At 33.5% G+C, this 248,985-nt stretch overlaps 8 protein-coding genes and 2 long non-coding RNA genes across 19 annotated transcripts; 5 read left to right on the top strand and 5 right to left on the bottom strand.

The window, feature by feature from the left end:
• Positions 1-7,267: 7,267 nt before the first annotated feature.
• Positions 7,268-13,849, bottom strand: LOC123703944. The gene is made up of 3 exons (XM_045652156.1): positions 13,402-13,849; positions 11,242-13,312; positions 7,268-10,979 (listed from the first exon to the last, which is right to left on the bottom strand). Exons 1-3 carry the CDS (start codon positions 13,787-13,789, stop codon positions 7,268-7,270), a joined length of 6,171 nt encoding a protein of 2,056 aa, XP_045508112.1. The 5' UTR covers positions 13,790-13,849.
• A 323-nt stretch (positions 13,850-14,172) lies between these two features.
• Positions 14,173-15,385, top strand: LOC123703943. Its single transcript, XM_045652154.1, has 2 exons — positions 14,173-14,236; positions 14,364-15,385. The coding sequence occupies exon 2, from the start codon at positions 14,372-14,374 to the stop codon at positions 15,383-15,385; it is 1,014 nt and encodes a 337-aa protein (XP_045508110.1). The 5' UTR covers positions 14,173-14,236; positions 14,364-14,371.
• Positions 15,386-15,425: 40 nt separating this feature from the next.
• LOC123704148 lies at positions 15,426-71,519 on the bottom strand. Its single transcript, XM_045652446.1, has 9 exons — positions 71,387-71,519; positions 69,632-69,717; positions 19,300-19,408; positions 18,746-18,806; positions 18,543-18,661; positions 17,103-17,236; positions 16,117-16,611; positions 15,672-15,749; positions 15,426-15,520 (listed from the first exon to the last, which is right to left on the bottom strand). The coding sequence occupies exons 2-9, from the start codon at positions 69,646-69,648 to the stop codon at positions 15,478-15,480; spliced, it is 1,056 nt and encodes a 351-aa protein (XP_045508402.1). The 5' UTR covers positions 69,649-69,717; positions 71,387-71,519; the 3' UTR covers positions 15,426-15,477.
• LOC123704147 (PTB domain-containing adapter protein ced-6) lies at positions 22,151-88,538 on the top strand. 4 transcript variants are annotated; one of them, XM_045652444.1, is made up of 12 exons: positions 22,151-22,367; positions 74,224-74,341; positions 78,524-78,688; positions 81,250-81,352; positions 81,977-82,112; positions 82,663-82,765; positions 83,300-83,465; positions 84,074-84,176; positions 84,865-84,953; positions 85,728-85,814; positions 86,294-86,661; positions 87,505-88,538. In XM_045652444.1, the coding sequence occupies exons 2-12, from the start codon at positions 74,225-74,227 to the stop codon at positions 87,580-87,582; spliced, it is 1,515 nt and encodes a 504-aa protein (XP_045508400.1). In that variant the 5' UTR covers positions 22,151-22,367; position 74,224; the 3' UTR covers positions 87,583-88,538. The 4 variants fall into 4 exon arrangements, with proteins under 4 accessions (XP_045508400.1, XP_045508399.1, XP_045508397.1 ...); XM_045652443.1 differs by lacking the exons at positions 22,151-22,367; positions 87,505-88,538 and adding exons at positions 32,809-33,003; positions 86,851-86,879 and having other exon boundaries at positions 86,294-86,681; XM_045652441.1 differs by lacking the exon at positions 22,151-22,367 and adding an exon at positions 32,810-33,003.
• LOC123704149 lies at positions 46,242-51,157 on the bottom strand. The gene is made up of 2 exons (XR_006753086.1): positions 51,075-51,157; positions 46,242-46,494 (listed from the first exon to the last, which is right to left on the bottom strand). It is a non-coding gene; the product is annotated as an uncharacterized LOC123704149 (long non-coding RNA).
• Positions 88,539-92,217: 3,679 nt separating the features above from the next.
• LOC123704152 lies at positions 92,218-102,804 on the top strand. Of its 4 annotated transcripts, none has more exons than XM_045652449.1 (3): positions 95,962-96,052; positions 96,535-96,895; positions 102,527-102,804. In XM_045652449.1, exons 2-3 carry the CDS (start codon positions 96,547-96,549, stop codon positions 102,619-102,621), a joined length of 444 nt encoding a protein of 147 aa, XP_045508405.1. In that variant the 5' UTR covers positions 95,962-96,052; positions 96,535-96,546; the 3' UTR covers positions 102,622-102,804. The 4 variants fall into 4 exon arrangements, with proteins under 4 accessions (XP_045508408.1, XP_045508405.1, XP_045508406.1 ...); XM_045652450.1 differs by lacking the exons at positions 95,962-96,052; positions 96,535-96,895 and adding exons at positions 99,068-99,335; positions 100,466-100,778; XM_045652451.1 differs by lacking the exons at positions 95,962-96,052; positions 96,535-96,895 and adding exons at positions 99,621-100,029; positions 100,466-100,778.
• A 5,902-nt stretch (positions 102,805-108,706) lies between these two features.
• Positions 108,707-121,669, bottom strand: LOC123704175 (KAT8 regulatory NSL complex subunit 2). Its single transcript, XM_045652480.1, has 11 exons — positions 121,599-121,669; positions 120,582-120,754; positions 119,837-120,033; positions 117,889-118,002; positions 117,137-117,234; positions 116,153-116,309; positions 114,797-114,960; positions 112,635-112,780; positions 111,911-112,048; positions 110,019-110,150; positions 108,707-109,359 (listed from the first exon to the last, which is right to left on the bottom strand). The coding sequence occupies exons 2-11, from the start codon at positions 120,732-120,734 to the stop codon at positions 109,252-109,254; spliced, it is 1,407 nt and encodes a 468-aa protein (XP_045508436.1). The 5' UTR covers positions 120,735-120,754; positions 121,599-121,669; the 3' UTR covers positions 108,707-109,251.
• Positions 121,630-142,104, top strand: LOC123704174 (cyclin-T-like). Of its 3 annotated transcripts, XM_045652478.1 has the most exons (9): positions 121,630-122,113; positions 126,934-127,051; positions 127,636-127,743; positions 128,884-128,992; positions 130,176-130,312; positions 130,894-131,047; positions 131,899-132,015; positions 132,249-133,558; positions 139,005-142,104. In XM_045652478.1, the coding sequence occupies exons 1-9, from the start codon at positions 121,965-121,967 to the stop codon at positions 139,041-139,043; spliced, it is 2,241 nt and encodes a 746-aa protein (XP_045508434.1). In that variant the 5' UTR covers positions 121,630-121,964; the 3' UTR covers positions 139,044-142,104. The 3 variants fall into 3 exon arrangements, with proteins under 3 accessions (XP_045508434.1, XP_045508432.1, XP_045508435.1); XM_045652476.1 differs by lacking the exon at positions 139,005-142,104 and having other exon boundaries at positions 121,707-122,113; positions 132,249-134,438; XM_045652479.1 differs by lacking the exons at positions 121,630-122,113; positions 126,934-127,051; positions 127,636-127,743; positions 128,884-128,992; positions 139,005-142,104 and adding an exon at positions 128,999-129,709 and having other exon boundaries at positions 132,249-134,438.
• Positions 142,105-152,751: 10,647 nt separating this feature from the next.
• On the bottom strand, positions 152,752-239,777 carry LOC123704230. Of its 2 annotated transcripts, XM_045652541.1 has the most exons (18): positions 239,371-239,777; positions 191,721-191,862; positions 171,062-171,151; positions 168,914-169,062; positions 168,277-168,389; positions 167,209-167,400; positions 166,595-166,703; positions 166,083-166,152; positions 165,411-165,499; positions 164,575-164,663; positions 160,921-161,074; positions 160,023-160,636; positions 159,177-159,586; positions 158,127-158,287; positions 156,401-156,613; positions 155,231-155,324; positions 153,939-154,866; positions 152,752-153,538 (listed from the first exon to the last, which is right to left on the bottom strand). In XM_045652541.1, exons 1-18 carry the CDS (start codon positions 239,521-239,523, stop codon positions 153,385-153,387), a joined length of 3,924 nt encoding a protein of 1,307 aa, XP_045508497.1. In that variant the 5' UTR covers positions 239,524-239,777; the 3' UTR covers positions 152,752-153,384. The 2 variants fall into 2 exon arrangements, with proteins under 2 accessions (XP_045508497.1, XP_045508498.1); XM_045652542.1 differs by lacking the exons at positions 168,914-169,062; positions 191,721-191,862; positions 239,371-239,777 and having other exon boundaries at positions 171,062-171,150.
• A 508-nt stretch (positions 239,778-240,285) lies between these two features.
• On the top strand, positions 240,286-243,622 carry LOC123704063. The gene is made up of 2 exons (XR_006753079.1): positions 240,286-240,494; positions 243,395-243,622. It is a non-coding gene; the product is annotated as an uncharacterized LOC123704063 (long non-coding RNA).
• Positions 243,623-248,985: the final 5,363 nt, after the last annotated feature.

The following is a 248,985-nucleotide window of genomic DNA, read 5'->3' as shown; positions in this document are numbered from 1 at the left end:
ATGTATTATTATAATATATGATAAGTTCCAATTTTAAATCATTTCAAATATTTTTTTTTTCTCTATTTAATGGTACAGGTACTATACTTTAATAATTTAATTTGATTATGTACAAATAATGAAGTATTATTAATTAAATGTAAGCAAATGTGTATTTATCGCGCATTTAAGCTTTTTAAATGTAAAGTCAGCAACCAAAATATAACCTCATTTTTTATTTATTGTTTTTTTATTTTTATTAATGACTTCTTTCATTTCTTATTATATCTTCAATATACTTCTTTTCATTCTATATCATACATTTTTAAGATATTTATTTCAGAAATGATTATGAATTTATGACACTTGCTTTTTATTTTATCGCAGTAAAAATTCGCTCAAATCGGCTGTGTTTCTTTTTATCATTTTTTTAAAGTACTACATTTTTATGAATTTTTGTTGCTGGCTACACAATTTAAGAATTATGTATGGGTCTGTATTTATTGACCGTGATGTGCTTAGAATTAAGGGTTCTTTTTAGTAAAAATATTTTGAATTGTAAACCTCAACTGAGGTTGTAATGTGTTTGAAATATTTTAGCTAAATAATGGATGCGAAGTATATGTTCAAATACTGTTTAAGCGAAAGATAACTTTGATTAGAGAATACTTCTTTTATTCTAAAATCACATTTTGATGTTGACTGTACTACTGGCATAGGTAAAAAAGAGCGTGTGTGCCGAGCACACGTGTCAGAAGTGAAACTTCTTTGGCAAGATTACTAGAAGATACCAAAATTATTGTCGCCACACCATGACGTAACGGTATTACCATGACGCGACCTTGAAATTTTACTCTCAACGCGATTAAAGAAGTTTCACTTCAAAAACCAAATTGCTTTACAAATTCTATACAAGAAAATATAGCCATTTTCTCTAATCAAAGTACGAAAAGTAATGCGAAAGAATGAGACATTATCTTCTATCTCTTTCTTTCAAGATGAGGCTCATTCTTTTTATTTACGTTTCATTAGGTTGGTTTACACTGTGTTTTTACTGTCTATATAAAAATTAGACGTTTTTATTTATACCTATAGTATTATTTCAAATATTTCTTGTAATTATTATTTCCATAACGAAGAATCTCATATTACTACTTTGGAAAAGTAACTACATACTACTATAACGTAACAAGGAAAAGGCAGGAATTCGTATGTTCAAAACTTTATAATGTCACGTCTACACATTTAAAACATGTGTATAAAAAACCGTGTAGAAGCACCTTTATGTTGAAAGAAAGAATCATCAATTTAACTCCACAAAGCTCAAAAAAAAGAACATACCTACTAAACATACAATAATAAGACAGCCAATTTATTTATGTAATTCACTATGGTTTCAGAACTGATTTATAAGTTGCCATATTAAACAAGCACAGAGTAAACCAGCCATTGCCACTAGTATAGATAAATGTTGTTATTTATTATATAATGTACAGCGTTTTGTAATCTTGTTGTTTGCTAGAAGAAGTTCGTACTTATCTGTATATCGAGGTGTTTCGATTAAATGTGTATTCGAATTATTGTTGTGTTTTTCTTATAAACCTTTATATGTAGTTTTTAATCATCTGGTATACAATTTTGCCTATAGGAATTTGTGGACAATCTCTTAAATTATACCTTATCCATTTGAAAATTACTAGAAGCTTGAATTGGAGAGATTTACATATTTACTATTATTATAGAAACATAATACGTACAAGCCCTTAAGTTAAAATTTCACATGTCATATTCCTTAATTTTTCGAAAATATGTGTAGTTAAAAACTCTATCTTGCTCGAGTAAGAGTCAACACAAAGTTACAATATCTTTATATACTCTAAATATATTTACCTAGAACTACTGAGTATATCAATTCTCGTAGAAAACTACGTAGGTTGACATAAATTAGAACACTAAACGTACCTAGCTCACAGCACTATTTACCTGCACATATGCACTTGTGTTCATCTGGTGATGGGTAAGTGTTGCCAATACTAACATTGTTTTGTTTCGCACTATTAGATATAGGTCTACATAATAATTATTTAGTATAATGTATTTTGTTAAATATCACATACCTACTAATAATATTATAAAGCTGTAGAGTTTGTTTGAACGCGCTAATCTGAAGAACTACATGTCCGATTTGAAAAATTATTTCAGTGTTGGATAGCCCATTTATCGAGGAAGGCTATAGGCTATTATATCATTACGCTAAGACCAAAAGAAGCGGAGCCACGCGGGCGAGACCGTAGGGCGCAGCTAGTATGTTAAAAACTGAAATCTTTGTCTGAACGGTCTTATCTCAAGAACTATTAGATCGAACTGAAAATTTGTTTGTGTTGGTTACATTTATTAATATTTAACATCGAGTTACTTACTTTCAAAAGTTACGCTCCTCATTGTAAAAGTTGCAGAAATGGTAAATATTTTTGAGCTGATAAACAAAAGTATCTACATTGAATTATCACTCAAATTGTTTTATGCAAAACAGTCATAATCATTAGAAGTCAAAGCATTGCTAGTTACTAGTTAGTGTGTGTAAATTGCGCGCAATCAACTCGCAATTTACATATGTAATATATTTAAGTTTAAAACAATGACAAAATATTAATTTAATATCATTGTTTAAATCTTTAATTGATTTTGTTTTTTTACAGACTCGATTGTGAGCAACGATGGCGACGAATTTATTAGTAATGCCAAAGATAAAAAGAAAAAAATATAAGGAATGACAAAATTTGGACAAAATAAGGTGCAGAATTTTGACTGTCTGGCAAAGCTGACAGTTTTGTCATGAACATGTTAAAAAAATCTTCATGTGAAAGGCTATTCCGAATTAACAAATTATATAAATATAATTCAAATTTAATTTGTTTGTTCCGGCTTATCATCAAATTGGCTGGACCGATTTTGATAGGACTCTCGCTGTTAGATAGTTGATATATTATTAATGGGAATTAGGATTTCAATTAGGAGTCATTCCCGTAAAAATGTCACCAATCGTTACGTTTATATACTTAAGTAAAATATGTAGATAACTATTATTTATTTTAAATGTGTATTATCAATTCATTAAACAGTCAAATTTAAAATAAATAAAATAAAAATGCCATATCTCATCGTTAATACTGCAAGGAGTGACTATTGGAATACTTTCTTTACTCAAGTTTGAGTATTGTTTAAGTATTGAAGTATGAAGTGAGTTTAGAATATAAAATACAATTAATTGTATTTCTATGTCTGAAGAGTTTTCAATTAACTAAGTACATGAAAGGTTCGTAATAAGAAAGGATAGAATTTTATAAGCAAGTAACTACTAAAACAACATAATTATTACAAAGTAACATTAACATTTATTTCTTATAAAACGATGACCGCCTCCTTGGTACAGTGGTTGACGCGTGATTGTCGAACCGAGTGGTCCTGGGTTCGATTCCCGGTGGAGACGAAGAAAAAATGTCTCGGTCTAGCAAGACACAGAAGGCTGATCACCTACTTGTCTCTAAAGAAAATCGATCAGTGAAATAGATGCATCTACCCCTTAGCCTTACTCCACTTGGGAACACGGGACTTCACACTTATAAAACAATCGCCTTGATTTAAATTACATTTTAAAAGGGGGGTTAGGCGGTGAGCAAAAATTCAGCTATTCGGGCCTGAGGTAAGCGGTGAGGGGGTCCGCGTTTAGTATGGAATCAACGTGCTCGAAACTAAAAAACGTAAGCGCCATTCACATTTTTATCAAAAAGTGAATGAAAATATTTAGTATTTTCTAAATCTAAAACAGTCACGAAATCGAGAAGGTAAATGCCTATATACTTGTGATTTTATACGAATTATTATCGTAAAATACCGTTGTAATGAGCATTTATATGATATTTTAGAGGTAACTTCAGGATTTTGTTTTATCGAGCAAAATTTTTCCAATCGTGTTTTGGAAACAGTCATCCCATCACACATACGTTCTGTAATACATATTCGAAATTTCAGAGCTAAAAATCTTCAATATTTTCAATTATAGCTCATAGAAAACAGTCCATTTTGCCGTGTTCACCTACTAAGGGCCCGTCTAGTTTATCTAGTAACGAATGTGGGCAAGGAATTATTTCTCTCATTTTTGGTAATTGGAATAGTGTTGATAGTATAATATAGGATCTTAGTTTAAAATATTATTCATGGAGGGAAAAGTTATAGGAACGGGTTAATATTTTTTTGTGGATTTCGTCAGAAACGAACGAAGAGCCTTAGAAACTAAACTGAAGTTCGTTATATTTATATGATATTACTCATAACAAGAAACACAGGATTCTTATAAACTAAAGTAAACACCAATCTAAGTGCCCTTACGCACTAGCGGTTAACCGCGGTGGCGGCTAACCGCGCATATTTAATTGTACGCACTAATCATAAAAGCGGTTGCATATTAAAATGGGAAAGTCTCGTTACTATATGAAGATTTACAATATATTATGGCCCAGAACTTCTGATCCGATTTGAAAAATTCTTTCGGTGTTAGATAGCCCATTTATCGAGGAAAGCTATAATATTATATCATCACGCTAAGACCAACAGAAGCGAAGCACTGCGTTTGGCAGAAACTAAATATGTATAATCGGTTTAACATTTGCATGAAAAAGTAACAAACATCTATACATCCATCCTCACAACACATTATGTACCTACTACCACAGACTAATAATAATATACTACGTATACAACTACTACTGACGAATCTTTATTTTAGGTACTACTTTATATTTTATGGCAATGGTATAAACAAATGCTCTCAGTCTATGGTTTAAAGTTAGCCTTTGGTAGTAATAATTATTTATTTTTGGCAGGTTAGGAGGTGGTTAGTTAATAACGGTGATCTCTAGTAAAATGTATTAGCTGAAAATTAAAGCGGTTTTATCACAAAAATCATGTGGTTTTAATTTTGTACTTTTATAATTTATTAATAAATAAATAATAAATTACACACTTGCGTTTTATTTCTCGTCCCATGATATTTTCTTACCTCGTACTTTCTAAGTTCTGTACAAATAATAAAGCAGATTTTTTCGTTTGTTTGAATGCGCTTATATTTGTCTAACTACTGAATCGATTTAAAAAAGATTTTGCGCTATTTGATAATTTTTATCGCCTGTGCAATAGACTATCTTAATATATATAAATCTCGTGTCACAATGTTTGTCCTCAATGGACTCCTAAACCACTCAACCGATTATATTTATTTGACACTTCATTACACACATTGTTTTTATAAAATATAAAAGTATATACCTAATAAGTCACAATGTTACAGCTTAATATGTGTAACGGGGCGGCCTTATCAATTATAATAAATTATAATAAAATTCGCACACCATGTGCAGTTCGATCCAACTTGAGAGATAGGATAGTTTTTGTGAAAAAAGACTGAAACATGTAGGGTACCACGGGCGAAGCCGGGGCGAACCGCTAGTAATTTTATATGTAAAGGGGGTTGCTGACCGCTGAAATCTATACAAATATTATAAAGCTGAAGAGTTTGTTTGTTTTATTTGAACACGCTAATCTCAGTTCCGATTTGATAAATTATTTCGGTGTTAGATAGCCCATTTATCAAGGAAGGTATATAGGTAATAGGAATATCATCACGCTAAAACCAACAGGAACAGAGCCACGCGGGATAAGCGCGGGGTGCAGCTAGTATATTCTAAAATATGCTGATGACACAATAATATGATGATGATGCTAGTGTATAGTTTAAGGCTTGGTTGCACTATATTTGAGTCATGTTTAATGTCAGATTTAACAATTACAAAATTTTAAATACTAAAATACCTACTTTACTTAATTAATTTTACAGTGACAACTATGTGGGTTGCACCAGCGTATTTTTAGCATATTTAAAGTTATTAGTCTCAAATCAAATATCATCTCATTTTGTATTTGACGCCTATGTCAGTTATTTAACGTTTGTTTAACCGGTGAAACACGAGCGGTTATAGTTAGTATTAAAATTATGACGTCCTCTATAAAATTGTGAAATGGTGCAACTCATATTTTCCCTAACCATTAGGTACTTTGACATCTTAGATTTTTGATATGTTTGTTATTGCTAAAGTAAAATGGTGCAACTTGGGTGCAACCCAGCTTATAAAATGAAAGAGGTTTTATCACAAAAATCATGTGGTTTTAATTTTGTACTTTTATAATTTATTAATAAAGAAATAATAAATAAAACATTTGCGTTTTATTTCTCGTCCCATGATATTTTCTTACCTCGTACTTTCTAAGTTCTGTACAAATAATAAAGCAGATTTGTTTGTTTGTTTGAATGCGCAAATATCTGTCTAACTACTGAATCGATTTAAAAAAGATTTTGCGCTATTTGATAATTTTTATCGCCTGTGCAATAGACTATAATTTTATATGTAAAGGGGGTCGCTGAAGGCTGAAATCTATACAAATATTATAAAGCTGAAGAGTTTGTTTGTTTTACTTGAGCACGCTAATCACAGGAACTACTGGTCCGATTTGATAAATTATTTCGGTGTTAGATAGCCCATTTATCAAGGAAGGCTATAGATTATATGTAAACGCGAACAAATACCTACCTACCTACCTCTAAATCTATACCTACTTCTGTACGAGCTGAGTTTGCATAGTTAAAGCTTTATTGAATTCTAGATATAGTTAATTAACTTTAGAGTATCACAAACTGCAAACCATATAAATAATAAACTAATTTCAAAGAAGACTGGGTTCGATTCCCAAGAAAATTATATAGAGAATGTTCATAAAGATATTTTGGCAGTAAAAAATATGGTTGTGTGATTTTCATAGCTTTACTTCGCTTGACACTAGATGGCGTTGTTAAACATCCCTTAATATCTTCATTTCTAATGTGCGTGTGTTTGTCACGAACTCTTACCTAAACGGCTGGACCGATTTCAATGAAATTTTTGGTATCTTCGGGTGAATTCGAGAATGGTTTGGAATTCAGATTAGCATTTTACATTTCAATTTGACTGCTAGCAAAGCCGTGGGCAACAACTAGTAATTAGAAAATATATAGTTCATAAACATACATTTGTTTCATACTAAAAGGATTATACATCCACTAACGTCACTAACAAGGAAATGAAATAATAACTCGAGCATACATAAAATAATTTATTTTAAAAACATAAAAAAGCAAACATAGTAATGTAAACTGTATATTATGTACAACACAATACAAAATAAACGATATGAAAAGCTATGCAATTTTCATAGTTAAAGTGTTTTTCTTACAAACTTTATCCCGACTGACTTCGATAACTTCATAAATTTTACTCTCTCTACTAATAACGTACTTCGGTAGTCTTGCAACAATATGTGTCCCTTCACTAGTCAGTATTTTCTCAGCGTATATCTCCAATACTGCTTTTTTCGTTTCATTCGACTGTAAAACATTTGCTAGTGCATTTGCTTCATATTTCTTGCTATTCTTTACAATTTTATTAGACGTTTTATTTAAAACAACAACTTTGTCATCTTGATCAATATGGACTGAAGTTCGTTTACTTACCTCTTGCATCATGCAAGTTTGAATCGATCTTGGCGCTATTTTTGCTATGGGAGCTTCCCTTTCTTTAGAATTAATTTGTACTATAGTAGAAACGTTCGTAGCTATAACTGTTTGTTTGATGTTTTTTCTACAATCATGAGTTTGCATGCCAACGCAATTCTTTTTAATATTTCCTACGCTGTCTTTTATAAGTTCACAATGTATTTCTTCGTCCTTTTGATCTCGTTTTCGGCAGCAGCATGCGTTTGGTTCTAGTGATTTCAAATTAAGTTTCGCAGCCATAGCGTTACACATACATATACGGGGATTTTCAACTTTTTCATCGACGTCACTACATACATTACTATTTAGCATTGTAGGGTAAATAGGTTCTTCATCATTATCAGTGTGAACTTTCTCTTCTGAAATAACACTGTCCACATTGTAGTAATTATTCATACTGTCTGTATCTCTATAATAGTTTTTATTCAAAGACGCACGTGTAAGTTCTTTTATTAAATCATTGCCCGTATCAGAATGGTCTTCCTGTCCACTACTGTCTGATGTCAGAATAGCATGTAACATTTCGCGTACGGTTTTCACAGCTTCTTTAGTTTTCTCAACCGATGCAGCGTTTTCAAATACCTTTTTTAGCATCTCCTTCTTCTCTTTCCTGCTTCGTAATTTCTTCATGTCTCTAAAAAGTTGTTCTTTATTGGGAATATTTTGTACATATTTGTCATCATCTGTTAACGAGACACCAGTTTCTGATTTATCCGTATTAGATTCCAATACGTTTTTAAAGCTATCGTCTTTGCTGTATTTCTCACTGACATCCGTTTTATTTTCATAGTCTATATCATTCTTTATTGAACTATACGTGTTTTCTGTAAAAGTGTGCTCTGCGCTACTTTGAGAAGCAGTTAAGAGACACTCTTCAGCTTTTAACAAAGGTGTGCTTTCATTATTACTTTTTGTTATTTTTACCGAACTATTTAAATCGGTGTTTATAGTATGGAGGGAGAAAGCTTGATTGTCCAGATTAAATTCACTATAGCCGGTTGCGACTGTATGAAACTTTTGTGATATCTTCTTCGAAAATTCATCTGTTTGTTTTGTTGAACTGGATACGTGAACCTGCTTCTTTGGTTTCTTTGCTTCGTTCTGTTTACAATTCTTTATAAATATTGATATGTTCACATCGTTCTTTTCAGTGTTTGTATTATCAATAGATTTCTTTTGCTTATCATCAACTCGATAAACGTCTGTAAGCGTATCCATTCGAGCATCAGTAGCTTGTTCTTCTTTAGGCGTGTGGCCGGAATTGTTAATATCAATTTCATCTGTTTTGTCGCCATGTTTGAATTTTAACGTAAAGTTTATTTCAATAAGGTTACCCAAACTAGAGCAACTCCGTGTATTTTCTGAATTTTTATTATTAACGGGCTCGTTGACACATGTTGTTGTTGATACTCTGTGAATGTGGGAATCCCTATACAGTTTTTTAATTATTGTGTTATCTGGGCAAGTGCCCGCTTCGTTCTTATTTGGATCCTTGTGATAATCTACCCTTTCGTACAACGTGCGCCCGTCTTCATCTTGCACTTTAATATTTAAGCTCTCTCTTATTTCCTCTGTACTGGGTGTCGGCTTTTTTAAGTTAATTGTGATATTTTCATTTGAACTCAATCTTATTGTGTTAGGAATTAAGTTTGTACTACCAGATGAACATTGGTCAGAACATACTCTTTTCTTGGATGCATAATGCTTTAAAAACTTATCTGCGATAGACTCCGAAGGACTTTGTGGACCTTTTAAAGTTGGTGGTGGTGCACGAGGTGTTTGCATCGTTTTTAGCTTTCGTCTATTTGCACAATTTGGTGAGCATTCCTTTTCTTTTTTCTTTGGTATCGGATTGGATGGACAGTTCTTATTACACTTTGCGGGGGGGTTTGGTAGCGGTGCCATTTGTAATTTTATACCAGATTTTTGAATAGAACTTACACTACAGCACCTACTATTTTGACTGCAACATTTACATGGACTTTGTGCTCTAGATTTCGTACAAGGACTACATGTGCCAGGTAAAAGACGTTGAAGGCTTTCAGCAGAATTTTTAGTGGTACGTTTTGGTGAGGATATAGGACGAGATTTACATGTAGGTGTATTTGACGGCGATGTTGGGTGGGAACAATGACAGCAATGACGCCTACATGGAGGTGCGTTTAATAAAGATTGACAAGAAGGAGATTTGCGAGGTGGTGTTTGGCGTGGGGTAGATCTACGTGTTGGTGATGCACATGGTGATTGACATGTCGATTGTGAACTAGACGGAGTTTTACAGGGTAGCGTATGTGAAGGAGATTTTACTGCTTGTATTGGTGAAACACAATGCGGAGAGCAACATCTATTATTTTTACATGGTGGTTGTGGTGTATTAGTTGACGAAGTTTTTTTGGAAGATGGCACGCATGGCGGTGATGTACAAGGCGTGAGCTTGTGTGGCAAAGGTTTGCATGATTTGGACGAAGTGCGTGCACACCTGTCACATGGAGGAGAATGAACACAGTGCGGTGATTTACATGATGAATGTAAACAAGTTGGTGATGTGCGCGGGGAATCTTTACGTGATTGAATATTATGAGAAGAGGCTTTTGGAGGCTTTTCTGGAGGTATTTCTGGAGGTGTCTGACAAGGAGGGGGAGATAGAACAACCGATAGAGTCCTGCATTGTGGCGGTTGACACACTGACGATTTCTTGCACGTCTCACATCCAGACATGGTCACCTTTACGCAGGACTGCTGCTTACAATCCATTGTTTCGCAGTCGGGAATCGACACATGTTTCTTTGATGACTTTTTAGTTTTTGCCAAATATTTAAAGCTATCGCTCATATAAGGTTGTGCACAACTATCCTCGCAACTTGGTACAGAATAAGGCTGAGTATTCCAGTTAGATCTATTGCCACACGCGTACATCCTTCGTTTCCTAAAAACTTCTAAAGAATCTTTAGGCGATACTCGTATAGCTTCTGTCGTTAAGGACTTATTAAAAAGCTTATCAAGCAAACCGGACTTTTCTTTTTTCGATTTATCATGTTTCTTTCCTTCATCGAAAGGATAACAATGGCTACAAGACGATGTATTGCATGATGATACAATATTTGATGTTTGAAAATCTTCAAAAATATTTGGGCAGGATTTGGATACGTCTCCTTGATTGTTCAAAGTGGTTCGTGAAGCATATTCGGAAGAGCATCTCAAGTTTGTGTCACTTATGCACCACGAAAAAAGATCAATACCTAAAGGAATCCAATGACGATAATAGTCTTGGAGATAACTTTCAGCAAGCTCGCATTTCTTTTGAGGTAAAAGCTTAGGCACTGATTCTGAATCCGTCATATCATCTCGCGTTTTCAATCTGAAAAAGAAATTACATAAGCTATACCTACGTTTTATTGTATATCATGAATAGATAAGGAACAGGTTTATGTAGGCACATCTTTTGTCTTCCTTGCAAATAGAAAACGCTGTTTATGCGACTGTGAGCGTATTGCTACAAATTACATGAGGTTTCGCATCGCAAATATGTTTGAAATGAATGTGAAATTTTGGTTTCTAAAATTAAATAAATAAAAAATTTAGGAGAATTTTTTTTTACATCTCGAACAAGATTTACTTACATTGGTTTCTTAATGTCTCGAATATCTCTTTGCGTTATAATACCAACACCAATAACATCGCAAAGCTTAGGAATGTATACTTGGCTTCCCTGTATAGTAACATCTCTACATAAGGGTGGAGTCTTTTTCAAAGATTCAATTATTGGAGATTTAACATTAATATCTTTGACGCTAAGTTCAACCTGGGCACCGTTATGAACATGGTCACCCATATCAAAATTATCTGTATTTCGCTGACAATAATTCGTGTTCGAATTTGGTGATTCGTAATCTGTGATTTTATAAACTTCCTCGTCGCTTGATCGAACATCGTTCAACGTCAGAGATTCGGTAAAGTAACCTTTTGGTATATCAATTAAAATGTACTCTGAACTTTTGTGTTTTCCTGTTTTTATAAAGTTCTTGGAATGTAGAACTAATTCTAGTTTGTTTCCGCGCTGAGATCTGTCAATGCACCATTTTCTGTCGGAATAAGTTACTTGGATGTTTCGTGTTTTATCCTTCCTTACGCCAGTCTTTATTAGATCTATTGTTTGATATTGAGGATAGATAGTTGTAGGAATCATCCATGCTTCAATGTTTCTTTGCATAAATTTTGGTCCATGTTTATGACGGGAATAATAGTTAGATGATTCTCCTGTTGTTACGTCACTTTTGGATCGAATAACGAGTCCAGTATTTTTATAAACACAGTCCAAAAGTTCGAATATTGTACTACTACTGGTAGCATACATATTGTTGTTCCATCTTATTTGTACGCTTCTCCTTGAATCAACTTTACTTGACAGGAAAGTACGAAGCCACGATTTTTTCAAAATATTATCGTAATCCTCTTCCAAATTGCTATCTATATTGGAATCTTGTATTATTTCTGTTGGATATTCTTTCGCGCCAATTTTAATTGTTAACCCGTCTTCAACCTCACAGCGGCCAGCTGTTACGCCTTTTTTAGTTTTAAAGACTTGTTTCGCTTTATCTTTACTACGTTTTCTAAAGAAGAAAAATTTCTTTGCTCTTTTTTTCTCCTCTCCAACTTTCGTTGGCGATCCTTTTTCAATTTTCTTTTCAGGTTTCCTTGAAGCGTATACTGATGTTTTCGGGCTTGGTTTCTTGTATGTATCATCCTCAAAATTAAACTTCTTTCCCCACAGTTTGAACATACCTTTTACCCCTTGACAATCGCTATCTACTACATCAGTAGACCAGTTTGAGCTTATATCTTGTTTTTTACTTGGAGATCTTTTTTTCTTTACAACAGTACTATTAACATATTTGTAAGGATTCGTAAATGACGTGTATGGACTGTAAATCTTTGTATTAGAATAAGACTTTGGTTCCAAAGACGGTGGATCTGAAGCTATTGAAACGTCTTTGCGACTAAGAACACTCCTTTGACTGGAATTCTTTTCGGTAACGATTTCCTTCTTAGAATCTTCTTTTTTAGCCAATCCTCTTCTTAGTGCTTCAAAACGCCGTCGCAAAACTGAAGCACTTTTCAAATCTGTCACTGGCTTGTCTATACTTTGTTGAGTCGATGAATTTTCTTCTTTGGTCGCAAACATTTTCCTATATTCTCTCTCTAATTTATTTTCCATTGGATCTATTGAAGCCCTAATCTGTTTATCAATACTTGGGTTTTCTAAATTGTGAACATGTTGTACTAGAGAATCCGAGGAAAAGTCCTTTTCTATCTTATCTGTGCAAGTTTCAGCGGTTTTTAATCTTGTTTGTTTTACAGGTTTCGGTTTAACTTCAATTCTATCTTCTAGCATATCTCTTTTAGATTCCTTTTGTGCTTTAACTGTTTGGTTAATTATACTATCTCTTGTTAAGCTATATTCAATTTGTGCTACAATATTTTTATTGACTTTATAAGTATCAGTACTTTTCACTTGTTGCTTTGATGCAATTATTAAATCTATTGGGCTAGTTGCGCAGGATACTGTTTGAACAATCGGTGATAGTTTTTTGCTTATAAGAGATGCTGTTATAGTTTCTATAATACCCCCAACGCATTTAGATGACGTTCTTTTTTGATCATAATAACTTGTTTCGTTTCTTCTTTTCTTTTCTGAAATAACATGAAAATTTACGTCAAGCTAAAAGTAAATTGATTGTTCCTACTTTAAATCAATATAAGTAATAGGAAAATTAACTCACGTTCAAATAAAAGTGAATAATCCGAATTGCCAACACCTCTATCGTCTGTTTCTGGCAAGTAAATTCTTCTTGTTCTACGCTTCGGTAACGTCTTGATACTACCTACACCAATTTCAGTGAAGCTCTTCCAACCAGGGTACCTCTCTTGGGTCCTGTAGATCTGACGAGGGGACGTATAGTATCTGAGGCTTCTGTGATTGGCCTTCTTGCATGTGCAAATGTTATTGTCCCTTTTGCTGTTGTATTGACATGAGAAATCTTTATATACCTCATAGTCTTCACCAAAATCTTCCTCTCCCCTTACAATCCTACTAGAATATAGCTCGTAATCCCGATTATATGCTTTCAAATCCCTCTTTGTAACATAAACACCTTTACTATTTTTCATTTCTTCTTATTTATCATAATTTTTCTATTTGTGCGCATTTTTTTTGTGCTTTCTACGAAACAAGCGACATATTTGTTTAAACTAGAATTTTTCTACGTTTTCTTTGATCGCTTTCAAAATTGACGTGATTTACTTCTTTATTTTCAGCATTTGTTGTTTGCGAATTAGTTCTCCTGTGGATGTTAAATAATTTTCATTAAAATAAATATTTTTAAAAACTAAATTTTGTTAAAATAGGAAAAATGTTGTTTTTACAACTTTCCTTTTAACAAACTTGTTATAAATTAGATTTATCACGATTCATCTATCGTCTTTAATATGACATTGACATACATCTACTTCATTATTATGTACCTTTTTATACTTGTGCATTTTTATATTGTGTTTAAATATTTTCTTAGTACAGTTACAGTTAAATAGTACATTATTTATCGAAATAATCATATGGTATGTAATGTGTTATCTGGGCTTGAAATGGGTGGTGGGGCAATGGACCTTATAATCATACAAATAATAAATGTAGGTAGGATGGAATATTCATCAGTAAAAAGCTAATGAAAATATATTTTTCCAGGCCTCTTTATGAAATCAAATGATCGTTACCGAAGGATCAATATAGATATAACATATTACACACACACAAAGAAAGAGAAGGCAAAGATGAATCAAGAAAACATGAGGACGCACCAAAGATCTGATATTTCTTCTCAAAACAGATTCATATGTTCCATTTGCTTGAACCAAAGACCAGCAAATATATTAAGAAACGACGAAATCAATAAACATGCTGCAAAATCGTGTCCTATTTGTCAATGTGGAGTCCCTATTTATACTGATCATTCCGATACTACAAAAGCAGATACTTGTGATAAATTTAAAACAAAGCACGTACAAACATCACAGACAGATATTCCACATAGCATTACTTTACTGAACGAAGTTTTAAACGCATTTCAGGCTAAAAAGAGTTTTGATGTTACAGCCAAAACAACCAAAGATGCAAGTGTTAATACGAATCCAGTTAAACTTATTAGAAAAACTAATTTATCGATCAGTGAAACATTTCATTATTCAATCGAAGGTACGAATAGAGTAAACGGTGAGAAGTTCACTATCTTAAACTATGAACCGCAAGTTGAAAAGAAGATATCATTATGTAAACATAAATCATCATCAATACCACAAATGAAATTGGAAGAACTGAAACACTCTCTGAAGGAAAAAACTAAATCTAAAGATGCGATAGAAGAAGTGAATCGAATGTTCGCTACAGTACGTAAATTGGACGATCGTAGTGATTCCAATAGACCGTTGATTCGTAGTGGTCCTCGTATCCTACCAGTTGTAAAAACTGAAAACTATGAAGAAGTCGATACAAAAATACACCATGAAGAAAGAAAAATAAACCAAGAATATGAAATGTCGAGTGGAGATTCCGGATTGAAAATGAACACAAAAAGAAACCGAATAGAACGATGTTGCAAATTCGAAAAGTGCGCTGAATGTATGTACATGTGTTACCAGTATCAACATTATAAATCTGGAATTTGTGAACATTGTAGATTACACAAACTTGAGATGCGTGAACGAATTTGATATTTTTAATGTTTCTATTTTACATTAAAACACGTTAATATTCATATGTCTTTATTTAAATATGTTTTATTGCTACAAATATTAAACGTCTATCAAAAGTAAAAACTATCTGAAGATAATTTCAGTCTATCGCTCCTGGAAATAAAAAAGAAAACGTTATTAAAATACAATAAAAAAAAAACTATTGGATGGCAAAATAATGTTACTAGATAATTAAGTTCTTTTTGCCAAGAAAAGTTCTAATATTTGCGATACATTAAAAATAGGGAAGAAAAAAAATCCTCACCTAGTTTCAGGATGCTTGCTTCTATTTCTCTCCAGTTTTTCACTGTGAGCCCTCTCCCAGTCTCTAGGTGACTCTCGACTGAAATTAAAATTTCAATTTGTAATTATAATATTATTACTGCATTTAAATACTCAGATTCAATAATTTGTCGAAAAAATAAGATTTGTAAACACGATCAATTATAACTTGAAGTGTTGCAAGTACTAAAAAGAGAGAAACAAATACGAAACATAACGTAAAAGGTAAGGGTATAAAACGGTGTTTAACAGTTTGAGCTAAAACTCTACTTAGCAAGAAAAATATTGATAAAACTTTTTCCCAACGTTGTCTATTATAAAATATAGTACATCCCGATCCTTTCTAGTTTTACCCCCCTTAACTAACGAACGTCATTACCCTAAACTAAACTATTTTAGATTAATTAGTTAAGTTTAACATAACTCACTCCCCCAAACCCAATTCAAAGAACGGTTCATTGTTCGTGCGATCCAAATTCTTCTTTTGCACGAATTCCTTCGTCAACACCCGCTTGAGCGTGTTCGACGAATCCACGAATTTGCACATACACTCATTTAAATTCTGCATTTTACTAAAAAACGCATCTTTATCACATTTCTCTATTGGCACTTCAAACAGCTTTTCTATTTCTCGAGAAATAACTTTACAATTGTCTGTCAAATCTGGTATGTCTGTGTATTTTAGATCTGTGTTAGTTGCCGCGTGTTTAAGTATTTTAATCTTTGGTGTTACAGTTTCTATAATAAATTCTCCATTTTCTATAATATCGTCGGGCGGTCTGTAATACGGTTGTCGAATGCCGTACATTTGCGCCGGTTTCTCATCGGCGAGACCGTCTTTTGTTTTCGCCATTACCAATTTTAGTAGGTTTTCGAGGCCGATCTTGTGATCATTGAGGAGGTGGCGGTCGAGAACTGTTATTCTGAAAGGACATTTGAAAATAAATAAACATTAAATGCTTATACAAAATGATGTATTTTACAACTCGATACAACAAGAAGAAACCCGTTTTTCTAATAATTAGATAGCGTTCACAATATCTAAAGAAAGTAGTCAATTAACGTTACGTTACATAGCCTGTAGAAGGTATACATTTTACACATTTAAGCTATCTTGCTTTTTTAAAATATCTTTAGAGCTAGCGCGCAAGAGCAACTTTTGTCTCCGCAACTATTTTGTCTCTCCCATCAACTCTATAGGAAATTGCGTCGCTACGTGCGCGCACTTTCTTACTAGCCCATAGAGTTGATGGGAGAGACAAAATAGTTGCGGAGACAAAAGTTGCTCTTGCGCGCTAGCTCTAGTTAGAGTAACTATAGATGCCCATCAACTTTACTTGCAAGACTAGGTTATCGACATGTCTACATTTGAAAATCAATTGTTTTTTTTTATAATAAAGATAAAAAAACAAACCGGTCCGCATCAAAGGAACACAAGTGGCACGAGAACGTCTCCTTGCGTGACTCCTGTACATCGGATAGAGCGCTACAACAAGATGGCAGATCTTGCATCGCTTTTGATGTGCATTCGCTTTGGGCTGATAGATCCTTTAGCAAGAAGTATAATATTAATAGTAGTAGCATTTAGAAATAATAGCTATTTATGGATATATGAAAATGGATAAATAACAAGTGATAACTGCGTTAAAAACAACCGACTTCAAACTTGCACTTGCAAAATTTACAAATACCTACAGACAAAAATGCTCATAAAATAAAAACTACTGGGCCTATCCGAATAAAATTTTTATGGGACCAATTCGACACCATCCCGCATCGAACAAAAAAAGAATCACGTAAATCGGTTCAGAAACCTCGGAGTAATCGGTGTACATACATAAAAAAAAAAATATATATACCGGCCGAATTGATAACCTCCTCCTTTTTTTGAAGTCGGTTAAAAATAGATATATATGCTACTGTAAAATTGCAAACACAGTTAGATTTCAATTGAGCGGGGAAGAATGTGTTAAATTGCAAGCATAAGTCACGGATCACAATAGTAAAACTTTATTTCATAGAGAACAGTAATATTGTAGGTATTGAAAATATTAAATTACATATCTTAATATAATATATAAATCTCGTGTCACAATGTTTGTCCTCAATGGACTCCTAAACCACGTAAACCATTATAATAAAATTCGCACACCATGTACAGTTCGATCCAACTTGAGAGATAGGATAGTTTAAATCTCAAATCGTTTTAGGGAAAGCGGGCGAAGCCGCGGGCGATAAGCTAGTTATTATATATAATGGTCTGTGATTGGTAATTAAATGAATATATAGATTATAAGATATCACCGCGATGTGTGGAGAAGAAATCAAAAAAAGTCAACCCAGTACATTTTCTATAGTATGAGATTTTAAGAGCATTTTCTACGACCAAAATATATTCATACTAGATTTCCGCCCGCGGCTTCGCCCGCGTTTGCAAAGGAAAACCCGCATAGTTCCCGTTCCCGTGGGATTTCCGGGATAAAAACTATCCTATGTATTAATCCAAGTTACCCTCTATATGTGTGCTAAATTTCATTGTCATCGGTGTGCCTAGTGCGAGTTTTCATCGAGTACGAAACGTTACTATCGCGTTTGCGTCACAGCCGAATTAGTATGGGAAATCGAACAGCGCCCCTAGCGGACGTATGGGGAAGCTTTGATTCCCCATACAAATTTCGCTGTGACGCAGACGCGATAGTAACGTTTCGTACTCGATGAAAACTCGCACTAGGCACACTGTTCAGTAGTTTTTACGTGAAAGAGTAACAAACATCCACACATCCATACATCCATACTTACAAACTTTCGCCTTTATAATATATATTAGATATAGATAATAAAGCATTTTACTAACAAAATTGACAATATTAAGGTTATTTCCTTCCTCAGGGTGCGGAAACAGCGTCTTGCTTCGACAGATGCGCGCGCGCAGCTTCTCGAACAATTTAGTTGCTGATGATGTCCTTCCTAGATCTAAATATAGATGGCGTTGTAAACAATATTATATTACTATTTGAAAATATCAAAGAGAAATATAAAGATTATTTTGAGTCTTACTTTTGTTGCCTCTGTCCTTACTATTATAGATTTTCTCCATTGGAATTGTATTCGATTTAACCTGAAAATTAAAAAAAGGTTTACTATAATATAATGCGGTAATTTCAGAGTGAATACATAGATTTTAAGAATTACAATCTCCATAATAACTCAAGAAAAAAATTTAGCTAAACAGTAAAGAGATAACTAAATTATTGCTTAGTAAGTTTTATGGAGTAGGAATAAGAAAAATATTACAAAAACGTTAATGTATTGAACGGAAAAACATACGAATTAAGATGACTACCGAAGTACCGAACCAGAAAAGTTGTTACGCTATTGCATAGCTTCTATCGCGGGCCTTGAGCGCGGCGACCGAATCGAGAAATTCCGTAACGAAAAAACCTCACGCTCCCCACTCCGACGGGCGGAGGTGTGGCTTGAAGGCATAGCATATATGCAATACCGTGGCAGTCCCCGAGTGCCACACGTCGTTTTTTAAAGGAATAATTCAACTCCCAACATATCAGCTATAGAAATGTGTTTTCTAAAGATTGCCAAAGCAGAATTCTTACTTCAGTCCCTTTTACGGGCTTGTAATCCCAATCATGCGCTTCGTGGTGCAACTGGTGATGCATCGATAGTGCACTTTCAAATTGCGCCTTGAAACTGCATTGTGAACAACTGAAATATAATTTTGTAACTTTAATACTCCTATTTCAAAGCTAAAATTTGTTTTGCGCATGACTTATGTGCATCCTAAGAACATTTTCGTAACGAACGATGTGCTTGCTCCCCGAACTTCATTGTCTTGAGATGTCTAATCGATAGCGGATAGTAGGAGGGTACTTTTCATAGCAAACTGCTTTTCTTTTTCCGGGAAAATATAGACTTTGTAGCAATATTCGCAATAAAATCCTGGGTAAGGGCTGTCCAAAATTAAAAACTAAAATTATTCGAGCTTCGGAAATATTTTGCATTTTGATAATATTAAAAACGTATGTTAAGTATTATCTGTAATATTCTTTATAGCTTTTTTAAATAGCGTGGAGTTTTATTTTGAATAATTACCAATAAGCCATTATAAATCGCCTATAAAATAAATAAATTATCCAAAACTCTTGCCAAAACTGTATACTAAACTGTAGAAGGAACGTTTTGACATTCAGTTGACACTATATTAGCATAGATATTAGAATCTGATAATGCAGATTTCAAAAAAGGTTTACTTAAAAAGAGGTTCTCTATCACGATAATAACCTAGCTTCCTAACCGTGGATTCACAAGCGTATAGTTAAAGGAAAGCGCGCATAATTCTCGATCCTGGGAGATTACCGGTATAATGTATATATCTGAGAAATAGGACATGAGATAACCTATCTTGAGCAAACTATCATGATACCAAATTTCATTCAAATCGGTTCAATGGTTTAGGTGTGAAGAAGAGACAGACGGACAGAGTTTATATATTAAATAGAAGAAATTCTATTTCGCATATATAAAATTGAATAGTAGGGAAATGCTAATTTCAATGATCAAGCTTTAAACATCATATGAAAAACATGGAATCTTGTTGATAAAGTTGACTCAGCACTCACTTTACCGGTTAGATAAACCAATATTTGAGCTTGATAGCAAAACAAATGTTTTGCATAGCGTGTTTATTTTATTATCACGTTTTTGCTTTATATTTTTGTTTTTTAATCTGTTTGAATTATTTAAATAATTTCGACGACCTTCAAGACATCTTATTTATACATGTAATTATTATAAAAAGGCGTAGAATTGCATCATTCTACAAAACAAAACACTTCATTAAAAACTCCGTGTTTGCGGGGCACTCGTGTCAGAAATGAAACTTCTTTGGCATGATTCAAAGATTCGTCGCCTTACTCCATGGCGAGACGGTATTGCCATGACGCGACCTTGAAATTTATCTCATGCATTACTAAAATTATATATAAAAATTGCGATAAAAACCGATACGTCAATTCCATACATTATATATAAACACAGACCTAAAACAGCACCTTGGAGCACACCAATCGTTTATTTACATTGTAAATACGGAACTCAATCACTCGTAGCATTCGTGTATAGTATCGTAGTCTATTTTAGATTCAATTACGAGATATGCATTTTGATCATATTGATGGATCGTGTTTAACTGGATGGTGCAAATGAGTGATTAAGAAGCATGTAAGTGTGAGTTTTAACTTGTGAAAATCGTTGGTTTAAACTGGATAGTGCAAATGAGGCATATCTGAGTTATAATTAGTGAAAATACAGTCGAGTTAAAACTATGTTAATATTATTTTGATATGAGTTTCAATAGTAGAAACTAGAAAAAGATGAATTTATTTTCATAGAATTTCATTACTCACTTTTGAGCTTAAATTTAACTCGGATACTTACACAGTACTAAATATCGATTTTATATCTAGTTCAATACGAATCTACAAACATACAAACAAACAAAATAGCCAATTAGCCTAAACCTATTCTAGTTTTATGAGTCTACCAAGTACACAGACCAAGTATCAAACCCAGGATCATATATAGGACCATATATATATATCATATATATATAGGACCCTACATATATTAACCACCAAAGAGGTCACCTATGTTTGTTTCGGTGAAATTTACTTTTTTTCTAGTTCAAATTGTAGATAGATTTATAGTCATAGGGGTTAACGGTTAACACCCGTATGTTTGGGATAATTACCTAAAACCGTTCCCATATAATGATTCTATCGTTTAGTGTGCATGTCGCCGTCAAATGGTTGAATCTGCTATTTGATTGACTGACTAGCTAGACTAGTACCTATTAGTTGCGTTCCATGATATTTGACAAAATGAAAAAGTAGAACATTATATTTTTTTACACGTTGTTTTTTTTTTTAAACAAAAATTGCAAACCGAAAACATTGTTGAATCATTAACATCTTCTAGTTCTAGTCTAAAGTCATCAGTTTTTTCGGGCTTATCCCAAAAACTGACGAACCGTATCCTTAATATTAAAATGTAGAGTTTAATGTCTTTGACCTTTCAGTTACACTACTACATTAATATAAAATCGTCATATTTTAATGACCATAATAATTATTCGCAAGAGCAAATTACGATCAAAACACATGTCATTAACGTTATCAGCAACATAATGAACATGGCAAAACAATTGCTTTTTTACCATCATACAATCATGCCTTTTATTTTATACTGTACTAAGCCGATAAACTAAGGTTTATCATGATCAGGCATAATTATAATACCATGACATGTTTCGATACAGGATTGTGTACTCTATATTCTTTGACATTAAGTTTACTATAGGGTGGTCATGGGAAAAGGTTGTCCTAACCGCTTGAACCACCACATTCTCGTCTGCCAGAATAGGTATAAAGTACCTACTAACCAGTCGAACGCGGGGGCCCGTCGTGAACGCACGTGTCGAACGTTCCATTTCAAATTTGAATAAAAAAATAACAAAAACGAATCAATTCCACAAACTTTTGTTTTATGAATGAAGTGTTTTTCTATAACGGTTATGTAAAGCATTGTTCCGTTCGCAGGTGCACCATTGTTCAGTGTAAGAGGTATTAAGTTAAGTGTTTTCGTTGAGTGAAATCTAGTAAAGCAGGTGAGTTTTTTGTTGTTGCAATATCCGCTTTCTCTAAGGGTTTATTGGTTTGTTTTATAAACTATCTTGATTTATAACAAACAACTTTGCAACTTTCGTAATAGATTAATTGGAGCCGTGTTATGTTACCGTTAGAGTGTGTAAACTGTCCATCTAGCGATTAACCGGTTGTGTGAAGTTCCGGTGAACTTTCAATTGATTTTGGATCTTGCATTTATATTGATTCAAATGTTATGTGCTATGTCAATAGTGTCTAAAAGAGCCTGTATCATAATAGTTGACTCTATGTTCATATTTATTTTGACCTCATTAAAACGAAGTAAAGCTTTGTTGTACACGACAAGGTATGTTAACCATATTTGATTTATATAGCAGTTCTCTATATTAAAGAGGACATAAGTGTCGTGCAAAACGTACACACAACTGCATAGATATTAAATATCTATGCAGTTCTTATCATACTACCTATGTAGGTATCTACAAATTTTGCCAAAAGTGCAGGGGAATGACGTTGAACTTATCAATGTTTTAATTAATAATTATGACAAAGTACCATATAAAAAAAGAAATACTGGTAATGAATTAGCATATGCTCACCTCAGCAAACGGCTTTGTTCGTTTGATACCCGCATAAAATATACCTAGGTACTTAGTCTATGTGCCAAATTTCACTTAAAACCCGACCAATTGCATTTCCCTGAAATAATAACTAAAAAACTTTCGCAGCATAATAGTAGGAAGTAGGTAAGCAGACGTTCATTGTTATTAAGGCTAAAAAACGTGAAACCACGAAATATACAGTTGACACAAATTGCTTTTTGACTACTCTCAATGGTGTATTCGTGATGCTTTAAAAGTGTAAAATAAATGTTTTGTTATTATTTATTATCTTTTACCTACTAGGACTAGGAATAAAATAAGTACTGACGACAATAATGATACACCATTATGTAGATAAAGAGCTTGTGTGCCTAGCACATGTGTAGCGGGATTCAAAGATACCAAAATTGTCGTCTTACTCCATGACGTGACGGTATTACCAGGACCTTGAAATTTTAGTCTCAACGCTCCTAAAGAACTCACTTCTAAGGAAACTTATATTCTATTTATTAGTATAAAACAGATGTTACGGATACCATATATATACACAGCTCAATTGGCAGCTCAATACCCTAACCCTACGGCTTCTAAGAAATATCCAGGTTACTTTCCTAACGAGTTTGTAAATTATCTCTGCTTGATTGAACGGTGAGGCGGTCTTGAGGGAAGAGTTGAAACACGCTATGTATCTTAATCCACGATTATTACTTGATTTGCCAATTTTAGGTAATGGTCGTTAGATATCTGGTTAATTTACGGCGTCCACAATGTGTTTTGCCACTAAGAATGCTTCAGAAACAAACATGCATTAAAAATTGGATGAAGATTGTGCTTATAAGTACATCAATTATTCCAATTATTTCTATATCACTATTCACTCTGTAAAAATTAAAAGCAGCAAATAATCCTAAAAGGGCATAAAGAACTTGACTCTACGGAAAGTAGAAAACGTATAAATACGAACATACTACTGACTACTAAGGCTTATTTTTCTGTTTGGCCTTCTTCGAATTATGCTTAATTCAATAGGCAGTTTAAATATTGACAAAGGGCTGCAAGGTAAAGTCAAATTACGTAAGATCAAATGAACTATTTCATTAGATGGTGATCTCTTACTGTCCAAATAGAACATTCTCTCACACCACTGGATATATTATTACCAGGGTAAAGAGGCACATGGTAAACAAAGAAATCCTTTACAAAACAATTATCCACAAAATTTATGAAGGTACTAAACCTTTATGGTAACAGAGACCTAGTTATATTAGATTCTCAGGTATTTCGTAACGTGTTAGCAAAACCTCGTTGAAACCACGACTCCATTGTTTATCTCAGTACCCTGTAATAGGATATCTTTGCGCAAATTATTATTACGCAAGCCTACTTTGTAGTCAACTTGTACGCACAATATTTTGTAAATGAAATATGATTATGATTTTACGTCTCGTATTTTGAATGCTCTTTTATTTAAGGTATTTTTGTGATATAAACAAAATAGACTCTACGTGGACTCTACGTAGAAATAAAATACCATAATCTAACAACGTACTACTTGATTTATCTGGATATTTGGTGCATATAACTGCCAAGTATCATAATAATCTGTCCAGTGGTTTTCGCGTGAAAGAGTTAGTAACCATTCTCTTTAGAAAAAACCGATGGGGATGTAGCGCCCTTACAAAACATTGTACGTGTTTTAATATTAACCGCGAAGCCTTATAAAGGTGTCAAAGTGCTAATCGAACGTTCTAGAAATCTATAGGGGGAGGTTTTTTCAAGTAAAGATTCTATGCAACTAAAACATTTTCAATTTAGCTTATAACTACGGGTCAGATTTACAAATACTTCTGAAGACACTTCATCATTTATCATTTTCTACAATTACATTGAACTAATGCTCATAAAAGATCTCAATGTATTGTATTTTCTGCCAATGTTTTTTATATCGTACGCCGTTTATCATCAAGTGTCGTCACGTATATTTATAAGATTTCCTGTCACATAAATTATATGCGTAGCCCGCATAATTATATAAACAAACGCTACTATCAAATAGTATCGTTTAATACTAGCTGTGACCCGCGGTTTTACCCACATTGCTCCGTTCCTATTGGTCCTAGCGTGATATTATATAGCCTAATATAGCCTCCTCAATAAATGAGCTATCTATCATTAAAATATTTTTTTTTAAATCAGACCAGTAGTTCCTGAGATTAGCGCGTTCAAGCAAACAAACTCTTCAGCCTTATAATATTAGCATGAATGTAGTCATGTATGTATTTATATTCGGAATAGCCAAGCAATGAGTCAAGTACACGGTGGAGACAAAAGAAATTTAAATACACATAAAAATTTAAAAGGCAAATCTTACGTTGTTTATGGTTAAGTACATTTTTTAAGTAATTTACCTGGCTCGTCCTTTACCATTCCATTATACATTAATTTATTAGCAAAAAATGTTGTTCTTTTTGTTAAAGTAGCTATACATATAAAAATAGGATGCTTTAGTGATTTTTTTATTATTTAGGGCTGTAAGATTAGCTCTACATGCTAATGAATTCGCTTGCAGCCTCTTTATATCTTAAAAAATGTACCTATGTAATTTGTCCAATCTTTAAAATATATTAATAACATATGGGTATTAAGATTATTTCAAATGCTTTACGGTCTAGTAATAATGACAGACAGATTCAAATTAAAATTCTTTTTCCTGTGGTTAAATTGGCAATTTATGGGATATAACTTATATGGGATATCACAAATTAGTATACTTTTCCTGGCTTATAAATGAATACCAGTACATATTATTATCTATAAAGTAATCTCATATATGCATGTATTCTCTAACAAATACCTCTATCTAATCCTTTGTTTCCGTCAAGTACACATTCTGTTCATGCTTAGGTCACTGTAGACCTTTTTGTTGTATGATGTCATAGTACTAGGGCTGTCACTGCTTCTATTATTATAAATCTAGTAGCTTTCCGCACATAGCCTCGCTCTTGCCCACCCGCAGCTTCACCATTTCTAATCGTCGATCGTTCCATCTAAAATTTAACAAATTATTTATTAAAATCATCCTAGAGAACCACTTTATGTATACTTACTAATAAAACTGCATCATAATCTGTTGAATAGTTTTAAAGATGTATGCTAATTGCTATAGGGACAGAAATAGCAAAAACGACCTTGTGTTATACTGTGTAGTGTTGCAAATCTGTATGCGTATATTATATTCGAATCAATAAATCCACTACAAATACACGAAAATCGTGTTACATGTTAAACCCAAATAAAAACTACATAAAATAGAGTATGTAACACAAAAATCATCGACTACGAACTAAACGAAAAATCTGATTGTATTATACATTAATTATTGTCATTTTTGGAACATCTCTTATTAAAACTTAATAATTTTGAGTAAACTTTGTTTTGTCAACCCTTAGTTGCACTGCACTACCTACGCTTCTTGAACTTAAAGTTATATCAAAACTAATATTTATGTAGTAACTTGACGACATCCACGTTTACTTAGCCAGTTCTATCTTTGGTACCTAATATTATTCATATTCATCTAAAATTATGATAATTATGTAAATAATATAAAGGCTAAATATTAGTGAGTACTTCCTTAGTTCCATAATATATTTAAAGAAATTTCTTCAGTCTGTTAATAATTTTATTAAGTAAAAAAATATAACAAAAATATCAATGTATTATCAAGACTCTAGAAAATATAATACTCGTAGGAAATCTTGATTATTTTCGTCCCCATTACCGAACACTACAGGAAATGTCTTTTTCCCAATAAAACCGCAACATAATGAATATTCATTATTTCGTTTTTAATTAATGTGTTTGTGAATATGTTGCAAAAAATGGTTTTTAATACATTTTAAATACGAAAAGGCTTATACATATAGTTAGACTCCTATAATAAGTATGAGCCTTATATTAATTAGGTTAACGATTTTTAAATGAAATGAACAATTACCGTATAAATTTATGTAGTTATTAGTTAATACACTACACGTATTAACAAAATATATGTATTTAATATTAAAATACTATCTGCCTGCTCCTTCATAGTTCCTTTTTATACTAGTAACAACTAACACCTAGTAAACTCCTTATTTAAAAAAAAAATGTTGCTCAACCAACAGCAACATTCAACACAACAACAAATTATTGTTGCTCGTTTGATAATTAATATTCAAAATGCGTTATTAAGAATAAGTGATAAGAACTATACATTACAATATTAAGTTTCATATAATATATTATCAATGTTACAGACAATCTCTATTCTATAATCTATTCCCACACTCAAAGACAAAATTTTATTTTTTAATAATTATCTGTTACATTGTTCTAGACCAACTAGACACGTTCTAGAACAAAATTCAAATTCAAATTTTTGCAATCGCAAATTCATCTCAATCTGTGGCTTGCAGATCCGGAATGAGAGGTTATAAGCAAAATATATCTATCTCTGTCATCGCTATACTAAAACTGGTTTCTCTTTCACACTCGTACCGTTATAGGTGGTTATAGCTTAGTTACTGTATTTGGTCTGACTGTAGTGACATCGTTTAGGCAATTTCCTTGATTCGAGTATTCTTGGAGCAATCTACACTCATCTATACTAATTATATACCGCGACTTTGCTTGAAATTATGTGTTTCATGTTTGGTCTTAGGGTGATTTATAACCTATAACCTGCCTAGATAAATGGGCTATCGCCTATCGAACACCGAAAGAATTTATCAAATCGGCCAGTTGTTCCTGAGATTAGCGTGTTCAAACAAACAAACAAATCTTCAGCTTTATTATATTAGTATAGTTATAGATTAGACCTCTAGAAGCACTTTTGAATCGTCATAACATAGTTTTACCATTTACCACCGGTTCGGAAAGCAGTTTCTACAGAGAAGGGCCCGCAAGAAACTTTGTTGCTCTTTTTCAGTTATTTCATATCTAACTTTTAGAAATTAATAAGTTACACAATACGCATAATATTTGCTGTTTTTTTAATTTATTCAAAATCTATTGGGCCGTTTTTGTTTGATTAAGTAATAGCCATAACACTGTGAAATTTATGTTTGCATGTTAAGCTAATATTATGCGTGCGAAACTGTTTTTTTGTTACGTTTTAAGCCTGAATCGCTAAAATTATTTATTAGATTTTTTTTTACATTAAGTTACAATATCAGGCTTGTTTATGTTGCAAAAAGTTAATTCTAAGGAAGTCAATTTAGAGACAAAGAAAGATTGTATCTTGTACCTATTGAACAAAAAGCGAATCGAATAGGTAGGCGTTATCTTGAAGCTATGACGTCTACTTTTAAAAAACTTCCTTATTTAATTTAATCTATCCGTTTAGGAGAACCTTTCCGACACATACAAACGATACAGAATTATACCTACATATTGTAGATAATCTCTTTACATTACTATTATAAGGAGATAGATTTTTGAATAAATAAAGAAACTCAGCTACATTCTTAGCGAATAACATAGAATGTTTTGATTCTAGTCAACACGATCGAAGTCAGGCATATTGCTAGTCTTTAAGAAACCTGATTTCAAAGTTATATTTTAAATCTCAAATTTATCATGGCCGCCATCTTTAAATCCGCCATTACATGTAGACAGGAGATAAAGGAAGTCATAATAATTTATACAGGATCCAGTGGCCTGGTTGCAGCATTGCTTAATTTTATATACTAAGATCATGACGTCGGTATGGTTAAGATTACTAAGTCTATACAAAATATTATAAAACTGAAGAGTTTGTTTGAACGCGCTAATCTCAGGAACCACGCGTCCGGTTTTAAAAGAGAAATTCACTGTCAGATAGTCCATTTATAGAGGAAGGCTATAATATTATCTCATCGCGCTAAAACCAATAGGAGCGGAGCAATGCGGGTACCGCGGGGCACAGTTCGTAGTTAATACTGTTTGAGGTATATTAAAAATGCGAAAGTGCCTCGGGTTATTGTTACCCATATAGGTACCTACGCAGAATCGTGAGCTCCATTCTCTATTATTTCAATACAATTAATTATTTAAAGAAAGTTGAAATCAAAATGGCGGCGCGAAATTAACTTTCCTTACCAAAACATTGATTCTATAATCTATGCACGTACTAAGGAAAGTGTTGTGTCTTAGTTAAGTTAAGTGTCATAGTGTTATTATAATATGAAGCATTGTCTATGCCTTTTATGATTCGCCAATCGACTGCACATTTTACTTTCCCAATAAATAACTAAATAACAATATTGTTTACTTGTGTACGTTAATTGCTCCTAAAATAGTTATATTATAAAAAATAATATTTAAATATTTTTTATGCAAAAAAATATGAGTAAGTATGTAAGCCTGCGTCTTCATTCTTGAGTAAACATTTGAATACAAATACTATTTCAGTCTTCAGACTCTACGGCTACGCAGTTGTAATCAGTTGTAGTATTTGTGAAAAAGAATAACTGACATCCTATCCATTCATTCTTACAATTTTTCTCTATTATAATATTTCATTAATACTAGATGGCTTTACTTAAGTAAATAACTAATAAGTGCCTCCACATGGCCTCCACACTACAATATTATTGAACTATGAAGTATGAATTGAGTATGAAGCAACTGAAGGTTAATAGTACAATCATAGACCAATAGATGGCGCGCTATGTTCTATTACCGCGTGAATATATACTATTACTAGCTGTGCTCCGCGGTTTCACCCGCGTGGCTTCGCTCTTCTTGGTCTTAGCGTGATGATATTATAGCCTTCCTCAATAAATGGGCTATCTAACATCGAAAGAATTTTTGTAATCGGACCGGTAGTTTCTGAGATAGCGCATTCAAACAAACAATAAAATGTAACTGTAACAAAAATATACGTATCGGTTTTAGCGGGTTAAACCATATTTTTATTGATAAACATTTAGTTTTTACATTCGATAACATCTGAGTCATAGTATCTACGTCGTTGAAAATCCCCACAGATAATTATTATTTTATAAATTTAAGCAGATTATATAGTTCACAGGTTATATTTTTGTAAATAATGGTTGTAATACAAGACTCGCTGTAATACAAGCCGCTTTAAACTGGAATTTATTTACCTATTGCATAAGGAACTATCCCACATACCTACTATAGGTAGGCATATCTTCTTCTTCTTTTTTTAATAAGTATATATAAATTTCGTGTCACAATGTTTGTCTTCAATGGACTCCTAAACCACATAACCGATTATAATGAAATTCGCACACTATGTGCAGTTCGATCCAACTTGAGAGATAGGATAGTTTAAATTTCAAATCGTTTAAGAGAAAGCGGGCGAAGCCGCGGGCGGTAAGCTAGTAGTTATATAGATTTTACAATAATTTAGAGTCTAAATTTTAGACGATAATAATTTATCCTACTATGAAAATAAATGTTAAATTTATGAGGGGAATGGATGAATGCTTCATGCTTGTTACGTTTTCACGCAAAAACGGGAATGGATCTGGATGAAATTTTGCATTGATGTAAATTGTAAATTCTCTCTAATTAAATTAAACCTCTTGTTATATACCTACATAATATGTATCTTTCATTCTCATCAATCCAAATTTAATAAATAGTTAAATAAACACAGACACACGTAGGAACGCACACACATACCTACCTACCCACATTTATTTCTGTTTAGTATTTATTACTACATAGCGTAGTTTTAACACAATGACGTTTATATCTGATGAAAATATTACCTAAATCAATTATTTACACGCATTCAATTTATTTAATTAAATATTAATATTTATAATGTATACCTACTATTCATGTCTAAATCGTCTAAATGTTTATTTTCTCACAGCTGTAAATAAATAATCTTCATCTTTAAATTAACACATGAATCAAAATTATTTATTTAAACGAGTCTACTTACTTCATAGATTTTCGAACTTCGTTCAAAAGTCGTAAATGTTTGTTCTTCAAGCTTTTGCTCAAAAATTACCCTACTTATTTTAAAGGTTCCTCATTAGAAAGTTCTGAAATCAGCAATCTATACCGACTTACATAAGCCTTAAGTAAAACTAATTCTTATTTAGGTATATAGCGTATATTTAATATTATATAATGTAATTATTGAGTATTTACCAGACATCTATTTACGCATTATATTTTGTCATATAAAAAAAGTTATTTGTTTGTATTAGAAACGTTTAGGGGCGTTTTATGACGTAGGTATTGGAATGACCAGGAAATTTTGATAAGTATGGCTAATTTGATAGCATTGTGCTGTTCGTAGTACATCCTCTGGATATGGATGGATGGTTGTATGCGAGAGTGAATTTATGTTAATGTTGCTCATCGTTTAAAATTAACACCATAATATAATTACTATGAAATCAGTTTATACTGATACTGTTCATAAGAAACAGTAAGAAGTACCTATTTAAAATCAATTTGCAATAGCTAATAATAATAATGTACTTATATTAACGAATTCATTCATATTATACCTACGATTTTTTATTAAATAATGAAAATAAACAGATTTAAAACGCGATTATTAATATTATAGAACTATAAAGTTACTTAAATCTGACTGTAACGAACAGTTCCACGGACATAATATTATTATGTAGGTAGTTTCATATTAATGACGGGTTGATATAAATAAAATCTTTATTTGAATTCATACATAAATATGTTACAATAGATTGGGGTTCAGGCCCCCTTACGATTCGATACGATATGCGTCAAATTATCAAGAACTACCGTCACTTGTTTCTCCATTTTAAAACGTTGATAGTTTATATAGAGTCGTATTCCAAATAATTTGGAATACTGTTAATATACTGGAATAATGTTTTAATTACTAAAACATAAAAATAATGAACAAGAAACAAAGAAAAAAACAACAATTTAAAAGTACTCACCTAGAAATTCCGTCTTTTCAAGCAATTAGGTACCATCCTTAAATGAAACATTAGATTTTGCCTTTCCTTGCCTTCACAAACAAATTAACAGTCTTCTAAAGATATAGCTCACACTATTACGCACAAATCAATGTAATATTAGATAATACCGTTTATATCCGTACACAATACTTTCCTGGTTTCTTATTTACGTAACCCAACCTGTGCGTAGTTTGACACGCAAAATAAGCAATAATTACTGTTAAATCGTAATTATTTGCCTATTTGATATGACCACGTTTCTATTCTCATGATATTATTGTACCTATAAATATATGATAAGGTTAAATAATTTTACGCTGTAACCCGCCAATTTTAAGTTTCACAGATATATAGGTACAATGTTTCGTAAATTGTAGAAGTAGTCATAGATAATGTCAACTTTTTATTGTCTATGACAAAGATTTCGGTTTTGTATCACAACTTTTTTATTATTTAAAATTTGTTTAATATGCCTACTGATAAAAATCTGTAACTAACATTTTTTTTTTAAGTAGGTGTATTATGATGGTACATGTAAACATAAACGATTTGGTAATCCAATTAAGATTAGATCACGTAAACTATACGTAAGAGAAATAGAAAATTAAAGACTTGACAACCTTAATTAATTGGAATGCCACTAAACCACCGACAGTTTCATCGTTAAGTATTTTTAATTTTGTTTCATTTCTCGATTGACATTTTTATTGTGAATTTTACCTATCCTGTACCCTGTTAAGGTCAATGCTCAAAAATCACATAACCAGGTGTTAATTCCATCAAAATTAGCGTTCCGCAGATCTTCATTGTTGCGTAAACCCATTCAATTATCAATGACATAGTCCGTCACATGTTATCTCTGCTCATTTACATCAATAAAACCAGTCGGTCAGTGCATTTGTAGCCGTCGGACGTATCAAACGTTACCTACCATAGCTTCGTAACAGTGGAGTGATTAAAAAAAAAGTTTGTGCAATCTGTGCTTTAATAATGGAAGGTGACATGCCATTGGTTACCAGTTATGGCGGGAGCGAAGAATTTGCCGCGAACGGAACGAAAGTGTCAAAAAATTCAAGGTGCGTTTTTTTTTTTAATTTAGACTTTAGAGATTGCTATGAGTTCTCTCTGAATGAAGGCCAGTTCGTCGGATTGTTGTTTTCGCTAAACCGGTTGTGTGTATAAAAAAAAGTTTATTATGTTTATAATTGATGGACTTTACATATGGTTTTAACATGTATATTCAAATAGGTAGTAGGTGGTTAGATAGCTGACAATTTTATCTAATATTTTTTGTTTATTATTTCAACTGTATCGCCTTTATGTATTTGACACAAATACAGCAAAATGTCGATTCATTAGTTTTAAAGGTCATGTTTTTGTTTTGAATCTCTGAATACCAAATGAGGTCGTTATGTAAATTGTAAATAACTCGTGAATAAGGTTTTTATGTGGCTGGGGAAAATCCGACACTGTTTTTTATCTGTGCACAAACATTAACCATAGAGTTCCGCGAACAATGAACTAACTTTTTTATATGAATGGCTAATTGAATAAAAATTACTTACATACACTTTTTAGTGACTCTTTTTAGGTGTCCTTTGTAATAAATTCAATTATTTAAGGGCAGTTTCATCATATTGTGTTTGTACAATATATTTAATTCTTAATAGGTTTTATAACAATAGAGAAATCAAATAGTTACATGCTGGCTTAAGTAACACAATACAGTTCCAAATTCGCTATTACCACAGAATAAACTACGTAATGCATAATTACGTACTATTTACAATTATTAACAAAGATAACTATTTTAGATTGAGCTTGTAATTATTTGTAAGTACAGTTAGCAGCATAAGTCAATTATTTTTTATTTAATGATACAAAAAAAAATGTAACTAGGTATGATGTGCCAAAAAGTTAGTTTAGATATATAATACAAACGATCAGCCTTATTGCTTACCAGATATATCTTCCAGGCAATCTATACTAATATTATAAAGCTGAAGAGTTTGTTTGTTTGTTTGTATGTTTGTTTGCGTGTTTGTTTGAACGCGCTAATCTCGGGAACTACTGGTCCGATTTGAAAAATTCTTTCGGTGTTAGATAGCCCATTTATCGAAGAAGGTTATAGGCTATATTATATCATCACGCTACGGCCAACAGGAGTGGAGCTACGGGGGTGAAACCGCGCGGAGTAGTGTAGTATAAAATGTTATTTACAATGTACTAAAAATAAATTTCAAAATTTCACACGACCTTGTTATAATCCAACATTGCATATAAAAACTATGACAATAGGTGTTTATTCTTTAAGTATACTTCCTAGTTCCTGCTAATATAATAATTAATTAATGTGAAAGTTTGGGAAAATAGTTGGACGCTTGTGTAAGTGTAATAATTATAATATGTTTTTGTGTTTTTTGTTATGATAGACAATGATACAGATTATTGCTGACCTCTTGACTACATAGTATATAACAAAGTCGCTTTCTCTGTTCCTATGTCCCTTTGTATTAAATCTTTAAAATTACGCAACGGATTATGATGCGGTTTTTTTAATAGATATATAGAGTGAAGGTTTTAGTATATAAATTTTAAATAAGGTTTTAGACAAAACGGGTGAAGCCGCGGGCGGCACTATGTAGTGCCGCCCGCGGCTTCACCCGTTTTGTATGTAGTAGTGATACTATGTAGTAGTGATGCAATATTCACGTTGTAATTTAGTTTTCTGTTGCAATAAAAAAATGATAGTTTGTTTAAAAATTAAAACAGGAAGAAACTAAAGCACGTGTTAAAAAATTGTAATTTATCGAATTAATAACTTTTTTTCACTTGTGTTCGCGTGTGTCCGGTAACATTTGTGTAAATAGCGCTTTCTATCGTCTTATTTGGATATTACGTAGGTTTATTAAACAGCTGTTCTAATAATGTTGGAGAATATTGTCCTATTTATTTTTTTACTGAAAATGCAATTTACTAATAAACTATAAAACCTAATGCAATTAATTATTAGGTACCTCATCACGGTTCCTGAGATCTGGTGATAGACAGACAGATAGTCAAACAGCGATGTTTCAGTAATAGGGCCTTGTAGGTACGGAACCCTAAAAAACAGGAAAAATAAACAAATAAACTGGCTGAAAATCAGCGCTGTCCTGTTGCGTGGTTCGCAGCGTTTGCTGAGCAACCAAACATCAAAGATGTAAATATTATGTTTCTTGGCAGTTCTTACTTTTGGCACATTTTTTATCACCTGTTTTTACTTGATTTTATCATTTATGATTGTGTAAGTACCGATCAACTCGATGTTCAGTCCCGTCCGATTAGGGCCCTTCTGGCCTCCTCCACTCAAGCGACAGTCCAAGCCGAGGTTCGAGATCCCCGTCAAGGGGGGACGCCCTTGCGCATGTCGCTACCAGGGTGAACCTTCAGTTCACCCCCGCGTCCGCGTTAAAATGTAGAAGCCCTTCTGGCTAACATTGAGAGACACCACACAAAAAAAAAAAAAAAAAAAAAAAAAGATGTTCAGTCAAAAATGAATTTTAAACTTATATAATATTACCTACGTTTGACTAATCCTAGATTTTTCCTGTTACTAATTTCGATCACTCCTTTGGTGAAACCAGATACACACCATTTTTTACGATTGCTTAAAATAACAGGTTATCAAAAAATGTCAGAAAGACAGTACTTACCACTAATAGCTTTAATTATAATTTCTAGATAGCTTTCTGCCCGCGTATTCGCCTGTATTAATAGCTTATCTCTCTCTCTAGCCTCCTAACTATCTCTAGACATAAAAATCATATCATCAAATCGCGTCATTGCAACGTGAAAGACATACAAACAAACAAATATAGTTTCACATCACACTAACAAGATACTAACATTATAAAATATAAATGCGTAAGTTACGTTTGTTATTCTTTTTCGCGAAAACTACTGAACAAATTTTGATGATACTATGGCAGTGCTGTAACTTATGTATCAGAATAACACATAAGCTATAGAAATACTAACTTTTGCCCTTGGGTTCGTCCGCGAGTGTAATCGCTCGATACAACTACCTACATATTTTAGTATATTAGTAGGGATTGAACAATTATTATTCAATCACTGTTCTATGTAATAATTTTAAGCAAAGTTATAAGGAAACCCGTGTTGTTTATCATAATAATTTGTGGGTATTGTTTATCATAATAATTAATTTATCCAATAATAAAACCATTCGATAACATGCTTTGAACATTATGTTTACGTAGCTCGTTATTTATTTATAAATATTGTGGAAAATCCGCGTTTGTATTAACAACTATACTAACTACTAACGATATTATATACGTATACCTATACATTGATGTACTTAACTATTTATTCTTAACCAAATTCAATTCTAATATTATAAATCTGAAGAGTTTGTTTGTTTTGAACGCGCGCGAGCGAACGCGCTAATCTCAGCGGCCACGTGTTCGATTTGGAAAAATTATTTCACTTATAGATAGCCCATTTATCGAGGAAGGCTATAGGCTATATATCATCACGCTAAGACCAACAGGAGCGGAGCATTGCGGGTATATTCGTGGGCCACAGCTAGTATCTTAATCTTTCTTCTTTAATATATATAAATCTCGTGTCACAATGTTTGTCCTCAATGGACTCCTAAACCACTTAACCGATTATAATAAAATTCGCACACCATGTGCAGTTCGATCCAACTTGAGAGATAGGATAGGTTTTATCTCGGAAATCCCACGGGAAAGGGAACTATGCGGGGTTTTCTCTGAAAACGCGGGCGAAGCCGCGGACGGAAAGCTAGTCGGTTATATGGTTCTAATTACGCATTTATAAATTCGGAAAATCCTCACCGAGTCACCGCTTCCTGTTATTGAAGTACATATACAGTTTAGTTTTATTAATAACCCAAAGTATATTTTGGTTTACATTTTGCATTCTTAGAATAATATTGGGTACATTATCTCTATGTAATAAAAAGAAATCGTCAAATGATTTCTAGGCGTAAAACTCACTTGACTGGCTCATTTTTAACGTTATTGTTAACGCACAGGAAGGTTTTTACCTAGAGAAACCACGAAAATGGGCAATATAGGGCAGAACAACATCTGCCGGGGCAGCAATTATTCATAAACTTTGATCAAAATAATGTTAATCTATACATGTAATATTTAGATCAGCCAGAATGAAAGTTGGAAACTTATTAAGATATTAAAATCTGTTCTTATAATACGCATACGTATAAATAACATCTAGTTCTCATATATTTATATTACAAATTATACATAATTATATACTAATATACTATAATAATTATACATAATACATTATCTTTATTTTTAAGTGTTATAAAAACATCTGTAGTAACATTTATGTGTAACATAATATTTTGCTTGACGACAAAACATATTAATGTTGGCTTCTTCAATATAATTATGTATTACATATTTTGTATTGAATGATATTGCAATTAATAATATCTAAACAAATAATGTTTTAACAGAAGGATGCATCAAATCGTGTTCTTACATATTCATTCAATTAATAGAAGACGAAGGCTGCATTTATAATTGTAAATAATTGAATGCATTATAATAATGGCGATATATTATGATTTTTATCACGTAATTACATAACTGATTTGTTTTTTTAATAACAATATTAATGTAGAATCTTGATTCTTGTTTTTTCGCAATTTATAATCTTTGGTTTAGTAGTGAACGAGAATCTTGAAAGTCGTAGGATCGATTTCTTAATTTTACAAAATTTATGAACTAAATGTGATTAATAATTTATTTTCAAATAGGTATGTAATCCTACTTCCTACTAATATTATAAATGCGAAAGTTTGTGAGGATATCCATCCATCCATGAGTATGTGTATACGTGTAGGGGTGTATGTTTGTTACTTTCACGCAAATACTACAGAACCGATTACAATGAAATTTTGCACACATATAGGGGATAAGTTGGATTAACACATAGGGTAGGTTTTATCCTGGAATTCCCATGGGAACGGGAACTATGCGGGTTTTAGGGATATAGACAAGTCGCTAACACGTAAATGAGTCAACAACTAATAACCATAAATGGATATCATAAAATTTTAATATTAAGTACGCAATATAAATGACGCTATTTGATTTAAGTTCGACGTTACTCAGATGAATAGAGTTACTTTTTCGTTCTAGAACAAACATACATTACATTAAGTGCCCTTACGCACTAGCGGTTAACCGCTAGTGCGTAAGGGCACTTAGGTACCTACATTTTACATATTTAGGACTAGCTTTCCGCCTGCTGCTGCTTATGACTTAATTTAAGTAAATAAAGAAATACGAATTAACAAATTATATACTAAACTCTATCTATCTAAAAAAACCGCATCAAAATCCATTGCGTATAGTTTTAAAGATCTAAGCATAGCATACATAGGGTGATAGGGACAGAAATCGACTTGTTTTATACAAGTTACTATTGATATAATATGTACATACTGGTTGAAATGGTTCTTGCTTTTCTAAACAAAAATAAGTGTGTGTGTGTGTGTGTATTTGTGTTTAGGATTGTACAAATTGTGTAAACCTAACTGTAATACAAGAAAAATGTTATCAAAAGTACAACACGGTAATTCTGTTTACTATTTAAAGATAAAAAAATGCAAAACAATGAAATAATCACGTACATGAAATAAATAGGAACATTAAATATTACTTTGCATATATATATATATATATATAACGATAGCGTAATTGTTTTCTCTAATCAAGTGTACATTGTTAAGAATACATTTTAAATATTTACTAGTAATTACCCGTGACTCCACTTTAATTTTTAAAGTGAAACTTTTATTACATCGTCTCAAACTTTTTGGTCTGTGTAGCGCATGTCGCGTGACGCACGATACGTACGATAATTATCGTACAAATACGATAATTTTTAGTTAAATGTCTACAGTGTGAAAAAAAGTTTCACTTTTACAGTGGTTTCATAAAACCACACAACATTTTTTTTTTTTTTGTAAAAAGGTGCACACTACGGTTGACAATTATTGTCGTTTTAAGAAATATAATTTTGAATCTAAATCATTATAGTTTAAGGTTTCTGTTTCTTTTTCTTAAACGACTGCTTCCTTATTATTTTCCTTTCCTAATTAATCAACTAGGCTGAAATACTTCATTGAATAATAATTGTTGAGTTGAGAATCAGTGAAGTTATAAAACACTTGTGTAGACGTACCAATAAGAGCCGATTTTTCAATGCTTGGATAAAACTTATTCGTCGAATAATGTATAAAACTACCATTTTAAAAACGTATTCTAATTGCCGGTATTTAACAGTTTACGTGACATTTTAATTAATATTATCGTGTAATACTTTATTGGACGGATAAGTTTTATCCAAGCATTGTAAAATCGGCCCTAAGTCAAGTTAAGTTAGCCTACATAAAGTTTCAAATATGTCTTATTTGAAAAGTGAAAACCTTCCTAAACTTTTACTTTACTACACACACTTCAAATTAGATAGATAATAGGTATGTAGAATGTAGAAGATACTCCAATAAATACAATTATAATATTCGAGGTTGTTTTATGTTACTGGTCTACTGTCAAAATATAATACGACTAATTAGATATTGCATTGTTTAAAAATCCACAATGTACATTATAAACAGTTCTAATTTGAAATTCTCTCTTTGGAAAAAATCTATTCTATATAGAAACCGTTTGCCCATTGCCATACATAATAAAAATGTCACGCGTAACGAACAAATGTTACACTAAATTTTTGTCCAACCCCGATAAAGAAGTTTCAGTTCAAAAATAATAAAAATGTGTGCGTGTACTAGTGTACACACGTAAGAAGTGAAACTTCTTTATGACCTTATTTTTCAAAAAATAATTTACTATATGCAACTTTACAGAAATACGTCGAATCACGCGTGGTAGGGATAAGAAAAAGATGGCGCGTAACGGAAAAATGTCACGCGTAACGAAAAAATGTTACACTAAATTTTTTTTGCAACCCCGATAAAGAAGTTTCACTTAAAAAAAAACGTTTTGACAGTTGACAGATCCATCGACTACAGACAATATAGCGAAACAATAGGAAGGATACACTTTTCCAGAAGCACCGTTATCAACGCTTGATCTAGACGCTAATGACGAAAATAAATCTAACATGACAGTTCATACTGCGTTGATAACCCAGGGTCATGCATCTTCTTTGTGCTATTTAGATATTATTGCGCATTATGTCAAATATAATAATTATTGTGTCAATGTATTTGGGACATATGTAATAATGATAACAGAATAAACACGAATATTTTTATCTAGCTTTCCGCCAGCGGCTTCGCCCGCGTTTTCAAAGAAAAACCCGCATAGTTCCCGTACCCGTTTTCCGGCATAAAACCTATCTTATTAGTTAATCCAAGTTACCCTGTATATGTGTGCTAAATTTTATTGTAATCGGTTATATATAGTATTTTAATCAAGATTCGTATAATTTTATAGATATATATAATGTGGTACGCGAGCCAGGTTCATTATTTCCTCTCAAGAGATAATTCGTCAGACTCAGACGCATCAGAGTATAGTATTATAAAGCCTCGTGAACGTCAGCTGGCGCTCGGTTGGGGGGAAAAGCGGTTGTAGCCTCCCACGCACGTAGGAAAAAAAATACATTCATTCATTTCCTATCAGCTAAAAATTTGTCAAATTGTAGCTAACCCAATGTCTCAACGAAAAAAAAATCAGCTGGTTACAACATGGTGTATTATACGTCAGCTGGTGTCTCGAATAGAATGACACGTTAACAAAATCATCGAGATACGTGGAATTCCATCAACATAAGTCCCCGTAAAAGATAAGTAATAACTTTATTAAGTTTTACCTTTTTATGTAACCTTAGTATTGGCTCTGGTGTCTTTCCTTCGTCTTTAAAAAAATCTGTAATAGTACCAATTTTCAAGTCAGGTGATGCTACAGAACCTTCCAATTACCGACCGATCTTCTTACTACCCAGTATCTCTAAAATCTTAGAAAAAGTTGTTACCAAAAGACTGATTGACTTCCTAAATGTAAATAATATAATTTCACAACACCAGTTTGGGTTCCGTTCTGGAGTCTCAACTGAGGATGCGACGCTAAGACTTACCGAACTTATAACTACATATCTGGATCGTGGTGAGAAGTGCCTTGGAATTTTTTTAGATCTCCAAAAGGCGTTTGATACCGTGTCCTCTGGAATCCTCATTGCTAAATTGCAAAATATTGGAATCAGAGGAGTGGCCTTGAACTGGTTCCAGGACTATCTTACGGACAGATCACAGCGTGTGAAAGTAGATGGCCAGGTAAGCAATGAGGTATCTAGCTCTCGGTACGGTATCCCTCAAGGAAGTACGATCGCGCCAATCTTATTTTTGATCTACATTAACCCACTGTGCATGATGCAGATACCCAACGCGGACATTACTATGTTCGCCGATGACACTGTCATCCTATTCCACCACAGAGACTGGCGTGACGTCAAAATAGTTGCAGAGGCAGGATTGGCGGCGACATCTGGATGGCTTGAGGACAACCTTCTATCACTCAACATAAGAAAATCAAATCTTATCTGTTTCGCAAAAACAAAAACTGGATTGCCTACCAGTGATTTTAATATTAAATTGCATACCTATCCGGTAACAGACATCATCACTATATCAGTAGTTGTGCTTGTATAAATTTAACGCGTGTAGAGCACTGTAAATATTTAGGCATTCAAATAGACCATAACCTAAGATGGATACCGCAAGCGAATTATTTAGCAACAAAAATGCGGCGCCTGGTGTATATTTTTAAGTCACTTAATGCTGTGGCCAACAAGAACATCTTGATTCTGGCCTACAAAGCGTTGTGCGAAAGTCTGCTTCGCTACTGCATATGCACTTGGGGTGGTATGCCAAAAACGCATTTAATTCAAGTTGAACGAGCGCAACGCTGTCTAATGAAGTTTCACCATGAAAGTTGCCTTGAAACTACCATTTAGATGTCCTACCACTGCAGTTCTCAAAGAAGCACAAGTGCTTAGTGTCCGCAAATTATTTTTCTTAAATATTCTACAGAGATACCATATCAATACTGTACCCACGCTTCAAGTAACGAATAAACGGATAGATCGATGCCCTGTACCTGCTATTAAAAGTAAATTTGCTAACAAATCATACAGAGTACTAGCTCCTCGTATATACAACAAGTTGAACAATATTAATGCTAAAAAGCTAAATAGGAACGCCTTCAAGAAAACGGTTTTATCATGGCTAGACGACTATGATTACGATGGCATAGAAAATCTCCTTATCTCACAAGTTAAATAAATTATTAATGTAACTCAACTCACCATAATAATACAGATTACACAACATGTTCACTCGTTACCCAAATAATTTAAACACACACTCCCACAAAAACTCAAACACACATCCACCCACACTCACTCACATACATGCACATACACACACACGTACACACACACAAACACACACACACACACACACACACACACACACACACACACACACACACACACAAACACACAAACACTCACACCACACATTCATTGGGTTGGCTATCCCCCTTTTATTTTTAATTTTTGCCTTTGTATAAATTTTCTTTTTGTTTTAACCTTTATCTAGACCACAATGTATTAAGGGAAGGGACTGGCTTTCTTAACACAGGCTATGCCTAGCAAGAGAGCCAGAGCCTCATAATCAATATTGTATATTTTAAAGGTGAAATAAAGATTTATTTTATTATTTTATTTTAAGTAAGTTCCCGTACTAATAGGTATATTGTAATTTGTTTTCTTTACATTAAAATACAGATCACTGTTAAGTGTGTGAATGTTTTAAGAATCAATTATTTCATCAATTAAAAAATAATACGTATAGAACATGATGACGTAATATCAAAATTGTAAGGTTTCTTTTGAAATTGATGTAATTAAATTTATTAGCAAATTTGCGACCTTGGAAAATCGCAATGTTCAGTGAATAAAGCCTTGGATGTGCAAGCGTTTTGCAGAGTAATTATATTTATGTAGGTAGATGTGGTAGATGAATTAATTATCTTACAACGTGTATGATATAGGCACAGATAATATTATAATACTAATATACTTAGGTAATATATTTACTTACATACAGTCCGATTTAGTTCACTAATCGATATTAATTTAAGTACAAAAATATAGCACTCTCTTTTCAATTGTAATTCGCCGCAAAATAAATTGTCGAAATCAATTTATAATTCAAAACATTATCTAATAGAACACAGACAGCAATGCAATTTGCAACTAAAAAAATGTCGAAACAAAGAATTGGCAAAGAATAGCTAGGTCAGTGATTTAAATGCAGCATTCAACTAATGTATGTATTGAAATCGGCTTTCCGCGTAGGCTATTGCTATTTGCTAATTATAGGCATAGATAACTGTTTCCGTGTACATATTATAATAATTTATTTTGCATTATCTACTTATAAAAAGTGATTTTTAGATTTTTTAAAAGTTATTCTACAATAGATTTCCGCCTGCGGCTTCGCCCGCGTTTTCAAAGGAAAACCCGCATAGTTCCCGTTCCCGTGGGATTTCCGGCATAAAACCTAAATTTTGTGCTAATCCAAGTTACCCTCTATATGTGTGCTAAATTTCATTGTGATCGGTTCAGTAGGATTTTCGTGAAAGAGTAACAAACACACACACATCCTCACAAACTTTCGCATTTATAATATAGTACTAGATTTCCGCCCGCGGCTTCGCCCGCGTTTGCAAAGGAAAACCCGCATAGTTCCCGTTCCCGTCGGATTTCCGGGATAAAAACTATCCTATGTGTTAATCCAAGTTACCCTCTATATGTGTGCTAAATTTCATTGTAATCGGTTCAGTAGGATTTTCGTGAAAGAGTAACAAACACACACACATCCTCACAAACTTTCGCATTTATAATATAAGTAGGAGGTAGGATTCTACAACGCACAGTCAAAAATATTAAAGAGAGAAAGAAAATATTTATTTTTAAAGTTTATCTATAGCCAGCGATTTTAATAACAATTAAAAAGAAGAACATAATATTATTGTTATTAATTCCTTGTCATAATCTAATCATATACTGTATATTTTAACGCCTCATTTTTTTCACACAAACACATAAAAGTGAAAACAATCATTCACAGAGCAAGCAAATATACTTACAGCTAGAATTTCAAACCGATAAAACCGTTTACTTCAATAGGTCAACGAGTTACATTCAAAACGGCTTCCGCGTTTATTCACAACGCAAGCTTGACAAACTAACAAAGGCATAACCGTGTGCCGCTTGCTTAATATCGCTCTATTGTCTCTGGTTGGTTCTGTATTGTTTTTAGCACAGTTAGAATTCAGTTTGAAACAAATGTTCTGTTGAATTTGCAGTCTGTGGTTATAACTGTCACGTTCAAATCGCTACAATCACTACATAGTATAAAACAAAGTCGTTTTATGTCCATAATTATGTATGCATAAATCTTTAAAACTACGCAACAGATTTTGATGCAGTTTTTTAATAGACAAATAATTATGTTTTAGACAAAGCGGGCGAAGCCGCGGGCGGAAAGCTAAAATGGTATAAAACAAAGTCGTTGTCGCTGTCTGTCCGTAGACATAGGTTAATTTTAAATCACGGGAACGGGAACTATGCGCGTTTTCCTTTTTCGATGCGAGCGAAGCCGCGGGCGGAAAGCCTAGTGTGTAAATAAATGGACAAACTTTAGACCTCTCGACACAATATTATATTATTAATTTTGTATTGAAGAAGGCCATGTAAATATATATAAAAATAATACAAATTTGTTGCAATAGTGTTCATTAAAAAAGATGTCTCAAGGCAAAGTTTCAAAGAGATATAAAAACAAAACAGAGTTTACTTTTCAATAACGAATCGCAGTTTATAGTTTATACCGAGTTTATACCACTGTATAGTGTATACCTTGACATTTGACAAGGTTCATTGCACTTTTGACAGCAGTTTCAATTACAGATCAAGAAGCTTTTATAGATACATAAATAATAAATATCTTAGAATTCTATGCAGTTAACATTTGTATGCATAAAACTAGATAGGAAAATCGATATTACAAGTCTGTTAAAATGAATTTAAATAATTCTAAAAATAAACATTCTAAAATTCATTTTAAATGGGTTCTAAAAAGAAGAACACTTTTTTATGTGTTTTCATTAAATGATCAATTATTATTATATTTTAAAATATTAAGTATGGTTTTAAAAAAACCTAAATCGAATTATTATAATATATATTCACTCTTATTCACTCATAAAATACTTTACTTGTATTGTCATTTGTCACCGATCGAGATCCTTGATAAGTGCACAAAATTTGAATTAAATCTGTCCTGTCATTAAAAGTGGGTCAAAATCGAGTATAAAGTTGTCGGTTACATACAAACATACAGTTGAAGCTAATATAAGTGTTAAAAAAAAGAAATTCAAGCAATAAATCAAAATTATAAAAACTTTCTCCTGTTCACTGGACTTGATAGAAATTAACCGCAAAAATAAAAATTTAGAATAATACGAAACCATGGCTTTCGTAATAATTTTGTTGGAGATCGAATAACATTTAACTTTCTTTTATTTAACCACTAGCTAAGAAAAACCCGCATAGAACTATCCCGATCCTGTGTTATTTCTGGATAAAAAGTAGCCTTTGTCTTATTCCGGGTCTTCAGCTACCTACATACCAAATTTCATTGTAATCGGTTCTGTAGCATTTGCGTGTAAGAATAACGAACATCCATCCATCCATCCTCACAAACTTTCGCATTTATATCTAACTAGACTAGATTTCCGCCCGCGGCTTCGCCCGCGCTTGCAAAGGAAAACCCGCATAGTTCCCGTTCCCGTGGGATTTCAGGGATAAAAACTATCCTATGTGTTAATCCAAGTTACCCTCTATATGTGTGCTAAATTTCATTGTAATCGGTTCAGTAGTTTTTACGTGAAAGAGTAACAAACATCCATACATCCATACAAACTTTGGCATTTATAATATTACTAGTAGGATATTAGTAGGATTTGTAACCTATGCGAGGTCGGGTGAAAAAGTAGTGTAAAATAAATACAAAAGCCAGGTAATAAATAGATTCATTAAGATTTCACAGAATTGCAGTGGGAATGATGTCATCTGTTGAAGATATTTATGCAGCGCATCTTAAACAATGTTCAGACAAATATTTTTAAACATACATAGTTGATAGTTTAAATAATATTGATGTTTTGCATTAAAACAAAACATGTATTATGTGTCGAATAAAACACACAGCGTTGGATGAAGAAAGCAGTCTATGAATCCTATATATCTCTATGCAAATTGGGTCACCTTACCAAATATCGATGGATCTTTCACCTCACTAGCAAGAGCGCGTCCCTAGTATGACATCTGTCATCATCGCCTTTGAAGCGCTGTCATCTTCCAAGCTCCATAGCATCTTCATCAGCAAGCAGTAAACTGCAACGCTGTGTGTTTTATTCGACACATAATACATGTTTTGTTTTAATGCAAAACATCAATATTATGTGTCTTTCTAAAACACACAGCGTTGGATGAAGATGTGTTTGATATCTGCTGGTGAAGAAAGACATACAAACGCTATGTTGAAAATAAATTATCTTGTTAATATTGTAATACCTAAGTGCTGTATTAACAACTTAAATTTCATTCCTTACAGAATGTTAAATGAACCTGTTGTATTGTAAAATAAAGTTATATTTTAAATTCTAAAAACAATACAAGGGGGTTATGTAATAACAAAAATTGTTTTTCTTTCATATTGTAAGAACTAACCATATAGGTATCCTCTAAATTTTAAATTATTCTCCTCAGATAATCTTCTCAATAAGCCAATACTAATGAGCTAAGTCTTAGAACCTAAGAACTGCTTAATTATTTCTCTATATCTTTGATACAAATCAAAGTTCAAATAATAACATAAAAATAAAATTTTAAAAATTATAACTCAAAGGAAGATCAATGTCACCAAGGATAAACAATGGAGCCTCTAAGGCTAAATACTACAGTAAATAACATCTGTATATAAAATAACTATAATAAGCAATGTTAACACAACTGTACCTTAAGCATTAAGAATGTTTGTTACACATTGATCATTACTATGATCTTAAATTAATTACACTGAATTAAATAATAAATTAAACAGTTTAAGGTTACCTTAAAGTAAACCAGACTCACTGGCACTGGCTAAATTGACTGATTGATAGTAAAACTTTTATAATTGACTGTATGGTCCTTCCACTGCCTCCACGGGTTGGTGCCCTTACCACATTCTTGAAGCCACTGCTGGACAGGGCTACTACGTTTACTGTTTTTAAGATCTGGAGGGACCTTAACTAGCCAGAGATAAAGGTTTGTGTTGCAAGGTTAAAGGGTCCGCCCCTTTATAGATAAGAATCAATCATCTACTTTTAAGATTGAAAATCAGTCCTTTGTTACTTGAACCAACCTTTCCACATGGGTCACTGGGCATATCTATGTGTCTGAGTTTCCTCACAACCGACCACCTGATGGATAATGTGTTGTTGTATCCATTTAGTATCCAAATTCAGGTCAGGTTATAATCTTATCTTGCTGTGATAAAAAACTGTATTTTGAGGTTTTCAGAAGTCATGTTCATGTCATGAACAGGGTCAGCTTGCTTATGATAGACTTAAGCCAATTAAATAGAATCCCTGTGTACTAGATTACATGCATTCTTTTTTTTTTTTTTTTTTTTAGCATTGCATTATGAAAGTCACCTCCTGCTTGGAGGGTCATAATATGTTGGCACTGTGGAGGGGCACCACTACTTAACTGCTCTTTCTCCTTTGCTTTACAATGGGCTGTTTTCTCCCCCCCCCCCCTTTTTCTGACTGAGCAGTTGGGGGGCCATAAGGCCGTAAGGCCATTCACCAATGGTCTGAGTGCTCATGACTTCCGGGTCAATAACCATATATAACCATAATAGTCAATAACCATAAGCCATCTTTAGGCGCTTGACATTGAGTTGCGGAGAAATGCCCGTATATTATTATTATTTATTATATCAACCATAAGCCACCCTTGGGTGCTATGTATCTGCCCCGGTCCCGGGGTGCGAGGTGCGCTAGTGCACTTGGAGGATTACCCTTGAAGTGAAGGGAATATTCAGTCTAGGCGTCAGCTCCATCAACGACTGCAGATGTCGCAAAATTCGGAGCAGGCTTTGGCAAATATGCCTTGGCACTAAAGCATTCCTTTGGGTAGCGAAATGGTCCATATCAGGAGCTTCCGAAATATTATATTTCCTGTTGTACAAGGTAGGAGAAGCTACTCCGGTACAGGTTGATTTCTTGAGAGGCAATCTAAATCAAAGGCCATCTAGGCGTCCTGGAAGCGTGCCAAGAGTTATTCTCAACTTTTCAGCTAGGTACAGTTACTCAGTTGTAAGAGCTAAGAGAGTCAGCAACCTTTGTATGTGGGCGACCAAAGTCTGATTGATAGCTTGGGCTACAGGATGTGCGCCCCTTGCAATTTACTCAGAAGCACTTTTATTGCATATCTGGTACCCGACCTATAAGTCAGAAGTTCTAATGCCAAGTCCCCTGCTTCCCTCTTCATTTCTCTGACAGGTAAGTACTGTTCAGATGTCCTACTCAGCCCGCATCCGCGGTATCTGTAGTTAGGAAGTGAGAAACTTGTTCTTTTACAAAGACTATTACATTTCTGTTTATGTTTCTTTTCCACAACTCTTAAGTCTTGTATAGCATGTAGAGGGAAAGCCTTTCTCTCTTGGTCTGCTGTGCGCGAAACTCTAGAGAAATACCTGGAGGCGACAACTGTACAGTCCTCTCAGTGTTAGATGTCTAGAACTGTCTGCAACTCTTATTTAGTGCAAGACATGGTCCTTTTAATGACTACCACAGTATGCTCTATCTTTGAGGCTTTTGGGACTGGCAATAACACAGACATTTCTATAGTATCACACATGAGGCACAAGTATCCAGGCTTACAATGTACACTTTGTAATTGATGTGCCAAACCTGCCTTCCCAAAATCTCTATGGTCTCCGGGACCTGTAGAGTTAATTGGAACAATCCTTGTAGACGAAAAGATAATTGTCTAACTAGAAGGCTGTAGCTCATTCTGTGGCTTTACTAAAATCTCCATGGTCTCCGAGACCTGTGAAGTTAAATTATTAGAATAATCCTGATAGTTTAACTAAATCAGAGGGCTGTGGCCCTTTTTGTGATTGGAGTGCCAATCAAGCTCTACCAATATCTCCATGGTCTCCGCGACCTGTGAAGTTGAATTGGAATAGTCTTGTCAATCAGGCTTTACCAAAACCCCCATGGTCTCCGCGACCTGTGAAGTTGAATTGGAATAGTCCTGCCAATCAGGCTTTACCAAAACCTCCATGGTCTCCGCGACCTGTGAAGTTAAATTGGATTAGTCATGGTAGACCCAAAAGATAATTGTCCAACTAAATCAGAAGGCACTTTATGTGGCTGTAGTGCCAATTAAGCTTTTCCAAAATCCTCACAGTCTACACGACCTGTGAAGTTAATTTTGCAACGGTCTCAATAGACCAAAACTTAATAGCTTAAATAAAACAGAAGGAGGGCACCTCCAGCCTGTAGGGTCTCCGCGACCATTTGAAATGGCTGCCATATGCAGGCAGAAAATAGGCCAATGATGCCTGATTGTACAAGCCAATCCTGGCCTTGTGAGAATCTCATTACTGTTACCAATGATGTCTTATTTTACAAGACAATCCTGGCTTTGTAAAAATTTAATTACCGTTATAATCTGTGATATGTATCAAAATTACCTGGTTAATACCTAGGTGTTTAGGTGTCTCAGGTTGAATATCAACCTGGCGGAGCCATCAGCTCTTATTGCTAGAAGCATATCTGAATGTAAGTGTGGCATATATTTTTCTGGGTCTTTCTGGACACAGTTCTTTCAGCATAACCATACTAAGCTAATCATGGCTAAGGACGCCTTGTACATATTTTCAGTACATATTTTTGTAGAAGATACAAATAAAAAATACAAAGATTTTGGTTACTTTACTGTTGATATTATAGAATTGTTATCACACCTGAGTGTTAATTTTAAGGCAAGCTCTTTCACTTAAGTAAGAAAGGAACTAGATAAACAACATTATCATCGGTAACATTATAACCAAGAATGATCTCATTCAACTGTTCGGGGATACAGTAAATATGGGTCCTTGATGATGATAATGTATATAAACATATCTACCTCTTATAATCTGCAATGTCTATTTCTTATGATTTTTTACTACTATTCAAATAAGTACCCATAGAATCAAAGCTTATTCTGGTATCAATTGGCTATGAAAATAAGCTCCTTATGTTAAGAATTATTTACCGTAAGATAAATTAGGTAATCTCAACTTGCAGTAATAAGTAGCTCCTACTGAATATTGTGTGAGACTGTTGCTCATATTATACACTCTATATCATATCCTATAATAAGTAATGTAAAATCTATATGTGACATGTATCAATATTGAAATAATATTAAAATAGTTAATTAACAATTTCTTCTCTTTAGAATATTGTGATAGACAGGTTTTGTAACAACTATCTAAAATCTAAGTACATCTTAATTGTCTTGAATTATTTATGTAGTCAGTGGGCACTAAGTAGTAGGTACTCACTTTTGTTGAGGTAGTTACAATTGAATGGTCTAAGTGATTGAGATGCCTCACTACCTGCTGAGTGCTGGGGCTCGTTAGCCAGAGGGGATCACGGTGGATTCCTTATACCTAAGTACCTTCTACCTAGGTAGCCTAACGCTATTTCACAAGTCTGGTTAAAAGCAATACTTGACACAGTAACCAATGTGCCTGTGTATGATAAAGAAACCCGATGATAATGTAGTGATCTCATTATAGGCATGCATTGTGTTTTATTAATTACCTACATCTAAATATTGATGTATTTGTGTCAAATACTGTGACATGTATGCCACGTGCTGGATGAAAATCTATGCACGAGTCCGGACATGTTCTGACAAGTTTGATTGTACTTACGGAATTTCTCGTCTCCCGGTCTCTTGGGCAGTGACGAACCATAACTTCTCTCGTCCTCCGAGGACGAAAAAGAGTTCCCGCCACTATTATACATACCAAAGCACCGGTTTTCGAATTTCCTTCCGACAACGTGGTCTTTTGTGTTTCATATTGGAACTAATTCCGTTTTTCACTAGAAAAACACTAAAATTTAACGCGTGTGTGTTTTATCACACTTAATATTCGAGAATTATAATTATATATATTCGAATTCGAGAATTATATTCTGCGCGATGTTATTGCGCACGAATTCATAAACGCTATGGAGCTTGGAAGATGACAGCGCTTCAAAGGCGATGATGACAGATGTCATACTAGGGACGCGCTCTTGCTAGTGAGGTGAAAGATCCATCGATATTTGGTAAGGTGACCCAATTTGCATAGAGATATATAGGATTCATAGACTGCTTTCTTCATCCAACGCTGTGTGTTTTAGAAAGACACATAATATAATACTTATTGTATATGTAGTGGTTAGCGATTTTATACTGTGGTATGTACAGACATCGTATACTACATATTTTGTTTTTTTTTTTTGTTATTACCTATAGGCACTTATAGTTGTTGATAACTTATAGGTGAGGAAGAATGGCTTTCTTTGTTTATATATTGTGTTTAACTTTATTACCTGATGATATGGTCTCTTCTTATTCATGTTTTTCAGCTACGAAATAGTTAATAATAATCTGTTAAATAACCTATTTTGAACAGTGTGGTTATAAATCACTAGCGGTCCGCCCCGGCTTCACCCGTGGTACATATTTCGGAATAAAAGGAAGCCTATGTTCTTTCTCAGGGTCAAAAGATTATCTGTGCCAAATTTTATCAAAATCGGTCCAGAAATTTATGCGTGAAAACCATACATACTTACATACTTACAAACGTTTCCTCTTTATAATAATTATGTATTAGTATAAGTAAAACAATACATTTATTAATATAAAATATTAGACACTTAAGTACCTATTTATAAAAAAAATAATTCTTAAAACAGGAAGTACTTATGTAGGTAACAAAAAAATATACTAGGTTCTTATGATCGTGTAACATTACATTTGATGAAGCAAATTACATAACAAACTATATTTTATAAACAATACCATCAATAAACAAACAAAATGACATAATGATATAAACGTTTATATAATGAGTAATATACAATGGTCGATAAATCAATGATTATGACTTCGGCTTGCAATCAAAATTCGAAAGGTTCGGGAATAGAAAAATACAATTTGTACTTTGCTACAGAATATCTATGTATACTAATACCACAGTATTACAGAAATATATTGTAATACTGTGCTAAATGCTAATACTATAAAGCTGAAGAGGTTGTTTGTTTGCTTGAACGCGCAAATATCAGGAACTACTGGTCCTGTTTGAGAAATTATTTCAGTGTAAGATAGCGTGTTTTATCAAGAAGGGCTATAGGCCATATATCATCACGCTAAGACCAATAGGAGCGGAACAATGCGGATTGTGGAGGAAGGAAGGTGGAATTCCTCCATCGCAAAAGGAGGATACTCGACTGGCCGGCCGTTAAGGCCCCGATGGATGATGTCGGAAAGTTGTATATAATATAATATGCTCTGTAGCGAAAACATTTCGCTTGCGCGATTCAGAGCGAGGTGTCGCTACAGGACTCCCCTCCGAGACCGGAGGTCACATTCTTGCAAAGAAATATAATTTGAATTTTAAAAATCTAATTATAGGTACTGACTTGCAATAACTAACAGAGTCAACCACACATTGATCAAGCAGTAATTTAAAAACCAAACAGACATACCTACCTACAATTTACTACAATTTTCACATTCATAAAGCGAGACAAACCGTTTTAAATACATATATTTATCTATTTAAATGTCTATAGTCTATACTTTTAATTTTCTTGTCATTGCCTCTAAATACGCGAATTATAGCTATATTTGAAACCATTCATGCAATACAATTTATACTTTAGTTATACTAATCGCTTGTTCCAGCTTTAAAAAAAATATAGCCTATGATTTACTTACCTTTTTTTTATAGTGGAGAATGCATTTAAGCATACCCAGGGCACTCGGGGAAAGAGCCCTGGGTTATGTCGGACTCACCCTGCTGAGTGCAGGGACCTACCGACTAAACTCCACTGTGTTCCGCCGTGCCGCTTTATAGACGGGGCCGCGGGTATTCGGTAGAACCGCGTCCGCGGACCCGTCAGCGGCAGCCTATCTCCAGGCCCAACGTGAATGTGGCGGGAGGCCGCCAGGTCTACCTTCCTAGGGGGGCGGCGTGAGTGGAACACTTCTCACGCCGCCTCTCCGCACCGGATGATGGATTATATCCCCGTTCCACCATCCGGATGATTTACTTACCTGGGGCAAAGGGCGTCAACAGTACTCCGCCATGTGTCTCGATTTTGGGCAGCTCGTTTATCTCGCTCCAGCATTACCCAATCGACTTGCCCTCTGCGATAACACGACGCTAAGTGCTTTGGAAATGCTGCGGTGAGACACCGATCGCGCATCAGATTAAACGCCGTAAGGTGCCGTAAGTGAGGCTGGATTGGCCGCACGCTGCGTAGAGAATAGCCTATGACATTCACAGAATATAATGTGGCTTTCTATGGGTAAACGAATTTTCTTATTTCAGTATATTATATATTCAGTATAGTAGGTACATCCAGAGATTGCCATCTCCAAACGTTACCTCATACCTGTTTATATTATCGAGCAAGGCATATTATTGTCATCATGCTAAGACCAACAGGAGCGAAGCAATACGGATAAAACCGCGGGGCAGTTTAAAAAACAACATTTGAAAATGTTCTTGCCAGCTCTTAAATACTTTTCCAAACCTATGATCTGAGTAAAATCGAATAATTACTATTAAACAGTATACTCAAGAACTCAACCCACTAATCCAATTACAGAAGGTCAATAGAAACTTTCTATGAACATTTTCACTTCAATGAAAGCGAAGTCGCGTAATTATGTAGTATTAATGTCGAATGGGTATCGCGTATCGCAGTTTCTTTGCGTCGAATGACGGGAAATGGTATTAGTTTTATAGTATAATGTCATAGATTAATATAGCTAGCTGTTTCCCGCGTTTTACCCGCATTGCTCCGCTCCTATTGGTCTTAGCGTGATGATATATAGCCTATAGTCTTCCTCGATAAATGGGCTATCTTACAGTGGAATAATTTTAATCGGACCCGTAGTTCCTGAGATTAGCGTGTTCAAACAAACTCTTATTGATGTAATATAGCAGAGATCTGTGTCTTTTTCTTTGAATAGGGGAAGTGAAATTGTGTTACTACAAACATAGTGGCAAACCGCAAAACCAAGCTAATACAGCCGTTTCGTTGAGACGACGTCGTTTAATTAACTGCCTGAAAAAATTGGATATATGTACATATTTGCTTAGGCATCTGGTACTTGTATCAGTCAAAACTTAGACTTATACTGTATTTTGTAAAAAGAACTACAAAAATTATCATTTATACAGACGAAGTCACAGACTGTATCTTACTTGTAAATACATATTTATAAGTAACAAAAGGTTTAAACGGCGTTTAATATCTATGTCTAGGTTACTCGTAATTCGCAGTTAAACAAAAATAAACACCTACATAATAATTATAATAAATCACAAAGCGATTTGAACTGTAACACTTCCAATTTACGGTATGATGTTATTTGACATCTCTACACGATGAATATAAAATTTAAATACATTTTGGATTTTGTGTCATAGAATAATATCATAGATGCACCATAAAGCCGAAAGTAAATAGAAATAAAAATAATAAGGATATTATCGAATGAGGTAATTAATTGTTCAAATTTACTATTGTCAACAAAAGCAGAGCATAGAATAGCAATTAATAATGTCATCAGTCATAGTCATATTTTTCGATCAGTTACAAAACTGATGCTTTATTTTCAATTTTCTTGTAAATAACGTCTCAAAAATTCCTATTGATCTATTAATAGAATGTAACGCCTTTTTATTCGTAACTTATTTTTTAAGAAATTCATAAAAAGCAGTTGATATATTTATTTTTTTAATTTAATGGCAATAAAAAGGTTTCATGAAAAAATATTTTCACTTATTAATTTAACTGATTTTACAAGCAAAAGTTTTGCAAAACCATAAACAAAAGTTGGTATAATATGATTTCGAATATAAACCGGTTATTATATTCTTATCATTTTGCATGTATATGCATGCCGCTATTATATAAAACTATATATAAATATTGCTATCTCATATCCGGTAACATAGATCTCCAGTCTATTGTCTTTTGTGTTTGTTAAAAATTATTATTTTTTATGTTTTTACTACCTGTATTGTGCCTGTATGAAGTATTTGTCGTGTTTATCAGCCAGTGTTTACAAAAAAAGTAAAAGCGTTCTAAACGTGTTCTAAATTCAAATATGATAGAGAAAACGAAACATTATAAAATTTGAAGCTATGATTTTAAAATATAAAAATACGAACAAATTTAATTTAAAATTATCAAACGTAAGTACATAGGTACTCGTAATAATTTTTAATTTTCAAATACTACGCCAACAAAAACATAATAAGTCACTGAATTTTCCACAGGTAATAATTTACGGGCATTATCTTTTTACAAACGTCATTACTTACAGACTATAGACTTTTTGCCATAGACTATACACATTAGCTGATATTGTGCACAGATAAAAAACTTAAGAAAATTTCCTTGTAACCTTCTTGGAATCGTGATCCTTGTTACATAATTTTAGAGTCCGTAATAAATACGTACTATTAATATGAGTATTAAGTAAGATCCTTCTAATATTATAAGTACGACAGTTACTCTATCTGTCTGTCTCTTCACGTCCCACCGAACGGATTTAGGTGATATTTTGGTACAGAGATAGCTTAAGTTTTAGTATTAAGTTGTTATTACAATACTATAATAAGTTAAACTAAGTAATAATGCATAATATTTAACCTCAAAATATGTTAATCTTATAATATATAAAAATTAAAAATGAATCGCAAAATGTGTTGGTAAGCGCATAACTCGAGAACGGCTGAACCGATTTCGATAATTATTTTTTTATTATATTTCTTGAAGTACGAGGATGGATCTTATGTAGAGAAAACGTAAACATGTACCACGGGCGAAGCCGGGGCGGACCGCTAGTATTCCATGTTATTAAATACGACACATTTCAATCATTTCAAAATGGAGTTTCGCGCTCAAATAGCAACAGAAAGGTTAAAAGTGAAAGAAATATGTATACACCTCCCCATTGTTATTTTGTTCACAGGATCTATACATATAATAAAATCGTAGGAAAGTCAAAACTGTACATTGAATATTTTTTTAAAAGAATACTTGGGCCGTGATCTATAATCGATATAGAAGCCAAAAACATAGTTTTTAGAATTTTTGTCTGTTTGTCTGTTTGTCTGTTTGTCTGTATGTTTGTCTGGGCTAATCTCGAAAAGTACTGCATAGATTGACTTCAAATTTTGCATGAATATTACTAACAGGTCGGGTGAGGCTATAGGCTACATATTATCAAGCTATCACCTACGGGGGAGGAGCTGTGAACCTTTATTTTTCTTACATATTCCGTGTACTACGACAGCGTACAATCTAAAGACTCATGTTTAAATGTTGTTTTTGAGTAAGCCATGCTATTATCTACCTTTACACTATAAAAACTACGTCATTTATGTAATTTTGGCAGAGAAACAGTTAAATGAATCTTAGCAGTATAAAGACAAATTTGAAACAGCGCCATCTATAGCCAGTGTTATAAAAATCAAACACACATTAACTATTGGAAATTAATAATTAAATGACGCACATATAAAATAAATGTTGTTTGACAATATCTAGATTGAAACTATAAAAATTATGCCATTTAAGTAACTTGGGAAGAGAAACATAGTTTAAAGAATGTAAGTTGTATAATGTTAATTTTGTAACAGCGCCATCTATGAGATTTCGTAAAAATCAAATCAATTTACATGTTAACACTACTGAATACACTGTTGAAAATTAATAATTTAAATATAATCATGTTATTTATTTAACTCTTTAACCCATATCTTCCCTTCCCTATAAGGTATATTTCGTGTAAATAATAAATATACTACATTTTTTTAAAGCGAGGGTAGATGTTTATTATTTTAAGTAAAACTAGACACCATTATCTACAGTAATTAATCTAATATTGATTGTGTTCATTAGTTACAATTTTAAAAATCTTCGTGTTTTATAAATTTACTAGCTTACCGCCCGCGGCTTCGCCCGCTTTGTCTAAAACCTAATAAATTATATACTAAAACCTTGCTCTTGAATTAGTCTATCTATTTAAAAAACCGCATCAAAATCCGTTGCGTAGTTTTAAAGATTTAAGCATACAAAGGGACATAGGGACAGAGAAATCGACTTTTGACTATTGAATGCCATAAAACCAAAAATATCAAATGCAATCTTAGTGTTTTGTGAATTTTCACCATCATGCGTTCCCACTAAAGGTAAGTTGTTACATACAGGTATTTATTTTTTTATAATGATAGCAATTCATGTGTTTTGTTGGTATTATATTATTACACTTTTTGAATGAAATAATAGAATGATGAATTGATGAATTCTTTTATATATGACTTTTACAAGATTTTGAGGTGCATTGGGAACAGTAGTTTTTGATAAAATTTTATTTGTTAGTAGCTTTTTTTATAGATTTACAGTTAACTTTTGATTTTTTTATTTACAGATTCAATGCTCATAAAATTATATCGCCTTTGGAAGACGATTTCTGCTGACAATTTTACAACACCACTTGAAAATTGATGATTTGATGATAAAGATAGTGGCAGCGAGGATTAAGTGGAAATTAGTAATCATCCGCTTCGTTAATTTTTGACTGAAGTTAATGTCCAACGTCCAATGGTTCAATCATTGATCAATATCAATAATAGTGTTAATCATAATGGTTCAATCATTGGAAGTATCTCGGGAAATTTTGGAGAATATTTTTCAGGAAGGAGAGGAGGGGCAGTCAGCCACATATCAAACTACTACGTTTTAGTACCGAAAAAATGTTATTGCCAAATGAAACGTAAATTTTGCACTCACAACTGTACAAGTAATGTTTTTATTTTGACTTTGCGGTTATCTGATTATAATATTATTTTATCGTTATGGCTATCGAGGTACCGACCGTACTGGGATCAGAGTACATGATATACAGTTCATCATCCAGGATTGCTAAGAGCATTTTCACACTGAAAAAGATGTTTTCTTTGAATCGTAGTTGCTTCATTTATTTATTTTTAATCATTTTACATAACTAATATGTTTTATATTTTATAAATATATCATTTTCATTATTTATAAATAAAATGGATCCAACATAACTTTGTTGTGTATCATTCATTTCTCTATTAATAACCCATAGGCATATTTTCCGAGCGCCCCATTTAAGTTGCGGTCCTGAAATTATAAAAAATTTATGTATACTTTTGCCAAATATGTATAAGCTCATTGCTCAAGCTCATTTTTACATAAAAATAACAAAAACTAAACTACTAAATAAAATAAATTTTGTGAAGATTTTATAAGAAAACACAGTGTATTTATTAGGAGACGGTGATCTCTTCCAGGCAAAAGATATTCATCAGCTCAATAAAATTGAATAGTATGTTGTTAGTTATTCTTTAGATTCACAATTGTAATGAGCATTTCCGCATGCAAGTTATTTCAAGTAGTATCGTAGTTTAGATATATCATAGTTTTGACACATTAAAGTTCCAACAAAACCCTCAAATTTTTGAGCAGAGTTGAGCAAGATAATTTGAAAAATGTGCCGTGTTAAGTATTATAGAAAAGGTTAGTTCGTTGGTAATTATTATTTCTTCTTCATTTACATGTTGTTTTTTTTTTTTTTTTTTTTTTTTTTTTTTTTATTGGTAATAGGGAAGCGCTTGACCACAATCTCGCCTGATGTTAAGCTGAGATGCGGTCTAAGATGGAACGCGCTTCCCTAGAAGGTACCTGTTCACTCTACGCTTGAAGACCCCCATATTGTACTCGTCGGGGAACACAGACTCAGGAAGCATGTTCCAGTCCCTCGCGGTTCGGATAAAGAATGTGGAACCGAACCGCTTAGTCCGGGTACATGGAACGTCCACCATATGGCGATGCCTAGAATCTGTGCGCCTCGACGATCGATGGAAGAACGGGGATGGCGGAACGAGATCGTGCAGTTCCGCAGCGCACTCTCCAAAGTGTATCCGATAGAAGACCGATAAGCTGGCCACTCTGCGGCGGTGACCGAGGCTCTGGAGCTTTTTGCCTACTAGGTCATTGTCGTTTATGAGCCTCTTGGCACGCCTCTCTATCGCCTCAAGCGCCTCCAGCTGGTACTTGGCGGAACCGTCCCAGAGGTGAGAACAGTATTCCATGCACGATCGGACTTGTGCTTGATAAAGGTTGAGCAACTGTCCCGGGCTGAAATACTGTCTCACCTTCGCCAGAATTCCAAGCTTTTTTGAGGCTACTTGGGCTTTAGATTCAATGAAGGAACCAAAGTTCAGAGTAGGCGTTAAGGTGATACCAAGAAGCTCGAGGTGGTTAGTTATCGGCACGGACACACCTTGGAAATTCGGAGTCAGGTGGAATGGACTCCGTTTAGCGGAGAACAGACACGCCTGGGTCTTAGACGCATTGAACTTGACCAGATTGGCATCGCCCCAGTCGGAGACCGCCTGTAAGGACAAGTTCATGCGATCGACCATCGCCTCCCGTAGAGACTGAATTTGTGCCGTACTGGCTCGCGCGCTGGATACATATCTCTCCGCAACAGTGCTATCGTCTGCGTACCCATAGATACCGGGTTTCAGCAGATCGTTGATGTGTAGCAGGAAGAGTGTTGCGGAGAGAACTGATCCCTGAGGGACTCCGGCATTTATAGCCATTTGGTCGGACGAGCAACCGTCGACGACTACCCGAAGCGACCGGTCTCTCAGAAAATCTGAGATCCAGGCGCAGAGACCAGCAGGCAGACCGTAGGATGGAAGCTTGCCAATAAGACTATCATGCCAGACCCTATCGAAGGCCTTCGAGATATCAAGGGAGACAGCAAGTGCTTCACCATGATTCTCGATGGCCTCGCTCCAGATGTAGGTGGCGTACGCTAGAAGATCCCCAGTGGACCGGTTTCGGCGGAACCCGTATTGTCGGTCACTGAGGAGGTCGTTCGCTTCTAGGTGTGCCAGGAGCCGGCTGTTCAGTACACGTTCCATAGTCTTACAGAGTATGGACGTGACTGATATTGGCCTGTAGTTGGAAGGATCGGCACGACTGCCTTTTTTGGGCACAGGCTGCACGTTGGCAAGTTTCCATGATTTTGGTACTATTCCAGTCGTCAGCGAAAGGCGAAAGAGGCGTGTCAAAACAGGAGCAAGTTCAGGCGCACAGGTTTTAAGAACTATGGCTGGAATTCCATCAGGGCCACTGGCTTTATTCACGTCAAGATTCCGCAGCGTTTTAAGAACCTCCGTCTGACGGATGCGAATTTCCGGCATTTTCGCCTCGCATCCAGGTAGACTGGGAGGTTTTGCGCTTGCGGGATCCAGACGAGAATTTTCCGCAAATAGAGTAGCAAATAGGTTCGCTTTCTCTACGGCGGTGTGAGCCAGCGTCCCGTCAGGTTTCAGCAGTGGAGGAAGTGAGGGGCGGCAGAAATTCGATTCAACCGACTTTGCCAGGGACCAAAACGCTTTACTACCGGAGGGGTAAGAAGCCAGTTTGTTCCCTATACGGCTAACGTGGTCAAATCGAGCTTTCCGTAGAGCCTTCTTGCAGGACTTGGCAGCCCGGTTAAAGGCTTTCTTCTTTTCAGATACATCCCTCGCTTTGCGGTGTCGAGCGTCAACCCAAGCCAGACACGCCTCTTGCTTTAGCGCTTCAGCGCGTCTGCAATCGGCTCTGAACCAGGGCTGAGCTTTGCCGGACATGGCTACGTCGGAGAATGGAATAAAGTACTCCATTCCCTGTCGCAACACATCAGTCACAGCATCCGCGCAGGTCGAAGGGTCTTCAGAAGAAAAGCAGACAGGCCGCCAAGGATATGATGCAAAAAAGGAACGCATCTCATCCCAATCTGCTGACTTGTATTGCCACACGCGCCGAGAGCCCTTAGGACTGGGATCGGGCGGCGAGTAGACAGATACAGATTTCACCAGACAGTGATCGGAGCTGCCAAGCGGCGAGGAAATCGCTACCGAGTAACGGTCTGGATCTGTTGTCAGCAGAAGGTCCAAGCAATTGGCTGTATGGCTCTCAACATCAGGAACCCGCGTCGCTCCTTGTACCAGCTGGGTGAGATTCAATGCTATAGCAAGTTTACGCATCTCTCTCCCAGCGAGGTCAGTGCACTGGTATGGGTATAGCCACTCCTGGTGGTGGGCATTAAAATCCCCCAGTAACACAAGCTGAGCGGAAGGGTATTTGTGCTGAGCAGCGTCCGCCGCCTCACTTAGGTACTCTGTGAGCCTGATCGTCTCCTGGTCTCCACTGTGCGCTCGGTAGACACATGCATAGAGAAGTTTCTCTGGGCCTGTGTCCACCAGCATCCATAGTACGGAAAAATGGGGGTCTTCAAGATACCGGAGACGCCGACAACAGATGTCGTCTCGGACGTACGCGCACACACCTGACCGAGCTTTAAAATTGTGCTCCAGGGTGTAGCCGGGATAGGATAGGTACGCCAAGTCAGACGGACATCTTATCTGCGTCTCCGTGAGGAACAAGATACAGGGTTTATGAGTCTCTAGGTGGAAGTGGACTGCAGCGAGATTTGAGTGGAGACCTCTGATATTGGTGAGGTCCACTTTCAGCGAGAGGGAGTGCTGCCGCTGTGCAACGTTACTTCTGTATCTTGCCTTTTTCATGTGTATAGAGGAGAGTGAAGAAGGTGAGAAGACGGTTGTGAATCGAGGCGCTTTACAATTGGACCTGAGACACACACTTAGAAGCCGCAATGACGGGGACTAGTCTGGAGACTGCGGGGACGCCCGAGCCCCCCCAAGTTGTCCATAGGGCCCTCTCATCCGGTCGCCAACCGGCACTATGGCGCAACTTGGGATTTTTCGCTGGTTGGCGGGGCAGCCTTTCACATGTGGCTAGCACGCTACTTGGGCCCCCTACTGACCAGCGGTCGGCCAGCGGTGCACCGTGCCTCGGATCCCGCTACCCTCCATGACTAGCCACCGGAAGCAGCAACGACAGTGTGCGTCAAATCGTCTTGATTGTAAGAGCGCAACTGATTCGACCCGTCTTCACTAAGGCTACATCAGCTTCTTCGTGCCGGAACACGGACGCTTGGCGACACGTCTTCAGCTGATGGGTGGTCATTTTAGCCGCGACAAATGTCTCCCACCATGTCACCTGTTTAGCACCACCCAGGGGCCACGTGTAGGGATTCAGAGTTCTGAGTATACTCCTACGGACGGAGGTGACTCGGCCCCCAAAAGTTGTTAGTAAAAATAAACTTTGACTAACAGTCAAAGTTTATTTTAACTAATACTACTTAATACTAACTATTATACTTATGTTCAGTATTTATCTGTATTATTATTGCTTGGTAATTAATATATTTTCATGTCGTATACCTAATTATAAACATAAGTTTGATGTGTTATTAGCTGGATTTATTGAAGTGAAAACTTTTTTAGCGGCGTTGGGTATAAAATCTTAAACTCGCGTCAGGACACGTGACCATCGAAAAAGCGTAAGACGGATGTTAGTTTTTTTAGCCCTTATATTCCATGCGTAAGACAGATACCTACCATTCCAAAATATCAAACATGCTTCTGCCGGCACTCCCGGAGTGCAACCCGTCTTTTTTTTACACACTCACAGACTTATAATATTTTATGTTAAAATAGTGTTAATCATATTAATATTTTTTCACAATTAAAAATATTTCCTTTTTTCTGATGGTGATGTTATGAGGACCATATTCGGTCCTCATATCATTAAAAATCTGTGCGAAAACTATAAACACTTGTGAGGCCCTCACGGCAGTCACGGATGAATTCTACACATACCCGTGGCCCTGTCGTTGATGCGGCTCGACGGAACACAGTGGGGTTTTGGTCGGTAGGAATCCGACATAACCCACGGCCTCTTCCCCGGAGGCCGTGGGTATCTATGCAAGATTTCCCCACTAAAAAAAAAGGCCCTCACGGCAGATCGGGGTGGTCTGACGCGAAGTGGGGACAGCGTTGTCACTGTATCGCTTTTGCCACGCTTTTCAACAGACTTATTCGATAGTTCAGTTTTATGTTAAGACCGCTGTGACAACCAACCCGTGAGACAAACAAACCCGGTTTCCCCTATTATCCCGTTAGACCGAAACCCTCACTGAGAGGGAATTACGTCTCACTACTGATCACGACAGTCATATTTTATCTCGAGAATCTGAAACTTATACTCAATATGAAGACCGTTTGACAAATGATAGGGTGTATCTTAATATTATTCGATCTCTTGAAGATGAACATGAGCATAAGCAATGACTAGAGTAGGGACGCGAATATTACAATTATTTGAGACAAGAACGATTAATATTTGTTTAATGAAAGATTAAGAATTGAAATTATTCAGTCTCTGAAAACGGACGAATAGCGAGAGGCCCGTCTTACTGCAGACGATTTCGTCATAGTCTTGATGACTTAGAGGTAAACAATCTACGAATTCGGTGGTGTGGTCCGACGAATATAAAAGTGGGTTTGCTTATAACCTCACAATTTATTACAGATCATCTTCTGTATAGGCGATATTAACGTAGTATGTTCTTTGCATGCTTTACATGCTTTAAAGTGGAGTAAGGAGACGGCTTTCGTTTGAAGATACACCGGAACCTTTGAAATCACTACTTTTAGAGGAACATACTGTGCAATCTAAACTGTTATTAGACAATATTCGCTCTTATAGTAGTGCGTTTCAAATGATCCTTTGGTGCTCAATAATTATCAGAAGGTCCTTTCATGCTTACTTTTAAGATACAAGGTCAAGTTTACCATTTGATAGGATCCCTTTTGCCTGAAGGCCAACCTAAGTTTGTTTAAATATATTTTGTATTCGACTACAACGAATAGTGGAATACAAGAAATCAATATTTCTCAAATTTAAAACTGAACTCATTTCACAATTATTTTAGAACAGGTTAATTCGTATGTATGCAGTTTTAAATCGACATTAGAAGCTTTTCCTCAAGATGGTGATATCGGCACTCAGGAACTCCCTGGACGTGTTATAACGCCCAGGCCACAGTATTACAATTTTAGTAGAGAAACGAATGTATTTTCGCATAGCAACGGAGGGGAACTCGCGGGGGGTCAAGTGACGCGGGCCACGTACCACAAACATGCTTAGTTTGTGGTACCGAGCGCGAAAGAAAGTCATCGTGTTTTTAGTAAAGTTACTATGTATACTGACGTAATTTAATACTTAGGTACATATTCTATAATGGTGCGCTCAAACTGTTAATCTACCTACATTTAATTTAGATTATTATTTGAAATACTAAGTAATGTAGAATTTAAATCACATTCATTCATGTTGTCTTTAGATTTTAAGATTTTCTTATCAGTGTTCAATTTTAATGTAGTTAAATTTTATAAGAGATAATAATTAAGAACATTCAAAAATAAAGTGTCACGTATTTTTTTTTAAACGACGAATGACGAAAAACGACGTAATCGCGGACGAAGTCGCGGGCAACAGCTAGTTATTAATATTTATGTTAGCAGCTTTTTCTTCATTATCGTTACTGTAGAAACAATTTTTATATTAATTATTTAGTTACATTATTATTAATTTTCTTAGCCAAAATGCTATTGTTGTGTATCAAATACGTTATTTTATTGCTCTGTTTAAGATTTAAGAAAACTGTAAAAAAATATGTGAATTCTTTTCCTACCAATAAATACAGATTATAAAATACATATATGTCAATTAACAAACAATACGACCATGTTATTAATCATCAATTTGCAAATGCCTTAACCAAGCCATAACCATATTGCCACGTTAGTGCATCGTTTTTTTTTTTCTAAGTAAATATTGCCAGCTATTAAAATTCTGCACAAATTGCTTTCCCACGTCCCACACTAGTGACAATAGTGATGTGTTCACACGAGATGTTTTTTGACGCCTGGCAACAATACTATACTTAGTGTGCATTAGTGTGATATAACCAAAGGTTTCTGCTAATAGATAATATTTCTAGTTGAGACTTATATTCAATTTTATTTTTAATTATTAGCTAGCTCTGTTATTTCAAACTCAAACATCTATTTATTCAACAAGACTTCTTTTAGAAGCACTTTTAAATCGTCATATTACATAGTTATATCATTTACTACTGATTCGGAAAGCAATATCAACTACTACCTAACTGATTTGACCAATTAAAGATGCATAACATCAAACTATTAACTTTAATATATACAAAAATAACTATTGAAATATATTATGTAACTCAATTGATCACTGTCCACATCGAACATAACCTTATATAAATTATTAAAAAGAAATCTCTGCACTATACATTGTACAATCACATTACAATAATGTTTATTGTTTTATAACTGTAATGTTTTTAAATATTTTCTATTGTGGCAACCCTAATCTAAACTTAGAACTTCTCACCGCATATTAACTCTGTCGCAATCGAGGCCAAGTATTGTTCAAACATTTGAACCAATTTGGACCAATCGTTCAAAGTTCAAATGGGCTGGCTAGGACATGATAATATGTATAAGGTCACGTATAACTATATACACCTTGTAATCGGTTTAGTGTAGGTAGGGTTTAAAATTACTGCTTAATATTTTACTACTATTTAATAAAAACGATATGCTATCAACCCTAATTTCGTTGCAAAGATATAAAGCGTTTTTAAATAATATAAAACTTTTAGCTAATAAATACTGTGTAAAAATATATTGTTAATGTAAATAGTAAGTACATCAATATAATATTTTAGTCTTATATTCTATTAATAAATGTGTAACAGCATATAGAACGACCAAAATGTATTCAAAATTAGGAAAAACCTAATTCACTCAACAAAAATAAATCCAATATAAGTTCTAGTGCTCTTGCACCTAAACTTATGTAAAGTTTAGTCAGACAGCGTGGTGAAAGGGAAACTATACAATGGAAATAACGTTTGCATGAATCACCACATTTCGAAGGCAATCTAAATAACATTGTACTTACGAGCCAAAAGGACTACCTAACTGAAAAACGTTCTTAATTTGAATTTTTGACATTTGACACAGAGACGTATTCTTGCCATGATAAAAAAAAACATTAAAAAAGTGATCTGTCAAATGTCATTATGATACCATAGATAATACAGACTTAATTTAACTCGCTTAATAAACGTAGAATATGTAAATTTTTTTTAAAAATATGACCTTCATACTTCCTTCAAGTTCAAACAACGATTGTAGAAGAAATAAAGTAATAAAACGATGTGTGTAAGGATGTTTATTTATTAATACCTACACTAATAAACGTATGAATTACTCATCTTTTTTTCATAAATATAGACTTAAATACGTCATTATCTTGTAATGCTGATAAAACAAAGCCTGCATTAACAATGTTTACTAATGGACCAGATACATCATACAATTAAACAATTTTACAACTAAGTAAATGTAAAAAGTTGGTTGTTTTATCCTACCGCACCGTCCGCGTCGCTCGCGTCGAGTTGCGCTTAGTCAGGTTTATAATTATTATTGTTATCCGCGAATTGTTGTGATCTATTGGCAAAAGAATTAAAAAAGACGTAAAGTAGTATCGATTTAATCGTTGTTAGACAAACAAGAAATCAAATAGAAGATTTTTATTGAGAACTATTCCTTCTACATTACAAATTCTTCACACTCTAAACACTTCAACAACACTTAAAATATTTTTTTAGCGGTTTTGAAGCATATCCAAGTTTAATATAAATTTATAAAGAATAGAAAAAATTCGATCACGAGGCGGGACTCGAACCCGAAAATTATATTTATATTTATAAAGCATTTGAATGCCATAAAACCAAAAATATAAATTCAACATATCCAAGTTATTTTTTGTGTGATCGACTATAAAAAAAGAAACCCAATAAAAGTTATAGGTGGTCTAGACTCTAGACGTATAAGGAAAAGAAATTTTTCACTAGCCCCGGTTTCAAAAAATATTGGTTATGTCACTCAGTAATTGACTAGGTACCTACCTAGTTTTCCATGGCTAAAATTAACAGGCTAAGTAATTTCTGAGTTTAGACCCAAAATAGTACAATCTATTATCTTTATAATGTTTTTCTACAATTATATTATACGTACTTGATATATTTATTTAGATATAACAAATAAATGAAGTAAAATCTCTGTATAGTTAACATCATGGTACCTAGACGTAACTAGCGAAACGAGTTTCAAAGAAAGTGATGTCATGGAACCATGTCAATATCGATAAATTGCATCATTTCTGATAAATATTTTATTGTATAACTAATTTGAAAATTTTATTAAACTGGTTTTAAATTAATACTTAAATGGGTATAAACTATAAACTTAGCAAAACGATGTATCGTAACGGATTTTAGGAAAGCTTCCATAAAAATTACTTTATTATTTTTACGATAAAAACATGGAGTTATGTGAATGTGTGAATATACATATATGTGAATATGTCACCTTCTCACTCAAAATAAAAGTAATTTAAGTAGGTATTTAATATTTTATCTACTGCATATTTATTTATCTAGACAAGTGGTAAAACAATAATATAATATAAAGAATAACGCGATATATTATACGTAAATAATATAAAATTGTATGCATATTTTAATATTTTAAAGGAATAAACACTTGTTTAATATACTCTGAGCAAATTAGAAATGCGTAATAAACTCTCAAAGACTTTCAAAATGTAATTAGTTGGTATAAAAAATATGAAAGTTAATAGCGTGCACTAAATGTTAATATGCAAATTACTTAATTTTTAAATAACAAAGAGATATAGATTATAAAAAAGAGCGTGTGTGCCGAGCACACGTGTCAGAAGTGAAACTTTTTGGCAAGATTCAAAGATACCAAAATCGTCGCCTTACTCCATGACGTGAAGGTATTGCCTAGAAGGATTTGAAATTTAACTCTCAACGCGTAAGTTCTCTTAGGAGAGAATAGTTTTATAACTTGTTTTTCTACTAGTTTTAATATACTAGTTCGAATTAATATCATATTTATGTTGTTTGTTCATATATGAAGAATACATAACATTACAACCAACATGTCTATGAAAATCGGTTTCAGAATTCTAAAAAAGAAACATTTTCAAAGTAAACGAAGTTGTACGGGTCAGCTAGTGCATAATAGCGTTTTAAATTTATAATTATAGTAAGTAGTCATCACCAGTTATTGTGAATGTTTTCGTTGAACTTGGCTTCTGCGTAATATCTTTAATTAATCAATTTGTATACCACGTGTCTAAGAAATTATTTAACTACCTAATTGATTGGAATTGCATTTTAGAATATTATAATGGAACTTTAAATGGACTAATAATTACCTACCCACGAGAAAGGATGAGACTATTTGTGAGTTCGTTTGTTACGAATAGGTATACTTAAAAATTATTTATGTGATTTTGAAAATTCCTTCATCGATAGAAAGTTACATTATTCCGGCATGACATAGTCTATACCTATAGCCTTGTTTTTATCTCATAAAAGCTGACGTAAAGTCTGGCAAAAACGTATTGTTTAATAAATTGTGTCCTCAATTCACAATACAAAACTACACATTTAAATAACAAATATAACCTTGATCGCACACCGTTTACGAGATTCAAAATAACTGTTCATCCTTTACATTAAAAGCTGTAAATCAGCGAGGTCGTTCACATAAAGATCATGCCTTGAATAACATTCGGTTTTGAAATCTTAACCGCTTATCACTAGTTTGGACATGTCAAAGGATAACTCGGAAACCAACAGGCCAATTATGCGTGTACGCAGGTGAATATAAAATATCGACACTCGATAAAATTTCATTTTGTTATGAAATTCAACTACTAGTATATTACTATGTGTTGTTGTGTTGATATACTTTTCAATAATTAAATTATTATGATGTTAAGTATATTGTCTAGGAAATTTTTAATAACAATGCTAGGAGAAAGCGTTTACGAAGCGTGAGTAACTTATATAAAAATGTTATAACTTCATCAAATAAGTAAACCGTAATTTATAACTACGTATTAAAATAAACTTCATCAATGTCTACAATAACCACAAAAACATAATTCACAATCTATCGGAATTGACACAGATTGCAAAACTAGGTAATTCATGCAGTGAACTTGATAAGCATATACATTTTTGTTGAATATTAACTAGAACATCCTCGAAAAATAATACAGGACTATAATTGCTTAAACAATATTAAGATCTCATAATTACCAAGTTGCGCTTAACATTGACAGGTGTAAGACAAGTCATCTTCACGGTCCACGGGCCAGAGAACATGTTCACATCCGACTTCAGAACTGGAAAATACATTGTAATTATACACCTTTACATCATTATTAAATAGCTAAAAACTAATTGCTTACTTGATTTTCCCCAAATTCTAATTTTAGGATAATAATCCATTCTCGCGTCATTATTAAGAAGCTGATTGCGTAGTTTTTCCAAAATTTAATTCGAATTTCAGCATTATAAATCATACTGTGTTGAACTTTAATTTGAAAATTCTAGGTATTAAATAACAGGATGTGACTAAAATACTATAATTTCTAATCTTATTCTCATATCAAACTTCCTGGATCGAAATCGTGTTTCACAACACGAAATTGCTCGTAATATATCACTTTAATTGAATCGACATGTTTTTGTTGCGGTATTACAATAAATAGATTGATAGAATACCATTCAACTTAACAATAAGTTTACATTGATTAAATGTGTGGCCTGCTTTTAATTACATAGTAAAAGAACTTAATTAACTCAATAAAAATAATTATAATTTAAATCAATAACCATGTTACACACTATAATATAAGTTACAATAAAAAATACACAATCCCCAATATCAATAAAAGAATTAAATATGTCAAAAAACATCGACATCGACAACACAGCCCTATGGTCGAGTGAATGAACGAACATGCATCAGTGTGCTCACCGCCGCCGTATCAGCCCGTACTTAGTACGGAACTGGGCGCGCTCCGATCAACAAACGACGTAACTCGCGCGCGTTACACGCCATTATATAACCTGTTTCTACGTAGTAAGGTCACATTTGCAATACAAGATGGTCGCGGATGAACTGCGCTCAGAAATAGTGCAAAGGTAAGCTTCGTTCGCTTTATGTTGCCCTGGTACATTCCTGTTATTTCGTTTGATGACAATGACGCCATTTTTATTTATAAACCACCTGAAGCGCGTTGTATCACTCGCTTTGTTAACAAAAAGTAGCACGTGTGCTAAATAAAGCTATAATCTACCTTTATACTTAATTTCACCCAGATCGATTCAGCCGTTTTAACGTGAAAGAATAATAAACTTCCATCCATCTATGTTCTATAATCAAAAACTCGCGTTTTGTCATGGCAGGACGAAAGTTGTTAAACGCCGTTGTTAACTGTTTATCTACTATAAAATAATGTGTTGGTTATTAGATAATTCTCTATTTATACAGAATTTCATTTAAGTACTTACGTAGATTCTACGTACTTAATTCGTGTTAAATTTTCGAATCAGTTATCTAATTCAATAATTTTCAACTACCCTCATTATTGTAACAGCTTAAGACCGTTATTCTATCTTAGAATTAAAATTATATTCAACTACCTACCTAAAGTTAGATTTAAAAGTTAAAACATATTCTATTTACCTACTTAAAAAATATTAAGTAGGTAACGAAAACACTCTAATCTATGTTCATATTTAGAAAGTTCATCAAATATCAATCAAAATCAGAAATGCAAATGACTTTATTTTTATGTGAATAGGCCGTAAACTAATATGTACTTAGTTACTAATAACTGGGAGTACAAAATCATTAATTAGTGATCCTTAAATAACATACATAATACACATTGTGTTTCTTATATATAGATATAGTATATAGGTAGGTATGTATGATTTTATTACAATAAAATCAATCAAAGGTTATGAATTATTATTCTAACATATTATTTTGTTCATATTTACCTCAATTAGCACCAACGACGTCATAAGTTAACACATATTACTCATGGGTATTGATAATAATAAACGACATTCGGTGAACTGAACAATATTTCTAACGGATGTTAAAATCATTTTGTTTTCATAGGTAGTTTCTATTCTCTTTATAGTGCTTAGACTTAACTAAATTAAAGAAACATTAAAAAAATACAATAAAATAACACATAGGTATAACTTGATGTTCCGTTCACGTTCAACCTCAAATGTATTGTTTTTGATTTATAATTAGTCATTTCCTTTCCATGGTTTGATAAAATATTTATTTTTAATCCATACATAATGGCGCCAAGACCAGCTGTCAATATGTCATTGACGCGCAAAAACCATAGACTATAGAGAGAGAAAAAATGTTTGTAAACATTAGCGGCTCTGTGGCCTGTGCGACCTTGAAATTTGATTGTCTGTTGGAGAATAGCCACCGGTTGTCATTCGACCGTGTCTGTATTTGATTACATTCATCTCTTTCGCTTTTCCGTATATCTGTAAAGAATGGCATTTAATTTTTTTTTTGTAGGGAATGCTTTATGGGTAAACGAAAAACTAACATCCTTGAGAGTTAGCACTAAATTATTTTGGTTCTTTGAATTAGCATCATAGGTCAAAAATAATGGTATAATAAGTCATCCTGGAACTTGGATATTAATAAATATTTCTTTTAAGAAAAATTGTGCACTCTTCCGTAATAATCTCCTGACATTTTTGCAAACATTTTCGCACAGGGCAACTTCACAGAGCACAGAAAAAAACACAACATATATTACTGTAACTTTACGGTCACTGATCTCCATTGTATGGGCTACATACCTCGCTAATTACCCATTATATTGATCTTCATGTATTTACATAATATGCATTATGTACTGTCACTCGTGATTCCGTATGTGGATGTTTAAAAAAAATTGAAATTTAGGATTCCGTTAAGTATTCTTTTCCACAGCAAATGCACCTAGTTATAACTGATCAATTATTTTATTATTTTTAACTAAGTTTTTTGGAGTGAAGGTAAACAATGAATATTTTTTTAAACCTAACTAGGACACCGTTTATGCTTTCAGATATCTTTAATGAAAACTTTTATTTTCACTTTACAAATATACAATTTATTTTATTACTTATGTCATAAATATGGCATAAATATTAATATTACAAAAAAATTAAACATTTTTAATAGGTAATAACTAATAAATTATTATTACTACCTGATAAATTATATTATATAATATATAGAGCACACTTTTCATCAAAGAAAACGTGATATTTACTGAGAAAAATCCCACCAATTAAAAAATACCTCATCTCAATTTTCCTCATCGCATAGCTTTGGGAAATTTTTATTCTGGCAACCCTTGTTTATAATCTGTGAGGAATGGAAAAAATAAATAATAATCATTAGTGCGATAATTATTTATATAAACGCCGCGTACCATATCACTTCCTTTGTAAATAATTAATAATAACTTATTACGCGGATTCTTCACAGAAAAGTATTTGTTAAGAAACATACCGTGATTTATTTATAATTCCATTATATCAGACATCAGACGTATAAATATTATACTTAAATGGTAATTACGATTGTCTATATATAATTAATGGAGTTGAATAAAACGAAAAAATAACTTTGCCACGTCTTGTAAGTATTTTTAAATATTTTTACAAAGACGAAAAAAGGGTCAGAACGAATAAAACCCTCAGAATTGTACACCCAAATAGATAAGGTTTTGAATAAATAAGAATTAATTATAAATAAACTAATAATGCTGTGTTTCATATAAATATTTTTAAGTATTTATACATTCATATTATAAAATGACAGGCAGGCATTTCGTTTTTTTTTTTCTTTTTTGTCTATGGCCCTTCTATTTCGAAATTTAAAAATTAAAATGCCGGTGTTAGCACAGTATTACTTCATACTTCTTAGTTCTTTCTTTCAAAATGTGCAAAGAAATACAAACTATAGTTAATTTCATTAAAAAAATTGTTGCTACCTTGCTGCTACCTTTTCGGGAATAGTAAGTAATAAGTATTCTTTGTTTTTTCAATGTTACTAGTGTATAGGTATATTATCACAGATTAAGTATTAGTTACTACGTTTATTATAAATTCCACGTGTCTTCAAATAGTCAAACGTGTCGATTGACTATAATTATAATATAATTGCCATTTATTTGATTAACACCAAGATACGCAGCCTTATTTAGATATAAGTTAACATTGTTGATTAAGGAAATTGCTTGTTAATGGGAAAATTTAATCTAATAATATTTTATCATCGCTAGTTGAATTTAATGATGGCATTACGTATAGTATAGAAAACTAGCTTACCGCCCGCGGCTTCGCCCACTTTGTCTAAAACCGAATAAATTATATACTAAAACCTTCCTCTTGAATCACTCTATCTATTAAAAAAACCGTATCAAAATCCGATGCTTAGTTTTAAAGATTTAAGCATACAAAGGGACATAGGGACAGAGATAGCCACTTTGTTTTATACTATGTAGTGATAGCTTCTTCTGTATGTTTGATTTAACGGACAGATTTACTTAATTAATGATTTTAATGTAATGTTGTGTTGTTGTGTGTTGATTTTGTCTATATTTCCACGCATACATACGTAGTTGCCTTGTTTTGTGTATAATTCCACGCATACATTAGGTACATACGTAATTGTCTATGTGTGTGTTGATTTTTTTTTTATGTTTTCACATATTTACGTGCTTGTGTTAGACGCGTGTGTTTGTGTGAGTTTATGTCTTTGTTTGTGTCGATTTTTTTTTAAATATTCTTTCTATTTGTTGTAGAATGTCCACCCTGCTGTTCTGGCAGGGCAAGGGGAAGGCGAACGGGGCACCAAACGGCAGGAATTGGATACATGCCCCCGACGCGCTCGTGAAGGGCCATGTCGCGTATTTGGTTAAGGTAGGTTACACTTTCGATGTAAAAAATATTGAATTCATCCTAATCCAAAATTATATTTATGAATAAGCTAGCCAATAATAATTTTAAATGTTATATTGGGATAATCGGCATGACTTGTGATCGATCGAATGTATCACAATAATTGAAGATTAATGCTAAACTGGGGCTAAACCTAGACAGAAATTTCAGCCATTAACAGACTTCAAAAAAAAGGTTACAGCACAGATTACCTACTCGATTTGGGTAGTTGAACGCTGTAAAATCTTACTAGAACAAGCTGTTTTTAGAAACTACCTACCAGTACAAATTATAATAAATATTTCACCATTTATTTACATTAAGTACCCACTCCAAATTGTCATGGTCATCATTTTATTTTACTTCTAGTAAACCCGGGGTAAATACCTAGTATAGTTATATAAAGTATTAGTGTAAATAATGCTATGGCCTTATGAGGTGAAGGCAAATCTCCGACAACCTTCATACAAGCTGATTCTGAAAGTCATTGAACGTCTATTCAAGATTATCTGAATACATCTATTGTTTGAATTAGTATTTACTAGCTTACCGCCCGCGGCTTCGCCCGCTTTGTCTAAAACCTAATAAATTATATACTAATACCTTCCTCTTGAATCACTCTATCTATTAAAAAAAACCGCATCAAAATCCGTTGCGTAGTTTTAAAGATTTAATCATACAAAGGGACATAGGGACAGAGAAAGATGAGAGAAAGCGACTTTGTTTTATAATATGTAGTGATGTATTGATTATTATTAGTTATTACATATTATTTCGTTTGCTTTAGCTATGACGTTACAACATGGCGCCGAATCCTATATGTACTTGCATAGTACCATAGTATAAAGAGATAGTACATAAACTGTTTGCATTGTTTTGTAATTTGATAACACTCCGCCCACTTTTTACAGTTACACGTGTAGTATCGATTACTATCTATGTGTTAAATAAACATAATGCAATTAATTGTAGTGTACGCATTTCCTTATAAAGTATTGTTTTTGATTTTGATGTAATTTTCCTTTAGTGTACGCGTGCCTTTAAACGCCACGTGTTTTAGAGAGTTTTTAAGTACCTAGTGTTTGTTCATTGCTGATGATTTAATTTAATATTACCTACATTGTTTTACGCGAGTAGCTACATCATAAGCATCATTTATTTATTTACACGAACGATATTTTTCATTTTTATTTAAGAAAAAACACAACCATGTGAAGTATTAGGATACTGTGGTTTTATGCGTTCTAAAGCTGTTATTCTTGTAAATAAGCTACAACACTGCCAAGTATCATCAAAATCTATTCATTAGTTTTTGTGTGATTGATTAACAAACATCCATCCGAACAAATTTTGGCTGAAAGCCTTCTGATAGCTAGTAGCCTATTTAGTATCAAGCCGATTTACGACTCACAAAAAATATGTTTATAAAATTAAAACAAATCCCGATTACTCGTATGTAAATAATTGTAAATTCAATGAACAAAAGTGTTTATTTGTAAACGTTTTTGTTACCTACATAAGTATTATCTATCTAATATTCTAATATATATGTATATTATAAAGGCGAAAGTATGGATGTATGGATGTTTGTTACTCTTTCACGTAAAAACTACTGAACCGATTACAATGAAATTTAGCACACATATAGAGGGTAACTTGGATTAACACATAGGATAGTTTTTATTCCGGAAATCCCATGGGAACGGGAACTATGCGGGTTTTCCTTTGCAAACGCGGGCGAAGCCGCGGGCGGAAATCTAGTATTGTATGTATGTAGAACTTGAATTAATTTCGCGCTCATCGATTGTATGGAATTTACGATAAATCATGATTCTAGATTATTAGCGTAATCCAACCAGTATTAATGACCAATATTATCCTACTAATATTATAAATGCGAAAGTTTGTGAGGATGTGTATGTCCTGGGTTCGATTCCCGGTGGAGACGAAGAAAAAAAAATGTCTCGGTCTGGTAGGACACAGACGGCTGATCACCTACTTGTCCCTAAAGAAAATCGATCAGTGAGACAGATGTATGCATAATGCATCTGCCCCTTACCCCACTTCGGGGACACGGGACTTCACTTTTTTTATTTAATTCCTAGCTTACTTTAATACAATAAATCAAATAGGTACTAAAAATCACAGACCAATAAAAAAGTATTTTTATTCGTCTGTTCTAAGAAGTAAGAATTATACTTTCCACGCTTTTGATGAAAACAGAATCAACATAATATTATGTGCAAATAGTTTTTGAGTTAATTTCGAACAGACAGACACAGAGGACTTTGTTTTATAATACGTAGTGAAGTCGGGCAACCTAATTGCAAAGGCCATAACTGCATGTGTTTATATTGTAATCATGTATGTATGTATGGTAATGAGTAGGTAATGGTCTATGGGGACTATTGAACCTCGACTAGAATTATTATTTGAAAATAGTGGGGCAAAGTAAATCGTCTTTAGCTATTGTTATTTCGTTACATAGAAGGAACGCTAATAAATATACAAATAGGAAAAGCTGCTTAAAAGCGAAATAAAAGAGATACAATAAATTCTATATACTTAATATGTATTTTATTTACCTGTTTTATACCAATACATATTTACTTACCTACTCGCGAGAAACTGGATAAGATTTACTTATACTAAGTTACTAAAATAGGCCCTATAGATATAAGAATAGTACCTAAAGTTATGTTATGGTGCATTTACACTTTCGTGCGAATAGCGAGGCGAGTAACGAACACGCATACGTGTAAACAATGCCCTCGATATTTCATTTTTCCCCTTGAGATTCAGGTATTTATGTTAAGAGCAGGTGGATTACCATGGTATAAGTTACAGACTACAGTATGGAAAAGTGGCAAAAATACTGCTTTGAGAGTTGTAGTTTATAATGTGATAAGGCCGCCATTTGAACATTCTTGTCTCTGTTTGTTTGACTATATCTATATTTTATGTTAATTTATGTGTGTGGCGTGTGCAATAAAGAATTATCTATCTACCTTTAAATAACTAAAATATGAGCAGTGGTTCGCTTCGATACTCGTATACGATTGTTTCGTCGAGTTACAAGACACTTTGAACACGAATGTGTAAACGCACCATTAGTGACGTCATGACGTTTTGCACATATTGTATTGCATGGTAAAAAAACATCAATATCGAAGTAGGATTAGGGTCACTACACATAACCCAGATACATTATGTAATGTAAACATTGCATGATCAGAGATATTTAGCGCGATGACCGTGACATCGAATAGTCGAATGAGTTAATAGTATTGTTAAAAGTACTGAATTTTAATAATAATAGTACTAGGTATGACCTGCGGTGTTACTCGTGAACAGAAAATGCTCAAAACTTCCTTTCCCTATGATGTTTTTTTAAAGAAAAGACAAAATTTTAAATTTAAAAAGACAAACAGATGGGGATCAAATCCGCGTCTTTTTACCATATTTTTATATCAAATTCCTTTCCCTATTCCAACTTTTCTTTTGGCTTTGAAAAAATGAGATATCTGTTAGGTAATTAAAAACTTATAAAAACTAGCTTACCGCCTGCGGCTTCGCCCGCTTTGTCTAGAACCTAATAAATTATATACTAAAACCTTCCTCTTGAATCACTTTCTATTAAAAAACGCATCAAATTCCGTTGCGTAGTTTTAAAGATTTAAGCATACAAAGGGACATAGAGTCAGAGAAAGCGACTTTGTTTTATACTAGGTATGTAGTGATTAATGATTACATATAATAATTTGCATGCTGTTAATAACGGCTAAACATGCTGGAAAACTAAATTGTAATCATCTTTGTATACCTACCATGTTTATTGGCAAATAAATGAGTTTGAATTTAAAAGTTGTGAAAAGTTACGTTTATCTCTCAGAATCTTCCAATATTTACATTCAAATCTGTATTTTAGCTATGAAAGTGTAACAAATTACAGATAGTCTCGCATTTGTATTAGTATCAATTAAATGGCTCTACTTAAAATTTGCTGTCGATTTTATTTTTCAAAATATTTTTATTATTTCAATGTATTTTTATCAATTGTTCAAATTACAAAATGCCTTGAACAATTCGAACATCACTGTACCTATTACCATTTTAATATGTACGATATATCTAAAAATAATCAAAATCCAAAACAATTTTCAGTTCCTCGGCTGCACACAAGTTGATCAACCAAAAGGCATCGAGGTAGTGAAAGATGCGATTAAGAAACTGCAGTTCACACAACAATTGAAGAAGTCAGAAACCAAGGATGCTGCTAAATGCAAGAAGGTCGAAATCACCGTGTCTGTTGACGGTGTGGCTATACAGGTAAAATTCATTCGGTCTTTCGTTCATTCATTCATTCATATGATTTCAGTTATTTATGACGTTTGGAACAATAGTAGCAATAGTACTTTGTCTTTGCTTGTTTTTTGTTTTGTTGTATGTTAGTGACATAATATTTTGTCGTAATGCAATTTAATTATTATTAATAAATTTATATGTTTAATCTATACTAATATTATAAAGCTGAAGAGTTTGTTTGTTTGTTTGTTTGTTTGTTTGTTTGTTTGAACGCACTAATCTCGGGAACTACTGGTCCGATTTGAAAAATTCTTTCGGTGTTAGATAGCCCATTTATCGAGGAAGGTTATAGGCTATATTTCATCACGTACGGGTAACAGGAGGGGAGCCACGGGGGTGAAACCGCGCGGAGCAGCTAGTTAGTTTATATGGGGAATACGAAGCATAGGTAGATACTATAAATTTATACAATGTTTATAAAGATCACATTATTGATTCAATGTTACCATTTAATGGTATTATGAATAGATTTGAAATAGGATATTACAATACAGATGATTCCATTCTTCAACTAAATTTATTTAAATATTTATTTCCATCTCTTTGTAGATAAATAGGAATCTCGTAAGAAGCAGTCTTCTTTGTTGCACAAAAACAAACAAAAATACTATAGAACCTCCACAACAAAGAATCAATCAAACCATTCACCAGCATTAAACAATAAAATAAATTTTAAACACACTTTCGAAAAGAAACCAACAATGTTCTTTGTAACAATTTCTATTCAGAGATTTATTTCAATCACGTTCGCGCCATTTTGAACCCGTAACGGCTACAGATTTCACTTTTAATTCGTTTGGCCCGTTTTGGCCATGACGGAAAGCGAACGTAGAAATCCTTATGCCTAATAAGTCCCTAACAGTTGTAGGTAACTTTGAGGGGCAAAAAATTTAAATTTATAGCTATATATATTCGATTCATACGAAAAAAATCCTGAGTAGTATCTGATATAATTATGTCTTACAGAATTGGCATATAGGCATAATGCACTTGTTCCATTTTTATCTATACAAATATTATTAAGCTGATGAGTTTGTTTTTTTGAAAGCGCTAATCTCAGGAACTACTGGTTCGGCCCATTTATCGAGGAAGGCTATAAATTCATCACGCTAAGACCAACAGAGAGCGTGAGCACGCGGGTGAAACCGCGTGCGCAGTTATTTACTTATATAAATTATTATAAGTATCAAAAAAATTCACACACACCACTACCTGAAAAGGCATAGATTCCTGTAAAAGAGCATACTATGTGTATCTAATTAATATTCCCATTTACTATTATCTATCACATTTTATTTTTACTAGCTCATCACCAATGCACAACAGAGAAGCTAACAATAAATCCATGTCAGAAACTAAGTCAATAGATTACATAAATGTAAAACATCGTAACTGAACCGATTACGTAATGTTTGGGTGTCGATTGAGAAATTTAACATGCATTGGTTGTACATAATATGTAATAGCTTTTTTTTGTGTAATCTATACTCTGGTTTGAAAATTAATTCAGTATTGGATAGTCTATTTATCGAGGAAGGCTATAAGCTGTTTACCAATAGGAGCTGAGCAAAGCGGGTAAAACTGCGGGGAGATATTAGTTCCAGACATTATGTTTGCAAACTTGGAAATCAATTATAAAGTTAATTGTATGTGTTTGTGTGTTGTTGTATGTGTGCATTGGATTGACGTTACATCTAATAGGTATCGTTTTTTTTTGTATTGGTTTGATTTAGTACATGATGGTAGACGAAGGGTTAGAAATTAATTGTGTTATAAGGTTAATATTGTGTGCGTGTGTGTTCTTTAAAAGAATAACTATCGAATTTCCGAAACCGAAACCGATTCTTCTCGATAGAAGTGACTTTCAATAAGTGGTTTTAAAAGAAATACTATTCATAAATACCTGTAAAAGTTTACATGGATAGAAAAAAATTAGTTTTAGTTTGTTTACCTTTGTATAATATACATAGCATCTAATAGCTAAGTTTGTTTTCTTAAAGTACTTATTTATGGTAGTTCGTAAAACATATACTTTATAGTAACGGCAATTAAATCAAACAATGCAATCTATATTTATTTCTATTGCATCAGAAAAATGTTACATACCTAAGCTTTATGTATTTAATAAAATATGTAAGAAACTATGATTATTATTGATTCAACATCACATTTATATTACATAAGAAGAATTTAATAATTCTTCATATTAGCCATATTAGGATATAAACCATTCAATCGTTCACTCATTCATGAAAATAAAACTAGTTTATTGAGTTTAAAACTGTCCCTGATTTGGCACGAAATATTAAATTGAAGTGAGACTTCTTTAGGCGCGTTGAGTAAAACTTCAGGGTCGCGTCATGGCAATACCGTCACGTCATGAGTAGGGTGACGATTTTGGTATCTTTGAATCGTGTGAAAGTTTCACTCCTGACACGTGTGCTCAGCACACACACTCGTATTTTTCCTTTATTTTCTTATGATGTTCTAAATTAAAAAAAATATAAATTTTTTATATCTTTCAGGAGCCGCGGTCAAACAACGTGTTATACCAGTTCCCATTGCACAGGATATCCTACTGTGCTGATGATAAGGGCGCTAAGAAATACTTCTCTTTTATTGCTAAGGGTGAGTTCAATTCAAATTCACATGTAAAATAATAATTGAATTAGTACATGGACATTTACACACGAAGTTTAAAAAAGATTTATTGGAATTCATCCCAATAGTAGAGTAACCATAAAAATTATTTGACAATTACATTATATTTCTATGAGTTCAGGAACACTGCAAGTTTTTTTTTAATCCTTATTTATAGAGATTAATCACAAAATGATTATGTCGCTCCGGTACACACATACTTATAATTCTTATAAACAGACATATTCTCTCACTTACAATCAAAGAAGAGTGAATCCATAAATACCCTCAAAATAATAAAAAAATACCACAGAATTTTTCACCAAACATTCTGGGGTAATTTTAAAGCTATTGCATAGCTTCTATCGCGGGCCTTGAGCGCGGGGACCGAATCGAGAAATTCCGTAACGAAAAAACCTCACGCTCCCCACGGGGACGGGCGGAGGTGTGGCTTGAAGGCATAGCATGCAATAGCGCAACCGCCCCAGTCCCCGAGTGACACACGGCGTTTTTTTATTCATTAACACTCAATCTCTTAACTTATACATAATATTTATTTAATTATCTTTTCATTTACTTATTAATAAACAATTTTATGCATCAATCTTACAGGTGGCAGTACAGTGAACGGTATGAACGGCCATGACAGTGGTAACATGGAGAAACACGAATGTTTCGTGTTCATATCAACCAAATTGGCCTCAGAGATCACGTTGACTATTGGACAGGCGTTTGATCTTGCATATAGGTATGTAATAATAGTATACTAAGTTTCCGCCCGCGGTTTCGTCCGCGCAAAAAGCCGCATAGTTCCCGTTCCTGTGGGACTTCCGGGATAAAACCTATCCTATGTCCTTTCTCGGGTATCAAAATATCTCCATACCAAATTTCATGCAAATTGGTTCAGTAGTTAAGGCGTGATTGAGTAACAGACAGACAGAGAGAGTTACTTTCAAATTTATAATATTAAGTATATATAGTATATAGTAGCAAAATGTGTTAACTAATGAAAAAATATATTAGTCGAATCTGTCATAGAAAATGTTAGAGAAGACTTTGTAAATGAAACTTCATGAAATGAAATTTCATGTCTTGAAAATGATAACTTGAAGTTACACATGAGGTAGCTTTAAAAACAGGAATAAATATTTAAAAACACATGTCATAGACAAAAACGATGTTAAAAAATCCAACAACAAACAACATTATTCCATTTCACCGCTCAAATTGTTAATTTGAAGACTTTTTTTTAGAAAATAATATTTTGTACTGTATTGGTTTATTTTCACATTTTCCAGGCGGTTCCTGAACGACAACGGCAAATACATTGAGCTACAGAAACTAACCCTGCAGAACAAGAAACTCGAATTACAAATGAACGCGTACAAAAATCGGCTGCAGGTAAATTCTATTCGAAAATTCAGCAATCAGTGTTTTATTATTAACCGACTTCTTTATTGTATTATAAATGTTAATGCAACTCTGCCTGCTTTAACTTTATTAAGCAGATTTTGTAGAAATTCGGAACAGAGATAGATCGTACATAGACACAAAAAAGCCATTTTTCAATACACAAACTCATTCTATGTCACATTTTGGTATTTACTTATTTATTTATTTGGAGAGCCAAAAATAGCACAAAAATGACGAAATATTTATACTTTCTAAGAACTATGTAATTACCATGTTTTAACATGGTTTTATCAGCTTTAACTACATTTAATTATAAATAAATAAATAAATAAATGAAACCCGTTTCGCGTTATCACGGCATCACGTGTGAACGGCTGAACCGATTTCGATAATTTTTTTTATTATATTCCTTGAAGTATGAGTATGGTTCTTATGTAGAGAAAATGTAAATATGTACCACGGGCGAACCGTTTTATATATTATTAATTATAATATATAAAACAAAATTCAATTAATTTCCAGGAACTCTCCCGTATAACATACAAGGACGATCTCTCAGCATATCTATCCCGGAACAATATAACCGACATTACCGAATACAAGCCGCCGCCAGAATTAGAGAAACAGATCTCCTCTCTCACTCTAGCGAACGGCTTCGCTATGAACGGGAATAAGACGCCTGATAATGGTGAGTGAATGAATGAATGAATGAATTTTTATTCATGGAACCAAAAAAAACACACAATCTTAAAAAAAAGTGTGGAAACATTTGGCTAATGGTTTCGCTATGAAAAAGATGCTCGATATTGGTGAGTGAATTAAGGAATAAATGATTGATTATTTTACTCGTAATTGCTTTGCTATGAACGGAAACACGACGCCAAAAATATTGGTATGTGAATGAATGAATAAAATGAGTGATTTATTTATGGAAACATCTGGCTAGAGAGTTAAAATTATATAAATAGTAAACAAATGAATGAGTGAATGAAATAAAATGATGTCATTCATTTTATTTTTTATGTAAATTAAACATAATATTTTTGATAACTAATATGGCACTTGTCATTTGCACTAATTTTCCTGTGTAAAAACACTTCCACCTAGAATGTTAAAACTTGGTTAAAATATTAATTTCCAGACATAAAATATGATAATTGTTGTAATATGCCTCTTAGATTTTCTTAGGAATTAAGCAGCCTATATTATACCAGGTTATATATCTATATCATGTTAAATAAATTAACTTATTGTTTTATAAGCTTAAATAAATAACCTTTTTATTTCTAATTCCAGGAATGGACGCAATGTCCAACAACTCAACAGACACGTACAATTCGAGTAACGATAACAATTTGTTGTTGTCGACGCCTCCACCAACGCACAATAATAGAACTGGGTATGTATTTGTATCACTACATATTATTATACTCATCTTTATAAAATAAAAATGAATCGCCAAATCGTAATCGAGAACGGCTGAACCGATTTCGTTAATTCTTTTTGAAGTGAAACTTCTATATCGGGGTTAGAAAAAAAATTAGTGTAACATTTTTCCGTTACGCGCCATCTTTTTCTTACCCCTACCACGCGTGATTCGACGTATTTCTGTAAAGTTGCTTACAGTAAATTATTATTTTTTTAATAAGGTCGTAAAGAAGTTTCACTTCTTACGTGTGTATACTAGTACACGCATACATTTTTTGTTTATATCATACTAGCTGTGCTCCGCGGTTATACCCGCAGTGCTCCGCCCCTGTTGGTCTAAGCGAGATGATATATTATAGCCTTCCTCGATAAATGGGCTATCTAACACCAAAAGAATTTTTCAAATCGGACCAGTAGTTCCCGAGATTAGCGCGTTCAAACAAACAAACTCTTCAGCTTTATAATATTAGTATAGATTCCTATTCGATATACGATAATATTAGTTATTTTTGTATTGCATGTAATTAAGCGTACTATAAACTATTATTGATAATTGTTTGTCATAAATATACTGCTTACAGCAGCCCCAGAGTAGTATTTTATGTGATAGTTACGTAATATACTAAATTTATAATGTTTTATTTATTATAATTTTCCAGAAAACTCCTGGGTGACTTGTCCACGAACAAGAACCCAGCGGTAGGCACCAAACTAGAGGGATTGCTGATGAACTCAGATTCTGATAGCGGTATGTATCTACTAATATTAAAACAAATATAATCTTAATATATATAAATCTCGTGTCAAAATGTTTGTCCTCAATGGACTCCTAAACCACTTAACCGATTATAATAAAATTCGCACACCATGTGCAGTTCGATCCAACTTGAGAGATAGGATAGTTTAAATCTCAAATCGTTTTAGAGAAAGCGGGCGAAGCCGCGGGCGGTATGCTAGTATTAGTAATAAAATAGAAATAGATAAGCGTTTCATTTGCCACCATGTAAAAAAATCTTAATAACACACAGAACAGAAAAAAAATAGCAAAAGTTTATGTTTGCAAAAACTGCGGAAACCTTCACGCATAAAATGCGAAACTAATTTTGATGAAATTTAGCAGACACATATAGGGTAATTTCCATTTGATAGCTCAATAATTCCACATTTTAATGCACATAATAGATCAAAATTGTGTTTCAATAACTGAACAAATAAAATATCGGCTTGCAATACTAAAGACAAATAGACCAACTGACCGGTTGGCTTGGTTGGTAGTGACCCTGCCTTCCAAGCCAGAGATCGTGGGTTCGATTCCCACCCGGGGCAAATTTTTGTGTGATGAACATAGATGTTTGCTCTGAGTCTGGGTGTTAATTATCTATATAAGTCTTTATTTAAAATTATATATGTATGTTTATCAGCCATCTGGTTTCTATGACACAAGCGAAAGCTTAGTATGATCGTGCCGTGTGTGAAAATTGTCCTGTAATATTTATTACTTATTTGATTTCGATCTTTCTAGAATTCGATCCAAGAGCGTTCGAGTCGGAGCCTGTGAGTCGCTTCAACTCTTCAGTTGATAGTCCTTCAACACCAGCACCTCCGCTATGTAAGTGTAAATGTGAAACATATATTAGACTTTTATTCTAATACTAGCTTACCGCCCGCGGCTTCGCCCGCTTTGTCTAAAACCTAATCCATACAAATATTATTATAAATGCGAAAGTAACTCTGTCTGTCTGTCTGTTACTCAATCACGCTTTAACTACTGAACCAATTTGCATGAAATTTGGTATAGAGATATTTTGATACTCGAGAAAGGACATAGGCTACTTTTTGCCCCGGGACATAGGATAGGTTTTATCCCGGAAATCTCACGGGAACGGGAACTATGCGGGTTTTTCTTTTACTGCGCGGGCGAAGCCGCGGGTGGAAAGCTAGTAAATTATATACCAAAACCTTCCTCTTGAATCACTATCTATTAAAAAAACCGCAACAAAGATTTTAGATAAAGCGGGTGAAGCTGCGGGTGGTAAGCTAGTACTATATAAAATATAATCTAATCTAAAAAAATAAAATTATTTCCAGTGGCCCCCCCACCAAAAGCATCGAAACGTCAGAACCAACCAACACAAAATGTGAACGGGAACGATTTATTCGGTTCAACTCCATTCTCGGTCCCGAGTCAAATACAAACGAATCAGTCATTCCCGAACCAATCTGTCAAACCGAACTATGACATACGAGATTTTAACCTACAAACATCTGTTTTTAATTCAAACACGTCGTTTACAAATGGTTTGAGCGGTTATGATCCGTTTGAAACGAAGGGAAACATATTTGGAAATGGATTTGGGAATAATTTCAATGGTTTCGGCAATTTGAGCGAAAAACCTGCGGTCGAGTTGGATAGCAGCTTCAATGGGTTCTTGGATAAAACTATTTCGGAGATGAAGGTTAGTAAATCTATACTAATACTAGCGGTCCGCCCCGGCTTCGCCCGTGGTACATATTAACGTTTTCTCTACATAAGAACCATCCTCGTACTTCAAGGAATATAATAAAAAAAGAATTATGGAAATCGGTTCAGCCGTTCTCGAGTTATGGAATTACAACGAAAAGTGGCATTGATTTTTATATATTAGATTATAAAGCTGAAGAGTTTGTTTGTTTGAACGCGCTAATCTCAGGAACTACTGGCCCGATTTGAAAAATTCTTTCGATGTTAGATAGCCCATTAATCGAGGAAGGTTATAGGCTATAATATATCATCACGCTACGACCAACAGGGGTGGAGCCAGGAGTATGATTTTACAATGTAAAATCATACTATATTATTACAAAAAAAATAGACCTCTTTTAAACGAGAACTAAAGTCATGGTTTAACTTTAGTACTGGGCTTAAACTTTTCCCTATCTATTGTCTATGGTTTAACGCTAAATTAATAGTTTTACTTAGACTATGGTTTTGATACATAAAAGACCCGAAAAATATTAGTTAGTCCGTGTTTTATAATAAAACAGATAGTGGTTTAAACCACTATCTGTTTTATTATAAAATTCATTTAATTTTTGAAATACTAGTACTATCAGACATTTGGACTTAGTGTATTTGCGATAAACCACCGAGTTTCGATTATAAAATACCATTACACCTTCTAATTTTTTTATCTGTACAGTTGTATTCAATTCCACTTTTGTATTTTAACAGCTAGTTACTTGGTGAGTTATATTATTACAATGATCCTAATATTGACCGTTTTATTATTTATTTTTAATATATTATTTTCATATTCCAGGACGGATTCAGCAGAGGGATCAGCTTTGGAAACGACGATTTTTCAATAGACAACCTCGATCCCATCAAGAAAAACTAAAATTAAATAAATAATATAGTTAAAATTATTAAAACATCCTTGTAACAATTCACACAAAATAGTTTAATGCAATAATATAAGACATTATGAATTATCGAAGTAGTTGTAAGTATTGTGTAGATTGTGACGACGATATTAAATGTTGCCATGTTATTGGTTACAAATTTTCCGTGATAATAGGTAATTTTTTCGAAACGTAGAAAATATAATAAAATTGTATTCCTAGAATCTCTAACCAGTAATGTGTTGAACGCTATTTATAAATAGATGGATTATGAATACAAAGCGCGCAAACATTCCAACGTGCCTTAAGACAATAATATCTTTATCTCTCCAGTAGGTTTTTAAGTAAAAATGTATTTTGGTAGATTATTGTTATTTAGGGACCAAAATTTTTAACCATTGAGGATTTGAAGTTCGTCGTAACATTCTGTGATAATTCTTTGCAAGTTGAGGAACTTCAAGTCAATTTACTAACGTTTATATACAATATGGAATAAACTCCTATTTTTTATATTATATTATGGAGTTAATCGGAATTTCTACAAAAAAAATTGTCATTTAAGCTCTGGCTGCAAGTACATGACAACGATACCAAAAAAAAACAAAATTAACAAACATTATTTTTACTAATATTGACTTTGTGTCCTGATATTTTTTCCTATATTATTTAAATTATTAAGCTAAGAATATCGTGAAAAAAACGTTGTCATAAAAAAAACTTGTAAATAAACTGTCATTTTTTGATGACATTGCAGCCTCTTTCGTTCATTCGTTCATTCATCGATCTATGCTTTTTTAAATGTTTTTAAACAATGATATTATTTGTATATTGGTTTTTAACTGTTGTATCCCTGTCACAATAGTTAATTATTATAGTATTGTACACTAATTTCGTATTAAGGCCAAAAGATATACATAAATGTGTATTTTGGATAATAAAATTTATGTTTATAGCTTTGTGTTTTATTTCACCTTTAGATAATGAAAAATTTAGTAGTAATTGAATAACATGTTCAGGTGCGAAGTATAGCATTATTAACAAAAAAGTCAGTATTATAATATTGGTATACAGGTATATTATAATACTGACTTTTTTGTTAATATAATCGTGCTTATCTCAGGAACTACTTTAACCATTTCAAAAATTCTGTCACAGTTGAATATGTATGTAGGTAATCCCTGAGTGCCATAGGCGTATAGTTTAGTAGTAGTTTTAGTATTATTATGTGTATAGTTTATCATGAGCAAAGCCGGCGCGGCCCACTAGTTACTAGTGGGCCGCGCCGGCTTTGACTAGTATATATAATAAAACTATTATTATTTTCACCAGATCGGATCATTGCTATAATTTAACTTGAAAACCGTAGAAACTGATGGAAGAAAGTAATATGAATTTTGTATGATATTTTATGAATTCATTCCTATATAAATGGGTAATGAGCAACACAAGGTTATAAAACCTAGTTACAAATTATGTTTTAAACTACTGCATGTAAATAATCGTTACCTACATAAAATTATATATTTATGCATAAAAAAGTAAAAGGACAATCACTACATAACATAAAACCTTAAACAGTTTTGTGATTGTCGAGGAACGTTTTTGTATATAATTTACCTATTAGGTTTTAGACAGCAGGCGCAGCCGCGGGCTGGAAGCTAGCGAGAAATAATAGAAGATGACAACCACAATGTCAACACGCCGCACTAACGTTCTAAAAGCCTCGTATCCAATGCCCATAAAGCCGCGATTGGCAGCAAAAAATGTCTGTTTTCAATTTTCGCGAAACGTCAAAATCGTGCTATGCGAAGCAACAGATTTTCCGCTATTTTCCAGTGGAAAACATTTTAAATTGAAACAAACGATCTCTGAAATGATCTGAATTAGTAATTATATTGAACTCAATCAGTATTTAGTGTAACTGTGCAGTATTATTTAAATATGGTGGACTTGAGCGGCGGTCAAGATGGCCCGTTGGAACACGCATTTTCCAACTCGGTTTTTATCATTCCAGGCATTGTTGTTGTGGGGTTATCAGGTAAATACCATAAATAATTTAATAAGGCTTTAGCGAAAATAGGTTTTCAGTACGCTGCGATATTCCTCGAAGTAACATACGGAAAAAATTTAAGCGCTGGCTGTCCCTTTGTGAAGAACGAAATTATTTTTTTTCAATAATTTTAATGTATTTTTTATTATAAAATCTTGTGAATTCCAATTATGGTATTTATCTTAATTTTTTGCAAATTTTGCTTTTTAAATATCTAGTTACATAAATGCATGCTAAGCATATGAAATATGTGTCCTTGTCGAAAACAAAAGATGGTTTACCATCCGAGTAATCGTTACAATTGATGGAATGGTTAAGAAGTACTAAGCTAAATACATAAATTAAACTTTTTTTATCTTGACAACACTATTTTCTTGCATACAATTATATATAATAGATAAAAAATACATATTCTGTAAGTAGGTAACTATATGCTTTTCTCCTTTTAACTCAAAATTATTTAGCTTTAGTAATGATTCAAAACAAATGTTTCATTTTTCTATAAAAAAATATCTTGATATTAGAAAAATATGTTGATCCAGCCTCTTATTACAATGGAAAATTTATGTTCGCACATAGCATAGCATAATATGCTTCATACACACAGCCTTTGCTGTCTGTCTGTCTCCAGGCTGTACCTCATAAACCATGATAGCTAGAAAGCTGAAATTTTCCCAAATGATGTATTTCCGTTACTGCTATACCAACAAATACTAAAAATTAAAAAAAATAAAACATTAAGGGTCCATACAACAAATGATTTTCAATTATAAATGATAGTACGGAACGCTTCGTTCGCAAGTCCGACTCGCTATTGGCCGGTTTTAATTCTTCATCACCACTGGGACTCGGAGCCATGACGCCTCGGTTATATGGTATGAGTCTAACTTAGATTCGTGATTCATTAGAATTAATAGGTGTAACTACACAATAAGTCAATCCTATTCTTATTTGGATCACATACTACTGCAATTAAGTTATATCTTTCATACCTTTTTAGCCAAAAATACATTGAAGAGATGCTTATATTAAAACTTACTCTATTTACTCCCGATTTTTCAATCCTTAGTTAAAACTTACCCGTCCAATAAAGTATTACACAATAATATTAAAATATCACCTATAAACTGTCAAATAAAGGTAAGAAGAAAATATTTTTGAAATGGTAGTTTAATATGTTATTCAACGAATAAGTTTTAACCAATTATTGAAAACTCAGCCCTTTATATAAAATAAATTATATTTTTATCCTGTATGTACCTGTTAATGCTGTACCTATAATTAATAGCCAATTTAGAATAAGATGCAATGTACAAATTCAAATAACATGTAACAAATTGAGCTACTGCCTACTGTTGGTATGTCTTCAAATAAATATATATTGGATTTCTTAGAAGCGTTACATTATATATTATGATACAATATATTGCTTCCAATAAATCAAAGCGTGAAAAGAATATTAACTACTAGCTGTGCCCTGCGGTTTTCCCGCAGTGATCTGATCCTGTTGGTCTTAGCGTGATGATATATAGCACATATATAGCTTTCCTCAATAAATGGGCTATATAACACCGGTATAATTTTTAAAATGTTCCTGCGATTAGCGCGTTCAAACAAACTCTTCAGCTTTATAATATTATCCATACTAATATTATAAATGCAAAAGTAACTCGGTCTGTCTGTCTGTTACTCAATCACGCCTAAACTACTGAACCAATTTGCATGAAATTTGGTATGGAGATATTTTGATACCCGAGAAAGGACATAGGCTACCTTTTATTGCGAAATATGTACCGAGGCGAAGCCGGGGCGGACCTCTAGTTATATTATAACTATTGACTATTTTATTTTGTACAAGAGGTCCGCCCCGGCTTCGCCCGTGGTACATATTTCGCAATAAAAGGTAGCCTATGTCCTTTCTCGGGTATCAAAATATCTCCATACCAAATTTCATGCAAATTGGTTCAGTAGTTTAGGCGTGATTGAGTAACAGACAGACAGACAGAGTTACTTCCGCATTTATAATATTAGTATGGATTGGATAATATTTCTGTTTGTAAAAGTATACAGAAAACTGTATCAGAATTAATATTGAAGGTCGCCTTGAAAATGAAATTCCTAAAATGCAAATAATGTATTTAATTGATCAGTTGGCATATTTAAAAAGTGGTTTAAAATATAAGCAAGAGCGATTATACTACTTACTATTATTAAAGTTTTTGATAGTTAATTCATGCATGACTTGCTTTCTATAAAATGGGACGTCTTTTTAACTATTACAATTTACATATCAGTCTTTTATTTACTTTATTTTGTAATCTAAGATATCAGTATTATTAACCAAATTATATCAGATAAATTGGTATGAATATTATTAAGTAATGAACACTTTGTGTTATTTATTAGTATTTTCTTATTATAATATTTCTACAGGTGTATATTTTTGGTCTGCTCTAGTTATAAGCACTAAGTCATCTTTTTATTTAATCTGTGGAATCCATTATCTATTTGATGTCAAACGTCAATAACAAGCAAAATAAGTTGTTAATATAAATAATAAATAACAATTTATTAATCGCGATATCTTATAAACTACACTCAACACCAAGCCAACTACATTATCTACGTATCATTACGACATCAACCTTTTTACGCTGTGGACTCCTTTTTAAAATAAAAATTTAAAAAAGAAAATAAAAAAAACTAAAATTCAAAAATGGAAGGCGAAGTGGTCAATGAAGATTTGCAAAGAATAAGCGACATGCTGGATTCAGATACGCCACCGTCAAAGAAAGAATTGTTAGATATGTTGAGTTCTGCTGAAATTGACGAAGAAGTGCGCGAGAGTCTGCGCAGTATGCTAACTGGGGACGTGCCACAGGTTTTTGGTGCTTATGGGACGGTGTTAGGGGTGGTTTTCGTGTTCCTCATATTCTTTGTGATGCGTAAGTCGAGTTTTGTATTATCGCCTATAATATGAGTTGAGTGAGTAATTTCTGCTTGATTTTTAAAGCGTGTTAATATATTCGTTTGACGCACTTCATGAATTAAAATAATTGAAACTAGGTCGCGGTTTCTGCTGTACAAACAAAAAATAATTTATTTTAATTTGTTCTTTCTGATACTTCAAACTATTATACTTTTTTAAAAGAATTATATTGGCTTACATAATTTTCTAAACATACATTATTTCATTTGTTTACAAAATTGTGTAAATTGTTATTTTAATCTGTAAACCATTATTTAATGTCCCGGAATACTAAAAATATTTCCATATGTAGGTACTAACCAATTGACCCCATTTTCTGGAATATTCGAAAACATAAACTTTGTTTTTGTGTAAGATTGCATATTCGCCTTCAACAAAAAATAAGTTGTTTATAACGTGTTTAGGTATATTTTTTGCATACATAGAACTTATAATGCCTTCGTATACATAATTAACTAGATGAGATTTTTATCATTTAATAGTCATTAACGACATGTTGATAGGTATAATACCTATAAGCGCTTGTCATTTTTTTATCATTTTCCTGCAGTTATTTATAAAATTGATAAAACAATAATATACTTAGTTTTCATAACTGCAAATGATAAAAAATAGTGTGAGTACCGAGCATACGTGTCAGAAGTGAAATTCCATGACGCGACTGTATTCCCATTATGCTACCTTGAAATTTTACTCTCAACGCACCCAAAGAAGTTTCACTTCAAAATATTTTTATGGAAGCTTGCAATAATATTATTAGCTCGAATAATACCTACCTACTGGCTACTATAGAACAAAAATACGTGCTCCAAATGCAATTCATTATAATTTTGAACAAATGCTCACATTATGAAGTTGCTTAAAATGTAACATATATTTGATAAGATATACGACAAAATTGCATTATGCCCTAGACCTTGTGACCCACAATTTCTAGATAAATTTTGTCGTAAACAATAATATTTTATCTTTATCTCATATAATATTAATATGTAAAATTCTCATGTCACAGTGTTGCTATGCTCCTCGGACTCCGCTTACCCGATTACTATGAAATTTCATTAATTCTGTAAGTCTGAATTCGCTCTTTATCTACTTTTTAAATAACTAAATGATAACGGTATACTGACGGTGCATTTACATCAAACGAGCAAATGCTCATTCTAACTTTACTATGTCAAATTCTTTTAGTGTTAGGCGTAGAGCATTCTTTCGTTGTTCTTAGTGCGTTCGAAAAGATTCTATGCAATGTTCTAATACTGAACAATATTGAATACGAGTTTTCGTTTACACTAAAAGCGTATGCGCTAGCTCTAGCTCATATCTAAAGGTATTAAAGGTACAATCTACTGAAATTTTGACATTTATTTTTAAAACTTGTATAGTACTCCAAAGGTAATAATGCGCATAGAAATCTTCGTCACTGTTCGGCAACTGTCATATTCTCGGAGCGTCCGAAGATGATATCTATATAGAGCGGTTAAATGCATTTTCTTCATGCATTATTTAGTCATATTATATGTTTTCTGCTAAAAGAGATTAATATGTATTTGTAGGTAAGTAACGATTTTGTTTCGATAATTCCTTGTAAGTAAATAGCGAGTATAACCCCACGATTGCGAATATATTATCTTTGTTGGATTGTTTTACTTGGAAAATTTTATAGTACCTACTTTTAAAGTGTCTTACTGAAGCTGGTGTAATGATGGAAGAAAAGAAGGTTAAAATAACACAAAATTTATATTGTATAAAGTATGGTTTTTAAATTAATAAAAAAAAGTTTTCAAACACAGGTTTATATTTAAACCATATATGTAAATCTTATCATTAAAATCTCAGTTCAAAAGTATTTAAAGAACTGATCATTCTTCAATATTATGACAATTACAAAAAAAATAAAAACAATCAAAATCAGGGATTATCTTTATTTCTGACATTTTAGATACATCGGAACTCTTCTTCATTTTCACTTTCCCTAAACTGCCATCACCTGTGTAAATCATTTCATCGATTAATTCAATTCACCTTTAAAAACAAAACCAAGAAGGGTACGTAATAGCAGCTCTATATAATTCCACACACGTGCAGCACCACCAATATTTAAAGACAACTGACGGATTTTTGAGTTTTTTGACTGACAGACTACCGTCACCTACCGCCCTATTTGTTTTTGATTGTGTATGACCGTGAATTGACTTCTATTTCTTTTGAACAAAGTGTAAAATGCAAGTTCGTTGTTTAGGGCTCTTACGATTCAATGATTCGAGTGTCTTCGGAAATACGACAATTAGCGAAGATTTGCATGCGCATTATTAATTTTGTATTACTGTACGTGTTACTTTTTAATTTTTCAGAACAATTTAACTGTCTTATTATAATGTGTCTGTCGTCGCCCATAGATTTGCTCATTTCATTAAAATGGTTGAATGTCTATGTTCTGTAGTGAAACTTCTTTAGACGCGTTGAGAGTGAAATTTCAAGGTCGCGTCATAGCGATACCGTCACGTCATGGAGTAAAGCGAAGATTTTGGTATCTTTGTCTATATTATGCAATCTTGCGTGTAACTTCTTTAGTTTCACTTCTGACACGTGTGCTCGGCACACACGCTCAAATTGCGTACTCTAATTGTTTACTTACCTGCGCATAAAGATATATTATTTTGTAAGTAATATTGAGGTTATACAATTGAATTATCAATGAATTGTTTCATAAGCGAGATAAGCCCAAATCGAATTATCTTCGCGAACACCGAATTCTTTTATAATATCGATAAGGATTGTATTACGTGTCTCATAGAGATTGGTTAACTTGTTATTTACTGCTCAATATATGTTTCAGTTTTGATGTTATTTAAAAACTAGCTGCTCCGCGCGGTTTCTCCCCCGTGGCTCCACTCCTGTTGGTCGTAGCGTGATGATATATACCCTTATAGCCTTCCTCGATAAATGAGCTATCTAACACCGAAAGAATTTTTCAAATCGGACCAGTAGTTCCCGAGATTAGCGCGTTCAAACAAACAAACAAACTCTTCAGCTTTATAATATTAGTATAGATTTTTCCAAGTTTGGTTTTGTAATCTTATTAGGATCTAAGTTAGTAAGGTTTATATCTTTTGTTGGCAGGACAGGCCTCTAAACCTCAGAGCTTTGATCAAGTGCCCTGTTAAAATATTGCTTCGTCGATTTGTCGTGTCATACGTATAGTCTAAGCGTATAGTGAAAAAATCAAAATGAACAGCCTTTTTTGGTACTTATTTCAACTAGGTAGTTATAAGAGAATCTGAAACGTTCCAGTATGTGTAAAATATATTTTTTGTGCCTGCAAAATCAATATTATCACATGTTATCTTCAAGCAACAATTAAACGATTAATTTAATCATTGATTAGGTTTTGATTGTAACGAATGTGTTTGAGTATTGTGAATATGTAAGTATTAATAAAATTGTAATCAATATTATTTTTCCTAGTACCTAGTTTCAAAATCAACATTCAGTGCCTTTAAGGAGCTCTTTGTTTCCGTAAAATATTAAATAGTGTATAAAATGTGTAACTTATATATAAATTAACCAAGATAACTATAACTAAATACTTTTGTTCTACTCTATAACCCAATCTATCAATTCTTCTCTTGCCTTCTATTGAGCAAGCACAGATAATTCAATATATTGTGTCGATCTGTGGAGTAAACCAAAATCTACATAACAACTAGTGGTCCGCCCCGGCTTCGCCCGTGGTACCTACATGTTTAAACTATCCTATCTCTCAAGTTGGATCGAACTGCACATGGTGTGCGAATTTTATTATAATCGGTTGAGTGGTTTAGGAGTCCATTGAGGACAAACATTGTGACACGAGATTTATATATATTAAGATTATAGGAGACAATACTGACTTATTCGCTTCTTCAGTAGATACAAAACATGGCGGACGATCCTCTGAACATCAAGAACTTTGTATCAGAGAAGCTATCGGAGTCCATGCAGAATGTAGACGTAATGTCATTGCTACAGAACTTAGCGGCATCAGACAATGCCAAGGGCGAAATTAAAGATAGATTGACCAGCGTCATGACGCAATTAAGCTCTATGTCAGCTGGAGAGAAGGAAGTCTTTATGGCATATGTGAAGCAATTGCTGACGAAGAAACTGGAGACCCATTTCAAGAATAATCCACCAGATTTGAGCAATTTGGAAGAGGCTTTGACGGGGGCTGTGAAAGAACAGCTGATGTATGCAGCGGTGATTGTATTCGTGGTCGTCGTTTTAGTTGGTATGGATTTGTTGTACGTTTTGTGGCGTCTTTCTATGGTTTTAGGTTGCGTATCTGATGTATTTTAAGCTTCACGTTAGGCTATCTGTCTTGTAGCTGATCTCTCATAGGTCGTGTGTGTCTTCTGGTCCATCTGAGTATGTAATTTAGTCATGAGATTACTGCCTTTTAATAGAGAGTGCATATTGCACCCATGACCACCCAACCTTGAGCAGTTAAATTATTTCCTTCGCTGATGATTTGGCTCAATGTACTCGTAGATTAGCCGGCATAGCAGATAGTTAGCATATAATTTAGATTTATTAGTTTTAATATTTAATAGCTATTTGAATAGGAGCATTATATGTGAAGCTGTGTAAATAAAAATTGTGACGTCAATCTGCAGAACGGGTAAAACATAAGTTATATTATACTTAGTTTTTGTTCGGATCCATCGCGAAACTAAAGGCGAGAGAGTCGAAAAAAATAAATATTTTATAAATTGAAATTTGAAACTTTAAATAATCTTTAGTAAAACTGTGAAGTAAAACAAAATCTACATAACAATAGGATGGTTTCTTGTTTCTTAGAGCTAGCGCGCAAGAGCAACTTTTGTCTCCGCAACTTTTTTGTCTCTCCCATCAACTCCATGGGCTAGTAAGAAAGTGCGCACACGTAGTGACGCAACTCCCCATAGAGTTGATGGGAGAGACAAAATAGTTGCGGAGACAAAAGTTGCTCTTGCGCGCTAGCTCTTATTTTAGTAAAGTTATCCAAAATTAGGTAACCTTACGTATCAACTATCAATATTATCAATGTTTCGATATCAACAAGGATAACGACGCGATGTTCCCATTTAGCTATCTACTTACTTATCTATTATTTAATTTCGCAACCTATAAAAATTGGAAAGCCGCTAATTTTTACATATTTTTGCCCAACTTCCTCCAACACAATGTATATGTTACATACACCTTCTCCTAACAAAAACGAACACAAAAAAAATCAAGCATAATACCATGATCAAGGGAAATTGGAATTCATGTACAAACATACATAATAAACAATAATAAGTAGGTAGATTAACATAAATAAGTAGGTAGATTTTTTATGCGGGTATCCTGTTAAATATATCCTACAAGATCATATCACACAATTAAGTATGTTTTTATAGTTACTGATATAAAAAAGTCACTATAGCGTGATGCAGGATTTCTGATAATCTATTTAGAGAAGATTTTCAGGAAATTATTTCTGTAAATAGAACACTAGGCGCCGCAGATTCTATACATAAGTATATTCCTTCGGTTTCGTTATATCAAAAGGGCACAGCTAGTAGATGTTTATAAACTGTTCTGTGAAATTAGTGTTATTTGTTTGTCATAGTTTATTGAGCTGACAAAGAGCTGACATAAATTATTTCTATAGAATTTCGTTACGTAAATATGTATAAACGATTAATCTATAATTTTGTGGTTTTAAACAAAACTTCAAGTATTTCAACTTGAAACAGTCACATGAAATTATTTGCCTTCTATCCTTAATTTCCTACGGTTAATAACTTATGTTATTACCACTATACTATAAACTAGCTGCTCCGCGCGGTTTCACCCCCGTGGCTTCACTCCTGTTGACCGTAGCGTGATGATATATAGCCTATAACCTTCCTCGATAAATGGGCTATCTAACACCGAAAGAATTTTTCAAATCGGACCAGTAGTTCCCGAGATTAGCGCGTTCAAACAAACAAACAAACTCTTCAGCTTTATAATATTAGTATAGATATATTTTACCGTTGTAGGCTTTCTGATGTAGGACACAACGATTTAGATTAATAATGCAATAATAATGTCATTTGATAAATCAACGATTATTAATTAAGAAACTCTTAACAACTAAAATTAAAATATATCAGTTCATTTTATATAATATAAATAATGTCAAATCAGTTACCTCATTTCAATAATTCCTAACTATACCCAGTTTCAAACTAGATGGCGCTGATTTAAAATTGTACAATTCTTAAAAACACATTGATATAACGAAATAGCTTTTAATATAACACAAACATTATAATTATTGATTTGTTAATAATAATTAATAACAAATGAAGCTTAATAATAATTTTTAATAAATTTCTCATTTGACATTGTCCGCTATCAACATACGTAATCGAGTCTATATTATAGTTGCAATACATATCTTAGTTTATTATTATTCAGTTATCTAAAGGTGTAGGTGTCGTGGCGTGATAAAGTTATTAAATACGTCGATAATATTTTGTTTTGATATACTTTTTTTTATAAGATAAAGCCCAATTTACATTGGAACAGTTTTGTGCGATAATCCATGTGGCGATAGTGTAAAATTTTAGTTTTTATTTATAGTGTTAAGTGTTGCCAGTTAAGGAATAGATAAAAAAAAATAAATAAATTTGTCGGTTTAATAAATAAATTATCAGGTAAAACGAAATTTATTTTGGGAATATATTATTTGAATAATTTTATTTATTACTCGATGTAAATCAGTATTTATTATTTAAAATGTATCATCATATATTCATATCCTTATTTAAAAACTGAATTAATTAAATGACGGTAGTTACATACGTACATTCTAAAACAGCGCCATCTAACGTATTTGTTGTGGTATTAAAATGTTTTTCTTACTTCAATTATGATTACATATATGTTTTTAAATTGGTAAAGTAGATATTTTCAACAAAAAACACTTATTATAAGAAATATAAATAACCCAATGAATTTTCCAAATCCGAATTTCTAGTATTTGATAACTAAACTAATATTTTTAAGAGATAAAGTCACAAATATAGAATTTGCACTTCAAAATTTTAAAGATCACAGTTTCCCAATCACCTCGCTTTACAAAGGTTAAAAACTTGCTACCTTCTTAGAATTAGGGTTAAAAATAAACGGTCCTAAGAGATAAATACAATGTTGCAGATTGCAATGTTATTGAAGAAAAGCCAAATGCAATATAAACACCTATGATTTCATGTAATCATAATCAAAGAAACATCAGTTTTGAGACAAGTTTCGTACAGGAAAGTGTGAATTTAAATGATAAAGAATTGTAAATGGTTGTTGTCAAATTAATGAAAATATCAAAGTAGTTTTTAATCTAAATTGTTATAGGTAACGGTGCATTTACATCAAACGAACATAGAGCTAGAGCATTATTTCGTGATCTTTTAGTGTAAACGAAGACTCGTATTCAGTGTTGTTCAGTAACTATTACTATTAGAACATTACATAGAATCTTTTCGAACGCACTAAGAACAACAAAAGAATGCTCTGCGCCTGTTTACACTAAAATAATTAATTTTACATAGTAGGGTTAGAATGAATATTCGCTCACATTATCGAATCAATATAACAATATTCATAGTAACTCTCGATTATTTTTCTTCTTTTCTATATTAAATATTAGCTACATATTATTTAAAAACTGTCAAAAGTTTTTTCTTAAAAATAATACCACATATTATGCTGCGCATGCAATTACCGTCATATGAATTAACTTTTAATAAAAAATACAAAAAAACCATTAAAAAAAATATATTTTTCCAAGACAATGGACACAGAGCAGAAAATAGGCGAGGTAGTGACAGAGGCTGTGAAAAATTCTGACGTAGTGTCGATGCTACAGCAAATAGTAGCCACGTCCCCTAGCGATGGAGAATCAGAGGAGATTAGAGAAAAAATCCAGAATGTTCTAGAAAGATATAACAATATGGACGAAGTAGATAAGGAGGTATTCGTCAATCAGCTTAAAGAAGCTCTAGCTATGAAATTATCTATGAAATTGAGAGACAATGTATATGAAGACGGACCGTCCTATGTCCCCGTTTTGATCGCTGCCCTGTTGATATTTTTGGTCGTTGGTATGGTTGTTTTAATGTTGGTTTATACCTTACGTACCTACATCGTTCAAACTCAAACATTAATTATTTATTCAATTAGTCTTCTCTAGAAGAACTTTAGAATCGTCATAACAGTTTTAATATTTACCATCGATTCGAAATAATTCGTTGCGTTAAATCCTATGAAGTATACTGTGTGGGAAAGGGTTGATGCTAGACTGTCGTTTTTACACTGGAAATATTACTGCTCTAATACCCCCGCCACACTATGCTCCACGTCCTGCTCCTCGTCCTGCTCATCGCGCTGCCGTTATTCGCCTCGATATTGCCGTCTGGCCACACACTGCTCTACTCGCGCGATTAATTGCGACGCTCTTCATTTCGCACTCGTATTGTCGGTCCTTTGACTCGCGCGCAAAAGCCGACAAAATAGGGAGCAATGAGCAGGACGATGAGCACGACGACTGACATGACGAGTAACGTGGCCACACTACGTCCCTGCCTACTTTCCTCATTACTTCCCATACCACTCGTCGAGTCGTGTGGCTGGGGTATAAGACATCATGGTATATCACCAGTAATAGTATTTGAAAACCAGTAAAATGACGTTTATCACAATTTATTCACAATCTAAAAAAGCATTTATTACCTACCTCCTACTTTATATTTATTAATTGAATTACCTAAGCCCTTATTTAGCCTTAGCTAAGTACTTCTTAACTACCTATATCGCTATTTTATCCTTTATCTATTTTACATAAACACTCCTCTTAGATATAAAAACGTACTAAGAACGTACGTAAACGTATATAATATATGAAAAGTTTTCACAAAAAATCACGCTTGATGAATTTTTAATGTAACATATTACATAATATCATATCACAGTATTACAATAAAGGTCTGTACAAAAATATCGCAATATAAGTGAGTAATATAAGAGCTAGCGCGCAAGAGCAACTTTTGTCTCCGCAACTATTTTGTCTCTCCCATCAACTCTATGGGTTAGTAAAAAAGTGCGCGCACGTAGCGACGCAACTCCCCATAGAGTTGGTGGGAGAGACAAAATAGTTGTGGAGACAACAGTTGCTCTTGCGCGCTAGCTCTTACAATAGTACCTACCAAAAACATTCACCCTATGGGCTAGGACGATTAACAATTGTGTAAACATTAGGTATATTTTTCGATTCTATTTATATCCTTCATAATTAAGTTACTAAATAAATGTTTCTAAGACTCCTTAATTATCCTTAATTAGATTAAATCTCCTTAATTAGATTAAATCTATCAGATAAAAATTATTAGTTATTCACCAGATTTTAAATAAGTAACTACTTAAAAAATCGAAGTTCATTATTATTATTTTTTACACGCTTTATATTAGCTTCACCTGTATGTTTGTATGTTTGTAACTGACTTCTTTGGGCGCGATTTTGACCCACTTTAAACGGCCAGATTTCGTTCAAACTTTGTAGATTTATTGAGGATCGATGACAATACACTAATTTGATAAAATTTTCTATTTTTTAGTTGGGTTTTCTATAAAAAGCGTGTTTTTTAGTTTTTTAAAACTATTATTATTAAACAATGATATTGGAATAAGTACATACATAATTGGTTACTCTGTATATTTTTTGAACAAAAAATGCTATTGCCTAGTTTCCCAAGTATCTGTGATCCCCTAGATTGCTAAAAACGGGGCAGCCATTAAAAAAATAAATGAACACGTTTTTGTTATTTTTATTAATCAAAAATTGTATTATTTTCAGTATTCTTCGGCTACAAACTATACAAATCGATAAAGGAAAAAGAGAAGAAGCGGGAAGAAAAGAAAAAACAGAAACAAATGAAAAAGAAGAAGTAAACTATTTATTTTTGAACGTTAGTTCAATGGAAATTGTAATGTCTGAGGTATTGTTATGTTTAGAAATATTAAAATATTATTATTGTATGTAAAATCAAGGTATTTATTGTATGTGAAACTATTTGTATAGAATAAATAATCTGTAAAATGTCTTCAATGTATTTAAAATTATCTGTGTAGCAGAAATTTTCGAATTTTTTTTGTGAATTACAAAAATTTGTCTATTGCTCCTTAAATGTATTAAAATTGTATAATTTCGTATACGAAATAAATATATCTCCAATAGCACATTGTATACAAATATAGCTACAACAAGATGCATTTATTTTAATTTTAAAATTTTAATATAGTTTTGGGTACTTTTATAAAATCCTATGCAACATATTGCACTTTTCATGGAATTTTGACAATAAATAATAAAATATTGCCAACTTTTTTTAACTGTTATGCCATTGTCCTTCTATTATCTATTTTTTTAAACTTCATATCTATCCAGTAACTATTTTAGAGGAAAATAATATATTTTTGTGTTGTACAAATTTTATAATGTATCTCAAACATTATAATAAAACGACTGATGTAATTGTTTAATAAGTTAAATATATTTTTTATTTATGATTTTCGTTTTTTTATTTTTATTTTAGTAATTTACTAGCTTCCGCCCGCGACTCCGTCCGCGCGGATGTCGGTCTTTGCGTGGATGGTTTATTTCTCCATTTTGAGTAACTCGGACAATGACATCTTATAAATATCTATGGACCCAAATACGGCTAGGTCTATAATAATACGCAACGTGTGTTCACGGTACCTACTACAGAACAACGTCTATGGATAACTTTTTTTCTACGTATTTTTCCAGGATAAAAAGTATCCTATTTTACGCCCAGGATAATAAGGTATAATTATACCAAGTTTCATCGAAATCGAACCGGTAGTTTTCACGTGATGTCTTCACATACAGACAGACAGACAGACAGACAAAAATTTTTTTAATCACATATTTGGGTTTGGTATCGATCCAGTAACACCCCCTGCTAGTTATTTTTTCAATATTTTCAATGTACAGAATTGACCCTTCTACAGATCTTCTCTAATATATAAAAATCAATGCCACTTTTCGTTGTAATTCCATAACTCGAGAACGGCTGAACCGATTTCGATAATTCTTTTTTTATTATATTCCTTGAAGTACGAGGATGGTTCTTATGTAGAGAAAACGTTAATATGTACCACGGGCGAAGCCGGGGCGGACCGCTAGTTTATTATATGTATAGATTCTGACTCGACAATTTTCCCAAGTTAGGTATGTAATATTATGTGCTTAAAAATATTGGAAATGCCATTTTTTGTTAAAATTTCTATTTGAAAACTGATATTTGGCATTTAATTTCAAAAGAAATACTTAGGTACTATAAAATATACTTATAAAAATTCCTGTGAACGAAGGGGGCATAATATAATATGGCCACTGCATTCGCTTAATTATTTTAAATACATTATAATCTGGATGTATTTAAATATTTTTATCTTCTAATATCATTTATAAAATGGTAAATTCCAAAGTATAGTAAGTACTTTATTTATGTCCAACATATATCCATAGTTTAATTCTAATCCAAATTAGCATTATTATTTTTTACGTAAATGTCTAAAATATTCGCTCAATGCATTAAAATCCAATAAAAAAAATATTAATGTAAATACTTAGCAAGTATTGAAAATGTTAGATTAATTACTATTTATTTACTGGCAATTTAATTCCTTAATATTTTTTTAATGTCCGCAGTTTTATTAAAAACATTGATCATTCCAATAGAATTTTGATGTAATTGTAAAACTAAAATAATTGTTCAATGAAACTTAGTTTCTTAATTTTTTATACATGTATTAAAGTATTTATAGATTTAAGTTTACCGAATTATTTTTTGTAAACATTAAAAACTAGTATTAGAGTAAATTATTATGGATTAAATAAATGTGGTTATTTTAATGAATTTAATGTGTTTTAATTATTTATTTACCCTTAATTATTTAGCTAACAAGCTCGAAGACTCATTGAGCGAAATTACAAGGAAATTTAGGGTTTCATAATAGCTTAAGAATGGCTGAATTGACATTAATAATTTTTGTCTTGTTGGATTTGTATCTGTTTGGTTTGGGATAACTTTTTAAATTTTGCAAAAGCTTCCTTTGAAAAATCCAGGCAGAGCCGGGACGATCTAGTTAACCTGTTGTCTATTTTTGTGTTTTGTGTACATGCGTAGGTATATGATATATCGATTCTAACTAAAACACAGAATAGGTACTTAATAGTAGCTAACGCTGGTATAGCGTATAGCATGCACTATGCAGCTATACAGTATACACTTGAGCAATTTTAAGAACGTTTGTTACATATACGTATGATTCCTATTTATTATTATAAGTACAATATGTAAACAACGTAATATTCCCTTTCTTACGAATGCAATGGTACCACACCATACCTATGTAATGTAACGTTCCAACGAATGCACAATGCACAGGTACAGTTCTAAAATTCGAAAAGAAAATGCACACAGCGAGTGTGTTTTTTTTTTTTTATGAAAGAGGAGGCAACAGAGCAGACGCGACGCCTGATGGTAAGCGTTCAGCGTCGCCCATAAGCACCCACAACGCCAGGGACATTGGGAGTGTGTTGCCGGCCTTTTAAGAAAGAATACGCTCTCTTCTTAAAGGTCCCCAGATTGTAACCATTCGGGAATACCGTACTAGGAAGCTGGTTCCATAAGACTGTTGTTCGCGGAAAGAAGCTCCGTTTAAAGCGCACAGTTGTCGACCGCCAGCAGTCAAGGTGGTGAGGGTGGTATTTCTGTTTATGGCGGGCTGTGCGGTAATGGAACTTTGGTGTGTGTGTAACTTAGTGTTAGGCCTGCGTACGTGTTTTGCTAAAAAATTTTGGTCCCCGAGCCATTATGATCAAGTAATCTGAAGCTGGTTGGAACATCAATCGCTCGTTAGTTTGAAATAAGGTTAGGAATCCTTTTCGCAGAGGGGTTCGATAAAATTGAAAGCGAATGATAGACGCTTTTTACAAGTGGTTTCTGGTCGAGTGTCCATAATACTTACTAATATTACAAAAGCGTTAGTCCTTCATTCATTGTGTCTGGAGATAGTCAGGTAGTGATTTCCCCACTTTAAAAAAAAAGGTAGCTAGAGTGACATAGAAGAAACATCATTTTCATGAAAGTTCCAATTTGAATTGTACCTACTCCGAAATTTATGATTACCCATAGATGGCGCTGTATTAAAAATGCGACTTATTGACTACGGTCCATACGGGCGAAGCCAAAAGCAGAAAGCTAGTTATATAATTATTATATAGACATTACGCTTGTGCGTTTGAAAGCACTTTGTAAATTGAAGGTGATGATTTATTGCATTTTTAATTACAATTTTTTTTGGGCGCAGATTGCAGATTTCCTAATGCTTATGAATGGTGAATTGATGAACCTCAAATCCTTCTACTTGATCCCAATGACCGATTTTGCAGATATCTGTTTTATGATAAAATTAAATTTAAAATGTATGTTGAGCAAGTATGCATTTGATTTGTCGTAGGTAGTCTTTAAAAGAATTGCCGAAAGTGATAATATCGACTACCAAGTAGGATCTTAAACTATTTGGGATATTTAATAAAAAGAAAAGGTATTTTTCAGATCTTTTATTTAACACAATACAACAATACTTTGGTAAGTGAATGAGAAATAATTACAGTCATAATATTATTACCCTAGGGCCAATCGATTTGTTTGTACTTGCACAATACATTAAACTTTAAAATATGCAACTTTACCAACTTTTTTTAATAATTACAATTTCGTAAAAAATTTCTATCGAAACGAAGGTTGTTACGAATGAATATGAGCAGTTGTTTAACATATTTTGGCTGTACATACATTGATTTGTGCAAAAGCCATTCAAAATATACAATAATAAAACTATTTATTATTCTTTATACTTAATTTATTTACATTTTCACATGACAATATACATTATTGTAATTTGCATTTAATTTTGTATACAATTATAGATCTTATTAGAGAATTAACACCAGTACATTTTAAGCTTTTTGAGAATTAAAAAAACACACTTATACAAATAAAATTACTTTATTGTCACCCATGTCTGATTACAAAATTTTAATTACATGGTTCAAAATCCAGTAAGGAGTCAGTTACATACAAACATACAGGTAGCTAATAAAAGTGTGTTAAAAACAAAGGTAAATGAAATTTCACTACAAATAGCATATGCAGTTATAAGATACATATTTAATTGTGGTTAATCCTATGAATGCTATTAACTACATATTTCAACTGTTTTTTACATTGATTATCCATACTAATATTATAAATGCGAAAGTAATTAACTCTGTCTGTCTGTCTGTTACTCAATCACGCCTAAACTACTGAACCAATTTTCATGAAATTTGGTATGGAGATATTTTGATACCCAAGAAAAAACATAGGCCACTTTTTATCCCGGGGAAATGACGCAATCCCCGAAATCCCACAGGAACGAGAACTATGCGGGTTTTTCTTCGGGCAACAGCTAGTTTATTATATATTTATTTATTACTAGCTTTTCGCCAGCGGGTTCACCCGCTTTGTCTTAAACTGAATAAATTATATCACTCTATCTATTAAAAAAACCGCATCAAAATCCGCTGCGTCGTTTTAAACATACAAGCATACATAGGGACAGAGAAATTGTCTTTGTTTTATACTATGTAGTGATCAAACAATGCTTTGATGTGGTTTTTAGTGAGAATCAATGAAAAAACAAGAATTCTCACTTAGTATACCTTAATACTTAAGTCAAATCTATGAAATTTAGCATTACTTTTAATCACAGATCTACTACACATTTTCAACAGAAATTTCGGTGATTATGGAATAACAATCAACAATCTTAATACAGTCAAAATCTGTTATAACGACATCGAAGGGACTACTCATATTGAGTCGTAAAAACCGATAGTTGTAACAACTGGATTTTAATTTTGATACACCATATTCTTTGGCCAGGTTTTCGTTTGGAATTCCTTTCTCTAGCTTTGAAATAATACGCGATTTTTCTTCGATATTGATTTGTTGTCTTTTTTGCGACATGTTACAATTTTCACAGTTAACTCAACAATATGTTTCGGTGCACCTTGTGTAACGATAAGTAACAAACTGAGGCTACGGCCAAGCTACGGCATGCATGTGCTTTGTTTCTAAGAATGACAAAAGACCCTAAACTTTGATTACTTTTAAGATAATAGCCATTGACTATTAAACCGTGCCAGATGTGGATACAGTTACCTATTCAATAATTGTTTACAATACAGCCGGTCGTTCTACAGATATAATTCTCCGAAAATATTAACCAAATGTGGTCGCTTAATGCGGTATGTCGTATTAAACAATGTTGTAAAAACCAATGTTTTCGATAAGGCGGTCATATAACATTCAGCCAGGACCTTTGATTTTGGTCAATTTAACCGTAATGTTGTTCTAAACGATGTCGCCATAAACGGTTTTGACTGTATATATAAATCTCATGTCACAATGTTTGTCCTCAATGGACTCCTAAACCACATAACCGATTATAATAAAATTCGCACACCATGTGCAGTTCGATCCAACTTGAGAGATAGGATAGTTTAAATCTCAAATCGTTTTAGAGAAAGCGGGCGAAGCCGCGGGCGGTAAGCTAGTATTTTAAATGTTTACAATGCCAAATATTGTAATTAAATAAAAATTCATATGAATTGAACATTTTAAACTGATTCCACTCTTATTATACAATAAACTAATATTACCCGTCATTTTAAATGCAATACTTTTAACACATTTCATTATAATATGTACCTAATACTTATATTCAATATTCATACTGTTCACTATTTTAAACAATTTTTTTGTGTTTTTGAAGTGAAACTTCTTTATCGGGGAAGAATTTTTGGAAAAAAAATTAGTTTAACATTTCTTTGTTACGCGTGACATTTTTTCGTTACGCGCCATCTCTTTCTTATCCCTACCATGCGTGATTCGACGTTTTTCTGTAAAGTTGCATATAGTAAATTATTTTTTGAAAAATAAGGTCAGAAGTTTCACTTCACTTCTTATTTGTGTACACTAGTACACAAACACTTTTTTTTTTCACTAATATTGACGTTTTTTCCAAATTCCCTATCATCAATTGCTTTACTCAAAGCTTCACTGTTTTTTACAATTTGACACAGTTTTTTACAAATTAACACTGTTTTTAATAATATTGGTCACTGTTTTTTTACAATTTGACACAGTTTTTTTTTACAAATTTTCACTGAATTTTACACTGCTTTCAGTGATTTTTACACTGTCTTTTAGAGACTTCTCACTGTTTTTCACTATTAACTAACTAGTATTCACCATTTTTCCCTGTTATTCACGATTAGTCACTATTTTTCACCATATTTCATCATTTTTCCTACTGTTTGTCCCTACTTATCACTGTTTTTCCCTACTTTTCCATGTCCTTCACAGTTTTTCACCACTTTTCACAGTTTTTCACTACATTTCAGTGATCAAAGTTCCATATATCATATGGATAGTCCATGTGTCACTCGAACGCTGGCAAGATGGTCGGTTCCACCTTCTCCGGAGACATATCATCGGCTTCCGTGTCTGATGATGAGTGGGAGTCTTCATCGCTGGTGGATTCGTCTTTCTGTAATAAAGAGATGTGTTTTAGATTGATTTAAAAATATTTAAAAGATGATAGTGTTAGTATATGCACTTATAACTCATGGTTAAACAGGTTTTACTGATTTTCAATTTGGTCTATTTTTGTCCACTAACACTTGAATAGTTTATAACAATGAAAAAATTTTAAAAATTTTAATGACAAAATAACTAACACAGAGTGTGCAATTAGTATTTTATAGAATTGAATAATCTATAATATAAAAATGAGACGCTACATTTGTTTCTAAGCTCAAATCTCGCGAACGGCTGAACCGATTTCTTTAATTCTTTTTTTATAATATTCCTTGGAGTATCAGGATGGCTCTTATGGAGGGAAAATATAAACATGTACCACGGGCGAAGCCGGAGCGGACCGCTAGTAACTTATGAAATTAAATTTAATCTTATTAAAAACTAGCTGCGCTTCGCGGTTTCACCTGCATTGCTCCGCTCCTGTTGGTCTTAGCGTGATGATAATATATAGCCTATAGCCTTCCTCGATAAATGGGCTATCTAACACAGAAATAATTTTTCCTGAGATTAGCGCGTTCAAACAAACAAACTCTTCAGCATTATAATATTAGTATATATAGATATATATTAGTATAGTACATCCATGACTTATATTGATAAATAATCTACCTTCAATGTAAAAGCAGTGTAAGCCGGAGGTCCAGTATGGTATCTACAAGTGTTTGACGGCAATGGTAGTTTGGCCACCGGTTCTCTGCATGGTACACCACCACGGAGGTCACCGCATTGCTTGAAAAGCACCTGAAATTGAGGAAAAAGATAAAATTAATAATTTTAAACTGTATATGAACTTATGTATTTGTTTAAGTGCACTTGGAAATTAAATAAAAACAAGTCAATAACTGCGTTAAAAACAACCGACTTCAAACTTGCACTTGCAACATTTGCAAATACAGACAAAAATGCTCATAAAATAAAAACTACTGGGCCTATCCAAATAAAATTTTTATGGGACCAATTCGACACCATCCCGCATCGAACAAAAAAAGAATCACGTAAATCGGTCCAGAAACCTCGGAGTAATCGGTGTACATACAAAAAAAAAAAAAACATACCGGCCGAATTGATAGCCTCCTCCTTTTTTTGAAGTCGGTTAATAAAGTATAAATAAAACACTATTCACATGTAGATATTATATGAATAGAAAGCGATATATTTGCCATCGCTTAAAAGATTATATAAATAGATTATATTACTAGCTGTCCCAGCCATTTTGGACGAGTATGGAAACTAACACTGTGACACAAGAATCGATACTAATATTATAGAGCTGAAGAGTTTGTTTTGTTTGAACGCGCTAATCTCAAGAACTACTGGTCCGATTTGAAAAATTCTTTCGGTGTTAGATAGCCCATTTATCGAGGAAGGTGCGTGCGGGTGGCAATGCGGGTGAAACTGCGGGGCACAGCTAGTTTTATATACATAAAGAAAAGATTAAAATACTTAACAACATGATAAAAGGATTGCCACTTAAGATAAACACAGTACCACAGAATTTATTTGTTACTGTATGTTTCTTTTACTAAAACTCGAAAACGTCTGAACCAATTTCTATATCTGTTATCTAAATTTGATATTGAAATAATTGTGAAAGTAAATGGAATGTTTGGGAATGTAATAGATTTAGGAATGAAAGAAACACATTTAAAATCATCATCACTTGAATTAATCAATTTTTAATATTTAATTTTAACATTCAATTATACTGAACTGGAGACGAAGAAAAAAAATGTCTTGGTCTGGCAGTACACAGAAGGCTGATCACCTACTTGTCCCTAAATAAAATCGATCAGTGAAACAGATGTATAATGCATCTGCCCCTTACCCCACTTGGGGACATGGGACTTCACTTATACTAAACTAGTGGCCCATTTTAATTATAAATAAATAAATATTTCGGGACAATTTTCACACACGGCACGATCTGATCCCATACTAAGCTTTTCGCTTGTGTTATGGAAACCAGATGGCTGATAAACATACATATATAATTTTAAATAAATACTTATATAGATAATTAACATCCAGACACGGAGCAAACATCTTTGTTCATCACACAAATATTTGCCCCGGGTGGGAATCGAACCCACGACCTCTGGCTTGGAAGGCAGGGCCACTACCAACCAAGCCAACCGGTCAGTCAATCATCCGGTCAATTGAAAGAAAGAAAGAAAAGAAAGAAAAAACATTTATTTCAAGGACATTAAAATAAACACATTTACATAAAAAACAACAACAAAAAACTTAAAACATAAAAAACAAATATAAATTACAATTTAACTACAACTTAGAAAAGAGAAAAAAAAAATAATAATAATAAAAAATAAGGAGACAAAAAATTACACTAAGTTAGTACGGTAGGGTGTCCTTGAAAAAGGGTTACCAACTCAGCTAAATACTGTACGGCAGTAATGCACGCACAGCGCTGGTTTTCAGTGGCCCCTTATCGTTGTTGAAATTAGAGTGACAATTGGTGAAATAAATATATTTTCACAGCATACCTGTTGTCTATCATTCAATATATGCTTCAAGCAGTGCTTAGCAGCGGGTAATGTATGCACCGAGCATCGAACCCCGCCCTCCGTGAATGTGCACTTCCCTTGCGATGGGTTCCCACGGTTCGACGGGATTTCGTTCACCTGAAATTTAATAGACATTTTGTTATTTATATTTACATAAAATAATATATTACAACAAGTAATTCTTGTATATTGGTCGCCGAATTGTCGAAATGCGACCATAGTCATAAACTCTTTTTCATCAAAATCGGTCCCGGTCCCGGTCATCAAAGATTGTCTGTGCCAAATTTCATCAAAATCGGTCCAGTAGTTTATGAGCCTAATAGGCTCATTTCATCAAAATCGGTCCAGTAGTTTATGAGCCTAATAGGCATTTGGCACAGACAATCTTTAGATCCTGAGAAAGAACATAGGCTACCTTTTATTGCGAAATATGTACCACGGGCGAAGCCGGGGCGGACCGCTAGTATACTATACATAAAAAATATAAATAAACTAGCTTCCGCCCACGTCTTTGTACGTGTATCCCCGTTTTTCCCCGTTCCCGTAAGAATATCGGAAAATCCAAGGGGACGCATACGTTATGACATCTACCTGCATGCCAAATTTCAGCCCGATACGTCCAGTGGTTTGGGCTGTGCGTTGATAGATCACTATATCAGTCACCTTTGAGTTTTATATATATAGATTATCAACAAATACTCACTTTAGCCCGTTTTTTATGCAGTTTTCTTGCCAACACAGCGTCCACACCATGTTTCTTATGATATCCGGCAAATGCCTTCAATTTGCGCAGTTGCCGTCTCTCTCGCACTGTTAGCGGACCACTCCGGGCCTGTGTGTTTATGCTGCCTGAAAATATAAGATTAATAAGATGTTAATTTTGATATTAAGTTTTATAGCTTTAGAGATCCTTGGTTAAAATTTATCCGTCCAATAAAGTATTACACGAACATTTTAAAATGTCACCTGTAAACTGTATAATACGGACAATTACAATATATTTTTGAAATGGTAGTTTAATACGTTATTTGATGAATAAGTTTTAACCAAGGATTGAAAAATCAGCCCTTAAAAAAATATACTAGCTTTTCGCCCACAGTTTACCCGCGTAGTTAAAGGAAAAACCCGCATAGTTCCCGTTCCCGGTGGATTTTTGAGATAAAATCTATCCTATGTTTTAATCGGGAACTTTATTTTCTATCACCAAAATTTATATTTGTCATCAAGTTGTATCACCTAATAAATAGATCTATCACCACGAAATATTTTCGTTCTCAGATAAACAAAAATTGTTCCCAGGTGTAAATTATCAAATTAATGTTAATATGTGTGTAAAATAAGAGATCGATAACCAATAAAATAATATTGCATTACATGAATATAAACCTCGTTCTTATAATAACAGTTTTAATAGTTAAATAATAGCTCTGTGCTCAGAATGGTAGATCTGTCACCAAATAAATCGATTATCGATCCCTGACTGCGACTCCTTTTTATTTGATATTTTGTCACCAATACAGTAGTAACATTTTATTTCGTTCAGATATTAAATTAATAGTATACGTTACCAATTTAATACATCAATTTATAATTTAAATGAAAAAATGATCAAAGGGGCGGAGACAAATTGGCGCGCTTTAAAAATTGACATGTGCAAACATATTATCGGATTAGCCATACGCTTAAAGCTGGCTAACCCCCCACCAGAAGCAAAAAATGTGCTTATCGGCCAGAAAATAAAAAGGGGGCGCCCTTCGAAATCCAAACCAGCGCTGATTATTCAGTGATTATTGTTTTTTAACATTAAATATTGATTATTTTAACTTTTAGTAACATAATATGATTTATTGGTGATCTCTTTAAATTAGTTTGCTTAAATACTTATTAGGACACACCTATTATAATACATACAAAAACATTTATTTGGTACTAGACCTTATATCTCAGGATTTTAAGTGATTTAATGTGGAACTGATTTTGCATTGTTTGGTGACTACATTTTGGTGACAGATCTACTATTTTGAGGACAAACCCTATTATTTAAGAAACACAAAACTAATTAGATTGGTGATAGCTTAAATGATACCCGTTTTAATCCAAGTTACATCCTTTGTGTTTGCCAAATTTCAAGATAGTCGATTCAGCAGTTTTTACGTGAAGGAGTAACAAACAAACATACAAACTTTTGCATTTATAATATTAGTAGGATGCGCAGGATGATGAGTAACAATGTAAAAAAAAAAATAACTTTAAAGCTAATTAGTACAATTTGGCGGCTTTATTATTATACATTTTCGATGTAAACTGATACTTTATTCAAAAAGTTCTCACAGCATTGAAATTGTTTAAGTAATTAAAATGTTTAAAACTAGTAAAGTTATTATGAAAATGAGTCGCCAAATGTGATGCTAAGCATAAAACTAAAGGGTCCACCAATTCGGACAAAAACGAAACAAAATATAGTTATTATTAAGACAAAGCAAGTATTAGAACCTGCTTTCATGAAGGAGAACATGAAAAACGGCATAAGGCAAGACAAGGCGGTAATAAGGCAGAATGTCTGCCAGTGCAGCTAGTTTTTAACAGACTTCCAAAAAAAGGAGGTTATCAATTCGGCCGGTATGTTTTTTTTTTAATGTATGTACACCGATTACTCCGAGGTTTCTGAACCGATTTACGTGATTCTTTTTTTGTTCGATGCGGGATGGTGTCGAATTGGTCCCATAAAAATTTTATTCGGATAGGCCCAGTAAGTGTTAATTATTAATAGATAGGGCTTCAAGATGATTTAGTAAACCATTTTAAGTTTTTACAAAGCGGACAAAGCCGCGAGCAATAAGCTATGCATAATTTAAAACTACTTACAATACAATTCCTTCTCCGACCTCAGTCCCTTAACATACTGCAACCTAGCCATTTGCAGGCACACCCTTAGCCGTCCCATTTGACTTATATATGCGGTTTGCAACGATTTCAATACATCTCTAGCTTCGCACACTGCTTCTTCCGCTGTGAATACGCCGGCACGCCTGAAATAATTAAATAAATGAAAAAAATACATCATATTATGTATAGAAAATGCTTCTAAAATTAAAACAAGGGCCATCAATAAATGGTTTAATAATAATTTTGAGACGTTTTGCAAGCAAATTTAACTTGAAATTCAATAACCACAGTCGCTAATCCTAAATAATAGCAATCTTCCATACAATATTCTCTAAACCATTAATCACAATTCTTCCACAATAACTACAGCTCTTTCTGTCTCTACACTGTTACCCTTTTACTACCACTTCACAAAAAACTTTTTGTTGCCTTAATATTTTTTAAAGCTTTATTTTAACACAAGATAAAATAGATGTGCCAAATTTAGTTTCAATGCTCGTGTAAAGGATACAAATAATGCTAGTTAAGTCTTATAGATGGGAAAGCATTGATTGTCTATACCACAGGTCTAGTATCTCATTTTATTGACCATCATATATTTTTCTTGAACTTTATATTCATATCCCTAACTTTGACCAACACTTTCACATATACCATTCACTATGAAACCCACACTTTGACCACTAATACACACAGCTGTCTATTCTCACACGAAGCCGGTCCATTTTCATCCACATCCAGAATATCATCCTTAACTTCAACACTAGCGCTATCAGTGTCGCATCCCCAAAAACTAGCCATTTTCCTTACAATACATACCAATATTATAAATGCGAAAGTAACTCTGTATGTCTGTCTGTTACTCAATCACGCCTAAACTACTGAACCAACTAGCATGAAATTTGGTATAGAGATATTTTTATACCCGAGAAAGGATGCTACTTTTTACCTCGGTAAATAGGATAAGTTTTATCCCGGAAATCCCACGGGAACGGGAACTATGCGGGTTTTTCTTTGACTGCGCGGGCGAAGCTGCGGGGGGAAAGCTAGTACTATCTAAACCATTGTCTACAAACTAACATAATTATACAACACTTTCTTTCCCTTCACTTTTCCACTTTTATCAACAATTAGCTAACACTCACTTATAACTCTAACTCAGACCACATCTTTCACATATGGCCCTTAATTTCATCATAATTTCACTTATGCTCCTCGGTTTTACCACCACTTTTACTTTTACTATACCGCACACTTTGACCACCACTTTCACTTTTACCCATCACTTTTGACCACCACTTTCACATACCCTTCACTTTGACCACTAATACTGACCATAGCGGTCTATTCTCGCACGGAGCCGGTTCATTTTCGTCCAAATCCAGAATATCATCTGTAACTTCGACGCTATCGGCATCACTGTCGCTACAAGCTGCGCTCTCCATTATATTGCGACATACTGTAGTGTTCACGGCTGTTGCTTCTATTTCCTCTGAAAATTTAATAAACACATCACTTTTAGTATCACTAAATAGTATAAAACAAAGTCGCTTTCTCTGTCCCTATGTCCCTTTGTATGCTTAAATCTTTAAAACTACGCAACGGATTTTGATGCGTTTTTTTTTTTATAGATAGAGCGATTCAAGAGGAAGGTTTTAGTATATAATTTATAAGGTTTTAGACAAAGCGGGCGAAGCCGCGGGCGGTAAGCTAGTAAATTATAAAATAAATAAAAATTTAATAACTAGTAGTATGTAGTTAGTAGTAATTAGCCTGGAAGATATTGCTGATAAGCGATAAGGTTGCCTTATGTGTTATGCATGTTTTCCATTTCTATTAATATTATGTATTGTAACTTGTAATGGTACATAAAATTATTAAATAAATAAATAATTACATATTGCAATTCAGAAGATTGTCATCCCAATTGTTTAATTCATATGTGAAGACATCTTATTTACTCTTGTATTTTAATTACTATGGTTAATTATGAAAGATGAACTTATTAAAAATATTTTTAAAGCTTTTAAAACCCTGCATAAAACCTATCCTGTCAGCCTAAGCCTAAACTAAGCTGTTTTCAACAGTTGCGCCTATTTTTTTCATTTATTTACTATGACATAATACTTAATATGAAAAGTTGATTAAATGTAGTTTTAAAACTTCTATATTTTGTCTTGTTTTAGTTAAATCTTCGAGCCATAAGGCCGCCATTTGTACATTTTAAATGGTTTTGTTTTACTTTTATTTTAGTACATATGTTGTACAATAAAGAGTAAATAAATAAATAATAAATATAAATAACTCAAAAATACTCACTAAAGGGATCGACAGCATGTGTAATAGGCTCGTGGTCAGCTGGATCGCTCACTACTGAAACGGATGACGCGCAAGATGTTGTACGCGTACGTTCCGGCCTGAAAGTCAAAGTGGAGGTCGAAGGTAAAGTGAAAGTGGAGGTCAAAGTCAAAGTTAAAGTGAAATTGAAGAAAGTTAAAAGACAAAGCCCTCCAAGCCACAAAGGCCCCATATTCAAGATAGAGGCCATTTGTTTAACAACTAAGTTGAACAAACATATTGAGAATTTTCACAGCACAGCCCATGTTGAGAATTTGCACAGTCTTACATATTGTATAAAGTATTGGTAAATATGATGTGTACATAATATTACTAATACTTTATAGTCTAAGCTAATTAATAGACAGAAATTATAATTAATACAATATAAAAATAATTAAAAATCAATCCCAATATCTACACTAATATTATAAAACTAAAGAGTTTGTTTGTTTGAACCGTAAAACCGTAGGGCACAGCTAGTATATACATATAAAACTCAAAGGTGACTGATATAGTGATCTATCAACGCACAGCCCAAATCACTGGACGGATCGGGCTGAATTTGGCATGCAGGTAGATGTTAGAACGGAGGCGTCCCGAAGGATTTTGATCAATTCTTCCCCCAAGGGGATAAAATAGGGGATGAAAATTTTTATCACGTTTATTTATCTTTTCCACGCAGGCGAAGTTGCGGGCAACAGCTAGTATAGCTATATAGCTCTTTTACTCACCGTATATAATGTTGCAATTGATTCAACAATGTCTCTGTAGTTGTAACGGGCGGTGGAGGGGCCGCACTGCGTTGTCTGTTTTGTAGCGCCGCGTGTGCGTGCTCGAAACATAACCTGAAATTGATAAATAAAATGTTATTAGTATGCAAAAACAATTATTAAACAGGTGATTAACGGAAGAAAGATATTAATCCTACTATAATCCTACTAATATTATAAATGCGGAAGTTTGTATGGATGAATGGATGTTTGTTACTCTTTCACGTAAAAACTACTGAACCGATTACAATGAAATTTAGCACACATAATATAGAAGGTAACTTGGATTAACACATAGGATAGTTTTTATCCCGGAAATCCCACGGGGACGGGAACTATGCGGGTTTTCCTTTGCAAACGCGGGCGAAGCCGCGGGCGGAAATCTAATACTACATATATACTAATAAAGTCCAAATTGATAAAAAAATGTGTGCGTGTACTAGTGTACACACGTAAGAAGTGAAACTTCTTTCTGACCTTATTTTTCAAAAAATAATTTACTATATGCAACTTTACAGAAATACGTCGAATCACGCGTGGTAGGGATAAGAAAAAGATGGCGCGTAACGGAAAAATGTCACGCGTAACGAAAAAATTTTACACTAAATTTTTTCCAACACCGATAAAGAAGTTTCACTTCAATAAAATGTTACTAGTTTGCAAAAAACAGATGTTAAACAAATATAGATATTCGTACTACATTACTACAACTATACTAATATTATAAATTCGAAGAGTTTGTGTTTGTTTTTATGCTTGAACAGGCTAATCCCAAGAACTACTGGGTCAATTTGAAAAATTCTATGTTAGATAGTCCATTTATTGAGGACTATAATATATCATCACATTACATAATATAGGAGAAATGAGAGTAAAACTGCTGGGCACAGCCAGTAAACTTGTGCATGTGTCTGTCTCTTCTTCTTCACGCCTAAACTACTGAGCCGAAATAAAAGGACATTGAATAGCAGAAATTACATGTGAATGGCAACTATGTGGGTCGTCCTTTGACATATTATTATTTTCATTTTTTTGACGTGACAACGTCTTATAATTCGATAGAGCCGGCTGCACGCACGAAAAAACATGACTCATGCGGCGTTACCTCGCTCTGAGGCGTTCCATGTAAAGGCTTGAAGTGCAAGCGAGAGCACGCAACGAGCGACAAAGAAGCACAATCGGCCTTAAGACGTTGTCACGTTCAAATATCGTCAGTAAACCGACTTTACAGACAATCAATTTTTTTTATTAAAACTAGCTTCCGCCCGCGACTCCGTCCGCGCGAATGTCGGTCTTCGAGTGGATGGTTTATTTCACCATTTTGAGTAACTCTGACAATGACATCTTGTTAATATCTATTGGACCCAAATACGGCTAGGCCTATAATAATACGCAACGTGCGTTCGCGGTTCTACAGAACAACGTCTATGGATAACTGAAAAATTATTAAGATTATTTTTTTTCTACGTATTTTTCCAGGATAAAAAGTATCCTATTTTACGCCCAGGATAATAAGGTATAATTATACCAAGTTTCATCGAAATCGGACCGGTAGTTTTCACGTGATGTCTTCACATACAGACAGACAGACAGACAGACAGACAAAAATTTTTTTAATCACATATTTGGGTTTGGTATCGATCCAGTAACACCCCCTGCTATTTATTTTTTCAATATTTTCAATGTACAGAATTGACCCTTCTATAGATTTATTATATGTATAGATAGCAACTGGTTGCCCCTAGCAACCGCTACTCGTTGCACCTAACAAATGACTCACCCGTGCTCCCTATCAGCAGGCGCGGGCAAGTTGCACCGCTTCCCCGCCACAGTCATATGGCTGCACTGCCTGTTCGTAGCCCCGTTGCCCCTAGCAACCATTACCCGTTGCCCCTAGCAAATGACTTACCCCTGCTCCCTATCAGCTGGTGCGGGCAAGTTACACCTCTTGCCCGTCGCAGTCACATGGCTGCACTGTCTATAAGGCGCTGTGGTATCATCCAATATGTGCCGAGCGCAATATGCCCTTCCGGAGACCACTGGTAAGGGACATTCGTAGGTACGGTGCCCGCAAGTACGGTGGCGGGAGGCTATTTCCTTTTGGAGCTGGAAATTGGGAATTTAAAGGTTTATAGTGCGTAATTATTACCATAAGTGTTTATAGTACTTTTGGGCAAAAAATTGGCCAGTTAGTCATCTTGAGGATAATGTGTATTTTCTTTAATTTCACTAAATACGTCATGTTTATAACAATCTAGCGGTCCGCCCCGGCTTCGCCCGTGGTACATATTCACGTTTTCTCTACATAAGAACCATCCTCGAACTTCAAGGAATATTATAAAAAAAGAATTAACGAAATCGGTTAAGCCGTTCTCAAGTTATGCGCTTACCAACACATTTTGGGATTCATTTTTATATAACAAAATATGCTGTACATAAGGAAATATAAAAAATGGTAATTATCAGGTAACATTTGATGAATAGATTCAGAAATTAAAATATTAACGAGTAATGACCTATTAAGCTGATTATTGTACAAATTTAAACATATAAATGAGGTAAACTCTAAAAGCCAGAGTAAGGTGGCAAAAACAGCAGGGCATAGCTAGTTTATAATAAAAGTAAAGACTAATAAGATCTTTAATAAGATCTACCTCAGCTCTCAACCTCTCCTCCTCCTGTTTCTTCACCAGCTCAGGGTTGGGCGGCTTTATCGACTTCACATTTGTTATTCTGATAGCCGACCTGCCCCCTCGGCTGAGCATCCTGACTTTTGGTAGGTGTATCGCTTTCCTTGGCTCTGACATGTCACTTGGTGATGTATTAACTGCAATTATTTGTTTTTTGATTAATATAATGAAAACTCTTTATTATATAATAGACTTTGTAGTATTAATGGATAGGATGATAAACAACAAGGTAATTAAATTGACTAATGTTAAAATTGGAGAGATCATACCATATGCAAAAGAAAATATGTAAACTAGGTACATACATATTAATCACTAATAATTAAATGCCTACTTACGATCCGAAATCCGTATGTTATGAGATTCTAAGTTATTTTTATTTTCTCTTTTTATTAAAAACATGTTTAAATATTTAAAAGAATATTATATAAACAAAGTAGATTAATCAAATTTTACACCGTTAATCAAAGAAACTGTGTAATTAATCTATTTTTGGCTAGTTATGAGTATTCTAACTTCGACGAATATGCACACGTAGTTCATAAATTGAAGATTGAATTAAAAATTTGAAATCGGAATTGATAAAAATATTTATTTCATTCATTTTCATTTTTCATTCTCTGTGACCGCCAAAATTACAAAAACGTATCAAGTTGTGTACTAATTATTTGTTAATTATCTTCTGCAACATATTTATTCCATTCAGATAACAAAAAATGACACAAAAAATTAATTAACTAATTTACATAAAATTATTAGGGCTTCAAGTCATTAGTTAATGGATTTCTTAAAAAATAATCACGAAACATATTGTAAACAGTGGCGGTCGGCCATTTGCACCGTGTGACAGTGAATCAAGGTGCGTTTAATTAAAGTTCAATTTTCTCTTTAATAATTAAGCAATTCATTATAAAAATATGCATAAAACATAGAGAAACGTTTACACTTTAAAATAAAATATAGTGGTGTAGTGTAACATACCTGTGCTTGTTGCAGAACATCATTCAGTCACCGGAGACCTTGCTTCGAAATCACTGAAATTTTACAATGGCGGCCGTGTAACTATACATGTATAGATAGATAGTTCAAACAAAATTTTTACGTAACATTTATGTGAAAAAGAAGTGTGTTTTAAGTTTGATATATTATTTAATTTATATTTAGTGGACAATTCATTGATTTTCATTCAAAAAATGGTTAATTCTATTTTATAAATCACTCAAATGTTAACGTGTTCTACATCCGTTTGTCGCTGTCATAGCGCTATCCCTTTCCCACTCACGCACATAGACGGAGAACAACTCTCCGTCGTGCTTCTTCGTACACAGTCATTGGAACATCCGTTCAATGGCTGGTGCCCAAGAAAAATGGTATTTTACAAAAGAGCAACTACAGAATTCACCAAGCAGAAAATGCGGTTTAGATGCAGATAAAGAATTAGCATATCGGCAGCAGGCCGCAAATTTAATCCAGGATATGGGCCAGCGGCTTCAAGTGTATCCTTTTTCAATAAGTGAAGTTCAATGTTTTTGTCGAGTCATGTGGGCTAAAACGTGCTTAAGTGTGTCCAAACAGTGTTTTATTTATGAAAACAACGTTGTTTCGCGTTAAAATCGCGCTGTGATCGATAAAAAAGTGTAGTGATATAGTTTTTGTGAAAAAAGCCATGACGAAATTATAACATGGGTTGACGCCGTCAGGCAGGTCACTTTCGCTTTAATGCTTGGGATTTCCCGTGAGTATTCTCGATTTCTAAGAATAACAATTAGTGCATTGATTTTCCTCAACAATAAATGTGTTTATAAAATATCGATGAAATAAGGTTAGAACGCGTGATGCGTGTTATTTTTTTTTAGGTCAGTGCACCTTGATTGACAAACGTAGGACGCTCAACGCCTGCGTGGTGACGTAGAGTTCATCCGTCTGACTCCAAAATTAACCGCCTTTACGGTATTTGCGCGGTAAAATGAATCATACGTACGATTTCTCAGAACTGGCACGTGTAGGTAATTTGTGATAAGAATGTTTTGCTAAACACTTACTACGCAAATTGCTAGGAATATTGCAGTATGAAAATATTGCGTATCGATATTCGTCGTAGATGTAGCGGATAACAAATGTTTTGTAGTTGTTATCATCTGCCCACCTTAACCTATGAATTATTTACGTTAGAGATTATCTTACTCCGCACGTAAAATGTCGATGCATAACATGATGTTTTTAAACATATAAACATCAATATCATTATTCTATTGACACAAAAGTTTACAGAAAATAACAGACCAGACATTTCTTAAAAATGTTTTTTGCGAGTCTTTCAAACGGTAGGATTTTATACAACAGTATCAAATGCTATTTTTCTACCTGCCTGACCTATGTCACATAACAAAGGTAAATTCCTGTCTACACGAATTTTGCTGCAAGTGTACCACCTGTACATGCCTTTACAATAAAAAAGGTTTACTACCTGCGCTGAGTATCCTACTAATATAGTTGAACCTGTGTAGATTTTTTTTCATAGTGTTTTTGCAAGCTGCTACATTTGACTTTTACACAACTTTAAATTTAATACAAAACATCTTTATTTTCATTAATAACAGGGCAATTAACGCATGATATAACAGATTTTACAATTAAAAGTCATGAGTGTTAATTGCGATATAATTGATGTGAGTAATTAACGAATAATTTTTTAATGCTTCACCGAGGAAATTAATAAAACATGCACACTGTCAAGGTTAAACAAAGTAGACGAACCAACGTGACCTTCCAAATGATTAGAATTATCATAATGTCAATGACCAAAGATTATTTTTGTGGCCGTCTCATACAAAATGTATTCTATGATTAACATGTTTGGTTTTGATAGAAAAACTTCTTAGTTATGTTCTTTATTATATTCTGTTTTATAGTTTTCAACAGAATAAACATTCAACATTATTACTGTTTATTCAATTCAATTAAATTTTTCGAAGGGTGGCAATTTTGTTACGTTTGAACTTATTTATACTTTCTTCTCAGCTTGTTGTCTTGATACTTGCCAATGAACTATATCTAGACAATTAGCCATAATTTTACATAGTTTTGTTTTTCCAGTAGTTGTAGAAATATCCTGTAGAGAGAAAAATTATATAGTTACTATCAGTGCCCCGCGGTTTCACCCGCATTGCTCCGCTCCTGTTGGTCTTAGCATGATGATATATAGCCTATAAATTTCCTTGATAAATATGCTATCTAACATCGAAATAATTTTTCAAATCGGACCAGTAGTTCCTCAGATTAGCGTGTTCAAACAAACAAACTCTTCAGCTTTATAATATTAGTATAGATTTCAGTATAGTGTTTCATAAAATATTAGTCACTTGTGCTATAGCTTTTTGCTATAATGTTTTCCTGTATCTTATCACAAGGATGCGGTAGAATTAGATTATACTACAAAATAATGCAATAATAACATTGTTATCTACCCTTGCAGTATTTAGCCTTCATGTTGTGTTGAAAATTTCATATTTCTCGCTATTTTGAATTGTTGGAAGGCCAAATTTAAAAGGCCTATATAATTTAGGTTGCTGATTTTAGATGAAGAATTTATTTTATATAATTAGAAGAATGTCGAATGTCGTACCATGACGTGACGATATTCCCATGACGCGACCTTAAAATTTTACTCGTGACGCGCCTAAAGAAGTTTAACTTCATACAAAATTTAATTTTAATATAATTCTCACAAATTTTTATTGTTTTATAATCAATCATACTAATTCGAAATATCTAGGAAGAATGCATGACTCAAGTTATAAAGTTTAAATAAATAAAAACATTGTTCAAAATAATATGAGTCAACAATGTTGCACCACATTTACTTTACTTATTATTAAACAAACGGTGATTAATGAAATTGTATAGTAGATGCTATTTAACATAACTAGTTACATATCCTGGTTTTGCTCTTGTATATGTAATTGTCATAGAAGATATCTTTGTATTTTTTTTAGTTTCTGATATAGAAAAACTGCTTATAACTTGAGTGTTTTAATAATTGATAGGCATAAAATGATTAAGCATCTTGCATCTAACTTACTCTATATTAGATCGTCAAACTAAAACACATGCAAAATTTAATTACAGTGAGTTCATAAGTTCACTAAAGTCAATTAATTGACATAAGGGAAGTGCCCTTGTAGCTCTACAGGGGCCTTAGACAAACGTACGTAACGCCATGGAATAGAAACTGCTAACGCTAATTATTGACATAAGCTCATGACATTTTGGTAATGGTTCGATCACACTACCAACGACGCAGACGACCACGACCAAAGTTCCAATCTTGCCGAAATTTGTTCAAAATCAATATTAAAATCTCCCGTCATTCTGGTACTCAGGAATAAAAAAATTCGAGGTCAATTAATAAAAAGAAATAGGGTTTTTTGCGATTTTCGCCGAGACGGTAAGTTTATCATACAATCACCTGAACCAAAATTGTATATAATCTAATTATCTATAAAAAAGGTTAAATACATTTTTTTCTAGGAGCCACCGTTTCTATGAAAAACCTGTTTGTTTATCCATTGATCTCAAAAATTTTTTTCCAAACACCAATACGACAGGAAATTCTTAAATTTCATTTTTAATTGTGTTTTGCACAATTTTATTTAATTGCGACTGGATGAAAATTTTGTTCGTGGTCGTCGTTGTCGTTGGTAGGGTGACCGAATCCTTATGCAAAACATCATACGCTTATGTCAATTTCTATCGATAGCGTATTCTATTCCTTGGCGTTTTGCCGTTTGGCTAAGGCCCCAGGGCAGAAAGATGCATTTACTATCTATCTATTCCACATATTAAATTTTTTTACCGAAAAATAGGTGTTCTGTCAAAATGAGACCTTTTTTTAAGTGTCTCAGTATCAAATCCTGCACCCGTCAGTTATTTGCTTCCATAATATTACATATTATTTAACATATTTCATTGGCAAGTCAAATAATAATATATAATAGTGTTTCTAGAATTTATTCTTCTTATATAATAAACTGGTTTATAATAATAGTCTATCTTATGTAAGTGTTATCAGACTATACAACAAAACATTGATAATTTTAAATTTATATCTTTAAAATCACAAATTATCATTTGATTGTGCATAAAATAATTTTATCTAAATAAACAGTAAAAATTATTTAAATTTTAAGAATATAAGAGAAGGCCTTGGCCAAATTTTAATGTTATGATTTACTCTTTTTTATTGATTTTGTTTGGGTTGAGAAAAACATAATATATGTACAAACACACACATAAAATAAAATTTTGATTATGTATTGAAAAGACTTCATAAATAATATGGATATGAAACAATGCCAAAAATCTAGGTTTCACTACATTTTGAGATGTTTTTACAGTTGCTCTTTTTTTAAAGTTGGTTAATAAAACATTAGCAATGAACCAATTTTATTTAACTGTGACCTCAAATGCTTGTATGAATAAGCACATCCAAATATTCTCATGGAAACAACGCTTTAACTTTTTGACCCAATTTTTTGCATGTACTTTCACTTTTAAAACCACTGTATAAAGCCTATGCTTGTATGAATTTTTTGCTGAAGATTTCTCTTTTGGACGAATATTTCGTCATACGTTATTTTTATGTTACGGTTTAATATTCTGTACTGAGGTATTTTGTGTAGAAATTATAATAAATGAAAAAAAAAATTCTTATTTTTATGGAAATAAAATTTATTTTAATATTGATATGATAGAGCATGGCTCTTTGAAACTATGTTTTATAAAGAACGTTATTTTTTGCATTGCTTTCTATATTAAAAATCTTAGAAAAATATTTTTTTGGGTATTTTTGAATTCAAAACTAATGGAATTACTTTTAAAATATTTTTGATACAATGAATTCAATATTTTTAGAATATTATACTTACAGTAGCTGTGCCACATCGTTTCACCTATGTTGTAAATTGTGCTATACCCTAAAACGAAAATTATTTTTGAATTCGTACGAACAAACAAACTCTTTAGCTCTATGTTAAAAATTGTGACACACTTAAGCTATAGTTTGGAGATGAGATGATAGTATCATAGAAACCTTTTTAAGCTATTGCATAGCTTCTATCGCGGGCCTTGAGCGCGGGGACCGAATCGAGAAATTCCGTAACGAAAAAACCTCACGCTCCCCACTCCGACGGGCTCGGAGTGCTTGAAGGCATGCTATGCAATAGCTTTACCGCGGCAGTCACCGAGTGCCACACGTCTTTTTAATTTTATATACTGTATATTGTGTGCCAAAAATTTCCTCAACGCTACCATACAGATCGCAACTATGTATAAACACGGGTATCGTGTACATGCACCGCTTCTACGCGTTCCACTCGTTTACGCAGTTCCACAGGAACGCTATAGCTGCCGCTGCGTTGTTCCTTGCCGCGAAGGTGAGAAATATTTTAATAGTTAATTACTAGTTAACTGTCTTACAACAAAAAACTTTAGACAGGGTTTAACGTTAAACGCGGGTTCTCTTTAATCTGGTTTTGTCGTATTTCACATCCCTGGTTTAAAGTTAGACAGTGTTTAAATTGTTTTGTGGTAAGACCATAAGAAACTTAAGTACTTACTAAGAACCTGAACAAGGCATGTGTACCTGAACCTGGTTGGCATGCCTTGTTCACGTCTAATATTGATTGCTTTGGTATACTAATTTTTGAAATATAAATGAGAAATTTTCAATCCTATTTTGATCTGTGGGCAAAAAAAAAGATGTTATTATAATGTGAAAATAATTCTTCAATCGATATTAACTTAATTCAAAGCCAATATTGTAAATTCTGAAAGAGTTACCACAGGAATCTTTTTTAATATTCTTTCAAACTTTCAATAGCCTTTCTTCCCTTCAATAGCCTTTCTTCCCTTCAATAGCCTTCTAATCTTCATGTTTAATAAAGATGTTATTAAACACCTTAATGTTTTACATATAAGCTCCTTTTCTATGATTTAAATCTATATTAAATGATTTCAGGTGGAGGAACAGCCAAGGAAATTAGAATATGTAATAAAGGTAGCGCACGTCTGCCTCCACAGAGGTGAGGGTGTTAACGCACTCACATCGGAACAGTATCAAGAACAGGTGAGCTTTTTTATGTACTAAATTTATGACATATTGGTCGAGCTTTACCATGTACTAAATGTATTACATAGATTATAAATACAATTTGGTCTATTTCTGAGTCGAGTTGCTTATAGATTTAAATATTCAGGTGTGAGTAACAAACATTAAAAATTGCAAATATTGCATGTTTGATTTAGGTGCACTTATAAATTGTGGAAATATAAACAAGTTTGCAAAAATAATTGTTATGGTCATTTAAAATGTGAAATTAGAGATTTAAAATAGTTAGAAATGATGATTTTTCTGTAATTTTTAATGAAAGTATCTTATTAAGTAGTTTTTAGGTTAAATATCAGATTGCACTTTGATATTACCGCCATCTATTAGATGTCAAGAGAACTAATAATAAAAAGCAACATTGTTGATGCATAAACAAAATAATGTTTATATCGTTTGAATATTAATGATTGTGTCATGTTTATAATTTATCTGTTTAAACTATTGTGACATCGCCATTTTGGAGCGTGATCTTTTCAATAACACGTATTTGTAGACGATGCATTGATTAGGTATTTAAATTATTATCATTAACACGTACATAATAAGATCAATGAATTTAAATGATCATTTAGACCATGTTTATAATGTTTTTACCTCGCATGTGATAATTATCAATTTATATGACCATAAACAATTTCTCAGTTTTCTAAACTATGATAATTTTATACAGGAGAAAGATTTTTAGTTATTCATTTGTTACAATTTTACTTAATAACGACTCGATCGATTTGTAGTTCGTTTACCATTAGAAACAATGATATTATAAGCAAAAAAGGTGTAGATAGGTTATAAGCGCTCCATAAGTCTATTTTTTTCTCTTTTTCGCTCACGATATTGCCAATCATGCCATCTCGCTTTGTCTTAATTCTGTGTGCATTCGTAAACCATTTTTAAGTTCGAATGTTGTGTTGGTAACCTATCTACACTTTTTACTTGTAACATCATTGATTAGAACGCTACATCTTTTGAAGTGAAATTTCTTAAGGCACGTTGAAAGTAGTTTCAAAGGTCGCGTCATGACAATACCGTCACGTCTTGGAGTAAGGCGACGATTTTGGTATCTTTGAATCAAATGTAGCTGAAAAACTTCCATTGCAGGCTCAGGACCTGGTATTCAACGAGAATGTACTGCTACAGACGTTAGGTTTCGATGTGGCTATCGACCACCCGCACACGCATGTCGTACGGACATGTCACCTTGTAAAAGGTGAGACGTGCTCCCGTACGGTATCGAAAGTAGCGTAACGCGGCGCGGCAACACCGCACACCGCGTGTTGGCAACTCCGCGCCGTACCTGTAGCCGTACTGGCAACGTCGCAATGTTGTGCGGGCGGGAAAACGATGTGGTCCGCCATGTTTTTTTTATAATGACACACGTGACTTCCATTTTTTTGAATGCATGTGCTTTTTAAATTTGGGCGGGATTTTGGTGTTTATTTTTTCTACATTTGAAGTCGGATGTGTAATTTTTTCGTTTTATCTTTTGATTTGTCTGCCCGTTGTGGCATTTTTTCAAAATAAATAAATAAAAACTTAGTAAATATTTATGTATTTCAATTGACGGTATGTCTTTGATCCTATAGTTTTTCGTGATTTTATATCTTAAGTATTTTCCATACATTTCGTTAATGAAGAAATTTTGAATAATTCGATTCGTAAACAAATTCATATTTATTTCAATAAATATTCAAGTGATTTTATTATCATAGACTTCATAGAGTATAACTGTAGAAAGCTATCCTATAATATATTATTAAGTTAAAACATCTAGAATAAGGTTGTTCCCGAAATACCGAGAGTTTCGCACAGGTTTGTTCCTCAGTTCCTCAATAAAACAAAAAATGGAAGTCACACACCAAATCGTTTTGCCCAGTCCCGATAAAAAAGCCAAGCCAGTGCGGTCAAAAGTATTTATGTGACTAAGGTATGTACAATATTATGTTATGTAATATAGCATTTTTCACACCTGTCCTATCATTCAATCATTTTTAGTGCTTGTAATTATAGGTATCCTATAATAAATATATTATAAATGAATTAGGCTTCATGACGTCACATAGAAGATTTAAATTCGCTATATACTTAGTCAAACCTTAGTTAAAAGTAATAATTGTCTTGACCGTTGAGTCAAATTTCATACTAAATCGAAAAAAAGCAGTCAATTAAACAAATTTATAAGCAGTTTGTGTTGTATTACTTTTAATGCATGTTGCTTTTACAACAAATTAAGTACTTCGTCAGTTATAGACAACAAAAAATAATAATAAATAAGCTATCAATTTCAATATATCCCCACATCACTTCATTGTAAGCATGTATCCCATACTTTGCAAATACTTTGCATTTTTCTTCCTAATTTATGTAGTAATTGTGCAAATTTCTCTTTACAGCGCCAAAGGATTTGGCTCAAACGTCTTACTTCATGGCGTCGAATAGTTTACATTTGACGACAATGTGCTTGCAGTATAGGCCGACGGTGGTCGCTTGTTTTTGCATACATTTAGCATCGAAATGGAGTAATTGGCAGGTTAGTTGAATTTTTCCAGGATAAAAAGTATCCTATTTTACGCCCAGGATAATAAGGTATAATTATACCAAGTTTCATCGAAATCGAACCGCTAGTTTTCACGTGATGCCTTCACATACAGACAGACAGACAGACAGACAGACAGACAAAAATTTTTTTAATCACATATTTGGGTTTGGTATCGATCCAGTAACACCCCCTGCTATTTATTTTTTCAATATTTTCAATGTACAGAATTGACCCTTCTACAGATTTATTATATGTATAGATTCTTTGTTGTACATCTATACTAAGTTTTTACTCTTATCAAGTATCGGTGCCAACACAATAATTTTATGAGTGTAAGTGTGATTTATATCTATATATGTATATCTATAATATTATAAAGCTGAAGAGTTTGTTTGTTTGAACACGCTAATCTCAGGAACGACTGGTCCGATTTGAAAAATTCTTTCAGTGTTAGATAGCCCATTTATCGAGGAAGGCAATAATATATCAATACGCTAAGACCAACAGGAGCGGAGTCAAGCGGGTGAAACCGCGGAGCACAGATAGTTAATTATAAAGTTGTTATATCACAGATACCACAATCGCACGAAGGCCGACACTGGTTCTCGTATGTGGACCGGACGGTGACAACGGACCAGTTGGAACGATTGACTGCCGAGTTTCTGCATATATTCGACAAGTGCCCGTCGAGGCTTAAGAAGAAGATGATGACTATGTCTAATACGAGTGAGTTTTGTTTCAATAAGTTTGATTTATGTTAATCCTATATTATGTTAGAAATAAGTGAAGAAAAAAAAATGTAATTAATAAGTAGTTGGTTTGTTTAAGAGGTTAATAACTAATAAGTTTCAATTTTAAAGTTAAACTAACTTTAGAAATAATGTACAATTCCTCACAAAATGAAAATATTTATTTTAGACTAGCCCAAGGTTATAAATTTTAATTGAAAAATAATTTTCGTGTTAACACTACATTAATAACACACACTGTGATGATTCAATTGAATACATTGCAAAAAATTACAAGTGTGTGGACAAACTAAGTAACTAATAACTTATTTCATTATTGCTTTTATAATTCTTATCTAGATCTATTCTAGATATTTCTTATAATTTTCATTGATCAAATAATGTCTACATTACATAAATATGTATATTATATGTATATAAAAATAAATATGTTATTATTTATTATTATTTATTTATTTTATTGGATATTACTTGTTCTCACGACACAGGTATTCGTACTAGCTTTCCGCCCGCGGCTTTGTCCGCTTTGTCTAAAACCTAATAAATAATATACTAACCCCTTCCTCTTGAATCACTCTATCTAATAAAAAAAAACCGCAACAAAATCGGTTGCGTAGTTTTCAAGATTTAAGCATACAAAGGGACATAGAGACAGAGTAAGCGACTTTGTTTTATAATATGTAGTGATGATATCTATTTTTTATACAATTTGGATTATTTATTAATTATTTAAATTCCCACGACACAGGGAATTCTAATCTTCTTAATATCAGCTATATTTTATACAGTTTAGGATAAAGGAAAATAAAATAATTAATTATTATAAAGGCGGCAGTTCACCAAGCGCACCGCACCCGTCCAACTCGATGGCGTCTCCCTTCGACAGGAAGAAACAAGAGCACACGCTTGCCAATAGCGATGAGATTGATAAGAGTTTTGATAAGGGTGAGTTTTTTTTAAAGTTGTTATGTTAGTGTTACTTGTGTTAATGGGCAGTCGTGACAACTTAACATCAGGTGAAACGAATGCCTTTTCTTGCCATGCCTTTGTATAATAGTGTTTTTTTTTATATAAATTAATATAGGTTTATAGTTGTTGTTTTATGTTTGATTTTCAATTGTTACTTGATATATTTTACATTTCTTCAATTACATAATATAAGTTATATTTTTTAACAGAATACGAACGCGAGAGGCGTCGCCAACAACCGCCCGGCGGTTACGTACCGGCCACATCACAACCGAACCAACCTCCACCGCAGAAAATAGACTTCAACCTATACAGAGAGAAGCGAGAGAGAGAGGAGAGAGAGAGACGGCAACAGGCGATGCAACGGCAACCCGGCAACCCCCAACCCTCCCGGCCTAACCCACCCCCTCCTCACCACAGACCCTCGGGTCAACATAAGACCCACCACACGTGGCCGCACAAACCCCCTCACCACAAACCGCCCGACAGACACAGACCTCCCACAGCCACCAACCAACCCCCACAACAACCCCCTCAACCCCTTCAGCCGACAGAAATTCCGCAAAGAACGCGACCCCCATCCCTGTTCTCTCCAGAGAATGTAACCCCCGCATCCACAGCAGCACAACCTAGACGACCCCAACCTCCCAATCCAACCCCCATCCCCAAGCCGAAACCAGAAACACGGCCTCCCATCCCCCAGGAAAAGCCCCCAAGTCCCAAAAAGAGACCGGATCCCGTAACAGCGGTGAGGGAAATGCAACCGCCGGCCATTTTATCGCCTTTCACGTCGCCAAAAGAACAAAAAAGACAAAGGTTGCCGTCAAACTCCGAGCCAGAATTAGTACCTGTAGTTAAAAAGATCGATGAAACGCCCGGATACGAAAATGTAGTCCGGGATTCGCAGAGGGGAAACGCAATAAAAACAAGAATGGACCAGCCGAGATTGGAACAGCGGAAACCGGAGAATAGACCGCTAAACGGCATAGAAACAGATCCTACCCTAGTGTCTAATCTACTCAAAGAAAGTCTAGCGAAACCGGCGCCGATTTCGGTAGTAACCGAAAAAAGATCGCCGGTGGAAATTAAAAAAGATCCGCCAATAGAAATACCTCAATTGCAAAATGAGCAAAACAACCAATCGAATCCAAGTGCGCCGACAGACGATTCGCACAAACACAAGAAAGACAAAAAGAAGAAGGAGAAACACAAACATAAGGACCGCGACAAATCGAAGGACGAGCGGAAGAAACACAAGAAGGATAAAGATAAGAAGAAAGAACCTAGCCCGGTAGCGGAAGATGGGATAAAGATAACTATACCCAGGGAAAAGTTGTCCAGTCCGGGGCTAAAGATAAAGATACCGAAAGAAAGATTGGCAGCCCCGCCCCCGCCGCCCGGGAACGCATCAGGACTCAAGATCAAGATATCGAAGGACGTTCTGGAAGCTTCCAGAAAGCGGTCGAACGTTGAGCACGTGGGGCCCGCGAACAAGATGGCGCGTCACGAACCACCAAAGGTAGGCAATTGGAATGTACCACCCCCTTACAGGCCGCCATTACCGTACTATATGGTCCAACCGCCGCCGCCATTGTACTACGGCATCATGGACGGGTATTACTTCAGCCCGATGTTCCAGAATCCGCCATTGCCGTCGATGCCTCCGCCTGCTGTTCCACCGCCACCGCCGGAATAAATGTTAATGGTGTTATAAGTAAAAAGGTGTAATTCATAACGAAATTAAGGAAATATGCTTTTTTTCGCCTGAAAGAAAAACCCGCATAGTTCCCGTTCCCGTGGGATTTCCGGGATAAAACCCATCCTATGTGTTAATCCAAGTTACCCTCTATATGTGTGCTAAATTTCATTGTAATCGATTCAGTATTATTTGCGCGAAAGAGTGACAAACAAACACACACAAACCCATCCTCACAAACTTTCGCATTTATAACATTAGTAGAAAGTAGGACTGCCATCAACTTAAAACTACCTATGCAAACATTACTTTTATCGTGTAGAGGTATGAAAAATAATGTTGTCCGATTCTCAGCCTTCATATAAACCCGCAAATTTCGTGAAAATCGATCAGATCAGACGTTTCAAAGGAAATAAATTCTCAATTTACTGTTCACCAGTTCCACTTTTATTTACTTTTAAAACTACAAGCGGTTTCGTAAATAAAAGGATGTTAAAAAAAAGTGGAATTCATTAGGAATTATGTGCTACATTTGAATAATCAAAACGTAAAGTTAGGTAACCATGGTGTCTAGCAGTATTATTTCCGGTTTGGAAAAGAGATGGCAATATACCACCTATATAGCGCTATCCTCTTTTCACACTAGAAATAATACTGCTTTAAAACATCATAGAGGCAGTTATTTTATTATTTTTTCTTCGCTTGTTAAATAACATATCATTTTGACGTCTAAACGTGTGTGCGTTAGTGTGCCGTGTTTAAAGATTCAATGTGTTGGTAACCTATATACACCTTTTTACTTATAATATTATTTAATAGGTACAAGGGAAAAGGAATTGTCGAATGTTCCAGAACTTATAGTTACTATTTCAAATTGGTAGTTGTATACTAAAATTGGCTTCAATACATTTTCTTTTCTTTTTAATATTATTTTTCTAAAATATGTTCCTTTTTCACAAGAGTAAGAAGACACAAGTTATTACAGTACTTAATAATTTAATTATAATATACTGTCTTGATTTTGTATTCTTTTTATGTGAATAAAAAATAATAGACCAATTTGAACTAGTGATTATGAAGATGGGCCATAATATATACTCTTATAGTCCGAATTTATTAAATTATCAACGATGTAGCTAAATGGATTTTCCTCAAATTTAAGTTAAAAAAAAATCTATAAAAACATTTTTTTTTCGTGTTCAAGAGAAATTTTGTTGATGAAAATTCATATTTTAATATAGTTCAACTAATCAAAATTTACATATTTAATAATAAGACAAATAATTAACAAAAAACAATATTAATTATTAAAAAATATAGTTTTTATTTTTAGTTGAACTATAAACGTAATAGTTGATGTATTTGACGTGAAGGCATATTTTTGTGTCGGCCGATTGTGACCTGTTTATAATATCATTTTAGAAACTAGAATTTGCTAGATTTTTTTAGATTTTTTGTTAAAAAAAAAACTTTTAACTATCATGTTATAACTACTGTTTCTTTTATAATTGTTATCTATATAGATATTTATTTTATCGAGTAGTTTATAATAATATGTCTATTGGCTAGTATTTACTATTGCTTATTGTAAATTTAAAAATCATACAAATAATACAGGGTCAAAAAATCACTTTTAAAATTGAGTTATTTCTATCATAAATCAAAACTTTTCGTTCTTTTTCTAACCTAAATCTAAAATCGAATTTTAACAAATTTTCAAAAAATTGTATTTATTCTATTCTGTGCTAAAATTTTACACTATCCATATATTATGATAAAGATAGCGCTTTTTGAAAAATATTTACAAAAATATCGAAGTTTTCCTATAATCGAATTACAATATTTATTTATATACCATATTCTTATTACTCTAAATGTATGAATGTTGCTTGTTGTCTTTTAAAAGCTATTTTAATAATATATTATAGTTATTTAAATGTCTATTGGTCTAAGATCCGAACTTAAGTCGACCTTTACCAGGGTTATATTAAAATACTAGCTTACCGCCCGCGGCTTCGCCCGCTTTGTCTAAAACCTAATTAATTATATACTAAAACCTTCCTCTTGAATCACTCAATCTATTAATAAAAGCCGCATCAAAATCTGTTGCGTAGTTTTAAAGATTTAAGCATACAAAGGGACATAGGGACAGAGAAAGCGGCTTTGTTTTATACTATGTAGGTAGTGAAGACCCATATAATAAATTTAGTCTATTAAAAATATTTATTGGCTTGCTGGAAAAATCCTGGGAAGGATGTTTTTAAATTAATTAAAAAAAAAATGCAGTATTGAAATAATAAAAAAAAATATAATAAAACAGCGGTCATGTTGATACACATTTTTGGTCGTTGGTCGACTTAGGTTCGAATCTTCTACATTATAATCATTCTTTATTATATTATTATTATCTATATATTAAATATTTGATGTCTATTTACACTAGGATATTTAATATATTATCTATTTAGCATATTTATTATAAATATATCTAAGAATTTATTCCAATTATTTACTATTTAAAAATTTAAAAATTATTAATATTTTCGACTAATCATTAGTTTGTGTTATTTTTACTTAGTTCAAAAAAAATCTAATTATTTTCTTGAAAAAATAAACTTAATAATTTAATGAATCGACACGTTGGTGCTTTTTTAATAGTTTAGTTAAAAATAGTTTTTGTATTTAAATACATATATAAAAAACGATCTGTTTATATGTTTATCTTATTATATAGTTAGTTGCTAGCTAGATACATTTTATTGTTACGAAGCTCATACTGCCATTACTAAATGTAAATATGAAACTATATTTTTCTATGTGTGTACATTTTTATGTAAATATTAGGTTAGTTTTATTTATATATAAAGTAATATAATATAGAACACATTACCATGTAAGCTTTAAGTAATTTTTAATTGTGGTTTTATTACTTGCTCAAGAAATAGGGGTTTTTCTGAGTGAGTGCTCAAACTATTTCGAACTAAGTTAAATTTTCTATAGTGCTATCTCTTTCTCTCACCTAATAATTACCTTTGCTAGAGTGAGATGGATGTACAAGCGTTCGCGCATTATCTGTTTCTTTCTATTGTATGGTATTTTTATGTAAAAGAAAGAGATAGTTATAGTTACAGAAAGTAGATAAGTATCGGTCAAAAACGTTAAGTTTCATATTATCATATTATGACTTACATCACGTATATTTTAGAGAAAAACTTTTAGTTAAAAAGTATGTTGTTCAATATTATAATTTTTTACTTGCGGTTATAATTATTTACGATACTTCAATTTACCTTCAGTAAGATATAATAGGAAAAAATAATAGTCCATTTTCATGTAATTTTGAAATTAAATGTCCGTAAATTAAGGAATAGTAATGATGGTACCATACGATCAACAAGCATGACGCAAGCGGTTTGATCAAATCTATATTGTTAAACACTGAGCGTATCAAATGTTATCTTTTTTATAGCATTTTCTATACTTAATATAACTATTGAAGTTTTTTCATAATTTAGTTTGATACCTCGGTGATCACCTAAATAATAGTGTAAAGTTTATTTAATGTTACATTTTTTATGTGAATTTATAAATAATTAATTTGACCATTGAAAAATTTTACAATAAGTATCAATTTTATAATAAACAACAAATCAAGTTTAAATTTTGGTCAAATAAACTTATACAGAGAAATATATTATTTTTGTACAGAATTTACGGAAACAATTAATGATAATGATTCATTTAGACGAAAATATTTGCTGGTCGGATTAAATTTATACATTTTATATTAAGGGTAAAAAATTACAACGATTGTTGTCTGGATGGAGCATTAGCATAATGTTTTTAAATTCATTTTTATTGTTATATTGGGCCATGGTCACTATAAATTTATATACTTTATATAATAAAAATAAAAAAATGCATACGTTACAAAGAGAAATAATATTTGGGAATATAATGAGGCTAAATTTTGTCAGTTTAAATCAATTTCTGTTAAAAAAAATAAAATTTAATCAATAATCCTAGAATCTTGTAAAAACGTCATAAGTTCAATAATGTTATAATACTATTCTCAAATGCTGTTTCATTATTGATCTAGAAAATAAACACTTTTTAAAGGATTTTGTACGTCGGGTTCAATTTTAATATCATGAAAAAATCAAATCTTTCAAATCCGTTAAAAAGTATTTATTTTTTAAATTATTTTATTTTTAAAATCAGAGTGGTTTAGATATCTGTTATTCGTACAATGAACGCCATTGTTGTTACCATTTACTTTAAAATCTCTATTTATAGTTATTTTTGACAAATTTAACCTAAAGTACTTAATGTTTGTATTTTCGGTTAGGTGAAAAAATGTTTTATGTTTTGTTAATGAGATTATCATTCCATTACTTAGTTTTATAATGACATGTAAATAAATTACTTCTAAGGTTTTTTTATTAAGTATTTTTTCTAGCTGATATTATAGTTTCAAAATTAAATATCACTGGGACCTTTTGAATTTTATTTTTGTTTAATTTACCTTGTGTCGTAGTTTTAATTGGGGAGAGTACAATACGTGTAAGATTTTTTTGATAGTTTGTGGTCATTTATCTTGACCATTACTTGAACATCCTATTTATGGTGACCGTGATAGATAAACTGTCACGGTCACTTTTATAAATTTATGACATATTTTCTTTATATTTGACACTGTTTGCATGTGTGAATTGTTGCTTTTTTTACACTTTTTTTTTAATACACGGTTCTAAAGCACCGGTTGGCATTACATTTTCTTTATTTGGCTGTTATGTTTATTTGTTTATTATTTTCTATACTAGATATTATTATTTTAATATATGAATTTCTTGATCCCCCTTTTTATAAATGTGTTTTAAAATGTAACAGCTAAATGTAAGCTTGCGCGCAGCTGTGTATTTCGTGACCTATGGGGCTAGAAAACTATCGTTCCAACATTACTAATAACATTTAACGGTAAATGGTGTTCGGAACGTAGTTTTCAAATTGGGATTTCACAACATCAACTCCCAGGTATCCCTTGCTTTACAAAACTCTGGTGGCGGGTGTTTATTCTCAGTTCTAATTGCGTTTTTTTTTCACATTTTTTAGTTATTATCTCGGCAATTAGAACTTTGAATTTGCTAACACGTGCGGCGGTGGTTTTTTTGTCTATAGCATACGAAATAACCGCCGCGCGTTAGCCCTTGCAGCCTCGTTAGGAACGACGACACACGGCTGTGCGCTCACAACGGCTCGTATTCCGCAGGTCGCCGAAACACTCGGAAACGGACAACCGGGCAAGTGACACCAACGCTACGTGTGTCGACGTTCCTCAACAACAAATGGACCTCACTAGTGTAGTGTAACGGTTTTTTTTTTTAATTTTTTCGTCGGAAATTGACGGTTTTCGATGTCGCTTTAAAAGTGGATCGCTTTGGGCATTTCTATTTTTTTATTCGTTTGGACGATTCATCGCTCGCATTTATGCTCGTGTTCAGTGTACAGTCTGTATTGTACTGTTTTTTGTTGTTTACTCATTGTATATTAAATATTTTTGTAATAGATCCATCGTGAATACCTCTCAATATGATAGTTTTCAAGTGATGAATTATGTCCGAAACGCAAATCTGTGTAAATATGATGTGGAAATTGAATGTATTAAAAAATTAATTAAATTTGTATATAAAATAATTACTCGTTCATGTAACAGCCATTCGCTTGGAACTTTATTATTTAATGTTATTTTAACTAATTACAGGACATTACTAGTAATATTATTATATACTTTTTTTTCATATTTATACTTAATTACAAACAGGTATTAGTTTTCGATGTTTGTGGTATAACAAATTATGAAATAATATTAAATAATAAAAGAAGACATTTATTGCTAGAGCCCGTGTTTGGCTGTAAAATTTATCTTTAAGTAGTCCAATATTGACTGATTATTTACGGACCCGCTGTGCTCTTTATATAGGTATTAAATTGAATTAGATTAAAACTAAAATTAGAAGAGATTCGTGTGTGAGCAATAAGTATGTTGTACAAGTTCCTTAACTTTAGTGTATCGATTTCAAAATAACACCATTTTTAAACTAGATTTAAGAGTTTATAATGTTAATATTAATATAAGCGCGCTTTGCGTTATACTTTTCTATTTTAGTAGAAATGGGAAGATGGAGTGTTAACATTGCCCTGATAATGCCTTTTCCCCTTTTTTCAAGTTAATAAATTGCAAATGATTTTTCGTTACATTTATCGCCTGTCTGAAAAGATGCGTTGAGGCTTGAAATTATAATAGTGTTTATCGGTCAACATATTATAAAAGTGTATAAATTGTATTAAAATATGTATAAAAAAAAGCTTTGGATAAAATTCGTCAGAATGTTTATATGACAGAAAAACAGCGTTAAATTTAAATTTTGTTTAGGTGTAGAACAATTTATTTTCTAAAAATTCTATAAAATGTCACAATATTACATAGGGCCATTACGGTTTACAAGCTTCGAGCGATGTTGTTAATCAAATGAATAAGCTTGCTTACCTTAATTTAAATACTGTTAGAAATAATCTCCTATTTTATCTTATTTAAATAGGAAAACACGTGAAATTACTAAAAATTTGCAGACGGGCGATTATGTAGAATTTGTTTTTTTTACCTATACTAATACAACCTCTTTAGACTGATAGAAATATATTAGTAAAATTCAATTATAAAGTAAACATTGATTTTCTAAATACTCCCTAGTTAATAGTTTAAATACATGTAGGTGTTACAAGACATACGATCCGACGATATTCACATTATCTTTTAATAAATATATAATAATATCAAACCATACATCCAAGCTTTTGATTAGCTTAAAAAAAGCTTCGTCTTGACTATCAAATCAAATTTAATTATCTACCTCTAATTCGTGTAGTTCTTGTAATGGTTTCTTCGGCAGGTCCAAGGAGAATTTTACTTAAAAACTACGTTAAAATTCTTTCCCTTATACTTATTTATAGAATATTTTTAAACACGTAAAATGTACGAAAACGTTTGCATACTGAAAATAAATAATTTCTACGTTCACGTACTGTTTTAACAAGTACAAAGTATGTTGAAACTACACGGTTGCAAGAGTCAAGATTTTTGTATAAGTGACTATTCTTATGATAAATTAGCTAGGTTATAAGTAAATAAATGAAAAATGAAATAAAAATATTAATTTAAGACGACTGTTGCGAACAAAGAATAGCTGAATAGTATGTTAAATCGCTTCACTTAGCTAACTTTTATTTATGTATAGTTTTAATTTAGCTAGGAACAGATTAAATATGCCCAAAGAGAAATAGAAATTTGTGTGTTGTTTTTTTTTTGTTTGTTATTTCGCAAAATCGTTAATAAATATGACAAAGTTATATTTAATCAAATGAAAAAATCCATATAACAGCTTACTAGGACACAATATGTATGAAAACAACTTCTAAACTTGTTAAGAATTTAGATAATTATTCGTATAAGATTTAAACGTAAGAATGTATATTTTGTAAAATCGAAAAAAAAATGAATTGTCCGTAAATTTTGTAGCGTAAGGTCTTCACTGAAATGGTCACGATATTTAGTTCAAAAGTAACCATTTTGGGATTATCAAAGAGCAAAGTGGGTCTGTTTCGCTAATACATATTTACTGCAAGTTCGTATAATACATATAGATTTGTGTATACCTCTATAAGGTTTTGGAAACAGCCAATTTTAATTTCCGCTACATTAAAAAAAAAACACTGATTGTCTGATCAGAAAAGTCTGAATCATTTACTAAATAGTAACATATCACTCGCAAAGAAAACTCCATCGTTTACATTCAACTAATTTTCTGATCAGATAATGGGAAAGAGACTATATATTTTTCAGTATTATTCTTTAACAAGAAGACGACGCAAATTCTTTAATTTTAGACTCTATAGAGGTACACATAAAGTATCGTTTTGAGCATTATAGGATAATAAATCGGCCGCATTCTTAAAACATGTGATATGACAGATTTACTCAGGTGTATCAAGGTTGTACTCTAATATTGTTATTGTATACGTAATCGTTGGTATTCTGTCTGGGTTATATTATAGGAGGCAAATATATAGTACAGAATAGAAGTTAGCCAATACTCGCCCGGCCCTTTCGTTATTTTTGGTATTTCAATACCTTTATAAGTTATCAAATTGCGCCATGTAATATAACTCAGACGTCGCAAAATGCGTTCGGGGAGCCCTGAATATATTATTTTTGCTTAAATCGTGGTCGCGATCGTACGGGTGACCCATTAATGTTGACCAAAAATTGTTCAATACAAAAAAGTATTAAAAAATAAAAAAAACAAGAACAACATCGACGTTTTCTTTTAAACTCAATTCCTTTACCCAGTGTTTTTTATACTGACCGTGACGTGGTTACTATAAATTTTGTCACGGTCAAAATTCTCTTGGGAATTCGATTATTTTCCCTGTAAAAGGGTTCCCTCAACGAATTTTGCAATTGGTAGACTAACTTGAAAAATTCTAAATAAATCTTTAACACCAAAAGTTTAATGCAATAATTATTCGAATAATCATGGAAAGTTTAATAATATATCTAGTAGCTTTCGAGCAGAAGTAGTTGAAATTTGATATTTTATTAAATTACTGCATTAAAATTCACATTTTTCATTTGGGTGTGAAATACATAATATGAAGGTTTCTTTATCAAATTATATACTAATCTTACGACTCGTCATATAAAAATTTCGACGCAACGATGTTTCAATAAATATAAGTATGTTCAAATAATTTGATTTCATCCATAATAATTTTCAAGGGATAGTCGAAAATTTTCTCTTTTACAAAATGTCTATCAATTCATAGAAAAATACAGCCGTCTAAAAAAACTGCCATTAGTTTTAAGAATATTATAAATGAACGCAGCGTTTCAAAATTTAGTAAAAGGCGGCAAAATATCAGGAATCAGTCATTTAGAGATTAATTGAAAAATACAATAGACCTTAATATTCAACAACTTTTTTATGTAGATACCTACATTTGTAAATTTGAAATTATTTTTATACATAAAATATCTACTAATATTGACGTATTTCAATTTCTTGTAATCCTTAACTGCATGCTTTCCACTATCTTCTTTATTACTATCCTGTACAAAAATCGCTATACATACTAATTTTAAACTTGGGAAATTAAATGATCATACTCTCATTTTATACAAATTAACATTAACAAGAAAGTCCGAAATTGAAAATGAAAATATTTAAAAGTTATATCCAATTATAGCTACTCTCCTAAGCTACTCTCATACAAGAAAATTTTGAAATACATTCAAACAATAGCAACTCGGCAGACAGTCAGTGCCGGATTAGCCACGTAGCAAGAGTAGCAAATGCTACGGGCCCCGCGGCTCGGGGGGCCCCGCGGTCTAATATCTGTCTGACCGTAAAAAAATATCAATTTAGGTATAATACACGTACCGTAAAAAAAATACACGTACCTACCACGAGAAACGTTGGTATCAAAATCTACAACAATAATTTAAAATTTTACCACGTTTCTACAATTGAGCGCTGGCTACACCAAAAGTTGTGTTGTACTGCTTGCACTGCGCTACACGCAAGTTGGTAGCACGGCAAAACTAACAGGGGAATCCCCTGATATTGTCATCGAACGAGCTAGTCGTAACAACCCGATCAAATAAAATAGGATTCTATCGACTATCAAACCTTAGATTACAAAATAAAAGGCAGATGGAGCATGACAATCATCCATCGCCCTTGTCAAAAAAATACGAAATCAAAAACGAATACGAACCTCCGCCAGTGCTATAGCGTTTAAATAGTGTCATGCAATACGTCAAAAGGGGTTTGCTATTTTAGTAAAAAAATGCTGTCTTGTGATATTAAAACGCTGTAAAATTTGTTCCCGAAAACAAACAAAAAGATAAAACATCGTTTTACAGGTTCTCTGTAGATTATTTGGCTTATTTAATTTTGTATACAAATAATAATTAACCGACTTCAAAAAAAACGAGGAGGTTATGAATTCGGCCGGTATAATTTTTTTTTTTTGGATGTATGTACGCCGATTTCTCCGAGGTTTCTGAACCGATTTACGTGATTCTTTTTTTGTTTGATGCGGGATGGTGTCGAATTGGTCCCATAAAAATTTTATTTGGATAGGCCCAGTAGTTTTTATTTTATGAGCATTTTTGTCTGTACTCGATGACTAAATTGAAATGTAGCAAGTAACTTTGATTCACTTCCCGGTAACCGATTGAGCTGAATAGATAGCTATGAAATATTATCACAACATAGAGCTGATTTGATGATAGAATCGGAAGGTGGCCATAGGAACTCAGTTATATATTGAGTCAACTTTATCGAATTCGGGCTGGTTTGATTCGTGTTGAAAAATACACTAAAAAGTATTAGTAGTAAATACACTAAGCACTCAGCATTAAGCCCGTGCACCGACATCAAACCTTTTTAGTAAATATAGCACATCTAAATAATATGTAGTAATTAATAATATCAAATCTATTTTATTTTTTACTTTTGCGTTTTTGAAGTCGGTTGTTTTTAACGCAGTTTTTATTTTACATATACGAATAACGAAGGAATACAAAACTTCAACGTATGCTGCCAGTATTTTGAAAATGAATTTGCCATTTTGATGGGTAAAACGGTAAAATGGTTAAAAGATCTTCGAGGTAGTGCTGTTGGATTTTTCGATCGTGAATGTGATTATTTGTATAGTGCAATAAAGGTTCATGATCATTATAAGATAATTTTAATAACCATAATACTTTTTTTTTGATACAAAAACGTCAGAGACGTTTTCGCCCGCGATTTAATTAATTTGAACTCCGTGATGGATATGACAAAATTATTATTATTCAGGAATTATATTTATTTATAATCCAGTAAAGCAGCTGACAATGTGGATGTCGTAAGGTGTCACTGAAAATCAGTGTTAAGGTATTATGCCTCAGGTATCCTGAGTGGCTTCCTTTTTTAGCGCAAGCAACCATACATAAATTTATGTTTACTATTACCTATTATTCATAATTTACAATGCTATTGTTGTGTGTTTGTACACACAAATACACATTGGAATAAATGGTTTCTTCCTTCTTTCTTTCTAAAAATAAAATGTCCCGTGTTCTAGACTAAAAAGTACCGCTATCCGCATTCATATATTTTGAAAATAAAAAATAATATAGGTAATCATTGTAATTTTGAAACATTTTTTTATGTAATTTATTTAATTAAAAATTTATCGTTTATGTAACAAAAGAATTTTTACAATATTATAAAAATTATCATATACAAATATTTATATTAAAATTAAAATTAAACCCTGACAGCTAATTTATGTAGAACGTCACTAACACCACTACCATAATAATTCAGATGATTGCAATGTCACCTCATAAATCAAAATCGGTTCAGCGGTTTATACTGCAGGGCGTACCAAAGAAATATTATACATAGATACACTCGAAAAACATAACACTCTTTCTTCCGTAGTCGGGGAAAAATTTGGGAAAATTTTCAATATCTGGTAACATAACACCCACACAGAAGCACCGTGTACGTACAGTTTTATTTAATACCCCTTAACTTGAGAAACTATAGCAAACGAAGGGCCTCTTGACAGAATTTGCTACAGGCCCCGCGCTGGCTTAATCCGGCACTGCAGACAGTGTCAAATATTCAAAGAATAATAGGTACATTTTGTAGAAATTACAACCTGCATATTTTTTTACAATAAACTAAAACCCACTTGAAATTGTCACAACTCAGCCTTAGTTTAAATGGGACCACATGGCAGGCACCAGCTTTCATATTAAAAAATAATATCGAATCCGTTCACCCAGTCAAAAGTTCTGAGGTAACAAAACCAAAAAAAAAACAGTCTAATTGAGAATCTGCTCCTCTATTTGAAGTCGTTTAAAAAAATTGTACAATATCAAAATCAAATCGAGGCCAGCAGTATCAGAAATTCCAATAGAGGAAAACTTAATTTTATTTGGTTTTCTAGGATTACAATCAATAGAAAATGCCTTTTTGAGGTAAAAAAAAATATTTTGTAGGCGCTCACAATTGACGCCTTATATTCGACCATTTTATTGAAATATCGTTAGCAGTCGCTACATTCATGAAGACAGGAACCTATAAATGTTTAAAACACCAATAATATATAAATAAACAGTGTTTTATGTGCCTTCTCAATTATTTTGAGTTTCTGAAATGTTTGACCATCAAAAGCAAGTTATCGAACATTTAATATAAATACAAATGGTTGATGCTATACATATACATATATACATTTAAAATAAATATGTCATTTTCATGGTTTTTGGGGTAGCTATTAGCGAATATGAGGTCAAAACTATAATCCAAGATGGCGCCGTCGAAAATTTTACATGTTTTCGTCATGGGTGTCATTTTCATGGTTATTGGGGTACCTATTAACCAATATGAGGTCAAAACTATAATCCAAGATGGCGCCGTCGAAAATTATTCGAAACTGATTTTCCTTAAAGCCAATATACTCGCTAATTTTGATTTTGAATATATTTTGTGTGTGCTCAACCATTTCTTTGATTTTAATTATATGAATGTTCTCCAGATGGTTATCTTTATTTTTTTATAAAAATTAAATAGGGAATGCTGATCGCCGTGCAGTCTGTATATATAATTTTAATTAAAAGCGTTCTTTCAAAATGTTGTTTTTATTTACCTCCTACTTTATGTATAATAGTTAAAACTTACCTCAACGAAAAATATGAAATGGTATGATAATTAACAGCTAAAATAGAAAAAACTACCATAATGTATACCTACTGGCTAAACGCAATATTTTCCTATTTCATCAAAATCTGTTGAGCCGTTTCAGTTATTTTACAACTAGCTTTCCGCCCGCGTTGTCTAAAAACCAATAAATTATATACTAAAACCTTCTTGAATCACTATATATTAAAAAAAACCGCTTCAAAATAGGTAAGTACATTGCGTACCTAGTTTTAAAGATTTTTAAAGATATATATATCTGTAACATTTTGAATTCAACGCCATCTGTAGGAATTTATTTCATTTTGAGTTATTTGAATGATCAATATGATGATGATGGGAATGAGATGTTTCACAGCGCGAGCGTTAGAATAGCCTATTTTACTGTCTAGACCACAGAGCGTCTAGACTCCTAATTATCTGTAGCAGTTAACAGTAGACACAAAAATCATACCACAAAACCACCAACTAACTATTGGCTATTAAGCTAAGATCTTGGCTCTTGCTCATTACATAGGGCCTTTAAAATAAGGACGACGAAAATGTTTTACTCGAAATTTACATAAATAGCAACTAAGTTTTAAACCACATTATAAAAAAGTAGGAATTTCCAATAAACAAGGGCCACAGTTCCTGGCGGTGCGGCTGACGGCGCGGTGTGGTTTGCAGTGGTAGGTATGCCGCAACTCGAATATTTGTCTAAACTCTAAAGTAAATGAGTCGAGGTAAATTAAATTGCTATGTTCAAATTAACTACGTACTTATGAAAAATAGGCGAAAAGAACCATGCTACTATAGAATGCTTTGGCATCGATATTGCTGAAATAAATTCATTCGTAAACTAATGCGCGTTTAAAAATGTAAAGTTAAAGTTAAAATTATTGTGAAACAAAATTTTTGGTTTCTAATGCGTAAATGCGCAATTTTCGAAAGCTTCAACCACTTTCAACTGTGCTTTCAACTGACGATTGTAAATTGCGGTGGCCCAATCCGCCTACGTCTTTCGCCGCCTCTGCAGAAAGCTTTATATTTGTAGTTAATTTCTACGGATAATAAATGTTTTCTCTTTTGTTGAATTTAAATTCATTGGTAATTTGTGTCGTAACGCAATGAAATTTATGATTCGTTATGCTTTTTACTCGTTGTGTGCAGATATGGTGCAGATGAATTTGATAAAAAGTACAGAATTCCTCGAGTAGCTGTAGGCTCGAGAATTCCTGTAGCTTTGATTTTTATTGTTTTATACATTATCATTGTATCTACAAGTAACTTCTATGCCGTTTTGCGGCAATTTAGTCGTCCAATGGGAATCGAACCCATGTCCACGTCATTGAAATACTTAAGTAGGTAATATTACTTTCTAGTGTATATGAATGAATATTATTTCAGAATCGACGTTGATGAATTAATGTGGGAGGTATAAATTCATATTATGACTATGGTAAGTATATTGCAATTTGATAGCATTTTTTATCACAAACTTAGGTGTGATTTCAGTGAAAAAAGAAAGTTATTTTTATGTTTCTGTTCGATTCGTAAGTACTTACATATTTGAATTTAGTGTCATATAAAAGTTATTCATGACAATCGGCATGACATTCTATTATTATTAATAGTTCAGGATACATCGCCCATTTTTGCAAGTGACTACTATCAAGCTGATTTTCCGTTTGTAGCTTTATTTTGATGAGACACCGAATAATTTCGTGTACGAAACTCTCGATTGTGGTAGCTAACAGAGATAACGAGGATAAAATTTTTTGATTTGATGGTTCTCAAATATTTATTACGCAATTTGTAGGACAATATGTCTGTTGAATTATATAAACATTAACTAAGTGAAAACAAAAAAATCAGCTTGTTAGTAATCATTTATGATGACCTCGTTATCGATACACTTTGGAAAGGGGGACTCTTTGAGCAAACCATAGATTTTGTAGGACAAATATTTTTTCGAATAATTTAGGTAATTATCTTGAGATTGAACAAAAAAAAAATTCAGTTAGTAATAAATATTTGAGAACCATTAAATCAAAAATTTTTATCCTTGTTATCTCTGTTAGCTACCACAATCGAGACTTTCGTACACGAAATTATTGGGCGTCTCATCAAAATAAAGCTACAAACGGAAAATTAGCTTGATAGTAGTCACTTGCAAAAATGGGCGATGTATCCTGAACTATTATTATAAATTTATATTCTATTATGTAAAAATGTGTACTTAGTACTTAAGGATAATAAGGAAATGAATAAAACAAGGTATTGAAACAGAATCTTCGCTTTATTTCAGCAATTTCTGGTTGAAAAAAATAATCAACAAAACTACACTGAAATTCTGAACATGACTATTTTTACAAACAATTTACAGCAATTTTTTATTATAACCGCTCGCACTTTGAACGCGCCCCGCGGCTCTCGCGGACAAACTTTAAAAAAAAACTAATAATTAAAAAATAATATTAATAGTAATATTTACAAGAAAGTAAAGTGCAACACGCGGCTGCGCTTGCGTCTAGCCCAAGGGAAAGGAAAAAAAACACCCCGCCCTTATGGGCAACGTTCAAAGTGCAAACGATAGCCTAATACTAAAATCAGAAACTTATGAGGTAAACGTCTTCCTATCCACTTTACTAAGCGTATGTTAACGGCCCCAAAAATGAGGCCAATTTTTTTTTTACATTTTTTCCCAAATTTGCAGCCTTTTGTACAGTATATGATACTTACTAATTATACATGTATAGACATAGTTAAAACCGTTAAATTTTTTTGGTCGCGAGTGTTTTTCCCTATCAGCTGCTACGGGCTGATACGAAAAATTCGCTCGCGAGATTTTTTTTAAATGTAGCAACAACAGGACAATTGCGTAAACACGACTCGCATAGCTAGATTTATATCCCCAATGTTTTAATTACATTAAATTACATACAACGATATTTTTTTTTTAATATTTTCATCGACTCCTAGAGAGAATTATTTGAACGGACAAAACATTTTTAGGTGTTGTGCATCGAGTTATTATTTACGCGAAAAAATGGCGCTAAAGATTCATGTATTTATGTCAATTAGAGACACAAATTAATGAAATTTTGACAGATTAAAATTGCAAGATTTAGCTTTAATATACTCAAATAAATAATAACTCGATACAAAACCGAAGTAAACACATAGTGAGGTTGCAGTGGTAGGTATCAATTCATTCCATCACTATCTACGCGTGTGAAATGTCTTCTAAGACACATTCCACTAATCTACAGATAATATATAAATTACACAGATTATACATTTTTTGGTACCGTCAATTCGTTATCGGTTTTTTTTGTTTTCTAAAAAAAATCAAGCTGTCGACGTAAATTAAAAAAAAAAAGTTCAAGATCGTAAGCGGGAATCAAATAGATTATTTCGATAAACATATTATTACAAAATGTTTCTAAAAATACAAGTTATCTGTATTCTCACTTTAGCGTCATAGTCAACAGATTATATTTGAAATTTTACATAGTTTTTTTTTTAAATGGAAGATAGAATAATATAGATAAAATATTTCGATTGAAATTACGAAACCGCATTTTCACTAAATCCGTACAGTTCTCATATTTAATGTAGTAATAAGAAGCTAATAATAATATGAGTACACCTTACACATAGACGCTACTGCGATTTAGGTAAAATACGATTTATCGAAAACATTTACTTATTTTTATTTCGATATTGAGAGAAATTCCATTATTATAATGCCTAGACGAACTATCATTTTGAACTAACTGGTGCCATATTATGACGTCATTTCCAGACAGTTTACGCCGCGAATTGAACTGACTGGCAAATTCATATTATACCAAAAACCATGGCTGGCTATTGCGATCATAATATGAATTTGCCAGTCAGTTCAATTCACGGCGTAAACTGTCTGGAAATGAAATCATAATACGGCCCGTGTAGACATAATTATCATTATTTGCAGTACATTCCTATTTAAAATTACCTTCATTATCATTAGTGCAACATAATACATATTCCATAAAAATGATTCGTTTAACTTAATTAAAAAAACAATGTGAACCAGCTGCAAATGTTAAAAAATCGAATCGCGAAATATTTTAAATCGATTTTAATTAAAACATCGATACTTTTAAATTGTTTACATTAAGAACTAACGGACAGGGGTATACACTAATTCCTTCTGGACCGGCCAGTACATATATACATAGACTTACAATTATTTTACATATTACACAGTAGTTACATACGCTCACATATATAATATTAGCGCAAATGTAAACTACATAATGTTTTTCGCTAAGAACCTAGAGGCATATGCCAGCCATGTACGATTAACTATTAGGTGCATATTCAAAGTCTTTAAAAAATCAACTTTTGATACAATATTATTTATTACCAAAATTCTATATTAAAAAAATGTGTGCGTGTACTAGTGTACACACGTAAGAAGTGAAACTTCTTTATGACCTTATTTTTCAAAAAATAATTTACTATATTCAACTTTATAGAAATACGTAGAATCGCGTGGTAGGGATAAGAAAAAGATGGCGCGTAACGGAAAAATGTCACGCGTAACAAAAAAAATGTTACACTAAATTTGTTTCCAACACTGATAAAGAAGTTTCACTTCAAAAACATTAACAACTTGAAAAAGTAATTGACATTGCTTTGAAAAGATCTACTTTTAGTTGTTTCTTGATATTATTGAACCAATAATGTGTCCTAAATTTTTAACATGATAAAGAAAATCCAACACAATGTTCTACTAAAAATTTTCAAATCTAACAATGTACTGACATTTTTAAAGTATGACAGATTCATTAAAAAACCAAAAAACATCTAAACAAAAAAAAAAATTCTGAATTGCACCTATATATTGTCGATTAAACATTAACTACACAGTATGTGCATCCATATACAAACGGACATACAATACATTTAGGGCTGATTTTTCAATCGTTGGTTAAAACTTATTCATCGAATAACATATTAAACTACCATTTCAAAAATGTATTCTAATTGTCCGTATTTGACAGTTTACAGGTGACATTTTAAAATGTTCGTGTAATACTTTATTGGATGGATAAATTTTAACCAAGGATTGAAAAATTGGCCCTTAATTAAATACGTATTACAAATATATACTACACATTCTCTAACACGACTTATAAACTATAATAATATTATTATACATTTATAAGTAGTATTACGGCTGGCATTGCAAACTCCACGTATTAACTATCTCACAGCCACTTAAACTTTACGAAGCGTGCATTTACATAAATATGGACAAGTTTTAAAACCAATTTAACCGTTTAAAATCTATTTTTATGACCGTTTTAAATCTTAGCTTAGGATAATGATGACATTATTTAGGTTGAATACATGTATTTTAGTTTTAGAGAAGCCAATAAATTGCCTATTTTTAATCAATTATTTTTTACTCTATAATAGACATTGGATAACTATGATTTTATAAGTAAAATTAGTTTATATGCATTTACAATAGTGCGTTATTTTAAGCTAAGATGCGATTTTAGCACTCAAAGAATGAGAAACATATGTTAGTTTCTTTTAAGACGTTCAAATAGCATTTTTTCGTACACATATTTTTCAATAATCACTTTTTGCACATATTTGATTTAGATGTCTAATCTTTTGATAATTAATATAGCGATTTACAATTTAGCCATTCCTTTTTACTTATACAATCATAGTTCACGCTATGGCTCGACCAATTCATCAATCAATTCTTAAAAATCCCAGATTTTACTCCGGAATTTTATACTCCTGCTAAAAAACCAAAAGTGGCATCGTCTCCTCGCTATTGTCATCATTATCCTTTGCTACCGTTTCATTATTATTTGTCTTCTGTTCCGCTAAATCAGTTTTATCTTGCAACGTCACTGTAAGGTTTATATTGTCCAAGTCGAGGTTTTGACTGACCTCCGAATCACATATAGACACGTTGGTACCAACATCTATACTTTGATCCATGTGTATGTCTAGTGTTTCAATGTTGGCAGTACCGTCTACACTCGTATTATATGTACTTTCATTTGATTCAATTTTGGATTGATCGATCAAAATTTCATTGGGGTTTCTAGTATTCTCTATGATGTTATTGTCTGGGCGTGTACCGCCATCTATCGAGTCATTTTTACTGCAAACGTCACTAGCTTTTAGTGTATCTGTAATAGGCATAGACAATAAACTGACATTATCAGTGACCTTGTTGCAAATAGTAATGAATCGCCCAACATTTGTGTCGCACAACACAAGATTCCCCGCACTATCGCAGACAAGTTGCGCCACATTATTTGCCACAACAAGTTGGCCAACTTCCTCCACTTTTGGCAGAGCAACTTTTTCACTTGTCACAACTAAATCTGCAATATTCTTGCATTTTAGCATTGGTTGTCCGCTACCCTCACTTTTAACATGTGCTTTCTCACTAGTAACAACTAGATTCGGTACATTCTTGGATTTAACCGTCTGCCCATCGCTCCGCACACTCCTTTCACTTGTTACAAGCAACTCCGCTATATTCTTACACTTAAACACTGGCTGTGGCTCCGTCTTCGCGACCTTCTCACTTGTGACCATCAGTTCCGCGATGTTTTTACACTTTATCATGGGCCCTGCACTTTCACTATTTACACTTTGGTGCCGGGCACTATCACTTGCAATTTGGTGCCGGGCACTATCATTTCCACTATTTGCACTTATGTGCCGGGCACTTTCACTATTTACACTTTTTCGACGGGCACTATCACTGTCCGTTTGTGTGTTTATGCACTTTGCCGCACTATCGTCGCTGGCAGTCGTTCGTCACGTGACCTCCATGGGCAGGTTGTCTGCGGGTCGCCTGCGGACAGCCCCGTTGGTTGTGTTGTCTCCGGGCTCGGTGGATAATGGTGTCTCTGCTATGTTAGACGCGTTGGATGACGTGGCTACGGGCGCTGTCGATGCTTCCACGATTTCACTGGAATAAAATTATGTTATTATGATGGGGATAGAATAAAATAGGTTTATGAATTGTAAATTTATTGAAAAATGATGATGTTTCTTTTATTCTTATTTAATAATTAGTTTTTTTATGACATAAACATATTAACATGAAACAAGGGAAATTCAGAAGCTTCAATTTTATATTCGACTGTAACTTTTATTCAATAAACTGATATTGTCACTTCATACACTATTTTCAACCCATTTCTTTTTTTTTAATATTAAGATATTTACATATTTCTCAAGTATTATATTCAAATATCCGTAATATACAATTTTGAAAAAGTAAAATTGTTTTACAACAATCCATTTGTAATTACTCTTATAACTCCACCAAAATAATATCTCAAAACATAAAAACAAAAACTACTTACGCAACAGGCGTAGGCCGTGGCTGAGCGATCAATCTCCCCTGCCTAGCCTTCAACTGCGCCGTTGTAAACGCAATCGCTTGCACATTAGCCGACAACGCTTGTCCCCCAGGCCCAGAAATCGCTATTTTCTGCCCCTTTGGCAATACATTCTTCTGTATCAAATTAGCCACTACCGACGAGGGAATAGAGGCGGTTTTCGTCTGCGCTATCGTGATGCTCGTCGACGGCTCTGTAGCGCGGAGCGGCGTTGCCACTTGTACGCGGTGGTTTTTTATTTGAATCTGATGACGTACGTGCGGTGTGCGGACCGGCAACGCCGCGCGAACTATTTGCCTCCCATCTAAACTAATACGTTGAGGTCGTGTCGCTGTCGTCACATTGCCTTTCAACGTCCCATCGAAGACCACTTGCCGTTTTTTATCTATATCCAGTCTGGCTACACTAGTCTTGACTTGCGGCTGCGGTTGGCGCAGTACGTTGACCAAATGCGGCCCCTTTGCTAATTGGCCACCTTTGATCTCGAAGAATTGCGCTACAGAACCCGGAGCAGCTTTTAGAGACACTACAGCGGCTGGTAGAGGCGATAAATGCCTGTTCTGCGCTAGTAATTGCGTTCTCTGCGTATGCGTGAGCGGATGGGCGTGTAATACTTTCAATTTGCTTTGGGTCACGTGGTGTTGGGGCGTCACCACTACCGTGGGATGGTGTATTTGCAGTGGTTTGTGTAACGAGGCTGGCGCAAGTTGGACCAACGGTGCGGACACGCGGCGCGCGTTGGCCACGCTCACGTTGGCGACGTTGGCCACGCTCACGCTGGCCATGTTGGCCATGTTGGCCATGCTGACGTTGGCCATGTTGGCGACGTTGGCCACTTTGCCGGCGGCGCCAGCTGTGACAACGTTCGCGACGCTCGCTACGCTCGTTGCGCCTGTAATTAGATAAAACGAATTAATACATTTATATTATAATTAAACTTAATATAGTAATATAAAAATAAATAATCAAATCAGATAGATTCACGTCTACTTAAGTGCTAGTAACAGTGAAGTATTTTATTAAACAGACACTGTAAATAATAGAATAGGGTCTCCAATCTATCAAATTAACAACAGCATTTGACTACTACAGAACTCAGAAGTAGAAAGTCGTAGTAATTTTAAAGAATTTAAAAACAGTTTCCATTAAACATAACTAAAACTGTTTATTTATTAATCATTAAATAAATTCTACAGATTACAATTAAATTCCTTACAAACTGATATAATATTACTATCTAATAATACAATACTGACCGAGATCTCTCTGCAGAGGTAGTGTGACAGCAAACGGTCCATTTTGCAGCAGTCCGACCACATTGCCTGTAGCCGGCGATCCCAAACGCACTTGCTGGAAATTGTAGAAAAGAACATTTATTATAATACTAGCGGTCCACCCCGGCTTCGCCCGTGGTACATGTTTACGTTTTCTCTCCATAAGAACCATCCTCGTACTTCAAGAAATGTAATAAAAAAATAATAATTAACGAAATCGGTTCAGTTGTTCTCGAGTTATGCGCTTACCAACACATTTTGCGATTCATTTTTATAGTATATATTAACTATTCTTTATTAATTTGCAAATCTATGCAAATAGAAATAATTTAGTATGTATTTATAAACAAGCACAACCATCTATTATATTTTCTTTATAAATTATTTGTTATTTATTTATTACTAGCTTACCGCCCGCGGCTTCGCCCGCTTTGTCTAAAACCAAATAAATAATTATTCCTAAATAAATTAATAAATTATTCCTTCCTCTTAAATCACTCTATCTATTAAAAAACCGCATCAAAATCCGTTGCGTAGTTTTAAAGATTTAAGCATACAAAGGGACATAGGGAAATAGGGACAGAGAAAGCGACTTTGTTTTATACTATGTAGTGATTAAGTATGCACTAAACTAGATTTTTTTTTTCTAAAATGCTAAATAACCTATCATTGACTTACAACAAACAATAAAACTTACAATCACATTCAAAAATTGTCCAAAGCAAAACAATGCCTACGTTTATCGGGCAGACTAATGAGCGTTATAATTTTGCGACTATTAACATTTCTACCAGGAAATAAGGTGTTAATTTCAATGAAATTATACAACATTTTGGCGACCTGATATTTTGGCTTTATGACATTCAAAATGCTTTAATAAAACAAAAAAAAAATATTTTGACGAACTTTTAATGAGGTGTGATTATTAATTTAGCTGTTTATAAGTAACTAGCTGCGCTCCGCGGTTTCACCCGCGTGGCTCCGCTCCTGTTTGTTTTAGCGTGATGATATATAGGCTATAGCCTTCCTCGATGAATGGGCTATCCAACACCGAAAGAATTTTTCAAATCGGACCATCCTGAAATTAGCGCGTCCAAACAAACAAACTCTTCAGCTTTATAATATTAGTATAGATTAATAAAAAAAACGCACCTTCAAACTATCCGACACGGCCACCGTCACCAACTGCGAATGCGTCGCGTCCGATGTGACGATCGTCACATCGCGTCTGTGCGCCGCGACCACGTGCTTCTTCAGCGGACTCTTCGCCGCCTTCACTTGCACTATTTCCTCCTCCTTCTTTTCAATTTTAACGGGTACTTCGTTCACTTCCTCGACTATAATCTTCGATGTTGGTACTTTTTCCTGTTTATTTATTTATTTATGAATATATAATAAATATTTCAGGACAATTTTCACACACGGCACGATCTGATCCCATACTAAGCTTTAGCTTGTGTAATGGAAACCAGATTCCAAACGCGATTTATTTATTTATTTTCCCGACGTTTCGAACACTTTGCAGCGAGCGTGGTCACGGGGAGACTGACCACTGCCTTCAATAATATAATGAATAAATCGCGATTAGAGTCCGTTAAAAAATCTTTAATTTCCACATATAAGATACTGCTTTCCGTATCGGTTCGGTTTGACCGCCTCCTTGGTACAGTGGTCGACGCGTGAGCGTAACACCGAGGGGTCCTGGGTTCGATTCCCGGTGCAGACGAAGAAAAAAAAATTCTCGGTCTGACAGGACACAGAAGGCTGATCACCTACTTGTCCCTAAAGAAAATCGATCAGTGAAACAGATGTATAATGCATCTGCCCCTTACCCCACTTACATGGGACTTCACTTTCACTTCCGAATCGGTGGTAAATGTAAAAATATGTAATGACCATAGAAATCTAAATAACAAGACACATAGAAGTGCTATAATGTCATAATTCGTATGAAAACCGTTATCGCCAAAATCAACACATTTAAACCGATAGCTAAACAGTACACACAAGTAAACTATGCCTTTTATTGGACAGCTTGATTTTAGTGAAAACTAACTTAAATATTAAATTAAGCTTTTGAATATGTATCCTAACGCACGAATTTACGGTTTATTTTAGAATAACACCCCTAAGTATATGAGACGTTTTGTTTCTTTTTGCTCCAATACGAAAAAATTCGGGTTTTCTACAACAGAGGTTGTCAATTTTCAATAGATATAACTTTGAACATAAACTCATAGAAATAAGGTTGAAATTTGTGTTAAACGTGATAATAAGAATGGTCGGCTGTGTCATTCATTGTTATTTCGATTACTATGGTGACACTCGTAATACTTGTAAATATTCTTTAATTTTAAGGAAAAACGGAATTATTTCTAAAAAAAAAGATTCACCGATGAAATGTTATTCCTTTATCAGTATAATTACAACTTGTGGAAGTATTTCCGCAATGGGAAATGCTGAAACACACCATGTTTACACACGCACGTCTCTAGAGCAACTGAACAGCGACGAACGCACTGTGGTATGGTTACCACCTGAGCGGCGACAATGTCACGCGCGCTTACGACTTCTAGTGTCTTGTTATTTAGATTTCTATGGTAATGACGATACAAAAGTTATTCTAGAAGAAGTCTAATTGAATAAATAAATGTTTGAGTTTGAGTTTAAATATAAGACTAAACAAATTACCTGCGTAAATTTATTTACTTATTTATTGGTTTACCAACGTTTGTTTACATTTTTACATACAAAAGTTTAGATACACAAAAAAATAAACACGGTTTATGTAACAAACATTTACTGGCAAACACAGCATGCAAAAACGTTAAACCAGTTTTTTTGAATTACATAAAAAAAGAGATATTAAAGCAATTACCTTTTTAACAACATTAGCGGTGTCTTTTTTAATTTCGGGCGTCGGTATCGTGTCCACATATATCGGCTCCCTACCCGCGGCCGCCACGCGCACGCACGTCGAACCGAACGCTTCGGCCCTCGTGCGTTTGCCAGAGACGATCCGCCCGTATACGCTCTGGCCTTGAAAGAAAGAAAAATAAAATAAAATGTGTGCGTGTACTAGTTAGTGTACACACGTAAGAAGTGAAACTTCTTTGTGACTTTATTTTTCAAAAAATAATTTACTATACGCAACTTTACAGAAATACGTCGAATCACGCGTGGTAGGCATAAGAAGATGGTGCGTAACGAAAAAATGTTACACAATTTTTTTTTCATCCCCGTAAAGAAGTTTCACTTCAATAAATAAAATAAATATTTTGGGACAATTTTCACACACGGCACGATCTGATCCCATACTAAGCTTTCGCTTGTGTTATGGAAACCAGATGGCTGATAAACAAACATATATAATATTAAATAAATACTTATATAGATAATTAACACCCAGACACAGAGCAAACATCTATGTTCATCACACAAATATTTGCCCCGGTTGGGGATCGAACCCACGACCTCTGGCTTGGAAGGCAGGGCCACTACCGACCAAGCCAACCGGCCAGTCAATAAATTTAATAAATAAAGAAGAAAGAAATAATAATTTATTTTTCCAAAAGCCAACAACAGATATAATTAATAAAAGAAAGTAAACATACAAAACAAAGAAAAAGACAAAAGTGTGGCAGCACCTTTAGCAAAAAGGGGACCAACTAATTAAGCTGTGCCATCAACAGCACAGCACTGATTTTCAGTGGCCCCCATTGTTTCAAGTACAGCTACAGACCGAAATATAGAAGAATAGAAATAATATTAATAAAATAAACAAATATTACACCTTATAAATATCATACATATAAATAAAAAACATAGGAATGTACGTGGAACCAGAACATTAAGAAAATTGTATAATAACAAATATAATAAAAATTAATAAACATACATATAGATAAATAGACACAAAAAAAAATACCTTGACATAAAAAAGAATCCTTCCCGTCCTCATCTTTAACCAACTCCTCCAACAAATCATCAGTGATAGCCATTTTCTTGTCGTCTTTAGTCAAATCGACGTCGGCTAGCGCTTTGAGATCCGTCTCGGATAGAATGCTCTCGACTTGGGCTTCCGTTAGTCCTAAGTTTTCGGTTAGTAGGTCTTCATTGCTGATGTCTAGACTTCCGCTGTTGTCTATATCTGGATTTATATCTCCATATAGGTCGCCTAGAGTGAATTCTGAGGTGGTGAATGTATCTAGACCGCCTGTAGGTGGTTCTAACGTTAGTTCGACAGATATAGGCGTGTCTAGAGCTATGGGAAATAGATCGTCCGTTTTTTCTGTGGCGGGCGGTGAGGGGGGCGGTGTTTTCGGTCGGAAATGAAGCCTGGAAAGAATAATTTAAAATATATTGTAGACTAAAAATATAAATTAATTATCTATTACTTTACTACTGTTTATAAAATATTAAAATAATATCGGATAGTTAATAAGAACATTATTTTAAACTATCAATAATTTGCTATTTCGTAAATAAATGCATATTGCTAGTTCTTTTTTTGCATTCTTTCGACTGCAATATTGACAAATACATTTGAAAATAATATTGAGTTAATTTTTCTTATAAGTTTGTGTATTCTTTTATCAATCAAAATTTATGATTATTTAAGAATAATGGTGCACCAAACACGTTCAATTCAAAATTTATCAAATGCACCTGTCTATCTTCAAAATTACAATTGATTTAATAATCTTACATACTTAAAGGGTTCCACTATGTATATTTTTGCCATATATCCATTACAAATAAAGAAAAAACTCACCATTTCTCCTGCACCTCGCTGATGAAACTCTCAAACTCCTTCTCGACGGGATGCAAACTTTCATCCGAGTCGTAGTCCGTACTACAACTCCACGCCCGTTTCCTCATCACCCGTTTGAGATTGTCCTGCACAACACTATCTATCGTCCGTGCGCTCACACTGCGCACATCACTATTCGCACTGTCGATATCGACTTTAGCACTGTCATCATACACTTTAAAATTGTCATCATACACTTTAGCAGTGTCATCATACACTTTAACACCATCATCATACACTTTAACACCGTCATCATCCATTTTGACACTGTCAACATCAATTTTGACACTGTCCACGTCCATTTTGACGCTGTCACAGTCCACTTTGACGCTGTCAACTTCGACTTTGACGCTGTCAACGTCCATTTTGACACTGTCGGCGTCGTCGACGTCGATTTTCACGTCTTGCAGGTCTATTTTCATGTCGTCGAACGTTTCTCTAGGGACGTCGGTCCACAGGTGGGGGTTTGCGGCGAGGTGTTTTCGGAACGCGTGTCTCCACGGGTGCTTTCCGCCCGTGTGGTAGTCACGACTTATCACCTTTGGACTTCGCAGCCTTTGATTCTCGAGGTCCTCCTGGAAATTGAAAAATATTGTAGTTAGATATTATGTAAAATAAATTAAATTATATGTATCAATTGTTGACTGTCAATAAGATCTTGTATATATGTTTATTTAATAGAATAAACGTTTATATCAATCTGTATTTTATTTATGTACCTTCAGTAAAAAATACATTTATAATACGCGGTAATCATTCTGATAAGATAAGATGGTTTTACGTTAGATGGTAAAGGGTTCAATATTTTCAATATTTATCCTAATTAACTACCTAATACGTTAATTAATATATTATATACCTCAACCCTCGTCTCTGGCACGGGGAGGTCGGGCCACAGCGAGTCGAGCGGTGTTTTAACCCGGTCCAATATCACCCGGCCGCCCCTGCCGATGCGGCGACGGGCGAAGCCCACGTAGCGGGGGTACGGGTGTCGGACCGATGTTAGCGTGAACCTGTGGAGATATTAATACAATTTATGAATGTAATCAAGAAAGATTTAACGTTAAGAATACTCTTAATAGATTACACAGATAGCATATAAATTCTAAAAACAAGACAACCTATTTTGTTCGTAGTCTATATAAATAAAAGAAAGTCATATTAGTTACACTATTTCTAAGGCTTAGAACCAGGAGACGGACATTTTTTTTTTTTTTTTTTTTTTTTTTTTTTTTTTTTTTTTTTTTTTTGTATAAATGCAATCTGTTCAAGAACATTCAGCACTTGGTTATGAATGGATTGAGACTTGTAGGGCAGGCGATCCAGTGATGCCAGCCGTATTATTATTATTTTTTTTTTTTTTTTTTTTTTTTTTTTTTTTTTTTTTTTTATAAATCTATGGGAGCTTTTCTTTTTAGTCTTTGGAATTTTGTGTCGTTTTTCATTAAATCCATGGCCAAAGAATTCGGATGTTCATCAAGTCTTTTTCTGTAGGAGCTCATAGAGTGCTTGATTTCGTCTTTCACTGTTCGAATTTTAAGATCGTGGTGTAACTGTTGGTTTGTAACATACCAAGGAGCGTTTGTGACTAGTCTAAGCATTTTCGATTGAAATCTTTGCAGGATTTCGATATTGGAGTTGGAAGCAGTTCCCCATAACTGGATTCCATAGGTCCAGATTGGTTTAATGATGCTTTTGTACAAAAGTAATTTATTTTCCAACGAGAGTTTGGATTTTTTGTTGAGGAGCCAGTACATTTTTCTCAGTTGAATGCCAAGGGCTTTACGTTTAGTAAAAATATGTGTTCTCCATGTGAGTCTGCGATCCAGATAGACGCCAAGGTATTTCGCGCCATCAGCCTGAGGAATAGGTACTCCATTGAGAGACACTTGTGAGCACGAGCCGTAACGAGTCGCAAATGTTACCTGTACAGACTTCTTTTCATTGGCTTTAATTCGCCAGGTTGATAACCATTCAGTAATTTTATCAAGACAGACTTGGAGGTTTGCACTAGCTTGTACTGGATTTTCGTGGATTGCTAGGGCTGCAGTGTCGTCAGCAAAAGTTCCAATTACCACGCCATCTGTCATGGGCAAGTCAGCTGTAAATAGCAGGTACAGTGTAGGACCGAGTACACTTCCTTGGGGAACTCCGGCATGAGCTTTGTGAAGGGTCGTTACGTATTCTCCTTGCCTTACTTGGAAGTGTCTGTCCTCTAGATAGGACTTGAGAAATATGAAGTGATTAGTTGGTAATTTAGTTTTTATTTTATATAGCAGGCCCTGATGCCAAACTCTATCAAAAGCCTGTGATATATCAAGAAACACTGCACTGCAGTATTTTTTGGCCTCGTAAGCTTCGTGAATTTTTTCTACCAGTCGGTGGATTTGTTCTGTGGTTCCATGTTTTTGTCTGAATCCGAATTGGTGGTCCGGTATGATTTTGTTTTCTTCTATTACGAAGTTCAACCTTTTCAAGTAAAGAATCTCGATTACTTTGGAAAGAATAGGAAGCAAGCTTATCGGCCTGTAAGAAGACACTTCTTCTGGGGCCTTACCAGGTTTCAGGATCATTATGACCTGTGCCACTTTCCATTGCCGTGGGAAAATGCCTCTCGATATTATACAGTTGAACAACTGAGTCAAAAATATTAAAGCTGAGTCTGGTAGTTCTTTCAGCATTTTTACAGTTATAAGGTCATATCCAGGAGCTTTATTCTGTTTCAGAGTTTTTATAACCGCTATAAGTTCACCTTTTTTTATTTTCTTTAATGGGAGATCAAGCTGGTAGGGATCATCAATGCTTTTAAGGCGATTCTTCATATCGGTTGACATAATTTTTTGGCAAGGATTTGGAACAAAGACTTCCTTTAGATGAGACGCAAAGGTTTCTCCCTTCTCTGGATCACTCTTTGCCCATGTGCCGTCTTTTTTCCGAATAGGGTGCTTGTGACTGATGGGTCTTTTTATCTTCTTTACGGTTTTCCAGAGCGAATAGTCACTTGAAGCCTTGGCGTCCAGATTACGCAAGCGGCTTTCGATATCGTCGTCTCGTGCAGTTTGAAGAAGTTTTTTGAGCTTGGCTGATATGTTATTAAGACGTGTTTTGTCATTTGGGTATCTGGTTTGCTGCCACAGTTTACGCGCTCTTCGCTTCTCCGCTAACAGCTCGCGAATGGGCATTGGACAGTCCACTTTGTCACACCTTTTGGAAGCAGGAGTGCTGCTCCAGGCTGCATTCTGAACACAGTAATTAAAATGTTCTACACCTTGTTCTATGTCTTCTTGGGTTTTCAGCGATAGCTTGAGGTTTATGCAGGACTCTACACTTCTGCGAAACATATCCCAATCAGTATTTTTACCATGCAGACGTGTCGCAGGTTCAGTTCTAATAATTTTTTCAGATATTTCTACTAGTACTACACTGTGGTCTGATGACAGATCTAGAGAGGATTTGCATTTACAGTTATTTAATGGGATGCCCTTTATAACACAGAAGTCTACCAGATCTGGAATTTTTCTTGGGTCTGTTGGCCAGTAAGTTGGTTCACCGGTAGACACCGTTTCTAATTGAAGATCATTTAAGGCTGCCTGGAGCTGTCTTCCTTTCGGAGTGGTTAAGCGTGATCCCCAGAGAGTATTCTTGGAGTTGTAGTCCCCACCTGCAATGAATCTGGGTCCTAATGATCTGAAGAAGCGGATATAATCTTCTTTTTTTAAATTATGTTTTGGTGGAGAGTACAGTGCAGTGACAGTGAGATTACCACGCCAGTCTTCAACAACTACACTTGTCCCTTGTATTTCAGGAGTGCTATATTTATGTGTCTCGTAGTGTCTGATGTTATTTTTTATTAGGATTGCGGAACCACCATGAGCTGTGCCATCTGGGTGCATTGTTTGGTAGTAAATATAGTTTGGTATATTAATGTAGTTTTTATTAGTGAAGTGTGTCTCAGATAATAGGAAGATATCAATTTTGTTTATTTTTAGAAACATCTCAACTTCGAGGATGTGGTGTGGGAGCCCATTAGCGTTCCATATCGCAATTTTTAGGGCATTGAATGTGATAATTTTGTCATAATTTCCATTAAAAGGTGTGTCATAGAAGTCAATTGCTGCATGAGCTGTGTCATAGTATTCATCATTTCCTTCATGTCTGTGGTTTTCTCTGATGTCATTTGCTTTTCATTATTTTGTTGTGAATGAGAACCCTCATTTTTGGATGTTAGTGCTTAGTTAGGAGACGGACATAAGATACTTTTTATCCCCTGAAATTATGAAGAAAACTACAAACGGAAAAAAATGATATAACTAAATTGCTTTTATAGGCAAGTATACATGTATTCGTTTGTAAAACCTTTTATTCATTTTTAAAAGCGCGAAGAAGTCAGTAGAAAATAGTGTAGTGTACAATTCACTGTATCTTGCTTGCTTTATTAGCACACGTACATTGTACATCTCTATTTAAATTTGTATATACATATTATAATATATTTAAAAACAATGAAAATTACCTCGTCCGTTCGTCTATTTCATGTTGGAACAGTCCCTCTTTCGACGGACTGTCAGGGTCCACGGGGTCACCGCACAGGGTTGATGTTGGCTGAAATTAAACAAAAAATAAATATATAAATTAATTCTATTAAAAAAAATTCCCTTTTTAAGTCAGATATGGTTGCACGTATATTCTGAAACCGTTTTCAAATCGACTGTTTTTGAAGTGAAACTTCTTTATCGGGGTTGGAAAAAAATTTAGTGTAACATTTTTTCGTTAGGCTTGACACTTTTCCGGTACGCGCCATCTTTTTCTTAAAAATTCATAAAGAAGTTTCACTTCTTACGTGTGTACACTAGTACACGCACACATTTTTTATTTATTTTTTTTAGAAATTTCCAAATACTATTTCTTTATACAAAAAAAGTCGATTAAGAGGCGGGAAATTCGCCCACTTTTTTCGCCTTCATTTTTTGTATTCGTCTTACAAGGAGACGAATACAAAAAATATGAGTATATTGTTTTTTTTTTTTTACTTTTAATCTACCCTCGAATAATGTGTGGGTATGTTATTTTTCTATTACCCTTAAAAATGAGGGTAGATTGATTATTTTTTTCAATCGACCGTCGAAAAATATGGGTAGATTGATTTATTTTCAATCAACATTCGAAAGAATGTGGGTAGATGGATTTTTTTACCATCGACACTCGAAAAATTTGGGTATATTATTTTTACATTTTCCCTTAAAAATGTGGGTAAATCGAATTTCTTTTCCATCTACCCTCAAAAAAATGTACCTAGAATATTTTTTTTCAATCTTCCCTCAATTAAATAAACACATAATTAACACTAACCATTTCATAGAAGCATCCCGGCTTACGTCGAAACGCGAACGGACCGTCGTCGACGGGCGATACGCTCTCCTCTTCTGATGAAGTGCACTCTGAAATTGGGGAAAAAATATGATTTTTCGGATTTATTTAATGGAAAAATGTATCTTGTTTTAAATAAAAAAGTTCGTGATACATGTTAGATAATATAATTCAATAGACATATATGGTATTATCACAAAACAATTTAAACACAGTCTAATTTTAAACCAGGGATCTGTCACTTTAATAGTTGCCTATGTGAAATACGACAAAACCAGATTAAAGAGAAACCGCACTTAAAGATAAACCCTGTCTAAAGTTTATTTTGTGGTAAGACACGAGAATGTTAATTAGAATGAAAGCTATTTAAACTAGCATTAAAAAAAAACAAAAAAATATTTCTATAAGATTTCTACATCTTATAATTGTCTGTAGCTTTGACTAGATCAAAATTAGCTAATTAGCGATCACGACACGGCATCACACGTGAACGGGAGGACCGATTTCGATAATTCTTTTTTTATTATATTCCTTGATGTACGAGGATAGTTCTTATGTAGAGAAAACGTAAATATGTACCACGGGCTAAGCCGGGGCGGACCGCTAGTATAAATACATATTCTTTAGTTGGTAAATAATACAATGCAATATTACCTCGCACACCCTGCACGGAGCTGGGTGTGTGATGCCTGTGTTTCCTTCTTTTGTACGGTCGCTTTTCACGCTGAAATTATTACATAAAACAAAATTAGCTATTTGTACACAGAATTGTTAAAATGTACACACACACACACACATACGCACGTTTAATGATCTATGCGCGTGAGTGAGAATGTGTTTGCAGTTAATACAATATATTGTATGTATGTTAGGCATGTACGTCATCTATGTATGAATGTACGTTTGTATTTTTTTTATTTTATGAAGGGGAGAAAATACTGTTAAGTATCCTCAGGTCTGGATGTGCACCCTGGTATGTGGATCTCCACCATTCATGGTCCATACCGACTAAAATTAATGTATGTATGTATGCATGTATGCATGTATGTATGTATGTATGTTTGTATGTATGTATGTATGTATGTATGTATGCATGTATGCATGTATGTATGTATGCATGTATGTATTTATGTATGTATGTATGTATGTATATTGTATATACACACCTGCCGCTGGTGCGCGTCGTGCGGTGCGGGCGCGGGCACGCGCGGCGCGAACGCCGTATGCGAAAAATCGCGACGCACCGGTGTTAGCGGCACCGCTGGGATAGCGGCCCTATAATATAATCATACATGTTTATTTATAACAATATTATTCATGTGAACTTATAAAATAAAATAAAAAAAATCGTCATTCGTCACAGAGATACGATGCATTAAGCATACTAAAAAACGGGTAGTTTAAAATAAAATGAGACCAAGATAAATCTAGTTTTAATCATTATCACGAGCCACATAGAATCTTATAGTCTAGTATGTCATTCAAACACTATATCTTAATCAAGTTAATCATTCACGCCGTATCTTTTAGTCAAGTCTCTCATTCGCGCCGTATCTTTTAGTCAAGTCTGTCATTCACTACGTATCGTTTAGTCAAGTCTGTCATTCACTACGCATCGTTTAGTCAAGTCTATCATTCACTACGTATCTTTTAGTCAAGTCTGTCATTTACGTCCTATTTTGTAGTCAAGTCTGTCATTCATACCATATCTGTCAGTCATTTACGCAACATATCTTTCGGAGAATTCTCAACAGATCTCAGTCAGTCCGACATTACTCACCGGACAGGCGGCTCAGGTAATTGGCTCGCAAAGTCGCCAGCCGCGTATCGCCTCTCTGCAAGCAGTGCCGTGAGTTTAACTAGCTCTCGCTTCGCTCGCTCGCGGCGCGCTACCATCTCGAGCAGGCTTAAAGCAGTGGCTAACTCACGACGCAGTTTGAGCATCTTCTCGTATGAGCTCTCGTCGTTTTTCCTGTGGAGATGCGATTATTTACATTACTTAAAGAAGGTTAAATTATCTAGAATGTAATGTACTAGGTAACAATTAGTGATAACTGCGTTAAAAACAACCGACTTCAAACTTGCACTTGCAAAATTTACAAATACCTACAGACAAAAATGCTCATAAAATAAAAACTACTGGGCCTATCCGAATAAAATTTTTATGGGACCAATTCGACACCATCCCGCATCGAACAAAAAAAGAATCACGTAAATCGGTTCAGAAACCTCGGAGTAATCGGTGTACATACATAAAAAAATATACCGGCCGAATTGATAACCTCCTCCTTTTTTTTGAAGTCGGTTAAAAAGTAGTATGTAGCTTTGAATTCTAAACGTATATTAATGAAATGAAAATAAGTTTATTATGGACATATTATGAAAAAAGAAAGATACAATTTAGTAGAAAAAAAAAGGGAACCTACAAAATATACATATGCCATAATTATCACTGATTTTCAGCGGCCGCCTTAGGATGACTTTTTGACATATTACATATTTTAATGTTATCAAGAAAGATTTTTTGGAAAAATTGAAACATTGTCTGAGCTGCCAATTCTTTCATAGTGATAGTAATAAGAATACTTAATTCAATGATATAGAATAAATCTCGTACAATTACCTATGTTATTTGTTTTGATTGGGTTCGTTGTACTGTTGTACTTGTAGAAAGCAATAATAGGCTAGAGCAAAATTTTCCTAGATGATTGTATATTTTTCGCAACGTTCCTTTATACAATTCCTTTGCCAAATGTGCGTTTCTATATTTTGGCACGCTCTATAATTTGTATCTTTCTTTTTCACAAACAAGTTATACGGCATAGAACCATAAATAACGTCTACCTACCTATTTTTCCTCGTCTGCATCTTCTCCGTTCGTCTCCTGAACGCAAGGTAGGGGTTATTCGACGACTGTCCGGGCCTGCTCTCCGTTTTAACGGACAATACGAGTGGATGTTGCTGTAACAAATAGTTTACATTTCAACCCCACATTCCAATCCTGACCATTTATATTGGCCTGTAGATACTGTTAAGTTCTTTGTTTATAACCCCGCATACCAATATCCAGGGTTATAATCGTTTAATATGAGCAGCAATGTTTAATCTGTCTATTCTAGCACATATAACAAATGCGTCACTAAAAAGAGTTACGAGAAAATGTAATACTACGTTGCGAAGTAGAGCTTTCAACGAGCGCTTCTCTAAAGCCTCCCTTGGCAGGCATTCAGACCTCGTATATGGCTTGTGATAAATATTGGCCCTAACTATATAGTATAAAACGTGAAGCAACTTTAAGTTATAAATATGTGATCTAAAGCTGAAACAGTGATTGCTATTGCACCACAAACATTTCAATCAAGGTAGGAGAATCTGGCACAAGTTAGGTAGGTCACTAAATGCAATCAGTTAAACTACAACAAACGTTAGGTGATTATTTAGGGCTTTATCGCACAGCCCGCGCCTAGTGACCGCCTACAACTCACCGTGGTCAGCCGCTTATTAAGCCAGTAATCATACACGGCGATCACGAGGTCATCCTGCCGCTCCAGGAGAAGCTTGGCCTCGTTGAGCGTGACCACCGTTTGGCCAGAGCTCTTCTCCAGTTTGTCCATCATTTGCTCGAACTTTAGCTCTGAAATGTAACTCTTGTACAGTCCGCGGCATGACTTCTGTTTATGCATTCATTCAAACATCGAACTCGAACACAAGAAGATCGGAAAGCGGGACACATTACAAAAAGTTTGGTGCCTTACATTGTATCTAAACTTGAAACATTATGTAGAATAACTTAATTTTTTTGAGATACCGCGATACTTATAAATTCCTTACAGTAAAACATTTTTAACGATATTCGTTCTCGTATACCTACGTTACCGACAGGTGACCGTATTTGTCAAGGATTACTTCTCCTAAGCTTTGACCTACTTAGGACGAGAGTTTTTCAGATGATTGCGCCTCATTCGAACATGATTAGAATCGTAAGATATTTTGAAAACCAATATCTTTGTAGGGATTGAGGTATAACCGCTCCGTCCAGAGAATTATTAATGATAAATTGCCATTTAAACATAATTTACTTTTACATTTATAACCAAATAAATATCTAACACCAGCTCATGTTTGCTTATATCCTTATACAGTTACGTGATACTTTAGTATCTAGCTATAGCATATCTATATTACTGAGAATACAATCAAATTGCGGATGTACCCACATATCTTGGTACAAAGTTCCAACCAAGTTTATGTTGAATCAGCTGTACTATACAAGTTAATTATAGACGCTCATTGTTTAACGCCATTTCTAAAACAAATCCACTCTCCTTCTTAGTACATTTACCATACTAATATTATAAAGCTGAAGAGTTTATTTGTTTGTTTGAACGCGATAATCTCAGGAACTACTGGTCCAATTAGAAAAATTATTTCGGTGTTAGATAGCCCATTCATCGAGGAAGGCTATAGGCTATATATCATCACGCTAAGACCAACAGGAGCGGAGTCACGCGGGTGAAACCGCGGAGCGCAGCTAGTTACTAATATAGCAATAAACATAATGAATTACGTTTGTTAAATCCTCGGTTCTGAGTTATCCTTGTGAGCTTATGGGCAAAGTTTGCGTACAATATCGTATGATTAATATACGTGCTTCACTGAATGGCTGGATCAACGTATTTTGCATGGAATAATTTCGTCTCTGCCTTAATGTTTATTTGCTCCATATTACTCGAAACGGTTCAGCGAGTAATGAGTGCTATTATTTGTATTCCGTGACAGTTATTATTCTATGTTGAAGTGTATTTGGATACATTATGATAAAAGGTAGTTTTAAATAATTTCTAGACTGTTCTAATTAAAGTTCGACTGATACAAAAGGAAGCCACTAGTAGGTGGATTCGTGTTAGACCTCCGATCCTTTTAAACTTTAAACAGCGGGTGTCGAGCATCAGAAAGTTTGCTTTATGAAGCTCTTTCCAGAAAAGTATTAACGCTATTGTTCTTTATTATCTAACGTAGAAGCAGATTGCAAAAGGCAAATTTTTAATATGCTTATGACAGTCCTATTTACCTAATCAGATCTCTGCTGTGTCAAGAATTTCGTTGTTGTCCTAATGTTCATTTGGTGCAATCATTCTCACCGATACAAATACTTTTTTGCCCTTGAGGTACACAAATATGCATATTTTATAACTTTAAAGTGTTTGTATTATAGTCTTTTATGTGCATTTTGTTTTAAAACCAAAAAAAGTGGATGTTTTCAAACCCACGTAATTTTTTTTTGTGTTTGCTACCTCATAACATTCGTATGGGGACTGATTTTGATGATTCTTTTTTTAATCATTAATATTTGGTCTACCTAGTTTTGATAAATTTAATGCTTTGAATTTGGAAATATCTTAGATAAAATTATTTTGCTTTTACTCTATTCTTTATTCGTATTCTATGATATTCTTTGCAACTTCTCCATCTCTTTTCCTATCGTGTCCTCATGTATCCAATAATCCTCTAACTAACAACTCACTAAACTTACTGTAATAATAACCTCCCCGGAGAGGTCACCTCAATCCCCTCTCTACCCACCTACCTGTTACCAGCTCGCTACAACCTAGCCTATAGGTGCGGTATCTCACCTGTCAGCTCTGGATGCCGCTGCTGCTTGAGCCACCGCTCGTCCTCCGAGTCGATGTCGTACTCCGGCGTCTCTTGTTCCTCCCATAGCGCTGTAATAGACACATTCTCATAAGTAATTTTGTACACGATTTTATAAGCTTCAATTACTTAAATTAATCCAACGAATCAAATCTATACATATAATAAATCTGTAGAAGGGTCAATTCTGTACATTGAAAATATTGAAAAAATAAATAGCAGGGGGTATTACTGGATCGATACCAAACTCAAATATGTGATTAAAAAATTTTTTGTCTGTCTGTCTGTCTGTCTGTATGTTCAGGCATCACGTGAAAAGTAACGGTTCAATTTCGATGAAACTTGGTATAATTATACCTTATTATCCTGGGCATAAAATAGGATACTTTTTATACCGGAAAAATACGTAGAAAAAAATAAATCTTAATTTTTCCGCGCGGACGGAGTCGCGGGCGGAAGCTAGTAGCATTTAAATCTGTTCTAACACGACATCCTATAATATAATACACATATGCAATATGCATACATCGAGAGAGACTGAAGAAAAGTTATGCCAGCTAATACGGAAAGGGAAATCCCCTTAAGTTTATCAGGATTCCCCGTCTAGATTCCTTTATACAAACTTTTGCTTGGATTTAAATTAGATGGCGTTGAGTGAATTGTTTATAAGTCCATATTGTCTTAATAAAACACAACTGATATTAATAGCTATGTGAATTTACAATTTAGTTTAAATAATCACGGTTTTACAATTCAGAATAAATAATCATCTCTAAACTCTATCTAAAATGTTAGGATAAAATCAATGAAAATTCAGAGCTCCAATGACTTTCATTACCAACTTGTAACCTTTTATCACCACATATTCTGCAGATACCCATTGCCAAACCACCCAAGACGCACCTACGATGCATCGTGATACAACTATCCTCTTACAAACGACCTCTTATACAATAAAATACAATAACCGACGAAGGCCGTACGTAATCAAATAACGAGACGCGTACAAACTGCTTCAGTTCGAAGAAACACTTAGATATGTATCTATTCTGTCTGGAGATAGATAGTATTGGGGATGCGGTGTGCATCAGCTGTTCTAATTAGAATTTAAGTCTCTGAAATAAGATCTTTTATACTTATTTTATTGATGTAAATTGTACGTGCTGGTTACCAAGTCTTTTGAACTTTTGATATGGCATTGATATGGTAATTTTTAAGCCTGGAGCTTGGTACCACCGCGATTTAAAACTGCTTTATCACTACATAGTATAAAACAAAGTCGCTTTCGCTGTCATTATATCCCAATGTCTCTATGTATGCTTAAATCTTTAAAACTACTTAACGGATTTTGATGCGGTCTTTTTTATTAGATAGAGTGATTCAAGAGGAAGGTTTTAGTATATAATTTATTAGGTTTTAGACAAAGCGGGCGAAGCCGCGGGCGGAAAGCTAGTCTATAGATAATAATAACGAAGCAATATATTCTTCTAGCCAATGTTTTCTGTTTTATAATTTATAGTAATGATAACGTTTATCCATATTGTAATATATAAAATATTAATCCACAATATATAAATTAAATAGTCTCTACATTAAAATTTTCCCTGTACACATATAATTCCAAACATAAATAATTTCCCATAGGTCTGATTTTTCAATCCATTTGTTAAAACTTCATCGAATAACGTATTAAACTACCATTTCAAAAATGTATTCTAATGGTCCGTATATGACAGTTTACATTTTAAAATGTTCGTGTAATACTTTATTGGACGGATAATTTTATGCAAGGATTGAAAAATCGGCCCAAGTAAAGTAAAATCTAACAAATAAATAAATTACATCTAATCTCCTTTCATCCGCACGCAGCCAAAACCGCTGGCTCTAACGTGTTACGTGACAATTTGACAGCCAATGGATTACGGTCAAAGAAGATGGAGAATTTTCACAAGTTCCCTTAAATAACATAAGTGAAAATAACGACAGGATATTTCTTCTTATAAAGGAGGCATATTCTATATAGATTTACATACCTTTATATTATAAACCAACAAGCACCTATACCTACATATATCTTGTTCATCAAATAATTTTAGCTTTTTAACCGACTTCAAAAAAAAGGAGGAGGTTATCAATTCGGCCGGTATATTTTTTTTTTTTTTTTTTTTTTTTTATGTATGTACACCGATTACTCCGAGGTTTCTGAACCGATTTACGTGATTCTTTTTTTGTTCGATGCGGGATGGTGTCGAATTGGTCCCATAAAAATTTTATTCGGCTAGGCCCAGTAGTTTTTATTTTATGAGCATTTTTGTCTGTACTCGATGACTTAATTGGAATGTAGCAAGTAACTTTGAGTTCACTTCCCGGTAACCGATTGAGCTGAAATTTTGTATACGTATGTAAATTGGATAGCGATGAAACATTATCATGACATAGAGCTGATTTGATGATGGAATCGGAAGGTGGCCATAGGAACTCAGTAATATATTGACTCAACTTTATCGAGTTTGGGCTCGTTTGATTCCACAGTTTGATTCGTGTTGAAAATTACACTAAAAAGTATTAAATAAAATTAACTGCGTTAAAAACAACCGACTTCAAAAACGGAAAAGTAAAAAATAAAAAAGATTTGATATTATTAATTACTACATATTATTTAGATGTGCTATTTATTAAATAGGTTTGAAGTCGGTGCCAAACACTAAGCACTTAGTATTAAGCCCGTGCACCGACATCAAACCTATTTAATAAATAGCACATCTAAATAATATGTAGTAATTTATAATATCAAATCTTTTTTATTTTTTACTTTTCCGTTTTTGAAGTCGGTTGTTTTTAACGCAGTTAATTTTATTATAGACGTATAATATCTTATTAATAATGTCATTATGGACATTAGATCTTCCGCCTACAGCCCTACAGCTACGGATATAACAAATGTGCTTGTGTTTTAGTTCTAACTTTTAACGTGCTAATCTTGAAAAACTGGATAGATTTAAAAAGTAGTGGAGGATAACATCGTAGACGCTTAAAAACTGCTGCAAATAAATACAAAACTACGTTTATCCCACGCGGACCAAGTAATCTTAACAAGAAGACGAAAGTTTATTATATTATTTATTACTAGTGTAACGCCGCGGCTTCGCCCGCTTTGTCTAAAACCTAATAAATTATATGTGTACTAAAACCTTCCTCTTGAATCACTCTATCTATTAAAAAAAACCGCATCAAAATCCGTTGCGTAGTTTTAAAGATTTAAGCATACAAAGGGACATAAGGACAGAAAAAGCGACTTTGTTTTATACTATACAGTGATTCCCTACTAAACCTGATTCGACACTAATTACGACATAATACTGTAGCGTATTATAAAAGCATCGATCAAACCGTCCTGTAATAGGGCTTTTATTCAATGCCAACGTGGATTCAATGCCTCCAACCTCCCGTGGCGAGAGGATCGAGGGGGAGTTAGTAGGGGGAGGGGGAAGGTTCGAACAAATTGTACGCTAATCTTTTGAGTTTATTGAGCGATGTAGTAAATGTACAGATATTAGATACGTTTATACAATGTTGATCCTGCTTACGTGAACTTTAATGAATACGGTTACGGATATTAGGTATGTGGAGGAATAGTTTAGGTTAATCTTTCAAACTACCGATTTGATATTGAATATTTTAGAATGTCATTGAGTTATTTAGTTAATATAGTGCAGTTAATTTTCAAAATAACGTTTCTATGTAAATTATAATAGCAAAGAACAATTCTCTTATTTTATCATGATTATCAATTTCCAAAATAATATTTAAAGCCACATCCAACATAACACAAAACATCATCAACAAATTCTACATTCATTCATATAAACAATAAAAAGTCTTAGTATTAACCAAACTCCTTTAAAACCAACTCCGCTCTTTTATGCACCATTTATCTTATAGTTCAGGATACATCGCCCATTTTTGCAAGTGACTACTATCAAGCTAATTTCCCGTTTGTAGCTTTATTTTGATGAGACGCCCAATAATTTCGTGTATGAAAGTCTCGATTGTGGTAGCTAACAGAGATAACAAGGATAAAAATTTTTGATTTGATGGTTCTCAAATATTTATTACTAACTGAATGAATTTTTTTTGTTCAATCTCAAGATAATTACCTAAATTATTCGAAAAAATATTTGTCCTACAAAATCAATGGTTTGTTCAAAGAGTCCCCCTTTCCAAAGTGTTTTTGTTCAATCTCAAGATAATTACCTAAATTATTCGAAAAAATATTTGTCCTACAAAATCTATGGTTTGTTCAAAGAGTCCCCCTTTCCAAAGTGTATCGATAACGAGGTCATCATAAATAAAATAAAAAATAAATAAACAACAACAGACATATTGTCCTACAAATTGCGTAATAAATATTTGAGAACCATCAAATCAAAAAATTTTATCCTTGTTATCTCTGTTAGCTACCACAATCGAGAGTTTCGTACACGAAATTATTCGGTGTCTCATCAAAATAAAGCTACAAACGGAAAATCAGCTTGATAGTAGTCACTTGCAAAAATGGGCGATGTATCCTGAACTATTACGCGCACAGCTATTATAGGTAGGTATAGCGAGCAGTCAGCGGCCGATATTGATAAAGTGCGAACACGAGGTAAACTCGACACAAATACTACTAATAGTTTCATAACAATGCGCGCTTGTGGCGCACGTGTTTATCGAACAGCGGCGTGCTCAACCTTTTCAAATTATTTTTGTCGTGGTCGAACGAACATTTGATGAAAATATTATTGCAGTCAATCAGGATTAATGATACCTAGGTACATGCGTACATGAAGGAATCAATTTCAGTACTTACACTAGTAATCACAACGCAGTTTGCGATGTTTTGAGTTTCAGATAGCTAGCGCCTAGTGTAGTTTTTTTTTGCATTGTATTCTATTTTCGGTATAGGTTAATGCCACATTTTACAAAACATTAAAAGTTCCAAATAAAAAAGGTAATTTACTTCGATCACAGGCACAGGTTATGCATTCAAATTACATTTATTTCCAAGAATGTAGTTACAAATTATAGATGTTAAGATTACAATATTATATGGCTACTACATTCTACCCATTGATTGACACATAAAATTGAAATAACAATAGTAGATAACCACTAGCATCAAATACACACAATACATCTCCAACTATCGATTCCTACATTCTATGACGCAAACAAATCTCCAACTAGACAGGGGATGAAACTTATCACTGAATACATGTATAGCAATATCGTGAAACCCACGCAAGCAGAACCGCAGGCGGAAAGTATTACCTGCCCACACATACCTTAGTTCAAAGCATATTACGACACGAGGCATTGCGATACGAGAAGCGAGAACTCACATAGTAGTTTTAAACGATCTGAATAATGTGTTCAAACAAAAATGTGAAGCCCAAAAACGGATTGAAATTTTAATTAACGTATGAATGAAATCGCTGAGGCCACTTGCCGTGTGTACTTTTGAAGGAGTCTTTGTTACTTTTGAGCTATCTTTTCACTTATTTATATTGTACTTTTATTACTTTTTACGTTCTCTCTGCTAATGAAAGTAGCCAACAATTTTGTTTCAAAAATTTAATTAAACGAGAATACATAATAGCAACTGCTACTAGTGAAACTTTTAAACATCAACAGTTATTCATAAATACGAAAACATCGCGCTTTTAAAAGTTAACACAAAGAATTTAATATTAGTCCGTAACTCCGTAGTAGAGTTGAACCGAAGGTTGTGCATGCCTTAAAACATCTTAAATTCATCAGACACTTAAATAAGTTAATCGAACATGAGAATAGCAATAATACTTTTAGTTTTGAGGAGTTAATAATAATAATGGAGGTACACAATTATCTCTCGGTCATATTATACATGCGAAGTGTTATCATTTTGTTAGTATCGTTTTATAACGCTTTTTATAAGTAAAAAAATTCACTCAATAGCTTTTGAAAAGTTCAACGACCCTTCCAGATTGAAATGCATTTATTCGCAAATGTAAGTAGTAACTAGTAGGTACAATGTACATAGTACATACATTACTTTAGATTGGAATGGTTATAGTAGATAAAAAATACCTACAAACATCCAACAATATTATAAATCTATACTTAACATTATAAAGCTCAGTAACTACTGGTCCGATTTGAAAAATTCTTTCGGTGCTAGATAGCCCATTTATCGAGGAAGGCTATAGGCTATATATCATCATGCTAAGACTAACAGGAGCGGAGCACTGTGGGTAAAACCGCGGGGCACAGCTATTTATTAATACATTGCAACTTTATTGATTCCTCATAATTAATCTTTCCACCAATACACAATATACCTAAGACACAATAACATAATAAATAATACCACAGACTAATAATAATATACTAGATAATACGAATAAAAATGTATTCCGCCGTAGAAATCCCTGAAAAAGTAAAAACATTGAAAGAAGCCAAAGCAAGCGAGATTCAACTTTGGTAATTTAGCGTTTATGAATTTAAATTTGTTTTGTTTGTTGGCTCTTTTGTATGGGCTCATTGTTAAAGAGATAGTATTCTTTAAATAGATCGAATGTATAATGTTAGTAATTAACTTAATAAACTACATTAAGACTCAAGCCAACTATTTTATAAATAACTAGCTTCCGCCCACGACTTTGTATGCACGTTTTTCCCCGTTCCCGCAAGAATTTCGGGAAATCCTTTCTTAGCGGATGCCTACGTCCTAACATCTACCTGCATGCCAAATTTCAGCCCGATACGTCCAGTGGTTTGGGCTGTGCGTTGATAGATCACTATATCAGTCACCTTTGAGTTTTATATATATAGATATTACTTCTTCAGACGAACATAGAAGCTCTCAAACTCAAACATTCATTTATTCAATTAGGCTACTATTTAGTAGCACTTTCGAATCGTCATTACATAAGTATTTTAACATTTACCACCTCTATAACATATTAAGGGCTGATTTTTCAATCCTTAGTTAAAACTTATTCATCTAATAATGTATTATACTACCATTTCAAAAATGTATTCTAATTATCCGTATTTGACAGTTTACAGGTGACATTTTAAAATGTTCGTGTAATACTTTATTGGACGGATAAATTTTAAACAAGGATTGAAAAATCGGCCCTTAGACTATTAAAAGATTCAAACAATTTAATCCTACACTTGATATTATATCCCATAGATCTCTCATTTATGCATCGGTCGTCAAACGTGACCAATCCACCTCCTAGACCGTTGTGAACCACGACCGGTCCAGCAGGATTCGTATAAAAACATTTTACCGGCGTCTTGCGGTTCCCGGTTCGCACGGTGCTATTGTTTCTATTCAATATTAAATATTACGGGCAATCTTCACAATGGGCAGCATTGGGCGAGTAGATGCAATCACGATAGTGTAGAGCCTAAAATATGTCTATGATCGCGCATCATTGTAGATGTTTATTCATAATCGCCGTAACGGCAGCAGCTAGTAATCTATTGGCCTGGCTTGGGGATTTTAATTTTATTAGTGACTAGCTGTTCCTCCAACTAGCCTACGGACAGTATGCGGATAAAAAAAAAAACTTTTAACGGATAGCACGATTTACAATTCATTATTTAATATTTTATTAATGTGTGCCGTTAATAAAATATTAAAGACCGTTCGTTATAGTGCTCCAAACCGCGCCGGGATAAATAAAATAATGAATAAAACGTAAAAAATTATGTTGTTGTGGATTCAAGAGGGTCAACATTTAACCGTATGATCATCAGGTAGTGAGAATATATCTCAAACGTGCTGTTAAATCTATACTAATATTATAAAGCTCAAGAGTTTGTTTGTTTGAACGCGCGAATCTCAGGAACTACTGGTCCGATTTGAAAAATTCTTTCGGTGTTGGATAGCCCATTTATCGAGGAAGGCTATATATTATCATCACGGTAAGACCAACAGGAGCAGAGAAATGCGAGTGAAACCGCGGGAAACAGCTAATTTACTATAACAACGAAATAAACGCACCATGTCACTATCACACTCAACTAAAACAACTGAATCATCTCCATCGAATCTCAAGTGAAACCCATTCATTATATTGCAGATGCATTTCACATCTGTTTCACTGATAGCTTTAACTTAAGTGGCAACACGGTAATGAGCCTTCTGTTACGTGCCAAGAGATTTAATTTCATTTTGCTCAGGTTCACCTAATTCTATAGTCTATCATTTGTTGAAAATAATTATAGCTTTCCGCGCGCGTCGTTACAACGCTCTCGAGAAACACGCTAAACCCATTTATGAAAGCAGAATGAAAATCAGTGCAGCATTTTTTGAGTTTATCGCGAACAGACAGAAAGACATATGCGAAGGAGGACTGTTTTATAATAATAAATTAGTGATTGAATTTATTAAGAAATAATCGTGATTATATGAATAACGAAAATATAATTTCTAGATATATATTTTACGGCGATTTATTACCAGCAATGGAAGAAAATTGATCAAATAGCATATACTTAACATTCTTCTTGCTTTTCTGAACATTACACACAAAAATCCCTGAAACAAAACAAAACTTAGTTTCCGTAATAATTTTCCAGCCTCGGCCTTAATTAGATCCCATATACCATTTAGCCGAACGTCTATAATATGTATCATTCTATATTCCCTTTGGGTGGAACCGTCCAACTAGAGCGCAATCAACATTTTGCCCTGGTTTTCTTTCTCTTTATTTTCTCTCTAGTTCATTAATTTTATAATTGCTGTTTTGAAATTAATTTGCTCGCTTCTTTTATTTGTCTAGTTCGTTTTGTTTTATTCCATTTAATTTGTGTAATATCCTTTTGTCCCCATAACCTAACTGTTTATTTTGTTTTTAATAGGCCCTAAAAATAAATAAAATTACATTTTGTGATCATCGTACCGCTTTCTGAAGTATTTTCCAGTAAGTAAGTTTGGGGTGTCATGGCCATATAACACCTTTTGGCCAAAGCCAACCTCACCTGCTCGTGGTGCACCCTGCTGGTCTACAAACGAGGCTCTGGCGATTAGTTTAGAGTGGTAGAACTACAGCTGCATACAGTCTCTGTATGTAGCACGAACGGGCTGTAGTTCGTCCGGGGCAGGACCACTACCTCACAGGAAACCGGCGTGAAGCATAAATTTGCGTTTCGCATTAGGTAAGTGAGGCATCCGGAAGCCCATCCCCCCCCCTCCCTTTAAGCATCATGGCAGCGGTTTTAAACAGAAATTTACCCCAGGAGGGTACCAGCTCTTTTGATGCTGGAGAATCCCTCCCTGAGCAATCTTGTTCAGGCCGCCCTACGTATTCTGGGGAGGGCAAAATACCGCTCATTACTTCCCTACCAGGCAAAAAGAGCAGAAAGACCTGCGCACCCCTTTCCACGCTCCGCGTTAACTTCTGCAATATCAGGGGTATTCACTCTAATATCAACGCCGTGCATTACCACCTCGAAACGGCGAAGCCGGCCTTACTGTTTCTAACCGAAACTCAGATATCTTCACCGTCTGATGCATCATACCTTAGTTACCCTGGCTTCAGCCTGGAGCACAATTTTTTACCCCGCGCTGGTGTATGCGCATATATCCGGGAAGATATCTGCTTTCGTCGCCTTGGTCATCTTGAAGGTAGGGACCTTTCCATCCTTTGGCTACGTGTAGAATGCGACGACCACCCGCGCATCTATGCGTGCCTTTATAGGTCCCATAGCGGAAATGACGAATCGGACCGACTCTTTGAGCACATTCAGTCATCGGTTGACACCGTGCTTAATCAGACTCCTGCTGCAGAAATCGTTGTCCTTGGTGACTTCAATGCTCATCATCCGAATTTCTCAAGTCACGAACAACCGACCATGCGGGTAGATCTGTACACGACTTCGCTCTTGCCTATAGCCTCACGCAATTGGTATCATCGCCCACGCGAATTCCAGACATTGAGGATCATACGCCTTCTTTGTTGGACCTTCTGCTGACTTCCCACCCGGAAGGCTACCAGGTAAATGTCGATGCCCCTATGGGCTCTTCCGACCACTGCCTAGTCCGGAGTTCAGTGCCAATCTTGCGCTTACCTCGGCCTCCACGTGCAGGCCACCGCCGCGTTTGGCACTATAAGTCGGCAGATTGGGATGGGATGCGTACTTTCTTCTCATCGTATCCCTGGAGCCGAGTTTGTTTCTCCGCGAATGATCCTAGTGCGTGTGCTGACTCTGTCGCCGATGTGGTGCTTCAGGGAATGGAGCTCTTTGTTCCAAACTCTGTTGTTCCCGTGGGTGGCAAGTCCCAGCCTTGGTTTGGTCGCTCTTGCAAATCGGCATCGCGCCGTAAACAAGATTGCTTCCAGGCCTGGGCCAATGCACTCGCATCTAGTGATCCAAACGCCCGTACATTGAAAAGAGAATTGAACTCGGCCTCTAGGTCCTTCAAGAAGGCTATTGCAAGAGCGAAAGCAGAGCACATTGCTAAGCTTGGCGAAAAACTTGCCCTACTTCCTTCTGGAACTCGAGCCTTTTGGGCCCTCGCTAAAGCTGTGCAAGGGAATTTTTGTCAGCCGTCCCTACCATCTCTGCGCATGGAGAATGACTCGTTGGCCCACACAGCAAAAGAGAAAGCCGACCTTCTTGGCTCTCTTTTTGCTGCTAATTCGACGTTGGACGACACAGGGTTCTTGCCACCTACCATCCCACGATGTGAAGCATCCATGCCTGACATTCGTTTTAGTCAGCGAGCAGTGCGTAAAGCACTCCTTTCCCTGGACGTCCATAAGTCAAGTGGCCCTGACGGTATTCCTCCTATTGTGCTTAAGATGTGCGCACCTGAGTTGGCTCCGGTTCTGACGCGACTTTACGACCGGTACTCCTACTCTACAGGCGTTGTCCCGAACTCATGGAAGACGGCTTTAGTGCATCCGATCCCGAAAAAGGGCGATCGCTCGGACCCGTCCAATTATCGACCCATAGCTATCACTTCTTTGCTCTCCAAGATAATGGAAACCATTATCAATCGCCAGTTGCTGAAATATCTGGAGGAGCACCAGCTGATCTGTGACCGTCAGTATGGATTCCGTCACGGACGATCGGCTGGTGATCTTCTAGTATATTTAACACATCGTTGGGCGGAGGCGATAGAGAGCAAGGGTGAAGCATTGGCGGTCAGTTTGGACATAGCGAAAGCCTTTGATCGGGTCTGGCACAAAGCGCTTCTTTCGAAGCTTTCTTCCTATGGGCTTCCCGAGAACTTTTGCCGATGGGTCGCCAGTTTTCTCACTGAGCGTAGTATGAAAGTCGTGGTCGACGGTTCATGCTCCGAACCCAAGCTCGTGAACGCTGGTGTACCTCAAGGCTGCGTTCTGTCTCCCACACTGTTTCTTCTGCATATCAATGATTTGCTGCGCGTTAGCAGCATTCATTGCTATGCAGATGACAGTACGTGTGATGCAGTTTATGCCGGCCGAAGCAATATTTCTCGGGATCGCGTCATTGAGTGCCGGAACGATCTTGTGTCCGAAATCGAAACTTCCTTAGATGAAGTCTCGAATTGGGGTCGAATTAACCTGGTCCAATTTAACCCCAATAAGACACAAGTCTGCGCATTTACCGCTAAGAAGAATCCCTTTATCGCGACTCCCATTTTTCAAAGTACTCCCCTAAAAGCCACAGCCAGTATCGGAATTCTTGGTCTCGAAATCACGAGTGATGTGCAGTTCTCTTGTCATCTGGAAGGAAAAGCTAAGTTAGCTTCCCAGAAATTAGGTGTACTCTGTAGAGCGGGGCAGTATTTCACTCCGAGCCATCGCCTTAACCTTTATAAGGCGCAAGTCAGGCCGCATATGGAATACTGCTCCCATCTCTGGGCCGGTGCACCTCAACAGTATCTCCTTCCATTTGACCGAATCCAACGGAGAGCTGTACGCCTCGTTGGCGAGCCAAGTCTAACCGATCAGCTTGATTCTTTAGCACTGCGTAGAGAAGTCGCCTCCTTGTGCGTCTTCTACCGCATTTATCATGGGGAGTGCTCTGAAGAACTGTTTGGAACACTGCCTGCGGCTGAATTCCACCACCGTACAGCACGTCACAAGCTCAAATTCCATCCATACCATCTGGACAGCTGGCGATCAACAACAGTTCGCTTTAAAAGAAGCTTTTTGCCTCGTGCTACGGAAATTTGGAATCTGCTCCCGCCGGCAGTGTTTCCAATGAGTTACGATTTGGGGACCTTTAAGAAAAGAGCGTACACCCACCTTAAAGGCCGGCAACACACTCGCCATACCCCTGGTATTGTGGGTGCAAGTGGGCGACGATGTTCACTTAACATCAGGTGACCCGTCTGCTCGTTTGCCTGCTATTAACATAAAAAAAAAAAAAAAAAAAAAAAAAGAAGGGGTTTGTCGGAAAATAGGAAATGAATATAAAGTAGTACTAGACATAATACAGGGTTAGCTTTCAATGACCGGCCAAATTTTCAGAAATGGTTCAGAATCGATAACATTTTCGATCTAATGAAAAAAAAAAAGTTTTTTTTTTAAATTATTATTTGATCTTAATTTTAAAATTTTGGCTGGTCATTGAAAACTATAGTACCAACGAATTCTTGAGCTATTTAACCCTAAAATAATCTATATAATCAAACAATTACTGTACGCATAATTTCCCCTACCAACCTGCCGTTTCGTCTGCGGTTAAAGGGAATTCTAGTTCCGCGAAATTTCATTTAATATAAGCGTTGGAGGTTTATAAAATTTCATCTAGATTCTAGACGCTTCCACTCTGGGTGGAATTGAAAGTTTGGTTTATAAAATAACTAGAGCGAGCCTCGTGTTAGCCCTTGGATTTTTTGAGTACATATAGGTATATATTTAGTTTACATAACCTACGATTTATCTATAATACTAAATAATATAAAGCTGAAGAGTTTGTTTGAACGCTCTTATATCAGGAAATATTAGATCGATTTCAAAAATTATTTCTACTTTGGATATATTATGTTGTGTACGTGAGCTCTATAGACTAAAGTAATGTACCACTAGTAGCTAGTTTTAAATACGTATAATACAGTTCGTAAACCCGTCGTCTTTAACATCTCTTGTATATATAGGCTAAGCTTTCAGTACTACTTTCAGTAGGCTTTCCGCCCGCGGCTTCGCCTGCGTTTTGAAAGAAAAACCCGCATAGTTCCCGTTCCCGTGGGATTTCCGGGACTATGTGTTTATCCAAGTTACCCTCTATATGTGTGCTAAATTTTATTGCTCAGTAGTAGTAGCTAGTTCAGTAGTATTCGCGTGAAAGAGTAACAAACACACACACACACATCCTCACAAACTTTCCCATTTATAATATTAATATTAGTAGGACGATTCAATAAGCATACAAGAACTCTATGAATAAACTATTCAGAGTCATCCTGCAGAGTCTATTTCATATCCAACTTTACTCCAGAATAATTGAATACATCATAAATTATGGAACGGAGAAGCCTCAACTATTTCTATAGAAAAACTTAACTTGCCAACGTTTTTCTTTAGGCAAAGTTATTCATCTTTATCAGCACCTTTCAGTTATTTACGCTCAGGAAGGGACCAAATTCAGGTCGTTCTCACATATATATATATTTAGTCCTAGTTTACTGCTAATTTACTGCATTATAATATAGACGTGATAAAAAGATCTACCTCCATCTTGCATACATATTAAACATAAACACTAGCTGTGCCTGTTTCACCCGCGTGGCTCCCCTTCTGTTGGTCTTAGCGTGGTGATATATAGCCTATAGCCTTCCTCGATGAATGGGCTATCTTATACCGAAATAATTTTTGAAAACAAACAAACTCTTCAGCTTTATAATATTAAATATAGATTCCAATTCGTCCAGTCTTAAAGTCTCTTAAAACTGTGAATGGGTATATATATCTGTAGCTAATATTAATAACTTCACAAAAAAATACCAAAGGTTATACATTTAAATGGTCTCCAGTCTCCACGCTTATTTCTATATTTGGAAACATTCCAGGACCGTTATGGATAGAGTATTTCCCAGACGGTAGGTACTAAAGCTTTCTGTAGATACTCGAGAAGAAAAAACACCAAGTTGAAGCTACAGCTTTCTATACTTTACACAAAAATACTAACTACTCGACTGCACTTCACTCGAGGTTAGATAAGGCAGAAAAAATTAAGATATTTGGTCATTTTAACTGTCTCGCTTTAACTGAGACCAGTCAGTATTGCAGCCACAAAATGTATGTTGTTGAAAGGAATAAAAATTACTAAAAATATTTACCGATACGGAAGACACGGTTTAGATTTCTGAGACACACACTATAGCGAGATTAACATATGAATAAACTAGCTTCGCCCGATTTGTCTAAAACCCAATAAATGATATACTAAAACATTTCTCGATCATTCCTCTATCTATTAAAAAAACCGCATCAAAATCGGTTGCGTAGTTTCTAGATTAAAACAGACAGAGGAAGCGACTTTGTTTCATACTATGTAGTGATAGTGAAGCCAAAACATCAATCAAATCAAGAATGACACACGTGTTGAAGAACTCGAGAGGCTCGTCGCATAATCTGATAACAGTTAAGTGTATTGGGATGACAAGGGGGCTTTATGGCACATTACCATTAGATTAAAAATGAATACGAATCGTGTGTCCACTTTGACTGCTTTTCTTGGAAATATTTTCGTTCGATTCTAAAGAACAGTCCAAAGTTTGGCGCAAACAAAAAGGCCAACGTGAATTAAATATGATTTGCACATACATAATAGCAGGAATGAAATAGCTTTATCAGCCATTTCATTCAGAGCCTAGGCTGTTTATTAAACTGCGCCGTTTGATATCAAGCAGTATAACATTGGTTGCGAATTATACACATCACTTCATATTGCTTTATCATATCACCAAAAATCCCAAGTCTTCTATTAACACCAACTGTTTTAAATCAGAATAATATGCCGAGCCTTATCTTATTATTCCAGTTGTAATTCTGCTACTGTTACAGTACTACTGTAATACATTCTCTAAAGGTCTCTAAATATCTATACTTATATTATAAAGCTGAAGTTTGTTTGTTTGTTTGAACGCGCTAATCTCAGGAACTGGTCCGATTTGAAAAATTGTTTCGGTGTTAGCTCATTTATCGAGAAAGGCTATAGGCTATATATATATCATCAGGCAGAAGTAGGCAAAACCGCGGGGCACAGCTAGTATTATATAAAACCGTCATTATCTCTCACCGATCCCCACAAGGGGTCTCCGGACTCCGCGATTAAGTGTCAAAACAATTGTACTCTGAGTCACGGGCGGACGCGTGCACTCATACCTACCGTGTAGTATAATTTGATAATATAATCAATTTATGTACATACAATATGACCTGAATGATCTTTGTAAATTGAGATATGTCTGAAATTTCAATTATTGGGATGAGTATGCGTCGGTGTATATCGATTGGCCGTAATTGTCATACTTATGTTAAGTCGAAATATTAGAGCGTAGGCTTATTGCGTTTACATTATCAATGCTTTCTTGATTCAGAACTGAATCCATAAGCTTTATGAATTCGAAATATATAAGGTTCTCCCATTGTCAAAACTTTCACGTGACACGTGATCAGTAAAGAAAAGTGCATATGGTTAAAATTACAGTAATTCTTACAATCAGACACAAGGATCATGTAATTCCACTGCTGCTGTACTAATTATAACCAATAACTGCGATAGTGTGCATGTCTGTATGTTTGTCTTTCTTTCAACTCGCATCAGAAAAATTTTATACCATGATTTTAATGTCTGGAAATAGTTAGAGGGCTAAAGATCGATATAGGCTTATATTATTATTTACGGTAAGACTTAAGACACCTCATTCCTATTAGAATTTCCTTTACCCACGCGAACGAAGCCGCGGTTAAAAGCTAGTTATACAAACGAGCCAGCCTTATTTGCATCACAGCCAAGTTTACATAATATTCCCAACCTTCGAGTTTGAACTCGCTTAATGCCATTGAAACATATATATAGAATTTGTGACTTCTTATGAAATCGTCCACGTGTCGTCGTCGCAGAGATTCCGCAGTCGTCACGGATCCGTCGCGTCTCTCGACGCATGTAAATATAGCATACATATAAATGTATCACTTCATGTTAGGCGAAGATTTGCTATATCTCATATGCGCCTTGTATAATTGATTATTAAGATCATTGTTTCTCAAGTATTTGCGTCGCAACTTTAGGCACTAATAAAACGTAACCTTTCTGTAATAATATACCAATATTTTGGTTGTGAAAGTAATTTTTCTTGTTTGTCGTTTTATAGCATTTAACAGCCCCCACCTCCAAGTAAACGGGAAACCTCAAATAGTAAATGTGACATAAACTTATTCAATTAAAAAATTCAAACCTACATCAGCTCCTACACTACATCACAAATAAGTCTTCAAGCAGATGGTAGGTACCTACAACATGTGCGTTTGCACCCCGTGTTGTAATTACACTTTACATTGCACATGCGCTTCCTGCATGTTGTTTAGTTTGCGCACGCGGCTTCACTTGCTTAGTAGGTACCCGGAAGAAAAGCCATGTGCTTGGCAGACTGTTACTTTTTTGGTCTAAATTCCACGTACATCTATTTTGTTTTTGACGTATAGAAGAAAAAAAACGTTCATTCATATTACATTCTCAGTTCTCACGAACACATAGGTAAATTTAATTAGAAGGAAGGGCTTTTAAATAAATTATTCCCTGTGTATAATTTGTCTTCATCCATCATCTCATAAAATGCATACGAAGTAACAATACAATATACGCTTTATATTTAATCGAATACGTACTTTATGTACATATGTACTTAAAAATAAATAAACATTACTTAAAATGAACAAAATATATATTTTTTGTTTTAATTTTTAATACATTTGAAAACTGCCACCTAATTTCGTCACCGGCCCTTTAATAATGTACTCATAAAATATTAAATACATCGCAAATGAACTCAATTAAGAATTTAATTTACTTCGTAAAATATTAACATGCGTTACAAGAAATTATATTTATTTTTAATACATTTCGCAAGTACTTTTACATCGTTCGTCGAGTTCATAAAACGTGTTTTCAGTGAAAACAGTTATTCCGTTAATAAGTGCAAAGTGGATGTGATAATTATTTTCCAAGTTAAATTCTACTTTAGTAGGTAATGAAAACGTGAAATGCGGTAATAAAGTATGTTTGTAAGACTTTCACGCGAAAATCACTGAACATATTTTGATGATACTCGTCAGTGATGTAGCTTATGTACCAGAATAGCTCATAGTAACAAATAGGCAGTTACGTAATTTATGTGCCGGAAATTTGCCCGTGACTTCGTAAGCGGGTGAAACCGCGCGACACAGCTAGCAATAAACACTTGTGGGAATGGTAGAAGAATGTATGTTTGTTAGTTGTAATTTTTTCACACAAAAACTACAATATACGTGTCTATCTATAACAATAACACGTTTATTATATTCTATAATAAATTAAATTTGAAAATGAATTTGAATTCGCTGAAATACGCCGAAGGTTGTTGAAAATATCGGAACATAATCAAGCCAAGCGAAGCGTTACTAACGAATAACGAGCGCGAGCGCCGGTAAAACCATTAACCAATATAGTTTTAATAAAATTATGAAGTGGGAAAAAATCCTAGAATTATCTTTTTTACAGTTTACCTACTTGCTGACCCGACGAGCGTTGTTGTGCCTTGCTCTTATCTAATAGGGGTATGAAAAAGATATAGTTCGATTTACAGGCCTACCCAATATACACAAAACATTTCATGGGAATCGGTCGAGCCATTTTTATCCGGTATTGTACCGGACACCGGTTTTTTCGAATTATCATACACATAATATTGATGCTAATCAAAAAAAAATTATAAAGCTGAAGAGTTTGTTTGTTTGTTTGTTTGAACGCGCTAATCTCAGGAACAACTGGTCCGATTTGAAAAATTCTTTCGGTGTTAGATAGCCCATTTATCGAGGAAGGCTATAGGCTATATATCATCACGCTAAGATCAACAGGAGTGGAGCCACGGGGGTGAAACCGCGGGGAGCAGCTAGTAATAAATATAATAATAATAAATAATAATAAATAAATATTATAAGACATTATTACACAAATCGACCTAGTCCCACAGTAAGCTCAATTAAGACTTGCGTTGTGGGTACTAGGCGACGATAAATATAATATTTAATAAATACATATATAGATAATAACACCCAGACCCAAGAACAAATAATTGAGTTCATCACACAAATATTTGCCCTGACCGGGGATCGAACCCGGGACCGTCGGCTCAGTAGGCAGTTACTTTACCACTGCGCCAACCGCGTCGTCAAAAAACAAAGTTCTCCGCCGTGTCTGCCTGTTCGAAATTACCTATTAATAATTCTCAAAAACATCAGCACCGATTTTCATACTGTTTTCCAACAATGGATAGAGTGGTTCTTGAGGAAGGTAAGTATCAATAAGTTAAAGTTTAAGACAACGCAGGCGAAGCTACGGGAGGAAAGCATTATAACAATTACAAATACGTAACACATAAGGGTATACTAATCCTGATAAGGCATAAGAATCACCACCAACTTCACTTCCTTATTATTCCATACACGTTAATTCACAAACGCAAACGAAAATCTTCCCTACACCACTTACTTATAAGGTCCCAAATTGCATACATTTATCGTAATAGCTTTTTCAATCACCTGAAAATCGACCCTACGCTACAAATTAATAAGGCCTCAAATCGTATACTTCTATCGTAAGAGCTGTATCAATCAGTTGAAAATCGACTCTATACTGCATAGCAATAAGGCCTAAATTGTATACTTTTTTTACTATACCCATGTTCCAATAATTTGAAAATCGACTCTACCCTACATAGTAATAAAGTCCCAAATTGCACACTTCTACATAAACAGCTGTTTCAATCAGCTGTAGGGTCACAGTGGAGACTGTACGTTGACTCATGCCCACACAATTAGATTGAGTAAGGTTAAATGAAGCGTAATTTCTTGACTCAACAATTACTGTCCTGTGAGATAAGCCAACTTATATGTTAGAGTAATTTTAGTATTTCGAACTTAAAGATGTATTATTAAACTAGCGGCCCGCCCCGGCTTCGCCCGTGGTACATGTTTACGTTTTCTCTCCATAAGAACCATCCTCGTACTTCAAGAAATGTAATGAAAAAAGAATTAACGAAATCGGTTCAGCTGTTCTCGAGTTATGCGCTTACCAACACATTTTGGGATTCATTTTTATATTATAGATTATGTAGTTTTTAAACTGTATATATTTCAATTGCTTATCTATATTTAACAAAAAAAAAACCCCAAAAAGTAAAACTTATGCTTGCTATATTATCAGAGCAAAAACTGTGCACTTATGTAATACACTACATGTAATTTTTATTCATATTCACATAATAAGGTCGAAAACCTTTATCACAAAAAGCGCTGTATTACAAAATAATGAGCGACGGCTGGTGAACGGTAATTTAATTTCGTCGAATTAACGATCGAATAAATAAACTACATTTTTTATTTATTTGGAACTTGAAATACGATGTTGAGAAAATTTTGAAGTATATATGTTTCATTTTGTAAGGTTTTATATTTTAGGTTAATAATTATTATCATTGTAAAGAAAATATCTTTAACTGTAGCTAGCCCAATAATTTTCAATAAAAATCATGATGAAATTAACTATTAAACTATCTCTATAGATAGATATTTGCCTATACACACTGTAATTAAAATCGATGGAATAAGATAAATCTGGATTTCTCCAATGTATCTAATACCAATCAACCACCAATCCGACATATCTTAGTCTGCAGTAAGTTAGTTAGTCATTCTTCCAAAAATATGAATTATTTTGGTGAACTGTACAGTGTACTACACACATCACACATGCAAGCTTACAACGGAAAAAAATCCACGTTCTGCCGCGAAGATAAGACTTGGAGAAAGATAAGCAGCTCTCACGGAATAAGACCGCGAGCGGAAAGCTTCAGGCGTATCCAAAATAATCTTACAAATGTGAAAAATATACTGTTTGTCTCAGGAGATTTAAATATGTACTTTATATTAAAACTTCAATTTAAATGATACAAACAGAATTTAAAGCTAATAAGCAAATTCGTCAAAGCTCTTTTATCGTAGGTATAAATGACCTTAATTATCGATACAATAAAATTACAGGGATTAATTTTAACATTTTTTAATCGTTCGATTCCCGGGTGTAGCAATAAATTTTGCGGAAATATTTGAATGCAGTTTTCTTCCTTATCAAAATGAATGGAATGTTTTCTTTGAATAGAATTTTCTTTTCTCAGTAACAAGAATACTTTTCCTCTAGGTTGCATAACAAAGTCCACCCTGTATATACAGGGTGTACCTACCTATCCACATATTTTGATCTTTAACTAACAACTAGATATCTATAGACTATACTACATGCTATCGTATATACCTATCTATAGATCAATTACTAACAACTGTGTATACTTATTATATTACCATACATCATAATTACAATACAACACAAAAAATCCAAACTCACGTTGCATATGTATGTGTTGTTTCGGCATCTTGTAGTCCGGCGGGTAGCATCGCTCGTAGAACTCTATATCGGACACGGGACATACTTCCGGCGTTGGTATGATCAGTCCCGTGCCAGATATCGCCCGCTGCAGGTGGTGCTCCTGTGGACGGAAATGGTACATGTTGTAGTACAAGTAGGTAGTAATGTACCAGATTTGGCCCATTGCAAGAAGTGCTCTTGTGGACAGAAATGGTACACTTTGTAGGATTTTTTGGACAGTAGCAAACAATTGATTGAAGGAAATCGACGTGGTGACTACAAGTTATATTATAGTAGAACACTTTCAAAACCTATACTAGAATGACGAATATTTATTGTAAATAATTAAATAAGAACATAAATTATACTACGTAAGCAATTGATATTTTCACTACTTGAATTTAAATGAAGATACGGAAAGTAATTAATCTTAAATTTCTTCATACTTTAGATAATGACAGTAAAAACATTTACGATATTAAAAATAAACTTATTATGTTACGTAGTTTTATATAAACACACTTAAATATATATTAGTCATCAAAACCACTAATGTGCCATAATGTTTATCACCATTAATAATACATTTTACTGTTAAATAATGAATTAAAGTTTTCAAAATACCTACTACTTGAATTACTAAACTGTTCTATTTGAAATGTTCAACTTTTACCATAATCTCAAAATTAATTGCTCCATTAAACCATTACGAAAATTATATCTCAATTACAACACTTTTGATTTGATTAACAACCTTATTCTCAACTTAATAAGACACAAAATTGTTTACAACAATTATAATACCACCTACGAATCCTCACCAAACAGAAGTTGCTATTATACAATTAAACAAAATTCAACATAAAACAAATCCCTATCCCTAAAATTATAGCTCAATAAAAACTATGTAAAATTAGAATTGCTATTGGACTTACAACGTTAATACCAACAAAATTCGATTAAAAATTGTTTCCACCATTTACGATATGACTGATCCCCCACAGAGGGAGGCTGTGTAGTTCTTCAATGTTCTAATGTGTACAACATTGGGCAGCGTTGGCCGAGTAGAAGCAATCACGATAATATGATAGTGTAGAGGAGCTAAATGTCGGCCGTCATTGTAGATGTTTATTCATAATGGCGGCAAACGTCGACAAACATTTGTTGGGCCAACACTGCCAATTGTAAAGAGGGCCCAATATATTGCGTTTTAAACTATCAAATTCCAAACTAGATTGCCAGACATCGTACCTATATACAAACATAAAACATGTTTAATGAAAAATCCAGGCATCGACCGCGTTCCCATCCCAGAATTGGATTTTATTTACTTTATCGGAGCTGATATGACTTCTTTTTAAAATTTATACAGAACGTACGTGTACACTGAAATTGTTTCGGCGTTTATGAATATAAATTTTAAAATGAAAGGTTATTTTCTCGTTTGAGATAAAATTTATTTGAGAAAAGATGATTGAACGAACAATATTTTGTTATTGAATATGGCGTACTTTTTCATTTATTTATTTTAACTTTAAGGCATTTTTTATTTATACTTAAGTAGATATTCAAAATAGTTCTACTAAACGTAAACATCATTTACACACTAAGTAGTAAACAGTAAACACCATTTAACTTCCTAATCTGCACTCATACGATTTAAATCCTCCCCATTGACAGAATTTTGAAAACTTTCTAATTACTTTCGTCACGTTCAGACTCATTTAACAATTATAATACTTAAAACTAGCTAAAAGCTATAATATGGTGTCAATTACACAACCATCCAAGAACCTACCTACCTACATTAATGCTGTTCCCACGATACAAAGTACGATAAATATTCCGTAACGTTACGTCACTATCAGCCATAAGCTTAGCAGGGAATTGAAATGACGCAATAGATTTGAATAAAAATATAAACGCTATCGGTCAAGTATATTGATTTAATAAATCTGTAACATTAACAAAGTATCAAGTACTTCCCTAACATGTGCAGATGCAGTCATCAAATTCTAACATTTATTTGTAACTTTCCGCCAGCGGCTTCACCCGCGTTTGTAAAGAAAAACCCGCATGGTTCCCGTTCCTGTGGGATTTCCGGGATAAATCCTTCATATGTGTTAATCCATTTTACCCTCTATATGTGTGCTAAATTTCATTGTAATCTGTTCAGTATTATTTGCGTGAAAGAGTAACAAACATACACATACATACATACATCGTCACAAACTTTCGCATTTATAATATTAGTAGGAAGTAAGTAGGATAAGAAGAGGGACCCAGAAATCGAATAGAACCATAAATTCTCGCGGCCGGAATACTCCTAGTCGTGTACAGTCAACACATAATTTAAACATTTTATACCATAAAATAGTAAAGTATCACTTTATCCAACTGTATCTTAACAAATAAATAAATCGGGTCGCACAGTTCAGTAGCCCTGCGGTCAGTACTGGAAACTAGGTCATAGCCACCTAGGCTTCAATAACGCTCTCTTAATCATTTTCGTTAATATCCAAGAGTGCATTTAATGCACTCTTGGACTAATTTAGTGGTCTTAATTTATCCTAGAAACCAGGTTTTATAAAAATCCATACTTAATATTATAAATGCGAAAGTAACTCTCTCTGTCTGTCTGTCTGTTACTCAATCACGCCTAAACTACTGAACCAATTTTCATGAAATTTGGTATACATATATTTTGATACTCGAGAAAGGACATAGGCTACTTTTTATCCCGGGAAAATGACGCAATCCCGGAAATCCCACGGGAACGGGAACTATGCGGGTTTTTCTTTGACTGCGCGGGCGAAGCCGCGGGCGGAAACCTAGTATATTTCATAAATCAACAAAATATATTTTTTTGTGTATCCTAAATGTGTGTATTCTTTCCCATTCTACTTTCTACTAACTGCTATCATAAACGCAAAGTTTATTAGGATTTAATTTAGTATAGCTAACAGTTATACATACTTATTTAAACGTATGAGCAATGCCGCTTTAATCACATCAATATTTAACCTAATTTCTAATTCATAATCGAATTAACTTTTCATAATCGCATACGAACATGTTCCCAAAATTATTTTGCAACGAAATCGGTAAGAATAATTTCTGGCACAGCAGTAGCATTCACAATAACTGCCAGGTACTACACAAAGCTCCTCATACATAACAAAAATCACTACATAGTATAAAACAAAATCGCTTTCTCTGTCGCTATGTCCCTTTGTATGCTTAAATCTTTAAAACTACGCAACGGATTTTGATGCGGTTTTTTTAATAGATAGAGTGATTCAAGAGGAAGGTTTTAGTATATAATTTATTAGGTTTTAGACAAAGCGGGCGAAGCCGCGGGCGGTAAGCTAGTATTGTATATTCTAATACCACATTTCACTGGAAAGCCAAGTAAAATGTATATTCCTTGCATACCCTCATAACTTGTGACCTGAAAGACACCTCACGCCCACTGCTATATCTGGTTACAGCTATTTAATAACCAACGACCTATAAAAATACTGTGTAGGTTGAATTCCTACCATAATATCCTCTTCTTTTTCTACCCTTATTACTAACATTAAGTATGTTATTAAATATTAAATCAACTATTTTTATTTGATCGTATTGAATTTAGCACACAAACGCGAATTGATTAAAATTGTAACATTAGGTCTTTTGCTTTGATCGACAAGATAGTTAAAAACTCTCGAACTTAATGGAGATAATAGAAGTTAAAACGCATATTACTTTACGTTTTAAAACATGCAATCCATTTTTTTACCATAAAAGCAAGTACACTTTTCCGAATGTTAATTAACGTTTAACTGTAAAACATATGCAACACATTTACACCATGTTAACGAGAAAATAAACGAATGACAATTATTATAAAGGGCTTTACAAAAAAGGGATCAATTTAAACATTATAAATACTCCAAGGATGTTCAATAAATAGAACACAATGGCAAACCTACAGCTACCCACATAGTCCTATAAAACCAACATTTATTCTCACACGGGTCGACGTCACACGTCCCAAAATACCGGGATTAAGTCCCAACCTACGATCCGTATTTTTAATCACCCCTTTTTACCCTACCCTTGTTTTTCCCCGCCGTACACGCTTCGAATCGTTGTAAATTAGTAATTACTACCTTTTACATACGGCTTCACCCGTGTAGCCAGAGGAAATTCCCAAGGGAATGTCTCACCGCGTTAGAAAATAACCTCTAGCTTCCTAACCATCACATTATTTATTTTGGTTTTCTCAACATATTTTTTACCTTCAGCTTTTTTACCTTTCCTGGCCGAGATCATTTCAGAGTGATTAGGCAAACCCTTTGTGCTTTTATTGTGTTACATTTTATTATGTACTTACTTATTTTCATGCACAATAAAGTTTTAAATAAATAAATACATACAAAAATTATAGCGACGTGAAAGAAAAACAAACAAACAAACATTTTCGCATTTACAAGGATTCACATCGCCGTTGTACTTTTGCCTCGTTTACAATTTTAACGAGGCAAAAGCGTGAAGTTGTGCCGTAATGGAAAATACCTCCAACTCTACACGAGTATGTTGGCAATTATGTTACGATATCGTTATAAAAAATCGATATTTTAATGCTGTCACATATGTTGCATTGCATCTATTTTTAGAGGTCGTTTGAGATACGTGCAGTATTATTTATTATTGCCTTTTAGATTTCAATGAGAACCGTGAGCAAAAACAAGACAAGCTTAGGTTTAACTTGTTGATAATACAGTTCCATGTAGAAATGTAAAATTTAAAGAATATGTAAAATCGTTTCATCTGAACAAATTTCGATAAATTGTAAGTAAAATCTAAATAAGTAAATTCTATACAATGCTATATATAAAGCAAAACTCACCTCATAAAAGTACCTTCAAATAACAGAGATATGAAATGTAAACACAAAAGAACGTAAATGGAAAATAACATTAACCCCAAAATAAATGTGAAAATTTAAATGCGATTTTCCAATATTTATTTATTTATTTATTTATTTATACTTATATCCAATATTTATTTATTTATCTAAGATTTAGATCGTGATACATTTTACGTAGAAAACTTAATGTAAATTTAACGAAGCCCTTCTACAGATATCTCATTATCGTTTACGAGGAATTTCAAAGGCTAGACAAAGCAAACTTAGTTAAAATTTCCAGTAATTCTCCGAACAAAATTTAGTAAAATTCTCTTTTAAATCTGCTTAATCATTATAATATGAACTAGATGATAAATGCGTAGACGACAACATTGTCTACACAACTTCGTAATATAATTTGCGAAGTTTAAAATAGACGCGACTGTCTATGGGAGAAGATAAATCTTCTAAAATTAATTAACCTGCAATAAAATTAATTAACCCACAATTCATCTATACTATCTATACTAATATTATAAGCTGAAGAGTTTGTTTGAACACGCTAATCTCAGAAACTACTGGTTCGATTTGAAAAATTCTTTCCATGTTAGATAGCCAATCTATCGAGGAAGGCTATAGGCTATAATCATCACAGACCATCAGGAGATGAGCACTGAGGGTAAAACTGCGAGGTACAGCTAGCTTAGGAATAAATTGAAAAATTTGCATTGCGAGCATACTTCGGCATACCTAAATTATGTTATATTCATGCCAGGATAAAAGCCTCACAAATTTTGATCACAGTGCAAGTGGTACTAGAACATTACGAATTAACATGAATGACGTCACTATAGTAAGTAGTATCGCAGTTAAAGCGTATTACATAACGCAGTATATAATATTTTATTTATATATTTTTAAATGCTTTTCATTCGTGGTCAGTTCAATACACGGCGTAAACTGACTGGGAATAAGAGGTATAAGGAAATAAGGCCCCTTATGTTATAAATTAAATATGTTTATAAATGAAAGAACTAACAAGTAAATAATTTGAATTTCATTTCCCTGCAGCAACATTATTTAAAACTGTACTTTGTTTATTCAAAACTCGGCGCTTTGGGCTGGCTTGTTATTGAAAGATCTTTTCCTATTTATAAGTTCATGATATAATATTTAATGTATAATTTGTAAACTGTTGAATGGATGTAAGATTGTAAATGCATTAATTGCATTAATAAACAGTTCCTAACCATATCTCCACCCCTCTTTAAAACATCTTTACCTATTAAAAATACAAAACACTTCACATCATAAACATTTTCATGCGATACAATTACTAAATGGAACACAAATAATTAATTCAAGCTCGGCGTCGGATTAGCATAATTAATATCGACGTGGCTGTACCAAAAGCGAACGTTGCTGTATTTCGCATTGTGGTTTTATTTAGGCGATGGATAGACTATCGGATGTTTTAGTTGAGAAATAATGCTCGTAAGTCGTAAGCTTTATAGAGACGCTCTATTATGTATTTGTTAACAAGTACCTATATTAAACATTTTCCTTTCTACCTAATTCTTAGGTACTTTTCTACATATTATTAAAAACATCATCATCACTAGATAACATCACCAGTACCTACAGCAAACAATTGATGCTTACAAAATATTAAGCCAAGAACCTTTACAAAATATGCTTTAATATGACAGCTGTTTCGTTGTGCTTTAAACATATGCGCCTCATAGTTAATTGAATACTTAATAATGTACTCCATTAATCAAATTCAGGCTGTTGCATTATTAATCAAAATATGACCAAATTATATTGAATAGTATTCGTAGCGTATGAAATATGCGGGTTCCTTAAAATATCCTAGTCAAATCGGAAGCTATTGTTTTATAATCACACTAGCTGAGCCATACTATGTGAAAATTTTACTGTTATATAGTCCATTTATCGAGGAAGACTATAGGCTATATATCATCACGCTAAGACGATAGGTAATAGAATAATTGTTAATTAAAAAACATATAGTCCAAGATCCTAGAGCCGTAAGACACAACTTATTTTCTAAAGCATATAAGTTTCGGTTCATAGTAGTTCTGAAACGCATTTTACAATGTGACCTTTTCGAATCGTTATGATACTATATATATAAAGTTGATATCCTGTTACAATGCTTTGTCGAGTGTATGTTTCATCGCGACACGTGTAGGGGAACATAGGTATCATATTAATATGTAGTTACAATAGGAATTACGAATTCCGGCTAGTTCTAATTCTTTTAATAAAGATTATGACAAATTATTTCTCTTGCAACTCGTTGTTTATGCAAAACATATATATATATACAGGGTGGCCCGTTTTCAGTGGTCCAAAAATTTTTTTCAGCTTGAGAGCATCATGAGTAATCATTTAAAACAAACTTTAGTTAAGCGAAAACTTATGGTTTAGAAATTATGAATTTTTTTTTAAATAATCCGAAGTTTCAATGTTTTTGACACAAAACTACTCTGTTATGAAAACTACTGGACCGAATTGAATGAAATTTGGTGTAGGTATAGCGCAATAACCTACCTATCGCGCTATAGGCTCATCTTGTGTAAATAATTACACTGAATTTTTTTAATTTAACTTTTTCTGTAGTTTTTTGAATTTCTCGGCAAAATGTCGATTTTTCGAAAAAATCCTGTGAAAAAAAAATGTACCACCAAGGTTTTGCTGGTATTGCTAAAAACTTCCTTAACATAAGGTTATTCTTTACACAAAAAATCATAGTTGTCCTTCGATTGTAACATCTTCAAAAACAATATCTTGTGCATTAACACATGAAAATCGAAAAATTACGAAATTTACCATAATTCAATTTTAATCATTTGGAACGGCCAATTTTTGGTTAAAGAACCATTTATTGCCATAAAAGTAATTGCCATCAGTATTCACATGGCTATAAAAGTTAAAATGAATGAAATAAATTTTTTACCTACTAGCCAAGATAACTTTACTTTATTCTAATGTCAATTTATAGAGTTTTTTTTTGTTATTTAGTTTTTAGGTTTAAATCTTAATAAAAGGTTTGGAGAATCAATAAAACAACATAAATATTAATCAACATATTGTTTATTTTTTACAAAAGGTTTTCGAAATGCCGTCCGCCTTTCGCTAAACATAATCTGCATCTGCGTAAGAAATTTCTTCGCAGCCTATTAAATGGCTGCCGGCTTTCTTTAATGGCTGTTATAGCCATTTGAATTTATGCCTATAAATAACCATAAATTCATTATACATAGGTACATTTGTATACCAGTTTATGGTATTATACCATTAAATACCATAGGTTCATACCTATCCGGAGAGGAGGATCGGTCGCGGTGGCACCATCCACTGGCCACCCTGTTCACCCGACTTGAACCCCGTTGATTTTTTCATTTGGGGATACATTAAGGAGATTGTGTACGCACGGGAGAGCACATCGGAGCAAGAATTGGAGGAAAATTCAAGTGGCTATAACAGCCATTAAAGAAAGCCGGCAGCCATTTAATAGGCTGCGAATAAATTTTCTTACGCAGATGCAGATTATGTTTAGCGAAAGGCGGACGGCATTTCGAAAACCTTTTGTAAAAAATAAACAATATGTTAATTAATATTTATGTTGTTTTATTGATTCTACAAACCTTTTATTAAGATTTAAACCTAATAACTAAATAACAAAAAAAAACTCTATAAATTGACATTAGAATAAAGTAAAGTTATCTTGGCTAGTAGGTAAAAAATTTATTTCATTCATTTTAACTTTTATAGCCATGTGAATACTGATTTGTAACGACTTTTATGGCAATAAATGGTTCTTTAACCAAAAATTGGCCGTTCCAAATGATTAAAATTGAATTTTGGTAAATTTCGTAATTTTTCGATTTTCATGTGTTGAATGCACATGATATTGTTTTTGAAGATGTTACAATCGAAGGACAACTATGATTTTTTGTGTAAAGAATAACCTTATGTTAAGGAAGTTTTTAGCAGTACCAGCAAAACCTTGGTGGTACATTTTTTTTTCACAGGATTTTTTCGAAAAATCGACATTTTGCTGAGAAATTCAAAAAACTACAGAAAAAGTTAAATTAAAAAAATTCAGTGTAATTATTTACACAAGATGAGCCTATAGCGCGATAGGTAGGTTATTGCGCTATACCTACACCAAATTTCATTCAATTCGGTCCAGTAGTTTTCATAACAGAGTAGTTTTGTGTCAAAAACATTGAAACTTCGGATTATTTAAAAAAAAATTCATAATTTCTAAACCATAAGTTTTCGCTTAACTAAAGTTTGTTTTAAATGATTACTCATGATGCTCTCAAGCTGAAAAAAATTTTTGGACCACTGTAAACGGGCCACCCTGTATATGTAATGAAATGCCATTTCATCAATATTCAAATTTGCCGCGCTTCGCGCGTTCACGTTATCTGTGGCACGGATTGACGTAGCGGTAAGAAAAAATGGCGAGAAAGGATTAAAGTATTGTGTGCTGGTGTGCAACGCAATTTATAATAAAACTGAAAGATAGAAGGGATATAATTGGGGATTTATTGTAAGTGGACTTTAAATGTTGTTTCTTTGAATTTACAGGTGAGATTACATATGTTAAGTTGTTGTAGTAACAAACTATTTGTATGTTAAACTATTGTGAAAACTATTAAAATAAAACTTTGAATTTACAGAGAAACTGGAATTGGTTTCCTTGAAAATCCTCAATAATATATCTTATATATACATAACATACTGAATTATTTTTATCAGGTAGTAGTGGTGTAGGACTATATTGTGATACCATAATGATAGAATAACTATATTTCAACTAGAACAAGCCATCTAATTTCGCAAATACTTAAAAACAAAGAAAAGGTATTAATACCTATTGCAAACGTGAAGCACAGGCCGCGAAAAATTATTATTAGTGGTTAATGTGTAGAAAAAAACATAAAAGAAATTTTAAAAAATATGTATTTTACCATTAAACAAATCCCTAGAGTTTATAAACTACTAGCTTTCGGCCCGCGGCTTCGCTCGCGTTTTCAAAGAAATAGCCGCATAGGTCCCGTTCCCGTGGGATTTCTAGGATAAAACCTATCGTATGTGTTAATCCAAGTTACCCTCTAGATGTGTGCTAAATTTCATTGTAATCGGTTCGGTAGTATTTGCGTGTAACAAACACACACATATCCTCACAAACTTTTGCATTTATATTAGTAGGATAGGATAGGGTAATGTTATACCAATATACAATTTCCTAGTATCCACATTTATCTATCAAACATCAATACAAAAAATGAAATATTTAATCACGGATTAAAAGCTCAGTTTGTTATTGAACCCATCGATGCGTGCATTTTATAATGAGCGTGGGTACCGCCACTCGATATCTGCTCAATACCTACCTCCTGTGTTTTATCTTTACTTTTATTAATATTTCGAATGTACATTGTACCTACGATTGTATTAAGTGTGTAACAATATGCAATTTGTTACTATCTATTTATTATAATCTATTTTCATCGTCCTTTTATATACTATATTACTTGCAATACCTATAAAATCTATAACCTATAATTATAAACATTATGAGTTTATGATTTAATCGGCGTACATACATACGTTATCCACAGGTACCTATAGGTATTTGTTTTCTACCTCTTTTTTATCGATTATAATTATCTATATTCTATACTAATATTATAAAGCTGAAGAGTTTGTTTGTTTGAACGCGATAATCTTGGGAACTACTGGTCCGATTAGAAAAATTATTTCGGTGTTAGATATAGCCCATTTATCGAGGAAGGCTATAGGCTATATAGGTATCATCTCGCTGAGACCAACAGGAGCGGAGCAATGCGGGTAAAACCGCGGATCACAGCTAGTATTTAATATTTATGTAACTTATTAGTATTTTCTATATGAAAATCAAACGTAGGCGGGCCGCTGTTATGGAATGACAAAAATTGATTAATGAAGAGGCGTCGACCCTGTCTGATGCACGAAGGGACGTGGGTTCTATTAAAAAACGTAAATAAATAATTATATTTTCAAGAATTTACGAAGGAGAAGAAGCATTTTACGAAGCAATATATTGAAAACTTTAAATTGATAAATTATAAATGAAAATATAAAATTAACGGCTACTTTTACGGCTTTCTAATAAGAGAGCAACTATAGATATTCTTGTTGGGTTTCTCTGTAGAAACTGCTTTCCGAACGGTGGTAAATGGTAAAACTATGCCATGACGATTCAAATGTGCTTCTAGAAAAAGCTTTATTTATAAAGTACGTACCTAAATAACTGATAGCATATTCAACACATTTTGACTTTGATTTAACATTTTAACGAACAGATAAGCTACACAGAAGACATCCAGAAGCTATAAAACTGACTATTTACTTTCCTTAATATTAATTCATCAATTTTCATTTATGTGATATTTGCTTACCCCTGCCCATACCCCACTACGGGACAAATCAGACATGTACATATTACCTACAGATATTATTAATACCTCGTAAACGTATTTCTGATAAATATAAAAATAAATCAACGTAGAGCGTAATGGAATACTATGTTAAGCGTCGTTTAGACTAGCAATATTATCGTGTAATTAACCGACTTCAAAAAAAAGGAGGAGGTTTTTTTTTTTATGTATGTACACCCGATTACTCCGAGGTTTCTGAACCGATTTAAGTGATTCTTTTTTTGTTCGATGCGGGATGGTGTCGAATTGGTCCCATAAAAATTTTATTCGGATAGGCCCAGTAGTTTTTATTTTATGAGCATTTTTGTCTGTAGGTATTTGTAAATTTTGCAAGTGCAAGATTGAAGTCGGTTGTTTTTAACGCAGTTATCACTTGTTTTAAAAGATATAACGAGCAAAAGGAACTTAATAAATATTGAATCATGTTATATTAATTGAAAATCAATCTGATGTTGATTATAATTAACAGGAGCGATTTAAAATTATATTTTACCGAAAATAATAAGTATAGTCGAAAAGTAATATTGTATAAGTTTTCCCAAGCAAATTAATTTAACTTCTATATTATAGGCTCTTCTAGACACGCTTCAAACATAATATAAACAAATAAAAATTATGTTATCGTTACTTAACAATTATATTTTTAAGAAGTGTCAAACTTAATACACTACAGCTTATGCAATATGATTCTATAACAATAAAATTTCGTAAACACTCCACATTCATATAGCATCCCTTAAAACTGCAAGTGTATAACTCCCCTTACATGGCATCCCGGCTTGCAGGGGTAGCTTTGAAAAATGTAAGCAATTAGCAACCCCCGGGATAACATAGCCCTGAAGTGGACTTATGAATTATTGTCAGCCATTTGTTTCTATTTTTAATGGTGTTAGTTTGACCTGGTTGTGTTTAGACTGTATTGATTTTTCAGGGCCATACCTATATGTACCTATTGTATTATTTATAAAAAAATAAATTCTTAGCAATACAAATTTTTCTTTGTTAATTTTAAAAATCAATAAATTTCCAACATAAGCAATTTTAAATCGATAGATCTACGAGTACTACATATTATTTACAACAAAAACATTTTATCTTCACATTACTAACCATAAAATCATACCTATCGAAAAAAAGCGTGTGTACCGAGCACACTTGTCAGAAGTGAAACTTCTTAATTAATATTCAAAGATACCAAAATCGTCGCCTTACTCCATGACGCGACGGTATTGCTATGACGCGACCTTGAAATTTTACTCTCAACGCGCCTAAAGAAGTTTCACTTACTTATTCCTTAAATCATACATTAGGTATGTATGTTTTTTCCAGCAAACGAAGAAAAACCTTCATATAGGGAGCGAATTTATTCTGTAGGTACTAGGTATGTAGCTGTAGTGAAGAGGCTGTATGAATCACACGACTGAGTATCTTAGCAACGTGTTGTGTCGCGACAAATCGTTACGGGCCACGTCAGTGAGCTCGTATCCGTTTCAATTGCTCACAATTTGCCAGCGACGTGATAATTTATACCTATATATCGTTTAAGGTTATTTTATTATAGCACGTGTTGAAAATGGTTATTGTACCATATAATTTACCAAGTTAGTCCTGTCCTATCGTATCCTACTAATATTATAAATGCGAAAGTTTGTAAGGATGTATGTACTATGTACTGATGTTTGTTACTCGTTTACGCAAATGCTACTGAACCGTGTGCCTAGTGCGAGTTTTCATCGAGTACGAAACGTTACTATCGCGTCTACGTCCGCGTCACAGCGAAATTTGTATGGGGAATCAAAGCTTCCCCATACGTCCGCTAGGGGCGCTGTTCGATTTCCCATACTAATTCGGCTGTGACGCAAACGCGATAGTAACGTTTCGTACTCGATGAAAACTCGCACTAGGCACACCGATTACATTGAAATTTAGCAGACATATAGAGGGTAACTTGGATTAACATATAGGATAGGTTTTATCGCAGAAATCCCACGGGAACGGGCGCTATGCGGGTTTTTCTATGAAAACGCAGGCGGAAAGCTAGTCTAAAATAAAATCTGATGTAATTCGAACTAAAATTCTTAAAGAACACACAAGTCACAAACCTACCCAATCTTACATATAAAAATGAATCGCAAAATATGTTGGTAAGCGCTTAACTCGAGAACGGCTGAACCGATTTCGATAATTCTTTTTTTATTATATTTCTTGAAGTACGAGGATGGATCTTATGTAGAGAAAACGTAAACGTGTACCACAGGCGAAGCCGGGGCGGACCGCTAGTAAATGAATAAATATATTTGACTAAACAAACAACGTGATTAACAGAACAATACAATACAATTATATCGTCCTAATAAGGAGTAATAGAAAAAATATAATTACATACTCAGCTAATTGAATACACGATTACATATATCCAGTGCGGGAAAGTGATGGCGCTAGACGACCTATATAGGGCTGTCATTTTTCCACATTCGAATTAATACCGCTTTGTGACATAATGGTAAAACCCTGGTTGCGGATAAAATAACACTTTTATATCGCTTTGACTATAAAACATGTTGAAAGTAGAGTTATTGGTCTATAAATATAAATGTGGAATAATAATCTCAATAAAGATGAAATTCCGCAATACATAATATTATGTATCCTTAATTATATGTTTTCTTGTTTGTTTTAAGCGAGTATTATGCATAAAAAATTCAGAACTTTTAGGGGCTTGCGAGTTTTAATGAGCTTCGGGATTTGGAGAATTAATAAATGTTTGAAATTTAATAATTTCATACGATTTTACAAAGGAAACTGATGAGTTAGATACATTTTTGTGACTCATTATAAGTTTTAACTTTATCTTATCATTCACCTCTTTAGGCAGGTGAAGTGAATCTTTCTCGTGAATGTATACATTTTTTTAAGTAGGGTACACATTATGGGATTAGTCCTCAGCTCTGCAGTCTGCTAAATTAATTTTCTAGGATTCGAAACGAGGTGATATATAGTAAAAAAATCTGTTAAAATCTTTGTATTTTCTACTTATAGATAATATTTTTTTCAAAACACCGTCTATAGGTATCTATCGTATCCCGCCATAATACTATGCAGGAGAGATTTCTTAAAGCGTCAATGTAAATAATTTAATATACAACCTTTTTAATCCATTATAATTAATAAAACCAGAGCGCTATCACGTCGAGTCATCGCGTAAATGATAAGACATTTGAGCCGGCGCCCGGAGTCGTTTTAGTATCCCGCAATTTGAATACCTTCATGATAATATGCAAAACGCGTAATGAAACCTTATACGGTATTAGAACGTACCTACCTAAGGGTGGAAGAACAAATAATAGTTTGAATCTGTTGTAATACACAAATATGTATAATTAAGTAAATGTCAACTGTTGTAGTCTGTGTGATATCTACAGTAAAAACGAATTGTTTTTGCCCTTCTCCTGTCCCTTTGTAAGCTCTGTCCCTAGTCCCTAATGTAGCTTTCTATTTAAAGTATGATAAAATAAAGTTTATTTATCAGCATCCTCAAGTTGTGCAATGTGTTTCAATATGCAATTATTTCAACAGAATCAGTGTTAAATTCGTACTTCTTACAAAGAATATTTTATCCGTCTTTATTTTAAAAATAGCTGAGGCAAATATTATTTTTGTTTCAAGTTATCAGCCCTTACGCTACTAAACTAAACAAAATGTATAGTGAGTGTTTACCTAGTATATTATAAGAGGCAGGTATATAAATTATAAACGTTTTGGTTATAATTAAATATCAGATGAAAATAACAGCGTCAAAGAATATTCAATATAAAATTGTTAGTATATTATTATACAAACACGCAAAAAGCTTGCTTGAATTTTGATATTCAAACTTTATACCCGCACAGGCAGTGAACTGAAAATATGTACATATTTGGGTATAGTATACTTTTTATCGAAAATATACAGGCAGAGTTAAATTAATAAACGGACACGTGCAAAATAAAATTCATGAAGCCAACACGTTCAAAATATAAAATTCACATAGAAATATTCTTCAGCTAAAGATGTCGAATGTCATCACATGAATTCATCGCACGAATTTTATATTCTGCAGTGTGCACTTTTAAAATATACCAACTTCAATATCTAGTTATAATATAAAGAAAAATTTAGTTTGTTTGGTTGAGCGCGCTAAACTCAGTAACTACGGGTCCGATTTGAAAAAACAAAAAATGTACGATTCAGTCCATTGATCGAGAAAGGTAGGCTATTTATCATCACGATTTAGCCCAATAGGAGCGGAGCTATGTTGGTAAAACTGCGGGGCACAGCTAGTATATGAAATATATACGTAGCTTTTCATGTTTTGTCATCGTTTCTTTATCAAAACAAGTTTAATATCCATCTAGATTTAATTAATTCTAGACAGGATTAATGTCTTTTAAAAATTGGTAAGACAGGAAATCCACACTACATGCAGCATTAACTTACTAATAGCACCATAATAGTTTTTTTAACCCTACAAATGTAGTAAGCTTTTATGTGTGTGTGTGTGTGTGTGTGAAATTACTATGTAATTACTAATTATAAATATTTATTAACTAGATAAGTACATTTATGAGATTGTGTGTGTGCGTGTTGTGTATAGCAGTGGCCACATAGTTTATTCAAAATCGTATGCATAGCAAAACTCCATCAAAGTAAATATCACCAAGGACCTTAACCCACCAAAAATTAAAAAAAGTCCCCCAAAAACCACTGCAAATATTCGCACAGCACATTCGCAACAGCACACGAGATATGAGATAAGGTCGACGACCTCTGCGCCTTCGCGACGGTTAGCTTGCGTACCTAACGGCCGAAATATGTTTTTTCGCCCAGAATTCCGCAGGCGACGCGCGAAAAACCCAACGCCAAATTGTAACACATCTTGATGATGATGTCTTCAGTAAGACATTTGGAATAAGTTAAGATACAGAACACAATACGTATTTTAACATAATATTACACCCACGCTGAATAATAGAATATACTGTCGCTATTTTACCCTGTCATAAATCCTACTTAAATTATGAATGCGAAAGTTTGTGAAGATGTATGTTCGTTACTTTTTCACGAAAAAACTACTAGAATGTTTATTAAACTTTACATAAACATAGATAGGTACATCAGTGTAATAAATGACTAGATTTTGCGGGTGAAACCGCGCAGCAAAGCTAGTCAGCAATAAAGACATCGTGTAATTTAATTAATATTAATTATTACGTGTTGTTAATATGAGAACACACTTGACCATTTTGTGTAAATTTTTATTAGCTCATTTGTATGTTAATGTTGAATAAATGCATATGAATGCGACAGAAAAACGATTCGGGTGCTTAAACAAATATAATTCAACAATAATCATTTTCTTATTTAACGGACTACCTATGTCTATCTATAACTATGGTAATATTAATAAAGTATTAAGAAAAATAACTTAAAATACTTTTACATTGTCGTAGATAACGATATTTTTTATCAAATATAATTGATCATAGGTAGGTGTTCCTACATAGTATAAAGCAAAGTCACTATTTACGTCTCTATGTCCTTTTGTATGCTCAAATCTTTAAAACTACGCAACGTAATTTGATGCGTTTTTTTTATAGATAGAGTGATCCTGAAGGAAGGTTTATAATAGTATAATTTATAAGATTATTAGATTTTAGACAAAGCTGGCGAAGTCGCGGGCGGTAAGCTAGTAATATTATATAACCTATGGCACTCAGAAGGCACTCAGGGATCATAAACATATTATCTTAATGGCGAAAGAATTTTAAAAACGGTCCAGTTGTTCCCGAGAAGAGTGCGTGCCAACCATGTGCCAACAAACAAGCTCTTCAGCTTTATATTATTAGCTAGATATTCTTGCATAGGTTCTAAAATCTACTTCATTCAGTACAAAGTCCATCTCCTTACAAGTTACAACCACAAATATACCGAAACAATAACACGTTACACGCACACACACATACCTATACCTACACACGTGATGCGTGCGAGTGCTTTTGGCGCCAAAACTTTTTATCGTTGCCACTTCGATAATTTGCACTTCAACATGTATATTTTATAACATAACTAGCTGTTCCCCGCGGTTTCACCCGCATTGCTCCGCCTCTGTTGGTCTTAGCGTGATGATATAATATAGCCTTCCTCGATAAATGGGCTTTCTAACACTGAAAGAATTTTTCAAATCGAACCAGTACCTAGTTTCTGAGATTAGCGCGTTCAAACAAACAAACAAACAAACTCTTCAGCTTTATAATATTAGTATAGATAGATAATAAGTTCAAACGTACTTATATTTCATACAAAGTTTTACAGCTTTGAAATAAAACAAACCGCTTTGTTATTTTAACTAGATAATAAACATGAACATTATTCACGATTTTAGCCGAGTATTTTTCTCGGAAAAATGAAAATGGTAGGTATATTCATTATATAAAATAATAACGTAGACTAATTAATATACCTACGTACTAATATAAAACACAACCAATTATTTAGTACTCATTCGTTAATTTATTTCGGTAATAAACGCAAATAAAAAAGGAAAGTAATTGTTAGTAGCTATCCATATGTATAAAGAAAGGTCACACTGTATATAAAGGTAGGTTCCCACATAAAGAAAACTTAACATCTATATGTTAAACAACTTATTAAAATAAACCTTGTAACTATGCACACTGAGTATCTTAACATAAGCCCATAGGTATAAATTTGAATAATTCCACAAATTTTCATAATAAACCTTAATTTATGCGGTCATATAGAAGAGGTCAATGAGGTCAACTTGTAAAAAAAAATATACATTTATTTCGTTAATGTAAAATTTTTTCAAAACAGTTCAAATAGAAAGTAATTTGACTGGAAGTGGCCCTGCCTTCCAAGTCAGAGGTCGTGGGTTCGATTTCCACCCGGGGCAAATATTTGTGTGATGAACATAGATGTTTGCTCTGTGTCTGGGTGTTTATTATCTATATAAGTTGCATTTATTTAAAATTATATATGTAAGTTTATCAACCATCTGGTTTCCATAACACAACCGAAAGCTTAGTATGGGATCAGATCGTGCCGTGTGTGAAAAATGTCCTGAAATATTTATTTATTCAATATCCAATATTCGTATTAAAACCTATTCATTCTTTCATTGTTCACTTTACTTTACATTACTTTTATAGACAAGTGTATAATATTTTATTCACTCACTTTTCACGTAGGATCGATCAAACGAAAGAGAGATGGCAAGTACCTTTCCCTTTGATCTGATTTCATTACTACAATTACATAAGAGGATTAAATAAATTGTTATAAATTAGGATATATCGAGTATATCATAAAGTTTTCAACATAAAGTTCACACGACACCAAATAACAAAAAATTAGCTCCTTTCTGAAAAAGACACAGTATACAGAAATTACAGTAGGTATATTTATTTATCACTAAATTGCATAGTATAAAACAAAGTCTCTTTCTTTGTCCCTATGTATGCTAAAATCTAAAACTACGATTTTGATGCGGTTTTTCAAATAGATTTAGTAATTCATGTGGAAGGTTTTAGTATATAATTTATTAGGTTATAGACAAAACGGGCGAAGCCGCGGGCGTCAAGCTAATTCAGGTGTAAAAATGTTATAAAAATTCAGAACTCAACATCGTCTTCTTGAAAGTCGGTTAACAAATAAGTCTGTCACAGATAATGAAACCAAATGAAAAATTAATATAGACCATTTCACATTATGAAACTGAGATAACCGCGCCTGGCGAAGATGCAACATTTCAACACACCGGTCCGCATGCCCTAGTTGCGATCTTCAGTTGCCAGACATCGCTTGATTATAGACATCCTACTAATATTATAAACGAAGTCTGTATGTACGTTTGATACTCTCTCTCGCAAAAACCATTGAACGAATTCTGATGATACTCAGCATTGATGTAGTTTTTGTACTGGAACAAAAATTTTAGCTATAGTTGACATGTATAGTATATAGTTATAGTAGTGTACGCGTCACGCAAAAGGGGCAAAATTTGTGAAACAAATAAGTTTAGTACAAAATTTTCACATCGCTTTTTTTGTTACCAGGGTTATATCTACAATAAATTAAACGAAATTCTCTCAATTTTTTCACTAACAACTGACAAATGTAAACGTGTGGTAAAGGAATGGATTCAAAAATTGGATTATGCTGCTTTCGGTAGCATTTGCTTTAAATTGTGATGTTGGTAAATATGAAATTAATATTAATAATATAATAATAAATTATTTATTAGTTACAGTAGGTAAAAAGATGAAATTGCTTTCAGTGTAAATTATTTATTTAAAATATAAATAAACATATGGATGAATTGGAAAATATGTATGACACACAAACATAAACGCGCGCACCCCACACTCACAACACACACACATACACACACACAACACACACACACACACAACACCCAAACACATACTATATTTAAAAAAAATATGCTTATAAATAAACTTATGTCGTTCTCACTACCTAACCACAAACTTTTGAGTTATGTGAAACATATTTTTGTAATTGTATTTTGGTTCCGAGGGCCCCTCCCGCCCGCCGCCCGGAAATAATTCAAATATTATTTACGTGAATTAGTAGAAAAAGCGATAGATACAATTAAAATTACAAATACTAATACAATTAAATGTTAATTCAAAATTCTCATTCACTCTCCGTCACCACACATTACTGTCAAAAATTATTTATTACAATTTATTGGCAACCATTACATGTCCACTAGCACTTAGTTGATCTATTACACGATTTAACTGGTTATTCTATTGTTAATTAGAACTAACATATTATATATATCTTCACAATCGACAGCGTTGGCCCAACAAATGATTGTCAAGGTTTGCCGCCATTACGGCGTTTACGAATAAGGGTCTCAGCACACATATGGGATCGGAAAGGGATCGTAACCGTATCGCCTCGAGCCGTTCAGAATGGTTTGTATCAAACTCCCTACTGCAACGCACACTAATCGGAATAGTAACGTAATCGCCTCCCCTCGGAACAGGCTCCGAACTTGCAATTCCAGCGCTGTCGGCTCATCGTCCCCGCGCTTACGTCTCTCCGTCCCCGCGCTTACGTCTCTCCGTCCACGCGCTTACGTGTCTGCCTGCTACGACTTGCCGTACTTACCGTTTTTAGGCGTAACGCCGGTGTCGCCTAGCCGTAGCCGAGTTGACGTACAGGCGCTGCTGATACGCTTTCGTCACGTGCATACGGTAGGTTGACGCCTGGTTGACAGCGAGGCGAAAGGCGTTACGGTTACGATCCCTTTCCGATCCCATATGTGTGCTGAGACCTTAAACATCTACAATGACGGCCGATCATAGACATTTAGGCCCTCTACAGTCTACACTATTGTGATTGTCTCTACTCGCCCCACATTGTGAAAATGGCCCATTAAATTAATAAAAATAGCTTTGAATTCAATTTCTATAATTACATAGTTTGTCGTGTCGTTATTGTGATTATCTGTGTTAATCGCGTGTCCCTTGACAAATGTTCCATACAGTATCATTGTTATAAAAATTATTGTTATTAGTTAATGGATAAATTTAATAACTCAAGTTACAGGGTGCACAGAATTAAGACGATATTCACTGCACGTTGATTGAATTAAAGCTTTAATCAGCTTAATATGGAGTTGATGAAGACTGCATACAGATACCTAGTACCTACGTACCTAGATTATAGAATTATTTGCTAGAAAAATTGTAAGTATATCATGAGAATATGTATCTTTTTTTTTGTTTTTATACAATGTTTTTAAGATGATCAAACGAGATATTATCATAGTTAATCATGGCTAGGTACAGACACAAAGACCTCGATGGATATGAAGTTAAGCGAAGCGAAGGCGAGTCGGCAGCCAGCTGCAGCGTTGCGAATAAATCGTGAAAATAAATAAAATAATAAAAATAAAAAATAATTTACCTTTAAATAATTTAATAATTTCGCTCTAAAAATTAAACAATTGTAAACAAACACATCCACTAAATAACGCTATAATAATATTGAAATATTCGCACACAAAACGTGAAACCAATACACCTTTGCGCGCACTCAATTATAACGTTCCGTATTAAATTCACGAAATTCCCGTTCGTTTTAATAACACCCTGTATAATATACACAACGTTGAATAACGCACACACACGTGCAATGCGATTCAATTACAAAGGGGTTCTGTGAAATTCTGTATGCCGCGGCCGCGGCCGGCAAAACGCATTGTCATATACAGCGTGTTCAAATTGTACTTACTTGTTCAAACAGTATGCAATTTTCGACTGTTATGAATAGCTGCGACGGGTTTTAATTAAAATACAGATGACGAGATAAAATAATCTTTATTGCAATATGATTTTATACCTTAACTAGCTGAGCCCCGCGGTTTCACCCGCATGGCTCAGCTCCTGTTGGTCTTAGCGTGATGATATATAGAATTTTTCAAATCGGACCAGTAGTTCTCGAGATTAGCGCGTTCAAACAAACAACAAACATACAAACAAACCTTTCAGCTTTATAATATTAGTATAGATTATTGATTCAAAGTAAAATACACTAATGTCGAAAAATACATAATTAGAAAAAAAATTTAAGTTACCTTCGTCAAAATAGAAGATTCTCTAGTACGAATGTATAACTCAAATTGTCATAAAAACATTCATAGGTATCATCCACAGAACCAAGCAAAGTACAGGTCGAGCCGGTTAAAGTGCCATTTCACGGGATTGAGATAAAATGCACTTTTGATTTTATCTGAAGCTTTAAGTATTATTTTATAACCCTTTTGGTTTGCTTTCATCATGTTTATAATGGACACACATGTTCCATTTAAAACGAGTTTTTTCTTCATCTTAGAACTTACTGGAAGGTGTTAGAAGTTGATAAAAAATAAAAGAAATAAGAGGGAAATGATACAACAGTATAAGAGTATATCAGCAGATATACTCTTAAGATATACTCTTAAGTGTAACGCTCTACATCTCAATCTACTAAAGATGACTCGCCATAATAATTTAAACATTGATTAAAAAAGTCCAGTCATTGTTACATTTAATTTAGATATCAAAGGCGATTGAACGGATTAAAAACTCCGTTCATTAATTGAGTTATAAATCCGTTGAATTTAATTAAATTATCTGCCGTTTCGAACCCTTCACAACGAGGGCGATTTCGGACATAATCACATTTAAATCTATTAAAGTCTCTTATTTTCTAACAAATTTTGCTTAGTAATTGGTAACTTCGGGTACCAATTACTAAGCGAAAGCTATTCACTATACAGGTAGTAGGTACTATCTAGGTAGTATCTTGCTACTTCCAAAAATGTATGCACTAAGTATAAAACAACAATTTCCTTGAACATAATAATATTTAACCTCCACACCTTTCTCGAAATTACATCAAAACGGTTCCCACTATATTCATTTATAGAGAATTAATTTCATGGATCTCATTAATGAATATAATCCGCTATTCTGCGTAAAAACTGTCACTCCTCCGCCTACACACCGTCCCCAACACTCCTGTAATACACGTATTACTAACGCTCCCCCCGCCCTCCCGATTGGCTTGAATTAACGCACACAAGCGGAAATTAACGCAAACAGACGTAAACGAATAAAATATTATAATAAGTCTTTCTGATCCTCCTGAGGATCCCCTGGTACCTACCATATCATTCCATTACAGAAATACAGATAACAAAAAGCACATCCTAACCATTCATTATAATCTCACATTTGTCACACACTGGATCGCTTTCAGGAAATCCCGTACGCGTGATTGGAATACCATCGCCATAGCGCGCAAAGCTCGTAGAATATAATAACAGTTACCTAGTATCCAAGATAAAACTGTTATAAGGCTGTAAATTACTATAAGAGAGACAATTATAGAGCCGACTGACTGATTGAAAGTGAAATGGACTTAGAGCCATGTTCAAAGTTTTGCCAAGTCTGTTATCTACGCTAGTTATTGAAGCAATTAGACAAATGATAAAGTAATATATTAATATAATAGCTATTGTAAAAATGTGTTGATATTGTAATTTTATACAAAAATCACAATTAAGAATAATCATACACATCACAAATAAGAACTTAATACTAATTGATTAGTTATAAGTCTACAAAAAGGTCACAATTGCAAATGCTGCACATTTCATAAATCTTGCAAAGACCTAGAAAAAGCTTAACCTTTTATAAAAAAAAATATATAAAAAACTACGTTTCTCTACAACAGTGAGATTTACATCTATTAATTTATTTTTCTCTGCGAAACGCGGGTTGCTAGTTTTACATAATTCCCAGGTAATTCTGAGAATGTCCATTTTATAAGCTTTAAAAAAAGATTAGCTGGAAAATGTTAGAAACGTGTTGAGAGATACGATCGATAAGATGAATACAAACAAGTGATAATTCTGCGTTAAAAACAACCGACTTCAAACTTACACTTGCAACATTTACAAATACAGACAAAAATGCTCATGAATAAAATAAAAACTTCTGGGCCTATCCGAATAAAATTTTTATGGGACCAATTCGACACCATCCCGCATCGAACAAAAAAAGAATCATCACGTAAATCGGTTCAGAAACCTCGCAGTAATCGGTGTACATACATAACAAAAAAACATACCGGCCGAATTGATAACCTCCTCCTTTTTTTTGAAGTCGGTTAATAAATAAATAGGTTTTGACACAGAGTTTGCATAAAAATACATATCAAATAATACGCCATTGGCGTTCTGAGAAAGACTGAAACTTGAAGTAAGTACATAATATAGATGCAAATTGAAGGAATATGTATAGGTACATATGTAGTCACAAAACGATTAGTTACTATTTTTTTACATACATATTGATTTAAGCATGTAGCATCTTCGTACATTACATTATCTTGTTAGTTATATATTTTGTTAGTAATTAAACCAACCAAAGTATGGCTTATAGCAACAATTAAACATAGTAATGCAAATTCAATACGCATTACCCACCCAACGCACTACATAAATACATATCATAGTACCTATATATTATCGTGGAATTTACTCAAATACCCGATTCGAGCGTTACGAATCGGCCGTCTGATAACCGAACGATATTTTAAATACCACGCTGCATGCCTATCGTAGGTAGGTAATAACTTATCATCGTTGTTTTGTTTTAAAACGGAAAAATATTTCCATGAAACGCTGTGTATAATATGCATATTTAGCACACCTTATTCGCTTGTTATTTATACATATATTGGATTAGTTATAGGTATCGCATAGTATTCGCGGAAAAAACGCCCTATACATTTATTATTGAATAGATTTTTTGCGACAGAAAATTTACATTCACAACAACACAGGGAGTCTTTATAGCATGTTACATAATCTTATGGTCATTGAAACAAAAATATGCATAACAAGATTTAGTAATTACATATATTAAACTTAAAGTACTTGTAAACGAAATTATATTGAAAATTCCGCAGTTATGAAATACCCAACTTAATTTTTCTAACAAACTTAATTATTATTTTAAAGTAATAAAATGACAACAGCTTTTACTACCTACTTTCTAGTGAATATGAAATTTTTCTTTTATGTTATTCAAAATCGATAGGTACCACTACCGACTTTGCGCTTTAGTTAAAAGTTATTGAGTTTCAACATCATTAAAATTTTGGTGGGTCACGGAAAATACTAAAAAAATTATATGGATACAATATATCGTAAACAAGTAGGTATTTAAAATGTTTTTGTCCCATCGCGATGACGTCACTAGTCACTACGGCATTTTTAGATAGCCAACGGAAATATACGTTGGAGGAAAACATAAATTAATTACTATCAACTGAACACACATTTGAAAATACATAAGTACCTACTACGCTGCCGTAGATAGGGTATTATTACTGCTAATAACACAGAGTACCAACATATTATGTAAGTACATACATGACGTATCTAAGAAATTAAATATAAATTGTATTAACTATAAACCTTAGTATAACATATTCATCATCATTATTGCCTCACATAGATTTTAACAACATCACTTAAAATATAGTGTCCCAGTTTAAAAATAAATTGTTAATTAGTTACAAAAAAAAATTTTTTTACCAAACCACAACGACGCACAGACTTAAATTTACTCGCGGATTCGTAAACTGAAACATTATTATTATTTACCTACAGATCGTCTGCGAGTTACGTAAAACGGTAATTTTTCTTCATTGTATCTACCTACAGAAAAATCTCGAGTGTGTCGCATTTTGTTAATATGGCTAATTTGTTTTTATCTGACAAACAACTGAGCAATTTTTTTTGTACGTATTAAATGATGATTATTTGAAGATGATCATATTATAATATGACCTTACGCAACCTAAACAGTGTTGTTTGAAACATAGAACATTATTAAAACTCTTAAAACTACGGGCGAAACGAATCGAACTTTTCAATACAGCATCTAATCCAGATTCCAGACAGTGCCACGGGCTAAACCTACTTCGTTATTAAAGCAGTGATTTATGAGTTATTTAGTTACGTACCACAAATGCGTACGCTAATATTAAGTTGTCGGCATTATAATAGATATCCGTTCACAATGACGTATTATATTAGGCCAACGTTATCGGTCATCGATTAGATTTAGAATGATTGTGTTGTTTATTTTATAGGCTTACAGATAGATACTAATTCAAAGAATCGCCGCAAAGAAACCTACCATTGCAATGATTGCAAGAATATTGATAGGTACATATGTTTTCTACACTTTCATACAAAAACTACTTACTATTAGAAAAACAGTGCATTAGATGTAGCACACTGTCACATAAGTATTTTTAAGAAGAAATGCAAACCCCATACCTAATTCTTACGAAATAAAAACACAAACAGGTATCAAACAAATTTACATTTACATTTTAATAAATATTAACCCTTAGCTGGTATCGCCTTTTTTGGCAACACTACCGGTATCGTGGGTCAAATTCTACCCATACCTAACAATCTGTTGTAGATAGTAGATTTTTTATTATTTGTATAAAATATGGTTAGATAAGAAATAAAAAAATATTTTTTTTACAAAATTAACTTTATTTAATTTTAGAATATAAAAAAATATCATGTTTTACACGCATTTGTAAATAACCTTATTTTTTGGCACTTTTTGGTTAGTGTGAACTTAAAACATAAAAAAAAAATATAAATATTAGAAAAACTGTAACTGTAATATATTTATGGCACTTCTCATATCTTTATTATAACAAAAAAATAAATTGCTTCTGAAATCATCATAAAATAAAAAAAATGACAACCAAAACCAAAATGACTTTTACCATCAACTATCATCCTCATCTTCTTCACTCTCATCTCTCGTATTTTCGTTTCTCGTATATTTTCTATTATTCTCGTATCTCCTCTTCGTTTTCACTGTCGTCAGAACTTACTCCAAATACACTGTCTTCTGAGCAACTAACATATTAGGGATAGTCTCGATCGCTGATGATTTCGTCGTCACAAAGTTGGTTTACATTTGGTATTCTTTCATTTTTCAATTCCAAATCGTCACTTCAGTCGTTCATCAACTCCTCGATTTGTCTGTCGTTCAAAAAGCCCTCCAATGTAGTACAAATAAACAATAAAACAAAAAAAGTAAGTAATTACACTCAGTGAAAAAAGTTACTTATTTGGTGTCGTGGGTCGAACGTGACCCAGAAAGCTACTTACCTCCGCTCCTAAGATAGTCACAGTTCTGCACATCCACCCCCCGCTGCAGCTAGCGACGCACTGAGAATACTTAGAAGCGCACAGTCGTTGCATAAATATTTAAAGAATTATAACCGAAAATGTTCGCTTCTGGGTCAAATTTGACCCACGATACCTGCTAAGGGTTAACATAACCTTGGAGATAGTGACAAATATTTCGTATCATTACGTAATAAGTATTTCATTTACGAATATATTACATACATTCCCTTGCCAACTCGACTCAGCTATAATAACGTAAGTACTAAATAGCTCTAGACACAATAAAACCTATACAAGCCTACTACTATCTCCGAACCTCATTCAATACATGCAGATATTCTGCGTCAAATAAAACAAAAAAAAAACCATGCACAAGGCAATGTCAACTTTAACACAAGTAAATAGAGTCTACATTGTATTTGATCGGTATATTACACAACCGTCTGAAAACAGTGTGGGGTGACTCAGCAGTCACGTGGCGAGTGGCGTGGTTACTGGTTACGATACCGGCCGAGAATATACTATGGCCGGTGATTAGAAAAACTAGGGCTATTTTTATTGAAGCGGTTCAATTCTACACAATAACCGAGATTCCGTCATGAGACGGAACACAATGTGACATAATTATATTTGGGCCCTTTTTCCAAAGGACTTGTTTATGCGTAAAAACATTCTATAGGTACTTTAAAAGAAGTTTATTTTTATTGGCGTACTGGGTTTATTAATGAATGAGTGATTTAATTAGCTGTTCTATCGCCTGATGGTAAGTTAACAGTAACACCACTGCACCGCCCGCGCCGGCTGTGAACATTTCCTGAATTCTCCGCCTTTCTAAGAGTAAAGGAAAGTTGTGTCAACAAGAATAAAGGAAACGACCTTGGAACATAATATCTATGTACCTATATAACTAATTCATGTTTGTTAGGAAAGTTTTTATGAGATAAAACAATACATCGTCACAACTCACAACTAAATTTTCTTAAAAAATGCGTCTATAATTTCAGTAGGTATAAAAATAAAGTATTCTGTATTTCTGTTTAAAATAAACCTAACCTAACAATAAGCGCAACATAATGTTCAACTAAGAGTTATTGCAACAATATTTGTACTCGTTCAATTGCATTAAATGCGATCAAATCGATATCGATGCAATACAATTGAATAAACATTAAAACCATTTAAACCTGATTCATACGACTCAATTCTCTATCCAATAAACAAATCAGCTGTTTGCTTGACCTTGAGTGAATAAAAGACTTGAAACAGAGTTATAAATAACATATTTATCGATTCTTCCAATATATACTGTGGTGAATCGTCTCTAATGGTGGTATTATTGTAAACAACAGTCCCTAAAAATAACATGTTTTATAGCATTTACGAAATAAGTGAATTTTAATTATTAAATGTTTATTTCATACGAAAATGAAAGGTTGTTTTAAGAATATATCATTATCTTTAAAATATTATATTATGTATGAACTACGAGTACATATTGTATAATAATATCTACTACTAGATTTCCGCCTGCGGCTTCGCCCGCGTTTTCAAAGGAAAACCCGCATAGTTCCCATTCCCGTGGGATTTCCGGGATACAACCTATTCTATGTGTTAATCCAAGATACCCTCCATATGTGTGCTAAATTTCATTGTAATCGGTTCAGTAGTTTATGCGTGAAAACCATACATACATACATACATACATACAAACCTTTCCTCTTCATAATATTAGTAGAGATTAGCTCTTTTAAATATCTTAGTATTTAAAATCAAAATAAATACCTTTATATTTATTTCCTGCCTGGTATTGGCCCGTACATACCTAATTGAAAAATACTTAATACATACTTTTTAGTAAACTGTATGTATTAAACTATTAAGTATTCTTCATTTATTATATTTTCATAATAACATATTTTATTATATTATGGAATTGTTTTGCGCTAACGACATTGCTATCGACCTCTGCCCCCCTAGCCAAGTAAGTGGCTTTCTGTTAGCGTAGCGTTCAATAGAATAGACTACGAATGTATGAGATTGACGTAAGCTGTAGATAATTTATCTTTATTAACTTGGCTAGGGGGGCTGATAATAACTAATTAGGTTTTTCATGTACAAACCAAATGAGCGTCTGTTACAATCACTAACAGTTTATATTATTCTTCACTTTCTATTAATTTAACCAAATAGATGTACTATATATAATATACATAAAATTCTCTGGTCACAATTTTAGATAACATACTCCTCCGAAACGGCTGGACCGATAACCATAAAATTTTTTGTGGCTAGTGGGTAGAGATCCGGGAATCGGCCAACATCTATTTATCATACCCCTTAGTGTTAAGAGTAAACCAGAACAACGTTTGCCGAGACATATTATTGCAAATTTACGATATGGGGGGTTCCCCTCCTTCGTAAGTACCTATAGGTAATAAGAAAAATGTTATATCTACAATTAGCTCACTACAAAAGTACCTACTACATGTATCAGAAATAATATGCGGAATAATCTCGAGATAAAAGCAATCTCTCTGATAAACTCCTTATTGAAAAAATTATTTCAAAGTACCAGACCTATTTCGGTACTCCTACAGTAGGACGTTTGTTAAATCAACGTTCGGCCTAGTCATTCAATTGAATGACGTCATTCCATGAAGGCGCTAGTCATTCAATCAAATAGCAGATTCAACCAGATGACGGCGACAGGTAAACTTTGTTATCTATTAAGTTTCACCGGACGACAGCAGTTAATCGATTGGATCAGGATAAAAAATTACTTCTAACACAAACAAAGCCGCGTACATCAACCAGTATCATACACGTTTCGCACACAGACGCAACTATAATAATTTGCAACAAATATACGCCAAGATATAAATAGTTACACGCATCAGCTGTTCGGCATAACCTCGAAATGAGCGACATAAAGGTGACGCCCATATGAATTCGTACGCAACTAATAAATTGCGAGCGCATCAGTCGCGCCGAATGTGATGACGACATTAGGCAGGATTCTGGGGTTCTTACCGATTCTAACGCAACAACTCAGGTAAGAGTATGAGGTTTCAAATGCTTCATATTCACGTTTATAATTCGTTCGTCTCGGATAAGTCTGCGCACACCTTTACACTGCAATGTACTCACCTACATTACTACTTACCTAGGTACCTATTTCGTTTTCGTAACGCAATACGCGTCTCAAGGCAGGCGTAGGCTACCTGTCTTTGCTCTTTTCTTTAGTACAAGCTTGTACCGTTCACGTTGGGGAAATCTTAGTACGGTTTGAAACAATGTTGCTTGTATATTCAAATACATAGAAATCTATATGTTATTGTATTTGCAGATACGCTGTATGTCGTCGAGCACGTATTTTAGTATTTCCTGAGCGTAACGCGATGTCAACATGTGAAAATTTCGACCAATTCAAAATACGGTAGAGGTGTTGTTTACCTTTTTACAACAATTTTTACAAAGTATAATTTATGCATCATAATCATATTAAAAAACAATAATGATACTTTATTTACCTTCACATTACCGTATTAAGATTTATCCCATTATTTTGATTTCACCGATACCTACTTGACATTAATAGTTTTTATGGTATTAGTCGTTAGCTTGCAGAACCTTCATGTTGAACCTTAATAGTTATTATTAAATTTGTATACCAACCTACTTTTAATTTAACATCAGAAACGAGTTTAGATTTTGAAATTCAATTACGAAGTCGAATTTCAACATCTCCGCTCATTTTTTAATCTTTATGACCTCCCCGAATAACGAGATATTTTGGACATCTTTCACACGTAAGTATATCTATACCTACTATAATAATATCCTGCAGCTGAAGAGTTTGTATAAACGCACTTATCTCAAGAACTGCTGGTCCGATTTTAAAAATACTTTCAACGTTTTACGTGTACGTAATCCCTGTGTGCTATTGGCTATATTATGTACCAAGGGTAAACCTGAAGCACACAGCTAGTTCAATTTCAATTCTATATCTTAATGTAATAACATACTAAATAAGTGGTGAACACAATATTCATTAGCCCATTCACTGTAGGTTTCAGACAATGGCAGCAATTACGTCCCTTGCAACGAGTAAGTATGCGTGGGAGCCCAAGCGAATCCCGGAAAGGTACACGTGCCTTCTATTTTAGTACTACCCACACTTTATAAAAAATCTTAGTGTAACAATGAATTAATTCAAAGAACCTACTACAATAAGTATGGCATAAATCAATATCACTACGTAGTATAAAACGAAGTAGCTTTCCGCCGCCTGTGTGTTATAATAAGGTCTTAAAAATTACGATTTTGATGGAGGTTTTTTTATAGATTTCTCGAGGAAGGTTTTAGTAAGTACATATATAATTTGTTAAGTTTTAGACCAAGGGCGGAAAGCTAGCAAAGGCAATCCATGAAATGTCGGGACAGTTTTTAGGCGTCACTTCTATTTTATATAAAAAAAACTTTTTACCATTGATATGATGTATAAAGAGCGTCTACAGTTTCTTGGCTCTTCTCTATAGATAGGCAGTGCTTGCGTAAGCGGTGGCATAAGATTTCTATACATTATGACGATTCAAAAGCTTGAGTTTAGTATTCAGAAACCTCTACTACACGTGGCATTTTAATACCGTCTATACGTTTATCATATTCTCCATTCAGTGTGTTTGTTCAAAGAGTTCAAACTTAAAGCATTAGTCTATAATATTATATCTTTTATATGATATAGCTAGGAGGAATATGTTTTTAGGATATCTATGTGTAAATATATGTCTGGTACATACAATGTAGATTTATATTAGAATATTTAAAATGTATGAAACCAATAATTATCGAGTTAAATTAACAATATGCGTTACAAACACTATCTAAATTCCACATCTATTCAAATATCCATAAAAAAGCCTTGTAGAGAACAAAAATGTATTATAGTACCGATATTATCCTCTGAAAAGTTTCCATGATGAATACGAGTATACGAAGCTTTAATAAAAGCTGTTAAACTACAATGAATAGCATTTATGCCCGCATACGCTATAATAACTTCTCCCAATCACGACCTTCATGTATTAACATTAAGTACAAGCGGTCCGCCCCGGCTTCGCCCGTGGTACATCCGTGGTACTCTCCATAAGAACCATCCTCGTACTTCTAGGAATATTATAAAAAAAGAATTAACGAAATCGGTTCAGCCGTTCTCGAGTTATGCGCTTACCAACAAACACATTTTGCGATTCATTTTTATAGTATAAGATAATAGGAATAGAGGTTCAAAGAGCTAATCCAATTAATATAACAATATCATGAATAAGAATTATCTTTTACGTACAAATTCCCTCAACGAAGTTTAAGAGGTAACTACATATTTGTCCTACTAATATTATAAATGCGAAAGATTGTGAGGATGTGTGTGTTTGTTACTATTTCACGCAAATACAACTGACCCGATTGCAATGAAATTTAGCACACACATAGAGGGTAACTTGGATTAACACATAGGATAAGTTTCATCCCGGAAATCCCACGGGAACGGGAACTATGCGGGTTTTTCTTTCAAAACGCGGGCGAAGCCGCGGGCGGAAAGCTAGTATTTTATAACGAGAATATTTAACAAAGCATCCATAATATAACATATAGATATTACAATAAAAATACGTTCGTTTTAGAGGTAGCGCGCACGAGCAACTTTGTCTCCGCAACTATTTTGTCCCTCCCACCTATGGGCTAGTAAGAAAGTGCGCGCACGTAGCGACGCAACTCCCCATAGAGTTGATGGGAGAGACAAAATAGTTGCGGAGACAAAAGTTGCTCTTGTGCGCTAGCTCTTATTGTTCTTTCACATCGTAACGTAACGATTTTATGGTAAGATTTTTGTGTTAGGAGATACTTAGTGGACTAAGCTTTGTAAAGCGATGATCTTCCATTCAAATGGGAATTTCCTTTGACCACGCGGTCTAAAGCCGCGGGTAAAAGCTAGTTAGTACTTAGTACAGAATTACAAAAATACGTTAGACTAGTTTATCGTGCAGAGTAAATGTGTTAAATATAATAAACATAACATATGCACATAATTTCAAACTTTCATAACGACGTCGACGAAAGTTCGTGAACTTCCTTCATGAGTTAAAACTTAAAACACCATTTTGTATTTTAAAATTTGATGAAATAATTAACTTTGGTATTTTCTGCGTTCAATTTTTCATTTTTACATTCAAAAGAAACCCATGACGATGACGGTAACTTCTTCAACAACTAAAGTGCTTCATAGTGTTGATTTTTACTAGTTAATCATGTTCTTTTTTCATTACGACAATAATTTTGGTAAAAAACTATAGTTTTTCATCCATTGATTTTACGAACAAATCATGTCTTTTTTTGTCACCTTACAAACGGTGAAGATGACGCAATATCATCGCTGATTACATATAAATTTTGTTCACCAATATCAAGTATACTTCAACCAAGGCGAGATAATTAATCCCGCACTGCTATGGCTGCACTCACGTGTTCGTTAATAATTACCTCTACAATGAAGATGTCAGCTACAATGTTGTTATCAATTCTAGTAGCCTTTTAATTAAGTTTTTTTACGATTACTTAGTAACATTGTATTGTAATAGGCCCACTCCACATTTGGCAGCATTGGCCCATCAAATGATCGTTGATGTTGGCCATCATTTAATTACGTTTACGAATAAACATACACAATGACGGGCAATAACAGACATTTAGGCCTTCTACAGTGTAGAGACTAGAGACTAGAGACTACACTATCGTGAACGTGATTGCCTCTACTCGCCCGATGCTGTCCTTTGTGAAGAGGGTACATAATATCGGTATTCGTTAACCATTAGTATGATAAATATTAAATTCTTGAGTTATGGAATGCAACTATTCCTATCTACTTATCTAGTAACTACTCTTTGCCAACTGAGCGAAGCCAAAATTTCATTGCTCAAATTACTGAGCCATTTGAGTTGCTTAATGTTAGAAATTTATTTTAAGATTTTGAATTCTCTTATTTTTTAAACATTATACGTTCTACACATATGTATTGTTAAAACTGGCTAAGAATTAAGACAAGTATAAAGTATAGGCTCACGTAAAAATCTCACGAAATAATCATATATTTTCCATAACATGATACAATAATTATTTATCTCTGCGAAATGAATAAGAGAATGTTCTTACAAACAAATCTAAGATAAGATATATAAATCGTAACATTTATATTAAAATCAGACCCTATCATAAGTCGTAAAATACCATGGCAATGCCTTCTAAATACGTTTACGATTATTTCAAGGTCGAGTTATGTACACATTCATCTATAAATCAATAATCAACCCTATTACTATACAAATACGTACGGAAATAGAATGACGCATGTTGCTTTTGATTTGTTAGTCAAATTTGTTTTGTTAGGGGCCATCCATTAATCACGTGATGTTGTTTTTGGTATTTTTTGATCCCCCCTCCCCCTTGGTGATACTTGGTGAGGTTTAAGACTACCCCTCCCCCCTCCCCCCTATATCACGTGTATTTTTTCGTACCTGCAAAGTATCAATTTTTTATTTATAAAAAAATACTGGTATAAGTATCATCTAATTTTATTATAGTAAATTAAAGACTACTAAGGTAGCCAGAAAGATTGCAGTTTGTTTTTGAATGACATAAAAATAATGAAAGATATGCGAAAAAGTTGAACGCGTTTGACTAAAAATAAATACACGTGATATATTACTTTACCCCCCCTCCCCCTTGTGATATTTCGTGATGTTTTGATGGACCCCTCCCCCCCCTTTCGAGCCTCACGTGATTAATGGACAGCCCCTTACGAAAGTAAAGATAGCGAGATCATTTTTGAAACTTGAAAGGGTCGAGTTAAAAAAAAAAACACGTGGACAGAGGGAAATACATACATTAATATTAATGGTATAAGCTTCCCATTTCCCCTACAATTCGTAGTAGGTATCTAAGGAACTTTTTTCGCACAAACATACATATATGTACATATACTTCAAGGTTCATTGACTCCAAGCGTGTATGTAGTACGAAACACCAATTAAATTTGAACATATATTTTCACTTCAGAATATGGAATTATATTTGATAAATTCATACATTCATTCATTCCGTCATAAACGGTCCACCAACTACCTACTAAGAATGCCCAAATATGTAAAAATAGTATTTTACCATTTTTTTGGAGGTAGAGGTCATTGACCGCTTGTTATTAAGGAATTCTACATACTTGAATGTAGGCATAAAGATAATCACATCGATGTTTTATCAAATAGGTAGATTTGTTTTTTCTATCTAACTATTTTATCTATTTAGCATGTCTACAACAAAACTATAATACTGTTCATTAAAATTAAAAACGATAGCACTGAATTAAAAATAAATAAGTGCACACATGATTGATAACTATAACTATACGAGAGACTTGACCTTACTTTTAAACCCATACAAGCCACTAGTTACTTATCAACAAACCCAAAGCTATACACATTCGTTCCAGATCCCTCAAGCCTTCCAAAACAACCTGACGCATCCACGATTGTATAATACACTGTCCTCTATATTTATATCGATGATTCATGTCCATACACCTGCGAGACACGTGCGTAAAACAAGGTGCATGTTTCCCGTATGCCTTTCGTATGTTAATTTGAAAACATGAATCGACTCCGTACATCCCTTGTGTCTTATTAGTTATTTGTAAGATGTTCGTGTTCGTATATCCGTACTAATATTATAAATGCGAAAGTAACTCTGTCTGTCTATCTGTTACTCAATCACGCCTAAACTACTGAACCAATTTTCATGAAATTTGGCATAGAGATATTTTGATACCCGAGAAAGGACATAGGATAGGTTTTATCCCGGAAATCCCACGGGAACAGGAACTGTGCGGGTTTTTCTTTGACTGCGCGGGCGATGCCGCGGGTGGGAAGCTTGTTAACTAACATTTTAATCGTTTGAAGACTACATCAGTATATTATACCTACTTATGTATTATAGATAGAGATAGTTTTACAATAAAGCTATACATACAAACATCGATTTAACAAAATAGACTTGAATAAAATCACAAAAGCAGTACGTACTTCAATTAATCGCATTACTCTTAAAAGGTACCTACTGCAAGAGATTCGATAATTCATAGCAAACTAGTCTTTACTGCCTTACGAGAAGGTACTAAATTCGTATAGACAACTTTAATACCTTTAGCAATGATACTTAGTCCTATCTAAAACACAACGTTAGTCATACTGTGCCTAACCTTACTTATATTGAACTAATAAATACCTAACCGTAGCAATACGTCTGAATCATTTGCTATTTCCTTATACAGTATTATATACGGCAATGGGAAAGCGGCGCCAATCTCCTTAAAGAAATGTGAACTCCATACGTTAGATACATAAGGATGTATAATATAAACTATACATTCCTTTAGCTGATTTAAAAACTAACTGTCTTGTAAGTGTTAACTGTTTCTAGTCAATATACATACATACATAAGGAAATAGTCTATGCTATAAGTATTAATTTAAAAACTTAAAAAAATCTATTGTTATTTGTTACTGACTGACAACCGAAGAAAAATGTATGTTCGCGCAATCGTCATGAAAAATAGTTACTAATCGTAATCAGTAATCAGTGTGGTAATATTTTATGTGTAGATTGTATCTTGATTGTGATTTTCGATTAGATAAAGATAGCTTAAATTTTTACATCTAACTAACCTTACACAATGACAATCAAGATTATTCAAGCATAGTTACATTAGGTATCTTCGTGTAAATTTTCAATGTTCCTTTCAGACAATCATCATACTACATAGTATAAAACAAAGTCGCTTTCTCTTTCCCTATTTCCCTATGTCCCTTTGTATGCTTAAATCTTTAAAACTACGCAACGGATTTTGATGCGGTTTTTTTAATAGATAGAGTGATTCAAGAGGAAGGTTTTAGTATATTATAATTTATTAGGTTTTAGACAAAGGCGAAGCCGCGGGCGGAAACCTAGTATTGTATTTTAAACTGATCAATTTACTTTACTAGCATTCAAATTTTAATTATTCACCTTCATAAAATACACGTAAAAATCCAACCTACAAGCGTGTGTTGCTTAAAAGCCTGTAAAACTGCTGAAGACATAAGAACATTCATAAATTGCACGAAATCAGAATTCCCATGTCAAATTTTATACAACGTACAGCGTACTGCTTTAAACAAAAGTTACATAACCTGAGGTTATCAGCCGATTCGTTGCATACAAATAGTCCGAAAAACGTATTTACTATACGTAATTCTGTCTGCAGGGACAACGCGTGATAATTTTTAATAAGCGAAGCTCCCACCATGTTTGGAATAATAATTAATTGTGCATGACTTTCGTTCCTACGTCACTTTTAAAAGTATCGTGCTTTACAGTTTATTATTAGCGATAAATAACTACTGTACAGCAAGTGAATGAATGTTTCATAGTAAGAGCAGTTTATTGTGGAAAGTTTATGGACGTGTAATAGTTTAGAGTAGGTCCTGTTGTCTATGTATGTGTAATAAAAATAATAATAATTAAAAACTTTATGAAACGCATCAGACGCATTATAGGTACGTCCCCCACGCATAATATTTTGCCAACTACGACAAAACATATGTACCTACTATATCGGATATACTATTGCAATTTGCAATGCAATTAAATTATGTCCCTACTTAATAATAGGTATAAACAACAATGAATTTAATCACCACGTCCCAACCCCCAGGCGATGCGAATACGTCGAACTTTATGTAGTTACTTGAAACCTGCCTATAATTGTGTTGTTTCAATATTAATTTTCGTTACTGTAGACTTTGATGAAACTGAAATGTCCTTAATTAAAATTAAAACAATGAACTACCCGACCAGACAAAAGTTGTTCTGTCAGAACATCTTTTCACATAGGGCTATTAGGAATACTTTACGACTTTTTTCTACAATTTATACAACAGATGATTTTACGTAAAGGCAGGCTACAGATTATTGTAAATAAAGTAATCATACACATATTAAAGAACACATCGATATTCACCAAGGTTTTATGCAGCCATAATAAAAATTCAAAATAGCGAAATTCTCACAACGCAAAGTACCAGTAAGTATGTATCAAACAAAAAATATACACTGGCTCTCCTTGTTTCCTACATACAGCTAGATAAGGACAAAACATCTTGATTGGACTGCATTCACGAGAAAAAGAATATTTTTAATCGATTGACGGCCGACCGGGAGTAGCTAGTCCGCACAATGACAAATGGTCTCATGGAGAAATATCTACACAGTTGTTGGATGTCGTTGCTTTCTATTGTACAACGAGTATTGATAGAGGAAAACTTTACTAGCTATAATGGAGTGACATATTGTGTCGTGTCTTTATGAGAAAATAAGAAGAAGAATTGATTCACAATATAATAAACTAGCTGCTCCGCGCTGTTTCACCCCCGTGACTCCTCTCCCGTGATGATATAAAGCCTATAAACCTTCCTCGATAAATTAGCTATCTAACACCGAAATAATTTTTTAAATTGGACCAGTAGTTCTCGAGATTAGCGCGTTCAAACAAACAAACAAACTCTTCAGCTTTATAATATTAGTATAGAAACTTTATACAGTAGCTTGCAAAACTAAAAAGGTTTTATCAGATTTATTTCAAACTATACGTTCGCACTATGTATTTAGAAAGAAAGAAAGAAATACTTTAATAATATTAATTTACAAAAAATGCCTTTGTCTATCCAGCTAATATAATTTGTATACACTTTCTGCATATAAAATACATCGTAAAAAGATGCAAATCATGAATCTTTTATAGCACTTAATTTTATTAGCCACAATTTAACTGTATCGGATATTGGATAAAGGCCAACTGCACATGTTGTTGTAAATCTAAACTAGAATAACGACAGAAGACTGCACGAGTGTTATAACTTAAATTAAACCGAGATTAGGGTATAATCATGATTCATTGTGCACCAACCCTAATACTACTAAGTTAAACCATTTCAATTTTTCGAAATTACACCTTCCCAGTACACAAATTAGGTTTAAATTTTAAACAGAAACAACAGCAATTTGCGGAAAATTATACGCTTCATTTAGTAGAAACAACGTAAAGTAGTTCTATATATTTCATCACTAAACAATTTACCCGCAAATTTAGATTAGAATCAGTCCATTAGGCAAGTAAAAAAAACTTAAAAATCTAAAGTGCCTCCAAATGTTAGCGCTCGAAATTCCACTTGTGGGAAACTGAGACAAAACACAACATTAGCAATATTAAATCATGTGCTAGAGCGAGATAAAAATACTCATGAAAAAGCGTTTTAATTAAAGTACTGTTTTGAAAAATTACTCGTGTTTTCATTTAATTTAATAGCGAACACATCCACTTTTTAATATCAAGCTCACGACAAAATTCAGTTCCGTGAGCTTCCCATATAATTAAATTTTAGAAATTCTATTTTTCGAGAATTTTGCTTTCGAGAAAATGTTTCTTTAGACCCAACAGATTAAATGTACTTTGCTACAACACTTAAGCATTATTTCAAGCTTTCGAAAGTTCTTTGTTTGGGCAGATACATTAGTAAAATTGAATTTATTTGAATACATTTTCATACAGATAACCTTTGTAGAAAATATACAAAATATTGAATAAATATTATAAAGGCGAAAGTTTGTAAGTATGGATGTTTGTTACTCTTTCACGTAAAAACTACTGAACCGATTACAATGAAATTTAGCACACATATAGAGGGTAACTTGGATTAACACATAGGATAGTTTTTATCCCGGAAATCCCACGGGAACGGGAACTACGCGGGTTTTCCTTTGCAAACGCGGGCGAAGCCGCGGGCGAAAATCTAGTATTGAATAAATGAGGATGATGGTGTTTTGCTTGTTTCCTCATATTACATAATAAATAGTAGGTATTTATTGAAACGTTTTCGTGACTCCCGAAGTCCAACATAAACCAAACCAACAATTATTCAGATTAACTATTAGGTTTTCCTCAACGTGTAATGATATTCGACCTTTGGACTTTCCTCATAAAATAGCAGGTCACTCGAAACCCAAATTGTTAGAATAAACGAAAGGGTAGTGTTATTGATAGGTCTGCACTAGACAGGATGTTATTAAAACTTAAAAACGCACGCACAGTCCGAATTAAAACTCTATGCCAATGTATTCAAAGTTTAAACTCGTGTAACATGCAATTTCACCCTTCCAATTCCGTTCCCTTGCACCCCTTATTGACGTCATAGCATAATACAATTTTATAGACACTAAAAGCACACGATTGTGATAAATTTAACGTGAAATTGAACTCTAAACTGGTGCAATAAAGGCGGTATTGGTTCGGATAGACCACACACTAATTACATGTTTATGAGTTGTTTTTTGTAGGAAGGTTTAGGTCTATCGAATCATTTTAAAAATTCATAATAACATCGTGTAACAAAAGAACATAGTGTTTTTAATAGAGTACATTATGGAAGGTGAAAGTTAAGGGTGATTCAACGGGGGTAAACCCAAATATTACCCAAATATTAGGTGGATAACGAACGCTAGAGTCTCAAAACTTTTCAGGGAGTTTTGTTTGAATTTGATATTTCATGTTTTCGTTTTAAATCAGTTCCGAATTTAGAGCTAAAACTCTTAATTAATGTATATAATATCTCGCTACTAATTACATAACTATGTTTGATTAATATAACATGTTTGTTTGTTTTGTTTTAGATCAATGGATGATCCGATTTTGTTCATGCTTATAATATCAATATATCTTCGAGGCTTCTTTATTCTGAAAATTAAAGTTCAATACCTTTAATGTGAGTTTTATTTCGTCCCTTGCTCTAATCCAAAACTCAACTTTTCTAAACAGAATAATTATTTTATCTTTTCAATAAGTAACATAATTTGTATACAAAATAGAGTACCTATAGACATATTATTGAAATGATCAGAGATTTAACGTATCAATAATTAAACGAACAATATAGCAGTAATGGAAAATTAAATATAGATATCAAGAAGCTTATATCTAATACACTGGAGATTGCACTATGGACGTTGACTTGTCACGGGAAGGTATGACCTTGAATGACGCCTGGTTGTTTTTTGTCCCTTTCACACCTAACTTGGCAAGTTCCAGTGTATTAGATATAAGCTTCTTGATAGATATAGACTGTTTAGTTAACACGTTCACTGCGCCATCATTATCAAAGAACTTTCAGCTGGTGCTTTGGAGACCTAAAAGATCTCGAAACTTACCAACCCATTGGTGCGTTTGAGACCTAATCAGTCTCCTAAAGATACAGTTTTGAAAATAATTTATATCTTCCAGAAAACAATGGCATATACTTTGAAGTTTTTGTGGATGAAAGATAGTCTATTGTTTTATATTTTGCTAGGTTCGCACGCAGTTATGACATTTGAATAAACTACAAATACAAAAAAAAAATTAGATATCGATTGTATCTCGTACCGCAACCGAAGATAGTTCAATGTGTGTAGTAAGTAGAGATGGGAATGTCAGTTGTCGATTGAAATAGTTTTATTAATTATGAAAAGTGTTTTTCATTAAAACATGGTAAGCACATTGATTGCTTGCATTGCGCGCATATGGTAACAATTCGTTTTCCGAACACTTTCCAAAATTTTTATTATACTGGACGATGCAGCAGTATAATCCGGCTTTGATTTTTTGTTCTTCTCTGTAGATACTGCTTTCCAAATCGGTGGTAAATGTTAAAAATATGTAATGACGTTTCAAAAGTGCTTGTAGAAGAAGTCTAATTGAATAAATAAATGTTTGATTTTGAGTTTGTTAGAAATCTCACCAAAATAAATAGATTTTTTACACTTTTTTTCTTTTAAAAAAACTCATTGTTTATAAAAAAATTATCAACACCTAGATACGCGAGTATTATTTCCAAAACGAGCGAGCTCCCACATCGATGCTAGGACAACACTAAACCGAAGCACGCAGCGCCCGCGCCGACTACTCTCTTGCGTCTACGAGGCCTACGATTCCACGAGTACCGACATATCTCCTAACGCAAGGAATGAATATAATTGCAGTACTGTGCGTTAGGGACCTAATCCATCTCTAATTTATTTTTTAATGTTATTGAACTCAGCTTTAAGTAGAAAGCAAATATGTATATTTGTCCTACTCATACTTAAATAACTTTACAAGTTAGATCTTCCCGCAAGGAGTGAAAAAACACGATTATATTCAACGCACAAAACAAAAGTCCTGCAAGGGATCTGATAGATCTCGTAATGCAGCGAACGTGTTAAACTGTTTAAATTGTTCGCCTACGCAAATCCGGGGATTGTATTTAATCAAACGTTGGTAGGCAATTTGTGAAATATATTTTAGATCGAAATATGATTTTCCATACTCATAATGTCTATTTTCGCTCATATAACGAATGGAAAACGAAATTGGAGTCAAATATTGACGTCATTTCTTGGCGTTGGAAATAACATTTTTGAAATTATTTATAATATCGATATGGATTATACTACCCCCATATCGCTTAAAACATATCTAAGGCATTATAATATCTAAACCTAGCAAACATGTATATTATGTACACATCGCTCGAAAAATAAAATTTTCCTGTCTCAATACATATTACAAAAGCACCAGATTATATGCAAGCACATCATAAGTATAAAATGACAAATCACGAGAGAGGTCATAGATACAACATGTTACTTTACGCAACCCATAACCGCCTGATATAATTAATCGTGGGTACCGTACAGTATTAAATGTGTCGTTTAATTACGTTTGATGTACAACGCTATATTTCCCTTTGTATTATAATGTAAATACAATGGAATTTAGGTATTGTTACGATTTTAGTTTTGTCACAATAGAGTTATGAATTACAACCGTACTGTGATCCGATTCACAGAGGAGTAAAAGCTCATACCATAAGGCATAATAGATAAATGATTGAGTCGAATCTTAATACATAATTATCAACAAGTTTCGTTTAGTTAAAGTAAATAAAAAATTATCTATTATATTATAAATTAGGATGTTTATAATTATTTATAGCTAAATTTCATACAATAGTATCAAATTTTAATTATACTGCAGGTTACAGAGTAAAAATAAATACTACCGTAAATAAGTTCACGTTTATTTCAGAAACGAGTTATCGTTGACCTTCTCTATAAGGTCAAGAAGTCGATAGTAAATTAATCGCAAAAAGTTTAGTGAGGTTGATCACCTTGTGTCTAAAACAAAAAGAACTAAATATGGTATGAGGGTTTTATCAACCTACGCCAGAAATTAATGATATCCAGTACCTAGGTACATCTCATATCAAGGATTAACATCAATCTTCGATTATTCTGTGTCTAAGATCGATCTGCGTGTCATGGACTATGTTTCTAGCTTTTCTCAGAAAATTGATTGCTATGATGACGGCTTTTGGATTAGGATCTAAGGTTATTATTATTATTAAAATCTATACAATTTTAAATGATATACCTATCTAGTACATATCATGTAAAATTTTATAAAATTTATAAATGTTTTAAGTACTTTCTTCAATGCTTTCCTAAACGGCTTATAATAATATACGACAAAATCAAGTAAAACCATTCTGCACTCGTAAGTTTTTTTGATAAAAAGTAACAAAACTAGTGCCACTCATATGTCAAAATTAATGATATACACACATATTGGTAATAAACAGCTGATCCATTAATCGTCCAATCATGCGTGCATGTTACGATTTGTAAGGAATACAACTTCCAAATTATATGTGTCTAATTATAGATTAATTGCATCTATACACGAATACTAACCGATTTGTCGTTTCGCTCCCGTGAAAAACAACGCTCGTTATGTGAAACACGCCACGACATCATGATTGGTTTTCATTTGACCTATTTCATTTGACCGCTCCGTTTAAAAACACACTTATAAAGTGGAGTAAAAGCCACTCAAATCTCAACACAATACAGCATTTAAATATGTTTTATGAGATTACATGAATAAAAAGGTATAACTAGTTTGAAAAATGATAAATTCAATAAAGGTTAGTGCTTAAAATATAGGTCAACAATGATTGCCCATTTTAATTTTGTAGGGCGCGGTTACCTGACCGCCGTTATTGTAAATATTTATTACTTGTCTATAAGAATAGTGGTGTATATTGTGTGGTCTAAGTTACTCACCTAGTAAGTTAACTATACAAAACGAACTTACGTTATCGAAAACGAAATAAATATCCAAATTTAATTAGTTATGTTAATCTCGTAATGTCTAAGGTCTATGTAATAAAATCCCATGTACATCTTATATATAAAAATGAATCGCAAAATGTGTTGGTAAGCGCATAACTCGAGAACGGCTGAACCGATTTCGATAATTCTTTTTTTATTATATTTCTTGAAGTACGAGGATGGATCTTATGTAGAGAAAACGTAAACATGTACCACGGGCGAAGCCGGGGCGGACCGCTAGTTCATAATATAATCTTAATCCAATTAAATGTATAAAGCCTACTACCTATGAACTATATAATACATAATATAATACGGATAAATTCCCGGAACGTCGAACACCTATTTTACGAGAATGTCGATAGAAACAGCTCAAATCATTCCAACTCAAAATGATGAATCGATAAATTAAAAAAAAAATCTCCATCATTTCAACTTAATATTACAATATGCAAACCTCAATTAAAGTAATGCTAACTTGGTAATGCACACAAATTCATTACTATGCTTAATTGTCATAATTTAGCTGAACAACGTAATTCACTTGAACAATACTATAATTGGGTAATATTTTTAATTATTCAGAATTGACATTAGATGCAATCAATTATTTTAATTAGCAAGAAAATTAGCAAATAATAGAGCTAATCATCATTTTATAATTTAAAACTATGTACTTTAAAATTCATTTATTAAAGTGAAACTTTTATTACATCGTCTCAAACTTTTTGGTCTGTGTAGCGCATGTCGCGCGACGCACGATACGTACGATAATTATCGTACAAATACGATGATTTTTAGTTAAATGTCTATAGTATGAAAAAAAGTTTCACTTTTACCGTGGTTTCATGAAACCACACAACATTTTTATACTGTATATTCGCATAAGGCCCATACAAAAATAATCTGTCATCAATTATTTTAGTCTGTGTTCTTTTAAAAAGGAGTGAAAGGTGAGAGAATTCTTGTGTATTGAAAACTACTATGATAAATTGAGTCAGCTGCTTGATGTGGCATCCAAAACAACATAGTACCTATCATTAAAATCCATTTAGCCGTTTTTGAGTTATCAACTTCGGCAGAGTAAATTGTTATCTTACAAGTTCAAAAATCGTAGAGTCAACAGGTACCTTCTAGGGAAGCGCGTACCATTTTAGACCACATCTCAGCTTAACATCAGGCGAGATTGTGGTCAAGCGCTTCCCTATTCACAATTAAAAAAAATAACTAGCGGTCCATATAGAATAGACTGTACATCTTGAAGTATGAGGTACGTGCCTATAGCAGTCAGGGATCACATAACCTTTGTCCCAGTGTAAGAATTTTTAAATCAACTCAGTAGTTTCTGAGAGAAGAATGTTTAAACAAACTCTTTTTTATGTTATACACATACATATTCTGTTTAAATACCTATAATCATCTGTTTCCATTTACGATATCATGATGTCATTGCTTAGAACAAGGCATCCACTATGTGTAAGCAAGTCAAAATTCACTATTTCCTTATATAGCAATGTGAGTCATTGATCAGTTGTTAATAATATATACTAATATTATAATTTATAATCTATACTAATATGTATTATAAAGCTGAAGAGTTTGTTTGTTTGTTTGAACTCGCTAATCTCGGCAACTACTGGTCCAATTTGAACAATTCTTTCGGTGTTAGATAGCCCATTTATCGATGAAGGCTATAGGCTATATATCATCACGCTAAGACCAACAGGAGCGGATTACTGCGGGTGAAACCGCGGGGAACAGCTAGTTGAAATAATAAAGTTGTAAGTAACATATAAATGCTAATTTTTAAGGCAAAAACCTTTAAACGATGGTTTATACTTTAAAAATATGCTAATTGTTATAGTAAAACATTATAACCGATAGGTTTGTTGATTTCTAAATATTAGTTCCCGCAAATATAGAATTTTTGGTATTTCCATATAATTAAAAACTTGCAAACGCTAAATATAATTATACTAGCTGCTCCACACGGTTTCACCCCCGTGGTCCCATTCCTGTTGGTCGTAGCGTGATGATATATAGCCTATAACCTTCCTCAATAAATGGGCTATCTAATACCGAAAGAATTTTTCAAATCGGACCAGTAGATCCCGAGATTAGCGCTTTCAAACAAACAAACAAACAAATTCTTCAGCTTTATAATATTAGTATAGATATGATAAAAACTACTTTATCCAATATTTGTTGAAGAATATACTAATAATATACCTAGTTGACGTTTTTACTTAGAACTTATGTAAAGTGAAAATGTATAGTTAGTCTGTTATTATTAATTGATAAAGGATAAAGAAGATATGCTAACCACCAGTATTACAAAAGCAAAACTTAAATAATCTTAATTGAGAGTAATATGTATGTATATGTAGTTGGTATTAACTATAATATTATATAGGTCCTCAAACTAGATACAAGAAAGAAATAAAACCTTAAATAACTAAGGCATAATATGTCATGTAATATATTATAGAACTACTTTTTAATTACGAATAATCAAATAAAAGTAAGTACTGATGATTAACATGATCCTAAATTAGTAATTATCTTGGAAAATACCTAATAATAGTAACAAAATTGTCCTAAGTGTGTAAATTACAACGTGCGTACCGGCATACGCTGTGTTTGTAAACAATAACATATGTTTAACGAGCCGGCACCTCGATGTAAATTTTTTATATTTTCTACATACATTCACCTAAATTCTCCCAAAATTACAACCCCGTGCTATTTAGAACCTCCGAGATATTAAATATCAAACATAGTAGACTGGGAACAGTACTAAACAACACATGTTATAATGCGCCAAAAATTGACATAAGGCAGTCAAACATAATTTTGACGGGGGACTATGAAAATATAAGTAAACGAAATATTTTCACAGGAAAAAGTGTGGTTTTCAGTAATAATCGTTGATAAAATGTAGAAATACAAGCTAAAATATAATTTCCTAAATAAATATACAACGCCTCTGGCGGTAAGAACACGAAACCAAAACATGATGGCCGACACACAGTAGTTTTGATGACTGAACACCTAAATGCGTAGAATACTCACACTTTCTTCCTCTTTTTCCATACCAGAAGGCATTTGAGGTACTGCACGGTTAATCGCCGAGTAGTCCGGTAAATCCGGAAGCTCCTCGGCGAGATATATCGGCATTGGTTTGGACGCATCCAGGGCCCTCGCCCTAAACGAGAGCTTCGACATTTTGTTGACAGAACAAAACACGCTAGCGTCGACACAAAAATGCACTAATAAATCACTTTTTAGCTCCTCCAGGAGGTCCTAAAGGACCTTAAACAGCACTTTGCACACTCTAGTTCGTTCCCATGGTTAATTTTTGCACGCACTCAGTCACAATTAATGAAAAACAATATCGAAACTTTACATATTGAGCGTACTTTACAGAAAGCCATCATGGCGGCTTTCCGTTTGGCGGACGACCATGACCAACTTCCACGAGCGCGACGTGCGCGGGAAGGAAACACGCGGGAACTGCTTGGATATTTTTAGAACTTTTTCATATTTTACACTATTATAACACACAAATCAAATTTAAAAATTTTATTTAAATATTTAATTATTAAATTAGGGTTATATTATTTTATTTAAAGTAAAATTTTAATATAATTTAAGAAAGAGTACTGAAATGACATCGGACGTTTGTTGTCAAACCATAGACACTGTAAATGTTTAACGTTTCATTATACGATGATATTGAAATTATAATATTTATATCTCTAGCTATTTTTATTGTTGTTTATTTTATTTTTTCCAAAAATAATTTGATAAAAATTAAAAACATTTTTAAAAATAATTATTTACTTTTTCCTTGTGTTCAGTTACATGTGCATTTACTCTATGGTTTTTTATACCTAGCAATACCATTATTTCTTCAAAAAGTGAATTCGAATTGTAATTTTTTAGTAAATAGTACCTAATCAATTTATATTTGCGTAAACCATACGTTAAAATATTTATATATAGAATTTTTTAATAGAAGAAATTTATACTGTTGATGTTGCCGTTTATTACAGGACATTTTACTTTAAAGTTCAAAGTTACTTCACATGGTAATTGGTAGCTGCCCAAGAGCAGACAGAATCAAGTTTTATGTTTCGCGGTCTTTTTATATTTTTTCAAAAAACTGTGTCTGCTTAATGCTGATGGCAATCAAGGTGAGCGTGTGTTTATTCTTTCTTTATATTTTCGTTATATACAACAAAAATAACTACTATTTTTTAGAATAAGTTACAGAAATCTCCAGTCAATATCGACATTCGAAATCAAAAGTTTTCAAACTTCAACTTCGGTCAAGTACATTGGGACGACAATAAATCTCATTTTGCAACCTTGTCCGCAGTCCGGAACATTGTTAAAATTGCAATTAAATTATTTTTTGTTGTATGGTCGTAAAAAAATTCCAAAAGTTCTGCAAACTTGGGGAAGTTTTCGATATAATATTTCATATCACGTATTAATTAATATGCAACCAATCTATGTGTACGGAACATTTTTTGTTAATTTTTTTTTTATTAAACTGAATGAAAACGATCCAAAAGTTCTGCAGACTTGACACAGATATCGGAAATATATACCAAACGGTTGTATAAATTTGAAACCTTTTTTGTTAACCGGAACATGTTTATTTATAATTCTTTTCGTATCATCATTTGTGTCGTCAGTTTTTCGAGTAAGTTGGTCTCGAAATAATTACAAAAGTTTTGGAACATGGCTGCAAACTTCGAAAACATCTATTCTGATGCATTTACAAATTTGCAACCTCATACGCGATCCGGAACTTTATTCTATTTGCAAAAGTGTAGTTTTTTTTGACATTAATCCCAAAATTAAACAGTCCCCTCGATTGATCGAACTTGAAATTTTCTTGAAGGTGAAAAAAATCATTTCAAACCGTGTTATTTAAAATTTAAACATTTGAAAATTTCAGAGACTATAAGATACTATAGATAACTATGTACATATTTTTTTTGAGACTAAGTCTTAGATCATTATTACTTAATGATCTAAGGACTAAGTATATTTTTTTGTTGATTTGATATTAATAACGGCAATAGGTACGTAAACGCTTGAAATATTCTCAGAAAAAACGTGATTTTATCATTGAGCTATAATTAAGAACCAGTTACGATTTTATGCATCTTATAAAAAGATTTTTTTTTCAATGAAAAAAATTATAAATATAAACTAGAAAGCAACTATCACAGGAATAAAACAAGACGGAAGGTGAACCGTGGCGAATGTGACTATCAATTTTTAAATTTAAAATTTACCTTTTGCCATAGCTGACCATCAGCTTAAACCTTGCAACAGTAAAGCCCGCGTTTTAAAAAAAGAACCCGTATAGTTTCCGCTCTCATGGGATTTCCGGGATAAAACCTATCCTATGTGTTAATTCAAGTAACCCTCTATATGTGTGCTAAATTTCATTGTAATCGGTTCAGTAGTATTTGCGTGAAAGAGTAAAATAAATATATACATAGGTACACGTCCATCTTCGCATTTATAATACAGTAGGTTAAAGGATAGGATAGCATAACATTCTCATAAACATATCACATTAATGATTAAATAAATATTTTCAATTAAATTGTAAAATTAATGTAAAATCTATATCTATACTAGCTTTCCGCCCGCAGCTTCGCTCGCGTTTTCAGAGAAAACCCCGCATAGTTCCCTTTCCCGTGGGATTTCCGGGATAAAACCTATCCTATCTCTCAAGTTGGATCGAACTGCACATGGTGTGCGAATTTTATTGTAATCGGTTAAGTGGTTTAGGAGTCCATTGAGGACAAACATTGTGAAACGAGATTTATATATATTAAGATATATTATATAAAAATGCAACCCGTTTCGCGTTGTCACTGCATCACGTATGAACGGCTGAACCGATTTCGATAATTCTTTTTTTATTATATTCCATGAAGTAGGTACGAAGATGGTTCTTATGTAGAGAAAACGTAAATATGTACCACGGGCGAAGCCGGACGGTTCGATAGTTATCAATATAATCGCTTTGAAAACTTAATACATAGATATTAGATAGTTACATTCTCCCCACATGGGGGTGAAATGTGAATATGACTATTTAATAATAACGTGTTTACTGTTTATGCTTATTGATTTAAAGCTAAATGCCATAGCATTTACCTCTATTTGGGACTTTAACAGGGTGTAATCGTTAAGTGTGCACAGGTGATTATTCCGTAACTATTACAGATATCAAAAAACTACTGATATCGTAAGTCCCTACAGGATATAAAAAACTGGATATTTCTGGTTTTATTTTGATAAAGTTAACTATATAAATTTATAAAGAATAGAAAAAATTCGATCACGAGGCGGGACTCGAACCCGCATCCTTCGCGCCATTCCGGGGCGGATGCCTAACCAACTCAGCCACTCGTGACCCGCCCGAGTAATCGAATTTATTCTATCCTTAAGACACATAAAACTGAAAGGATAGAATAAATTCGATTACTCGGGCGGGTCACGAGTGGCTGAGTTGGTTAGGCATCCGCCCCGGAATGGCGCGAAGGATGCGGGTTCGAGTCCCGCCTCGTGATCGAATTTTTTCTATTCTTTATAAATTTATATTTATAAAGCATTTGAATGCCATAAAAACCAAAAAATATAAATTCAAAGTTAACTATGTCATTTTACACATTTGGATAAGTCATTAAGATATGTATATCGTAATTTTCGATATCATTTTAAAGTTTTTTGATATATTTTGTCATAGTAACGGAATAATCGCCTGTGCACACTTAACGAATAAATTCTGTATATAGGCATAGATGATTTCAAACAGGTCTAAAATACATAACATCCATACTAATATTATAAATGCGAAAGTAACTCTGTCTGTCTGTCTGTCTGTTACTCAATCACGACTAAACTACTGAACCAATTTGCATGAAATTTGGTATGGAGATATTTTGATACCCGAGAAAGGACATAGGCTACCTTTTATTGCGAAATATGTACCACGGGCGAAGCCGGGGCGGACCACTAGTATTTACATATGTATTAAAAGATGTGTTGCTTTTTTTTTCAGATGTGAATGCAACTTGAACTACCTATGATGCTCCATAGTGTTATTCGCCGATATATTCTCGTTTCTGGACCGACACTGATGGGTGTAGAAGATAAAACATGGAAAGATGCCACTTAATTTATAAATTTGATTAAAATATTAAAATTCAAAATCCATTACCATAGCCGCTTCAAATAAAAAAAGAAACTTATGAGTTCAATATAAATCAGGTAATCTCAGTTCTCACAATTTGTTTCAAATTTATCCACATCCGAAATCCCCCCAATACACTATCACTACATAGCTATTAGCTAGTATGAAATAAAGTCGCTTGCTCTGTCCCTATATCCCTATGTACCTATGCTTAAATCTTTAAAACTACGCAAATGATTTTGATGCAGTTTTTTTAATAGATAGAGTGATCAAGGAAGGTTTATCTATATATAATTTATTAGATTTTAGACAAAGCAGGCTAAGGTCGGAAAGCTAGTGATACATACTCGAAAATTTAGTATAGCAAAACCTTTGTATATATTTCTCGTTTTATTTTAAAAAATGTATTCTGGCCATTTTACTCATTAGGTTAAGTACTTTCGATATCAGTTTAAAGTCCTTTGATATCTGCAATAGTTACGGAATAATCGCCTGTGCACACTTAACGATTACACCCTGTATATCCCTAGACTTGGTTGATATGTGTATTAACCCTACAGTAGTCGCGTATCTTAAAGTGACGTGTGAGGTCGCGTGGTCTACAAAGGTATACCATTTTTAAAACAAGAAAAAGTACACAAATTAAAAAGTATGTTTTTATTAATAAATCTTCGTTACTATATATTTTATATTTTAAATAATCAACAAAACATACATAACCATACCTTTTATGATTAGAAAAAACAACTACAACAAAAAATACCTCCTTTTCAGTCGTAATATCACATAATTAACATTATATGAGATCAAAAAAAATTATACATAAAAAAGCCTAGTCTAATCAGTATTAAAAAAATAAGCATACAATTTCAAAATGGTCAGAACATAATATAAACTTTTTGCATGTACATACGGCAAACCGTATACATACTGCACTGTGTTTCAATCACGGGCTCTAACGCAGTCATGATACCAAATAATTTCTTCGAATTGTTCCTGCTGTCGATGGCCGGGTTACTTGTGGAAGAACCAATAAATCTTTTATTTTGAGGGAAAGGATGCATCCATACATGCCGCCGGGTTTCAGACCGCCTTGCCGCTGAATGCAGGTCACCGGCTTTATACAATGGTTCATTTTCTTGATACTTTTCTTTTAATAAAAGTACTGCAGTATCATCCCAGTTAAATGCTGTCATTTCGTTATTTACTTATATTAAATTTTGTTATATATAAATACGACAACACTACCACTTCTTATCGAAACCGCAATCAAACTGCCGCGCGTGCTGCAGGTAAAAGATTCAAATGCCGTGCCGCCGGCATTTGCATGGCATCTGCTTGGAATTTTCAAATTTCAAAGCATTTGCATGGCATTTTCATGGCATTTGCATGGCACTTGCATTTGAATGGCATTTCCATGAAATTTGCAGACCATTTGCATGACATGTGAGGATGCGCCATAAGGCGTGCCAGGGGTTTCATCCAATAGCCTATAACCATCCTCGATAAATGGGCTATCTTACACCGAAAGAATTTATCAAATCGGACCAGTAGTTCCTGAGATTAGCGCGTTCAAACAAACAAACAAACTCTTCAGCTTTAAAATTTTAGCTGTATAATTTAAAGAATATTTGTATAGATTGTATCCATGACGTATATTCAATGTATATCAATAAACGATTAATCATTTTTATTGTTTTTTATTTATTTAAAAATGAATCCTACTAAATAATTGCCGCTTCCCTTCTTTACATTTCATAATAGGAAGGAAGAAATTTAAGAACTTGTAATGCCTGTAGTTTTGTCATATTGAATCTAGTATGTTTTAATGTGTATTCAATGTATCATATTGTATGAGAACAAATAAACGATTCCATATTTTATACTGTTTTTTATTTACTTTAAAACGAAACCTGCTAAATAATTGCTACTTTCATACTGGAAATCTGAAATTTATTAGTTAATTTAATATCAATATGTAATCATGTGGATATTATTACAAAAATCAACTATATTATTCAAATGAGAAACGATACTACCTAGTTTTAGTGAAAGGATTACATTTCCAACGGTGAAATAATTTTTGAAATAGGTTCAGTAGTTCCTGAGATTAGCGCGTTCAAACAAGGCTACATCGCTGCTAAGTATCATCAAAATCCGTTCAGTGGTTTTCGTGTGAACAAGCAACAAACATACATAATATTATATCCATATATCCTCAGTCCTCACAAACTTTTACTTTCACAAAATTCACAGATGATTTTGTGATACAACTATTTATGTAGAAAGAGCACCCCACGCCATCTATTGAGATAATGAACAACCAAATTGAAAAATAATTCGAATAGGTTTAATAAAAATTTTGTACATAACGTTGAAACGCAGTTTTTGTTGAAACTTTAATTTGTACAAATTAAATGTAATAATTTAATTATTTGTATGTAATTTTTAAATGTACATTTGTACTAACAGTAAAATGCTAATAGATATTTTAAAAAATACGTATAGTCAGGCGTCGTAATAGTACGCTGAAACACAAAATGCAGGTTCGAATCCAGCTTCATCACATTTAATATTATAAAAAAAATCAAACACTTATAAGCATTTTAATAATAAATAGTAGTAGAATCAGCAATTGGGGGCTCGTCACGATCGGCTCTAAATAAATAGATGCAATAGAAGTAGGGCTCTATGATATAAATTCTAAAAGTTTAATGAAAATTTTAACAGTGTGTCTATGTTTTAAAAAATGGGCTGCGTTATGAATGTGATCGATGGCATTTTTTTAAACCAGCTAAAGCATTTGTGGAAGAGCAGGCATGCGGCAGTCATCAAGCCGAATGCAGTTCGTTGATTCTTTAATCGCCCCGTCTCATATTTAAACATAGCAAAGTTATGGGCATATTGCAAATATGAACACATGTAGTATGAATTCAAAAATGTCGAATACAATAATTATTATTAATGAAAACACAAATTGATGATTCTCTAAACAAAATTAGCTGTGCTTTGTTTACTGGTTATCTAGCTAATAACTTACCTACTAATGAAATTTGCTACATGAATAGAATATACATAGTAGGTATTAGTACAAATGCGGGCTATTTTTTACCAGGTACACCATACACAAGTAGACCGTAACTGTAGTTCCCGTTCTTGACTAGGGCATTTCTGGCCGCTAGATGGCGCTCAATAAATCTACATAGGGCGATGGAAATTGCATCGCTCATGCTGCAGCTTGCAATCTTTGCAATACATAATTAATGTTTCATATTATGTTCTAATGGCACCGAACAAGTGGTAAATAATCTATTTCTCTATTTTGACGATTGTAAATGAAGTCAAGTCATGAATGAATATGAGTTGGGAAATGTAATTTATGTTTTTGCCTAATTCCGATCATATAATTTCTAAGTATAATAATTTATATGTAGTCTTATAACGTAGGTATATTTTTTATGAAGTGGTAAGGTTGAGATTAAGAGTAAGAAATGAAACACGTCAATTTTAAGTATTATAAGATTTATTTCAGACTAATAATAAATACTTATCATAGTAAATCTCCATAATGCGTCCTTATTTTGTGTGTACTTATACAAAATTTTCCGTTCACCATACTTTAAACGGTAGGACCAATTTGTGTAAATTTTAGTAGATTTAGGCTTCCCTAAAAAGTAAAAACAAAATTGAATATGTATGAGGATATATTTTTACAAATTTGGATGGATTTAGAGATGATTTGAAATTACATTTGGACACGGTAGGTGGTGATGCTAATGATATCAAGTTTTGATTTTATATTACTAATAGCGGTTCGTACATATTATGTAGATCTATAGTACGCAGGTACCCGTTCACAGAATTTTTGAAATCGGTCCTGTAGTTCCCGATATTAACGCGTTCAAACAAACTCTACAGCTTTTTATTAGTACTAAGTAAAGATTTAATATGACGTTAACGTAGCAAGTTTTATATAAATTAGTATGGACATGTCGCAGGCAAATTGTATAATCTCACCGTTCACAAATGCTCGACATTTTGTAACATGTTGAGAATTTGTTATCAGAAATTTTTCGTTTGGATAAGGGGGTGGGTTAGGTTAGCTTTGTTTTTTTAAATACACAGAAATAGGAGCCCCGCGAAGTGGGGCTCCGTCGGCTCGCGACCGTCTTTTTGTAGAATTTTGGAAAGAGTAAATCCTCAGCATTTTACAAAATGCCGAGCATTTGTAAAATAATACAATTTGCCTGCGACAGACATAAATCTATTCTACTGCTTTTATTACAGTTTTGGGATATTAGAAATAAAAACACAAAAAGATCATTTAAACAATAATTTATTAAGATAATTCATTAGCAATTTAAACAAGTATATTATTAATAAATTCATAGTGTTTGAGTATATTACAGTAATTTGTTTGAATCGTAACAATCACAACATAATTTACAATAGGGAAATTCAAAAACAAATTCAGTCGAAAAACACTTTAAAAATTACATAAAACTTAAACACAATTTAGGAAACCTGTCCATTTAAAATGCATTTGTAACTAACAATGTAGTAATTAGTAAAATATAGATTAAAAATCCATAGAGTGTTTTAAAATGCAACTTTTCTGGCCAATTTCACAACTTTAAGTTCCGTTTAGCTAACTGTCAGTTACAATGACAATGTATGAAAATATATAGTTTCGATTAGGCTATCCATGACTTTATCAGTAAGTTGTGAAACTGGCAGTTACAAATTAATAAGGGCCGATTTTTCAATCCTTAGTTAAAACTTATTCATCGAATATCGTATTAAACAACCATTTTAAAAATGTGTTACTTGCCCACTTTTTGACAGTTTTTAGGTGACATCTGTATATTATTGTGTAGTGATTGTGTAATACTTTATTGGACGGATAAGATTTAACCAAGTATTGAAAAATCAGCCCTAACGTTCACAAACCATGTCTAATTAATAAAATATCTTGAAACACTTGACAATTTTTTTTGTAAACAAAAATGCATTCCATGTGTCACAGATAAAGGAAACTTAATATTAATACAAAAATGGACAATTTCGTGATACCAAAACGAATAATTTAACATTTCATAGAAAAAACCTTAGCTCATTTATATAATACATTTGAAGCCTTAAAATATCCTAAATTAGCCGAAATTGAGATTATTATGCTGTTTTGTGCTACTTATATAGTTAAAACTGTTACAAATATAATAAAACATTGAATTTGTATATATATTTTGGCATCTATTTGATGAAAATAAATTTAACTTGTATATTATTTTGAATTTATAAAAGAAATTGATTATTTTTCACATTATCAGAGATCAGATTGTCATGTTATTTAAAAAAAAACTCATATATATGTGAATTAAGTAATAATTATAAACACCAATAGATATTTTTAAACTTCATACTCATTGTGTACAGATTATTTATGTATTACGAATAAA

Source organism: Colias croceus, chromosome 28 (assembly GCF_905220415.1).
Source record: "Colias croceus chromosome 28, ilColCroc2.1".
Taxonomy (NCBI): Eukaryota; Metazoa; Arthropoda; class Insecta; order Lepidoptera; family Pieridae; genus Colias; species Colias croceus.
This window is presented reverse-complemented; position numbering and strand designations above follow the sequence as displayed.

Bases quoted from the DNA above. Each gene is read 5' to 3' on its own strand.
- LOC123703943 (XM_045652154.1), top strand. From the start codon at position 14,372: ATGAAATCAAATGATCGTTACCGAAGGATCAATATAGATATAACATAT.
- LOC123704230 (XM_045652541.1), bottom strand. From the start codon at position 239,523: ATGTCGAAGCTCTCGTTTAGGGCGAGGGCCCTGGATGCGTCCAAACCA. The intron at 164,664-165,410 runs GTTAGTGTTAAT...GTTTAATTTCAG, and splicing joins CGGGATGCTTCTATGAAATG to CCAACATCAACCCTGTGCGG. The intron at 158,288-159,176 runs GTATTTTTTTTT...CTTTCTTTCAAG, and splicing joins GGATTCTTTTTTATGTCAAG to GCCAGAGCGTATACGGGCGG.
- LOC123704174 (XM_045652476.1), top strand. From the start codon at position 121,965: ATGGCTGGTGCCCAAGAAAAATGGTATTTTACAAAAGAGCAACTACAG. The intron at 127,052-127,635 runs GTGAGAAATATT...AAATGATTTCAG, and splicing joins CGTTGTTCCTTGCCGCGAAG to GTGGAGGAACAGCCAAGGAA. The intron at 127,744-128,883 runs GTGAGCTTTTTT...CTTCCATTGCAG, and splicing joins CGGAACAGTATCAAGAACAG to GCTCAGGACCTGGTATTCAA.
- LOC123704175 (XM_045652480.1), bottom strand. From the start codon at position 120,734: ATGTCAGAGCCAAGGAAAGCGATACACCTACCAAAAGTCAGGATGCTC. The intron at 110,151-111,910 runs GTATGCTGTGAA...CCTCAATTTCAG, and splicing joins TATTGAATGATAGACAACAG to GTGCTTTTCAAGCAATGCGG. The intron at 109,360-110,018 runs GTAGATTATTTA...TCTTTATTACAG, and splicing joins ACACTGCTTTTACATTGAAG to AAAGACGAATCCACCAGCGA.
- LOC123704152 (XM_045652449.1), top strand. From the start codon at position 96,547: ATGGCGGACGATCCTCTGAACATCAAGAACTTTGTATCAGAGAAGCTA. The intron at 96,896-102,526 runs GTATGGATTTGT...TATTATTTTCAG, and splicing joins CGTGGTCGTCGTTTTAGTTG to TATTCTTCGGCTACAAACTA.
- LOC123704147 (XM_045652441.1), top strand. From the start codon at position 32,918: ATGGAAGGTGACATGCCATTGGTTACCAGTTATGGCGGGAGCGAAGAA. The intron at 84,177-84,864 runs GTATGTATTTGT...ATAATTTTCCAG, and splicing joins ACGCACAATAATAGAACTGG to AAAACTCCTGGGTGACTTGT. The intron at 84,954-85,727 runs GTATGTATCTAC...CGATCTTTCTAG, and splicing joins GAACTCAGATTCTGATAGCG to AATTCGATCCAAGAGCGTTC.
- LOC123704148 (XM_045652446.1), bottom strand. The intron at 16,612-17,102 runs GTTTGTTTTTTT...ATGTCCTTTCAG, and splicing joins TGTTCCTTTGATGCGGACCG to AATAACAGTTCTCGACCGCC. The intron at 15,750-16,116 runs GTGAGTTATGTT...TTTTAATTTCAG, and splicing joins TTTGAATTGGGTTTGGGGGA to TCGAGAGTCACCTAGAGACT.
- LOC123703944 (XM_045652156.1), bottom strand. From the start codon at position 13,789: ATGAAAAATAGTAAAGGTGTTTATGTTACAAAGAGGGATTTGAAAGCA. The intron at 13,313-13,401 runs GTGAGTTAATTT...ATGTTATTTCAG, and splicing joins TTATTCACTTTTATTTGAAC to AAAAGAAAAGAAGAAACGAA. The intron at 10,980-11,241 runs GTAAGTAAATCT...TTTCTTTTTCAG, and splicing joins CGAGACATTAAGAAACCAAT to ATTGAAAACGCGAGATGATA.